Below are 288,358 nucleotides of genomic sequence, written 5' to 3'. Positions count from 1 at the left end.
ACTGTTATCATAATAAGCACTATTATCTTTAGTATTTTGCTAGTGGGAGGGTGGAGACAATTGGTATTAAAAAACATACAGTTCACAGTACCTTAAAAAAATCACAATAGAAATTTTTTAATAGAACTATCAAACTGACAAGCTTGGGACTGTTACTTAAATGAAGAGTCAAAACAAAGAGATAAAAAAAAAAAATAAGGTGTTCCTTATCAATAACAACTAAATCTTCAAAGTCTATGTGGTATTACTACAAATTTATCCTAAACAAGCATCGATGAACATCTATCGCCTACATTAGTTTGGAAAATTAAAGTACATATTTTCTTCCTCAGGCAGTAATCCTTACCATGAAGTGCAATTAAAAAAAAAAAAAAATTGTCGCAAAATCTTAAACATACCATTTATAAATTTTCAGTAGATCTCCTGAGTTATGCTACACCATGGAGTATGGTAACAGAAATATTATGACTGAAATTAGTTTTTGGCATATGAAGTAGAACTATGCCTTCAATCTACAACAATTGAATTTACAGCTTAGATGATTGGATACAGCATTTTAACATCATTTTGGAGGTTTAAGAATTGCAAGAGCGACAACCCTCCAGGTATTTTGATCACTAGCACACAAGCATGTAACATACTTTGTGTTCAAGGGGAACCTTTATCCAAGATGCAAAGCTAGTGCTGAATTATAATCACCTTCAAAAAGACTGCGAGCCTGTGGGTATTAAGCTTTGCACTCGCCAAGCTCAACCAAAAAGATTTATGCAATCTACTCTGGGACCTGACACTTATTCATACAGTAGATCTGATAAGTGCATTCTGAGACCTTGAAGTTTATTCTCATCAGAAGTTTTGCATTTAAGGACTCAACCAGTAGACCTTTTTAGTGCTGATCAAAAGTGCTTCATTATGAGCTCAAGCACAAACACTGTACAAGCACATAATAAAGAAAAAAGGGAAAGGGAAAGGGAAAAAGGGAAAAAAGAAAAGGGAAAAGGAAAGAAGAAGAGAAACACCTTACACTTCTAAAAATAAAAGTGAATCTTCAAAGCCTAAAAATAATCTCTGATGTTTTAAGTAGCAGTTAAGATTTTCTTTGCTTTTGCTTATCTGGAAATAGTTTGTCAGATATGTTTGCTTTCCAGTCTCAGGCTATATAAATGACAGAGACATCTGAATCAGAAGACAATAAACTATTTTTTTCTTAACTTTATGGCATCCATTGAATCAGAAAGCAAATTTAGCATAAACCAGTATTGTCCAAACAAAATGAAGATCAACAATATCATGATTAAACTAAAGAAAGAATTTTACTGTGCATTTGCAGTTTAAGCAATCATCCCAACCATTTATGAAGAAGTCGAACAGGATTGGAGCCAGTATTGACCCCTGGGGTACACCACTAGTTACTAGCCTCCAACTAGACTTCATGTCACTGACCACAGCCCTCTGGGCCTGGCCATTCAGCTGTTTGTAAGTCTACCTTGCTGTCTGCTCACCTGGTCCACACTTCAACAAGTTCTGTATGAAAATGTTATGGGACACAGTGTTGAAAGCCTTACTGAAGTCAAGTAGACAATATCCACTGCTCTTCCCTCATCCACCAAGCCAGTCACTTCATTGCAGAAAGTCATGAGGTTGGTTATGTCTGACTTCCCCTTGTGAACTAATGCTGACTTGCAATGACATCAGCCACCTCCATCAACTTTAAAGGATGCATCCCATCAGGGCCCATGGACTTACCTATGTCCTGTTTACTTAGGTGTTCCTCGACCTTATGCTCTTCCACCAAGGGTACATCTTCCTTGTTCCAGACTTACCCCCTGGTTCCTGGCAGGGATTTCTGAAGGCTGGTTTTACTAGTAAAGACTGAGGCAAAGGAGGCATTCAGTACCTCAGCCTTCTCCATGCTCTATATCACCAGTGCCCCTGCCCCAGTCAGCAGCAGGCTTGTGTTTTCTCTAGTCTTCCTTTTGCTGCTTATGTACCTGTAGAAGCCCTTCTCATCGCATTTGACATCCCTCACCAGATTCAACTCTAGCATGAACAATAGCTGTGATGTTTCAGGTTTCATAAATTTAAATATCATAGGTATATCTATCTAGTCCAGAATTATAGATTTTTTCTTCCTTGTGTTCACATCAAACAAGAAAAATTCTGTAGAAATGTGGACTGTTCTGATTCATCCAACTTACACAGCTGATCATATGTGCAAGCTCCCCTGTGAGCACTTTTTAGATAGATCTGAAAAACCTGTTCGAAAAGCAAAATAAATCTATTGCTAAGGTATGAAATGTATCATGGGAAGTTTTCACTGCTCTGAGCCATAAACTCAGGATGCTGATTTATTTTAAGTGAAGTCTTGAGTTTTTCCACTAGCTCTTAAACTGCAATTTTTCCCAGAGCAAAAGTCATTTCTTACCCCTATCTTCATGAATTCATGTTGCTTTTTATGAGAGAAGAAAATCTGTGAGTAATATCAGCTAATTTGAAAATACCATTTTTATGGTAACTCTAGCAGAGTCTGCTAACAGTGTAGGAATTCAAAACAACTACAAAAATCTCAATCTCATATAACAATGCAAGACAGTAGCCATCAAGTTAGCTCAATACTATAATTCAGTCTTCAAGTTCAAATATTCATTATTTCTATCAAGTGCTTATTTTTAAAGATACTTTTCCCCCTCTTTGATCTACAGTGCTTGTATTCTGTGCTTTATTTCTTTGATGTTTGGTGAAGAATGATAATTGTTATTGCAGCATAGATGATGGCCATTTGAGAAAAGTACATTTTGATGAACGACCTCTTAAATTAGTCCTATATAGTAATACCTACAGATTTATATTACATATTTGCACTTTTTTTTAAAAAAGGTTTCATCTTTAAAAAAGGTTGCTATAGGTTAATAAAACAACTCAGCAGCTGTTCTGTAATACCTTATTTTACATTTAAATCTGGAAGTCTGGCTGGTTTTGAGCTTTATTTGGAGCTATTTTGGGAACCAAACAAAATATATGGGGTTTAGTGGCAGGCCAAAGTGACTGTTTTGTCACCATGGTAATGTGTTGTGTACCAATATCAGTTACAAATGCCATTTAAATACAACACTTTTTGTGCTGAAAGATGAATGATTACAATGATAACCAATCACCTTTCCCATTATTCTTGACATGTGTCAGATGTATGATGTGACAATTGCTTACCATGTAGCAATTCCTTGAGAGTGAGTATACAGAGCAGAAATCAACATTTGCCATTAAATCAAAAACGGATGCCTAAGTTTTGAAAAGGGATGTCTAAATTGTACATATATCAGGTGTTTAAAATAAGAAAAAAACCTGTTAGCTGCATAAGTTTCTAGAAGGCACCAGAAGCAACTAAAACCAGAAATTTAGATTAACATTAAAAAAAAAAAAAAAATCAGAACACAAAACCAGAGCAAGAACAACAGCCCCACAAAGACCTACTAAAAAAACTACATAAAAATGCCTAAATAAATAAAAAATCTAAAACAAATGAAGAACAGAAGGAATAAAGGAAAAAGGAACAAAAAAATCTAAACAACCAACCTAAAAATGGAATGGAAAAAGCTCCACCAAAATGCAGAAAATGTGAAGAAAATCCCACCACTGCCAATCTTCACTATCAGGAGAAAAAAAAAAAAAAAAAAAGAAGTCTTCTCTGCCAAAACATACAAAACCATGTTATTTTTGCATGCTTTTCAAAGCATGCAAAGTGAAAACAATCACCCCTCTAACTGCTGAAGTCTCCCCTTGCTGTGCTCTTGGACCATATTCTTGCTTGACAACTAAATAGATAATCACCGCTTACATTACTTCTAGTCATACCCTGTGAGTTAAATGCAAATTTGAGCTGTGTGTGATATGGCATTGCATGTTGCATGTTCCTGCCCATACATTCAAGGACTGTATCTCCTTTAATTTCCAGAAAGAGACTGTGTTGCACAAAGAGGAATAACATGCATTTTCTACTACTAAGTGATAATTTGCAACTGATGACTTCTTCTATTTGATTATTTGATTAAATTATCTTGTTTTGACAAAAACAAAGTGCATCTTGATTAGTATATACTAGGGATGAATGATTTACAAGTTAGCCAGAAGTTGCCTTTGTGCCAATCATCATTTCAAAGACACGATCATTTATGGAGACAAAGAAAACAAGATTTGCATGGACAAGCAGTATTTTTGTTCAGCTTGGTCAGCCTATGGCTCCAAAAGAGCCACTGAACCAACTGAACAACTCACAGTCATTAAAAATGGGAGTTCTTGTTCCTCTATTCCACCCTCTGCATTACCATGTTAGCCTTGCACCCTTCTGAAGGCAAGTAGAACTCACTAAAACGGCAGTAAAACTCAACCTGGGTAGTTTTCTGCCTTTTTAAAATGTTCAATGGCTCAGAGAAGGATTATAGAGATACTACAGCTAATGAAAGGGCACTGACTTGTAGTCTGGAAGCTGGGAAAGAAAAAAATAAGTGAGGGAGAGCAGGAAGAAAAGAGAGGAGAATGATCCCTTCTTCCTTTGGTGAGAAAGAGAACCTGTAGCCGGGAAAAAACACAGGGACCTGCATCACACGCAGTCTTCTTAAGTTCTGGCAAGCACCTATTTATTTAACTTCTGTAATGAAGACTTAATTATATTTAAATAATATTAGGTTTTCCAACAAATCCACTATTGGCATATTTTTTTACATTTTTACTAGTTGCAGGCTACTAAGCATGTCTCCAGGGAAAAATCTGTTGAATTTGAGGAGATACATGCAAGATACATCCCCAAAATGTCATACTCTAAATCTGGAACCTCATGTTGATAGGGCCAAACTAAATGGATCAAAATCAGTCACAGCTCAGCACGGCTGAATACAGCCTGAAGAACTTAACAGTTGTTCATATGAACATAAGTCCCCTAGCTTATTTTTCTAAAAATGACTTTATTTTTGTTGCCTCATTGGTTTTTGCCAGCCTGGAAGAGCTTGCATTTGGGAAAAGCAAGGAATTATTTTAAATTGAAAACAGCCAAGACTTTAACAACTTGTCTTGGGCTACAACTTACTTTAGGTCTTCAAAAGCACAGACAAGACACCATTATTCAAAAGGTCAAATTATACTAAAATACAATGTTATACCCTTAAAGCATCCAAGATGTGTCATTCTTTCACTTTCCTGGTGAAAATGAAAAAAACCCTAATCGAGATCTTTGTAAGGAGATAAAATTCATGAAGAGAGGGAAGGTGAAGGTGTACCTTATATCTATTCATTCACTTCCCCAGCATATGACAGCTCTTAAAAGATAATTTGATCAAAAGAAAATATAACTGTGTCACAGAAAAGGCACATTTCTCTGTTCCTGTGATTACCATTTCTACATAATGATACAGATCTGGTTTTTTTGGTCTTTGCATATTACATGTGTAATTCCTCTTGTAATTAATTTGTAGCAATACAATGAAATGTACAAAGGTTACTAGCTGCACCTCAAAGGGTAAATGAACAAACCTTCAAAGAAACAAATGGAGCTGTAATGAAAAGAAAAAGCATTGACACTTGATATTCAGAGTCCTTTAAGAAATCTGACAACATGGCGATACTATCATTTTTTCTGTCTCTTTTAAAAGTGAGTTCTATAGGATAAGAATCTTACAAACAATAATAGTGTGTATGTATATAAAGCAATACATATCTATATACAACTCTGAATGAAACCTTGAATCTCTGAAAACCAACAGAAATTATTTGCAAGTGTTACAGAACACAGTTTCCAAAACAATCTGTAAAATTACAAAAATCACAGTGGTTGGTAATATGATATGTTTATACTTTTGCAGAAGTCCTTAGATGAAAGATTAAGCTGAGTGTGTGTCTTTTCATGATTAAAGTTATTTCTGTGTCTCAGAGCAGAGGTGATGAAATCAAGAAGTTGATCAAAACCTTTGATTGATGATATGCCACTTAGGGAAGAATGACCAATTGTATGACAGGGATTATATTGCTGATAATTCTGTAGAAAGCAATCTGGGGTCGCACAGGATCACACACTCAACATGAGTCAACAAATATTTTACTGCTATGAAAAAGGCAATCAGATTGGGAACAACAATAGAAAGTAGCTTGCAAGACACACAAAATCAATCTTCCTTTCTGCCTTGCACTGGTAATACAGTAGGTGCTTACTGGGTCCAATTTTAGGAACCCAGTTTTGAGAAAGATATAACTCAGAGAGTTATGGAAAGCAGGGATTTAGAAAAACAAGAAGAGGGGGGAATACATGAACACAGGGGAAAGAAATATTCATGTTCCTGTTGGACAGGGTAAACTTTACTGAATTTAAACTATAACAAGAAAGACTCAAGTTAGATATTAGGAAAAATCTTTTGAACTAGAGGCATCCTAATAATTTGCCTGAAGAGGTTAGAGGTCTTTGAGAGCTGGTTAGAAAAATGGTTGACAGGAATGACATAAGCACAGCAGATTCTGTCTTTGGCAGAAGATTAAATGACCTCTTGAGATACCTTCAAGTCCTATTATTGTAAGATCTATATGGCACCTAGAAAGTGAACAGAAAGTTTTCAAGATCACCTTAGACAAAGTAATTTGTAAGAAACCATGTGGACACAGAATCTTTGATGAAAATCCAATAGAAATATAAGGGTTACATCAACAATTGCTTGATCATGCTTTCTCTGCTGATAACATGAGTGACACTGTATTACTGTAACGGACTTTGAGCAGGAGAAATACAACTTTAACATGTGGAATGCAAAATTAGTTAAACAGTCACAAAAAGTGACGTACCTTCGAAGCAATGCTTACTAGAATTGCTACCCCCAACTACAGCTCTTACACCATCTGAAAAAGTTAGACTTTTCTGGTAAATCATATTTTTTTGAAACTTCAAAAATTAAGTTACAAGATTGAAGCAGACTTTGAACTGTCTTGTAGAGAAGGAGAGAGAGAGAAAAGGAAGTGATAACAGCTTAACTAATCTGATTTAAGGGAAGACAGACCAAAGACAAGGGAAAAAAGAAATGGACATACTTGGGGACAGCCACCGTATAGAAAACATGGTTTTCTCTTTTGCATTGCAACAGTGAATTGTTTTACAATTTTCTCTTGAGATAAAAGTTCCATGGGGATTTGTGGAGAATGTAGTCTAATTTATTTTAATGATCAGAGCAGTCAATTAAGTGCCTACACTTACAAGAGAAGGACTTTTTATGTCTGGTCATTTTTTTAATAAAGATTTCTCTGAACATTGGACGACTGCATTTGGGAAATGTGAGTAGCCACTATTCTCTTAATGACTAGGAAATTCAATACATGTATTGTTATCATATGTCTTTCAAAATTAGACTCTTTCTTTTAGGATCTTATGATTTTTACAAAATCCCAGTGTTTTGTCCCAGATTTTGTAAACTAGATAGTCTAAAGGTGTTCTTCTTATAGTCTGTTCAAACAGGAAAATCTGTTTCTGAAGAGAGAAAAACAAAACAAAATGCAAATGTTAGTTTTCCTCCAAAATGCCTGGAAATGATCCATTTAAGAATATCTGTTCATGTTTTAATTCAAGTTTTAGTTCAAAGATATCTTTGAGAATGGAATGTCTTTTAAATGGTGTTCAATACAATGTTGAAGAAAATATAAAAACTACAGCATGTTTTGAGAAAATAATGAAAAATGGCACTGTAGAGAATTTGATACTGAATTTATGAAACTGAGAAAGAGCTACATGTGTATGTTGTGCTTTAAGGGCCAGATTAATTTCATATCAATAAGATGCTGGCACTGATATTGACAGGCAGTTGACCCATGACCTACCATGGTAACTGAGCAGATTCACCCAACTAAAACTAGAGTCTCCTTACAGTATATCTCTTGCCTGCATAAATGCTGAAGGATTTAAAGTAGGCGATCAAAAAAACCTGCAAGCCCTCAACAGAAACAGACTTCAGCAGCATTAAACAGCTAAGAGCAGCTTTCACCTGGCAAAAATCACATCTAGTGAAAAACCATTCTTAAAAATTCTAAATATTACTGATTGAGAGTTTACAATTTACAGACTTTCTTTCAGGCATTTTCAAGACTACTCAGTTGCTTTCCTGAACACTTCTTCCATTAGCTCCTGAATCTTGCTACTGTGCTCCTGTAAGAGGAACTTGTGCTTTAGTACAGTAGAGCAGATCCTTCTGCCTCATCAATCTCAGAAAACAGATGCTGACAGGTAGGGAATACGTAGGTGTTACAGAGCAGTCTTCTCCTCATCCTCTTTCCCATGCCACTTGCTCTCCCACTTTTTGTGGTGATGCCTTGTCATATCATGTCATATTCTTCTTCCCCCTGTAGCTCTCAACATAAGGTATGCATCTGTCTTTGATGTTCCCCCTGCTCTTTTTTTTTTCTCTTGTTCCTATTAATATACCCCACTATTTGTATCTGTTTTACCTGTATCTTCCTAATGTGAGTAAAATTAGTAGATGGATACACAAGTAAATATGTTAGTGAAAAATTGACTAGAATTAGCGAGATGTATTTCAGTTCTATTACCTGCTTTTGTGTTTCTTCATAAAACTACCCTGTTTTTTGTCTTTCTATATATTATGTATTGTCCAATCCCTTAGTGTGTATGATGCCAGTATAATACAACAGGTTACAGCAGAAAAATAGAAACCAAATGCAAGATTTAACTAGGATTAACACATGAATGTCAAAGGACTTAAAACTGCAAATGCAAAAAATTAATACTAACCTGTAAATACTTATTCATGCATTTAAACTAATGATAAAACCAAATACCTTTTAAATTATATGATCATTTGCAATTTGGATATCTACCTCATTCAGAGAGTATACAGCCATCCAATAAACCATTTTATCTCCTCAAGCATTTATTATCTGTCCCCTGACTCAAACTGGTTGGAATAGACAACTTGTGCCTGAACAATTTACAATTGTCATAAGTTAGAAGGAAGTGAAACTAAAGCAATTGGAGGCAATTAACTGTAATGCTATGTGGTCTACCTAGAACTAAAGACTCGTCTTAACAGTAACACGTGAATCTGTACAACTGATTCTCACCATGTTTCTCTTCTGTATGAGTCTTAAAAACAGCCCCCCTTACAATGAAAACAGAAACCTGTGGGAAATAAAATGACTTAGGCTGCAGAATTGAATATTCCTCTTTTCTAAATATTGAATAAAACTTTCCTTTGCACACCTTCTTGGTCTCTGTTGCAGAATACATTGCCCCAATGACAGGGGTGTAGTTCTGTCACACTAAAGAGATGTATATATTTTTGTCTGTGCAAAAAAAGAAAAGTGTGATAGCTCATGTTAAGACTAAATCTCAAACTACATATCCAAATGCCTTGGGTCAGTATGGAAAAGGCTGTGAGGTCTACATTTTTTTAGTATTGTGTCAAGTCCAAATTGATAATTTTCAGCGTACATAAATATATAAATGTGGATTATTTCACTGAAATATAAAATACAGAAAAGCTACTTATTTCTGGAAGGTAGCAGTCCAACAGTTTTAAAAATACTTCAAATATATAACATAATTAAGATATTTAAAATAAAGAATAATTCTTTTAAATTTCATGAAAATATTCTTCTTATCTACACTAAATAGGAACCGACATAGGAGCAATAATAATTTTAAACCTAAATATGCCTATTACAAATGCACTCAGCCTCCATAAAAGAAAAATTATACTTTGGAAAATGGATTTTACTCATTAGTGAAATTTCACTCATTAAAATTTACTCTGCAAAGCAATGATATATCAGCAAGTTGATTTTTCTTAATGAGACATTTAACTGAACTAAAATACTGCAGAGCAACACCATTACATACTGCACCATCGAAATAGGAAGTTATTTAATTTTTTTAAGCATAATACAATGATTCAAATCAATATTTTTTTTAATTTCAGCATTCCTTATGTGCAACATTATTCAACTATATTAACAGTAATCTAATTCATTTTTAATTGGCCAGATTCCGGGTTGTCATACAATTTTAACTTCCTGAAGTCAAGGGGATGATCAGGGTATTACTATGCAGCAATGAATTTGTTGCATATTTGGTCACAATTATTACAGTTGTTTGTGTGCAACTGTACTACTAATAAATAAAAGTATAGAAAGATGACTGCTTTCACTGCCATTTAAATACGTTCATGAAAAATCTAAATTTTTTAATGAAAAAGTTAACAGAACAGAAAATCATGGTAGTGATTTTGTCAGGTATCTTGGACGTTGCTGAAAAATGTATTTTATTCTATATGCACAAAGGAAACAAGAACAGCAACTAGTTATGGTAGCACTGGTGTTGTACTTTCTAGTCATAAATCAGGCAAAATCTCACCTTAAGGACCTTATTCTGTGGTCTCACTTCTGTGGCTTACTCTGTGCTGGCAGACCAACTTGAAATATCAACAAAATTAAAGTTAGAAAAGAAACACAGACAACCAAAGACTATTTAGATAAGACCACATTCTTTAAGAAAAGCCAACTACTGTATCAAATAAGGTACAAAAGGGTGTATTCCAACAGATATGAAAGGAGACCAGACTGCATTCACGCACACAAAGAGCAAGGGGAGCACAGTGAAAGCTAAGAGGAAATATGGAAAGTAACTCACTAAATGGAAGAAAGATTTGCAAAGGGAGCTTTCGTTTCAGTCTGGACTGAAAATCTTAATGGAAAATAGATTCTAGTAATGGTAGCAAATGAGGAAAGGAGTAATGAGAAAGCCTTGGAAAGGACAGTACATTAAAGACTATTTAAACAACTTAAATGTATTAAAAATAGCAGACCCAATAAATTCAGCCTATTGTGCTAAAAAGGATCAGCATCGGCAGTATCCAAATGTTTAGCAGGTTACATGAAGTATCAGAAGAGTAAATGGTAAACGAAGGTATGTACTGCTGGGAAAAAAAGAAAACAACAACCTAGGACTAGTAGATTTGCTTCCAATGCCTTGGAAATTGCTGGAATAATTAAACCTTTTTAAGATTATCCTAGACAAAAATGAAAATATTAAGTGATATTGGTTTATATAATACAGGTTATGCAAATCTAACTCAATTTCTTTCTCAAGAAAGTTTTTAGAAAAATAAGCTTAGAAGGGCTTAGAATTTGACTTTGGTGATGCATGTAAGACAATCTTCCCCAAAGAATTGCATAAACTAAACCCAGAATCACCTGGCATACTGATGTCATGTCATAGAAATATGCATGTAAAAAAGGATGATCTAAACACATAGTAGGCTAAAATACACACAGATCAGTGATTAAACATTTGGTTTCTAGCTAAAAATCAGAAGTTCATGAAGCTCCAGCTGCACAGCTCTGTGCCCACTAACAAAGATTACTCTCTACTAGCAGACTGTTTGGTTCTTCCCAAGCAAAAGGTATGCACACTACACTAGCTAAATCCCTGTATGATTCCAAGCTGAAAGTGATCACAGCTGCTTAGAAGAAAATAAAGACCAATGCTGAGGAAAGCTGAAAAGATACAAAGAAACTTCTGTAAGTAAGCATACTCCTGTCACAATCATAATTGACAGATACATGGGTCATTTAACATGTACATTTTTTCTCATTAACATGTATAAAAAAAATTTTGAGTCAAAATGCTGGTTGGATACCACTACCAGATCTGATTGTGTATTTTTATAAAACATACAGTATAGGTGCTGTCTTTTTACTATATAACAAACTCTTTTGAGCCTTTTTTTTTTTTTTAATCTCTACAATGACAATATATTAAGCTTGGGTAAAGTGAAGACGTTTGGCACCTCAAGTGGGATGAGGGTTGAAATTTGTGCATTTTAATAAAAAACTAGAGTAGTTAAAATGTCCTCGGAGATGCTGTGTATACACAAAAGTGCCCAAATTCTGTGTAAATGTCTGGTGTGCATTTATTTATATGTACCTAGAACAGCCCCTCTCTTGAAGACCTCAGTACTTTATTTGTGACCTATCCCAACTAACTGCAGAATTTAGGTCATTCTTTAAAGACATGAAACCAGTGGACTGGTCACAACAGAGAATACAAAAAAATCTGATGGTCATTCTTAAGGTGCATCACAAAGGGGATAAACAGTACTTCCACCTGTGCATCCCCACACTCCTTCCTCAGATCATCTACAGACAACTTAGTGTACTAATCAAGATGTGATAATCCTGATCTTTAATTTAGAGCCTAAAAGGTAAATTTCAAATCTGCTTTTCCCTAGCCCTGCCCCCGCCATCAGAGCTATCTACAGATTGGGGAATGGAATGATGGATGGGGCCAGAAATTGGAGACAGACACAGGAGGAAACATGATGCTGTAGGTTAGGATTGACTTCCGCAGAAGGGAGGAAGGAGGACCTAAAATTAAGGCTCTACATTGTAGGTTCCCAAGTCCTTGGTTGTAAGTAGTACCTTTCATTATGTTACAGTCCAATTAATGATAAACAAATATTAAATTTACTGCATCCATCGGTAAGAAACCATTGGAAGTTTTTGATTGATTAGTAGCATCAGATAACAATGTAAATTATTTTTACTTATTTCTTTCAACTTTCACCATCTTGATTTTGACAGAACAATACCCTTGTTCCATATTTAAATCACAAGAGTTGAATTATCAAAAGACAGGCCATGAGAAGTCAGTATGTGGACTAAGGCATACTCAGCACAGGGGTAAGTCTCTACTATAAAGAAAGCAGCACTGCATTTTGGAATAGTATGTATATTTAGAAGTTACATGCTTTGGAAAAGTGACAAACCACCTGAGGCATGACATCACAAATCCACACCGAGCAAAATGTGCTCTCTATAGGATTACAGAAGTCCTGTCTGGGTGATGTTACCTTCTCTCCTTCATGAATTACCAAGGAATATTTCTACAGACAACTAGGCAACCTCAGTAGAGAAGAGAAGACAAAATAGTAAACAAAAGCAAGGTGAGCTCATGTGCTCTACACACTAGCCTGTAAGCAGTGTTTCTAGTCCTTAGTCTCTCAGTTTATTTACTCATCTGGAACACATAATTTTTCCTGGTAGTAAGTAGTCTAATATAAAGCAAATATCCTTACCTTTCTGTTCCTTTCATGTTTTCTGAGGAAGACGTCTAAAAATATTTCTATATCAGTCAATTTTAATGTTTGACTTAATACGTAGTCCATTGTGCATCAATGTCATCCCTACTCTACATAAAGTGGAATAAAACAGCTGAATACTGTTTGAATACTATTAGCTAAATTTATTTGAAAAAATGTTTTAGGTTGAATTTTGATTTGATGAAATATTCTTTGAGGGATTTTCATTCCTTAAACTGTTATTTTCCCAGGACGTGACCATAGGTGAAGCTGAATCTATGGACTGGAAATGTCATTTTAAGGTACTGAGGAGCACTTAATTCTGGTCCCTCTGCTTTCCTTTTCACTAGGCATGCATCTATTCAGAGTTAGGATCATAGAGGCTGTCCTGCTGTAGTTTCTATCTATTGCTTTCTGGCTGAAAACTCTTTTTTGTTATCAGCTGTTATGGATTCTAGGAAAAAGCTGAGTTGGGATCTTCTGAGTGGCTGAAGCAAAAGCAAATTTTGCAAAAAAAAAGGAAATAAAAGAAAACCAGTGGAAGACCGGTAAGAGCTTCATATGGTGACCTTTTTGGTAGTAAAGCCAGATCTCAAGAAAAGGTGGTGTCAGAATTTTGATGCTACTAAGTACTCAGGATTTGTTCAGTAGCAGAAAAGAAAAAAAAGACATTTACAAATGAACACAGCTTACTGACCACAAATGGATTCTTTTGAAACATGATTTGTCCTTTTCTGTGTCAATCATACTTTTACACATGCAGCTATTTTTGTGTCTTTGCAATGGAAATATTTTGACACTTACTGTATATAAACAACTAATACCAGATACATCTAAATATAACAAACCATTGACGAGGAAATTAAAATAAGAGGTACAGTAATGTGAGAAGGAATTAGATTGCATTTGTGTACAGGAAAGCTCAAATGGTTCAGTGAAACCTAGTAAACTTCATTTTACATCACCACATTTTATAATCTTTTCCTATTTTGTTAGTCTCCAGTTGTGGCAATGCATACGGTAACAAGACACCTCCAGCTGTTTCTTTTGTAGTGAATTTTAATTTAAAGTGAGTATGAAGCGTTCCTCCATACCAATTAATGCAACACAAAAACACTTGAGAAGCCTTCATTTCCCTTCTGAGGCTGTTCTTGCTCTTTCTCTGCGATTGCTGGTGTACAAATATTGTGACACTGAATCTTGCAGTTGAAATACAGACCTGGAGTGAGTGTCCTTCTTCACCCCTCTCCTGGGCTTCTTCCAAGCATTTTTGTAAGGTTACCTCAGAATGGGTAATTCACATTCAAACCCCATTCAGTCAGTTTCAGTGACAAAAAATGCCACCAATCACTGCAAGGATTTGTTTTTATTTTTGGAAAATGTAAATGTGATCGTTAGCTTAGTATATAAAATAAACTGGGGGAGACAGGGGAAGGGGGAAACTTCACTGTCCTGGTGTTTGCCAGAGTACATAATAAAGAAATACTTCACAGACAAGAAGATAATTTTTTTCTGAAATGAAAATCTGTTATCTTGGGTCCTGATCCTGACTGAAATCACCAGGAGATAACCCCACTGATATCAAAGAAGCAACCGAACTAGTGCATAAGGGAGTATTGTACATACATGTACATACATTACCTTGTGTGTAATGTTGTTAAATTGCATATGAACTCTTGCTAATATGTTTGCTCCTTCTGTTATGTTTTTAGCCATATAAACAACAACTGTTTCAAACAATACAGTGAAAATACCTTACTGATCACTTTTTTGAGCAACCTTCACATGGCTTATCAAACTAGAATAAAACTCCTAGTATAAACAACTTTCATAAATGTCATTGAAATGTCTTAGATAAATACAGTGATACTGTAGACTTCAGTGATTTCAAAAGGATCCAGTCATTCCAAGGCCATCTTCTCACTATGACATGATGCATGGTATTTCTGAAGCAGCAGAAAAAAAGGAAAGTATTGCCTGAGGAAGTAAAACTGAGTCACTTTTCACACAGGTATGTTATTTCATGACTGTCAGGTGGAAACTCTTCAGGATTAATGCTTTATAATTCTCATATGGCTGATGCTTTAGAACTTCAAAGTATAGTAGAACATTTCAAATTTTCTTCAGCCCATGAGGAAAAACCTTTTCATTGAAAGTTGCTGTCAATTGGAATCTTGAATTTAATACCATACAACTGCTACACATTTTATGAAGATTAAAATTATGCACATGTGCAGTTGTCCTGGTAATGCAAGTTTGTTTCAGTATAAAAAATACCTTGTCTTAATGCTGAAAATTACACACAGTTATTCCTCATATCTTTTAGTATTTCATTAGAAAACTTTTCTAAACTATTCTTAGTTTTAAAACAGGATTTACTCATGCATAATTATGTCTTCTTTCATCAATAAACAGAAATATATAGTTGATTGAAAAGATAATTAATCAGAGGGTATTATGAAGAAAATGACATGAAAATCAATATATCGTTCCTGAGGAAGAGATTTAAGCAGTTTAAATTTGAATTCTAATAGTGGCAAGTCATGAATATAGAATTTGCCTCTGTAAAAAATAAGCTGTTTGCTATAAAACCATCCCTAGTTATCTAATATTTCAAGATACAGTGTATTAGCACCCTCTCTGAATCTGTGTGAAGCTGGCCCCCTTTGGCAACTGAAAGAGCTCTTTGAACCATAGAACAGATGTAATGAAAATTGGTTCCATTAAATGCAGCTGGCAAATTACAAACTGAAAAATTAATGCACCGTACCAAGACTCTGGGGGCTAGAATGAATCAAGGTGTGGTTGCCAGATGCTAACAGTTCTTTTTTGCTTCCCTTTTACTTCAAAATAAAAAGTACAGTAGCTTATAAATGTGCACTAAAACAGGAACTGTAACTGTAATTACAACACAAATACTAAATGTAAGCCAACAAAACCAGTAAGATTGAAAGTAACCTCCATTGCTACACTCTAAATGTGCATGTCACTGCATGGAAAATATTAAGCACATAAAATCTTATTTGGGCAAATTCATGGAAGAAAAATTGATGAAGGGCTGGTAAATTCAAATACACAACTTCTAACTCACAATTTTCCCTAACCTGTAGATTCATGGAAGCTGAGGAAAGTAGTTTGGTTCTTTTACTCTTTTTCTAACTATCCATGTCTGGATAGAACAAGATGCTTGGCCAGTGGATTCCATGAAAAGACTATCCTGTCTCTGTTCAAAACCCGAATGTGAACAAAGGAAAGGGTGAGTGTTCTCAGTTGGTGCTGCTTTTGCAAAACACTTAAAAGAAATCCTGCTTTTAAAAATAGAAAAATGTGCATGCTGCCTAATCACTTGTTCCTTTGTGTGTGAATATGCTCAAGTAGACTTATGAAACATCCTGAGAAGCCAGTGGTACACAGATAGTAACAGGGGGGACTAGAGAAAGAAAAAATTACATAACGTACATACATGTCATACACATACGGACATGTAACGTCTACAGAATTGGTTCTGTCATAATCTGAAGCATCTGTCAATCCACAAACACTGACACTTCCTGATGTTTCTAGCCTGCTCCAGGATTATTGCTGAATTTCAAGATTTTTTTTTTTACAAAGCGAAGTTTAAATATTTATAAATTGTACCTTATTGCAGTCAGCACATCTGGATGTCCGTGTTTGTCAGATACTGCATTGTTGTATGCACGTGATAAGGCATAAAAATGCCTCCAGAATTAGAGGGTAGTAAAAATGAAGGTTGATGGAACCAAATCGCTAAGTGACTTTCAAAAATTAGTATATGAAAGCCTGTGGGTAACAACAATGAAGTTAGGTGCAATCAGACTGAAACATCCTTTATACAGAAAAGCACTAAGAGGGCTCACAGTTTGTGGACTTCTGCAGTCCTCTTGATCTCCCTGATTTCTTGGTGAGTTTTGTTCTTCAGTGTGCCTGTGAACACAACTACTTAGTTGCGTGCATGCATAAATTGGTATTTCTATTTCACTGCATTTTCACTCCATCATAAACTCTGCCATTGGTTTGCTTGTTGGTTTTTGTCTTTTGCTTGTTTTTTGTCATAAAGCATGCTGCATCTCATATGACTCAGATATTGTATCTGCCATGTTTCCTGGGAATAACCAGCTAGCCTCAGTCAAGAGTATGGCAAAGCAAATACTTTTTGTAACTCATTCAACTGTATTTTTTTTTAATTCCCTTTCCTGACATTCCTAAGACATTCATTTATGGTTGTTCTAACTCTGACTTTATTACTTGAAAGCTATATCTTTTTAGGCTGCCTCATGTCCTTCTTCCAGAGGTCCCAGAGCCTTTCAAACACAAATATATATCTGCTGTTGCCAATGGCCATCTGGTCAGACAGTTTGAAGTCACTGCCTTGCTAAATGGTGAAGCTAGTATCTTTAAATGATGGATTTTTGGAATATAATACCTCATAATATCCTAACCATTTCCCCCCAGAGGCCATCATACCCAGTTTCAGTCACAACGAATTACAAGTATTAATCACAATTAGATACTTCATCAGGCATATTTGCTGATGTACAGATAGGTAAGAAATACATGGGTCAGTAGATGGAGACACTTAAAAGCTACATACTGAGTCAGTTTAGTGTGGAGTTTAATCTGTTAAATCAAATAGTTACATGAAGTACAAGAGGTGAAACTGGTTTGGCAAACTAGCTTTTGTATCTTCAAAAGCAGATTATTAAGACTGCTTTCTGAATGCATTAGAAGTGAACATGTGTTTTTGCAGGGGAAAAGGGAAATGAGCAAAAATTCAAGCTGATTGTAATCCTGAAGGATTCCTTGAGCGGTTATATTCCAAGAAAGAGAGCCCCCACCTCTGAGGTCTGTAACCTGAGATAAAAAGTATGCACTAAGACTAAATTCCTGGCAACTGAATCAGGAAAGCATATGCAGTCCCCAGACATCAGGACAGAGGTCTGTCATATTTACTTTTCATGCAACTAGATCCATTGTGGTTTTCTTTATTTATCTCTTTTTCACAAACATTTTAATTGCATAAAGGAATATATTACCTGCTTTGACTGAAAATTAATTTGCAGGAAATGGCACTTATCCAAGGGTATGATAAACCTAAACCCCAAAGTTATGGCACCATTTAACAACAGCCCAGCTCCCATATATTTATCCCAAGCTATTCAGAGGACATGGAAGCAGCATAAAGTGGTTTGTGATACATGCTCAAGGCAGGATATACCCATAATCTAACTCAACAGTACTAAGTAAAGAGTATTGAGTAAAGAGTATTCATCCATATAAATAAGTTAAACGTGTGTGAAGGTGGGAACTCAAATAAAAGGTGCCAATCTCTCCCTTACTGCTTTATGCTGACTCTCAGGACCACAGAAACACAGAATGGTTGAAGTTGGAAGGGACCTGTGGAGGTCATCTGTTCCAAGTCCCCTGCTCAAGCAGGGTCAATCACAGAGAGAAAACAGGGCATGACAGCTTACTGCACACAGACAGAAACCATAGAGATCATTGAAATGAACTGTGATTTGAGAAGGGAGATGCACAAATGCACAGAATGTAGTTTATAAATAGTATTGAAATAGTGTTTTAGCAAACATGATCAAAAGAACAGCTTCCATTATATGACAGTCTAGGTTATATTAAGTAATGAAAGCCAAACTGCATTCTCTGCCTTTTATTCAGTCTGAATGAGGTTGATAACATATGTGGTAAATGAAATTTCCTGAAAGTGCTCCCTGGAGTTTCTTATTTGGAAAAGGTAAGGAAATTAAAATTTACTTAATTAATTAAAAGGGAGTGAGTGTTCAAAAGTGCCTAAGACAAAGCTGCAGCATTTGTTGGAAAGCATAGGCTCACTCTAGATTTGCAGTGTAGCAGTGCTAACTTTTCAGACTTCTATAGCAAATTCAGCAAAACAATGATTTCCATTCATACTGCATATTAAAAAAATGCTATGAATCTAAAGAAAATATCTATTAATCTAAAAAAGCTAGGAATCTAACTTGTTATTATATGTCTGGGTTTTGATACACACACAGTCAATATTTGCATTCTTTGTTTCACAGGGGATGGAAAGAAATCATTCAGTTGAGTTCTCTTAACCTCTGCCACTAACTGGCTGCAAAAAGCTGGGAAACTACCACATAGTGGCACTGATGTTTCTAGACACTGGCCTGATTCCTTCCTCTAAAACTGCTCAAAATTAGCTTCATTAGTAACATGAAAGATTTAAACAAATAAAAGTCTTCTAAAGGAATGCATGCATATTTGAGTGTTTTCCCAAAAGTCTAAAATAATGTATGGCTCCCTCAATCCTCATGTTTTTAAAAACATTCACCTGACAATTAACTAACTTATTCATACTATGATAAAAGTATTGAAATCATAAAGCCCTTTAGTATGCTTAGAAAAATCCAGCCCATAGCAGATCCTGCTTCCTAAGTGAGAATACCATGGACAGTGGATTCAACAATTCTTGTATAAAAGAACCTTACATACAATTAAAATATTTTCTGCAAGGAAACTAATTTATACTAACCAGTAAGCTTATTTATGTTTTGACTGGATGGCAATTAAAATTTATGTACCAGCAGGCACAAGAATGTAAGATAGCACATTAGAAACCATGCACAATTGCTCCAGAAAACTGTAGATAGTTGAGACAGAAAAACAAAATAGAAGAAAACAAAGTAAGAAAACAACCACTGCCTTTAGCAACAGAAAATTTATTCTTTGGTTCAGAAGCACAGCATCCCTTTTCAGCTGTTTCAGCCACTAATTAGTTTGGAGCAAGAATAATGCAGTAATACTGACAAAATTTTCTAAGAACATGTGATAGCAAAAAAGAACAAAGTAGATGCTTTTTGGTGGTTCTACATATGGTCTATAAATCAGCAACTTCTCAAAAATCAAGGTCATAGTAAGTATTGAATTCTAAAATACATTCACTGTCACTAAGCTGTACAGATTTTTCAGTAAATGACATTGACATTCTCTGTTAAGAATCACTAGGCCTACTGATAACTGCTTGATGTGGAATTAATGATCTTGTAATAACAATTTCTAGAACCAGGGATTATTTACAGGTAGTGTAAGCAAGTATGCTGATTTTTTAGGAGTTTGTTTCCTATATTAATAGTCTTTAATGCCATTAATGTATATTTATGTGTGCAAAATCTGAAGGGATGATGGAATAGACTCAATGTGGTATGGCAACTGCTATACCGTACCAAAAGTAGGTTATAAAGAAAAAGTCCAACTTTGTTTTCTTTCTTCCCATCAAATCCAATCAACCTCACAATTCCACTCTTCATTTTGATGTGACCCTCTGAACCTCTGAATGCTAGGGAATAAGCTACAGAGGAAGACAGACAAAACACAGTGATAATAGCAGTGCTGTTTAACAAGAAGCAACTAGGATTATATAAGGCAATAAATGTTGCCTTCAGGGCCATTCCTGACATTTCCTAAAGGATTTGTCTTCACAAAATGAATTATGATATTCTTCAAAACCAAAATAAAAAGTTTCATAAATTACAAATTGCTATGATTTGCACTAGATCTTCTTTCGCTGTTAACTATTTGTACTAGGTTATCTTTCTGCCATGAACTATGCGAATAGAAATTATGGAGCTCAAGCAGAAGACAGGAACCAATCTGCCTGGGCGTTGGGAATTTTAGTGCAGGTACAGTGCAAGACCAAATTCTGGGCACAAAATCAAAGTCTACTTCTTGGGCCGACAGAGAAGAGATATTTTTTTTCTCTCAAGCTATGGATCATGTAGAGCTGCCTTACATGTGTCTCAGCAGGTAAAAGGCAGTTCTTCTCTTAATGGGACAGTGGAAATACATGCATAGCAGTGGATAATGTGCTTGCTTTGTAGCCAATCCCTTGACTTTACCCCTATTCAAATTCTGAGTAAAAGTGCTCATATATCTGTAGAAGGTTGGACAGATTTACATTTAGCAGTTGCATTTTGCATTGCTCCATTTCCTGTCTTTCAGTCTAAAAGCTAATTTGAGATACAGAATTTTTCTAGTAAGGTTAAAGAACTCAAATGATATAAATAAGAAATAACTGATGAATAGATTACTATGATCTTTCTTCACTTCAGGTAATAATTCTGTGCTAAATCAGAGCAGATTACTAAAAACTATGATGGCCCATCAATTCCTGTTGTCACCTTGCTTCAGGCAGTGACCTCTAACTGGTATCTCCTAATAACACAGAAAAGCCCACCATGTGCCTAGACTGCTGTAGCATGAGAATGGGACAGAATTCCTCCTCAGTCTCTAGTGGCAATTATTTCATATCCTGAAGCAAGATGGCCAATATATCCCTCATAACTTAGGCAAAAGCAATCTCCTGTCTTACACAAATCTAAATATTTATTTTTAATTCCTGCAGAACTACTTCTGCTTCAACCTCATGGCCCGGGGGGGGGAGGGGGGGGGGGGGGGGGGGCAGAAGCCTATTACTCCATGCTTAGGACTAAAATGTTCCTCAGATATTTAATTTCTCAGGGTTTTCTTTTGTGTATTACAGGACACTTAGACAAATTATTAAAAGTATTCAAATTCTAACAAGGTGTCCATTATTTTTACACTCTCTATAACTGTTCTGGTACTGGTAAACAGCAATATGTTTTTTTCTGATTATATAATTTGGGGGAAATGGCCACAAAGTGACTAGAAAAGACAATTCAGAATTTTGGTTGAAAACAATAAGAGCAACAAGACAAAGAAATCTAAACTTTTTTTCTTTTTTTAAAGTTGTATATTTTCTAATGGAAACACCTCTATTTTTTGGAAAGATTTTATTGAAAAGAGTGAAAAAAAAATCCTATTTTTGATGCTTTTGCTCCAAAATTGCTTTTAAGGAACATGGATCTTGTCCTCAGTCTCTGTTTTTTGTTCTCTAAAGTTTTAACTCTGACACCTTTTTACTTATTTTTGGTAATTATTCTACTTTGCATACTTTAGCATGGCACACCAATTTCCAAACACATATTGCCCAGTATGTGCAAGCAGAAAATCTACTGATAAACTGTTCATATGTGCAATCCAAAAGTATTGCATTTATCTTCCACCTGTTGTGCAAAATTCCTTGCTATGTAAGATTTTTAGTATACTCCCGTCCTCCTAGTATTGAAAAATATCTAACATGCAAAGCTTTAACTATTTAAAAACATAAAGAAAACTAAAAAAAAAATAAAATTCAGGAGTCAGTCAATATCAAAGCTATTTGTAAAGGAACACTTATTTAAAGCGTCAAACTGCCCACTTTACACGTGTGTGTTTGTTATAGTTCTGTATGTGTTATAGGAGCACCTTAAGAGATCTCTGTGTGTCAATATGCACACATATACACATAAAAAAATATTTCTTGTAGTAATGTGCAGTGCATGTGATTTAAATACTATTAGTACTGTAGTTAACATGAATAAGATACCTCACTGCAAGAGCCAGGAGCCAAGCAAATTGACCTTTCTTATTTTCTTAATAAGTAAAGATATATCTTTCCTAAAATAAATAATCAAATACTGCTTGACAGGAACTGTCTCCAAAAAACCTGCTTTTGGAAGTTTTCTTTTTCTTTATTTAAAAAAAAAAATTCTTTGGTATTCATATGTAAAATAAGAAGCATAATGTTTACTAAAACTAAACATGCACATTTAAAAAAGATGTACGTTTTTGTGATGGGTTGACCCTGGCTGAACACCAGGTGCCCACCAAAGCCGTTCTATCACTCCCCCATCCTCAGCTGGATAGGGGAGAGAAAATATAACAAAAGGCTCGCGGGTCGAGATAAGGACAGGAGAGATCATTCACTATTACCGTCACGGGCAAAACAGACTCAATTTGCAAAATTAACTCAATTTATTACAAATCAACCAGAGCATGGTAATGAGAAGTAAAATGAAATCTCAGAACACCTTCCCACCACCCCTCAGTTCTTCCAGGGCACAACTACCCTCCCGGATTTCACCACCAAGCCCCCCCAGCGGCACCAGGGGACAGGGATGGGGTTTATGGTCATTACACGTTATTTTCTGCCGCTTCACCTCCTCAGGACGAGGGCTGATCACACTCTTCCCCTGCTCCAGCGTGGGGTCCCACTCACGGGAGACAGTCCTCCACGAACTCCTCCAACGTGGGCCATTCCCACGGGCTGCACTTCTTCACGAACTGCTCCAGCATGGGTCCATTCCACGGTGTGCAGTCCTTCAGGAGCACACTGCTCCAGCGCGGGTCCCCCACGGGGTCACAAGTCCTGCCAGAAAGCCTGCTCCGTGGGCTCCTCTCTCCACAGATCCGCAGGTCCTGCCAGGAGCCTGCTCCAGCGCGGGGTTCCCACGGGGTCACAGCCTCCTTCGGGAACCCACCTGCTCCGGTGTGGGGTCCTCCACGGGCTACAGGTGGAGATCTGCTCCACCGTGGACCTCCCTGGACTGCAGGGGGACAGCCTGCCTCACCAGGGTCTTCACCACGGGCTGCAGGGGAATCTCTGCTCCGACGCCTGGAGCATCTCCTCCCCCTCCTTCTTCACTGACCTTGGTGTCCGCAGGCTTGTTTCTCTTACATGTTCTCACTCCTCACTCCGGCGGCAGTTTCTCTCCGTCCCAACTTTTTTTCCTTCTTAAAAATGTTATCACAGAGGCGTTACCACTATCACTGATTGGCTCGGCCTTGGCCGGTGGCGGGTCCGTCTCAGAGCCGGCTAATATGGGCTCGCTCTCTCTTGAACACAGGGGAAGCTTCCAGCAGTTTCTTACAGAAGCCACCCCTGTAACCCCCCCCCGCTACCAAAACCTTGCCAAACAAAACCAATACAGTTTTTATGACTGTTTTTTTTTTTTTTTAAAGCTACCATTTTGAATAGTAGAATGGCATCGCAACATAGGCTGATTACATTTTAATCCTCAATGGCTTTCTCAAATATATAAACAGTACGATAGTGAAGCTTTCCCTTCGTTAACAATAATGTAATTATTAATGAATTGAACTGATTTACAGAAATGTAAATTAGTGATACATTAACAAACACACACGAAAGCTACTGTGGAAAAGACAAGCTTTTTAAAATTGATATGGAATAGGAGAAGACAAGTTGGACAGATAATGACCACAGGAAATGACCTTGAATCAAATGACAGAAAATTAAGGTAGAGTGAGTGATTAAGATTTCAGGGGAAATCTTTATCGCTGTGCTGCAGCATAGTATCTGAAAAGAGAACAGGAAAATCAAGAGTGCAGACACGGGAGAAAAACTCTCATTAGACACTGCATTTCTACCTTCCCCATTTGCAAAGGCATATTTTGTTTTTAAATCATGGTTATAGAATAAGATTTGTTATGAATCTAGTATGAAGACTACACATTCAGGAGCCTCTAGAGGAAGAAGCAGCCTTTAAGATGAGGAGGAGGGGGAGGAATTTAGACACTCAAATGAAATACTGATTACCAGATCTTAAGGAGAAGGGTAGAAGTGAGTAAAATAACATTCACCTCCACAAAATTGGTGCCAGGTATCAAAACACAGACAACAAGAAGGAATGTTTTCATTAGGGGAATAAACAAGACTGGTGCATTAGAACAGCAGGGTCTCATCTCCAGCCCTTTTTGCCCTCCTTCAGAGGAGGGTGGTGGTAAGCAAGCAGAGGCAGAGAAGAGGAAGAAATATCTTAGGCAAAGAATTGAAGCTTATGTTAACAGGACATCTTAGGTTAACTAAAAGTAAGGAGTGATGTTTATTGTTAAGCACACTCCCAGGAATTAATTTTATTTTACCTTTTTGTGTTTCTCACCTAACAGTCTACAGAGCAGGAAGAATCTTAGTAAATGTCTGAATCCAAAACACACTTCTGTGGCATTCAGAAGTAACCAGAGAAACTTCATGTGCTCCTTTAGGTTTAAGAACACAAGGATGTGGACCAGAAGAAGAGTTTTCCAGCAACCCATGACAGATGGGAAAATGCCTTGGCAGGAGGTACATACCTAAATCCCTAAGGTTCAAAGACTCATGGCATGCCTATAATTATTAAGGAAATGTAGTATTCACATATGGAAGAAGATAGTCAAAGTTCCTCTGTCAGGGTCTTTATTGAATGTGAAAATGCAACAATTTAATAAGCTAAAAACATTCCTAGGGGAAAAAAAATTCCATTTTTTTAAATCTGAATTTTATAACTTCGATCCTAATGAAACTAGATCATTAAACCAAGTTTTATAACTGTTGCCTCATTACACCTTATTCCAGGAAAAAAAAAAAATGTTTTCCTTCATGAAACAAAACAGAACTTTAGGAAGCAAAAAAGGAAAAAAAAGACCCAAAAATCAGTGACAGGGAGCAACTGCAGACCACTGGAAGTGTCATATTTCTGCTCCCCAAAGGCAAACAATGTTTACTTGGTTGGTCTAATAGACAGAATCACTAACTATGCACACGTGCACAAAGGGAAAGGGAGGAAGTCAGTCACACAGAACATAACATTCCGCTGGGACACAAGGTCACATCTAGTAGTGTAACAGAAGAAATCATTCCAATCAGGTTGTTTTGAAGTGAAATAGCTTGTGCCCTAGTGGAGCCCAGTCAGTCCCATGACAACGGCTAAGTCACTAATTCAATAAAAAGTCATAAAAAATTTGATTTCCAAGGTTTTTTTCCTTGCTGACTGTTGCTACTTACTGATTCTTCTCTACTGTTGAACAAATGTGGCAATGGACCAAAATCAATTAATAGAAATACCCCTCACTTGCTGGCCTTCATTTTGTACACATTAACATGGAACTATAACTGGAAGAGCTGTATGACACTACGGTATTTCTTTATTTTCCTTTGTCTTAAATCCTGTCCTATCATTTATTCCTTCATCGCTTTACAAAGTATGTAATGCTACTGTATTAATACTTACAAGGTCATTTTTCATGTAGTGACAGACAGACAAGATGCAAGGCAAAAAGCAAACTTGATACAAAACACAATTACAATCTTGTAAGAATAAAGAAATAAAATAATAAAAATCCACCTTCTAGCAAAAAATATGTAGGGTATACTATTTTGGCACAGGATGTCTGTGAAGGAAAGAGTTTTTTGTCAAATTGACTCACAGAACATTTAGATTAACCATGGAATGACTTTTAATTTATATTCTGTGGATATTTTTATAGATGGCTACAGAAGAAGTATAGAAATTATCAATTGTTAGTTTAAAAAGCACCTTTATTTTTGTTTCTTCTCTTTGTTTGAAAACATTCACTGATCCACTTGCTGCATTGCTACATACAAACCCGGACATCCTCCTGAATATCCTTTATATGTATATGTATACATATACGTATGCATATGTATGTGTGTATGGATGTGTGTGCACACACAGAGTGATGTGCGATAACCTACGGGACAATGAAGGGAGATGCAGGTGTTGAAAGTGGTGGATTTGATGAAAAAAGAGGAATTCTGCTGATTTGACTATGGTCCTTTAATAGACACAGAATGAGACAGATAAAACATTGTGCTGGTAGTTTAGTGGAAGCCAGAACAACAGCAAGACATTATAACCAACAGGACATCACCACAGCCTAAACAAAGCCATGCTAAAAAGGGAGTAAAAATAAATTAAGGGATGTAAATTCCAGTAATTAGAAGTCATGGGACACTTAAGACCAATACAAATGAGAGACAAAAAAAAAAGATGTAATCCTGTTAAACTGTCTTTAAGTAAGAAGAGAAGTTGAAACTTCTTGGTAAAGGAGCAATCAGCGACAATCATTAGCACATTTCACTCTTATTGCAAGTTAATGTAACCCAGGAAACAGTATTTCTCATAGTGAGGGTTGTTTTTTTTATGGAAAGGATACTGCTGCTCTGTGCACTTGGGCTCACAAATCATTTATCTGTTATTGCTAGCAGTCTCTGAGTCTCTCCCCTCCCCGATGCTTGTGTGATACAAGGAGAACAGAAAAATGCTAATACTATAATGAAACTGGGTTGTTCTTTGCACCTGAAAGAACTCTTGGAAATCTTCAGTCACCAGACTGATTTAGCAGCTTAGTCCCACTCCTTGCTCTCTTTGTTTGCCTGTGTGTCTGGGAGGTACAGATTGTTTCTAACTGCCAGAGCATAACCTACATGAGACCTGTTATGATAAAGCAATGCTTCAGGATTTAATCAAAGATTGTAGAAAAGCAGGCATAGCTGATACAAGAATAATATGAAATTAACTGCAAACAAATTTGTGAAGGTGTATCTGTTTTGTTGATACTATTTTAGGGAGCGTATCACCAAGCAGAAATTGCAGAGCCAATATTTTGGATGCAGAGTTGAAGGTCTAAATGCTGAAAGGAACTGGAAATTCCATTCCAGTTCAAAAGAACTCTTTTCTACCATCACTGCAGCTGTCAGAAGGTCGAGGGAGGTGATTCTCCTCCTCTACTCCGCTCTGGTGAGACCCCACCTGGAGTACTGTGTTCAGCTCCGGGGCCCCCAACATAAGAAAGAGATGGACCTGTTGGAGAGAGTCCAGAGGAGGGCCACGAAGATGATCAGAGGGCTGGAGCACTTCTCCTATGAAGACAGGCTGAGAGAGTTGGGGTGGTTCAGCCTGGAGAAGAGAAGGCTCCAGGGAGACATTAGAGTAGCCTTCCAGTACCTAAAGGGGGCCTACAGGAAAGATGGGGAGGGATGCTTTAACAAGGAGTGCAGTGATAGGACAAGGAGTACCAGTTTTCAACTGAAAGAGGGTAGATTTAGATTAGACGTGAGGAAGAAGTTCTTTACTTTGAGGGTGGTGAGGCACTGGCACAGGTTGCCCAGAGAGGCTGTGGATGCCCCATCCCTGGAAGTGTTCAAGGCCAGGTTGGATGGGGCTTTGAGCAACCTGGTCTAGTGGAAGGTGTCCCTGCCCATGGCAGGGCAGTCGGAACTAGATGATCTTTAAGGTCCCTCCCAACCCAAACCATTCTATAATTCTATGATTCCCCTGGATTTTAGGAGTTCTTCCTGTTTTACTACATGGAACTTCTAGGTATCAAAAGGCTTTGCAAGGAAACAGTATTACTAAATACCTTGATGAAAAGCTCTGAATATCTCTGATGAAGATCAGATAAATCTTGACAGAATGTTCTTTCTGCAGATAAGAACATCCCTTTGGTTCTCTTTTAGTTGAGGAGAACAAGCCTACTGATTAGGGAAAACCAAATTTTCATGTGTGTTAGAACATCTCTGACATCATGATCTCTGCGATCATATGCCTGAAGTTTAAGACTAGAACACGCACAGGGTGGTGAAGCTGTTTTAAATTTAACTTTCAAAATAGTTACAAGAACCACGTTGTTATACCAGTGGAAAAATTCAGACAGGTATTTAAGATAGGATAAACTGCAGGGTACCGCTTGTATGGTAACCAACAATGTACAGCTTTAATGAGATGAAAGATTTGAAAGGGTTATTTGCAAACTGCCTAATAATAAGTGATTTTAGATGTCTCAAGGCCAGTCATAGGGAGAATGCAGTTTATAGTTTTATAATCTTTGTGACATGGTGCCCTCCAGCAAGCACAGAATGGGTCCTATTTCAGTTGTTTTAAAAGACCTGAATGTATCAGAATAAAGTTGGTCTCAGCATGTTAAAACAGCATGAAATACATTCCCTTGCAAATTGTTTACAGAAAAAATGTGTTTATGGAAATGTATCACTGATTAAAATTACTAAAGGTAAAAGACTCTCTCTGAGTCTTTTAATTGTATTTCTTCCTAGAGTGTAGCTAGTAAGGATGCTATTCTAAACTCCCACTATGAAAAATAATAAAGCGTTTTTGTTTTTTTTTTTCTTTGAACTACTATTTTCCCTAACTACTTTGAAAATTCTAGTTGTTAAAAAGCTCATGGCTCCCTTGATGAACAAAATCAAACTTTGCTCCTGGAATTTTGGTCTTCTGAACAGGCATAGATCTTTTGTACCTTGAAAACAGAGCCTGTAAGAATTTTATCTTAAAAACACCTTAGTGAAGAAGATGTTTTGAATCCGAAGATGATTGTTTATGCTTCCTCACTACTGAGACTGAAGATGGAAACCTGAGTAGTGTGAAATCAACAGACCAGAATTTAAGGAAAAGTGGTAGAGGAAGTAAATTAAGACCACAAATATATTCCTATTCCAATTAGTCAAAAGCTTGTCAATTACTGTAAAGGGCTTCTTTGCTTGAAACAAGAACTTTTCACAGTAAGTGAAATAACTTTCTTAATTTGAAATTTCTTTTCTTAATTTAAGCAGTCATAAGTGACAACAAGATAATTAACTTAGTCTAACACAATTAGTCAGAAGTTCAAAGGTTGAGATTAGAATGGTGTGACTCGTGCCCTTTTCTCCTAAGCCAAGAGACAAAATTCTGGACTTCATCTAAAAGAACTGAAATACAGTTGTATTCATTGTATGCTACACACTGTATGTGTTTTTTGTTTTTTAATTTACTGTGTGATCAAAGCAATAGAAGGAGTAGGATTTGCCCCAGGTTCTCTTCAGAGGTTGGCTGGAAAAAGCCAACATAGGAAAAGGTCCTATGGAAAAGGACACTGTGTCCTGTGTCATAATGCAATAATGTTGCAAAGTTCTGTATGTTTACAATCATTCTACAACTTAGTCATACCACAGAAGAGATGTGTGAAATATCTTTCTGCAGATACTTTGTGAGTGAAAAAAGTATAAAAACATTAATGAAAGTACTCACATTGAACTGACTGAACTACGATTTTTTTTTTCCAGTAGAAACATTTGGCTTTTGTATTTTTAAATGAAAAATCTAATTTCCTCAAAATAAACATTTTTGACTGTTTTGTATTTCACCTAGAGATTAAAACTTTAAAAAGATCTGTTTCAAATTATTTTCACTTAGTTTTCAGTTTGGGAAAAAAAAAAAAAGCCACAACAATCAGTTATTTTCACAACTGTATGCACAGACTTTCTTTAAAAGCTGTTTGTATTCTTCACACTTAACCTTTTCTTAACTGTCTGAATCTTCCATGGAGAACAGGACTGGGTAAGGGGGGGCTGTGAAATATAAATGTTAAAGGGAATACAAGTTCTCCTCTGATGTAAGAAATGAATAAACAATGCTGCCATTCAGAATTCCTTAAAGTCTTCAGACACAGACAAAATCTGCCATCTGAGTTTGGAGGAGCAGTATTATTGCAAACCAAAGCTAATTTATACACCTTGCATTCTTAGTACTAAGACATTTACAACTACTAAATATAAAAGATTACAAGTTCGCTGAATCAGAAGAACTTCAGCTTTTGGTATGATTAAGTTTTAATTGTATTTTTCCTTAGGGATCACTAGTAGCTAATAAGCTCATGAAAATAGGACTTTAAATAGCAGGAGTAGTAAAAGTCACCCCATGCACCATATTTTGATATGCTTGGCTGCCTAAGGCATCTTATTGCCTGCAGTTTCAAGAGTTCAGTTTTCATCAATGAAAAATCTGTAAAAAAACCTTAAGAAACCCTTATTTTTGAAATGATAGCTGCTTCAGTACATCGTGTACCTTTTGTGAATCTCAGAGATGCTGCTACCATGTCTTCTTACTTTTACTGTGGTTTGTTAGAAACAGTTCTTTGTGAGTCACAAATTCTGAATCACACACTTCTCAAATTTAATTATATGCATCTCACTGTCTGATAACAGTGGTTGCAGTGATAGCAGTGAATAGAGATTGCAGCTATAAGCATTTAGAGTAGCTTCTAACCTTGACTTTGCTTCATTTTTTGAGACTTTCTGCTAAAGAGAACAAATTTGTTCCCACCTCAAGGAACAAAGATCAAGGAACTCTGGACTGTAGAATGTGTTGCTTCCAGAAAAGAGAGCAAGGCGAGTTCACACAGGTATAACCCATCTACAAAGTATGTGTCAGACCAAAGATGGAGGCATCATTCTGTGAGGAAAAAGAGTGGAACATAACCAAAACCACACCTGTGCTATAAATCAGCAGGAATCAAACAAAGTTAACCTCTTTCTTCCAGGGATTTACATTTTTTTCGTTTCTCTAGGTGCTTCTAAATGGAGCTGGTTAGAAACATGGCTGCTAACATGGAGGGAGTCTATACTGTCCTGGTTAATGCTTAATTAAATTATAAGCTGCCATTAAGATCGACTTGAGACTCTTCATTCATTCCCTTCTATATATCCTAACCAATGTCTCATTTGCAAATTCAGGTAAGGCACTCATTCATTTATAATGTTTAATTTGGATGTTCACATAAAAATCCTACTGCCTAATTTGAGACAATATAATTGCATTTCTGTAAACACATTTCTGCAACTGAAAATAGATGGAAACCTTACACACACAAACATGTAGAGAGAATAAATATTTTTTCAATGTAACCATATAATATACATGAAAGTATATTAATTAGATTGGGGAACATGACATTAATAAATGGACATCTTCAAAATCATCATAGAGTTGAATAACAAGATTATAGTACTACTCTAATTAATTTAGTAATTAATGATGATAGACTTATTTACCCACATAACAATTCAGGTATTTCTATCAGAAAATTGATACTGGCATATGACAACCAAGATGCAGAGAAATGACTTATGGAACATCAATGCTAAGGATTTATTAAACACAGAGAAAAATAAAGCACTAATATATTGAGCTTCAGAATGAACTAAATACCACGGACTTGCAGGGCCCCAGGATGCTATTAACAAGTGCAACAATTATGTATGGCACAACTTTAGGGACATACTAGCCAATCATCTGGGAGCTCTGCAGTTTTGATGAGAGAATGAACTGTTAATTAACAAATATTAAGATCCCAACCTGTCAAGTAAAATTAAGCTCAAGGGATGAAGCATGGCTGCCCGTGAGAAGCTAAGCTATCAAAACTAAACCAGGTCAAAACTAGTGAATGCCTTTTGGAAACTGTAAAAGAAATATTTCTGCTGTTTAATTTCTGGTGGTTCAAAATACCTCATAATAGCTCGGTTAATCTTTTTCTCTGAAGTCTCTGAGATATAGAAGGTTCCCAAATATGCTATTTTGTAAAAGTCCAGGGATCCACATTACCTCTGAGCTTCCATATGAGGTAGGCTTCTTTGCCTTCTAGCAAGACTCCATCGCATTTGCCATCCTAGGGATTTCTCTCTGCCAGTGAAATGATTTGAAGGACAATCTTACTGCCTGAGAAAATTACCCTTTCTGAAGATGAGTGCCTCCCAGTTTTAACTATACAACATCTGTATCAGAACTGCTGCCCTGCACAGATGTCATGAAAACACATTTCCTTAGTCTGAAGATAGAAAGATGGTTTCACAGAGGTAACAGTATTTCCCTACATGGAGGGTAGTTCCCTCACTGTGCAGATCTGAGTATAACAGTATGTGAAGATGCACACAATGTATGCACAACAGCATGAAGCCGCATGCTCCTGTATGAAGTCCTGAACTGTATGAGGCTGAAGCTGAAACACGTAAATGAGAAAGCAAAGTTGGTCAGCTGGCTTCCACATATAAGGAAGAATACTAAACTTTGCAAAGTAATATGTTCTTTTCAGCTTTCATTTCTAAATTCAGGGATTTGACAGTTTAATTATTCACCTGAAATAAACTCCTGGCAACTGAAAAGTCTAGGAGCTGTGCAAGTGTCCTCAATGAGGCAATTATTTAATCTTTTTCTTTTGAATGAATACTGAAACCAAAGTCCAGCAGACATTTTGTTCTATTTGATCTAGCCTGAATTTTCTGTTAGTTAGCAGTTAGACTGTTTTCCCAGCTCTCAAGCTGGATATCAGCCCATACCCTGTCTTGATTTTTAAAAGGCAGTATGCATGAAGTAGGCCTGTAAAAAACAATTACCTCTGTTAAAACACATGATGTAAGGCTATATCCATTGGCTACTATTTTTATTACTGCCACTGACAGTGACACAATAGCCAGCTCATGATGAGGAAAAAGCCTCAGCACTGGTCAGCCAATCAGCTGAAAACCTGGTGATCTTTATGTGCTTCCATAATGAATTGAATTGCAGATGATCTGCTTCTCTGAAGTAAGCATTTCCTCTCAAACAAAATAATTCAGAAGGCTGAAAATGTGCAAAATTGTGAAAAAACTATCTTTGTGACCACATTATTTTTTTCTGATTTTGCTTTTTTTTATCCATAAGCTGGTAAATTCCATTTAATATTTCCAAAAATATCATAAAAGTAAAAAATTGCTTCTGCCAAACTAAGTGTTGAAGTGTTGTTTCACAGTCCAAATACCACACTGGATTCTTTTGTGGGTACTTCTCAATACATTAAGTTTACATAACAGCATACAACTACTCTGTTTTAAGTTGCAGTTGGATGTGATAAATAAAATTAAATGTTTTTTTGACTAGATACCTAGGTCAGTGATATTCAGCAATTCAAAACCAGGGGGAATACTTCCCATTTGCAAGAAAGACTGAAATTAACAGACCCCCCCCCCCCCCCCCATAAAAATGTGACTCTTAGTCTTGTCTCTAAAATATTTGACATTGAATTACCACAGCTAAAAAGAAAGTGCCTTTAAAAATATGAAGGAATTTTTAATAGATTTTAATAGAAATCTATACTGGAAAAACACACCCATGGCTAAATACTGAAGATCTGCTTTTGTTCCCACATGAAGGCAACACAGAAAATTCATGGGAATGCTGAGATCACATCTAGCAAGCAAGAAACCCAGGCACACATACACCCAATTTCTGCTATTAAAAGCCAAACTCTATTGTATCACTACTGACATTTTTTAAATTACTTCAACTATGTAAAGGTTGGAAAACTGACATTCTATTAATTCACAACCTATGTCTGATACAAAAAGCTACAAAGGAGCTTCCCCATAATGCACTGCAAATTATGTCACTAATACTCATCTGGAGGCAAAGGTTCTCTCTAATTTGGAGAGCCAATTCAGATCTTCTGCTACCTCAGATCTAGGTCTCTCCACAGTAGGGAAGGACAATTGTGCCAAACTGTGTTGAATTCAATGTGATTATTTGGCTGCAGCTCTTACTACTTGCTAAGGTAGAAATGCACATAGTAAAATCTCTGGTTTTCTCTCTTTTTATGTCCTGTGTACCATACCATCTGCAAGACCACAAAATTCTTAAATTCAATTTTCACCTATGTGATTGGAGGTTGGGGGGTGGGGCGAGAGGTAAGAAGTATTACTAAATGATTTACTGAGCTACAGAAACCTTCTTATTCAAATGACAGGAAACCTTTAGTCTCACTTTCTTGTCAAGAAAAGCCTCAAACACTTCTTTATCCAGATCGCCTCACACCAGGGCTTTAGGTTTTAGTCAGACATATGGATTGCCAACCTGTGGAAAATTCTCTTTGGTTTCAACTTGACTGTCTCAAAATGATCCCATGTTGCCTTTTATCTGAATGTTTATGTCTGAAAGCAGCAACAGCAAAAACTCTACTATATTCTTTGAAGGAAATATCTTTAATCAAAATAGCAATAGAAGAACACATATGAGTACATTTTAGTTATCCTTTATCCTTTTAGAGGCTACCTACACAGCTCAGTCTTTGGAACAGATTTCTAGTGCATGTATATAACTGCTCTGTATTTCAGGACAGCAAATTTAAACCTCATCAGTTCTTCTGAAGTTTGTCAAAATAGTTCATCAAGCATGCTGATAAAAATTCACTTATTTCTGCTTCTGTGAGTGTCCTCAGACAAAGAACTTAAGGTAAACAGAATGAAAAAATGCGATGGCACAGAAGAGGGGTAGTGAGTGAGACAGGAAACAGGACAACATGCTGGAGCCTTAACAAATCATCAGAAGCTACTGACATTATTTCAGCCCTTCCCACCCAAAACCAAACAATGATGACAGAATATCTGGAATAAATGAATAGATTATAGTAAAACAATGGGGAGGGGGGTTGAGGGGGGGGGGGGGGGGGACGGGACGGGAAGTGTCATCTCTTTACACTGTCCTGAGCAGGGTCTGACATCACAGCTTTTGGACATGCGGCATGGAAAAGATGAACTCTACTTTGTCCTGTTTTCTTTGTGCCCCAAACCAGATTCAGTGTGAAAGAGGAGGAGATAGGCCAGTTCTACTGAAAAAAAATTATGCACATGCAAACTGTCTATTCACTGAAAACTTAGGGATAGAGATTTCCTGCTGCTGAGGAAGATGTCATCAACTCATAGGGGAAAAATTATACAGCAGCTTTTTCATTTGCGCTAGATGAACAGTAAATAACTGAGCACAGAACAGCTGAGTTTCTAGGTATCACTGAAGTGAGTATGCTACAATATATATAATGTAACAAGTAGTAGCTCCTGGCCCTCTAGCACAAAGCGTATTTTATTTATATATATATGTAAAATAAATATATATATAATAAGAATACAGTCAGACAGTTTAAAACACACATTGACTATCTGGATTTAAAGTTTTACTTAGTGGTAGGTGTTGTGAATTCATGTGAGCAAAATTCATGTGCTTATGGCTTTGTCCCTTCCCTGGCTGAACCTTTCTCTCTGTGTCTCACAGGCAGGCTGGTATTTCACAAAACTACTCACCTGACCTAGGCCACCCTCCTCTCTTTTTAAAGTTTTAGTTTTGTTTTAAAATGTTTACATTTTCATTTTAATTGGGAAACAATATTTGATGTGGACAATACTGTCAAACTCTTAAGGGTCACGTGCAGCTGAGAATACATTTACTTTCTATTAAAAACCTTCTGCTGTTGTTTAATACACATATTCATTTTTGGAGACAGTTCAGAAAAAGATTATTCTTATAGATTGTTTGAGATGTGGGCTTTATGTTTTGTTGGAAAATAAATTTCTGAAGCTACGGGCTTAAACAGAAGTATGTACAATTTTGTATCGGTAAGTAGTCATGTAGTACAGGCTTATGCTTTTTAATATTCAATTTTTCAATGAGTGTCATAAAAGTACAGTATTATTTTTTCAAATACATAAATATATAAAAAATTTAAAACACTTATACAGAAATATTTTAAAACACAAGTCCGTTTGGATAGCTTTTGTATTACACCTTACCTAAAAATAACTTTAGAACTAGAGTAATATTCTTTTAATTATCTGGGGGGAAATAGGCTTTTGTTAACAGAGGAATAATTCCTGAAGAGTAACTATTGTGCTGTTAGAACTTTTCTAGGCTTGCCAGTGTAGGCATCTGTCATATGAGTTTCCCCTTGCTACCCAACAAATGGCCTGAACTTAATTCAGGAGGGAACATCCAAGCTGTCAAGTCATACAGAAGCTATTTATGATCACCAAGAAAATGAACAGATATATGCAGAAGGCTCTACATATTTCCCAGTGAAAGCACAGTAATGTCAAAAGTTTAAATATTAAAGGAATTTTTGCTCTTTTCATGTAAACCATAAGAAAGAATGTTTCACCATCTTTGAATGAAAACAGTAACATGGTGAGGAAAAAATTTTTTTAGCATTTCCTCATATTTGTGATAATCCATGGATGACTTCTGACACTAGCAAAGGTGTTATTCTTTACTAGATTTGAGTCAGAAGCAAATAAGAATTTGTAGGGATAGTTAACAATGAACATATTAAAGCAAGGTCATCACTTCTGGCAATTCAGAAGTAAGCTTGTAATTCAGTATTTGTATGTGTCAGAAAGATAGCATGATAAAAATAATACAACACAATTTTCCAGATTTATTGCATAGATTCTAACCCACATACTGTGGAGGAATTACAGAAAAAAATATGCATGTCCTTAAGCAAAAAAAAAAAAAACGGGGGGGGAGGACACAACCATTAAATTAAATAATTAAATACGAGGTTCAAGATTTCCATTTAGTAAGTGGGAATCCAAATCTATGAAGCCTGAAGCCTACAAGGAAACATAGAGACTTGTTTAAAGCTTTAACTTATAAACTAAAATTTGAGCCCCTGCTAACGAGCACCTCTAAAAACAAACTGTTCTGTGTCTGTAATACATAATCGTGGGTTATTTCAGCATAGGAAGACATTTCTGAAAAATGTCTTGAAGTAATGATTTAAATACCCTTATAATTCTTGCAAATAATGGATAATAATTTCTATTATTAACATTTTCTCCTCCAATTTCAGTGAATTCACCATTTGACTGGCTTTGATGAACAATGAAATAGTAACCACTGACTTAAAAATTAGCAGTTTTCTAGATTTCAATGTCCTGTTTATATGTACTTTATGTAAATAAAACATGGCACCTATGAATACTATGTGCTTTACTAAGTATTCATAAAAGATACAATTCAATCGAAATCTAATGAAATTGTATTTTAACATATAACATCTTGGGAACCAAAAAGCACTATTTCCCTAAGACTTAAAAATATAAATCAGCCATATGACATGGAAGCACTAAACACACCACCCAGGTTAAAGGCATCCTGTTGAATGTAGCACAAATCATAATTCTGGAGATGGAATTAAATTAAGCACAGCAAGAAGCTCTCTTTTTTTTTTTTAGGGAGATGGACAAAAAATAATGATACATGGGCATTTACAACTAGAAGCATAACACTGGTAAAGATAGACTAATGCTTTGAAGTAATATAGTAAATCTGCTTGCTTATGATGTGTTTCTCACCTCTTTAGATTGTCAGACTTAGGGATGAGAAGAAATTTTCCTATGCTGAATGATATAACTGCTAGAATCACCTGGGCACAATTTGCTAATTTGAGAAGCATTAGGCACTTTTTTTCTCTTTCAGTATAAGGAAATCTGGTTGAAACAGAGGCTTTGAGATCTGTGAGATAAGGTCTTCAAGTTTTATGAAAGTATGTTGGCAAATTGTGAGATGTTTTAGATTTTTATATAACTGCTTATATTGCAGCCAGAGAAGATAGTAAGGAATTTCAAAATTCTGTAACAAATCTATGCAAATAAATAATATTATGGTGAGTACAATTCAGTTTTGTAACCACATCCCAACCCCCCAGTTCCAGATTAATGTAAATAGAATAAAGAACAGGAATTAATCTCTCACTGCTCAATTTAAAACAAACTGTAACTTCTCAGAAAAAAAAAGTTCCAATAAAATTGTCTTCAATCAAACAGTGACTGTCAAACCAACACATAAAACAAGAAAATAAAAAGAAACACTTAAAAATAATTGTGCACTGTCCTTAGTAATTGTGTTCTATAATGAACATCTGAGCTCAGAAAAAGAAATATTTTAGATGCAGGTGACAAACCTGGAGAGACCAAAAACATTGAAATAAAAGCATTGTTAGCTTTAGTGTTGAGAGAAACAGCAGAATGTTATCAAAGGATACAAAATAAAAAATAAAAATCAAGCAAATCTATTTATTCCTTCAGTCCAAGAACACAAACACACTTCGAATACACACATAATACTAACAATGTTTAATTGTAATGTTTATAACCATCAACCTTTCTCACATGTATCATTATTAACTTGATACTCATAACCATGGAACATTTTAGAAGAGCTACAGAAGAAGATGACAGCTAAGAATAACTTCTACAATATATTACATTCGCAGATTATACCAATCTGTTCATCATATCCTACCCAGGCAACAGAAAATACAGGGGTCCTGGACAGAAATAACTGAGAATTTAATTCCACTAGTGAAATTCTCACTGGCTTGATGTTAATGGAGGAATTAAACCTGACTTCTACACCACTAATCAACTAATCACTTCTACTACACTAATCAATGAAGTCCAGTGGGGTCTGTAGTGGATCAGGCAGTGGTAATGCTCTCCTGTTGAGACTGTTCCCTCTGTTCACTGACTATAAATTCAAGTATCTGTTTCTTTAGATCTGTCTCTTCCCTGCCTTCCAAGGAAAACATTACCCCCTGCCCCCAGTAAAAACCCTCTTTAAGTGTTTCAACACATATCAACTGCTATGACTTAAAATTTGACAGAAATATGTGTCTGAGGTTAACTGATTCCTGGCGAATTTGGCAGTCTTACACATTACTCTGAATGTGTATTACACAATACTTTAAAGTAGCTGATGCTGGAAATATGTCAGAAGCAGAGTCTTGGATTATGAACCATGGAGCTAATTCAGTATTTCACGTGATGTTTAAATCTGATCTATAGATCAGTATAACCATTAAAATACAATAAGTAAAATATATTTACCTGCTTTGAGGACTGTTGACGGGGGAAGAACTTTGGTGTGGAATGTAAATAACCTTATTGAAAATGACAAGCCACTTTTAACATCTACCTAATGGGAGAAGACACCAGATCTTTTAAAAAGTTTTATTTAATACTTTGGGGACTGCAAACTGACCTATTCTGTGGAAAGATGGAGCAAATCCTGCTAATGTAAGGGAAGTAACTATGCCTGTTCTGTCTGCAAAGACGTAATTTCTCAATACCTTTATTAGAAGTCAATTAAAAGTACATTATCCTCTTTTGTTTAAAGACACATAATCTTATCAACTGTATAGCACTGGCACAAAGGAAAAATCCATAGGATATGAAGACAGAACATGTTGCAATTTTTTCTGAAGAGGTATTATCTAAACATCAGTTCACACTGTGGTTACCAATATACTAGCATTGGTATTCTAATAGGTTTTACCTTAGCAATTTCCATTAAAACACTTCCCATACCCTGTCCTGTGTGCTATCCACAAAATAATAAAAGAGGCAGACTGTCTTCCTAACCCTCAGTTTCTCTAAGATGATGTAGCCAAGAAGTTATAGAAGATTTTGAGATGGACAGTCATGTGAGGGAACTTTGAATATGCATATAAACATCTTGAAGAGTAACAGTTTCTGGCGAGTAATTCTTGCTTTTCTGTGGCATGACTGTCTCTTTGTAAACTTACATGATGACAATTCCAAGTAGTATTGCTTGCAATGAACCAGAGTAGCTCTTCACACTCTCTAGTTAAGTAAAGACTCAGAGCTGGACTTCTCAAAGACTGTAATTTTTCTAGACACTTCAGGAAGCGCATTTAGCAAAAGTGTGAAAGGAGCTCCAGGTGGCTGTATGGCAAATGTCAATTATGAGAAAAAGTTCATGGAAAGCCACTGCTTCTGCTTGAATTGCAGCCAAGTGGACCTTTCATAAGAAAAAGAGAGTGATGGTGTTCTTTTGCACACCAGATGACTTTGAGAGGGGACTGCCAGTTTCTTGGGTCTTTTCAGCTTCTGATGAAAAAAGACTGTTCTTCTAAGGTTATGTCCTCATTATAACATGTAATTTTTGGAGATTTGTTTCCAGAGAAGAAGTGGGATGTTTAAGAAGGAATACAGGCAAGTTAACTTCCTTCAGTACATGAAAGTCAGAATTCTTTTTAGGTAGAAGTTTCAGATGGATCCTACCACTTGTCCTTATGGAAAACAGTGCAAAGGAATTAACTGTAAGAGCTTGAATCTCAGCTCTCCTTGTTGCAGAGGAGAGATCATAAAGACTGTTTTCACAGATAAATGCAGAAGACAGCATTCAAAAGATTCAAAAGGCTGTCACATAAGAAGATAAAGGAGATGAATTGTTCATTTCTGACAATAGGCTAACTATTAGTAGCCTAGCATGATTTGCAGGGATTTCTGATGTGAAAACTGAGTGATGGAAGATCCTGCAGAGTAAGAGTTGCAAAGCAACCTCCCTTGTGGAAGCAAGGGGGTTACTGAACTTCAGTTTAAGCATTTAGATTCTTGTATTCCAAATAAGTATTCAGCATGAATCCCTTTTTGTAAATATACATAGGGTTGTTGTCATAAAACTCCTCTTACCTCTCAAGGGACTTGGTTCTATAGTCTCTAAATACAGTCAAGATTGTATCTGTACCGAAGTGTATATTGTGAGAAGAGTCTCCGAGAGAGAGAGTTAGAAGATGGTATGTCCGTCCAGAAATTGGCTGTATAGCTGTGGGGTACAGTATACAAAACCTGTTTGTCGGATATATTAGGCTTCCACTGGAGGTGCAATTTTGACTGGCAAACTGTAAACCTGAAGAACACTTGAAAAAGAGAATATAACAGCAGTTGCTATAAGAGGGGAGAAGTTGGAGTTCTCCAGTGTACTTTTATACATTTTTTTAATTGAAGCCGGTTTGCTGTGCTGATAGTGTAGGTGCCAGGGGACACCTGCTACTAACCCTTAGTTATTGAACATATGGATTCTGATTGCTTTGTCTGGGCAGAATTTATATCAGAAGAGCTACAGCCCACGTAGATATAATCTAAGGGGAAACGATTCTTCTTGGTGGGAACATAACAGAAGATCTTCAGGTAGAGACTGTTGCAAACACAGACCTGTTGGATGTTAAATGGGTGTTTAACATGAAAGAGGAGATTTCTTAGAGAGAATAGCATGTTATGAGGAAGTGTCTTCTCAGGGCAACTGCTGCCACTATTGACCACACCCTGGTGTCAAAGGCATCAACTGTAACCTGAAGCACTGTCCTAGAGACAAGTTTACTTTAAAGTAAGACAAAATCAAGGTATCATCTCCTAAAAACTGGTAGGGTGAGATCTGAAAAGAACTTATTTGGAATAGCAAATTTTATTTCTGTAATTAGCACACTCATTTCCAATGTGGAACTGAAATTAATCAAATTGAATTGAAATGAAAAATCACATTAGAAAAACATCAATTTGTTTATATCCGCTGAAAAAAACAGGTCAACTTACTTCTTCCTGTAACAGGAGCTTGCTGTAGAAAATGAAGAAAGAAAATACATGAATTTTCTCCTGGCTTAGCTTACCTACTCTTTTAGGTATAGCCGCCCTTGAAGCTGGGCTTTACAAAATTACCCATGCAGGGTCCAGAAGAGCATCAATATTTCTATCTTCAGAGTAATGGTCTTATCCATAAAGGAAAAAGAAGTGGTAGACAATATCCATTAACAAGTGAGATGACTTCAAGCAAAGCTTAAGGAAGACTCAACTTGTCTTTCCTGTTCCTGTAAGGGCTTGTAGTTTTCCTGTATTTGAGACCTGAGTTCCACAGGGTTCTCAGCAATGACAGCCTGATCTTCTCCAAGATGTACAGTTAGAGGAGGGGAAAAGCATAGGGAATGAGTCTCTCAATGCCATTTCTACATCGCATGTGGTCAAATGACTTAGGGGCTGATGAACAAGCAGCATCCTCATAAGCAACTAAGGAGTCTGAAAGAGGATGCTGGGTACTCAGTGAATCAGCACTGCTAAATTTTTAGACCATGCATAATGACATAAAAATAAGTATGTGTGCATGCATGCAAGGGGAATATAACTTGTACCCAGTGGGGTTGTCTTATGAAATATCCTTTGGAGGAATTTTGTGGTCTCAGAAGAACTACAAGGGTGTACTGCTACTAACGGAAGCTGAGTGTAATACCTGATGCTATGTTTCTTCTTTCCATGTGCCAGCAACTTAACTGAGGAGGGTTTTGTGGCTTTTGAAGTGGCTCAGATGCCAACATCTCTTCGTGTCCTGTTCTAAAGATGGCATGACAGAGTTAAGAGAATGGGTCAAGAGATACCATTAGTTTCCCCGATTCCCTCAAAGAAACTGGAGCAGGTTTGGGGGGAGGGCTTCAAAGAGTCAAACATCATCAAAGGCATGTGTATGAAGCTAGGAATTCAGTTTGGCTTAAAAGCAAAGACAGGAAAAGAAATGTGCAAGATTCAGAAGGAAAAGGAGCTGGCTAATGCAGAATCATGAATGTGCTACAAAGAAAAGTGGACTACAGCAGACTTCAAGAGTATCAAGAAGAAAAGCTCTGATCTGGCCAAGCAATGAGAGGAATTAAGATGAAACTGGAGTTCGGTTCCCTATGTGGGCAGTGTGCAAAGGGACATGGCTTCCAAGTGTTGCCTCATGGATACAGCTTACATGAAAATTCCATGACGCAACTAGGATACTGCTACCCAGAGTCCAGTATAACCAAACAAAAGGACTGTAAAATTTTAGGTAATTTGTCATCACAGTTGTTTCCTTCAAGAGAGCTATTCCCACATTTTGTCTTAACTAATCACATTTTTAAGAACATCCTTCCATATGTCTGATTTTGTTCAAGATTTCATTTCTTTCCTATACATATTACTACAACAGTTTGTCATAATAACACTTAGCAAATCATAATTGTAAGTTAAATTGTAAAGACTGAACAGATTTTCTTCACAACATTATGCATATCTGTGTGTTTCTGGAAGTGACAAGTTTTTAAGACCACATTCCAAAACAAATAAACACTGCTGAGAAACTAGCTAACCTTTTCAAAATGAGCTAAAATAATGCTCCCATTGAGTAGCCTGTAAGAGAAAAAGGAAAACAAAGACTATATACAGCATTTAAACTACAATGCTGTAACTGGTTTATGGTGTGTATAGAAACAGACTGTAGGAAGGCAAGTGTTTATAATGCCTAATACATTCTTAACTGCACTTAAAAAAAATATTTTTTTTTAAAGCTATATAAAACCAATGTCTATACTACATTCAGAAGTCCTAATACAGCTCATTCAGAGAAATCAAAGCTCATTTTAAATGGAAGGCACACAGGGGACTGGGCTGAACCAGATCTGTGTTGCACTGTGCATCTGGCATTTTGGAGCAAAAGTTGGCGAGTGGAGTTGTGAAAAGCATGATGAAGTTGATGCAAAACCCAAGACCAATGACAATGGTGTGACAAGGAATTCATTACATCCTTTCTTTTGCCTCAGGTTGAGTTCTGAAAGCATTGATTACAATATGGAATATCAACCAATGCATATGTAAGTAAGAAGAGGGAATACATATTATTTGTCTTATATTTTTTCATTAATAATGTGGGTTGTTTTAAAAAAAATTATCCTTGTTAATACATAGTGAAAGCACTGTGAAGCTAAGTGACTTCCTCAAGGTCACAAGCAACTTCTTTGCAGATAAAATGCAAGACAGAATTACTTCTAAGGAAAGTGGTAAACAACATGATACAGAGCACTGCAGAGCCTGTTTTTAGTGTCAAAGAATTCTAATTTATTACCACTAAATTATGAATTCATATAATAAGGGATTAAAAGAGGTAACTTACTCCTATTTGAAATTTCATCAAAGCCACACATTTAAAGAGATTTAAGAAATTTAAAAGGTATAAATTTGAGCTGTTCTTTGATTAGAGGAGAGTTATGTAGAATGTATTAGGGAAAATCAGAAAAAGAAATGCAGAAACATTACAACTGTTACTACAAGATAGGGAATGTCTCTACAAAAACATGTGTGATACACAGATTGTGCCTACAGCTTCCTGAAAAACAAATATTTTTGGGCTGGTGAATGTTAATATCTCTTGAAGGTAATTTTCCTATTATATGTGGATTTAATACCTGTTCAGACACTATTTTTAAGAGGTGGAAAGTTTTTAGCAGGGTGATTCCATTTTCTTCACTGTTAAACATTTTAGCTTCTATTTTGTATTGACTATCTGAATTGCAGTAACAGGAAAATCACTCAATTTCTGATGCTCTTTCTAGTTAAAAAACTCTTGTACTATGGGGTAGAACTACAGCAGTTAAATATGTATACTTACTGACCTTCATTTAACAGAGTTCAGTTTGGTGCATATATATTAATTCCTACAGCACTTGAAATTACCAAAGCAAAACCTGTCTTTTTTGGTTCTTCAAACAATGTTTGTTCTAATTCTGTAGCAGCTCCATTAAAAGTGTAGTTGTGAGCTTCTACTAAGTCAGTCAGTGCACAATCTGATGAATGTTAAATCTACAACCCTAACAGCAGTAACTGTAGAAATACTCATCCTCATTGACATCACAGACTTCCTCTTCTTAATGGTCTTATCTTGAAAGAAACTGAGTGCTCTGAAGTCAGGTGACAAAGGAACTGCTTAGTGTTTAGCCCATTTCTATCACATGTAATTAACTACAGGTTTTTGGGCACACCACGTTTTTCAGATCTGAGACAGAAAAGAAAACTTTAAGTAGGTATGGACCTAAATGGTTGAGTTTAACTTAAATATCATAATTAATTAGCAGACTTGAGAGAAGTTGGTACTGGTACTACAGAGAGAAACACTGGCAAGGGATAGATGTAGTTCCTCTTGGACAGCAACAAACAGACTGGCAGCTTTTCTTGTGGAAGTGTCCTGGTTTCAGCTGGGATAGAGTTAACTGTCTTCCTAGTAGCTGGTGCGAAGAATGTTGATAACACTGATGTTTTCAGTTGTTGCTAAGTAGTGTTCAGTATGAATTCAAGGATTTTTCAGCTTCTCACGCCCAGCCAGTGAGAAAGCTGGAGGGGCACAAGAAGCTGGCACAGGACACAGCCAGGGCACCTGACCCAAACTGGTCAACGGTGTATTCCATACCATGGGATGTCCCATCTAGTATAGGAACTGGGAAGTGGGGGCGGGGAATCACCACTTGGGGACTGGCTGGGTGTCAGTCGGCGGGTGGTGAGCAATTGCACTGTGCATCATTTGTACATTCCAATCCTTTCATTGTTGCTGTTTTCATTTTATTAGTGTTATCATGATCATTATTAGTTTCTTTTCTATTCTATTAAACCGTTCTTATCTCAATCCATGGGTTTTGCTTCTTTTTTTTACCGATTTTCTCCCCCATCCCACTGGGTAGGGGGGAGTGAGTGAGCGGCTGCGTGGTGCTTAGTTGCTGGCTGGGGTTAAACCACGACAGGAAGTCTGAAAGGAAGGGGAAATATATATTGTGTCTTAGGATGAACCAAATATCCACATCTATGATTTTTAGTGTATGGTTAAGTAATGAATTACAGTTCCCACTGTTGTGATATAAAAATGCTGTGTGGGTCCCTCAAGACGATCAGACTGAAAAGTCAGAGAAGTGCTTGTTTTGTGAAAGAATGTTTTTTCCATTGGTAATGGCCAAGTAAATTGCACCTCTGTATGCAAGTTTAATATGGTTAATATTGCTTGTTGTTTTCACTCACACTGTTTCCAAGGAAGCCAGACTGAACTGTGACTTAAAGATCATTGGTAAAAGAAAGTGTACAAACTCCAGAAACAATTTTAAATGAAACTCTCAACTGTAACTTTTTTTCCCTTGCACCAGAGACTTGTATCAGAAGGATTATTTGCTCTCTATAACATTACAGAAACATTTAGGTGAAAACCGAGTTTCTTTTCCTCTATCCTCAATCACTGAAATTACATGAAACTTGGCCCTTCTGCACAGAGATCAGAGAAAAGAAAAATTTCCCTTTTCTGTTCTCTTTTGCAGGTGAGTTGGGTAAATGAAAGAAACAAAATAATTAAAAACATGCAATTGTTGACAGTAACTGAAATAGACAATTTCTCCTCTGGTAGATTTTTATTTTATTTGCTATTTCCTTTAAAACTCAAATATTCATCAGGATGGCACTAGTAAAACATCAAACCTTTTCTTTCTAATTAGGTGGTTGCATTTTCTCTGTTATCTTTAGCACAAGGCACAATGGGTGAATTTCATTTTCACTGGAAAAAGAGTTGCATAAAGAACTGCTCTTCTAAGGGCTAAAAGAACTCCTGTCTCTATTGTGTATATTATTAGTACTTCTGTTGATATTCGAAGGTGTTACATGCCCATGATAAAAAAACTCTGGCCGAAAGGCTCACAAATCAGAGACACAATACTGATATATGAGAACAGCCTCATTTGAGAGAGTTTCTCTTTGATCCCTCTGATAAATCAAGAGGAGTCCACTGCTACCTTAAGAAAATGAGGGTACCTTCTTCTTGTGATGTTCCAGGAATCTCTTTTTGGGAAGGTTTGGATCTAAAGAGTGAACAATCTATATGTCCCTAGAGAAACAGGACAAAAGAATTATCTTCGTTTCACTAGATGAAGAAACTGTATTTGTCCATGGATATTCTGATGCCCAAACATTGGAGAGGCCTCGTGTAGCCTTCCTCTTCACATTTCTGCTGGCCAGGCAACAAGAACAATAAGAACTTGTATAAAATGAAATGATATTCTTCAGGAAACTGAATGATTTAGGTACATATATTTAGGTACTACAGTTTATATCACAGTATTCCTAAAAGTACTCAAGAAACAGAAATCACATATAGCATAAAGGAAACAGAGTCTTGCAAAGATTATATAGTTTACAAAGGAAATCCCCAATAGAGAAGTCTGAACTACTTCATTCATAAGGGCAGAGCCCAATCGATTCTTTCTTTTCTGAATTGAAGGTCAATTGAGATTCTGATCAGTTAGAAATCGTACTTTAGATGCAGATTCTTTAGATTTCATATGCTAGGACCTTTAGTATCACTTAAGATGATTTTCATGTACTCAAAGTGTTGTGGGTTGTTTGTTTGTTTTTCTCTTAATAATGCCCCCTCCTCCCCCCCCGTGATTCTATCCACAAGATTATGGTCAAACCATAAATGTGACAACAATATAGTTACTGCGTGCCTCATCTCTCCCTCCCTTCTCTTTATCTAGTGATACAGTACAAAATCAAAGAAGATCATTCTATATCTGAAAGCAGCAGCAATATCCAGCTGAGTCAAAAGAAAGCTCCATTGGGCTGGTTGGGGGGTGGAGAAAGGCTGCGTGTAGGTTGTCTCCACATTGAGTGAAATTTTATTCTGACAGAAAAGAGTTGAAAAATCCAAAGACATTTTATCTTTCTTTTGTTCATCCTGAGAGCCTACAGTTCTCTGCTAAGTATGTTACAGTCTGTTCCTTGCTATAAATAATATAAATGCTTTAAAAAAAATTAAATTAGGTTAGAAGACCACAAGAGGCTAGAATAAAAAGAATAAATTATAGTATTTGGAAAAGTTTGAAAATAACTGACAAAGTTAAATGTATCTGTACTTACGCCCCTATTGCCAAAGAAATCATTTATAGATGCAAATATGGAAACATGTATTATTTAGTTTTCAGTCAAGAAGTAATGTTTTAATGGCAAGTAGAAGACATTACCTGCTAACCAGGTAAAAGCAGGAAAAATGACCAAAGATATATAGAATAGTAGAAATACAGAACATAGAATTGTACAGAAAAATATCATTATAAACTGACTTGATACAGATCTGAAATTATTTCTGCTGAAGATTAATGCACCTTGTCACATGAAATGCACTGATTGTTTTATTGTTACTTTGAAAGTGCATATGTCTCTTGAGAAGTAATTTCCTAAATCTGTATCGTGTACTGGGATAGATCACTGCTTCAGAAAATCTGGTCCATCAGCACAGAACTGCCGCTTTCCTGTCCTGTAGGGGTCAGAATCTGTCAGTGCTTTTAAAACAAAGTAGTTAAAGCCAAAAGAAAAAAGAAAAGATGTGAAGAAAGACGAGGAAGAAGCAGGGAAGGTAGAGAAAACAAGAAGTATTTTATAAACAGCATGGCAAGGTACCTTCTGATTTATAAAATGCAATACATTAGATTTGCCCAGTGGAAATGTCTATGCACTTACATACTCTGAATTTTGATCCTTTTTCTCTCCTCTCTACCTACGCTATACAAGTATCAAACCTAAGTTCTGTAGCAAAGCTGCTGCAATTTGATTCATGTGCTGAATACAGTCACACCTGCAGATCTAAATGTCAGAGATAAACATTATTAGTTTTCAGCATTTGGCCTAGTTTTAACCTGTTTTGAACTCTACCAGATGCTTTAACATCTGCAGTGAGTTATGAAAATTTTAAAAAGATCAGTATTTTATGAAATGGAGAAATTGCATTTTCAAATAACTATTTTACGAAGAGCGTATGAGAATTTTCCAGCTAAGCTTTAGATAATATTATCTGCCAATTCACAGTATTGTTAAGTATACTGAGGAACTGTAATTTTGTCATCAAGGAAAGTTCTCACATTTTAAAAGGCGATCAGTGTATAAATTATGCGTCACAAGCATCAGCAAGTGACTGCTGTGAATTTTAGTAGTAATTGAACATGGCTGTGCTGTCCCAAAGGGTATAAATATAATGTATAAGTCCTCACACACAGTGAATACCATTAGCACATGAGGTCTGTTTGCCAGGTGTAAGTGATGTGCCAGAGTGTTCTGAGATCAGAGGGAAACTGGAATACCTCTAACCCCAGCTAATAGCAACTGAAGCTTCCTTCTGGCCTGGGTCAGCTAAGAATACATTAAGCCTCACTATTCTGGAATGTCATTTTCTGAGGGGGTGCAGCAGCATGGGACACAGCTTGGGAAACCTTAAGGATAACTCTAGCCTATGTTAGATAATCATCAGAGGTCTGTAGCACGTGTTGAAGAAGGATGTACCCCAATGTGTACCCCACTGCCTTGAAAATTACTCCTGTAAAAGAAAGTCATGGCTTATTAACCACACTGTAAGACTCTGAATTACATTTTAAGTAGAATTGGTTGAAAGTATGATCTCTAACATTTAATGAACATTTCTAACCACAGTTTCTCTGGATAATTCAGAAATGTCACTTCCCTCCCTAAGAAATGGCAACTCAACAGACAAAAGCCTGCTGGAACACTGGGAAATAAATTTGTCAGCAGACAAGAAGGTACTTTCAAAAGATGATAGTGCCATTATTATTATCATCTATAATGCTTATTTAAAATGATAGAAGTTAGGACTAATCAACTTTTCAAAATCAAAAATCAATCAAGAAAAAACATTCCTGACCTTGCTTGTGAATTGAAATTGCTGTATAATGGTAAGTACAAAGCAGTGGAATTCCACTAAGCTCAATACAACCTGCACTGCTTGCAAAGCATTCAGTGTGTTCCCTTCCAGGTAAAAGAAAATGGCTTATTTCAGAGGTATTTTGACCAGTTTTGTAATTCCGTAAGTATTATGAAATATTTATAGATAGCAAACAAGGGAATCCAACCTAAGGGTTTTCATGAGGTCGAAGCAGCAAAAGTACCATAGATAGTTGAAAATATCCTTTTACAGCTTCTGGAATCATAAGTTCCATAAAGTTTCTGAAAGAATACCTTAGTTTAAGATTCTACAGTTGAAGAGAAGAGCATGACAGGAGTGTGATTGGGTAATCAATGTTCCAACATAAGGAGTTTTAATCTTCTACTTAATTTTATTTAAAACACTATGTTCATAATTATAAAATGGTCTTCTCTAGATTAGATAACTGAAAATCTAAATTAAACAGATAATGAAAATTTGTTCAAAGTAAAATAAAGCAGATTTTATGTAATTTCATTACACAAAATGGTTGGGTTTTTTACAAGACTAATTATGTCTGTTATGTAAACAGCTCAAAATGCTCTTAATCTATTTCTCCAATATATTTGTTAATGCATATGCATACTTATTCTTTGAGCTGATTAATTTATATTAATAGTGTTTAATCCATAATGGTATGTAAGCATCCATGTATCAACATTGCCTGGCTATACACATTCCCAAAGATGCCATCAAAATTATGGGGAAGCACTGTAAAATATTGAAGAAGACTTCACAACAGCTATCAGAATAGTCTGGCATAGCTAAAATGTGAAAACTTTTAGTTAGGTTACTGCGAAGTTAAAAGAAAAATCCTTCAAGTCCAATCAACCATGACAGAAGGCACTTTTAACAGCCAACATATGAGACAAGGCACTTCTAACACACGCCTTGGACTATCCCACCTTGCTGTTGAAACTACGCTGCACAGAACTATGCTTTTAATGGTTGCCTTTTACTTGTTCCCTTTTGCAGCCACAAATTAATAAGCAGAAGCAAATGACAGACCAAATCTGAATTGAAAATAAGGGATCAATCTGCACCAAAATAAAATGTGATAGATAAGCAAGCAAAGAGTATTTGCCTTGCAGCAGTATGGTATGCCAATGAGCAACTCGAGTTGCAGCTCAGAAAGACTTTCCACAAATGACACTGGCCCACCTGCTGTATGTCATTTTACAGCAATTCCACAAGCATTTGAATACAAAGGAATGCTCATCATCTTCATGTAAAATGCATGACAAAAGTCCCTCTACTTAAATTGCATATTACCATGAGTAGGAATAAGGTAGGTGTCTTTTTTCCACAGTTTGTATAAAAATAAAACAGCCAGAAATTCTACACTTAAGTTACTTAACATTGTTTATTTTGTATGATTTCTGAATATGGGAACAGAAAATGGAAACAGGGGAAAATGGTATTCCCAAAGTCTGTGAGTAGCCTTTTTCAGCCCATGAAAACTTATTCAGGTTTGAGATTATCAGGTTATTGGATTCAATATAATGACACAATAAAACAGGACCAAGAAAGTCTAAGGAACACCCCTTAAAAGTGTAACAAAAAATAATCCCTGTTTTACTCTGTGCATATCAAGGGCACATCCTATCACGGGATCAGGGGCTTGTAGGACCAAAAAATATTGAAGTTGGAAAAGGAGCATTTCTAGAAGATGAAGCAAAAAATGAGTGATTGTCCTCCACCATTATGGTCAGGTTTTACACTATGTAATCTATTCATCAATCTTAAAACTTTCTCAGAGCAGGTGAATGAAAAGTGCGAACTGTGATGCTAGTAAGAACTTTGGAAATCACCAAAGACTGTATCTTAAGTCTATGTGGCAAATGGTAGAAGGTATAATAAAGAAATTCCTTCTAGCCCCCTAAATATACACAAGGTGAACATAGAAGTTCATGATTTAGGAAACAGGGGTCAAAGAAGACACCCTCCCACTATGGGGTCATGAAAGAAGGGTAAACCAACTTTCACTAAACAAACGTCACTAACTTATGAAAATAACTTGAAAGAAAAGCTCCAAATTTTTGAGGAAGGAGTGTGTATCCTATAAGAAGAATATAAAAAGGTCTCACTGTTGTTTGTCTCTCTTAAAGCCAAGTTCAGGGACTTCTGTAATTTCTGATCACAAAGCAGAACCAGAGTAACAGAGGAGGGTGTACAACCCTGTGCCATACAGAGCTACTACTGCTGCAAACTATCCAAAATCAAAGTGGCTGCTCTATTTTACACCATTTTAGAAACAAAAGAAAAAATTAACTTCACAAAATTAAAATGAATAGTTCTTCCTTTCTATATTCCTACTGTACTATATCTGTATATCACACAATGATTGCCCTATGTGTGGAAATATTTTCATACCCTTCCAGAGGAGCGAAGTTCCTCTCAGTTTTGAAGTGTAGAGGTATCAATGCTGAATTTGCTGTCTGGGAAGTAGCAGGGATCCTAGACAGTTCCTTCCACACTGCACCTCAATCCCATATGCAAGAGCATCCTACTAGGAAAACTTCACTATTGAACATTGCTGTTACCTTCTATATTCTACTTCTTGCTATATTTTTAAATAATAGTAATGCAAAAATCCACATCTTGGATCTCTATGAAAAACAGACACTAACATTTCTTTCAGACAGTTTTAGAGTCATTTGTTCAATTCTGTGGAACATAAATTTTTTGCTTTTCTCATACAAGATTTTACTTTACAATAAAGACTTAACCATTTTGGTATTTAAAACCAACAGAACATAATCGGATTACTGAGCGTTTGGAAGTGCTCTCACATCCCATACTTTACATGCATTTTTAATAACCATTTGTTATTACTGTTCTGTAATATGGAAATCCATATTATTGTTAATATTGCACAAATTCACAGCTAATCACATTATAGTACCAAAGGAACAATTACAGTATGTGAATGTGTATAAAGATTAATATACATATCCTAATAAATCTCAGCTGACCCATTATTGTATAATGGGCCCAAAGGAGGCCTCATATCCTTAGTACATAAATGGCACATTTCTTTCCCCCTCCACTCCTTTCCTCATTTTCTTTTATATGTATAAACTGCCATAAAAAGGAAATTTAAGCCATACAAAAACACTCTCAAACATCAAGAGGCTAATCAAAAGCACAAACCACTTTCTTATTATACTACAGGAATCATGCTAGTATTTACATGCTTGTACAATGCCTTTTTTTTTTTTTTTTACTCTTCCTTTTCAGAATAAGGATTCTGAAGTGTTAGACAGACATTCATACCACATACGCTCTGCAGTGAATAGCTATTACAGGTGGGTTAAGGGAGGAACCTTCAGTTTTAATTGTAAATTATAATGGCTTTTTCTTGGTTTAGGGCACACCTTCAGCTGTTTCAATTAAATCTCTTGTAGTTTAAAATGAAAGAAAAAAGAGACAAATGATCCTTTTTGTTATGTACGATATGCTTTACAACATCGCTACACAGTGACAACTCCTTGTCCTCCTGTCACATCCTGTCCCTTAGACCATGCTGCAGAAAAGCAATTTTCTGCCTCAAAAGCACTCTATTTTTTAAAAGTTTGTCTCTGGGCAATTTTCAGGTCTACTAGAGCTGCACAACTGTATACAGATGAGAAAGACCCAAAATAGGGCAATTTATTTGATTCCTCTTCTTCAAAACATTTAGCTGAGATTGCATATCCAACAGAGAAACCCCAACAAGAATATTCAGAGATGACCTGTAGTGACACGCGTCTTTTTTTCACAAAAATTTGCATTAAACATCTTCTCCAGACTCCTCAGATAGTCTAGATTTGACTTTTGTTTAATATGACCTTTAACACAAATATTTCCCAGGATATTAACAGCTAATTTCTTTTTTAAAGGAGTTCATAAGAACCAGTCAGTTAAATAAAACACTTATGGAGTTTTTCAGAGGAAGAATAGGTTTTTGTGGTTTTTTTTTTTTTTCCTTTTTTTTTTTTTTTTTTTAATAGAAAAAAGATGTGCATTCATTTGAATCCAGTTTCTCTCTTGTTAGAGGGTAAAGAACCACTTGGATGGGAAAATACATCCTCCCAGTGTTCAGCTCCTGGTAACTTAGCATTTATCAATGCCTGAAGCTAGTTTGACCTCACTATTCTCCTGGTACAGTTCTGCCCTAACACAGTAAGGGCATTTCACAATAGAGCAAAGGCCTTGCCTTTATAACCATCCACATCTTGAAAATTACTTTACCTGTGTGAAAGTCTTTAAGGAATTAGGATAACTTCAGGATTTGGACCTCAGTTTGCTATGAATGTAACATTCACTAATGTATCATATGAGTTAAAAACCCCAACTTGATAACATTTTTTAAACTTTTCAAGAAGCTAGGTGAATTTTCCAATCTGAAAACAAATAAACCATAGGTGGCTCAGTGTCTAAAATCATGTTCAAATTCAGTATATGCAATTTTGAAAACTTTAAACCAGACCGATAGTTCATTTAACCCTAAAGAGCTAAATTTCTCCATTTTATTTTTCTATTGTTGTCTTTTTCAATTGAAGTTTAAGTACATTTAGTTTCAGAATTTCACGCTGGCATAGAAATCAATCATGTGTTAAAAATCACTATTAATATTGGCACCAGAAAATAATAAGGCATCAAGAATATCTATAACCATACATGGCTCTGATTAGTAGATCAGACCCTACCAGCTGAAGCATGAATTTTCTTTGCTAATACAATAAATACCTTTAGTATGAATTATTTTCCATTTTTCTGTGCCTGGCATGTGAGTATATTTAAAACTGAGCTGAAAGGGAAATGCCCATTTTCTATCTTTTTTCTAAGGTGTAGAAATATATAATCCTCCAGTACATAAGTATATTACTTAATTAGCATAATTCACTTGATTAACCTTTGTGCCAGAAACATCACCACACTGCCAGGGCAGCACCTACAAGATCATGCATTTGGCCCTGAAGACAGAATTTGGCTCCTGTTGTGTCTGTCTGAATTTGCCTTTTATACTGGCCCCCAAATTCTGCACACATACACACAAAGTGGACTGCAGTACAGATAAGAGAAATACAGCACCAGTAGAATGGAGAATTTGACTTGCAGGCAAATCAGATTTTCAGATATGCTTAAATTCATGCTTTAAATTAGTGGAGAATAATTTGTTGGCATATATTGCTGTGGGTACACAAGGGAAGAAGACCTTTATGATTTAGCCCATTGTGTCAACAAGTGCTAATGTTGCCTTAGCACATCGTACAGTCAGTTCCTGAGCTGGGACTGGAAAACGTGATAAGCAATAGTGTAACAGACGCAAAGATGAATACAGCTGTAAAGCATGAAAACTTTGAAAGTGGCTGAAGTGGGACACTAAAAGAAGAATATAATTCTTTTAAACTATCTTCATCTCTGATGTTTGCTTTAGACTGCTTGAATATTTAGCTGTGCAAGAAACTAATTAATGTACATCTTAATGGCTGGCAAACCTTCAATTTGGTTGCTGTTTGCTGTCAGTTGGTCACAGTTTGCCGACAATTCAAAAGTCTAAGTGCAGACTGATGCTCTATTCATCTTAGTTTCTTTAAGAGTAATGCAGTGGCTATGTCAATCACAGGTTACCAGGAATAAAAGCAACAAACTGGAAATAAAAAAAAAAAAAACACAAAAAAACCAACAAACAACAATCTCCTTGCCTTAATTTCCTCCTTTTTACCAGATTAATTGCATTCTATTTGTTTGTATATTTGCACTGTTTTGGTATGGCTTACTAGCATACATTTGAAATCAGGACAACATTATTTAAGCCAAGGAATCACAGGAGCTGCTTCACAGCAAATTTGACCATTGCCGGTGTGCTTTGATAAAATGCATGTTAAGTTTCTTTAACTAAGTCTTACATAGTCAAGGGTCCAGAATGCCTTTTAAACATACTTTTGCATAACAATCAGAAAAGCATACACAGAAAAGCTGTATACCCAACAGAAAGAGATGGAGTACTGAAGACGAAATGCTGTCCCTGAAATCCCACTGGAATCATGTAAAGCAGAGTATAATGTGGGATATATAAGATACCATTTCCCCCCCACCACCAATTGGAATAAAAAAAAATAAAATTGAAAAAGCATATTTGCTTCCAAAGTCTTGTATCAGTAACATATCAAACAAAATACAAATTCTATTTTATGTGAATTTTCAGTAAATTTTGTTAAGTCAACATCTTCTTTGTTACAAGAAATCAAGCTCTTAAGTTGAAATGTGTTTTTCCAATGACTATTCAGTAAAAAATGCAGAGGCAGTCCTTAACACTGAGACTGGGGCCTCTCCTTTCTTCTGTTTGGAGACTATACTAACCATGAGGCTACAGTTGTGCTTTTTCTGATCCTTTTATTCCCATTCATCTTCTAAAGTTTCTCAATATTAGTGATGAATACAGCGGACTTCTGTAAGAATGATATCTAGATGGAGCTCATTCAGAAGCTTGCTTCCCTCATGATCCTCATGATGGGAAGGCCTCTGCCTGCAGCCAGAGACACACAGACTGACGTAGCAGGGGTCAGGAATCTAAGATTACGAATGGGCAGTGAGCTACAGCTTCATCTTAGCTATGAATATAGACATCCTTAACCTTGCAAATGTTCTCACAGTTACTCTACTTCTAGTTGTCTGCAGCTCCTGCTCTGGCAGAGATGCCTGTTCGTAGCCCAGGAACAAGAGATTTGTGGCATATCTCTTATGCCTATACTTTCTAATGACCAGTAGGCCTGACTCCTTTCAGCATCTTATGCTGAAACACATCACTTAGTTCACAGCATATAACATAGTGTTGGATGCCAGTCCAAGGACCGATGCTTGAAAGCTAAGTGATATCATTCTCTGTTGTGCTCATACAGAAGTCCCTTACTACAGTCACCATAAAACTGTAAAATTCACAGCTTGATAATTCCAAACCTTTAGTTAAAAATGCACCTAACCTGAACCAAAATTAAAATAAAAATTAGATTTCTTACACACAGAAAAGTAAAAATGGAAAGCAAAGACAAACAAAAAAATAGGAACCAAAATAGATTTCTGAAATACCTTTTCCTCCCTCCTCTTTCAATAAGATGTCTGAATAATAATAATAACAACAACAACAACAACAACTTTATTTCAAGTTTGCCGCATAACTGTAACCAAGTGACAAGAACATATGCATAGTAATTTTGACCTGGATGTTTGAATAGCAGATAAGACAGCTACTTAGTTACCTGAAAGTACTGACATATGAATAGGTAATGATTCCCAAATGCTGTCACTCAAAAGGCTTTTGACACCTCTTCAGAACCCTCTCATTTACTTCCTTTATACAGCAGCTTTCCATACTTAAGCTAAGATTGCCCCACAGTTTAATAGAGGAAGTAGTACCACCATTCATATTTTAAAGTTTTTCTTGTACTCAAACAAAATGTATTATCAAAATTATATTTCCTTTTGAAAAGGAGTACTTACCTTCATGATTTCCACATACGTATATAATATTTTTCCATTTTTGTTTGCAATGTGCTAAAATTAATTTTAATGACACATCTGATTAATTGCAGATATGTTATCCAAGTATTTATCAGCATTTTTGTGAATTTTATATTAATATTTTTATTACTCAGAATTATCTATGAATTTCTTTGACCTCTGAACTTTTTATGCAAACAATCACAGTATTCTCTGTTCTTATTGGTTAATTAGACTTATGCATGAGAAATTGGGATGATTTAACTAAATAATCACTATAAAATCTCAAGTTAGCATCAGTAATTCACTTTTATATATTTTCTAAAATAAAAACCTTGTGCAGGGGGAATGTTTTGTTTTATCTGATATTTGAACAAACAAAATATCAAATAAAGAATTAAGAGTCATAAGTATGGTTCACAAAAATTTGCTTTTTAATTAAGAAAAACATTTGTGGATTTTATTTTTTTTTTTCCTTGAATTGTCTCTTACTCCCAATGGCAGCATGGGGATCCCAGTTACTTCTTGGATGTTTTTTTATGCCTGAACGCTAAAATCCCAGTCTGCATGCATGTCCTACCCCTCTCCCCTAAGTAATTTTTCAGCTGGGTGATTGTCAAGTGTTAAGCAAATCAGAAAAAAACCCAAGTCTTAAAGATAATTAAGACCCTACAAGTTTCAGGGATGGAGATCCAAATTAAAATCCTCAGGGAGAGGAATGTGGGTAGAATTCAGGCATTCTGAAAGGAGCTGGCTGGGCTACTCAGCATTCAGGGAGCTGCGGACTAAGCACAGCTTTTTTGTCTCAGCCAAAGAGGGTAATAGGAGACAAAAGAAATAGGGAAATTGGGGTTTCAGTTTAAATTGGTGATCTTACAGTACAAAGAAAACAAGATTTCCAAGGAAAAGCTGGCTTTATTAGTTCTAGCTCCTAGAGCATCATGTTTCTGCTAGTTGGCAATTTGTGTGACTTTTTTATTTAAAAACCAAGAGTGCTATGATTCCAGTTTCATCAGATTCCTAAGAGTTTAGGCACAAGAAAACTGAATGAAAACAAAGAAGAAACTCATAGATACAAAGAAAAATGCATATTCTTTTATAGCCAAGTCCTTTACTTAGGGGAGAACAACACTGTTTAAGACTAATGATAGTTTATACTACTATAAATTAATGCAGTGTGCATAATCAATCGATATTTGAACCAAGCTGTAAGGAAGTGTCCTCATAAAGCCTTTGTATGTAGTTCAGAGATATACGCTTCAAAGGGGTAAATTTGCCTTTAAAGCTTTCTGTGTTAGAGCTTACACGGAATTTTTCACCAAATCCCTGAAAAATAGTTGGGGCTTTTAAAAAAAGACCCAATAAAATAATCTGAGGTCGATTAATCTCACTGGGACACAAGAGGTTAAAACCAAGAATGTGTTCAATCCCATCTTCTTCAGATAGAGGGAAAATTTGTTAAGGATATATATGCAATATTTAATAGAATTATTTATCAATTTACTCCTCTCAATTTTCTTGATTAAGTCCCCTTACTCTTTGTAAAATGTCAAACTTGAACAAAATACCAAATAAGTGCAAAATGCAATGGAAGCAGCATATTACTGAATCCAGAACCATCTGGCAAATGACGCTGAAGTACATGGTTTTATCAAAGAGAAATTAAAACAGAAAAACATAATATCACAAATTATTGGCATGCTTTGTCACTTCTTTCTAATGCTGGATGTTGCCAAAAGCAAAAAAGCCACCATTTTTGAGCTACCAGAAATGCACTGAGAAATGGTAACAATTATATGTGATCCTCTCCAGCCACATCCTAACTTCTACAAAGTTGCTACACTCTCTCAGCGAGGATAGAGCAGTTGCTGTGGTCCCAACACAGCTTATGATCATCCAATTACCTGTTATTAGTATACCAGCTGCTCTTTCAAGATTTCAAAAAATGTCATTATAACTTAAAAAAATGAGTTGTGGTCTGTATGCCTATACTTGGAATCTTGCATGGAAAACCAGAAATTCTGAGCCTTTAACTGTTGGACTGTCTATAGTTCTGTCCTATCCATTTTAAAAGAAAGCAGCTACATCTGCAAAATATCGTAATATGATCAAACAGCAAGTTATTCCATACAGCTATTGTAAAGCTATGCAACACCCTCTAAAGATATTAAAATGAGTTGACAGACAACTTCAGAACATAAACAGTTAAAGAAGGCCTTTCTCAAAAGATGAATGCTTTGAAACTCTACCCTCCCCTCATGTTTTAAATGGTGCGCAACCTTACCATCATATGTCACTGAACTAAATGTTGTAGCATGTGGTTATGACTAGCATGATGTTCCTAGGTGAAAAGCTGTAGAAAACGTATTCATCTAATGCATTTATTTATTCCTTCATTTTTTGAAATCATTATTACAATGATCCCAGACCAGGATGAAGACTTAATTCAGTTCTGAGATTCACACAAATCCTCAAAACCAAGCCTGATACTGTTTTACCTGTACACTCAAATGCTAACTCCCAAATTAGCAAGACTCCACTACACAGTTGATACAGAAAGAAAGAACATTGATAGAGCATAGGCATTTATGCAATTCTGCTAAATTTTTGCCCTCTTCCTTCTCTTCTCCACTCTGTCCCCTGATTACTACTGTCCAAGGAAATCAGTGACAATCCTAACACATAGCCGAGGAACTTCTAAACAGCTCCACTGCTCATTCTTTAAGCAAGAGATACATATGCTACATATAACAGCCTTTCTTTTTGCTGGAAGTGTTCCTTTGATGAAAAGGCATTATTTTGTTAGGCTGGTGCCATGATAACGCTCCTATTAATATTTACTTTGAAGATTCTCTGGTCCTTTAAACTGACATACTTCAAGTACACACATGGTTAAGAAAAAAAAATAAAATCAAACATTACTTATCATATAGTCATAAATGATACATCACAGTTGTCTGACTGTAGTCTGAATAAGAGATAATTGCAATAATGTAGTTAATACTGAATGGCAGCTGGTTAAGTGACTTTTTATGGCAATGTCTTTAGATTAAATACATGTAATAATTTCCAGCCTTAGATCCTCCACATATTTACAGCTTCCAAACTGTTCCAAGCCAGGTTAAGTATTTTTAGTATCTGAGTATGTACTTTGTAATGTTCTGTGTTATAGTACTGTAAATATTCCTGAGCCGTGGGTGGCTATTTCACATCTGTTTTCAACACTGAAAATCTCTTTAGACATATTGGATGTCTCAGGCAGGATAAATCAGCTGAGATAGCCCCAAATGACCTGAAAACTTTTTCAGTACTGAACTACGTAATTTAGATAGCCTTATGGAACAACTACAGTTACTACATCGTTCCTGGACTGCCCTATGGGTATCAGAATTTCTGCAGTGCTGTGATTTCACCCTAGGCATGCTTCCCAAACCAGAAGGGTGCCAGAACACAGCCTCTAGCTATCTTCCTTAATTCCTACACTTGGGAAAGTTTTATCTTGCCATATTTGGGGCGTTATGATAATTTTATACCATTCCAGACCATTTAGCCAACAGAAAATAACGGGAAGAGAGGAGAGATTCTTGTTTGCTATCAGGAAGTACTTCTCTCTTTAAAATAGTATTTTGAAAGACTGTTTCATATAGTTTGAATAGGTAGCACGTTCTAGTGTTATATAAATGCTTATAAGTCTAGAGAAATAAGTGTTGTTAAATACCTCAAGTTATTATTAAAAAGAAAAAAACCAAACAACTGCATATATGGCATTTTTTTATACTTTGAAAAAAATGGACCCCCCTCAGGTCAACACAGTTTTTGAAACAAGTTTCTTTGCACCAAGGAACTGCTTTCCCCATGCGGTCACTCACCAATATTTATAAGGGAAGGTCACTTTGAATGCCACCAGCAGATGTAAAAACAGGAGGGAAGGAGGGTTTTTCTGTCTTCACTGAGCTGGCTGATTCTGCCAAAGTGATAGCCGACATTGACATTACACAAGGGAAAGGTTGTCGTAGTCTCACAGTCCCAGCTCTGCTGCAGAAACAAAACAAAACAAAAACAGAAAGAAAAACATATGTGTATACTTTTCAAATAAAAGTAATACCAAAACATTAAGACTCTGATCTCTGGAATATAAATAACGCTTTAATCTTGGCTTTGAAACAGTTATCTCAAATCTACTTTAAAAATAAGATTTAAAAAGACCCCTAAGAAATTGAATATCCTTCTGTAAAATTAATCAATCACTTTGAGGCTTTAGTGGGAGGAAATGGCCATAAACATCTTATGTACTCAGCTGGTGGTAGAAGGCAGACAGAAATGACAATTCTGTTAAAAATAAGGAAAAGCTGAGATTTGAAGTGAAGATTGTATGCAGAATACATGGCAGAGAATGACAGGAAATTTTACAGGTGAACGTGGCCTACAGAAAACTTAAGGGAAAGGTGAAGGATTAATGAAGGATTCCTATTTATTTATTTATTTAATTTTCCTGGCATCTGTGTGAATTATTACCTATATCCCTGATACGTCCTAAAAGAAAAAACTGTGATGAATAAATAAACAGCTCTAGAAATCTTCAATAGGGTCCTTTACCTTGCAGGGAATATTATCATTGGCTTTTGATACAATTTCTGCTGCAGGGAAAGACTTTCAAAGCTCAGAATGCTGAAGTATTGCCAGGCACTCAAAGACCCCCTGCTGTGCGCGTCAAACTAAGAAATCTCTCTGAACTTGTCGAATTAAAAGTCATCTCTCTCTCTCTGCAACCCCTGCATGAGCTGGGAAGCTCTGTCCTCATTTTTTTAGGCCTTCCACGATAAACAAATGGAGCCTGAAGCATCTTTATTCTTTTCAGGCACATAATTAAAATTCTTTAAAAAATGTAATTGAAGGCAATGAATTTCAAAAGGAGGTTCTAGTTAACAGTGAGGCTAGAACAGTTTCAGTAGGCCATATTGCTTTACCATTCCATTTTGTTTCAAAGGTAAAAGCAAAAAAGCTTGTTAAGAGCCTGGGTAAGTGTCTAGTTATTTATTTATTTATTTATTTATTTACTTTGTTTGTACATCAAGAGGTTGCTCCGAACTTAAACATCTCAGCAGGATTTATGCTTTCTGGAATGTCATAAGACTTAATTAATGAAACAGCAAAGAGAAGTATACTATTAAAATATGAACAAAGCAGACAGTATTCTTGGTTTCTCAAAATCATTATTTATATATCCCCTAAAAAGTTAAAGAATATATTTATTGAAGAATTTGTATTTTCTTGGTAAACCTTGTTCATTCAACCAAACCATTCTAAATACTCACAACCTTGCAAAATGTTTTGAATCTGATAATGCATAGAATGCTAATTTTCTGTGACCACTATTGCTGTAAAACATTTTAATGATTACTTCCAGTAGCTATTTTTGATGTTGCCAAGGAAAGAGCAAGTGCTGATATAATTAATAATTTCAAATTAATATAAAAGGAATGAAAAACTATCTCTTTGGATTTTAATACCAGGGATTATCACACAACATTAACTAAAAGGCAGTAGAAGACAAGACAGTGTTTCAGAAAGTCATCTCTTAGGTGACTTCCTAGAGAGTTCAAAATCTAAACCCAATGTTTTTGAATATCTCTTTTAGGGTAACTTTCAGTATCACCCTCTATTGAAAGCAAATAGCTTCAGTTTTCCTGGTTTTTTTTCCATGCTGTGTTTTTAAACTGGTACTCCTGGCTATAAATGACCATATGAAATGTATTTTTTTTAGGGTTTTTCCCTAGAGAGACTGGAGGTTGAGATGTTTCAAGGAAAGTTATTTACAATTCTTGTAGCTTTAAAAAAAGGAAAGTGTAGCAAGGCAGCACTACTCCCACAATTTCTGGGTAGCACTCTGCTTCTGATGGTTGTGATGCCCCTGGGAGACACAGCTAACATAGCTGCTTTTCATCCTCGGAGCAGGGGAAGCTCAGTATGTATTCTGAATGGGTCAACCATTGTTCTGACTGGTAGAAAGGTAGAAAGAGGATCCAGTTAGCTCCACTGAAAAAGGCAATGCCAAAGTATGTCTAGCAGGAGCAAAATGAAGCTTTAACTAGACTATCAAGTAGTCTCTTGCAAGTAGACTATCATGTAGTCTCAACTCTGAAAGTCAGATGTTATTTCTTTCCTAGGTTCTTTTTCTTTTTTTTTTTTTTTGAAGTAAAACTCGTGCAGCATAGGGCACAGCCCATTCCAGAGGTCATGCTGAACAGGCAATACAGAGAACAGTGCACCAAGTTTGGCCCTCTATTTTCTGCAGTTGTCTCGCATTACCTCAGCAGACTTTACATGCTCAGATTCCCACATGCCTTCATCTCACACCCATAACACGTGACTTTCTACTTCACTTTTATATTGTGCACATACAACTTTCACAGACTGCACAGACCCCACCCATTATGCTCTAATCTGGACAAAATTCGTAACAAATAATGATCATATCTTAGATCCAACAAGACACCATATTGGCACAAAAGCAGCAGGATGAAAGTCTATGTCATATGTTTCTACCAGTGTGCTGTTTACCACGGTGCAGTCTACCATTACAAACAACAAAATGAATAAGGCAGTCCCTACTATGCCTTCTGTATCGTGTATCCTTACTGGGGAAAAAGTGAACTCTTCTTAGCCTTCCCTTCAGACATACTAGTGTCATTTATGAAAGCATATTTATCATCTTTATTTTTAATTGTGCACAGTATCTTATTGTGCCATGAAATCGAGAAAAAACATACACACAATCAACAAACCCCAAGAATTTACAGAAAACATAAAATAAAACAAATGTAGGCAAATTATCATGTTCAAACTTCACTTCTGCTATAAAACTGAACTAATGAAAGCACTGTGAATATAAAAAGTAACTCTTCTTTCACCATAATTTGCTCTGTAGAATGTGAAGGACATTGGACAAAAGAAACTGTAAGAAAGAGACTGTATCTGATATTTTAAGAAAAAAACAATGTGGCCCAGCATGAGTATTTAATGTCTGTTTGCAGAATGAGTAAAGGTTTCTCTAAGTTCACCGAGCACTCACTGTAAAGTTTAGGGAAGATCAGTAGCTCAGAAAAAAAGAAGCTACTGAAATATGAGTCACATCTATGAACAAAGTGATCAAAGTCTTCTTGGCTGCCAGAGTGTCTTCAGTTTGTTCCACTGCAGTACACATATTACTTGACTGAAAGGTGTGTGGATATAAGGCACCCAGGTCTCTGTCTACTGTCATTGGGCCTGAAATTCTCATTTGTTATGTCTGATGTCCTTTACTGATTTCTTTTTCCTGAGAAGCAGCAGCTGAAGTAATTTTTATAACATTTGGGAACACATTTACAATAGGATAAATTCATAGTCATTCCCCTCTCCCCTCCAAAATTATTTTAAGAGCTGTGATGAATTCAACGTTATCCAAAGCTTGTTTCCACTCATATGCTGATAGTATGACAGTGATGTTATACAGTCATACTGTACATTCTTAATACCTTGAAGATCTCGGACACCTTTTCTAGTGGAGAAAAATAATAACTCTTTTTATAACATTGTCACATGAGGGATTAATGCAAGTCATTTATTCCTTCAAAAGACACTTGCTGCTTATAAACACCTACCTACTATATTCCATAAAATTAGTGTCTAACTTGGGTAGAAAATTAGGATACCCATAGCAAAAGTCTCCAAGATACAGTTTTGATCCAGTAGTTCAATGTTCTGTAGACAAAACTGTTGACAAATATTTCCTTTATAATATGATATGAGGTACTGCTATTTCAGAAGATGGCAGAAGAGGGAGTAAGTGAATGTAAACCCAAATTATGAGTTCAATGAGAAGTATAAGAGCAAGGCAGAATATTTCAGCTGCTCTCTCTCTTTTCCAAAATAGCTTAATTTCCCTTTCCTAAGATACAATTTTCCGTATACTGTACAAAGTTAGTGTTCATCAGAATTTTAAATTTTGGAAACTGGAATGCTCCTCCTCATTATTCCTGTGGCTTTATTATTTAGATTAATACAGATTCATGGCTTTTTCACTGTACTGTTAGATGATATATTGTGTAATTACAACAAAAAACAACTTTATATGATATATTTAAAGTAGAGGTTAAAACAGAACCATGGAGGGACACAGGGAGGAACTCCTTAGCAAAGTTTGCTATCAAATGACAAGCTGTATAGATTCTATTAAAAATATAAGCTTAACCTTACAAACAGGTTCAATCCCTGACATCAATACTGATATTAATGTTCCATATGAGGTATTAATCACAAAATAACTGAAAAAAAAAGTTTCAAAAACTGTTTCACACTGTTTTTTCTTTTTCTCCCCCATGGATGTAGGCAATATGACCGTCTTCCCCAAAATATTAAATATTAGAAATTATCTGAAGTACTTGAAAATTTCACTTAACATATATTTTGAATGAGATATTAGCTGATGGTAATGAGGAAAACAGATAACCAGTAAAATAGACCCTAGTTTAATTATCATGCACTTAATCCAGCTATTAGGCCCAAGGTCTTAGAAACAAGTCTAGAATAGGAAAGGAAAAGAAATACTTCTTTTTCAGCAATTCTGTCTGTATATAAAATTACAATATTAAAAGTAGTTATTAATTATATAAAGTACAAGTTTGAGTGAAATATTTCTGATGGTTTTTTAGAAGATCCATTAAGCAAGCATACTATCATAAGCAGGTGCATATTACAGAGTGCAGAAAGTCTGATGCCCTTTTTGCAACAAAAGCAAAGAATGGAATTGGTAACACTTGGCAGAAAACCATAAGCCTGTGTCAATGTAACTCATTCCCATAATATCCTGATGTATTTGCTGCTTTCTTTGGTTGCTATTCTCTCATGAATAGCCCTTCCCTATCACTTGTGTAGGAGCTCTGTGGCCCCTAATTCCTCCTATTCCTAAATTTCTTGTTCCGTATTTTGCTCAAATCCATGTATTCTACATTATTAAGTCTCATTCTGTGCTACTCCTGAAGGCTAACAGCTGTCAGACCCTGAAAGCGTTTTGACAACAACTAACACTTCTGTTCAAGCAAAAGCACTCTGTATCACTTCAGTGACGTGAACGGTAGGTACTCTTTGGATATGAAAGCGGAGTAGCCTGACAGAGAAGTCTCTGCTTCATTTGTCAGGAAGAAGTGAAGAAAATCTACTTTGCTAACAAATGATTTGCAGCTCTTAATAATATTTGATTATAGGATTATTTATTATATTTAAAATGTTGCCAGTCTGATGTGACAGAAAACCTTTAAAAAGGGTGAGGATAAAGAGCACAGAGCAGCTGTACTGTACCCAAGAGATTGAGAATGGGGTGAGAATGGACCCACTCCATTTTAACTGCAGAATTTTCAAGGCTTTGTCTGTACAAGGCCCAATTAACTCAGGCAGGGACTTCACAGGGAAGCTGAAAGCTACCCTTTTGATATAAATGTTCCTTAAAGGGTAAAAATCAATCAAAAAAGATTCTCACACACTGAGTCTCTACACTGCTATTCATTCTCATATTCACGGCAAAATGAGAAAGCAACTTATAGAGCAGGAAAATACAGATACATCCAATATATTTTTTATATTTGTTCTCTTTAAAATATATAACCAGTGCTGTTCTTAAAGTAAGTTCATGATTGTGGTATCTTTTTCCCTGGATATATACTGCTATTTTTGCAGTCAATTTAGAAGTTCTTTGAAACAAATTGCACTGGCAGCTTCCCCTTTATACAGTTCAGAGCAAGCCACTGATAGCACAGAGTGTATCTGTCAAATTCAGTGCTGAAGAACAGAACAGGAAACTGACATAGTTATGACAAGCAAACAGTTTATACTGGGGAAGAACTTTATGTTGTTCATTATTGCATACTGTTAGAATGCTGTGTTACATGTTCATGTAAATAGGACTGCAATAAAAATGTTGAATTCTGAAGTATCTTTGCAGACAGAATTAAGTCTGGAGGAAATTTAGAGAAAATGAAACACCTCTTAAAATGACCACATTTTATGTGGCAATGCTAATATTTGTATTGAAAGATACATTAGCATAAAGAATTGCTGTATGTGGTAAATTAAGCATGTAATATTTTACATCTGAATTCAGAATTATGTGAAGTTCTTATTTTCAATTAATAAATAAAATGGATAGCTCACACAGTGCTTTTAGTGATATTTTTTTAAAGCAGGTCAGCGTATTATCTAATTTTACAGAAGATGAATCTCAGTTCCTAAAGCCCAGTATTTTTACATACTTCCTGGAGTTGCTACATTGTAACTGTTCTCATTTTTTTTTTAAAATCTGAGGGTCATTAATTTAAGCAAATGCCAGATGTCTAGAAACTTCCTCATAAAAACATATTAGCCCCAGAGAATCAACAAAGAAAAAAATTCGTATGTTCTAACCTTGACGTTGCTGTATAGTACATCAATGGCCCTTAGACACTTCCTGTTTTTTTGAGGATGGGAAGTTTAATACATTAGATCTTTTAAACTCATCTACTAGTTGCATAAGATATATATTGATAATATTATCTCCTATACAATTAGGCTTCTTGAAATTTGTTTCTTTTATCTCTCAGAATGTTTCTTTTAATCTCAAGTTAACATCTTGAAAAAAACCCCTGACCTTTTAATGCACAATTTTTGAGTGAAAGAGAACTTCTGGGTTTTTTAAATCAATTTTAAGTTGTACCTATAAAGTAAACGCAAAGCAGAACTATGTCTTTATATCTGGTCATCAAAACTCCATAATTCTATTATATTGCTTAGGACTTGGGATGATAGAACAGTTTTTACTGTAAATAAGCTACTTAGACACTATGAATGTTAGACTGGCTGCAGTATGGGTGGATTATCTACAAGCCCAAGTTGAAATTGATCATAGCACATGGTAAATGCAGCTTGCCCTACAGCTTTTACTGTCACATCAGGAATTTTGTCTATATCTAAACACACTAAATGGGTTATTCATGTATTAATGAAGAATCCTCTCAAAACTTAAATGACTTTCAATGTACCAGTTGGGGTGGTTTGTTCCCATGTATTTTTGAATTCAACGATATCATCTCTAGGGTATGAAAAAAAAAAAAGATTCAAGATGACAGTATTACACTGTTATTCACATAATGAGATTTGCTTGTCAGTATTTTCAGTAATTATTTTATTTTTGGAGAATATTTCCATAAAATAACTTGCTCAGGTTCACATACGGTAGAGATGCTCATTGCCATTACTTTGGCATTCATTTTGTTTTCATTTCAGTTTGACATTTCATTGTAGGTATGCAAATGCTCAATTACACATGCAAATGCTGCATGTGTAATTTATTGACATGTTATAACTGTGATATACTTGTTATAACTCCATGTTGTATTCTATGTGATAATTGGGAAAAAAAACACCACAGAGAGTGAGGCTTTTAGCCAAAACTTTCCTTCTAAGGGCTGGAAAGAGTTCTGCGACCTGTGATGAATGGAAGCATACAGAGTGGACATTCATAAATTCTTTTGGACTCAGTGTGCATTGCACAGGTAGCGGCGAGTGTGGGGACTAGCCTCAGAACCTCAGCTCATCTCCCTGCCACACATTCCTGTGGTTTCTTTTTTTTTTTTCCAAATTCCACTCCTTCAAAATACTTTTCATTGCAGAAATTGTACAAAACCTGAAATAATGTTCTAAATAAATCATATTAAATCTAAGTACAATTTAAATCTAAATAAATCATATTAAATCTAAGTACAATTTATCAGAACTTTATTATTATAAACTTCGGTACTTACTTTTGTTTTTCTGAACTTAGGAGATGTAGTGGGGATCATGAAACAAAAATGTTTATAAGCTACTTGTGTGAACAGTAATTCAGTAGTATGTACCTCCATAACTGTAATGTATTAAGAAATCTGCTATAATTTTTTTTACGGTATTAGCATAAAAATATGGAATAAACAAGACCTTAACAAATATTGAAGCAAAGAAGATTTAAAGACATGGCAAAAGGAAAAAAAAAAAAAAGAGGTTTTCATAGACTGTGTGATGGCAATCTGATAGCTTTTAAGTAAGCTAAACAGTTTTTTTAAAAAACAGAAATGTGATAGATTTGATTCATCTGGACCTTGTTAAAACATTTCATAACAGCGTCACAGGAAGTTAAGATGAAGATGGGAGTGTGGCAAAGAATCTGGCTAGCGTCTGAAGGAAGATTTCTAGTAGAGGTCTTTAAATGAGTTGGATCTTATGTAATGCCTTAATGAGTCAGGTAAAACACAGTGTGCCAATGAAGGTTGCCGACATTGATTTCATTATTTTCAACACACGAAAGGAGCACAAGATCTTACAGGAAGAGCTTTATGACTTTGCCAACTACATTAACAGAACATTAAAAAAATGAAATTAAAGTTAAAAATGCAAAATTCAGTCATGCACTTATGAATTAAACAACTAGACTGTATGCATTAAGTACTGGGTTTATGAACTAGAAAAGGCTGAAAATGTTTTATTTGTTTAGCTTTCCCAAATGAAATCTGAGAAGGAGTACGATTACTATTGATAGCGGTAAACAAAAGCTTTGGAAGAAAATTTAAGCCTTAGACATGAGAATAAATGCATATAACTGGCAATCAATAGCAAAGGTGGGAGACCCCAAGGGAAAGTTTTAACCACCAAAGCTGAGTTGTTCTAGAATGTTAATTCATCCTGAATACTGGAAACAAATTCTGACCAGTGAGATCCATTTATATAACATCATTTTCTGGGATAGCAGAACCTGATCGTTTTGTGATCCTGTCCAGATCTACGCTATTTAGCCTTGTTAGGAATGGAGAAGACAGCAGAAAGACTGTATTTAAAGACACTCCAAAAAGACTCATTTTCAAAGGTACCAGGCATGATTTCTATTTATGCTATTATCCATAATGGATACTTCTATATCATGGGTTAAATCCCTTCAAGAGGCTGATTTAGATTGGGGTATCAATTGCTTTTTTTCTGAGTATTACACTCCGCTCTTTACAGGTAACAGCGTATCTATTTTTACATTTGTTCTCTTCACTCAGTTCCACTTTTTTCCTTACTACTTCCTGAAATTTACCTAGATCCTGAAATTTTCAAGTGATTTTCATGACGTTGATTGTGTAAGAGGTAATGTGTGCCACTCTACCCCAAGAGCAGACCAAAGACAAGGTAATTTTAAATCCAACCAGTATGTAGTTTCTTCCTTGTTCCAGTGAGTAAATACTTTGCACTAACAGATTAGATTTCCATTTTTTCAGCTTCATAAATCCTGGAAGGGCTATTAGGAGAAAAAGGTATCAAAGTGGAGAGACTAGCACCCTAAGAAACCTGCTGTAGACTGTCCATAGTTTCTAATTTTACTTTACATAAGCACTATGGCAACCTAAGATTTTGTACAATATAAACAAACCCTGCCAGTAATGAACAAAATCTGGAATATTTTACTTATTCCAAAGTGACAGCATTAAACTGTTGTCAAACCCTATTCTTTGCTCATTTTCCCTCTTCATCTCATCATACTAAACCTCTAAAGCCACATAAAGTCAGAAAAATGCTTCTGGACTCTGAACCACTGAAAACAGAGCCTATGATTATGAATCTCTCTAATATGCTGTCCTGTTCCCCCAGTCCAGTTCTTATCATGGGATCCAGAACTGAAGTTTCAAGTTTTCATAGGAGGAGTAATTTAAAACCAAATTTACAATCTCAATAGATAGCTGGGTCTTCTTCACGAGGAATGAATTCTCTCTCCAGTTTACATGCTCACTGGGTGTAGCAGTTGGGACAGTTGTGCTCTCCCCTAGTTCATTATCCTATTTCACACTATTAAGAATCTGTAAACTCATGACACAGCCTTTGTGTATTCCAGGATACTGAAATGTATCAGTGATTTAGTGTCTACCAGCTGTTATTTCACTTTACAATATTACTTTGTTGATGGTCAAAAAGAATATGTCCTCAACTGTATTTTACCAGAAGAACAAAAAATAAGGAATACAAAAACAGGCCTACTCATTAGCTTAGCAATACTCCCAGTTGTGCCTGAAAACCTACCGAAAACAATAGGCAGCAATACGCTTAAGACTGCCAAAATCATGCCATCTCCCACATTCACAGCATTCTATGCAAGCACGACTGTGCACTATCATAGAAAGGAAGAGTAGGTTTTAATTCTTTGCTATATTTATTTCAAATTTAACACAGGTAAATTTCCCATCTTCCAACTTAATGCTCCACTTTCACATAACAATCTTGTCAAATATTAAGTTTATTCTACTTAGCAGAAAACAGAGAGCAGTTTTAAAGAACATTAGGAAACTGATTTGACATGAGATGTAGCAACAGAACCAAAATTCTACCCTTACCAACTTTTTATGCACTTTACAAGATGATATGATAAACTCCTGGGGAAAATATAGAACACCATACAGTAATTAATGTTTGGCTTAGAAACAGAGAGAAAGACTTCAGGACTATTGGGTTCAGTCATTCGCTAATATAGAAATTATATCCCTTTTTTATACTTCCATTTGAAGAGAAATTAGGGTGTTCGGTGTTTTGGGTTTGTTTTGTTTTTTTTCTTCTGATTAGTTTGCTGCTGCAGGAAGACAGATGCTTTCCATTGTTAGCTAGGTAGTATGAGAGTACTGGTAACTGCTGAGACTTATTTGCCTATGAAAGCATGCCTGGGTAAAGTCAGACCATTACCCAAATCTGGTGACCATGTAACTATCAGGACTATACTCACTTACTGATTACATAACCCAAATCTGGTGACCATGTAACAATCAGGGCTATACTCAATTACTGATTATAAAAAATATTATCTGAGCTTCAATATTTTCCCTCTGTACATGTTCATAAAATGTGAAGTGGAATTCCAGAGTCTCCAGTCCGCTACATCTCCAGTAGCTCACTGTTGGTTTTTTTTCTGGACTTCAGATTGTATGGACACAAAAGAATGAATTCTTTAAATAATTTTCAGAGTTAAATGCCTTTGTTAATTTTAATTATTTGGTCTAATAATCTGAAATGTTTATAAGATTATGCAAGGCCTAACAGATATATCAAGAGTTAGTTTAAAATGGCTCATGGCTATTCTTAAGAACAGAAACCTGAAGATAGTGAGGGTTCTCACTGAGGGTTTAGTGTTCTAATTTCTCATGCTCCACAACTGCATGCGACTACAAATGCCCCAAGCTAAGGAATCAATATGCTGGTGATACTAATTTAGATAAATAGATGCTTTTCCAATGGGAAAATATCAGTAAAGTGTCCTAATATACATTAATCTCCAGCTGGGAAAATATGCACTGGTTTTAGAGAGGAAGAGTGTTTAGTTAGTGCCATCTCTGTGGGAGTAATTACATGTAGACTATAAAAGAAACAATAACTAAAAGCACACCTGAAATAACCTATTGAGCCATTTCTAGAGACCGGGTCATTTTATGTAAAACTCCAAATGACTATTTGGAATTGTACATGTAGAATCATCCTTCTTTCATATTCCCTCCCACTCTCTGAAAAACAAGACAAACCTCATATGAACTAACAACTGCAAATACAGTCTGTAGTCATCTTTATGCTACTGTACATTGTATGAAAAAATTTATAGTATTATTTGGTTTTTCTTAGCTGAAAAAAATAGTTATGTATGTGTAGCTCAGAAGCCTAGAAGAACACATATGGAAGATTTCTGACTAGAAATATCTAATGCCATTGCTTTAGAAATACCTGAACTATTTCAGTTAAAAAGCAACACAGCTGCTACATGAATGTCATTAGCCTTTTGATATTGCTTTCCTTACAGTTAAATGTTTCAGTTATAATACCTGAGTGATGGCACTACCAGTATTTACTCTAAATGTAGGAGCAACACTGCAGTAGTATAAATAATAAGTATTCATCCACTTATTATATGCATGAAATTTAAACATATGAGAAGTTTCAGCCCTTGAATACAGAAGAACTCTGTGAAATATCTACAAAATGCAAGAATATTTTAGTAACTAGAGAAATAGAACTATCCCTAATTAACTGTTATATTGTTCTTTTCATTCAAGAATTTCATGGCTTCATTAATAACAGGGTTATGTTGCAGAACACTTACTCTGTGATCATTAACTTCTAGAAGAAAACTTTGAGGCATTTGCACTACCTGTACAAAACTACCACAAAACTGTGCTCAGTTTCTTTCTAGTTTCTGTTCTACTAAGTTAGGAAGGCATTTTGATGTGCCCGTTAACTGGATGAACCAAAAGTAAGCATTTCTGAAAACTACAGGTATAAAAATAAAACACCATAAAAACTATGAAGAACATGTAGTACTATTTTTGATGATTATTCACTGAATTACTTACTCAGGGCATGTCTACGTGATATAATAGACTACTGTGTTCAAGCATTCCAAAGTGAGCTCTCTGAGAGCTGGTATATCTACATGGCAGAATGCATGCTCTCTATGCTCACCAGCTTTCATTTCCCATTGTTTTAGCCTAGCACTGTACAGGGGCTAATTAGTGTCGCCTCTTAGAGAGGGAAATTCAGCTTCAATAAGGCTGCAGTCTATTGCTGCAGCTGTACTGCTTCCAGCTCCAGAAACACCTCCTTGTAGCACTGCGGTACTGCGCAGTGTTCCATGTACTCTATGTCTTGGTCTCCACACCAAACCCAAAATTCTCAAAAGACTTTAGTCATGTGGTCTGAAAGCATGACCCTGAAAGCACATGAAATTCAAGTTACTAAACAACACTGGCAGTCTCAAAGATTTTTCCCAGGATATAATGGCTACGTTTTTCACTAAGAATACCCTTAGATTTAGTCAGCTAGCTAGGTGTCCTAACACTAGAAATTGCACCCAATCTTTCAGCAGCTGATGACTATTATTGACACGTAATCCTTCTAAAGTTAAAATTCTGTTTTGTTGTTAAAATGAAACTGAATATAATGGTTGCATTAATCTGAGCTAATTTATCCCTTTTGAAAAAAGTGCAAAGGAAAAACTTCTACCTCTTAGTTAAATCTTCTCATTCAGCCCAGCAATATGTTGTGGAAGAGGCCATTTCATGATACAAATTACTGTAAAATTACAAGTTTTGAACCAAACAAGGAGTCACTGATTCTCAACATCTCTTTTTCTTTTGACTAACACTTATTTGAAGACTAACATCTCATTATTAAACTGACTATAAAAAGTATTTTTAAAATGTCTGTGCTGGCTTAAATTGTGTTTCCTGAATTAGAGACAGCTGAAAGATGGTATCACTTCCTATTCAGGATCCAACAGTAAGAATTATTGAAAGAATTTTGTCTCAACACAAAATGTTTCATTTTTTAAGCACTCCATTCAGTCGCTACTTACACGTAGACCTCTAACTGAGATCAGTGGTAGTTTTGAATGAGCTCAATCAAGCTTTTATTTATTTATTTATTTATTTATTTATGTGTGTGAAGTTTATTTATTTATGTGTTATATTTACTTTGCCAATACAAGAAGCAGAGACTGTAGTTCAAGTATTGCAGTACTTGAATGCCACGATACAAGGAATAAATAATAAGTACACAGACTTATTTATGATAGAGCTCTAACATTCTACTGTTTTATTTTCTCCATGTCTTGCATTTTAGCTTCTAAATATCTTGACATCCCTCTTGCCATTTTATAGCTGATGTTGAAATGTCTTTCTATACAGTTGTGCAGCAAAGAAATCCTTTCTAAACCAGGAACAAATGTTTGTCTTTTACAGAGAAAGAAAGAAAACTGGAAGACAAGACACCAAAAAGGGACTGCTAGATAACATATGTAAATAAACTTAAAAGTATATCTAATAACCACAGCTCTGATTTTGAAGGTAGAAATGTTCCATGTACAAATTGAGACATATATCTGTTAGCAATGTTTCCTTTTGCTGAAAGTTTTACAATAAAAAATCACTTCAAGAAAAAACTCCTTTTCTTCTTTGATGTGTGTGCACTTAAATTATCAGATTTATCAAAATATTTTGGTTCATCAAATGCAGAACTGAATCCAACGTTCATTAAACCTAAGATTTTTAAAGACAGTTTTACAGAATTGTATACTGTATCTGTTCTTAGACAGTTGAGGTCCAAAACATTGCAATGTTTCAATCTGTCTCTCTCTTTTTTTTTTTTCTTTTTTTTTTTAAGTTTTGCTTTTCCTGGCAACTTGAATATACATCATAGGCCTCAATAAAAGGAGAAACTGGCACAGTGTACTATTTCAACTTTATGGGTAGGTTATACATTAGCAAGGTACAGTATTAAAAGCAAATTATAGAACAAAATTTTGAAAATACAAAAAAAAGTCCCTATAATCTATTCCACAGAGATGATAAGTTGAATTCCATACCATACATGCAGCTGAATTTTTCTGTAGGTCATTCATATGTACATTTCTATAACTGGGCAAATATTGCAAAATTTATTTTAATATTTGTAATTTTACACAGTTGCTTGAACTACTTTTTTTTTTTTTTTTAGATTTTACATAATAGCCATAAAACTGATTCCTCATTTTAATAAAATAAGTAATATATGTGTAGAAGCTTAATAATATTCTATGTCCTTCTTAAATTCAATGAGGGTTGAGAAACTGTTTTCATGTGTTGAATCAGGGCAATTGAAATCCAGTCCAGAAAGAAAGCTCAGTATTTTGGAGACAAATGTAAACGAGATACAAATCAAGAATTATTTGCACAAACACTTTAAAAAATTATTTTGAATAATTAGTGCATGCAGGATAATTCAGATCCTCTTAAACATGCTATGGAGATTAATGATGAAATTAGGACAGGTTACTGTAAATTATTCAGCCACTACACATATAGCTTGATCACTCTTTCTTGTATGAGAAAAAGCAAAAACTTATTTTCTAGTGTTTTCAGAAGATGAGAATTTTCGAGCTATTTCTTGGGTTTTATTTTGTAAATATGGTGCTGGCGGGATCACACAGCTTTAATGTGCAACAGATGCATACAGAATCACTTTTTATGGCTTCACAGGGTGTTCAAGGAATGGAACTCACAGTGACTGAGATCAGCTGTGAATTCTTCTAGCCAAGCACGAAATCATTTGTAACCATGTGTAACCACATAGGGTATTCGAATTCTTTCCCTCTTGTTGATGAACTCAGATTTAAAAAATACACCACACAATCTTTTCCTATAAGTAGGGAACTTATTTAAGAATGTGATTCAGGACATTTAGGAGAACTTTCATCTCATAATTTTATATTATGAGATTATCAACATTATCAGATAATAATTAAAAAATAGCATATGGTACATATCCCCAAAGGGCAACAAACACAGGCATATATTTCAAATGCATGACATTGCCTTTCATACAAAGTCTTCAGATTCTAGTCATTTTATATAATCTATCACCTCTGTCACAGTTTTCTCTGGATTTCTAAGCTCTCCAACTTACTCTTCTTACTACAGCCTGTGTGATTTACGAGTACTGATGGCTAGAGAGACAGCTGTGAGATTAGCAAAGTAACCTATCCCACATCACCTCAGGAGAAGTTTCTTCTGAAATGTACAGTTCCACTGAAATGGAATCAAAACACATTCTGACATGTACTTTTAAAATAACTTGCTTATTCACTAAGATAAATACAGACAGACATGAAACTGCTCTAATGACCTTTTCTTAAAATTTAAATATATGAAAATATAAAAATAATTAAATTTTCTATTTTAGTATTGTCATTTACTCTAAATGCAATTTATGACATAAATTCCTAAATATTATCATGTAATATTTCAAATTGGAAATGCAAGTATTTTTCTAACAGTGAATTACATTAATCATTAAATACATCATTAGATTTAAAACAATTATCATGTAGAGGAAATGTAAAACATTTTTCTGAAAAGCTTTATGAGAGCCAAGGAAGTAGTAAATTTCAAAAAGTCATGAAGCATGGTAATACGTGTGTTCTCCTGAGACAATATTAAGTTTCAAAGCCAGCACATTATAAAACAAAACTCAAAAATGCCTTCTTTACAATTAGGTGAAAAATGGTATTTTTTTAGTAAAATGTTAGTTTCTAAGGGTAATCACAAAATAGATTTAACACCCAACTTATATTTTTATAAATATTTTGTCTACTATACAAATGTACAGAACTTTATTTATATATGTATGTAAAATTCCAATAATTCTTTTTAATATAACTGCTTACTCAAAATTCAGCACAGAGTTTGAGTGCTCCTGTCATAGTTCTTTATAACAAATACTGCAGTGCCTGCGCATCTGGATTGTAGTGAAGCTGTACAGTCAAGTAACAGAGATCTCTCTCTGTATTGTTTTTTTTTCTTTATATCTAGAACCATTAGGAAACTTTTACTCTTTTTTTTTTCCACCAGAGCATGGTTTCCAAAATAAAATCTTTCACAGGAAATAATTATTTTGAGTAATTTCCTTTAATACTTACTAGATGTGATTGCCATCATGGTGAAACATTTTGAGAAGGAACTGATCCAAATCAGAATGTCTGATTGGGTAAGAATTAGAGACAGAGGCAACAAAGGGAACCTCGTGGTTGGTGTCTACTACAGGCCACCTGATCAAGGGGAGCCTACTGACGAAGCCTTTTTACTCCAGCTACAGAAGGCATCGTGCTCGCAGGCTCTTGTCCTGCTAGGGGCCTTCAACCACGCCGCCATCTGCCGGAAAACATAGCATGGCAAGCTGCAGGCAATCTGAGACTCCTGGAATGCATTGATGATAACTTCTTAAGCCACGTAATAGACAGCCCTACTGAGGGGATGTGATACTGGACCTGTTGGTCACCAACACAAGTGAGGTAATTGGTGACATCAAGACTGGAGGCAGCCTGGGCTGCAGTGATCATGCACTGGTGGAGTTCGCAGTCCTGAAGGATGTGGGTCAGGCAAAGAGTAAAGTCAGGACCCTGAATTTTAGGAAAGCAAAATTCCAGGTGTTCAAGTAATTAGTCAGTAGGACCCCCTGGGAAACTGCCCTCAGTGACAAGGTTGCAGCACAGAGCTGGCAGATCTTTAAGGACGCTTTCCATAGAGTGCAAGAGCTCTCAATCCCCAAGTGTAAGAAATCAGGAAAGGAAAGCAAGAGACCAGCATGGCTGAGTTGAGACCTGCTGGTCAAACTACAGGGCAAGAAGGAAATGCACAAACAGTAGAAGCAGGGACAGGTATCCTGGGAGGAGTGTAGGGACGCTGCCCTGTTTTGTAAGGATGGGGTGAGGAAGGCTAAAGTGCAGCTGGAGCTGAGCTTGGCAAGGACGCAAAGAATAATAGAACAGCTTCTACAGGTATGTCAGCCAGAAAAGGAAGGTCAAAGAAAGCATAATCTCCCTCGATAAGCAGGACTGGCAAACTGGTAACAATCGGCGAGGAGAAGGCTGAGGTACTGAAGAACTTTTTTGCCTCAGTCTTCACTGGCAACTCTCTTCCCACATATCTCCAGTGGGTGGACTGCAAGATGAGGACTAAGGGAGGAAAGTCCCTCCCACTGTAAGAGATCAGATTTGTGAACACAGGAGGAACCTGAATGGACATAAGTCTATGGGACCTGACGAGGTGCATCCTAGATTACTGAGGGAATCGTCTGATGTAGTTGTCAAGCGACTCTCCATGATATTTGAAAAGTCATGGCAGTCAGGTGAAGTCCCTGGTGACTGGAAAAATGGAAACACTGCATCCATTTTTAAAAAGGGTAGAAAGGGGCACCCTGGGAACTACCGACCTGTCAGCCTCACCTCTGTGTTGGGGAAGATCATGGAACAGATCCTGCTAGAAGCTATGCTAAAGCACATGGAGGACTGGGAAGTGATTCAAAACAGCCAGAATGGCTTCACCATGGGCAAGTCCTGCCTGAACAACCTAGGGGTCTTCTGTGATGGAGTGGCTACATCAGTGGAAAAGGGAAGAGTTATGGTTATCATCTGCCTGGACTTCTGTAAGGCCTTTGACACAGCCCCCCACAACATCCTTCTCTCTAAATTGGAGAGATATGGATTTGATGGATGGACAGTTCGATGGATTAGGACTTGGCTGGATGGTTGCATTCAGAGGGTAGTAGTCAATGGCTCGATGTCCAGTTGGAGATCGGTGACAAGTGGTGTTCCTCAGGGGTCCGTATTGGGACCAGTACTGTTTAATATCTTGATCAATGACATCGACAGTGGGATCAAGTGCACCCTCAGCAAATTTGCAGATGACACCAAGCTGAGTTTTGTGGTTGACATACCTGAAGGATGGGATGCCATCCAGAGGGACCTGGACAAGCTCTAGAAATGGGCCCACATGAACTTCATGAGGTTCAACAAGACCAAGTGCAAGGTCCTGCACATGAGTCAGGGCAACCTCTGGTATCAATACAGGCTGGGGGATGAAGGGATTGAGAGCAGCCCTGCTGAGAAGGACTTGGGGGTACTGGTGGATGAAAAACTGGACATGAGCTGGCAATGTGCGCTCGCAGCCCAGAGGGCCAACCATATCCAAAAAGAAGCATGTCCAGCAGGTCAAGGGAGGTGATTCTGTCCCTCTATTCTGCTCTGGTGAGACCCCACCTGGAATACTGCATCCAACTCTAAAGCTCTCAGCACAGGAAAGACATGGACCTGTTGGATTGTGTCCAGAGGAAGGCCACAAAAATGATCAGAGGGATGGAACACCTCTCCCATGAAGAAAGGCTGAGAGTTGGGGTTGTTCAGCCTGGAGAAGAAAAGGCTCTGGGGAGACCTTATTGTGGCCTTTCAATGCTTAAAAGGGGCTTATAAGATGGGGACAGGCTTTTTAGCAGGGCATGTAGTGATAGGACAAGGGGTAACGGTTTTAAACTACAACAGGGTTGATTTAGACTAGATAAAAGGAAGAAATTTTTTACAATGAGGGTGGTGAAACACTGGAACAAGTTGCCCAAAGAGTGGTAGATGCCCCTTCCCTGGAAACATTCAAGGTCAGGTTGGATGGGGCTCAGAGCAATGTGATGTAGTTGAAGATGTCTCTGCTCACTGCAGGGGTGTTGGACTAGATGACCATTAAAGGTCAAGCCAAACTATTCTAAGATTCTATGATTTGTTGAACATTTTGTAGTTAGTCTTTATGGCCTCAGCCATGATCATATGCTATTTGCAATTCAGATGCCATATATTCCCTGTAACTGGAATGGATCAGACAGACTAGGGTTGCCAGAACTCATCAGCCTAGAAAATCTAAGTCTGGAGTCTACTTGACATGTATCTAGAAATTCACACGTGGTTTGCAGAAAGTCATCTGGCAATAATTAATTCCTTCTCTCTTCTAATACAACGATGAGGGGATATTAAATGAAGCTAGGGGGTGGCAGGCTCAAAACAAGCAAAAAATTAAGCTATGAATGAATTAGACCCATTCAAGGAAAAATGGATAGCAGTGGATTTGGAAGTGGATTCAGACACCTATGTGAAAGTAGGCTGGGAGCTATCAATATATACTTGCCCTTTTTTCAGACTATTCCGTAGATATTCATAATTGATCAAATACAATATTGTGCAAGACAGAGCTTTGATCTGATCTCAGTACTGTAAGTTTTTTATGTGTTTACGCTGTACCTCAGTTTTTCCTATAGCTAAACTGCAAAGATATATCAGGGGAGTCACAGTTCTACTGGTATCCTGACAGAATGCAAGAACATGTTTTACTGAACCACTCTAGCTTTATTGTAGCTGTATTTTCAGATGCAGCATTTGAACAGAGTTAAACATCAGATTTGGCCTAAACTGCATACTCAGAATTCAAATTTTTCATGACTTCTAAAATCAAACATAATCCAGTACAAATTTTCCAATTTGTATTTATGGTTTCTTAAGTATATAAGCTTTATCTGATAGTCCACAAGATGTCCAAATAACCTTACTGTGGTTATATTGTTCTATTTCCTTCATTTGCATGTTATCCATCGAGAAAGGGACAAGAAAATTCTGAAATGGAGTACCATTACAATTTTTATTTTTTTTTAAATAATATGGGTGGGGTTTTTGTTTGTTTGTTTGTTTTTTTATTATGGTACTACCAGTTCCAGGCAAGAGAGGACAGGGACATGGTGAAAATTATACATTAACATACCAAATCTCATTATATTGTCTCAGGCATTTAATTGTAACCCAAAGTGCCCTGATATATATTTAACAGTGTAAGACTTCATAAAGTATTAGGTCTATAAGCGATGAGTGATTAGGTTTAATTTTGTTTATCATTAAAAGGAAAATTATGATTTATTCATCCTTGTTTACTTCTTCCTGTACAAAACTATATATTCATTTTAAAAGGAAAGATCACAGTTGCTTTTGAACTACAGGACTAAGCTGAGTCTTAAGTTAATATGTCACCTAAGGATACACAGAATTAAAGACAAATTAAAAGCAGCAAAAACCTATACTCCAGAAAAATATATACCAACATTCTAGACCCACTGCAGTTAGCTCAGAATATTCTGTGTCAAGTAAGCACAAATAATGACATGAGCATTCCACAGAAATAAAAAATAACTATGGGGAATATGCAGAGTGACAATAAACAATATATATCTCATGTAATGAGTTTTGGTACTATCAATATAGCATGTTCAAATTTCAAGTAGTGTAGAACATTAAACATGTGTTCATTGCTTTTCATAAATGTTACTGTTTTCCTTAGCTCTTCTGAAAACTGTCACTTCTGCTACTTCAAATAAATTATTTTGAAGTTTCTTAAAAATACTTGTTAGCTCTGAAGATTAGAGAAATATCTAAATATTTAATTCACAAAATTATTTATTCATTAATCATAAATGAATCAGAACAAACACAGCACCTCATTAAGAATTTGCTTTTGTTAATCGGTATTTTTTATTTGGTATTATTATTGAACTTTCTCTTCCTGGAAAATGGTATCACGGGGCACTAACTCTTCAGTTAATTTTTTTCTTGTAAGTCTTTCATGTTTGCTTCTGATGTAAAGCTATTGAAGTCCATCATAAAATCCTGTTGATAACCTATGTAGTACCTCATTAGGCCACACTATTCCTTGACTCCCGAGAAGAGCAACATAAAGAGGATATACTGTTTTACAGTGCCTCTCTGAATGAGACCTTTAGTGTGAAATAAAACAAAGATATATATTTTTCAAACTTGGCAAGTATTTGAAGGCACTAGTATGAATGAAAACACAAATGTACAGCACCTTAAGGGACTGTGGATCAAAACCCTCTTGGGGTTTGCCCTGAAGTTCTATGACCAGTCATCTCTTTTAGCTGATCTTTTCAAATATTGGAAGAATTTTTTCAACCATCTAAAAAAATCCTAACTTCAAAAGATCTGTAAAGACAATGTTATGTCTTCAAGTAACGAAAGAAGTTTGAAACGGTTTCATCTAACAAAATGGGTACTTTTTTTGTAATATTTTTTATAAAAAAATCTATAACATATTCCTGGTGAGAACTCTCTTATAATCTTTGCTATGTACAAGATCCATAAATATCCCTGCTTACATTTATAGGGACAATGCCACCACAATATGTTTAGATGAAACTTTTTTTTAAGAGAAAAGTGCTTTAAAGCTAAAATACCATTAAAAATAATCCACTTCACCTATAAATGTATATGTGGCTCTGAACAGTCTGAATAGAAGAGATCTAAATATAAAGAGTGAAAGAGAATTAAATAAAATTCAGAACAAGTTAATTTCACAGGAAAAGTGGTGCCAGGGTGATTAATTTGCTTTGCTCATACAGCACTGAGAATATATACAACCAAAACCTTGTTTGCAAATGTTTACTCTAGCAAAAACATCATTAGGCTATACTTCCTAGGCAGCATGCAGAGTAAACTAATGCATACACAATCTGCAGGTGTTGATTGGACATCTCAGTTCAAAACAAAAATAACACAAACATTGCTACCTCTAAATTGTCCCCTTTACACTCTAGAACTAGAGTTAATGAATTCCAGAGGGACAAAGAAATACAGAAAATTTAAGATCCATTGAAAAATACAGCTGAAAAGCAAAGAAATGGAAAAAAAATAGGCACTACCTGAGTTTATATAAATTTGGGGGTTTGTCTCAGCCTGTAACAATGACATTTCCCAAGCTATTTGTTGTTAAGTACAAACTTAAACTAGCTTTTACAGAACACTATATGCAAACAAATACTCAGATTTGCTGCCCCAGCTACAAGCTTGATATTCCTTAATGCTGGACAAGTCCACCTACATGGCTTGCAGAAACTTTTCATAGTATAAATAGAGAGAAATCAAAACCATATTTTGTTTGGTGGATTAAAGAAGATATTACTGATGATTAAAACCCTTTGATCCTTATCAAAGTATAACGCTGAGAACAGAATATTTTTCTGCATCTTTGACAAGATAACGTCCTCTGCATAGAAGTATGTTCCTTCTTATGTTGCTATCATGTAGCTGTCTGGAGACAATTTCACACTGTTTTGGTCTGACATTTTGCTCTGATTCAAAATAAAACACTTTGTTTAAAAACACACCTGCATGATTCCTGGGAGAATTATGCTCACTGGCATTTTTCAGTGACTGAAAGTTTAGGCTTGTGTCTTTAAAACGTCGACCATAGTTGTATGACATTTACAGTTCCATTTGCTAATCTGTTAAATAGATCACAATATTTCTTAGTTTAACAATGAGCTAGCTCTACAATGTCAGGAAAAAAAAGTCCTATTGTAGTCTTTTTTCTGACAGTTTTCAAATAGCAACCATCAGAACACTGAAAATGATTACTATTAACATGCTTTACAGACATACATTGAAGCACACAAAACCTACAGTAACCCTTCTAAACACCTTAAAATCTCAAAAATCTGAAAGAGATTCCTGGTGTCAAAAATTTATGAATGTGGTTATTGTTAGCTCATGAAACTAACAAAGGAAACAACTGTGTGCCAGGAAATCTGTAGCTAATGTTCTCACCCTCTTTTTAGGATGCAGAAAACAGTCAAATCCTAGCTTTATAGGCAGAATAGTAATGCCTTTTCTACTACCGAATGTAGCAGCTAAAAGTCAAATGTGTTTTGTATTAAGTAGTTTTAGCAACAGTCAGGATATTTCATGTGAAAGGCAATACCCCCAGTGAACACAAAAGGTGTTCTAAGTTTTAATCTGATTCCTTCTCAGTATTAACCTTTATGCTTTGGTATCTTCATCTGTTGTAACTCAAAGAAATGTATTTGTTTGTCTGACTTTTCTATTCCAAACAGGAGATATATCCGGCATTTTTACTACTGATTTATGTATCGTGAAAAATTGCATGGGTTTTGCTCTTCTTTAATATTCAAACAATATCTGTATAGCATCTGTAGCTAGTGGACAGTTTTTCAGTTTTCTTCCCTGGTTATGACCAAATCTAATTTTCAAATGCAGTCTGTACCATGACTAATGATGTGTTTTAGCATTTTACCATTATAGCATTAGCATTACTGTAATGAATACTTAAGAAATGAAGACTTTTGCTCTTCACTATCATTTTTAGTTGTGATTGGAAGGAGTATTCATGCTGAAATAATCTGAAGGGTAGGGCTAAGCCTTTTCTGACATTTCTCCTCCACTTTTGGGTCCGCATTACTATGTCACCTGTCACAGCAGCATCTGAAAACATTCCTGGTACTATGGAAGTCAAGTTTTATACAGTCTTTAACACATACTTTGCACGTGGACACAGAAAAGTCTGAACTGAGTCTCAGTTTGCCCAGTTTTCTACCTCTGACAGTGGATATTAACTGATGTATGCATAGAAATAGGTGTACAGTAATTCCTCCCTGTCATTCCTTTCAAGCTTCTGCCAATCCCTAGAACAAAAATTCCCGAGCTAGAAATTAGACTAATCCTTTCTGAGCTCATCTATGGTTTTGGCCTCTGTAACATAATCTGGTAATGTGTACTACAATTTAATTACATCACATTATCTTAACCCGATGTATTGGGGTTGCATGGCAAGATTTTGGTAGCAGGGGGGTTACAGGGGTGGCTTCTGTGAGAAGCTGCTAGAAGCTTCTCCCATGTCTGACAGAGCCAATGCCAGCCGGCTCCAAGTCGGACCCGCCACTGGCCAAGACCGAGCCCATCGGTGATGGTGGTAGTGTCTCTGGGATAACACATTTAAGAAGAGGGAGGAAAAAAACCTGCACAGCTGCAACTGCAGTTGGAGAGAGGAGTGAGAACATGTGAGAGAAACAGCCCTGCAGACACCAAGGTCAGTGAAGAAGGAGGGGGAGGAGATGCTCCAGGTGCCAGAGCAGAGATTCCCCTGAAGCCCGTGGGGAAGACCATGGTGAGGCAGGCTGTCCCCCTGCAGCCCATGGGGGTTCACAGCGAAGCAGATCTCCACCTGCAGCCTGTGGAGGACCTCACGGTGGAGCAGATGGGTGCCCGAAGGAGGCTGTGAATCCATGAGAAGACCACGCTGGAGCACATTTTCTGGCAGGACTTGTGACCCCATGGAAGGGACCCACGCTGGAGCAGTTCATGAAGAACTACAGTCCGTGGGAAGGACTCACATTGGAGAAGTTCATGGAGGACTGTCTCCTGTGGGGGGGACACCATGCTGGAGCAGGGGAAAAGTGTGAGGATTGATCACCCCTGAGGAGGAAGCAGCAGCAGAGACAACGTGTGATGAACTGACCATAACCCCCATTCTCCCTCCCCCTGCACCACTGGTGGGGAGGAGGTAGAGAATTCAGGAGTAAAGCTGTGCCGAGGAAGAAGGGAGGGGTGGGGGGAAGGTGTTTTAAGATTTGGTTTTATTTCTCATTACCCTACTCTGAATTCATTGGCATTAAATTAAGTTAATTTTCCCCAAGTTGAGTGTGTTTTGCTCATGATGGTAATCGGTGAGTGACCTCTCCCTGTCCTTATGTCGACCCACGAGCCTTTTGTTACATTTTCTCTCCCCTGACCAGCTGAGGAGACTGAGTGTCTTTGGTGGGCACCTGGCATCTAGCCAGGGTCAACCCACCACACCACAGATGCTATTCCTTTGGCTTAAAATTTCATTAGTTTCATTAACTGTCCCCTTCGAAAAAACACAAACAAAATATTTCACAATGTGTAGGTTTCTTTAATAAAAAAGGTACACTCATGTTGTGGCTGACATAATTTACGCTAACCTCATACATCACTCTGTCCTTTTCCTCATCTAAGCTTGCCCTTGCATGATTATGGTAGTGGGTGACCTATGGTACAGAAATTTAAAAAAAAAAATTTTTTCAACAGAATTAGAAATCATTAGAAGTGATTTCATAGCTGTACTAGAAATAGGAAAGAACAGAGAAGAGGAAGTGACTCAGTTTTGTCTGTACTGAAGATAAAAATCCACTGCCACTGAGGCATTACTCTGAATACAACTGTTTGTATTCCTGAAAGGGGTAAAAAGCCACAATACTATCCCCAATGACCAATACAAGCTTATTCCCACTGCTATGCTGGATATGAAGATGGACATGGCTAAAGAAGAAAACTTCATTTCTTCAATATGATCTCTGTAACTCTGTTATTTAATACACAGAGATATAATGACTGAGAAGGTTCCCAAAAAAGTCATAGAACAAGCAATATTATATAGTGTATCCAGTGTATGAAATCATGTTTCCTTGATGTGAGAAATACTATGTAATGAAAATAAAAACTGTAAATTTTAAGACTCGCTGACCACAACACGATGGTATAAAATCACTTCCTGGACTTAAAAAGATGTCTAGAATTAAACTCAGTTGTCAAAGAAAACTGGAAAGAAACTTCTTAGGAAAAGAGCATTCCTGCATTTTTCAGACATTTTGTGTAACTCCTCATAATTTCAATAGTTCTGGTTGCAAACACAGCTATGGTGGAAAATATTAAATTTTTTTTCATGGCAGTAGCTTTTTGTGCAGTTTTTCAAATAAAAGAATGATTTTGCTTTTAATATTTAAATAAAAAGTCCTAAGGCAAGGGTCTGAACTATAAGGCGAAAGTTAAGGCTGGCTTCCCTACTGTCATAACATTAAGGTCAAAGTGAGTCCCACTAGGAAATTTGCCATAGACACAGGATTTTATCCTTATTTTGCTAACAAGAAATATGTCTATTGAGTCATCACTATAACAAATTTCAGGATAACAGCCCAAGACTTTGATTTTCATTCACAGTGTCTGTTCCTCTTTATAAATAAACACACCTAATTTTCTCGAGGATACTGACAGCAAGAGACCAAATAGGTTGCAGGCAAGACAATCCTACCCCACAATAAAGATGTCATAAGCTATAAAAGGCTACCATGTCATTCATTAAAGATGTTATACAAGATCTGCCTAATTTTGGATGGTATAGAGTTTTGAGGGAATTGACCATACAAAATTATACCATAAATTCGTAACAATTAAACTACCAAGAATTACTAACAATATTTTTATGTTTCTGACTTCTCTTGCCAGAAACATAGACACTCAGGCTATCCACATTGTTCTTTCTGATATAAATAACATTGACAGCACTACATATACTGTAATTTATTGATTGAAATCCAATCAATTAGCTTGTTACTGTGCTTATGAATGATTATGAAAAACTAGATGAGATGTAACTATTTAGCAGAGTTTTCCAGCTGATTATTATACTCCTTTACTTGCTTCTTGTACATGCTACAAATGAAAAACAAATCACCATTTTTTTGAAGGCCTTCTGTGGTGAACCCCAACATGTCTCTCTGCATATTTTATGCCTCATGGCTATATTTGCCAAAATGCTCAGTATGCAATATTTTGGTGACAGAAATTCTGTGCCCCAAATCTTTGCCAGTGGCAACTTATTCTAACCATATTAATGGAAAAACTATACGAGACTTCTGTGGAAGGAGAAGACTAACTATGTCCTGGTTTCAGCTGGGATAGAGTTAATTTTCTTTCTAGTAGCTGGTACAGTATGTTTTGGGTTCAGTATGAGAAGAATGTTGATAACACACTGATGTTTTCAATTGTTGCTAAGTAGTGTTTAGACTAAGTCAAGGATTTTTCAGCTTCTCATGCCCAGCCAGCAAGAAGGCTAGAGGGGCACAAGAAGTTGGGAGAGGACACAGCCAGGGCACCTGACCCAAACTGGCCAAAGGGGTATTCCATACCATGAGATGTCACGTCTAGTATATAAACTGGGGGCAGTGGGGGTGGGGGGATTGCTGCTCAGGGATTAACAGGGTATCGGTCGGCAGGTGGTGAGCAGTTCATTGTGCATGATTTGTAACTTCCAATCCTTTTATTATTACTATTGTCATTTTATTAGTGTTATCATTATCATTATTAGTTTCTTCTTTTCTGTTCTATTAAACCATTCTTATCTGAACCTTCGAGTTTTACTTTTTTTTCCTGATTCTCTCTCCCATCCCACTGGGTGGGGGGGAAGTGAGTAAGTGGCTGCGTGGTGCTTAGTTGCTGGCTGGGGGTTAAACCACAACAACTACCACAGAATTACAGAAATGGTGATTGGAAGGGATTCCTGCAGGCCACATATTCCACATAGAGCAGAAATACTGCAATCACTAGATGATATGATAGATGTGTCTAGCCAAATCTTGAAAAACTGAGAGGCTATAGACTTCCATATCATCCCCAGGTATCCTATTCCAGTGCTGCACTACACTTCTAAGGGAGAAGTATTTCCTACTGACCTGTTCTGAATCTCCCAAGGAGCAAACAGTGGTCATTGTACCTCATAGTCTACCGCTACAGGGAATAGTCTGGCTCCACCAGCTGTGAAGCTGCCCATCAAAGAACTGTAAGTTTTTGTTAGATTGCCCCTTAGCTTCTTTCTCACCAAACTAATAAAAGCTAGCTCCTTTGGCTTCACTTCCCAAGTCATCTGCTCTGGGATTCTAACCACCTGACTTACAGAAAGCATGAAAAGGCTAAGACCTCCTTTTTCATTTATTTTGTGCTAAATATGATGCCCTGAGTCTAAACCTGAAAATCATGGTATCTTAGTTTTGCATGGAATGCAGCATTAAGATTTGGATGGGATTGCTATGAAACCTGACTTTAAAACTGGCCTTTTGGGGATCCTTCCAAGAAGCAAAGATAAATGCAAATCTGAGGCAAAATCTTCCTGCACCACAAGTACATTCTTTAAACGGAATCTTCCCCTAACCACTTCAGATAAGGAACAATGCCCAGGAGGAATCATTGTAATTTCTTTATGTTATCACTCACTCAAAGTATTAAACTCAGACATTTTTCTTCACTTCATGAATTGTCATTGATTAGCTTTCCTTCCTCTCGACCCTCTAATTCTCTTTATCCTGTCCTGTAACTACCTCCTCCCTTCTCATTTCCCCATATTTGACAAAGTTCTCTCCCTCTTAATCCAGTAATAGTTCCTCCACTTAATGAAACTCTCAAACCCCACAAAAATAGGCAGCAAAAATTATGAACTGATTGACTTCTGTCCCATAATCTTTAGTTAAAATTTCAGAACACCAGAATCTTGCACAATAGTAGTAGTTCTGGTTTGAGGTAGTGGCAAATCTAAATAGTCTGTTGGTTGGGTTTTTTTAGACTTTTTCTAACACTTCTTCTCTCCCAGTGCCCCAAGTTAGAGGAATAATGCTTAAGCAGGGGTGTTCAGTATCAGATGAGAAGCAGACACATTTGCTTCTGTTTAGATAATCTCAAGCTAAATTACTGAAAGTCTACAGTCCATTGGTGTTTTGATATTAATATTTTTAAAGTTAGTTAAATTTGATATGCAAACACAATGGAAGCAGGTTACATATCTACTCATTTTGACATCTTTTAGCATGTGAAATTGTATTTTAAAATAAATTAGCTTGAAAAATTGGATATTTTTTCATTTACAGACTGCTTTAGCATTCTACTTTCAAAATAATTTACCATAAATAATCAGAACATGAGGAAGTCAGATTCAATCTCACTAACCTTAGGACCATAACAGCTTTTGTAATGATGGTGAGATTGCAGGTATAAATTTTTGAAAATAAAACTGGACATTCTTCTTTATTGAATTGACAGAGATAAGAACAGTCAGTCATGAAACAGGGCCTTCTGACGTAGTATGGGCCTGTCTTCCGTTCAGGGAAAATCTTCAATTATTACCTAGCATTTGTTCTTACAGAGGAACAGCAGTAGAATGGAAAATACAAAAAACTATGCATATTTTTATTATGCTTCTTATTTTTAAGTTTCAATCTGAGAAAATATATATTCTTTTATCAGCTTAGTTTCATCAGGAATATTGCTCTTGGGAACATCCTTTTCAACCAAGAGTATAAGAGAGGGCAGGCTGCTCAGACCCACCAACAGTTCTGTGTTCTATTTTGTGTTTAGTAGAAAGTGTGTTTTGGGGAGAGATTTTACAATGATTCTGCTCATATTTTTTCCACTCTCACGCATACCTTGTCTTTTATTCTCTCCTAGCAGGGTGATTTAAAATCTCACTCAACAGATACTATTTACGTTTTATATTCTGTGTGTTCTTATCTGCGGTTAAGTGTGCTGAACTTAAGGTGGATGAGAAATGCAGACTGTACTCTTGTGTATGTTCTTTCTTATGTTCAATTAAAGATAGCCTAATTCTGAAACCTGCACTTATTTTCCCTCCATACAGAATTGTGGAAGTCCTACCACCATGTCTACCAAAATGCTTGGGACACATACACTAGAAAATTAGTACCATTTCCACTTCCCAGAGGAACTAAAAGGCTGCTGAAGACCAGTATGTCACACCGAGCATATGCTGGCTCTTCTGCAACAGAGAGTATTAAGGTTTATCAGGCTTCCAGGCTGCACTCTGGTCAATTGTGATTAAATTGTGTGATCACATATCTGAGCTGCTGTCACACCCCAGCTCTTGGAATTAGAGTCAAACATGAATTCATCAGGATCAACTTTGTGAACTCCATCCTAAAAATGAATGTTCTCATATGGAAATAAATTCCACTACTGCAACTATACTTATCCTCATTTGATACATGAAGAATGAGAGACAGAAAAGGTAAGCAACTTGTAAAACAGACACTGAGAGGTGTCACAGAGCATATGAAATGTGAAGCTCTACAGACGCCTTAAACTCCTTGGTCCCCCAAACCATTTCACTCTCTTCTCTCCACGATATAAAAACTTTGTACTTTCTATTTTACTGGTGCTTGGATTCCTTTGTATCACAGTAGTAGCTGTGAGTCTTCCTTTCTCATTTAATAGTAGCTTCCAGATATTACTGTTTGTCCCTGAATTTTTCTCTCCATTAATTTTTCTTCCCCTAGACCATATTTCTGTGCCTTTCTTACTTTAATAATATTTCAATGTATGTGCCCAGTGCAACCAGGACACCTCTTCCAGAGTGCTGAACTGCCACTGGAGCAAATCGGACCTTTCAGTGCAGGGCTGCTGACAGCCCGAAAGAAAGGCTGCACTGCTTCTTAGATGCTGATTCAGCACAGCTGGGGGAGAGACAGGCAGGAAGCAGCTGAAACAAACAGCTTGCATTAAACATACGAAGTGGAAGATTACAGACCACTAGGGGGGATCAAACCCCACGATGATAACATATTCAGGATCCTTGTACCGCCTTTCCACCAATATCATACTATCACGATGATCTTTGTTCTATAAGAGTCAGAACGGTGTCTCAAGAATATTATAGGACAACCCAGGACAAAAATAAGATTAGGCAAAAGCAAAAAGAAGCTTCAGCCACTGAATAGCCTCCTTTCACTTTCTATTAAAAAATACCTTTTCCTATTCAAAGAAACTTAGAAAACTGGTTCATGATGTGTACTGGAATTTTGGAGGTCTGGTTTTCACCTTCAGAAATCTACTGTTACTAATAAAGCTAGTAAAAACACATTTAAAATAAAAAAAAAAAAAACCTGTCTAACATTGCATTTAGAAAAACCTAAAGTTGTTCTCTTTTTCCACAAAAAGGAAACACATATCATGCTAGAATAATTTTTAAACAATGCAATGACACAAGCTGTAGCAGAAATTTAGGGTGGAAACAAAGACTGTTTTGGTTTTTATTTACTGAAAGCTCTAATAATGGGAAACAACTAAATATTTTAACACAGAAATCATTATTAAACTTTTTTTCTGATGAAAAAGTATTAATGCACTTAGCAGGATTACTGTATTGGTCAACTACACATCTAGGTTTTTTGCTAAGCTATGAACATTCAAATCATATCTGTTCTACAAGAGATATTCAGCAAAAACAGTAGACAGTCTTTGTTATGCTTGTCTTTTCTCTTCTAGCAGTTCACATGTATTCAGAGGTTCCAGAAATAGTAATGTACTTGTATTCCTCACTAAGAATACTTACTTCCTTTTTTTTTTTTCTTTTTTTCTCCTTACAAACTTCTGTCAAGCATTGGAACAGGGTGCCCAAGGAAGCAGTTGAGTCACCAACCCTGGAGGTATTTACAAGACATGTAGACGTGGTGTTTAGGGACATGGTTAATGGTTAGACATGACGATCTTAAAGGTCCTTTCCAACCTAAATGATTCCATGATTCTATTGGAGCTATTAACTTAAAGGCAGATTTTCATATTGTTAGGGAGTATGTACTTTTTATTTCATTCAAGAGTTTTAATAAAATGATGTAGCCCGTCTCTTCTAATCTCAAAAATAATCGGGATTATTTGTATAAATTCAAATCAGCATTTAAAATCAGTATTTTCAATTTTAAAATATATGGTATCTTTCTTGATTATTGTTAAAGGATTTTGACCTATAATCATGAAAGCTCTGCAGAACTTTCACTTTTAGCAGCAACAGTTTTGCAGTTTCCAAACCACTAAGGAATAATTTGGCTTCTGCTGTGAGGTATGATCTTTCTGCAAATATGTAATCTTGTGAATTAAAGACAATATTAATATTAAGAGATTCAGAACCATTTTTAAAAAATGCAGCAAATCTGCACTTCATCTGGTATATGAAACTTTTCAAGGGCAGGTATCCGAGTTGCCTCTAAAAATCAGTGTCTACCTGGTATCAATCAAAACCTCATTTCTCATTATGATTTTACACTTTCTTAAGTTCCTGAACTAAATTCACATACATTGAGTAATATGTAGTAAGAGATTCTGTTCCTCAGGGAAATGTTTTAAGAATTAAGTTGTTGAAATACTTCCAACTTCAAAAATCCTGGGATAATTAAAAAGCTTTCCTACTCCCCTGGACTGCGTTGTTTCCTTTTCATCTGCATAGTGTGCCAAGTTAATTTTTTAAATATTTTTTTCATCCACAAAACCCAAGACCTTTCTGTTTTGGAAAATGAAAGATTAAATTCCCCTAAACTTCCTTACCTCCATGGTCTTTAGCCTAAATCTCTGCCCATCCTTGCATATGTAACAAGAATGTTCACCTTATCATGCTATACATCAATACATTGTTCCAAGGCTTTTGGTAACACAGCTTTTCTTCATTAGTGTGTCAAATTATTGTGTCCTTTTAAAGGAACTTAATTGGTTGCACTAAAACCTTTTATGATAGAACTACAGATTTTTAAATGTTAAAGATTACCCTCATAACAAAGACTAAATAGACAGTAGCTGTGCAATTCAAAATTACTTCTCTAAGATTTACAATCTGTTACATTCCTGAACAGAAAAAAGTAGAAAAAATACAGGATCATCAAAAGAACACTAAGCAGATAACACAACTTCTGCAGGAGAGCCAACTCAACAGTTTAGGACCCTTCCGCCTAGAAGAACGGTAACTGAGATGGCGTATAACAGATCTCTGGGAAATCAGTACTGGTATTCACTGTTTTTTTCAGATAAAATTGTAAAACAATAAATAAGAGGTACTTGTGTAAACAGGTCACAGTTACATTGAGAAAATCACTGTTGCTGTGTGTTCTGGAAGTCAAAACTTTACTGATAGGTTTGAAAACCTATCAGAAATTCACAGAACAAAGCCTTCAAAATATAACCTTCAGTTTGGGAAATCCCTGAGCTGTGGACTGCCACATGCCAGAAAGTTTCATATTATGCTTGATCTGTTCTTATTTTTCCTAGGCATTTTTGACTGGCCACTATTTGTGACAGGGCATCAGACTAGGGGGTGCTTTAATCAAACTGAATATAGTAATTCTTTTCTTCTTGTGTAAAAAACTTAAGATTTTGAGAAGACTGAGATTTTGAGATTTTTTTTTTTAATCTTCATTTTGCTTAAACTACACAAAACATCCACTTACATTAAAAATGCCTAAGGTAACCCCCTCATTTCCTACTAACTGTTGCTTCAGTAAACACCAGTATTTTACTGTGTAGTTTATTGTTGCACTTCCTGTGATGCCAATAGAAATCCGATCTATTACCAGGGGTCAGGAGCAGGGGGTGCTGGTCACACCATAACAAGAACTAAGTTAATTGTTGATATTTTACTAATGGGAGTAAATCCATTAAAGTCAACAATATTGCCTTATTGTGACTGATGATAGATTGTACTTCAAAAAATCAACTAGGCAAGAAAAGCTTTTCAAGACAGAATTGAAATTATTAGTATCTTAAAGATCTAGTTTTTCTTCTTGAGCCATATTTAGCCCTTTGGTTTTCAAAGTATTAGATTATTTATCAGGTAAGATGTCCCACACCCCTAGCAGAACACCTTTGTCTTTTGGAAGACAGAAAGGGAATTTAGGGAAAATACTGTTAATAAAGAGAGGAATAAAATGATCACTTCACACCTCAGCAAACTTCCTTTATATACCCTTAACCCACAATTACTGCATCTAAATTGATTGACAGGAAAAAAAAATAGTTATATGAACCTAAGCAAATGGTGTGACTTGAAGAAAACTGTTTGACCTCATGAAAGATACCATCTATGCAAAATGGTAACTCCAATATCAACTTTCTACTTTTAACATAACCCAAACAGTGAAGAGTTGGAAGTGAATTTTAAGCAGGAGTGTCACTGCTAACTGTCTTAACCACCCTTTCCCTCTCCCTAGACATATACATTTGTAATGACAGGGTTAATTCCTGACAGCTTTTCTAGCATTTAGAGTGTGCTTTCAACTGTGTAAAATGGCTTCACTTGAAAAAGAAATGCAATACATGTACATTTTAAAATCTATACTGACTGATAAAAATAATCAAATGCAGTTGTCTTCTCCCAGTTGGAAAACAACAACATTCATTGCGCTTCAATTTTATTTATTCAGCGTGTTTCAGGTACAGTTCCCAATTTTTAAAGTGTATTCTAATGAAACATCATTATAAAATTACACAGAATATTTAGACTGACCTATCAGATCAGTTTGCTGTTTTCAAGTCTGCTACTAATATATCTCATGTGTTACTGGATGGGAAGAGGAGACAAAAATACAATAATTTTTGGTTTTGCTTGCCATTTTTAACTGATTTTAAAAAGCTGAGTCTAAGATAGCTTAGCTGCCAGGGAAAGCAGCAATTATCTTTCCTTTGAACATCTACTGGCTAACCTTCCAGTCAGGAAGTATTTTCCAAATAAACAAATGTCTTCTTTCCAGTCTAGCTGTAAGCGTTAGCAACATCTGAGAAATAGGCTGGGTTTTTCCTTCGTACTTATTTCAAAAGCATACTAATAGTAAATAATTTTGTTCTTGTGAAGGGGGCAACAGAGAAGGCTGGAAGCTCAGAGAAAAGACTGAAAAACAAAGCAGTCTTTAAACTGCCCAGCTGCTCTGTTTGCCATTAGCAATTTTCTCAGACTGGCTACTTCCACTTCACTTTGAGAGAACTGTGCAGTTGTCCTACTTAATCCTACTGATCTAGTATTGTGAAATATGGGAAAACAATAGATGGCATTCACCAAAGCCACATTTCAGGGATGACCGCATCTATGGTGTTCTTCCATTCTCCCACTGGCAGGAAATTGTGCAGAATAATACTCCATTCCCTCACTGTAGGTGAGGAAAAGTGGTATGCATTACATACTTCTCATGATTCCTAACCAAATATAGTCATGCCAGCAGAATTTCCTGATACTGTTTCAGTTACATCAGCTATATAGCTTGCTTTGTGAGAACTGAGTTTATGAAACTATTCCAAATACTTGTTTCCTAAGTTAGTTTGTTATACTACCACCAGTATTGCTATGAGCAGTACGGTTGTTTACATGGGCAAAGGACCGATACTGAACTAGTTAACACCATAAGAAATTATGCAAATCCTTCTCCAAAACTTCAACAATGAAGTTTTCATGAGGATACCTACAAAGGGTAATACTTATTTGAATTCTGAATCTCCCGCACAAGAAATTAGGACAAAGAGTCTTCCAACAGTAACAAAGAATCCTTTTATTAAGCTTCAAGATGGTAGTGAAATGCAGGGTCTACTTTCTTAATAAACTAACAGAGGTTAATAAAACCATGCTGTCAGCCATTAAATACTGCAAAACAGTCCCAGCTTGATGTTGCAATTTTTAAATTTCATCCCTCTCACCCCCATACTTTTTTCTGAAATCTAATTTTTTGTGTTGGAAGCCTTGCTAACACAAACCTTCTAATGATGTGAAATACACCCATAATCTATTCCCAACAAGAGGATCTTCAGCTCTCTTTTTGGCAGCAAAATAGAAATAACAAGTAAGAAAGATCCAGGTTTTCAAGTTGTTAAAAATATTTTCTCTACTGCCTTTGCCTTACAACAAAAATTGCACATGCTAAATTCTGAAAGTTACACCTGTACAGCATTTTCTCCATACTGCTGTGAAATATTTGAGCTATTTATAATATAAAGGTTTGAAGAATTACTGCTGATCAAGTGACATCACCAGTACAAAAAGGCCTCTAAAAAATGTTATCATATTTAGGATTTTCATAAAGCCAAGGACATCTTTATGTATGGGGAGAATGAGAGTGATACCACAGAAAGATAAGGTTAGACAGAAATACAAATCAAGTGTTTGGAATAGTAACGTTTAGAAAAGACATAAGAAAAACCTGATGATGATCACAAAATAATGGTAGGTGAGAATATCAAAATTAGTCTTAAAATGGCAATAATTAACAATGATGGTGCAGAGGTACCAGGTAATTTGGAAAAAAACCCCAAGAACTCTATGTTCTACAATACTAATCTAAACCAAAATTCGTTTGCTCAATTTTATAATGCCTAATATTACCTTACTACAGTGATAGCCATTATGCTGTAACAAATACTGTGTTACTATAATACAATTACATAATTATAAAGAAAAAGATCTTGTAAAAATCCATACAGTTTTTTGTTTCATTAGATAATATAAAGAGTAGACAACCCTGTAATTTTCATTTGTATCAATATTATAATATTAGAAAAATAAATTTGGCAACATACTGGGGAGTGCTGGTATCTCATAGCACAGTATGTGTCAGACTTGCATACATGCTGCATGTGAATACTTACATCCTAAGTATGATGTGCTTCGCATGTGTAAAATTCCCAGCGAACGCACAGAGGAACACCACAGTGAATATGCAGAGGCCTGCCATGCTGAGAAATACATTAAGACCTCTGTGCTGTCAAATAAAGCTGGCTCATAATACATGTATATGTGTTGTGAACACCATTCAGTATGCATAATTTGGTCTTACTACCACTTTTAACCAACTGTGAATATTCAGCATACTAAGAATTTGATGTATTGTTAGCAACTTGCGTCTTCTATACAGCAAAACACTGCTACATATGTGATTTTTCGTATGTTAGTAGTCCTGCTAAGTTCCACTGAATTGGTGTTAGGAATTATGCTTAAAAATTTAAAATAAAACATACAGTTACAGTCGTGATGCTTAAAGGCAAATTCCATACTGTGTGCTTGTACTCTTGTGACTTCCACAGTCAAGCATACCTATGTATCTGTTAGTACAAACTGGTTTTCTTAAAATTCTGTGGTTTCTACAGGAACTTATATTGTACCAGTACATACTCTTCTCCCTGAAAATTCAATCTAGAAATCCATTAATGTTATAAAAGCCTTCCTCAGAGAAATATTTATTCAGGTATCACTTAAGGAATTGAATGCCTCTTTTAACTTAGCAAGACATCAACAATGAATTTCCTAATGGGTTCTGATGTGAAAAGATTTCAATCAATTCTTGCATTCCACAGCAAGGTTGGTTTAAAAATAAATAAATAAATAAATAAAAATCAAATGGATATGCCCTAGAAGGATAAAATATGAACTCACAGGAAAGTAGAAAAATCTTTAAAATTTTTAAGTGATTTTCAGATACTGTGACTTTTGCTTGATTAGCATGTATTTTGAGATTCATTTTAATAAATCAGCCTTCAACTGAGATGACCTGAGATAGCTGAGAGTGTGAGCAAAGTGATCAAATCAAAATGCATTGCTTTTCCAATCTTAAAACTCAGGTTTTAGGGACTAGTGGCTAACAAACATTCACTGCAGCCAAAGGAAGAAGTTAAATATCTCAAAAGCAATTGTACTCTTGTAGTTTTAATCTATTATTAATTTTCAAAATTATTATATGATTTCTAAAGATTCAAATGTCCATTTTATGGTAGTCAATACTTTGCATTGGGCAGAACAGTCAAAAGATTTATCTGTATAAATGTAAGGAATATCTCAAGGCTCACATCCTGCAAAGACTTAAATAAATATAAAATCTATACCCAAGGCATATATTGGAATTCATGGGACTGCTCACATCCTAAAATCTTGCATGCATTTAAACAGTTCTTAGAAGAGTGGTGTGCACTTCCAAATCAGTCATTTCTTCAATGTAAATTCCACTTTAGAGAGACTAGTCTGTGAACAGAACTGGTTTTACATTATTCTTAGGCAAAAAAAACCCAAACAACTCTAACTGGCAAACAGGATGTCTGGGATTGGAACTTAAAAAAATTAAAAAGATCAATATTCAGCCTTAAAAAAGAAAGTAAAGAAATGAAGCACTGGCTTAATCAGGCTGGCAGTTGAAAAAAAACCCCAAGTATTTAGCAACCAAATCCTGCTTTCTAGCAAAACCTCATGGTTTGGCATACTTTTGCTCCTCAAGTACTGACATCTGATAGAAGATACATTCATGTAATTTTTGTTTTGTCAGTCTTTTCTCACTTTAAAATGTATTTCTAGCAATATGTTTGAAAGTAGCACAGTGATACAGTTGAAAGTGACCATACAGAATAGGTCAAGAGCTGTTTTTTGCAGACGATATCTAATTAGGGTCACCATTTCAGTGGTTTCATTTAATTATTTTTTTTTTCTAAATATCTCTGTCTCAAATTTTAGCAAGTAATTGCAATCTTTTACTTGGGACTCATTCAATGATACTGTTAGTCTTGGAAGTCTTTACCCACTACTCATATTATTTTGCCAATAAACATTGGCTCAAAGATTTACGAGCACAATACGTATTACATATATTGCACAGCCACATATTTTATGAATTTTAATTGCTGTGTTATTTTTGTAAAATTATGTAAATTTTCAAACTGAATCCTATCTGGGTATACCCAGAAAGTGAACACAGTCTTAAGGAGGCAATGAACATTCTTCACTTCTAATGTAAAGGTAGGGTTAGTAGGTTGGTGTTACATGAAGGAAACATCAAGAGAAGGAGAGCACGAACTTATTACCATCAATAGTAACTGATGACCCTGTTAATGAACCTTCATATTAAGTACTGAAAATCTGATTTTCATTGGGCTGGAAGAGAGCGATAGTATGCATTGTTTCTAGAAATCTTTCCCTCGTGTGAAGTACATAGTTCATGAATAATGCCAATGTGCCTTTGTAAGGTATTTGGTGGCAAACATCAAAGAAGGTAGCATGCCACTGTGGTTGTTTCAACATGTTCTCTACATAGTTCTTAGATTTATGAAAAAAAATTGCCTTAGCTAATCCTTTCAATGGCTGCAGATACCTTCAGTCTTTAATCAAATCTCCTTTCCAATTGATGCAATCAAAATATCAATCACTCAGATATGTATACAGAAATGTGCACCACTTTCACAAGGTAAACCATTCTGTAATCTACATATTCTAGCTTTGAAAAGTGTATAAATTCTAATGGTCCAAACAAGCATGCCACATATGGTGGCAAACTTCACGAGCTTCATGTTATACCCAGGCCTTTGGCTTTATTACAGAATCATTCAACTTTTGAAGGCTATTCCGAGAGACAAGAGTAACCTATGAGGCACTTATGGAACCTCAATAATGTAGTACTTAAATACCATTTTAGCATCACAAAAATGATGTAAAATTAATCTTTTCCTCATAGTATGTTATAAACATGTCTCATAACATATTTTAAAAAAAAAGTGACACAATACAAAGAAGTAAGAAAAGTGAAGTAACAGAAAGAGACATCCTTTGTCCAAAACAGGAACCATTAATTTGCAAGAGAACAGAATTCACTTTTTCACGACATGTACATTCAGTGAAATTAATGTAACATCTCCAAACCTATTCCACCTAGAAATTAGATTGTCCTACCAAAAAACCAAAAAATTCCCAGACTTTATCAACAGTGCTAGCTTATAATGGCAAATTCAAGCCACACGAATAGCTATGATGTGGTGACGATTACTTTCAGTTTATTTCCCCATCAGTCCATTACAGAACTACTTACAGAATCATTTATGTGTAAAAGAGACATATTCTGTATTTTGGTTAACAAAATGTGTTTACTAAACACATTTTGTAAAATATCATTGATGTAAAATTAAACTATGAAGTATAAAAGTTTAATATTGCTAATTCTATTGAATGTTTCATCTTTCCATTAACACAGCTAATCTAGATTTCAGTCTATAAAGAAAAAAACATATCAAGCCAGATATCACTAAAAATGTAACACTTAGTGAAAAAATCCAGTTTGACAAGGCACATACGCAAATAGATAATTATTTCTATGAAAATGGGACTTTCAAGTCTAAAGCATAAAAAGCTAAAAGAAAACTTAATTTGGAATATTTATAGCATGTTTAATGGTATGGAAGTCCGTGATGAAGAATACTGACACAGATGAAACTAACACTGTTTTGTGACAAAGATATTCCAGCTTCCTATGGATGATTAGCATTGTTATGGTGATAGGACTGTTTCATGAGGCAAAAAGATAACTTATATCCCATTCTACTAATTAAGGATGAAAGTATAGACACAGTGAATTCTCTTAAGGATTAAACGGGTAAACTTTTAAAGCTCCTAAAGGAAGAATTTATTGTGTACAGGCTAGGTATAAGAAGGTAGGCAGAAATAAAGAGTATTTTTTTTTGCAAACAGAATATAATGGATTATACGTCATGTCTTCTCAGTTTTGACATATTTCTGTCATTAATAACATAGTTGACAACAAAAACTAATTGCTGGGATATTCAATGGGATTGGAATTTTGAGACCTTGGAGCAAGACATTTAGTAAGGATCCATCTCTCAAAAAATAACAAGCCTTTAGCCTAGGCCAACACTAAACCAATTTTAGATTAGTTCTGTTGGCTACCTGAAGGAATGTTTCAGAGGTAACAGCCAAAGGCACCACAATCAAAGGATGCAATATGCAAGAAATTCCTGCTACCGTTTTATCTTGCACTGAAATGTGGAAGATATTCTTCTCTTGAATTTTTATTTTTTATTTCTCTCTGGTGAAAGGAAGATAAGAATCTACTTATTTACCCTTACACAGGAAACTGCAAAGTTAAACATTTATTATCATCATAAAGCACCACGGTATTTAAAAGCTGTGTATTCCTGATACACATAAGCTTAAAGTTCATATGCCAGACCACATTGCCTAAGCTGATGCTTGTAAGCACTCAGTACATGTTGCTGAAAAGAATCTAGTAAGAGAATTTTACTGGCCCTGATCAAACTCTGTAACTCCATACATGAAGAGATACCTCTGTAGCATCAACTTTACCTCAAGATATAAAGTGTGTCTGAGACACCTATGGACAGTTTCAAAAAAGGAGTGAAAACTGATTAAGGCAAGCAGACAGCAGATGCACTCCTGTCAACTCCATTTACCAATATCTTTCACTGTTATTTAGCCAGCAAAACTTCCAACTCTAATTCTTAGGACAGTTTTAGGGTAAGAAAGTTCCTGACTACACTGCTGCATTGGAAGTGTGCTATCAAGGATCTGCCAAAATAGCGGAAAAGAAGGATGCTGTACATAAGCAGCCATAAGGTTTTGGATTGTTTAAGTACCATATATATCTCAACTTTTAGGTTCTCCTACTTTCTTTAAATACATTAAGTCTTAATAAAATATATACATAGGAAAAAATATTACAAAATGAGAAAATTTCTCACTATATAACTGTCCTTCTTAGAAAGTGGGTGAAACACTTCTAAGTTTATACTGCAAAATTATTTAAATATCTGAAATAAATGTATAAGTTTGGCACAGATCCTGCAGACGTCTTCACCTGCTCACCCTCATTTAAGTAAGCAATCCCTTATTTTCAGTGAGACTAAGCCTTCCCAAAAGTTAAATGCATATTCACCTTGATTGTGCATTTGTACAGTGATATAACATCAAGCTGTTCCAAATGAGCAGTAATTTGTGTAATATTTACTTTTGTCAATACAAGTTCTGGAATTATGACTACAGAAATATTTAATCCCCTCCATTCCTCATGCTGCATAGCTGCAGGGACCATTTAACGTGGCTCCTGCTACACCTAGGTTTTGTAAAAAATATCTCTGTGCATCAATAAGATAAGATTAATACAGCTAACTGGAGTTGCAGAGAAAAATCTCTAAGTTCAGCTTCCCTGGTTTTACAATCAAACTTCAGTCACTCCATTTAATGCTTCTGCCAAACTCTCACACCTACAGAAACATATAGCCTCCCTGTGTTCCTCAGACCAGCGTCAATGCCAACTGTCAATAAAAGATAGGTTTTCCAGCTGTAAAATACAGTAAAAGAACTCCTCATCTAGCACTCTCGACAGACCAAAATCCTCTCCTGAGGAACCCACAAAAATCTTGTGGAAAGTTACAAACACCTTAATATACAAACAGGGAACAATCTCCTGCAGGCAGGAGGATTGGCAAAATGACCTTAGAAGTTTTTGCCATCTATAATTCCTATGATACTTTTTTTGAAGTCATATGTAAGCAGCTACTTAATTTCCTGCTCTGTTGTTTTAGAGTTAGTTTACTTGAAGCAAACAGAGGAATCATGTTGTAATAACCAAGGGCTCTTCTGCAGTTCTACAATTACTATCTTCTTTGCAGGTCATGTGAATTATGGTTTATTATCTATATTCCATACCATGCCAGAAACTCATGTGCGCACACACACACACAATCTGAAATTCCTTTAATTTATCAACAGGAAAAGATGAGCAGGCTATTAAGGAGACAGGAATTGTGTTATTTTGCATCTTCAAGGTAGTTTTAATTTTGTAGAGTTGAAGAAGCTCTGCACTTACTCAACTCTCTTTTATTCTGCTTTCTGCTTAGTGATACAGTGTACATTTTCCATCATCTAACAATAATAAAGATGAAATCTTACACCTGTAGTTTGCAAATAAACAATGAAAGAAAGAAGTACAAAAAACAGCTTTCAAAACCTTTAGTTTTCTGAAGGAAGAAAGAAAATTATCAAGTAGGTTATTATGTGCAGTAATAGGCAGGTTTCTTTCAGTATACACAAGAAAACAATTTCTCAAATGAAGCCTGAATATTAACAGAAATTATTGAATTTGCTTTTCATTGATAAGTGCTTTGGAACCAGATGTGTGTGTGTGCATGTAAACAAATACATACTAAAATATAAATATTTAAACATATATATGTATTAATATGTAAAATAGTGTATGCATTCCAGAATTTTAAAAAAATGTTCTAGGGTAAAGGCTCAAAAGGTTAAGTTGTCCAAAACCAGATCAACAAAAGTTAAAGTCATCTTGTCTCTTTACTACACTTAAGAATACTGTAAGGAAAAAGCATAAGAAACACTGGATATAAAGAAAGCAATAATGACTATAAACAGGCCACTAATATGCTGATGTTGGAAATTAGAAAACTTCTGAATGGCTGATTTATGTATTCTTGTTACAATCTTCTAATTATAGTGCAGAGATAACCATAATTAGTTTTAGTGTGGGGGTGTGGCCAATTTCTGCAAGAAATTACATGACACGGTTTGAAAGGATAGATAACAGGGGTCTTGTTTAACAAAATGTTCCACCAGACCTCTATGCCTACGTACTTAAAATAATGCAATGCTTGAACTTGCTTGAGCAGCAAAACTAAACAACACCTGCCCCCAAACAGAAAGCATTATGGGAAGAAAAATTAAGTATTTGTTATTTGCATAGGTTTTGGCAGATAATCTACTTATTGACAATTCTCTTCTCACATCACATGCCCAAGCTCACCAACCTGTCTTATCTTTTCTCTCACAAGATACTCAAAATTAGCCTTTTGTTTCTAGCTAAGCCTGAAAGAAATAAAAAACTAAAGGGGAATAATCCCTCTCTCACAAACATTAGAGAGCACAGTTACAAAAATATGCTTTGGTCATCATTTCTGGTTTGGTTCATGCCAACACCTTTCAATGACTGATTCCTCTTGAGTGTATAATACATATATTCCAATTAAAAAAACAAAAGAAGGAAATAAGAGGCCACACCTTCTGATCTAGCTATAGTCAGAATAACCATCTGGGTTCTTAGTTGGGTACTAACACATATCTTTTTCTCTATCGGCAAGTGTGTCACAGAAAAAATCCTGGAGAGGTTGGTCTTCAAGCAAATGAAATATAAACAATTGAAAATGATTCAAAGTGAAGTGAAATTGATATCAGAGAGACTATTTAGGTCATAATACACAAATTATAACATTATATTATTAAAAAAGAATAGTCAGCAATTCTCTATCACATCCTGGATAGTAAATAAAAGATATGTTTTTTGAAGACTGAATTTTAAAAACAGAATCACAAGAGAGTTTTGGGGAATTTTTACTGTAAAATAATAGAATGAACAAACCTGAGATATATCTATTAGAGATAAATTATAGCTTAGATAATATAGATTTGGCAGTACTTTAGTTAAAACTTTACCTACTGAGGATTAGAGAGTTCTATTTAGTTGACTGCTAAACTACACTCATGTTAAAAATGAACAGTGACACTAACCTTGGGAAAGAAATAGATAATGAATAATGAAGAAAAAAAAAAGAAAAAAAAAAACCAGATCAAAAGATGAAAGAAAAACTCAGAAAAAAGGAAAAAGAACACAAAAAGTTGAAACATTCACATGGTGGCAGTGTAGAGAATAAACCTTTGAAATTTATTTGCTAAAATACTTTTTGCACTCTCTATTTTTCTTAATCCATAATTATCCTTTAAAGCACATGTGTAACATAAAATACTGTTAATGAAAAATGCACATGCATTAAAAAATCATTAATTTCTATAAAACTTCTTTATTATAGTGTCTGATAAAAACTCTGCTACAGCATGCTTTCTACCAAAACTCTGAAACTGTATTTGAATGCTGGTATAAATTCAGATAATGCAGGATCCAGTAACTCTCCCATGATAAGGAACAGTGCTTCGTAAATAGGATGTATTATATGTAAAGGCCTAGGCCAAAAATATATGCATGCGCAAAAAAAGGCTTATGACATGGACATATGAAAGAGAGACTGTCCACTGAAATGAGCCATTTAGGGAGCTCTGACATGTGGAATCAACAGGATCTGTGACAAATGAGGGCAAAGGCTTCTGTAACTATGTATGGTAGAAAAAATGCCATGTAATCAGCTAGGCATTTATCAGTCAGCAGCATTAACTCCTTAACAATATGTTTTCTGAAGAGAACATTCCAATTCAATCAAGTACTTTGGAAAGTTGAATTTAAAACTATGAAACAATATTTATAACAGAGGAGTTCCCAACAAGTTTTTAAAAGAATCACCAAGAGCTAGGATGTAAAACTGAATACTGCACAGTATTCTAGGAGACAGAGAAACCCAGAGGACAAGTCCCACTGCTGTAGGAGCTGCCCAAATAATTTCAATCTGAATTTTGTCAATCAACTGAATTTAAATTTCAGAATTCTATGAAATATAAAGGTAGGTGTATCACATCTAAGGTTTATATAGCCAGTATCTTTGACTCCAGCAGTGGCCAGTGATGTGCCTAGAGAGCACCATAAAACCAGAGAAGCCTGCATTTGTTGCACTGTTAACAGTGCTCTTGGTAACTGTTTACATTGCCCTGGATGATCACTTACAAAACACCAAGCTTTTCTTTAAGAAAGCTTACATATAATTCATTCCAGTCCTCCAAAATTGGTACGAAAAATAAAAACATAAGACAAAGACACTAAGAATATTCCCTAAAAATAAAATTGGAAAAGACACTTAACGCTATTAAAGGGCACTGAGGACTAACCAGAATCGACACTGAAAGGACCATCCTCAGCTCATTTTATGAGCATTTTCTGTGCATTCACACAGGAAAAAAAAAAAATTGAAAATGCCCAGCCATGCAGGTGAACAAAACTATCCTGCTATTCTTAATTGCTACTTCATCTCACCACTTTTCAGCAAGGTAGAAGGTATTTTTCAAGTAGCAGCATGTGGTTCCATGACAGCCTCCACAGGCAGTTATGCTGCAAGTTTTGGAGATTCCTTTATATCGGGATGCTGCTGTTGCTGCTGTGTTGGATTGTCATAACTGCTCAAACAGCATTTTCTTTTTTTCAGACACTGAATTCTGAAGATGTTCTCTTGTTTATATAGATACTTATACATACACATACATAAGTGGAAAAATAAACAGAGCTGTATATTATTCTCATACTCAGGTACTATACAAGTTTAAATGCTATTTTGCGAAATATCACCTACTATGCCAGGATGGGAAATTAATGATATTCCTAATTATATTTTTAATATTGTAAAATAATTAAGCTAACCTGATTCTCCTGCTGTACTTCAGTTTTCTTACTTTTTATTTCCCTTTTTTTCGTAATGTCATCTAAAACAAAATTTCAAAACTAAACAGTTAGTCCATAAACATACATGTTTGTATCTTTTTAAGCTGAGACACAGAAGAAATCGAAACCACAAAAGATCAGTAGCCACTTTTGATACCTAATTTAAAATAGCATGCAATAGACAGGTCAATTCATGGAATACAGAATCAGAGGGCCAGCATAAATGTTTGTATAGCTATCTGCAGTACAGATCTCTGTTACAGTTCTCAAATGGCTGCGGTGTAAAAAAAATAATCACATTTTACAAAACAGAATACTACATATTAAGCAATGAAATAAGGAAATCAAATGCTAAGACACTAAAACAGAAATAGCCTAAATTTCATTTAGCAAAAGATACGCAATCCTGCTAATTTACACAAAAGACCAAATGTCTGCAAACCCAGTCCTTCAATTCAGTGGTGAACCAGGAAAACACCTAAACCCAAGAACTGTATACTCTAATGATTCTTTACAGCTTAAAAAATACAAGCAATAATTTTCCTTGTCTTGCAAATACAAAAAATATCTGATTTGATCAACCAAGCAAAACCAGAATATAAATATAAAAAGTCCCACCACTCTGGGTCAGACTGAGACCTTGGAACCTCCCTGAAGATACTGGTTTTTTAATAGAAATGCCAACACCATATGTAGCACTGCTAGCAGATATTATTTTAATAGAAGATATCTTCTCTGCTCCTCTTTTCCATTTCTAAATTGAGCCCAAGAGGCCTAAAATGAGTCTGTTGATCAGGTTTCTTGTCAGCTAGCATTTTCAACTCGTTGTGGATTTTCAGACTGAGAGTATCATTTTGTGGCTCCTCTGTTTTTCTACTTTTGTTTTAATTTATCACTTGAACTAAGTGCACTGGGTGGATACTTATCAAGTCTCCACTTCCCTGGAGGGCTACAAAATACAATTTCCGTGTTCATTGTTGATGGCCTAAATGCAGCACACAAGAAACAAGAAGAATGGGCTTCTTAATGTTGTGTGTAAGATGTCCATAAAACAGTGGCTCTAGGGGCTGGATTAGAGGAATAAACAAAATAGATTTTACCTCAGTGGATTTAGATAATTTCTAAAAGATTTAGTGCAAGGAACCTGAGCTGTCTAGCCATAGAATTTGTAGAAATATTCTGTGCCTGAAGGTCAGCAAAACATCTTGCTACATGCTAATGTAGCTACATGCTACATGCTAATACTTTAGAATATTCCATAGTTTTATCCCTTTTTAAAACATATAATTTGGGAGAAGATTATTTTAAAATCCTTACAACTGCTTTAAAAAAAAAAAAAAAAAAAAAGGTTAAACCAAACAGTAAACATGCTGTTCCTGTAGGGTTTTGCTATGTAACTTATAAGTACTGAAAATGTGAAACACAGCACATTTCCCCAGTGTTTGCAAAAGTATTTGACAGAAGGTAGTTTTCAACCTAAATTTAGGATAAGCTTCTGTCTTTTGCTAAGGATGTTCAGTTAGTAATTCTGATGCTCCAATTTGGATTAAGTTAAAAGAATGTATAAAAAAATTTAAGCTTGAATTATTGGAACATAGTTAAATTGCATTATTTTTTGAAACTGAGATTACTGACACCAGAATGTAACTATTTCTCTTTCATTCTTGGAGTAACTTTCTGTTCCATCTTTAATTTTCAGTAAGTCAAAACTTCTGGTAGTTGTGTCCAGACATCAGACGACTGCACACAGAACAGGGACAGAGAACCATTCTGTAAAGATTACATTGATTCCCTATGTGCCTTCACCTCAAGGTTGAAAATCAAATAATCAATACAAAGTCTTCAGCTTTCTATCTTATCTCAGATCTATCTTCAGCAACACTGTGACCCAAAGTCATGGGTACAGAACTAGTTCAATATTGACCCAGATGGAAGAATGACATTTGCCAAATCATGAATATTAATTTTTGTACCAGCAAATTCTTTGGGAAACTCCCATCAACACTTCATTGTACATGAAGTAACTTAGTTTTTAGAATTACTCTGTCAGATATTACAGTTATGGACAACAATCATGAGACAGATCACCAATAGCATAAGCTAATTTACAAAATAAAAAAATTTTGCCCTTCAGGATCTTTTCATATTCTGTTCATTGTTATTTCTTCATATGTTCTTTGGCATAGGAAGACCAGAGTACATAGCAACATCTTTGTTTGCATACAGCTGAAGAAATGAAAACTTCAAAAGTGCTGGGACCAAAATATCTTCCAAAGGATTGAAAAATAACCTCTATGTTTCCCACTGCCAGCAGCTACGCAATGCGTAAGAAACTACTGTTTCCAGCAGTTAGCAGAAATCTAGACTTTCCTAAATATAATTAAGAAAACTATGAAGGGCATTGCCAGTAGCCATTCTGTAATAATTTTTCTTAGTTTCCTCTAAGAGTTGTTTCACACTCATTATTTTTCAACACATTTGAGTAAATGAGTTCTCCTATTGCTACATTCATTGAATGTAATTTTCTATTGGGTTTGTGTGGCAAGGTTTTGGTAGCAGGGGGACTACAAGGGTAGCTTCTGTGAGAAGCTGCTAGGAGCTTACCCTGTGTCCTATCGAGCCAATGCCAGCCAGCTCCAAGATGGACCCGCCACTGGCCAAGGCCAAGGCAATACGCAGCAGTGGTAGTACCTCTGGGATCACATATTTAAGAAGAGGAAAAAAAGTTGCTGCGGCACAGAAACTGCAGCTGGAGAGAGGAGTGAGAACATGTGAACCAACCCTGCAGACGCCAAGGTCAGTGAAGAAGGAGGGGGAGGAGATGCTCCAGGCGCCGGAGCGGAGATTCCCCTGCAGCCTGTGGGGAAGACCCTGGTGAGGCAGGCTGTCCCCCTGCAGCCCAGGGAGGTCCACGGGGGAGCAGATCTTCACTTGCAGCCCGTGGAGGACCCCACGCCAGAGCAGGTGGGTGCCCAAAGGAGGCTGTGACCCGGTGAGAAGCCCGCGCTGGAGCAGGCTCCTGGCAGGACCTGCAGATCTGTGGAGAGAGAAGCCCACCCTGGAGCAGGTTTTCTGGCAGGACTTGGGACCCTGCAGGGGACCCACGTTGGAGCAGTCTGTGAAGAACTGCAGCATGTGGGAAGGACTCACGTTGGAGAAGTTCATGGAGGACTGTCTCCCATGGGAGGGACCCCGTGCTGGAGCAGGGGAAGGGTGTGAGGAGTCCTGCCCCTGAGGAGGATGAAGCGGCAGAAACAATGTGTGATGAACTGACTGCAACCCCCATTCCCCATCCCCCTGTGCCACTGGTGGGGAGGAGGTAGAGAATTCAGGAGTGAAGCTGTGTCCAGGAAGAAGGGAGGGGTGGGGGGAAGGTGTTTTAAGATTTGGTTTTATTTCTCACTACCCTACTCTGGTTGATTGGTAATAAATTAATTTTTCCCAAGTCGAGTCTGGTTTTGCCCGTGATGGTAATTAGTGAGTGATCTCTCCCTGTCCTTTTCTTGGCTCATTAGCCTTTTGTTGTATTTTCTCTCCCTTGTCCAGCTGAGGGGGGTGATGGGGGAGTGATAGAGTGGGTTCGGTGGGCACCTGGTGTCCAGCCGGGGCCAACCCACCACAAATTTTTAACCACGCTAATAATAAAACTACCACAAAAACATTAAGTGTACTGTCTAGTGCAGCCAATTCAGTGACTGTGCCAAGGCTTTCATTCCGAGTTACCTATTCCAACTCAAGAATTACACACCTATTCTGGAGATGGAAAGATTTAATCATTCTGTTCAAAACCTGTTAATGCTGTGTATTTTAGGTGTTTCATTATTTTATTAGACTCTAAATCACCAATGTCCCTCTTTTTTTCAGGAACCTGATTTGCTTAAACTGTGAGGTAACAGACTCTCAGGCTGTTTTATGACACAATCATGAATCTCCCATTGAGCTTTCATCACCATTTTCCACTTCCTTTCTATCTTATTTACTTGGGGTCAACATAAGTAGTATCCCAGTTTGTCACAGTTTTTAATTCTTCTTCCTTGAATATCAACTGTATATTAGTAAAGAACTCAATTATCTATATTCTCTAAGTGATTTAACAGAAGTGTTGGGAGATGAAATCTGCTTGTAACTGCAGGACAGAGAATTAAGCCTAGTACAATCACTCGAAATCTTCACCCTCAAACTAAAATCACTGATCTTCTCTGAATTTTCTTTTTAGAAAATTTTCGTGATATAATTTTGATCATTTTGACAATTTGGAGATTTCTATTACACTTCCAGATTTCTGTTAGAAGGTTTAGAAAAATCTTGTTACAATATAAATTGAACTAAAACTGGGCATACTTGTGGGAAAATTGTGCTCTACCTATTCCTGTTTCTGCTTAAACATTTCTCCTTAAGCTGCTTGAAATTTAAACCATTCCTACTACACTTTCTTTTACTACTCATGATGGCAACTCAGCCCATGTCCTTAAAAGCTCTTGCAAAAACTGTCACCTTAATATAATGAATTATAAATAACTATGTAATCATGTTATGCCATTAAAACCAAATTACTAGAGAAAAGATAAAATATGCTAGTCATCTTTTCTTGTCAGCTTGTTCTTCGGGATTTTTTTTTTTTTTTAGGCTATATTTAGAGTGGTCTTTTAAGGAGTCTAGTTTTGTTGTATCAGGATTTGATATATGGAAGAGAAACTTCTTAAAAAATAATAGTTTGTGGGTAGTTATCAGTAATTTAATTTAGAAGGTAAATTAACTGTTATTCTTTTACTACATTAAAGAAAAGAATTGTATTTTGCCCACCTACTTCCAGCCATAGTAATTTCCTGTGCAATTCCTAATAAAAAATAAAGGTTTTCTTCACATCTTTAGAAAGACAATACTTTCCTAAATTATCTTTAAATCTGTGGTGTAGCAGTAAGAGATTGCAAAAATAACCAATAAACCTCATTAAAATACCCCCAAATGTAGAAAAATAGGGGAAATTGCATGGTGTACAACAAATTTTAAATTTTATACAATGAAAAGGAATGCCCTCCAAAGGCTTCGAGGTCCACCCAAAATATTTTTTTATAAGCAGATTCTATGCAAAAGTTAAAACATGTCCTTTCCCCCTTCTGTCTTCCTTCTTTCGCTCAGTGACAAAATGTTCTCAGCATAAGACTTCAGAAAAAGGCTGTGAAACCTCTGCAGGTTCCCTACAGCACAGCCTTATGAAAGCCCATAACTGATCCAAGAGCATTTGTCATCTCTGCAGTATACTTGCTGTAATTCCCCTCCTCTGGCTTTTCTTTCAAACTAGAACACAAACAACCTTTGAACCAAATAAGAAAACCAAACTGTTTTAACTGAGGAAAAATGATGCATGGATTTTAAGTGCTATATATAATTAATTGCCTTCCTTGAGTAATTTAAGATATTACTTATGTTGCATAAATAGCCTTTGGGTTTTTTTGTTACTAATTTTTATTTAATCTAATTCTCCAACAATCAGTTTTTACCTCTTAAAAACACACACACAAATATTTCTGACAAGTATTTTCAAAATGGTTTTGTAAGATTTCTAGATGACTTTTTCCTTTGAACATTCATTGATTCTACAGAATTGGGCAAAAATTTTGCTCTTACATTGAATGTTTTATGCATAGATCTATCTTTTATAATAAAAGCCAACAATAATTTTACCACTAGCACAGAATCTAGTCCACACGTAGCACAGAATTTACTCTTGATTTGGGAAAGTCATATAAATATAAGGAGCAGATTTAAACCTGGCCCAAATAAACCTTCAGATGTCCCAAAGTCTGAGATTTTTAAATAGACTGAATTTGAATCATGAGTCCTCTCTAACTCAAATACTGCTTTGTGCCTGTTTGTTCATTTTAAAACTTAAAATACTTGATATAGCTCCTTTTGTCAAACATAATACCAAAATTATTGGGGGGACCAGCAGAATATGTTTAGGTAGTTATCCTTCATGGCAAGAGAAGAAAATTGCTAAATGAAAGAAGACATTGAGGATGTAATTATTATGTTTTATCTAGTAATAAATTCCAGTTCTAACATAAATAGTGGGGAAATGCCAAAAATAAGTGCCAAAAAGGAATCCATAAAATATCTGGCTTATGTATATAGTTCCTTTGGTTTACAATGATATTGTATTGCTTTGTGCAAGCTTTTTCACACTGCATCATGACCTATGCATGTATCTATGCATGTGTTTATATATGAATGATGTAAAAACAGTGCATAAACAAACATGTTACGACCACCTCTTTCTCACTAAAAAACTGTCAAAACTCAGAAAGTATAGAAAAATACTCTTTCTACCATAAGTGGAAAGACTTTTTTTTTTTTTTTTTTTTTTTTTTTTTTTTTCCCATTATTAATACTGTTGTAAAAAGGTAAAGTGAAAGAAAACTGAAAAAAATCTAGCTAACACAAATTCGTTTCAAATGCCCATACATGAGAGAGAAAATCTGACTTGATTCAGCTTATTTTTCTCCATTATCAGCATTTTGTTATCATTCTACTTATTTCCTGTCTTTCTAAGTTGAGGTCTCATTATATATTCTCACTGTTTCAGAGAAGAAACTACAAGCCCGGTGAACACTATTCTATGTTGCGTTTTCTTGTTGGTAGTCTGTGATTGTTTGAGAAAGAGTTATTTGTGTTCCACGGCAATGAGGACTACACCAGAGGGCAGGATGCATGTAACATAACACCAGCAGTACTCATGTGAAATACCCAAGGTGATATAATAATTCTGAATAAAATTCAGGTTCAAAACTTTCAGAAATGTAGGTTCCATGATTTTTCTGCTATCGGTTATATTTAACTCTGTCTTAAAAGCAATGACAACATTGTGGAGGACAAAAAGTTAAATATTTCAATACAAATAGGATAAAAGATTACTTTAAATTGCATTTAGATTAACACATCTATGCTGTACAAGATCATAACACACAAATTAATTTGGGTATGCTATTGTTAGATTGGCCACTAGACCTTTCATAGAGATGTGTCCTAAAGAGAAAAAGCTCAATGTACGTAAGATTATTTATTGAAAAAGAGCCCTTAATTTATTACTTTAAATAGGCATTTCAAATATACAGGGAATAAAAATATGAAATACTAATCTGACTACCAAAATTATAATTTCATTTCAATTTTATGTTCCTAGTACAATTAACAGACACGTAGTATAGTTATTGGGGGGAAGGGGGATTTGAACTAATAATCTATAATAAATATATTAAAACCTAAGTTCCTTAAGTAAGAAGTCATTACATCAAGACCATCAATGTGTAAAAGTAAGGTACTCTTCCAATTAGTTACTGCCAAAATATAAATCTCTTCTTAAGAATGGTAATAAGTATGCTTTGCATCACATTTTTGTATCCTTATTTCAGGCTTGGTTTTAGCTGCATGGGAAATAAACAGCTTTCCCATAAATTGCCTCTTAAGATAATTCTTCAATATATACCTGCTGTAGTCCAATTAAAAGAAGACCTGAAAACAGCAAGTATAGTGCAGACCAATTGTGATAAGCACAACCAAGTGTATCCAAGAAACTGAAAAAACCCACTGTGTTATTGCCGACCCTCCTTCAAAATAGCAATTTAGCTTTACAATATTATTTTAAAAAGTTATTTCACTTCAGTTTCAATGTTACTTTACTTCAGCTGAAAAAAAATTAAAGCAAAACAAATCAAGAAATATGGATAATTATAGTAATTACCGAAAATTTTCCACTGTGTTAGAATTTCTATCTTCATTTCACTTCACAAAATATATTCTTTGGTGAACGCTCATTCTTTATAACTTATAAATTCAATAATAATGGAGGTCAAAATGGTTTGTATGTGTAATTCTGTTTTAGAATTATATAGTCTATTTTAGAACCTCTTTTGAAACCAAGATAGATGGCCGGACACATTTGTAACATACTGTAAAGGGGATTTTAATTTAGTCTAGAAAGGAAAGCAGTATCAATATTTACTGAGGTAATCTATATAGTTACATCAATTGTTTCACCTAACGTTTCCACAGTACAAATGATCCCCAGTGCAATTACAGAAAAGAATTTTAGGGTTACGTCCCAGACAAGTAAGAGTAGCTAAACTAACCAGAAAAAGCACTAACTTTTTTCAAAGTCTTAAAATATGTTTAAGCTTAAAAAGAGACCCCATATGTTTAAAAGCAAAGAAACTTAAAACACTGAATTAGAATTTATGAAGGAGAAATAGGAACAGGAAAGATACTGCTTCTGCCTGAGGTGCAAAGACCACATCAGATGCAAAGGACTAAGAAAGAAAACTGCTGGGTTTTGGATACCTCTAAAGAGAGAATTTTAACAAAGCAGAGCCTTTGCTCTGTTTCCCATAGGTTGTAGGTTTAGAAAAAAAGTGGTAAAAGGGGGAAGAATCATTGTTCCTTATGACAGGCAACAAGGACTTAATATGGCTTCTCATTATTCCATATCCCACTATGATCTCCAAATTTCTTCTCTCCAACTATAATAGCAAATCAAATTGAGGAGTTGCTAGCAATTCCAATTCTATTCACTCAAAATATCTCCTCTATTCTGAGTTTTGACTTCTGTAAAGATTTTAAGAGACACTGTTCTGTTCCATCCTGATGTAGTCTGCAGATTGAAGGAAATACTTCAGAACTGAAAGAGTGTAATTTCAATTTACAGCTCCATACTTCATAATACTACTACACGGTAAGAGTGTGTGAATGTATATATAAAACTATATACGTGTATATCTAAAAGCTGTGTATATATAAAAGTGTGTATATAAAAGAGTGTATATATAAAAGCTGTATTCGAACTATATACAAAGAGAGAGAATGCATTCAAACTTGTGTCTCTCTGTGTACAGGATTTAATATTGCTTAATTAGTTCAGAAAACAGCCTATACAGTTGCATCAACAGCACATATTTCACTGGTGAATTTGAAATACAGTGGCTTTAGAACACAAAAAACTTCATACAGGTCACTCATTTTGCAATGAAAATTTCAATTACCACTCCTAACATTCAGACATCTGCGTTGTTATGTAAGCAATACAGTAACAACAGTTTGCTTATACCTTGTATTATTACAGTGTACGTAGCTTACTTACTCTTTAAGTTACATAACCAGCTAGGAGGGAACAAGAAAAGACCTGACATTTGAGAGGGGTCAACTGACAGGAGGATGATGTGAAGTCTGAGAGAGAAAAAGCACATAAAATTCCAGTTAGGAAAAAGAAACACAACCAAACAATGCATTAATGGAATGAAAGATGCCAAACCCCCAATTCTTCTCATTCTGTCACTCTTTTACTGAGGGAAAGCAGCATATTTCTGGCTCTCAGCTACAATGAAAAAGGATGGTAGGTGTGCATACAAAAAAGGCAATAGGGTCCATGTGAGTGTTCCATCTTCCTGCGATCCACTATCTTTGCTACTCAATAAGGTGATGACTGCAATTGCAACAATAGATATACTCACTCCAAAGAGATTCCCCTGACAGGGAGAGAAACTTTGGGGAAAATCAACAGTGGAGGATATCCATATACCTGTGATAAACTTCAGGCACTTCTCTGAAGGGGATGCCCTTAAATGTCCTGACAGGAACTTCTGGTAGGGTCTTAAAGCCCTTCTGATCATTCATGCAATATGGTCGACACTCCTTCCTGGTCCTAGAAGAATATGGGTCAAACAGAGATTACCCTTCTCTTTCATCTGAGCCAAGAATCAAATGCACTGATGTACATTATCTGCATATCAGACTTATCCCAGGAGCCAGCATCACTACAGATAAGATAGAGGAGAAGGCATTCAGTTTGACATTGAAATTCTCTCATTCCCAGTACACAGGATGAATGGTTGAATCGACATAACAATATCATTATCACCTGTAATAAATGCTATTGTATGATGATGAACAGAAGAAAAGGCACAACTACTGCTATAGAAGACAGTGCCAAAGCAGTCTTCATATGATAACCCAGTGCCGGTGGAGACCAGGATGATGCAATTTTGTGTCACTTTAGCTTCAGTTTAGTCAGATGAAATGGATTAGTTAGATGAAGAGGATTGCCTCTTTCATCACAGTGACGTGGCCCTGGAAAGCTTAGTCTTACAGCATGATGTATGTAGAGAAGGAAAGAAAGCATGCAGGCATCTAATCAGAACTGATCCTTTTCCGACAGTTCTGGTAGCTTTTTGAGTAATCAAGGCCTGAAAGATCAATGCAGTTTGGCTGAACTTGAGCAGCTGCTAGGGCACAAAGCTCTAGAGCTTGACTCCCTGCTCATCTTGCCCTAGGCTTGAACCACAGGCAGGATTTTGGCCACAGGACTCCGAGGCAGCACAGACACCGACAATATAGGTTGAAATGGGATGTGATTGTCCCAGATAGCAAAAGGCCAAAAAGGCCTTTAGTGAAGTCACCGAATGCCAAGGAGGAAGGAAAGGTAGCTGAACAGCAAAAGACAACAGAAATAGAAGGATTCTGTCTCAGTAAGATAGGCAAACAGTAAGACAGGCAAACAGTAAGATAGGCAAACAGTAAGATAGGCAAACAGTAAGATAGGAGCTGAAGTGGTGGTGATGTTCCATTTTGTACACCAAACCCTGAGCAAACAGAAAAAGCAGGTTAGAGAGAGAAAGTCCTCTGTGGATACTAAAAGGGAAATCTTGCTTCAAGCTGTGAGGCATGAACATACACCTCTCTGTAAGAATGTATATGCGACTTACTCAAAGGGCATGCAGTATGTATCTGTACATGTATTCACACAAACATACAGAAATATGAGATATAAAATACATCTAATTCTGTTAGTTTCTAGAAATACTTAGATATAAGGTCCAAGCAAATCAAGAGGCCAACCCAAACTTCACAGGAAGTTTTAAAATATTTTTATAATCTCTAACTGTAAAGAGAAAAAAACTAAGACAATTGATGCAAGTTGGGTTTATTATTATAAGAGAATGGTAGCTTATTGATACATATTACCTATGAATAAATGTTCATTTTTCATGTCTTGAAAATGTCTATAAACAGTGACAGGATATTTGACTATAAAATTATAAGCAGTATAGGATGTGCCTTACATGTACCATAAAAACTTGAAATCATTGCGTTACTGATTTATGTGCTTAAATACCTGCTTATTCATTTATTCAGACACTATAAATTTTTCAAATATACGTAGTAGCACGTGTGACTTCTTGTCAAACTTAACTAAGCAATCCTTCCTTTTTCAATTTTTAACAAATGTGTATCTGCAGGCTCACATGAAAAACTGCCTGTACAGGACATGAGAAGAATTGCCACACAAAGAACAGCATAAGAAGACTTCGGCTGTGTCTTTTATTCTCAGAAACAAATCAAGTTAATGTCAGACTAAGCTCTAGTAAAGTTTTCAAACATCTTCACCTTTTAGTAATTTGATTAAATCTACATTAAAAGCCACTCAAAAAAAAAAAAAAAGCTGTTTATTTGCCACTATAAACTTTATCAAGACTGACAGGCTGCCAATGTAGCTAATGAAATGCAGTACGCAGAAAGAACTGCAGGTAACTCAGTAACTGTGCCATAAAATAGAAGTTGTTGAAAGTAAGAATTTTGTTTTAATTACACTTCTTTCAAAATATCTATAATGTTAACCCTCATAATTTAGTTCTCAAGGGAAAAAGGGTGAAGTTTGTGAGATGTAATAGGGATATTAAGTCCTATCGTCTTGTCCGCAGGAATGAAGTGCAGAGTTTATAATGAACATACACTGAGTGTTGGAATGTAACAGATAAACCAATCTATACAAACAGTGACAGGATTGTGTAGGGCATACAGGGTGAATGGGGTGCTAGTCTGGCATAGGGTTCAGACTAGATATTTTTGTTTTACCCTCATATGGCCCCCCTATCACTCACCTGCAAATGGCTGCACTGTGGACAGTCTGTGGAGAACGTTCCGGAAGAGCAGGCAGAGAGAGCCCATGTGGCAACAGCCAACTGCCAGCTGCCACAGGAATTTCAGCCAATCAGAACTGGGTATTCACTAGCCAATCCTGTAACTGCAGGGGGACCTGGCAGAGACCCTGTGAGAGAGGTTGGGAGGGGCCACCGAGGGCTGAGGGTAATGGCCGGGTCCGGGGCGAGGGGCATTGCTGAGAACTGAGATCTTAAGCCTTTCAGAGTCCCTAACAGCCTTTCACTAAATCCAGGCTTGAAGAGTTTTAGCTGAAGGCTTAGTCTAGCACAAACCAATTCTTTTACTTAAAAAAACAGGAGAAAGCCCTACTAACAGGGCAGTCCCTGTCATAATGCTGTAAGCAGTCAGGTACCTGGGTCGCTCTGGCTGACCAGAGCGAGTGCTGCCATGTAAACTGACAGGAAACCAGACGGGTTGCCGCTTGAAACTGCCTACCTTTTGGCAGAAATGTATAGGAACTGACATGCCTCCTTGAAATATTTCATTGCTGATGAATGAGCACATGCATACCAAAGAATGGCACTTCACTGGAAGCTGACTTCCTTGGGAGTTGAAAATGCCATTTGGAAACTGACAAAAGCATCTGCTGCGCAGCAACGTGTATATGAAGCACATTAAAAACTTAGAGGTAATTGTGGACAAAAGTAAAAAAAGAGAGGAAAAAAATTGAGCTCAGAAAGTCAAGAGATGATCTACTTTCTGACTTACTCTTCCACTAGAAAATCTTATTCTGTTGTTTCCCTCCCCTACATCTTGTTTTGTTTCACAGAAACACTGAGGAGCTATTCCTGGCAAGTCTAAAGTCAGTGTCTGGTTTCTTTCTTGAAAGACAAGAAGTGAAAGAACGCAAGGACAAAAGCTGATTGACGTTTAAATTGTATTTGCAATACTGCATTGCAAGAAATGGAGAACAAAAAGGTGAGCAGAAGCCAGAAATGAGAATTTTTCTGAAGTTCAGAAAATACAGCAGCACATACACCCTAATTGCTATTATATAGTATTGTTCAAAATGAAGATTAACTGACATGAAGTAGGATAAATCAAGAAAAAATGATGGTGGATGAAAAATGGAACAATCATTCAGTCAGGAACAATAAATCACACCTCTGAATATTTGCTTTTCTGTGTCATTCCAAACACATGGCAAAATCTGAAATCTAAATAAGACCAGGAGCATATGATGAAATCTTACACTACAGATTTATCTTCTATACTCCTTTGCTCTTCTTAATCTCAGAATACTGTGTTTTTTGAAGGTTTGCATTTTGGCATAAGCCAGTTGTGCTAGATATACACATGATCATTACAAATAGAAGCAAATGGTTATTTATTTAGAGTCATTTAATTCTCATGCATCTAATTTTAAATACAAACATTTCTTAAAACAACTAAATTTGGAATACCCAAGCTGAACCCAATCTTCTAAACTAGGGAAAACAGAGAGACTGTGTGTAATCAAGCTGAAATTGTATCAGTGAGTATCAATAAGATCTTTCTGGAGAATATCTGTGTTGCCTTCATAGTGATATGATTGTTTTTCTTCCAAATATTTTATAAGAATAAGTGAATTTAAAAACCTGATTATTGAAGCAGGTCATTTTCTTTGCTGCCTACTGTACCAAAATTAAGCAAAATTTAAAACAAAATGAGTAACCAAATCAACATCTCTTTTAAAATTAGTTGTAATATCATCACAGAATGACAACAGCAGAATTTAAATTCACTTATTATATTTAGTAATCAAAGCTGGTTTTACGTTTTCTGTACGGGTTTACTTAATGTGAAATAAATTCTGTTACATATTAATGAATACATAATACTGATTGCAGAACTATTACGACTATACATGCTGTATACTACACTGACACTCATCAGACGGTTCACTCATTAAAAACATAGTACTTTCAGAAATTGCTGCAGTTCAATATTCTATAAGATAACGTTATTGATCATATACTTCTTTTGAGATATATGGCTCTAATGTGTATTTGACATGATGGATTTCTAGACAAGCTATTTTTTTAGAATTTACTAAGTATTTGTAATTAAGATGGGCAAAGACAAATTTTAAATCTTTGCAGTTTTAAATAAAATGTCTTTCTGATATTATATGCCAAGATCTCGAAAAATGCAAAAGAAAATGAAAGAAAAAGATAGGGGGTTTTCTCTGTCACAGAGCTTTCTTTTTAGTTTCTTAAATTTTTTTCCAGCCTGTAATCTTTACACATTAGTCATAAAATACATTGGATAGAAGATACCTCCTTTTTATATGTGGTTTGTTTTTTATTCATTTTAAATCATTATGATTGCACAGCTATATAGGTGCTGTTGCTATCCTTTATCTTGTTCCCATGAAGGTTTAGTCGACATCCAAATTTACCTCATGTTGCATAAAAGCCTGAAAATTCTCTAAGATCAAAGGAAATAATAAAAAAAAATAATAATTGTGTCCAGACATGGGAAAACTTGTCAATAATTTATTCTTGAGACAGGACAAGAAACAGCTCCTAAGCAAGTTATAAACAAAACTGAAAACAAATTCTTTAATTGTCATTTCCCTGTGTTTTGGAAAAGGACATTATGGCATTCCTCTGGCCAATAATACATTCTTGCTAACAAGGACAGTACAACCTTAATGATCTGAAACTCATTTATCTGGGAGACATAAGTTTCAGTCACACAAATGTATTGTGGATAAACTAGCATCACTGATCCTGCAGAGTCTGTAAGCTCCACAGGACAGGAACTCTCTCCTGCAGAGCCTTTCTTCTGAGAAACAAGTAGACTCTGCAGGCTCAAACATTTCTGTACACAATATTTTAAATACAAAAACCCAGATGTATTGAAGCAGCATCGACGGACACACCAAACTTTGAGATAACTCTATGTTTTGGTTACTGCAATTGTGCAGTTGTATGTGTGTGGTGTTTGGTTTGATATTTATTTATTTATCAAATTACAGTAGTGCTAGTTCATTTCTAGATTTAATTTTACATTTCTTTATGGATTCCTCTTTGGGTTTTTTCCATTTGGAAAATTTTCAGTTATACTAGACTAAATGGCAAAGATCTAGAGTAAACTCTATTATGCAATGCTTTACTCCAATAAACAAAAAGAGGGAAAGCTCAGTTACAGATTCAGACTTTTTCTGTATTCCCTATTGACTTCTCTGTATGTTCACTGTTTTTACAAGGGCAGTAAAAAACAGATCACCTATGACAACAAGCACAAAATAGCAGTAGCATCTATAATAGAATGAAAATGCTGTAGCAACATAAGCAATATATTACATTAGAATATAGTAAAAAAATTGTTCTACCTTAATAAGAATTATTTCCCTACAATTTCAAAGTATTTAGTTTTAGTGGAAATAAGAGAATTTTCCTGCAGGGGATATCTGAAGGTAGAACCATCTACTATTCTAATACCCTATAATAACCAAGGTAAGTGAGATTTAACAACTCTGCAGGACTGGAGTTTATATCCTGCTTGGAAATTATAAAGTACAGTAGCAGTCAGCCCTCTTCTTTTCCTGTGGCTCCTGTGAAAGAGTTGTGGTGTTTATTACATACTGAGCCCTTTTACCCCAACACAATGCATTTCTGATATTGTTGATGATACATTTTAAGAATTTATGTGTACCAAAAACATAAAGGACATTTTTGGGTAGATTTAAATCAGAAACTACACGATGGGAAGCAAGAAAAAGTAATTAAGGATATTTTGTACCTGTAGATTAATTAAAACTGGCTTCAGGTAGCAAATATTTCAATTAAAATGGAAACTGACTGGAAATCTTTGAGCATTTTTTGGCAAAATCTCCTTCCCTCACAGCTGACCTATTAATTCATATCAGTAGAAAAAAAATCTCCCATAAAGACACTATTTCAAATATGTTTTTGTTTTGTTTTGTTTTTAATTAATTACAAGATTTTAGCATGCTACAAATGAAGCTAAGGTAATCTAACGAATTTTAGCCCTGCCTGAGAAAGTTGTCTGTCCAGCTATCCAGCTGCTATCTTCTTAGCCAGCAAAAAGAAGCAGGCATGGCTTTGTCTCTACTCCTTCAGACTGCTCTTATTCCATGTTAGAGCTGTGGAACCTGTTTAGTATAGCCCATTCTCTTTCTCACCTCCTTGTGAGCAATGGACCAGTACTTCAGCTTCCTCCTGGGCACTGCGCGTAGGAGGGGACAACAAATGGTAAAGGAAGGGTGGCAACTGAGCTGGCAAGCTGGTGAGGCACTGTGGCCAGGAAGGAGGCTCCTGGTGACAGAAGGGAGAGGGAATTCAGATATAGGCGTGGCAGATGTGAAGAGTGTTGCTAGGCCTAGAGTTGAGATGGGTAAGGGCAGAACTCATGTAGAGGTGGGGCGGACTAGACTGATTTGGAATTTGGGGATGGGAATAAATAATTGCTGGGCAAAGCATAGGAGGATGAGAGAGCTTTTGGAACAAACTAGAACTGGCAGTTCTAAATGCATTTAGACAAGTCAGCAGCGCTGACTGTCACACATGCGTACATACGTACATGCACATGCGGACAGACATCTATATTGCAATGCCATTTTTCAGTCTCCCATTGGATTTTGAAACACTGCAGCTGACAACATTAAAGCTGCTCCTCTATCAAGGAAGAGCTCAATCTGGTGCATTTTATCTGAAAATCCATAACTGTGCATAGAAGGTACTGGTATAAAAATGGCCTTAGTTTTACCACATTTCTTAATACTGACAAAGCTAAATATTGGGAGAAAATGTTACTTTTATCATTTTGTAGTGTTACATGTGATTTTTTTTAGTAAGAGGAAAAGTGAGGAAAAAAAATCCCCTTGGACTGAATTAATTATTTCAGATTGAATTCTTAAAGAATATGTAAACTGAGTGTAATGGTTTTGTTAAATATTTTCCTTTTGTTTATTTGCAAATATCTTTAAACGGAGAAAACATAATACCTACTTTTCAGGATATTTAAGCAAACCGTCTTTAAGATGTATGAAAGAATAGCACGACAGTAAAGCTTCACCTGTTCTAAAAATGGCAGCAACACCAATAAGATATAAAAAACTATCCTGAGACAGTATAAACCAGTGCTGTTCAGCATCAGCTGAATCTTTGGGATGAAATCAGTAGGAGTTACACTGTTTACTTTAATGGATCTATGATTTTACTCCTTTTTTTCATAGTGGTTGTTTTCTAAATTGCTACTTGCATTCACTTAACAATTTTCTTTAAGTAGCACAGTATTTACAACAGCAGCATGTAGTAGCATGAATCGGGTTACCCACACTTTTTTGCTCAGGACTGCATTTGCAGTTAATACGCTAGTGACACATAATCATACTGTGGTAGAGTAGAGCTAACAATTTCACCAACATGGCTTCCCACTGAAAAGCAGTCCTCTGATGCCCTATAGACATATGGCTCTTCTGCTGGCCCAGAATCACTGGTAGAAGCAAATGATAAATTTCTACTTCAGCTGCATCCAAATCTAGTGAGAAGCAAGAGCATTTGGACAGAAAGTCATTATAGAGTGCTCTAGAAAGACACACTGTTAACAGAACTTGGCTTGTAAGGTTGGATTGGTTTTTAGTGGAAGGGAACATAGGCACCTTAAGAGCTCTAACCCCTGACTAGAATACAGGTTATTGCTATTTGGAAAAATTGTTTACTTGAAGACTGAGCAGCTGTCTTGAAGCAACTGAACATATTTATAATCTTTCGCTTTTCTGTCAGACCTGGTAAACTCTGTTTTCAGTTTATGCCTTAGAGTTTACTGGAAGTGACTCTGGATAGTGGGTTTTCTTTATATTTGTGACTGAAAAGTGGTGTGTGCCATGCTAATTCAAGTGTTGAGCAATTATAATAAGCTGCAATATTTGAAAAGTTTTGTGCCTATCATCTGAATCAGTAACTGCTTGAGATCAAATTATAAGTGTCTATATTTATGCAGATTATTAAGTTTTGTTTTGAATTGAAGTTTAAATAAATTGATCAAAACTAAAAAAACCCAACATTACATGTTGCAGTCTTAGACAAAAGAGCTAAGCATCAAGAACGTAATATACCAACTAGGAAATATATTTTGTACAGCTTCAGATTATGATATCTGGATCAGAAATTATGAACTATTAGCATCCCTGCAAAGTTTAGTACTGGCAGAGATCTGCAGTGGTGCTGAAAATGCTTTACAAAATTAACTTGCTACTGCTTTCAAGAACAATTTGTTGTAAATGACCTTTACTGCTAAAGATGAAGACAAAGAAAGGACAGGAGATAAAAGACATGGAAATCAAAACTAAGGTCACATAAAACTTGCTGAGCATTACACTTTCAAGTCAGTGATAGGCCGGGAGTTGCTTTGTAGAGATCAGTCTATAACCACATGAATCTATGTATAGGATTAGATGGGCCTAGTAATTGTTCTAGCATTTGGCCTGCAAATTTGTTAAAGCAGATGCTCAAGCAGATTTACACATAATAAAAGTTACGTGTAACAAATTCATCATAGCTGTACAGTCTTTCTGTTGAAACTTAAATGTATGTGACATTATAAGAGGTACTGAAATTTTCCCTTTTACCTACAGGGTTTATGCATGTAAATTGTCAACAAATGCAAAAACACTAGCACTTATTTCTAAACAGTCTTTCAGTCATCTGCAGTAAAAGCAATATAATAATATAGATTAAGTGCTTATTTTTCCACATCATACCTAATAGCCTGTAACATCATTTTCAGTCACAGTTCACTGGAGTTAATTTTAAAGCATAATATTGAAGTCAAGGTTTCTTCACAATTAATTAGGCATTAAAAACAAATGTGGACTGGCACGTATTGAGTTAAATGTATGCAAATAAACCGCTGCAGGTGAATAAGAAGAGGCTTAATAAAAATTAAAAATGAACTCTGTGAAGGTGTACTCTCAGCAATGTGCATTATTACATCTCATTTGCTGTGGAAGAGCAAGAAAAATTGCACCAAGTTTTTGTCACTGTGCAGGTTATTCAGTTAGAAGTTAGTTTTGGAACTGATGGCAACATTTAAGGAATTTTAACAAATCAGTTATCTTTGGGTGTAGATTACAGCAATTTGTGGTAAAGTAATTTATCTTCAGGAACATGCGGGAAAACAGTTTCAGACAATATTTGGATATTTTCTGGGGAAAAAAAAAAGAACACTGTATAGAAAGTCATCCTTCTACATATGATTATATTTTTTACAGATCCTTTCATCATTAGTAGCTTTACTTATTGAGGATAAGATGAAGCAGGTCAATCGCTCCCTGTGGCTAAACTAACTTAAACCTAAGGTCCATTATATATGTATTTAACTTCCTAAGAAATAACTTTCAGTCTGTATTTGCCTGTTCTATTACCATTATAGAGCAGAAGTGTGAACAGAATCTAGAATCCCTCCCCACACAAAAACGGGTGAAGACACCAGAAACCAGCTTTTTCTACATAAGAATATGCCTACACATATTGCACAAGTTTTAACATAACTGTATTTTAAAAAATTAAACTGAAATTGCTAAACTTCACAGGGCAGGAAATTTTACTTTGATTACATGGTCAGGTATTGCTTTAATAGTCTCACATTTTAGTGACTGGATAAAATATACTCTTAATAAGATATAACAGAAGCTCCCTCATCTGTTAAATCTAGTTGCTTATTTCCTGTTTCTCAGAGGAAAAGAAAGTATTTCAGTGATGGTCATGAAATTTAATCCTTTTTCTTCTTATCCTCTGACATCTGGCTTAGAGGACAGTATGGAAAATGGTTTAAGTTATTACACTGTGCTAACTGTATACACTTTCTCTTAAAGACCTTCAGTTTGTCTTAAGCATATTCAGTTCAGTAAGAAAGCTATTTGAACTATAACAAAAACAAAGTTATCTGGAAAGTGCTTTTTTTCTCCAGAAGAAATTTGTTGCAAACCCAGTAATCTTTCTTTGAAGTGTTTTACTTTTCCTTTGATAGTTCTGAATTTATTCAAATAGACTTAGCTTGACCAGTGGACTTCTGGGTCTAATTTAATTATGTTGTGAATTTGTGTAGAAGTTGCTAGAGTAGAAATGAAACTGTTGTTTAAGGAGAAATCATGAAAGAATGATGTACATAAGAAATGAGGTTGCTGTGAGGTTCGCAAAACTGGCTCTGAGATGACTTCTCTACATTATTATCTTTCTTTTGCAAAATCCAATAAATACCTCTACTTAACACATAGAAGATAAAAATAGGAACTTAGGCTGGAGGATTCAGAGGAAAACAATACTGTAGCTCCATCCACTCGTTTTGTGCCCTAGTCTGAGGCACAGGCTGTTTGAAGACTAATGACTGCTGTAAGCTTGGAACCTCTAGGTAGCTTTACTTTTTCCAGTGTTTCCGAAGCATAGATTCAACTCCACAGTACGTTTAAATGAGAGCTATGCTTAAACATACAGCTATTCATTAAGAAAGGACTGGTAGAGTAACATCTAATGTATTAGAGACATCTGAAATATCTGTTTCAAGTGATTTCTAGTAAGAAATAGTTTTCAGATGCAAATGCATTACTTGAAACACAAAACAGTAAGCAAGTATGAATACTGCTAACCTGAGGAACCTGGTGGTATTTTCTAGTTCATATAATTGCTGCATTTGTTTCATAGGTTAAAAATTCTGATAGAATTTTTATTTCCAAATCATAATACTAGTTTAGCTAACTGTAAATATAGGAAAGTGCCTTTCAGGTAATGGAAGCGAGCTGTAGTACCAATATGAATTCTACTGCATCCATAGTTCAGCATACCTTATCTCATCAAGGTAATAGTAATGGCTTGATAATGACCTGGGGATTGAATTAGTACTGTTGTTAACAGTTCAGTAATCAGAATGGGAGAATTTGATACCAAGTGAAGTATTTGCTCTCACAGTGTCTCTTGGTAAGAAACATAACTGAAAAACCAGAAAAGAACCATGGCCATTTCCAGATCAATGGATCATTTCCATCATTACTTCTATTGAAAATGTTTATCTGAATGAACCACAGCTTTCTAAAACAATTCTTAAAATTTCAAAACAGGAAAACTGGCACAGTGGTTAAACACACAGAAAACATGTTTCTTCTGATTCAGAATTATCACAGATAATAGTACTTTATCACACTTTCCAGGATAACTGGCTTTAGACACCAAATTGAGTAATTAAAATGTCATATGGGATGGTATTGGTGACAACAGTAGGAATAATCTGTCTACCCTGGCAAAAATAGTGAACAAAGAAATGATTTACTGTTTCTGAAAAAAGTAATTCAACATTGTAAAGTCATACTAAAGAGCCTCATGCACAAATCACTGCCTAACTGAAGAGTTCTTTTTAGCTGAAATACAACCAGTCTTCCAAATCTTAGTTGTCATTCAAAAAAAGGAAATTTAATCTGTAGCTCTTATAGTTGTAAGAACTTTGAAAATATAAATAGATTGTAATTCATAATAATCAGTTGCTCTATCCGTAAATATCTAGGGATATTTAACTATAATGCTCCACACATTTCTGTGGGTCTGTACCTGAGTTCTGTTTGACATCTAAATGCCAGAATGAACTGATAACTTAGTAGAAACACGTTATTACAATTGATGGTTGTATCAGTACGTAATAAAATAAGTTCAGAAGTTCATTTTAGTCAATTAAGGATTTAAAGGTTAGTGTGAAACACTGAGGAGAATTGCCCCCAAACCCAGAAATTACTGCTCATAATTTCTACTTTGGTCCAAATACATTACCTTTGAAACACACAAACCAAGAAGTAAATCCACACTTCTTATTCAAAAAAGGCATAAAGATAGCAGTACTATATTTCCTCCACTCAGATTCTACATTGCGATTTCCCCTAAAGTGCAATTATGATTATATGAAACTCCTGCAACAAAGGTTAAAAAATTGGCAAAGGCATAAAATAAGTTCAATAATGTATTCCAAAAATACAAAATTATATACAAATGAAAAAATTAAGGTGGCATAGAGATTTTAAAATATGCATTAGGATACACTATAAAATACAGATCTGGTGTGATATATTACAATTTCTGAGTGACCACAGGAAAAATTAAATAATATGGTTTGTAGTTTGTAGAGATGGATAAGTGGACCTTGCTAGAACAAATAAAAAATAAAGTGCTTTTCATCCAGAATCATAGCTGAAATACAACAGAGCTTAATTTAATGTATCAGTGCCTTTTCCTAACATCATAAATGTTATCAAGATTATAATATTGTCTTTTCACTTTTATTTTTTTTCAGAGAAGAATCTACTGCTAATTGTGAATGTATTTTGTAGGAAATATAATTTGATTTGCTAGAATGCAAGCTCATCCTAAATTGATGTCTTGCATTATAAAAGTCTAGCATTTTTTGGGTGAAACATTAGGTAGCTGCTTATTAACAACAACAATGTCTGTTTTCATTTTTTAAAAAATACAACCATTTACAGGAATGTCAGAAAGGAAGATAAACATTTCTATATAAGATAGACATGTGCTAACCTGTGAAAGATAATTTGAGTAGTCAGCAAATCCCTACTGGCACAAACATGAGGAGACACTGGCCAGAAAAATCTGTCTGGTTTTCAGAATGTGTAACACTTCTCTTATCAGGGAAATAAAAGTGTCTCTCACTAAAATCTTAGCTGTCACATTAGCATTAAATCAGTGCCTGCTAGCAAGCATGGTAAAAGATTGTTAAAGGTTTTCACTGTAAACACTATTTTTCTGAAAGCTTAAACAACACTACAGAAAGGGGCTCTGGGCTAAAATGTGGTGTATTATGTGTCTGTTAGACAGCGTGTCTTTAAGCACTTATTTTTTAATTCCTCTACTGAGATAGGTCCAAATCCTAATCTTGAAAAGCAAAGCTTAAGTGAAAGCAATGGGACAGAATCCCTAGAATGCTCAAGCACTGGGCACACAATAGGCAACTTGCAATCTGATCCTCCTTGCTGGGATCCCAGTCTGAAACAAAAATATCTCTTGGTTCCTTGAAATTCCTTTTAATTAAATTGATTCAAGACAACCACAGTTTAAAGACAATTTTTATTTAGATTAATAGCTGATTTCATATATTTCTGTGAGAAAACTCTTCATGAGTATTCCCACATAGTCAGTTTTCCATCTTTCCTTCATGCTGTTGTAGAAGAAGAACTAGATATATCAATGAGAGACTGATCTAACTGAAATATTCCCATTTTCAAAGAACAGCTCCAGAACCACCATCATGCAGGTACTTTAAAAAGGTAAACATCAGTATCAGTCAGGAAAGGAAAAACTGGGAATAAGAATGAAGGCCTTAAAAAGTCACAAAGAAGTTGGAAGAAAAAGGCACCAATAGAACAAATGCTAATGGAGTGAGATCCAAAATGAAGATGTATGGAAACAAGACAAGAGAGAATATGGACTATCTTTTAAAAAGAAAAGAGACAGTATAATTGCCTGAAAAATATGGATTAACATGTCAGATTAAAAAGGAAGAATAACCTACTATCTCTCCAAACTAGTCCAAACCAGAAAGGTAGGCGTGAGCCTAAGCTGTACTTCCATTTGTGCCACCAACTAAGCATTATTTAAAATCATATTTAGTGTGCCCCCAAGATATGTATGAAATACAATAAATTACATTGTTCCTAAAGATCGGTATTTTTTCAACAAGAAATTCAAATACCACTAATTTTGTCATTGAAACTTCTAAACATTTTTGCCACCTCTGAAGACAGTCAGAAACATAGAACTCATCCTTCACAAGAAAGGTCAAAATAGTATTTTACATAAATAGTATATAAAATATTTACTAAAATTTAAAACCAGAATTAAAGATTTAAAAAATTTAGAAAACATTAAGCAGCTCCATGTGTTAGTAATCTTATTTCTACAAGTATTTTGAATCTACATCTCACTTTCATTTCAAACATAGCTGTTGGAGTTCAGTATCTCTGCAAACAGGGTCATAAATTGCTAGTAGTAACTGGAGCTAAATACTTTGGGTCATTATTTATAAAAAAAATAATTTCTTATCCCATGTTATGGAACAACATTAAGGTAGACAGGACTGTTCTTAACTAAGTATCACTAACCTATAAGAAAGAATTGGTAGAAGATTTCCGTAGAGCCTAAGGTCAGATCTAAACAGAAAAGTGCTTGATGACACTAAAGCTGGAAAGCATATAACCATAGGAAAAGTAGCACTGAGAACACACTTATCTGATTTACTTTAGAAAACCAAGACTTCAATATGTAAGCTTAAAAATTATGTATTTGAACATAACTACATTTGATTTTGATCTACTTAAAGTTTAATGCTGCAGTCTCCTCTGTACAGAAGCAGGAAGCCAGCTACTGTATGAATGAATTTTGCCTGAGAAAAGGAGAAGGATACTTCAACACTGGAAAGACACAAAAGATTTTAATACAGTAAGAGGACAAAAAAATCCATTAAAACTTCACAAGTGGCAACTGCTGAGTTCAATAAGAAACAATACTTGCAGTGAGCATGCTGGTCTACTTTAATCCACCGTATCAACAACTATTTTCAGTATTCCTGAGTAATCAATACAAAATACATCTTGAATTTCTATGTATATGTTTATATGACATAAAACCACAATAAAGACTAAGGAGGATAATGACTTCCTTATTAATGCATCAATCGAAAAAAGGACATTTATAAAAGAAAATAGGGAAATTCAGCATGCAGTGTAGAAAAACATTTGTTTTCATCTTTTATTTTTCTGAAGTAACCAAAGAACTTTTTGTAAATCTAGAGTGGTTCCAACTAGCTCGATTCTCTCTCTCATAGAGGTAACTACTTCATAACTGTTAAAATTTGTTCTATTTAATCCACTATTCTATTCCAAAATTTGATTAATTTTAGTATGAAAAATAAATAAGAATACGTAGCATATATCTAACCTATAAAGCTCAACAGTTTTAAAGGGGACACTAATTCCATTATTTCAATTTTAGGAAGGGAAACAATAAAGAAGTGCAGAGGTTAAGTGATTTGCCCACGGTCAAATTTATCAGCAGAAGAAAAGTCAGAAGCTCATAGATTACCTGACTTCTTATTAATTAGCATTACATTGACATGTTTTGTAAAACTACAGGTAAAGGTTGCTTGCTATGTAATGATGTATCCTAATAACTCTCAGTGGGAATATCCACTTGAAGGAGAAAGGAAGTGATGAGAAAATGAATCATTAGATAAGACAGTATTCACTCAAGAGTTATAAGACAATTCACAGATGAAACATCTTATTGACTTGTCATGGTGCATTTTCTCTCACCTAAAATTGCAAAGGTACTGGGAGCTAGAAGATGTAAAATGTAGTGAAAATGAATTTGAATAAAAAGTTGAATAGCAGATGTAAAAAAAAGACAGTCTGTATGACTCATGTCCATATTGGGCAAGTTAGTATAAACTATAGTAAAAAACTCGAGAGTGGACCTTGGATAAATTACTATACTTTGGATGAGTAAAGACAGCTTTTGTAAAGGAAATTTCTGCTTTGCAGACCTACTGAAGTACTTTGAATTGTTGAAGAGACACATGATGAATGCGAAATACTTCATTGCCTGGAGTTGCTTAGTTGGAGTCTACCTTGGATTTGCAAAAGGCTTTTGCTAAAGTTTCTCAATAAAGACTATTAAAAAAATAAGGCTATTAAAAAAAATAAGTGGATAAGAAGGAAGGCATGTATAAGTGATACTTTAAAGGCCAAGTAGTATAGAGTTAGGAGTAAATATCCAGTTCCTGAAATCAACAGACATTGCTGCTGGACTTTTGCAAAGACCTTTTCTAGGGCCTGTGCTGTTCAATGATCTGGGGAATGGGATGAGAGTTGGTGAGAAATCTTCTTGATGAGAGTTATTTGGGATAGTCAGGACAAGGACAGACAGTGTAGAATTCCAGAAACAATTTACAAGACTGAGTGACAAGGCAATACAATCGCAGATTAAAATGCCCTGTAAATAAATGCAAAGTGATGCACAAGGCAGGGGGAGGGGGCAGGGAGGTGAGGAATTTAACATTGCATGTAATATAGTGGGCTTGGAGCTGACAATTGCAATGGAGAAATGAGCCAATAGTTGCATAACTGTTCAATGTCAGTATTCAGTAAGAAACTGAGAAGAAAAGCTGAGGGAATAATTTTGAAATAGTACAAACCTACAAACCTCTCATACTTTGAAAACTACATGTAGCATACAAAACCCAAAAAGGGGGAACAAAGACGATAAATAGCTTCTGTACAGGTAGCAGAGTAGGATACTTCTCTTGAAAAGAAGATCCCCAGAGAAGGACATAGATGAGACTCACAAATCATTGGTGGCAAAGAGGGAATGGACAGGCATTAACTATATACTGTTTTTCCAGTTCAATCAAATCCAATGCAATGTAGATTCAAATGAACCTAGAAGAAACCACATTCAAAACAAATAAAATAATAGTTCTTTATGGACAAAATGAACAGGGTAGTAGACCCATGCAACTCATTGCCAAGGGACGCTATTCTAAAGTTTAAATAGGTTTATGGGAATAGATTCATGGAAGAGAAAACCAACAAAATCTTAATCTTTAGAAACCATATGCATCTGATGAAATTTCTTCAGCTAAAACTGTTGGAGGGTGGGGAATTCATGTATCATGTAATTCATATTCTTACTTTTCTCTGGGCATCTATTTATATAATCACTGCCCAGAGACAGGATGCTAGCCAGACAATTCTCACCCTAATCCAGTATGGCCATTTCCCCTACTGATTATTTTTATGTAGCTCCTCGAAGCAGGCATGGATGCCTTTGAGGCACCTAATTGAGTCGATGTGTGGTATATGGAAAATACTTGGTTCTCAGTTTTGGATTACTCTTGGAGGGTAGAAGGGAAGAACAATCATAAAATGTAGGTGCTGCAGTACTTCACTTATAAACACAGGCCCCCTTTATCATATAAGGTCTGAAATGTCAGAAATTTTTCATGTTTTTAGGATAGTTAGACATTTTTTTGCAATATCATAGCCATGAAGTATCTTGCCTCAAATGCTAGTATCTTACCTGAAATGTTAAGTTATACATGGATCAGTAGACAAGTGCAAACATGGAATCTCTCTGAAAAGTTAACAAGTCTCCCAATGTGAATTGCCCTTTGCCTTTGCAGAATACCTCTTGGCAACAATCAGAATACCAATCAGATTAAACACAACTTGCTCTAAATCTTTTCAAATGAAACAACATGGCTTTATAATAGCATTGAGTAGTAACACTTCATTTTATATGTACATTAATTATTGCTGAATTATAATGGAGTTACTAAAAAGATGTATAATGTTCACATTAATACTAAATGAATTCATTATGATCAGTGTAATTACAATGAATACTAACTAAATTAATGGCAGTTAGACTTGTTAGAAAAAGTGTCACCCATTTACTTGACATGTTCCAAATGGAATATATTTTGGTATTGCATTTGTAAGAGTAGCGTGAATAGTTTGAATAGTAGTGTGAAGCAGTGTGTTTAGCAGAGTTTTTTTAGTATCATTGAACTATTAATGGTTTTATTGTATGGTGTTTTTATATACACAAAATACATGTATTATCTGAATTACATAAAAAAAGCAAAGCTTCAAATTGGTCTGATGCTTGTGTTTGTATTTAGTTCCACTGTATATACATATAAAATCCTAGATGCAGAGTCAGAAAAATATGTATACAGGAAATAGACTATATATGCTGCTGTGCCCCAGTTCTGCTCTCCAGTATTCATTCTGGTGTGCACTCTACAGATCAACCATGTTAGAGATTTGGAATACAGCATTTCCAAGCAGAGCCTGATGTCAGGTGGTATGTTTAGCATGCTTCTGCATTTATATTTCTTGACCTGTTGGCCTAAGCCTTACATAAACTATTCTTGCCTATGGCAAAATAAATCTGTCTTGGGGATTGTATCTGTAGCCACATGCCAAATGTCTCATGGGCTCTTTTAGACTATTAATTGTGCAACAGTTTTCAAGAAAGAACCCAGTTTTATCCATGAGATAAAATTTCAGCAGATTCAGAAAAATAAAATGTGAAGCCTAATTCAACAGGAGAAACAAAAAGAGTTACTTACAATGCACTTTTCAATCAATGGAATGCAATTTTGCTGCCATCTGTGAGGGCAGACAAAGCAAAAGAAATATAATTTCACACAACTCACAGAATTATGGGAATTTTATGTACAACTTAACAGAGTATAATTAGATGTTGTATTACTAATAGGCAACTAAAATATTATCATACTTTCTTCCACTACTTTGATTTGGAGGTAATATCAACTGGATACCTTCTTTTGCATTCACATATCTAATACAGCATAAACTGTAAAAATCATTCATTGCTTTGTCCAAAGAAGAGAAAAATCAGTGGATTAGTAGGGCAAACAAGGATTGAAAATGCTGCCAAACACTTGACAAAGCATCAAAACACAGCTTGATTCTTTGTTCACACAACAGAAGATACGAAGAAAAAAAAAAGTATCATCCTTTAACTTTTCTTGTACTTTCTTGTATTGTATTTCAGAGGAAGATGAACTGTAGCCTTCCGGCAATCACTAATGCAGTGTTTGTATTCTGTGTTGAGATTATCCACTTGGGTGCTGCACTGAAGCTGCCTGGGCTATTTTGACACTGCATCCAGATGCTCCAATTTTGCTTCAGTGACTCAGAGCAGAGCCAAAATGCCTTAAAGCAATGTTCAAAGGGTTAGGTCTTGATGAACAATTAAAGCACTCAGAAGTGTTTCTAAACATCTCTGACTGGTGCTGAAGTGACTTAAGTGGCCTTGGTGTGACATCCAGGCAGGGAATATGTAATAGAAAGATTCAGTTCTCCTATACATAGCTATGCTTCAGGTGAATGTGGATCTTGCCCCATTTTTATAAGAAAAATAAAAATGAAGCGTAAATTCAAAAGAAAAACTCCATTATTTTAACTGCAGTATATCCATTCTACAAAGAGTGAACATTTGTCTGCTTTATATAAACCAAATTAAAAGGTCTATTTAGAAATATTTTATTAGAAGTTGCACTTGTCATATATTCCCACTTCCTCGTTTGAGAGCTAAATAATTTACTGTTTGAACAAGAACATAAAAACAGGCTTTCTAATTTATTTTTTTTTGAATGAAGGGACGTCCTGTAGAATCTAAGCATAATTTCACACAAAATAAATATCTATGTACTTCAGTGTTCCGTATCTGAAAACTTATCTTAACTCAAGCACTGAGCGTTATTATTCCAATTGGTAAATATTTACAGGATTGGAAAATAATTTTGAAAAGCATCATTCATTTCATTGGAGATTAACTACATCTACTAAATAATATAAAGAACGAGACAAACATAAGGCCTCCAGCACAGGCTTGACTCAACAAGACAGAGAGGCTCTGAAGCAGAAAGCTAGAGGCACCTTATTGTCTAATGCCAACTAAGCCAAAAAATACATCTTTAAAAAATTTCTTACTAATTAAGAACATAGAGAGATGAAATTTCATATGTGCTCAACATAAATTTATTGTGGAAAAAGCAGGCTTTATGGGGTTTTGTTTGTTTGTTTGTTTTTTAATATTTCATAGTTTTCATCCTTAAATTTTTCTTGGTTTTGAGAAAATTAACCCAGGAAAGGTTCCCATTTTTGCAAGAGTTTCCGTTTTTGTTTTTTCTTTCTTTCTTTTTTTTTTTTTTTTTTTAAGTTCCTGAATATCAATTTTAGTCCTCTGATACCAGGTGAAGTAAGAAAACAACTTCAGGTGGCAAGTGTGGTTGAAGAAGATTTTACCTGAGTAATGATAGCACAAGCTTTAAGTTGGAGGAGACAGATTTGATACAGAATACATACTGCGTACCAGAAGGCAGTTAACAGTGGGAAATCCTGAAAGAGACATGCTGACATAACTGAGGGATGTCCTGAAAGAAATTTTGTGGGAAAAAAATCACTGCAAAAATTCTCTTTGTGATCCCTCCAGCACCTTCTCCTGCTTTGTTTCTGTTAACTTTGCATCTGGTTGTGGCTGGCAGTTAGCTCCCCTACTGTGCTGAATGGGCACTACAGAAGAAACACACACCTATTTGTGTACCCTGCTGATTTCACAGACAGGTTACAGGTTTCTTCAAACCCGGCATTCAGTGCGGAAGTTGTCCATGTACTAATGCTTCATATTTGTATTTGCTTTATAAGAATGGATAATCACTTCAAAGATTTATATCTTGGATGCTTATTTTGTATATTGCTAAATATGATTTTTTTTCTTATTTTGTGAAATCCATACAGTAAGAGAAGATTCTTAGATAAGAAACAACATACAGAACGCGTATAAGAATTATTATCATTACAAGTTTTTATTAATATTTTTCATATATGCTGTTTAAATCTAAGGGAGTGGGAGGAAAGAAATAAAGACCAATTATTTGCATTTTATGATTGTTTTCACCCCTGTAGTTCAGAAAACATGTTTTGTTTTGAAAATAAAACATTGGCTGAAATATCCTAATCTCTCTGGAATGGAAAGTGGTTTTAGTTTTATAGACTAAGAAGGTCCAGCATTATTAAGAATGACAGATGCTTAGATAAAAAAAGAACTGAGGATTTTTTACTAGCAATGTTTTTTGCTTGAACAGTGAACTCTTAAGAATCCAATGTACTATATATCCTTTTGCAAAAAAAGTCAGCAAACAACAAATTAACAATTAGCAAATACAACTGACTCTTCCAGCAAGAATGTTGATTTCTTTGGAGATTTTGATTACAAGGTCTTTCAGAAAAATGCCTTATTTTGGAAGAACTGACACGTGAGAACAACTCAGAGCTCAATTACATTTCCTATTAGCATTTAATAAAAAAGCACTAGCAACACAACAGATCGGTTAGATATTTAAATAAATCTTCTGACTTAAAGTGAGAGCATCAGAGCTACCTAAATACCTCCTATAGTATAACCACCTTCCACAGCAGATCTGGATATCTGGGATACTAAATGTGCAAAGACTATTCCCTTCCCCCATGAAATGCACAGTGGATCTCTGAATCAGTAACCAGAAAAGGAAGGGATTTCTTCATTTTCTCAGGTAAACTTCTGAAAGGGAGAGCTGAAGAAATCCAGCCATGAAAGGTTTAGCAAGCTTGACTTTGTTCTTTGGATTATGTCTTGATCTTTCTGTTGTTTCTGTCTTGGAGAAGGAAGTACATTATGTTCTTGAGTATTCATTCACTGATATAAAGCAAAAGATAGCTTGAGAAATCAAGACTAAAAACTAGCTCTCTTTCTAGTTAGGGGATGGCACACTACCATTCTTATTCCTTTACTACAGCTGTAATGGAAGGGATAATCATTCACTGAATGAAGACTCAGGAATTCAGGGTTTCATGACTGGTATCAGTAAATGTGCTGTGTGACTCTGGACAGATTTTCAATATTTAACAACTTGTTCTGTATCTGCAGACTACTATTGAGACATTTTCCTGCAAGTGGTCAATAGCTGACCTTTGCTTGAAAGATTTTCCTGGGTCTCCCTCCTCCCCCCAAAATTTCACCTATACTTTATTTTGGCTTTTCCTCACATTCTTTGGCAATGTAAGGTGTAGAGAAAGATGACTCAGAATTCATAAACAGGAGTGTTAGTTTTGCATTGAACTTTGTGTCTGAATTGAAATGAGTACTCTTGTGGCTAGTAAGTTCTACTAGACCTTCTTAATGAAAGCACACTAGTTCAGTACAGGTTCTTGAGTTAAGAAGTGTTAGGAAATATGAAAGCATATGGAGCAGGGCTTTGTGTATTGATAGTTTTTCAGTTAAGTGCTTTAACAAAAGGGGTATTGAAAAAATCAGTCATTTTCCCCCTCCTCCACAACCACCCACCCAATTTAACTAAAATTTCGCATTTACTGCCAAATAAAACCATACTTTGATTTCACTTGGGACTGACAGAAATATTAGGAAATATTTAGGGAAAAGTGTGGAGAAGAATTATCCTTCACCATTCCTAAAATCAGTATTTTTGTCCAATCATTAATCTGTACACTTGACAGAGACACGGGCCACTCTGCAGAAGCTATTTAAACACAAAACTAAAGAACTGGAAATGAAAGATCAGGTTTACACACTCTTTGTAAATCATTCATGGAAGTAAAGAGAATCCTCCCCTCTCTTCATTTATTCAATAGTTCCATGGTTAGGGCCTCATCTAATATACAATGTGGGACAATCAGGTTCAAGACCCTCTTTGTCTGCATGTTCCTGAACCCACATTTTCACTTTCCCAGAAGAGTTCTTAAACCAGTGAGAAATCTGTAATTGGCTTCTCTCGATCCCCATGGAAAAAGCTGTTCTGCATGGATTATTTAAATACTGAGTCAAAGAGAGAGAATGACTCTTTGGTCTGGTGGTTAAAGCATTCACTTGGGAGGCACACAGCTAGGTCAAAGTAGCAGTTCAAATAGCTCAGGTGAGAGCACACCGCTGTAGAATATCCAGTGGCTAGCTGATTCCCCTGGAAGGTAGAAAATAAGGGTTTAAGTCTCAGTCAGGGGGAAGGAGTTGAAACGTAGTCTCCTACGTATAGGAGTTACTGCGTTAAAAAATATGTGGTGAGTTCTTCAACTTTGGGGGTAGGGTAGAGGTGAGTGGGTAGAGAGGGGGAGATGGAGAAACAGTTGTTGTCTCCTTGCTGCTAGTTTTGTGAATCAATTCCCTCTTCCAAAAAGAAAAAAGAAAGTCATTCCAAATTCAGTCTTAATTTTGAAAAAATTTAGATTGACAGTGGTTTTTAAGTTTTAGCAATCAAATTATTCACCAAAAATGTATTCAGATACTTGATGTAAAAATACATTGTCCTCCATGCAGGCTCAGATTAACTGTCAATTAAAGATTGTAACAAGAACTTGTGCATGTATAAAGCTGCTCTTCCCCCCCCCCCCCCCCCCTTTTTTTTTTTGGGCTCTTGAGTTTGAACTTTCTTTTAATATATGTATGGAATATACACTAATAACCCTTGTGAAGCTAGGATTGACTGCCATTTAAGAACTATTTTACAAATTACATTCTGAGAACTTGTGGGGTGAGAGGGAGATATTACAGTAGAAGTTCTATTAAGTTAACAACTCAAATTGTGCAGGGTATATTCATCATACTTTTTAGCACATGAGAAAGGCATGGTCATGCTTTTTTTCCTTTTTCTTTGGAGATCTTGTCTGGACACAAAGAAGTCAGTATCGTTCATCTGGCAATATTAGGTTTGAACTTCTATGATATTGTGGTTCTAAGCCTCCTATTTTAATGCAGTATTTTATATTTCATTTATATCTACTGCCTCCAAACACAGCTGAGTCTGTTTTATGAGAAAATAAATCATTATACTGAATAAGAGAAAAGTATACCTGAATTCCTGACTACTTACCATCAGCACTGACCTGAGAACTCATCTGCTTTCCTGAAGATTAGATACAGATTTTTTGTTGTTTAAATATGAACAAATCATAATTCACTTACGATATTTAAATCTTGTTTTTCTTTCATTGTCACTATTTCACTCCTAAAATCTTCATGTTTTTCTGACAGCATTCAGAAGCTCCAGGGATATCAATGACAAGTTAAATGGATGTAAATCTTTCAAAGAGAAAGTGGGTTTCAACAGCAAAAGGCTAGTAAGGTTGAAGTGTTAAGCTGGAAATACAGCGTGACTCTGGATAAAGGAACATTTTCAGCTTAATAAAATTACTTCAATAATTTAATTTGTTGATTATATAACTGATACATATTCAGAAATATTCATTCTTAGGCCACTGCTATACAATGTTATTGCCTGCTGGTCTGCATCTCTATATAGCACGCACAGTCACTATTTAGTTCTTAACAAGAATGTAAGAACATGCTGCTGCTTTCATATAGCACTTATTTTTCCTTATTTTTTCAAAACATGAATGCATGCAAAAATAATACAATCTTTCCCATTTTGCCTGCTAATAACAAGGGTAAATTAAGATTCTTTCAGTCTAGCTTTTTGCCAATGAATATGCTTATTTGCATAAAGTTTGCTTCTTATGGGAAGTTTAACTTTTCATGTTTCCTATGTTCCATTCTCCCACCCCCACATTCTGAAAAAAGTAAAACATCTTTTCCAGTTAAGGAAGTTCATGCATTTTTCAATTACAACTTCTTGGGGGAGGGGGAAGAAAGTTTTAGTGTAGGGAATTCCTAGTTTTCAACCAACTCCAATAAAAACATAATAATCTTAATATAATTCTGCTTGATGTGAATATTTAAGATCTGTAATGGAAAATGAAGAATTATTGATAAATTATGTATACTAATAAAATCTATGTTGTTTTTATCTCAGATATATTCACGGGATAACTATTCAATGAAAAACAGTTGGTACTCTGTGGAAGTTCATCCTCATATGAATACCAGATGGAGCAGGTGTCAGTATTGATAATAGTGGAATTTGTTATTTTGTTTCTATTGGTTATTGTAATAGGCCACTGACTACTGATGAACACACGGTAGTCTAGAGAGGTGCTTTCACATAAACAATAACCTGACACATCTGTAGAATTTTGCCTTGCAACTCTATAACAAATATTTCACAAAAGAAAAATATGGCCAAATGGCCTTCAACTTAACATGTTAGGGATTAAAGCGTAGGAAAAGAAACCCAAAAATATTTCTTATGATTTCTTATTCAGAAATACTCCTAAAATGAAAATATGTTAATGCATTCAATAGATAAGCAAACTGGGAAAAGATTCAGGTTTTGCTAATTACTTTTGTAAAAAAAAATCAGTTCAGAATTGTATTAGTTAAATTTACAGATGTAATATTCCAAAAGCACTGTATGATTTTCCTACCTGCTCACTATTGAATGATAATTAACCTTAACTTGCTTTAATTTCAGCATCACTGAACAGGAAGCATTAATGGAAAACTCAATGCAGCTTGCATCATAGAAGAGAAGGTTTATCACTGAATCTTCTATGATCAGGATTGGGCACATGAATTTATCAGAAATAAAAAACCCAACAACAATAAAAATCACATCTACAACACTGATGCAGACTATTTTAATCACATAACACAATAAAATGCTGTATTGGTTTTGCTGGTTTTTAACTTTGAAAGAGAAAAGGACAAAGTAAAAATTTATGGGGCAGTATGACAATATGCAGCCTTTTTTTGGCAGAAATTAGTTCAGTAACAGTACAGGGATCCTTAGTGACCAAAAAATAATTAGAGAAAAAATAATTAAGAAGTCAAAGCTAATATAGTAAGTGGTTTGGTGCTACACTGCACCATGTTCTTGTCCAAAATTGTTCACCAATTTATAGAAAAACAGAAAAGTAACTAAATTGTTTCTGGGTTATTGGTCTCTTAATCTTGTATATTAATTCAGGTAATGTACCACTACAACTAGCTTCCATTTAATTATTTTTATTTATGTACCATTAAACTCAATTTTCATTACTTCTGTTGCTGAGAAAAAAAAAGAAGAATCCACTGTATTTGTGTCGTCATCTCATTTCCAGTCCTCATAAGGCCCCTTTTCCTTACTAAAGAGAGAATCTTTCACAATCTTTAATGTCAGTTTTTATTTCTTTAATTAGGAGTTTCTATGAGGACCTTTCCACTGAACTCTTCACATTTTAATATACTTCTGCTTCACTACTTTAGCTGATTGTTTTGGAATTTGTGCAGCACACATTCCTGATCTGCATGAAAGCTGCTTTCAGGGTCTTTGATATTCTGCCATAATCCCCTGGTAATTACAAAGGCTCTCTTTGCAACAATAAGCAAGTCTGAGAGGAGTTCTGTGGCCCTGCATCACACATTAAATTGTACTTGGACATTTCAGCTAAATTTGCTTCCCTTGAGCCTCAAACTTGCATACAAAATCTGTGAGATGCCAAAACACAAGAACCGAAAGGTTATGATGATGGTAACTGTGTCTATACAAAACATTCATTAAATGAAATACAAAACACAGCTTGGATAAAGGCTTTACTTTAGGAGCAGTTAAGTCCTCATTAGAAAAGCAAAGTTGACAGAGCTTAAACACACTTATTTTATGGCTGATAACCATTAATCATCTTTACAGATTTTTTTTTTTCTCCTCTAGGATTTTAATAGTGCTTTTGAATGTTCCTCTGTAATTACTAATACTTTTAATTTTTATTTTATTTTATTTTTTTTTTAAGGAAAAATGTGTCTTCCTGCCAAAGAGAGAGATCTTGACAGATTTGTGACTTAGCTGCAGCTATTACTTCAGGTGTATGGCCCATGAGCTATCAGAAATCACCTTTCCAATTATTGCACATATATATAGGAAAAAAGGTACAATACATATCTTCACAAATACAAAATCCTCTATGTTCTATTATCTTTTTCCTTCTTTCAGTTTCCTCTACCTGTTGCTTGTTGATCAAGAACATACTGGTGTGGGTTTTTTTAAATCTTTGAAGGGCTACAAGAGGTTCCATCTGTAACTCCAAACAAAAATTGTAAGGGTCCAGAATACAGTAAGCCACTCCCATATCCCTGTTCTTGCCTTGGTTTAAAAGCTTTAAAAAAAGAAACTCTTTTATGCAGTTTTCCGCCACTGTAACTGGTCTAAACTGTGTTAAATAATGTGGGATGAGAATACTCTAGAGTAAAAATGGTCTGATAATGATCCCTACCTTTGAAAGCACATCCATAATGTTAAGATCAATTTTGTTTAAAAGGTTGTGATACTAATTTCTGATACTGCAGCAGTATATAAGCCTTCCGTTACCTGTTACCTTAAGTTTTCCAGCTTAGTATATTCTGTGTTTTTCACTGTGTAGAGGAATACTCCCTACAAAGAAGAGGGGAAGCCAATATCTATTGGCAAAGATGAAATGAGACTAGGGAACAGTGCAAATGTTTTCCCACATATTTAGTCACTGAGCTACAGCTGAAAGAAAATCAAATGAACATTTTTTTTCCTCATTTCTTTCATTGACATTGTCAACTTTTAACATAGATACCATTCACAGAAACAAGGAGAAAAAGACACCACTAACAAGTTCCTCACTTTTTGCTTAGTAACACAGTTCTTTAAACAATCATCCATTATATGGAAAGCTCAGCTTTACATTTCAGCTCTACCTGAAAGTTATTTAACCCCTGTTTCCCAGAAACTCTCTTAACTGTAATACTATAGGGAGTTTGTTGATAAGTATGTTTCTGTCTCTTCTGATGAAACTTTTTACTACTTTTAATAAATATTCATTTACTCAATGAGCCAGAGACAGTAAAAATGATTCTATTCCCTTTTTGTTGAAGCAATTTGCATGGGAAAACCAAGTTCTAATTACTATACTAATGAATATTTATATATTGCATGCAAAGTAGAAATACATCAACAAAGAAAATATCTGAAGGTGTTATGATTAAGGTACTTGCAGGAAAGGAGAGGAGATACAGGTTCGAGTTAGATTTGCTTTTCCCTTTGACACATGAGCTCATTATTTTAATAGGTTTTTCATTGAATGAAATAGGCCTGATTCACCTCTTTGAATTCAGTTCATAAAACAATTCTGGACTTAACTACTTTGTTATGTTCATCTAAATTTACTGGTTTTAAATCAACTGTAACATGTATTTATGGCTAGTACATTCAACTAGACACACTTTCAAACTGCTAGCAAGTGCACATAATACAGTTTGAAAGAATTTTGCTGTGTTTCTGGAAACAGTTGTAGGTAAAAGCTATTAAGAGACGGGCACTTTTTAGTTTGACAACATAATATTAGCAGGTGCCACCTTCAGTTTCTGTCTCCACTCATAGTCACTATAAGTTTATTTTAAACAAAGGCCTCAACAGGCAAATACTACGTGTATTTTCTTGATCATGAGCAACCTCCTATTCTCTAGCACCCTGGAAGCCAGCGCATACTAAAGTGCAATTGTACAAGGCACTTTGTAAAGCACTACTTAATAAATAACACAAACATAACGTGGTAATGTATGGCTGTTTCACTATAGACTCTGTGAAATGCATTATCATAGTTTAGTAAGAACACAACATGATCAGTCAGGGATGACAATAATTAGGCTTATATCAGAAAAAGGCAACTTCCCCTTCCGCATAAAGCATGAACGGAAAACGATAAGAGTTAGGGAGTACTCCAAATATCTAGAAACGAGGAACGTATTTGACTCCCTTATGAATAATTAAATGATTGCCCAGAGGCTGTATACATCTAATAGTGAAGGTGCCTGCATTTGCTTCCTTTAATAAAGCAAATACTAGGGACTTTTTTTTTAGTCGTCTTCTAATCCATCTGCTAATAAAGTACTATTTAAAGCCTTGATAAAATTCCTAGTAATGATTGCAAACATACATTTTATGCATATGCATTTTATGTCTAAATACTTGATAGCATTTTCTTCCGGATTCTCCTTCATTGTCCTTACTCAGAACTTGAAGATACTCACCAGAAAAATTAAAGCAAACAAAAAACCAACCCACCCCCAAGTCATGAAGACCCGATTGGGATCAAAACACAGAAACTCAGTGTTCAGAGAAGCATTTACCAGTAGCTAAGCACATTTTCCTAGAAAAAAGGGAGTGGAAAATAGCCTCGCAAAGTACAATAGAAATAGTAAAACTAAATTAACACAGAAAGAAACCACAGAATGAATGTAACTGATGAAAAGTGACACTTAAATGCTGGAAAAAAGCAAGCCCCAAAGGAACTTGAACACTTTATAAAGATTTTGTAGTAGAATATTCCAGCTTCCTTTATTACAGTGTTATCCTGTGTTGTGTCTCTTGTGTAAAGGCAAGGGACCAACAATCCCTGTGAGTAGCTCATTAAGAAAAGACAAGTGGGAATTTGGGAACTAAAAGGCTAGGGTTTGTGTACTAGTTCCCAGAAACATACAAAATCATTCCTGTTTGCGACACATACATTGCTTAACTGACACAGGTTGTTGGTACCACATGCAGTGTTGAAAGTACTGTAGCAGAGACTATGTTATTAAATCCATGAGTTTTTTAAAATCAAATTTCTGTGGTAGTCTAACTGTAAAAATTTCACGTTACTTGAAATGTATGCCATGCAGCTCAGTCTTCAGCAGTAGCAATAACCTGTAGCAACAGCAATAGCCTGCAGTAGAAACACAGCTTTTCCCATACAAGCCAAAATTCTAGAAAGCTGATCCTACTTGTGAAGATTTAATCAGTTGTATTCTTTTTGGAAAAAAAATAATTAGATTATGTCATATTCGGATTTTATGTATTTTTTTATATGTAAATGAGTCAGAGTGTACTACAGAGAAGTACAGAAATATTATTGTACAGTTTAGGGAACACATGTCTCCGTGTGGATTGGATTCATGTAGCTAAAAGGTTTGTTAGTAGAGGTTAGGTAACACTTCATATTATGAAAATTTTAATTTTTAGATTAGAGATCATGATTATTAGGCAGGTTTTTGAAGTATGGCATTCTAAGGGAGATTAAAAAAGGAGAAACAAATAAAGACACGCCCTACACAAACTTCCCTTTTTAACAATGGAAATAAGCACTTTTTTAAACTTCAGTTGCATGGAAATCTCACTATTAGGATGGGGAAGCTATCAAATATTCCCCTAAATGGCTCTTGTACTTCAGTGGAGCCCAGAATATTTTGACCAAAATAAATTACATGAGGGAATTAGCATGGGGACATTGTATATACTTAAAAAGCTTGTTCAGTTTCCAACTGTATGTATATTTATCAGAGTTAATTACAGCAGCTAACTTTTTAGCTTAACATTTTTTTATGATTAACAAAATACCTGGCATAATTCCTTGCAATGGTATTTTGTGCACGTTTTAAACAGATACAATCTTCAAACAATGTGTTTACTAAAGGAAAAAAAGGAAAATTATTGGACAAAACCAGACGAAAAAATAGTGTGTATAGAATTGTAGCAGCTCTTCATCTGCAACATGAAGATAAAATTATTTCCCACACTCATCCACAGATTTCAGACTGGATATGAAGCTGGATAGAATCATTAGATATTCCTTGGACACCCACTTTGTATGCCACAGAAATAAATCCTCTACCCATTAAAAATTATATTGGAGCTTTCAGTAACTCCAGTTTTATCAGGATTTCAGACATGGCTTATTAGTAAGAACAGAAATTAATAGTTCTATTTAAAAGAGTTGATTAATGTCTTATATATTTTTCTATGGTGCATATAATCAGCTTTGTATCTCAGTGAAAAGTCAGAAAAAGTAACTGATGCTACATGGGATGAGGGAACCTTATGCATGGTTCCTGTAGTTTAATTTGTACTGATACTAGAATATGGTGGGTTATTTTCCCTATCCTTTCCCATCTTTTATCTTCTCCCTCCTGCCCAATTTAATTTCTGTTCTTCAAAACTGGTTAAACGGTTGCATGCTCTCTATATTTATTTTCTGTATGTTTGCATACCCCAGAAAACTGTATTACCTGTCTGTCTGAAAAGGTAAAATCAGTAACAATCTGGTAATTTTTGCCCATTATTGTCCTATAAAAATTCTGCAGATTATCTTTCACAAAAGGATTAATGAATTTTAGTCTGTCAAACACTTAAAAGAGGAAAAAAATATTTTAAGATTTAAAGATATTAATTTTATCTTCAGGTAGTGTACTAAGTGGTGTCTCTTGTGGTCTAGTTACTGGTAAGAGAGAAAAAGGTCAGGTACTTACAATTTAAACTGTAATGTGTAAAATGAAATAATTGTGTTTATACACAAAACATGTAAATATAATCCCTACTTAAGTTATAGTCAGTTTACACCTATACATAGAGATTCCTGCATTATACGTAAAGATCTGTCTGGAAGAGTTCACACATTGCTACTTTATTTATTTCTATCACAGTGTCTGTGATGTTATTTCTAATTTTCTTTGCTCCTGTGAAGCAGCATACTGAACTCTTAAGGGAAAAGAAAACATACAAATGCTATTACAGTACACATTTCTAGAGCAGCAGGAAGTCTGTAGTAAGTGTCAGAGATTGATCAGGATTTTACTGCACATATAAACAGCCACTATCAGGTGTACTGTGCCAAAGGGTCGTGTATGTGTCATCCATGCTGTTATGTTTAACCACCTCAGATTTTCAGAAAGGTAACAGTGAGCTTAAATTACTAAAACCAAACTGAAATTATTGAAAACTTTTCAATACAAGGTAATTTCTAAAACCAGAATAAAAACATGAATCATACTTCTTTCCAAAGGGAATGGAAAGGCGAGCAGAATATATAAAAAATATGTTAACTGTTAAGACTAAATGCATTTATACAAACATTAAAAATAAACATGTATATATCCCTACCTAGATGCATAAAAGAAATGCATGTATGCCATAGATTTCAGATATGCACGACAGAGTTCAAGGGCATGTTTTTAACCATTAAAATGTACGAGCAGGTGGCTAGCAAGAGTTCTGAAAAAGTGTTTTATTTACAGAGTGCCCAAACTGCATGAAAACTATTGAAACTTGCAGAATTTACACTGCAATTATTGTATATATCTTGATTATTTTGTATTCAGTACAGAGATTAATAGATTAGTAACCACTTTAAGTATGAAAGCACTGAATTCATACAAATGAGGTACACTTCTAAATTATAATAATAAACTCCTTAGTCTCGAGTATCACCATTTCTGAGATCAGCTATGGATCTTGAACTAAGAAAAGGCCATGGCAAGGTGCCAGGCTTGTATGAAGTCACTTCTTTGTACAGAAGAGCTTCACTGCAGAATATAAGGAATTTAGAGTAATTATGGAATCCTATTAAGATACTGTGAAATGATAGGATATGGATATCACAATTCTGCTACATTTTCGACAAAACAAAGTCCTTTGAGTCATAGTTTTCCCTCAACTCATTTAAACATGTAACTACATTTGAAAGCAGCATCGCACATGCATTGCCTGTAACAAAGACATACTTTTAAGACTTTCTCACAAATCATGTGAGAATTTGTCTTTCTGATAGTGTTTGTCACTAACAATTACCCTGATGCCTATCCAATATTCAGAATACCACTAACATGTCAACATACATACCCTAAAGTGTACTGTTTAAGGAAGAATCCTAAGACATGAATCATATCATTACAGATATCTTCTAACTACATGTAAAACCTAAAGGTTTGGTGAATTTGATCTCAATTAGACGGGAAAACAATACTAAACACACAGTCTGCTGTTAAGCAGCACAGAAAATGCCTCAGCACTTAATAAAATCATAACAAGTTTGTTTTCGAATAAATTATGGTCACCAGTCATAACGATGTTTTTGCTAAACAGCTTTTAAAATGTAAGAACTATTTTGAAAAGGGTGTCTTTAAATATCAGGCTTATATTTTTAATATGATTAGGTAACATAGAGAAGATACATATTTTTGCCAACCTCTGACTTTTTTACTACATATAAGCAATCTCAATTTATGACTTAAGTCTCAAACTACATCAATCTTTTTTCAATCCTTATTCACAGTTGACTAAGTTTGGTTTTTTGTTTGTTTTTTTTTGTTTGGTTTTTTTTTTTTTTTTTAAAATTAAAACCTCTCCTTTATACAAAAAAATTAGAAGGGAATGGGTTGCCCAGAGAGGTGTGGATTCCCCCTCCCTGGAAGTGTTCAAGGCCAGGTTTGATGGGGCTTTGAGCAACCTGGTCTGGTGGAAGGTGTCCCTGCCCATGGCGGGGGGCGGGGGTTGGAACTAGATGAGCTTGAAGGTCCCTTCCAACCCAAACCATTCTATGATTCTATGATTCTTAATTCAGTGCCAATACCAGCTTTTAAAGGTACTGCAGATCAGCATACTTTTTTTAGATTTGCATAAACTTTGCTTGTTCTTTTTGGAGAAAAAAAACTTGTCTGGCTAGGAGAACGAAAACAAGCCCAAAGTGTCAGAGAGTGGAGTTCTGCTGTAGAAAAAGATGTTAATTATGAAAATGCAATATAGTTAGCTTATCTCAAATATTCTCAACGCTCTAAAAAATCTTTCTCAAAATACTCACTAGTGAATTCAGAGGTAAGGATATTCATAAAAGAGTTAAACTCAAAAGAAGCGTTAGCTTCAACAACTATTTTTCCCTACCACAGTAAATAGACAACATAAATTTAACCAACCCAAATATTCAATAGACAGGTTTAAAAAATGATAGCCTTCTCTGCTTGAAGCATGTTCCTAACCCCATTAATATGAATGAAAGTTAACCATGCACAGGAAGAAAAGAATACATTTGCTGTATGTATACTTGCTCTTTGGAATCTTTGAATATTTCATTTTAATAAATGTATTTTAGGAAGATGTCTAGTTTATCAGAACAAAGGCTTTGGTTTCTGTTTTAAAATTACTGAGGCGCAAGATAGGACCAGAAAAGTTCACCCGGCCATGTATATTTTACTGCAAACATGTCATTTTAGACATCTTTCAAAGATGTATCCAGATCTGAAAAGCAATCCTACTGAGGTATTGTTCGCCACTGCTCATTGACATATTCATGTAATGTAAAATCAATCAAAACCAAAAAGCACTTAAATATAAACCCAAAACTGAACTAAAAAAAAGCTACCCACTTGATATGAAAACAGGAAGTTGCATAATTTTGTTTTTCTAGAACTTCTGTGTTTACAAAGTTGAGTAACCAAATTTATGTTATAATTATGCAAAGATTTAAACTACTACAGCAGTATCAGTTATAGATTTAACTCATTGATTTGGGAAATCTTTGATTTGGATAGAGGACTAAGTGAAGCTATTAATAAAGAGTAAATGTAGGTAGCAGCGAGGAAGCAGTGTGAACTTGAGAATTAAAGCTAAAACTTCCTGAAGGGTGACATGGAAGATATTTGCACTTTCGCAAAAAGGATGACTTTCAGGTTCCTAAATATCTTTCATAACCGAAGGATTACAAAAGCTTCCAAGTATTTTCAAAATTATACTCTTATTTGATACCTTTTAAAATTTTATATCAATTACATAAACCTTTTATCAAAATGGAAGTGACAGAATCATGGAATAATGGAGGTTGCAAGAAAGAAGGGAAGTCTGGAGGTCATCTGGTCGAGCCTACCTACACAAAGCAGAGACAACTTAGGTCTGGTGCTCAGGACATCTTGTGAGCAACTACTCAACTGGATTCTGGATACCTGCAAGGATAAAAATTTAACAGCTGCTCTGGACAGCCTGCCACAATGCTTGACCATCCTCACTGTGAAACTTTTTCCTAATATTTAGTATAAATTTGTGTTGTTGAAAGCTGTGGTCATTTCCTCTCATCCTTTTATAATTCTGAAGATACTCTGAGAACAGCCTGGGTCCATCTTGTCTATATATGCTTATTAGGTAGATGGAGACAGCAGTAAGGATCCCTGCTTAGCGTGATCATGCTATGTAAATTAAAAGTGTGAGTAAAGACAAATCTATCATTTTATTATACATGCCAATTTGATATGTCTATTAAGCATCCAGATACTTTTACATCCAAATCTTTGCTATGATTGTGACATCTTTTGAACAGTCACCCACATTAGCATTTAAAATAACATGCAGAGTTTGTAAAATATGTATAAAGTTGTAATTTTTATGTTAGACAAGGAGGATAATATTTAAAACAAATATTAGAATTAGAAAAATACATACAAAAGTGCCAATCAAATCAGTAAATGATTCCAAACATTTGCAGTGGGGGAGCACCTGAAACTTTGTAGCTATCATATCAAAGTTGTATATAAATCTTTATTTTGTTACTTTCTTTTTAAACATGGCTAGCAGATCAAATCCAACAATATTTTGGCAGCCTAAAATTACACTCTTCTGACCTTGACATTAGTATTCAACAGCACTGATGAAAGAATGACAGCTTTTCCATCCTACTGGGTGATCTTGCAAGCTTTTACCTTCATGACTATGGAGTTTCTGTCAAATACGCTTCCAGCTGAATGATCACATTCTTCTGAATTATGAAGTGGCTGAAAACTGTGCTAATTGGGTCCATATTGATGTCACTCAAAGATTAAGTAGCCTTAATACTCTTCAAAGTTATATAAATACTTGTAATTTTACTGCATGTTAGCTGTAGCATATATGTGGCTTGAATGAATCATTTGCAATATCTAGAGAACACACAAAAATGATTACCTGAAAATTTTACTGGTTTTAATGTATTAAAACTAGAAGTAAGAATAAAATTGCTAAAAATAAGAAAAAACCCAATTAAGTACAAATAAAAAATGCAGCGATTAGAAAAAAAAAATCCATAAGATCTTATGTGTAGTGCTATGTAATTTAGTAGAATTAGAAAGACAGATGGAAATAATGAACTGCTAAGTATTCACTTACAGGGAATTTGGGTTCTGGACAAGAATTACATTGTTCTCAAGTACACTGAAGAACTACCCTGTGATAGTCTCATTTAAGCCATTGCTCCTAACTTCAGTGAGGTGCATTACCAGCTCTTAGAATTAAGAACAGTAAAATTTAATAGAGGAGCATCCAGTTGTGCCACTGATACCTTTAGTCTTTCAAAGCTCAGCAATCTGATTCAACTAGTCTGAACCTGAATTATAAGTATTGCCAAATCCATAGGAACAGTTATATAATGAATTATTCTGTCACATCCATGGATAATATAACCTTTGATAATGAAACAAAGTTTCAAAAGGATAGAATGACCAAATGCATCATTTTTGAAATTATACTTAGCTGTAAGAATTAGCAGCTCAGCCATTCTCTAGTTTGCCCCTGTAATTTACCCAACTTTTGACATAGCCTGTAAAATTCTTCAAGATACAACTTTCCTGCTTCAGACGCTTTGATAATGTTTAGCAATTTAGACCAGGCATTTTCAACATCTTGTTCCTTTTATACCTTAAATGGAATTCCCTATTTCTCCTTCCTTCCTGTTTTGTGTACAGTCCTGGGCTAAGAACTGGAATATCCCATGGTATAGATGATATCTGTGTCATTTCCTTTTCTTTTTACCCTTAAAGCTACATATGACTTCTATTACATAGCTTAACACAGTTCTGATTTTAGATATTCACATTTTTTTTTAACTGAGATGACATACATATCTTGGGTTATAACAGAAAGTATGACACACACATGATTTATTTTTCCATATTGTATCAGAAAACAGTTTAATCTCTATGGTTGATAGAGACTGAAGATCCTACAGTGCTCATTAAAGTGTATGAATTTGTAGAGCGGATACACATAAGCAGTTTTACTCAATTCTGCTCAAATGGCTTAGTCATACCAAATATCTTACTCCAAAACAGTCACATTAAAATTGCCCTTCTGTTGTACTTTTGTATTCTTATGTTCCTCTATGATTTTTGCTTTATACAGTACAACAATTCTGAATTTTTTGATCACTTTGGTTTCCATGTAGGAAGTTACTAGGACCCACACTAGTCCTATAAGCATTTTATATTACCAGTTGCATGTTCGGAAATGAATCTCAAGTATCTGATGTTCCATCATATCTCTGCATTGTAAGAAGAATAAGTAACTTTTTTATTTTTCACTTTTTCAAATTTTTTTGCAATGTTTTTACATAACTTGTTAGATAATTTTACATAACTTTGCAGTTTATATCCTAGAAGGTTAAGAAAAAGTGCACTGTCTTATAAAAAAAAAAAAGCGCAGCCTGTTTTAGATCAAAATAGTATTGCTTTGTCTGTTAATTCATTGGTGGCACAACCAATCTGCTGGTCAAAAAGTTAGGGCAGAAAACTTTTCATATTTCTGAAAGACAAGAGAGCAAACTAGTTAGAAAGATCAAATATTAAATACTAAATATTCCTGCATCATGCAGGGAGATTCTCCTGCATCTAAATAGTTATCAGCATCTCAATAGCATCTCAAGAGTAATCAGCATCTAAAGGATAGAATAAGACTGGAAGTTTTGTCTGGTTTTTTTTGTTTGTTTGTTTGTTTTTTGTTTTGTTTTGTGTGTTTTTTTTAAATGAAGAAATTGTGGGAGACAAGGCAGAAATGAAAGAGCTGAAAAGTCAGCTTGGCTCTTCTAGCTCATTTCTAGGAGAGTAAATATAATGGTGATTCCATTTATTCAATTTCTTGAAAACAATTATCACCATCAGGAAACAGATCCAACAGTACAATTAGGGGTGCATTAGCTCCTGCATCCCTAGTCTTGTAGACACCTGACTACGGATGCAATCCAAATGCTTAGCAAGGTACCTCTGTTCACTTGCAAGTGGGAAAGACAGACGCTTTTGTATAGAATACAAGAGAACAGCATGCAGAGTGACAAGGGGAAGAGCTACTTGAAGAACAACCACGGAGAACTAGTCCAGAGGGTAGTTCTGGGGACAAAGGCCATCTGTGACTCCCGCTTCTTAACAGTGTCATTCAGGATTTTAGGGAGACGTATTCAACTACGTGGGATCTAAACTCTCAAATGCTTGCACACCTGCACTCTCATCTTTTAAAGAACTGAACAGGGCTTATTTTCCTCATTTACAATGTGGGTACTTTCAGTTAAGGTGCTGACCTTTAGAATAGCAGTTGGAGCATTACTCAAAGTGGAAGAGAAAATTCAAATCCTTGCTGTAACTGAGAGGCTTAAATCATAGAATCATTTAGGTTGGAAAAGACCTTTAAGATCATCGAGTCCAACCATCAACCATGCCCACTAAACCATGTTCTGGAGTACCTTCTCTACGCGCTTTTTGAATACCTCCAGGGTTTGTGACTCAACCACTTCCCTGGGCAGCCTGTTCCAACGCCTGACAACCCTTTCAGTAAAGAAACTTTTCCTAATATCCAACCTAAACCTCCCCTGGTGCAGCTTGAGGCCATTTCTTCTTGTCCTATTGCTTGTTACTTGAGAGAAGAGACCAGCACCCACCTCACTACAACCCCCCTTCAGGTAGTTGTAGAGAGCAATAAGGTCTCGCCTCAGCCTCCTTTTCTCCAGGCTAAACAGCCCCAGCTCCCTCAGCCGCTCCTCACAAGACTTGTGCTCCAGGCCCCTCACCAACTTGGTTGCCCTTCTCTGGACACGCTCCAGCACCTCAAAGTCTTTCCTGTAGTGAGGGGCCCCAAACTGAACACAGGACTCGAGGTGCGGCCTCACCAGGGCCGAGTACAGGGGAACAATCACCTCCCTGCTCCTGCTGGCCACGCTATTTCTGATACAGGCCAGGATGCCGTTGGCCTTCTCGGCCACCTGGGCACACTGCTGGCTCATATTCAGCTGGTGCACTCAATCCCCTCATCCAAATCATTGATAAAGATATTAAACAGAACAAGGCCCAACACTGAGCCCTGGGGAACACCACTTGTGACCCACCACCAACTGGATTTACCCACATTCACCACAAAAATCCACAGATTCTATCTCCTTGAAGCGCATCATATCCAGGTCTTCAGATGGTTTGGGACAAATTTATGAATAAATGAGAAAAGGAAGAGGAAAAAACCCTACTAAGATCCCATCTGAAATGTGCCATTGGGTGACACTCCTCCCCCAAGACAACTAGCCTTCTCAAGTCCTTCAAGAGTCACCATACCACCATGAATGATAAACCCTAACAAATCTCATGCTCCATTGGCCATGCAGAATCCTAGCATAGAGTCTGTCTGAACACTAATGCAACACACATAGATAGCCCACAGCTCAGTATCTACGACTTTCCACAGAAGGTACCTGATTCTATGTCAGAGAAGCTTGTAAATAATAACAACAACAACAACAATAAGAATTATAAGAATAATATTGTCAGGCAATAGCAATGTGGGGGTTTTCAAGACATGAATGCTAGATTTAGATTCCTGTAGTCAACCTAAACTCTTGTTTAGGTTTTGTTAGGTAACAAAATAGGATTGCTATGTCTTGCTTTTAAAATCCATTATTAGATATAGCACCTGACTCCCAGCATCACTAAAGCTCTAAAGGTTAACTCTGCATAGCTCACTTCAATTAATAACATGTTCTTCCTATCATAGACACATCTCTTTTTCTGTACAATCAGCAGCTTTCAGCTTTTTCCATATTATCTCTATAAGACAGCTTGATAACTTGATAATTTGTTAATGACATAATTGCTTGTTATAAAATCTATCAAGTCTACTAACCTCTAATTGTTACTCTCTGGAGCTGATTTTGAAACTGAACTCAAGAGATTATATTGATTATGGGAAAAGAGCCAGATGTTGTTCCCATTGAAACTGTGGGTGGAAAAAGACACTGAGGAAAACCTAATTCAACTAATAAAATATGCCAATAGCTTATTTTATAGAGAGTCTTTTCTAACAATCTAAAAGCAAATTTTCATTTGAATGAAACAGTTAAGCATTTTAAAATATTTGCAGTTGTCATAAACCTGAAGTTAATTAGTTTTGTGGCTATATTGTGATTATTTTTTTTTTTAAAGCTAAACATATAATTAAGAAGAAAACAGCAAAATATCCACTAAAATTGTACAAATCACTTGAAACTGGTTTGACATCTCAAAATAAATTTCAGCATTAAGTTGCATATGCTTATACAAAGGAAACTGGTTACTTATTCTACTAGCAGCTAGTTTATATTTCTCATTTCTGATCGGATACAGTATCTTACTCTAGTTAATGTATCATATAGTACTATGATTTATTCAGCTAACATCCAGCCACAGTAGGACTTGACATTATAAACTACATTTTTCATCTCTACAGCTAATGACAAGCTCCCTTACAATTCTTTCTCCTTTTAAGTAGTATAAATGATAAGATTATTAGTTAAAAATGTTATTATTGGTAGCCTTTAGAACAAAATCACATGGTGATTACTGCTGCATTCAAAGGCTTGCTTTTTTAAATCCTCTTTTTTTTATCAAAAAAAAAGAGAAACAAAAAAATCTGACAGGCTGTTATGAGTTTCAGCAATTACATTTTAAAGTAAAATAACAAGACGCTGCCAAAGTTTCATAGCACAAAGTTGAATCACGACATACCTTCAATAATTTTGTAGCAAGAATCTGCTAGAGTGGATACAACCAGAATTTGCATAATCAGAAACAGTGCTATAGAATGTTTCCTTTTAAAGCATTTGCACTCAAATTACTGTAGTTCAAAATCAGCTGTATTCTTAAAGGAACACTATAAATCTTGTTCACAATATAGTTTTGTTTCAATATAATGTATGTATAAACTACTCTCAAATACATAAAGCAATCTGATTCTGAACAGTATTTTGGCAACTAAAATAATACTGAGATTTCAAGTGCCCACCAGTACATTGACCTAGGGGTTTTTTTAGGCAAACCTTAGTTTGCTATTCACACTCAGTTGCTTTAAATACACCACAGTGGAACAAAACCTAACATGGTCAAGAAGGAACTTAATACATCCCAATTCTCAGTAGTAGCTTGTTAGGTTTCCAAAGGGAAAAATTTTAATTTTAAATACATTAGTCAGTTATTGGAATGAATAGTTGCAAGGCTGTGTTAAGTATTGACTATGAACATTATCTGGACAGCAAACGGGGCAAAATGAAGGAGAGGAATATGGACCTAGGATCCATTTGTGTCAAAGGTAACTTTGAACCTCTGGTACAGTCTCCAAGTTAAAACACTTCTTTCTCATTAGCCCTTGAAGGCTCTTTACTCAGTCTGGATTTTTCATCCTCTTAACTTTTAATCATCTGCTATAGAACAAATCTGGATTCTTTATCCTGCACTTTAATAGTACCAGATGCATAACATCAGCTATTGCAGTACCTAATTGAACATTTATAGGATGTGTCCTGAAGTGCTTTAAAAAACCTACATTGTTTATGCCTACACATTGCAAAACTTCTTTAAAAGTTTGAACTAGCAAAACATCTAGAACTTGAAACTGATTACATTTATGGAAAGATGAAAAAAAAAAAAAAAAAATCTTATCTTATAAAGTCAAAAGTGATAAGTGTCTCGTCTGACTTCAAGCACAAACTATGGAATTTACTCTGTGCTTCCTGCACTAATACCATGCCTTCTAGGAAAATCTTTCAAAATGACAACTAGTATCGGTTACAGGACTCAGTGCTGGTTTTACCACATTCCTTGATAATCTGCTAGAATAGCTCCACCTTTAAAACAATGTTAAAATTTCTCAACACAACTGGTTAAATCAATTTAATTTGTCACTGTAGCCAAACATTATGTTGCCCCCTGAAGCAAAAGCATTACTTTGGAAACTGGTCTTCAGACTGTTAGCTCTCACTGACAGGTTTTTCCTGTGCAATGACTTCAGCGTATTGCCCTTCCATCCTACGTGTATCTTTTTGCCTCGGTTATACTTGATTCTTAATAACAATGAGATTTTTCTCAAATTTCAATAGAAATAAAGACAATGATACAGCAAAATTTTGCTGCTCTAATAAGCTCTGAACTATGACTTAGGGTTGTCAAGCTGCAGCTGCTGCTGTCCTTAACAGCTCAGCATTTTGACACTACCTAGTAAATTCTTTACAGTTACAGAGAGTAGGAGCCAAATTCGCCTAGCAGAAAATTTCCTATAGCTCAATAGAGTTTGGAGCTGGTTCTACTGGGTTTTATCAATCTACAACAACCCCCCTGCCACCCCCACCCCCACCCCCCCCCCCCCCACTCCCCATTACACTCACAATAAATTTAATGTTATTTTATGTCTACACAGAAGACAGAATAGTATTTCTGGATGATTTCTGGATTATGCAGGAGGCATTTCTCTTTTCAAATTGAACAAACACTAATCTTTATTCCAATCAAGTAAATAAAAGTATAACCCACAAATCCTGTGCTGCCATCTCCTAGACTCTGTGCTAGGAGTCCTGGGCATTTGTTTGTGCTCTCACGACAATATATCTTGAGCGTTACTGAAATATACGGCTTTGTCTCTTAGCAGATTATGAAACTACCAGGAAAAAAACCCAAAAGACAGTATTTTTTGTTGTGGTTCTAAAATCAGAAAGAAGTGAATTCAACTTGTGCTACAGAAAACCTTTTGAATGAAACTGAAAGAAGACCTCGTGAGTACCAGCACGGTGTCTTAATCATAGGATAGCAATAAAATTGAATGTTGAAGAGGAAGAAGAGTTTCTTCCATAAGCAAACAATCTTTCATCTGTGCATTCAGACCTTGAAATTCCATCCTATAACTTACTTTTTTTAAAGAAAGGAAAAAAGGCCCAAACTAAACTAGAAAAGATTCAGACAACAGAAAAAATAGGGGCTTCCCTGCAGTGACGCAAAGAAATGAGGTCCGTATTTCTCATGTTACTTAAGCCACTCTTCATTTCAGTCATTCCTTCCTGACTTCTAGCTACCTCTAGAGTCAGCAAGCAAGACTCTCCTTAGGCTAACAAGCATTCTAAGTCCAGCTGTTCTTTGCAAAGCATCTACCTTTTCATTCCATCTTAGCAAAAGCGCTAGAAAAATCAACCATGTTTTTCCCAACTATTAGTTTATTTTCTGTTTTTGTTTAAATGCTTACAATCTCTTGGTTCCACCCCAATTTTATTAGTGGTACAAAGTCTTCATAAGAAGAAGTTGTCATTGATATAAAAGGAGGTGAGCAGTGATTAAGGCTAAGTGGATCTGTTAATTCGGCAACACTTTAGAATGACTGAACATGAATAAAATGGTAAATTGGTAATTATATTCCTAAGAGAGTACGTATGAAATCCATATTAATACGACATTAGTTCATCATGACTAACATTATTATAGCTAATACTAAATGATAAAATAATGACTACCTACTTATGGAATTACCATTTCTAATCTTCCTCGTAGAAGGAATATAATTGTGCTTCTCTAGAAAGAATGCAAAGTTTTTCCTTGTTAAGTGATTATTTAGGCACAAAAATGGGTTTTAGCTGACTCAGCATGCATAGCCTCATGTATGACTTTCTGAGGTAAATGGCATAGTTAGATGAGCAGGGGATTTACTGAAAATTTGAGGAAATAATTGTGGCTTCGTTTTAATTCAGAAAGAGGTATTTACAGTCCTTTCTAACATTTAGGAAATAAAGATGAACATAAGCAAAAATAACTCCACAGTGATGAATCATCTTTTAAGTAGAATAGATTTAGCATTTTTCATGGTCTTCATTTCTCCCATGTACAATACAGCATGGAACAGTAACATTTGTACTACTTTGGTGTCTAAAAGTTCTAACAAACCTCAAACAAAGAAACTGGTGAGGAGTTAACACAGCAATTAAACACATGAACAACAGACGCTAACAGATTGCATCTGGGACACTGGTCTTCCACATATTTAAAATTTTAGGTTTGGTTTCAAAATCACATGTGCAAAAGGATGAACGTGAACGTAGGATTTTTTGAGCCCTAAGGCCAGTGTCTTAGTCACTGAATTGGCTTTCTATAATGTTTACATGTTTTACAATACAGAATTGAGAGTCTCATGTGAGTGATGGCTTCAGTAAAGATATTTTTGTAGTAATAACCCATGACCAGAATGAAACTAAGTGTAAAAGAGAAGGGGAAACATAGAAAAGCTACACGACTTTCCATCAAGTGGAATGCTGCAGTAAAGCTCTGAGTGCTTTTGAAAGGCCTGACTCAGAGGTGGCTTTCATAGATACGTTTGGGAGATTATAATTTTGTGTAATTCCTGATGGAGTTAGTACAATGATTAAGAAGAGAGAAAATGCGAAAGTAAAAGATAAATTTAAAACAAGGTACAACTTCTGTCTGAGAAAATTGTTAATCTACAAATTAAAAATGACAACAATGTAATGATCAATCTCTCAATATGACAACCAGCAGTTTCAGCTAGTTTATTTTTCATACTAAAGTAGAGATGCCTTTAAATTGTTAAAAGGAAAAATTATTTGAGCCTTGCACAACAGTTAATGATTATGATTTGCTATGTATTTATATGATATATTTGTTATCATGGCATATTTGGGTCAGGAACATTGAGGAACACAGGCTGCTGTTTGGTAAACAATTTAAACTAAACCAGTCTTTAAAGTTCCACAGGGTTCACTATACTTGAATTGTGAGAGGAATTAACAGCATGGTTGACCCATTCTTGAACCTGCATGCCCTTTCAGTCAACTGTCAATGTACAAATAAAGTGAGGCGTGGAGCTTCTGTTACCAGCCTGTATGACTTTTGTTTTTTTGTGCAGTGTCAGGAAAAAAGAGTCGGCATGTGAATTGTTCATTTTCCACCTGAAGCCAGGTCCTGAGACAAGAGGCTTGTTTCTTATAAGGGCCTCACCTTTGAACTGCAAAACATTTTTTTTATAATTTATTTTGAATGCTGTAAAACAAAGAAGTGTTAAAATCTTTCTATTAAACCTGCTGGGAAGAAGCGTACTGTACAAGACAAAAATGGAATTAGTTACATTAAAATTGGCATAGGTTTTATACATATGTATGTCTACATATGCATTTTAAAATGTGATAGGATATGATCATTAGTCAAAGCTAGTTCCTACTGAAACAGTATAGGGAATCAAATGAATGCTAAAAGACAGGAAAAAAGTATTTTAATAAATAATTTTGTAATTCTTCTTGCAAAAACGTAAAACACTGGAAGAAATTACTAACTGTGAGAGGACATTTATATTTGCACAAAGAGGTGCTCTCAAGGCAATGTGTCATTTAAAGCTCTTGACATGTTTTTCACTCTTGTGAACAGTGAAAAACTCTCAGGTGAAGAAAACATGGGAAATTTTTTCCTCAGGTCGCCTTTACTCTGCTAGTTTTCCTGAATCACCATCTAGATGAAAGAGTTTACTTACTGCAAAAGCAGTTGCTAAACAATAACATCTGCTGTCAAGAATTTCAGGAGATACACTAGGAACGGGAATGAACCGTCCCACCTATACACCCATAACAAATTCACATTCACTTGTTAATTAGAAGGTGCAAGCAGAAATTGCTCCGCTTCTTCCAGAAGAGTTAGTATCAGCGTCCTAGGAGGGGAACACCTTGAAAGGGTCACCCACTCCTCTGCCACACTGCCAGAATTCTGCTGCGCACTCAAAATGCTGCGTGAGCCTTACTGGCCTTATTAGTTATCCTTTAGTGCATTCTGGCTTTCAGGAGCTGTAGTGTTAATACCACTGATTTTATCCAGGCTTTTCTAAGAAAGTCAAATGGCCTTGAAAACTGTTGCACTCTCAGATCAGTGATAAATACTCACAGCATGTACTTTATTTACGTCAGCATTCACTTCACAAATTTGCCAATTATCTGTTACAAAGACATATCCTCTAATGATTCTCTACTATATGAACTATATTCTTAGTACTTTCACTTTATTCTGGTAACTGAAAAAAAAAAATAAAAAAAAATTAATAATGTAATGAAAATGAGTACAATATTTCATTAGTTGAAATACAGGTACTAAACTGATTTTAGAAAACAAAAGGACAGACCCCAATATTTATATTGAGAATTGTGTTTTCTGTTTCATCTACTTTCACAATTCATCTGTTGTGAATCAAAAAGAATTACAGACCACAGTGTAACATATAGTTTCTGCACTCATTTTTCTTTGGCTATTTTCTTCCGTCTTAAGAATAAATCACTGATCCTTTAACCTCCTCTTACCTGCAATTACGAGCCACAAGTTTTACTGATTCCGAGTAGGCTGTTCGCTTACTCAATGTAATAGTTAAGCTCTCAGTCAGAGCTATTGGCTTTGTAGCACAGCTGTCTGTGATTTGAGGAGGGTCTCAAGTTCTTGCGAGGTTGTGCTCAAAGCCTATATACACATACAGCCTTTGTGAACCCCCAGGAGACAGTTGCCAAGTAAACTTTGCATATACTTCAACTAGGCATTTTAATTAGTTTTCAATTGGCATGATAGCAAAGGCAGATGCCCACAAGAACTGGAAAAGGATGAAAGAAAATACAAAGACAAAGTTAAAATGGTCAAAAGCAAATGTGAAGGCAGTTTATGCAGAGCACGGGATAATAAGTGAAAGAAACCATTTTTTGAGCTGTTAAAACGTTGAAAGATGCAAAGAATCCTGTAATGAAGCAATTTAACAGTACCAGTGGGAAAACTGTAATTCTACCTTTGTACAGTACTGTGGAATTAGAAGATAGAATGAGCCACTACTGAAGAGATGCTTTGTGATGAAATTCATTTATTCACAGACAGTCCATATTGCTCTCTCATCCACAAAAGTTCACATGTACAGCCTCGTCAAAGATTAACAGAAATGGTCGTGAAAAAAAATCTAAACAAAAAAGGCCCTCAATCTTATATTAATTATAATCAAAGTGCATTTATAAAATCTTTTCCTCCCACCACCATGTCTCAAAGACAAAAGGAATCACAGAGCTTCAGACTAACAAACATTAACCAGACTCTCTAATGGGACTCTTAACAGGAGAGAACAAGTGCTAGCTATTCTCAAATGTTATGGACAAGCCAGGTAGCATTATACATATAATGGATGTTTATAGTATATTCACAATGGATTAGAGAGATATTAAAGTATAATTTTTGCTCTGTTCCTTCTTGCATTTATTGATCGGTAGCTAAACAGTTAATCAATTTTGTTTGTCAGTAGTTACTGCAAATATGTTAGAAAATAATGAAAAGAAAGCAAAAGAAATGACTATTTCAGTTTAATCACTAGCAGAAGTGATTTTTCCAGCCAAAACAAAATTCCTTATTAAATGTACCTGTACAAAGATCTAGTGAATAAACAGACACAATTTGGTAATAAAGGTAAAAACTACATACGGGATGCAAATTGGTTCCAGCAATGACAGTGCTCAATGTTTGAATGCAGACAGAAATCTTGCAAATGACTGTATTCTTTCTAACTGGCTGAACCAAGTATCTATAAAATGGACCATCAATGAACTTGGACTCAGATCCTCAAACACATGTGGGTGGGAGTTTGGTGACTAAATACCTTGCAGGAGCAGGCGGCCTCCATGTGCAGTATCTAAATAAAAGTAGAAGTGGAAGGTTGATTTGTTTTTCACAGATCTGTCATCACTTTACTCCCAACCAGCTGCATAACAAAGTATGAGACTTCCTTATTCACAGACCCTTCAAGTTTATTCAAATAGGATGATTACTGCTCTATCAGCTGTCTGAAAGTAAAATAACTAGGAGAGACCTGTTTGCTCTTTAAAAAAACATTTTTCTTTCCAGAAGAGTGTAGAAATTGTATTTTACATCCCTGAGATTAGACACAATGAACAAAAAAGAAAACATACTGTATTTTAAATGTGTTACTATTGTTACAAGGAAAAAAATCTACTAGAACTGTGGGTATTATATTAAGTTGAGCGTACCAGGTGGCCAAGAGTAATGCTTGCAGTAGAGGTAAGGCCATTTGTGCTTTTGGTAGAAATTGTGGTGATCAGTTAAGTCGAAAAAAAAAAAAGAAAGAAAGAAAGAAAGAAAAAGGCCACAAGTTAAAAAGAAAAGAACAAACAACAAACCAGCCAAAAAAAGAAACAAAAGTGTAAGGAAGAAACAAGCTTTCATTGCAGATAAGGTTTTTGCCATTTTGATGGTTAAGAAGGAAACAACAACAATGCTTGCAATGTTAATTATTGACTCTTCTTCAGAGGTAGTCACAGTGAACTTTAAATTATAAATGGTCTGTATAATTTGAAGGAGGGGATGAATAAGGGGTTTGCAGAGAATGTTAAAAAACCCCAGATGCAGCACTTCGGCAAGCAAAACAGCTAAGGATGCTCTGCTTGATAAAAGTGGGAAAAACACTTATGCCAAACTGTCTGCTTTGTTTATAGTCATTGCCATTCTCTCACATCATCTGCCTCTTTGCATTACCGTACTGTCTACATTTTTTATTTACTGTTGAATGATCAGTGGATCAGCATCCAGTGTATTTTTCTATGACAGATTTATTTACATCTATTGAACTCTCTAACATTTTCCTTAGAGCAACTACTATAATCTCTTCATGAGTGCTAGTTCCTTTACACATAACCAGAAGTGGACAGCATATAAAGAATAACAAAACTATGAGCTATGAAAAGGATTATGAGAATTCCATGTCAAAATGGACACAAACCCCTGGTATTATGCTGTAAAAAAATGATGGTATTTCTGTCTTTTGGGCAAGGTGAAATAACTTTTCCACCACATAATAAATTCATTAGCCTTCCTGACCTCATCATTCCCACCTTAAGTTAGATGTTGCATCAAAGAGAACATCTGTTTGACAGCCATATTTTCACATTCAGTTTAACAGTCACAGTTATTACACTATCAGTTTGAAATTTATTGCTTGAGCACCACCTTGTGGAAATTGCTATAATTGCGAAATCTTCTTAAAATTTACCCATATGCATTTATATGCTCCCCCCCCCCCCCAAAGGCAACAGTGATATGTAAGCAAATAGCATTTTGTTACATTAATTTTAAATAACATTGAGATAATAAATATGAATATAAATACTTAGTTACAAACAGCACTGTTTCTCTCAATATATCTTTTTTAAATACACAATTATACAATTTATGTCAGTCTTTCATGAGAAATTTTGTGCTCTAAATGGCCAGGGTATATATTACTTCCTCATTTTTCCAGGTAATCCTAATTACTATAACGAAATAAGTTTTACAGAGTTATTTAATGTTGCCATGTTGATTGCGCTCATTAATATGCCTCGAACTTTTACTACAGATAACTAGTCAGACTCTTCTCTAGTTACTTTGACAATAGCCCCTGCACATTTGAAATAAGGACAACTGACAATTTATAAAGTACTCCAGAATTTTTGGAGCTTTTATTTATTCCTTTTATTAATTGTTTAAAATATTTGGACTTCAAACAGCCCAGAACTTACTATTGAAATAACTATGTCACCCATTCATGACATACTAGGACAACTGCACATTTGATATAAAGCAGTTTCTAAAGCTCAGGATAAAACAAACTGGAGCCAAAAATAAAACACTTAGACAAGAGGGCTACACTGATAGAGAGTGTGATCTCTTTCAGGATGTATTTCAAAAATAGAAAAAAAGTATTTCATATTTGAACCAATACAAAACAACTATTTTATATTCAAAGGAAGCCAATTTCAATCAAAGAATTAAGAGAAACAGACCCATGCCTTATTTTACTGACTTTACAACGCAGCAATACGTTTTTCTTAGAAGCTACTAGATTCAGTGGTTATGCATTTTCTAAGAAACCCCCAAAACAATTTGGCTTCTAAAGAATAAAGGCAGCCAATAGATTTAAGTTTAAGCTTTTTCAATTTACTTTCAACCGCTGTTTGTATCTCACTGAAACCCAAAACCTGATTAATTGGGGTTGAGCCTTAGGAGTGTTGCAGTCAGTCCTTCCAAAAGGACTGGTCGTTAGGCAGCACAAACAGCTAACTTCAGGGTGGGTGTTCCTGGTCACAGGCCTTAAGACAGCTTTTGATACACACCTGGACCGGATGGGCACAAGCAGTTGGGAGGTGACAGTTGAGCTGACCCCAACCGACCCAAGGGATACTCCAGACCATATGATGTCATGCTCAGCAATAAATCTAGCGGGGAGGTTGGTGGGAGGGCCACTGCTCGGGGGCTGGCTGGGCATCAGCCGGTTGGTGGTGAGCAATTGTTTTCGTTTGCATCACTTGGGTTTTCTTGGGTTTTATTTTTCTCTCTGTTTGGTTTTTTTTCCTCCTCTTTTCCTTACTTTATAAATTCTTATTATTACTACTATTAGTTCTTTTTAATCATTAAATTGTTTTTATCTCAACCCACAAGTTTTCTCACTTCTACCCTTCTGATTCTCTTCCCCCCATCCAGCTGAGGGGGGAGTGAGCGAGCGGCTGTGTGGTGCTTAGTTGCCGGCTGGGATTAAATCACGATAATACCTACAAGATGCTCCCTTTATTTGTAATAAAGTAACCACTAAAATAATTAAGCGCTTTATGCACTTTAAATACGGAATATATATGTTGCTCAAGAACACGTATAAAGAATTACGTGTTTGTAATATAACAGATTTTCTTTGCTAATCGTCAATAATAATCTCTTACACATCAGTTCAGTTAGGCTTATACAAACCCCCTTGTTTTGTTCCCAGGTATACTACTGAAAACGCACAAGAAATACAACAGTCTTTCTATCAATACAAATATCAAGCATTCAATACAAATCTATGATCCTTTTCAACGTAATTAAATTAATCAATTGTACACTAGCCCATTAAATGATTTTAAAATGGTTATATTCATTTTTACAAAAAAAAAAGAAAAAGAAAAAAAAAGAAAGGAACACAAATAGCCCAACTAAATACTCAAGGCAGATAATCAAATAGATAATACCTCAACTGGTCCAGGTTTTGTAACTTCTGCTGCCTGCTATCCCACCATGTTCTAGCTGTCTTTCTGTGAAAGATACATCTAGGGATCTGACCACTCTCGCTTCCCCTATCAGTCCTTGATTATTTACTAATAATCATCCTAGCCCCCTTCAAAATCAACTAAGTACCAAATTTAGAAAAACATCTAGCAGACTGTTTCAAAAAACTTTGGTAACACAGGACGTGTCAACACAAACAGATGCAACTGTTTAATGCTGCTTTCAATTAAGTCATCGCTTCTCCATACTTAATATTTCCCCCAGCATCATTCCAACACTAAGTATACCAGTATATAAAAAGTGGTGGAAATACATATATGGACGTACATCTATAACTCAAAGGACTCAATCTGTAAATATGCATTATTGATGTACAATCAAGACTGCCTTTGTTCAGATTTAGGAGCTCTGAGTCCACAGAAAGCTGTATCGGTAACTGCTTTATTACCAGGTTTGTTTTTAAAAACGCACACAAAACTGTTTGTGAAGAGCAAAAGGTTACAAAGCACTCTGCAATATCCCTCCCTTGCCTAGATGTGTATAGGTTTCTGCATCTGAGGGCAAAAAGGCAAAGGCATTAGTGAAGTAATTTGGAATCAATTTATAAAAGGAGGAATCAACAAGACAGAGAAATATAATTTTACAGCACTGCTGACGAAGTCATTGCACAGACAGTAGCACTGTCACTGACTTCACAGTTATTCCACATACTGATCAAAGTCATATGTCAGACAGACATTCTAACAACCAGATCAAAGACATTATTAATAAAGGTTTTTGAATAAGGCACCTTCAAAACATCTTCCAACTTCCAGAAAGTGTTGTTATAGACATTAAAGAATACATAGCCACTGTTAAATTAGTTCGGTAAGCAACAGCTTAAGTGCAAAGTCACGAGAATGTATTTTGTGTTTTAGGTTTATGCCACCTAATTTTCCAGGCTTTATTCCATGTGGATGGATTATATCTTCTGTAAAACACTTCCCTAAGCCATTTAGGCTTTAAAACAAATTAAGTCATAAAACTGCTGGTCAGCAACTTCCTTTAAAGTTAGTTTCAAATACTTCTAAAGCACAAACTGTGTTTGGGGAAAAGAGGAAAAACTATTAGAAACTGGTTTGTCTGTGTCCACAGCCACACAGTGTTGTCATATATTAAAACAAATTTGAAGCTTCTTCCAATTTTGCTTCTTTTCTTTCTCAACAATAGACAAAAATACCGACTCTCCTTAAAGGCCAGACAGTACCCATTAAAGGCTGCTGGATGACATGCAAAGTGACCTAGAAACACTGGTACAGGTGACCTTCCTTGAACATGTGGCAAATGTTTTTTCCCCTTTATCCTGAAAGGTACTTCCAGGCACTTTCTGCAGACTTTCAGTTCTTCCGGGTGAGTGCTCGTGTCTTTGATGCCACACTGAACCTCATGTGAGCAGATTGCCCCCACATGACAAGAGGTAGGCTCAGAGTCACGCCAAGGATTGTGAGAGTTGATTCATAGCTTTTTCCTGAATTTTCACAGATGGTGACTGCCTTTTGATCCACCTGTAAATGGCCATTTGAGTTGGATATTCAAAGACGGCTTCACATGACACCTGTCATAGCGCTTCATTTTATAACACTGGCTAGGGAAATTTTTTCGGATCAACCTAACTGTTCTGTGACTCCACAGGTCATTTATACTCAGGACAAGGCTACACTACTTGAATTTGTGAACTTTCAAAGCATGGATGCCACTTCATGTTCTTCCAGCCCACTGACAAGTTTTACTTATTTATATTTTTAGGCTGAGAGAAAAGGGTGCTTTTTGAGTCTTATCACCTTCAGCAAGAAATGGATTCCAGTATGCAGGAATACACTGCATGCCTGCAAAGTTATTTGCTACGAACTGCATAGGCATCACACAACATCATGGATAAATTTATTTTATCCATCACCATCTAATCAGCATCCACCAGTGTTGCAATAAACTTGCTATGCACTGCCTGTTTGTCAGGACATACACACTGCTGTAACTGCTAAATATAGATAATTAATTTATTTACCATCATCTCTAAAGACATCTGTCACAGTTTCTGTTTTCTACTGGAAAAAAAAGAGTTTTCTAGACTATTATGGTGTGATGTAGTATGGTCAGCTACAAATAATATAATGCAGGGCTAATATCTTTTTCATTTTACTCTCTTTCTTTACCTCATATATGGATTTGGAGCCATATCCTTAAGCAAGTGCCAGTTCTGGGTGTCTGTCTACCTAGCTGCAGTGACCTTTAGTTCTGCTTTTGTAGCAAATACTTGAAACAGAATGATGCTTATTGTTATTAAAGACAAATTTTTATACATGAAGTAAGGGTTGGTTGTAGCAGATAGCACTGGCTTCTGCTGGGTTGAGCAATCATGAAACATTTTATCATCCATGCTGTTTTGAATTCATCGAGAGTAAAGTAGGTGGATCCAGACCAGCGCTACGGAGATCATTAGCAAACCTGTAATTAAGTGCAGCTACTGTTGGTAACTCAAAGTTACTAGGTGCTAAATAGGCATGTAAATTTTATTACTTCCAATCAGATAGTGTTTGGATTGCACTAGAAAGTTATAAAGTCCTAATATTATGCCATTTATCTGACCTTTAGTTAAAGGTTCTGTTTTCCAGTTTTATAAGCAATGAATTCACTCAAACAGCTCTGTAGAATAAGTTAATATTTTTCTGTTTTTAAACCTCAGCTGAGAAAAGTATGTGGTACCAGTGCTAAAATATTTTTTATAAAATCCAAACAGCTCATAATAGAGAGAAGGCTGCTGATTCTTCTTGCAGTGTCTGATGAATTTAAAAAAAAAACCCCAAAACCCCCAAACCAAACCAAACCCAACCCAACCCAACCCAAACCCTGGTTGCATTAGAGTTTCAACATGTTATTCTCTTGAAGACTTCAATTTCAAATCATATTGTTACGTCGCATGCCTTTACATGCTTATTGTTGCAGATATTTTAATAGGCTTGCTCACTTTCTTTTTTCTTACTCCAATACAAATTTTCCCAAAGTAACAATTAGATGTATATTTCCCATCATGCTAAAAAATCATTTAGCCCACAGTGTTAGACATTAAGGAAGTTTTATTGGTGTAATGGCTTTATGCAGCTCATATCCTCCTGCTCACATTTGAATGAGCTTGCAAATTTAACCATCTGGGAATGCCAGTCCAAATAAACTATATACTACTTAGACCTTCTTCAGTCTTTGATTATCCATACATATTTGAGAAAGAGCCCAGGATTCCCATCTCCTATAAAAAGAAGGTGAAAGACTGGATAGGTGTAGTTGTGTCCACTGCCCTAGTTTTGTTTTCACCCTTTGTTCAGGACTGTCTAAGAGCATTTCCAACTAGATTTGCTGGAAAATAGGTAAATTGCTAAATAGTAGTATTTTGAATCCAATTTCTGTGTCATGTCTAACAGGAATTCTTTGCTAGAAATACTAAACTATGTCATTCTTACCAGTTTATGATCAGAAAACATTCCTTTAAAATGATGATGTAAAAAATATATATTATATCCTATTTTGACAGGGCTTCTAAATGTCAAAAGGACAAAGGCAGAGGAAATCAGCCACTTTCACAGTGACACTATTTTATACTTCCTTCTTTCTTGGTGCCATGACATATGAACTACTGTATAACTTAGAAAAGGAACAGTATGTCTTAAAGGCTCCCTGACATATTTCACTTTCCTTAGTGAGATGAAGCCTGTTTATGCACAAGTACTAATTCAATAAGCTAAAACTTAAGATGAACCTCTTTCAGTACTGTTGTCATCCATTCTGAACTTTGTAGGATCATCTTACTTTAAACAAGCATATTCTAGCTGCAAATGCATTATGATTTATCCAAAATTGTATTGAACTGATGCAACCTGACTTCTTCACAGTCTATCAACAAGTGCCCTAATGTCAGGATTCAGACACATAAGCAAGAAAAAAGATTAGTAACTTTATTAATGGGTGCTGAGGTGCAGAGAGTTCTATGTTTCACTGTATAGGACTTATAAATATTTGCAACTTTATGGTGCTAATAAGAAATAAAAGCACTGGGACAATGCTAAGGTAAGCAAAAGCTGCTTTCCAGCTTAGCTAAAAATAACAGAAGCAAGGAGACAAGTGCTAATGTGGACCAAAATCGTATGTTTCATTGTGTGTGCAAACAGCTTGCACTCAGGATTTTTTTCAAAATCTACCACAGACTTAAGGAGGAAATGCTTTTCACAGTCAGTTATTTACTAGAGTTAAATTAGTATAAACCATACCAATGTGAGCATCAGAATGAAGTCTGTGCACACTCACAATACAGTGCTGGAGGTAAACTGAACGGAATCACATACTTTATAAAATTATATACCTGATTTGTGTTTATAAGATACATATATGCATTAACAAACAGTAACTTTACAATTAAACTTCAGTTCTTCCTATTTAAGAAAAAAGTGTTGCCTTTTAAGATATTCCATCTTACTATGAATAATAATTGAATTTCATTGTTCTTGGCTAGAAGCTACCTGCATTTTAAGTTTGCAGCTGCCTGCCACTTCTGCTGGAGGAATGCATACTCCATATAATGACGAAATATGCAAAATATTTAGATACAATAGGATGAAAAAAGTCACAAAATACAATTCCTAGAGCATGTTTCAAGAATGCACCATCTATGCATAAGAAATTAATTAGTAGCGTACCAGCAAATAGTGCTTAGGAGTATGTATATACTCCATATTTATTGTAGTAATATTACATATCACCAAGGGAAATTACACAGTGAAGAACACCTGTTTTACATAGGGAGGCACTAAGATCTGCATTTATCTGTCCCAAGTTTCTTCCAAGAAAAAAACCTCTTTGAAGAGATAATACCTTAACCCATTTTAGTAAGCTCCGTGTAAAAGAGCTTCTTTAAATGTTTTTAGGAGATACACAGAAGTTCTCTGGGAAGTTAACACCCTTAGAAAGAAGCCAAAGAACCAAACCAGAGAATCTTACTGATACTCAGTTTCATTCACCAGCAGTAAGTAAAGTTTGGAAGAAAACGAACTTCAATGTAAGGGTGTGGGGTTTTTTCTTAATGTCACCTTTTCCCTTTGTGGAAAAGCTTTCTGAAATTAAGCATTAATGATAGACAAAATTATGTTATTTGTCTTTATTAGGAAAAAAATAGTGAAAGATTAACATATTTTCTGTTTAAACAGTCATTTTCATTTTTCTTCCCTTTCTTATTTTCAAGAAAATTTAGGAGAGAAGATTAAAATAATTTTTAAATTATTCTAATTCTAATTTATGATAATTTTAAAACTGGGTCCACATCATTGCCACCTCTAGGCTAACTGCATAATATAATTGGAATATCTAAAAACTACAGTGGTAGCAGAATAATAATAGACAATGACCAATGATCTTTTACTGCAGCAGCTTAATTTTTAATAACATTTCATTCAAAAAGAAGCATTTTTTAGATTTTATGTATTTTCAATAGAGCTAAAAATGGACTGTAGCTTTGAGAAAACTTCAGCTGTGAAATAGAAAAAGAGCAAATACTTTTTACATAAAGAATTCAGAAACAAGTCATAAGAAGTAAAGGCACAACTGGACACTTTCTTGGTTATAAGATGTATTTAATTGCTCATAATGTATCCAAAAAGACACATTTCCCTCCTCTCCCTAGTAGCTGCTCTAGTCCTAGCTAGACAGCAGGTTTTGTTAGAAATCACCCCATCAAACAATCTAAAAGCACATGCTGAATTCATGATCTATAAACGAATAATGAATAAAATCTCCTTCTTTGTCTAGCCACTCTGGCAAACTATATTCCTTTGCCAAATATTGATGTTAGTAGTATAAGAAAACAGACTTTAGCTGTTTCAAATTATTAGCAGGGGTTTGGTTTTGTTTTGGTGGGGTTTTTTTTGGTTTTTTTGGTGGGTTTTTTTTGGTTCTTTTTGTTTGTTTGTTTGTTTTTTGTCTCTCTTCCTGTTCACTGGTTTATAAAATTGCAATAAAGGGCTACGTAGTGTTTCGTTCCACATGTCAAAGTGTGAAAATTGCACTATATCTTGCACTATTACTTTTCCTCTTAAATAAATACTTAGAAAATTGTGTAGGTTTTACATCTTGCATGCATTTAGAAGCTGCAGGGCTGCCAGAAGTTTACCAGCTGATAAATTAAGTATGTGTATATTGTCAGTAGATTCCTTTAATTTGTTAGTGCTTTCACTGAGTACATTACAAAAAAAGAAACCACTTCCAAAGTGTAGACATTTTCCAGAAGCATGAGCTTAAAAAACAAAGTCACGTAAGATCAAGGAGCCAGGGCATTTCAACTAAGTTGGAAACAGCACAGCATCTGTCACCTACCCCGTACTCTTCACAGGATGCGATCGGATCGATAGGCGCTGCAAATACAAGTTTGCCCTCAGCTCCTATAATCATTAAAAATGCTACTGCCAGTTTTCATTTATTAGAACTATGATGCATTTGGTGGTGTTTCTTCACACTGCAACTCCCCCAGTCACTGTAGTCTATACACAAAATCATTAAAAGGAGAAGCATGCTTCTAGACTGATAATCAAAGAAAATACCTATGTCAGAAGTACCAGGAAATGTCCATCTGTTAGAATAATTCTGTCTCTGGTAGCCAACCAAATCTGGAATAGAGGTTCATGGGGAAAACAAAATCAGACTGCCACATTTCAAAGCTGGCGCATGATGGCCTTTTAAAAAAAATGCAATAATTTTAAAAAATGGTCTAGCTGATTAACATGGACATCGGGGGTTTTTTATAACAAGAAAGTAGGAATCAGACTAAATATTTTTGTACCATTTTAAAGAGGTAGCTATTCAATTAAATCATGACCTTTTTTAGTGCTTACAGAATATCCAAGATAACAATAATAATGCTATATTACTTTATGTTACCAAAATGTGAAGTCAATGAAGACTTAAGGGAAGGATGAGAGAAGGTGATACAGACTGCCTGTAATAAAGACACACACACAAAAAAGGAGGGAAAGAAACAAAAGTGAAAGCTAATGAATATTGCATTCTGATGTTTGAAGCAATCTTATATACAAAAAGGAACAAATACAAATAGAGTTGCATTTATTTTTAAGAGGGACAAAGGTTTGGAAAAGAATCAGTAGTAGCTTACTACAACAGTGAAAATGTACATATTCATTAATGTTTTATTTTTGTTTGAACTAAAGCCCTTTTAAGGCATCTATGTCAAATTAATCAAATAATTTTGAAGCTTGATTAAATCATAATTCTATCTTTTTGTAAATTTAATAAGGATAGATACAATTCAAGTTTTGCAATTTTGCTGTAAGTTTTGATAATTGCTGGGGCTGATATTAGAATCCAAGTAGAAGGGCTCATAGTATCATTCTAAAGGTTAAAGAAAAACCAAATCTTTGATATATTTTCATGGCTTCTGCTTGCTACACACAGTTTAGAAACTGTTCAGTCAAACTAATTGTACCTAGTAACTGGGTGGATCAGCAGCAATATGCAACCAATTTGTTAAATAATGACCAAGACTGTCCAGGCACCTGATGCGTTTACATAAAACACAATACTTAAGGAAACAGCAATGATATCTTTTAGTGAAGGAAAATGGGTGGTTATGATAAAAACAGAGAACACTACTGTGTTCTCATAATCTTAGTGCGCTTATGTTCCTGAAAGTAAAACAAGTGTTTGCACAGACTATGACAAAAATTCAATGTCTGCAAAAGTAGACAAGTATTAATGCCCCCTTCCTCCCACACACTTTAGAAGACACAAAGTCCCTACTTTTAATGTTTCACAAAGACAGTATGATTCGAATCCTGTCTTAATTTTTTTTCTTTTTTTTTTTTTTTTTTTCCTGTAAACTATAACACTTAGTGTTTTAACTGTGTCTCTGCTTTCTAAGGCCTGAAAGATGCTTCCGATTCCTTTCTTGGTAGAAGCAGCGCATAACTGCATCTTTTAAATTAGAGTGATCTCTGTAGGAACAGCAGCTGGAGTTAAGGCAGTTTTTCAATAGCGGTAATGCCTCCTACATATTGAAGCAGTAATACCAAATATTAATCACTGTTAACATATAAGCTAGCAGGCTCATAATTTTCCCAGCAATACCCCATGCTGTTAGCAGGTGCTTATCCTGCTGAGAAGAGGTTAAGTGGATACTGCTGATTCACTGAGCCAGGTGGTGTTACCTCTGTTGCATGAAAGGGAGTAGGAGTGGCTCCCTAGGGAACAACAGGATTTTAAGATTAGAACAACCATTCCTACCAGAGAAGAGTAGGTACAGTCTGGCCCGGGGAAAGTCTTCAGATGCATTTTGTTGATAATCTGTTAATAGTGACTAATCTCTAGGATGAGATTTTACACTACGAACTTTGCTGGTTTTGCTTTTAAGTCTGCTCACACAGATTATTAGGTGACTGCCCTTGGAAAAATAAGTACATTTCACTAAAAGCAATTGCAAAAATATGTTTACAGGAGGAAAAATTAACATCTAGACCTTCAGGCTTCACAGTTTCATATATTTTCAGCTGTTCTGTATTTGAAAAATAACTAGACCCATGAATGCTCTGACTGATGTAATTACTGACAGTCCCCGAGCAATAACGATATATTATGGCAGCATGGAAAACAAAAGATGGACAGGTGTGAACCAAAATAGGAGGAAAGGTCTCTAGCTATGTCTCTATTAGAGTTAGAAGGTATGACTCCACATAAGTAAGCACAAAATCTGGCCTTTTTCTTGTTAGCTTGGTAGCAAAGACTGAGAAAAAGCAGCAGCACAGGATATGGCATGCTGTTCTAGCGAGGATGCTCAGTATTGAAAGACAGCTGAAATCCTGTGCTGTAGCCTGCATGGCATGAATTAACTAGCACAAGCTTGATTATGCCTGCTTATGCTACAATAGCATATTGACTGTATGTAGAACTATCTTAGTTGCAAACCTATCAGGTAAAGCAGGAGAGAACAGGTAAGTAGCAAGTCTCATCCACTAAAACCCTGAGGAGACAGATACAATACATCTATCATACTTTATCAGCCATTGCAAATATATCTCTGGCACACTTAAATAATAAATATCATACGAAATATGCAAAAATGAAAATAGCCTTCTTAAAATGGTGTATAGTTACAGATAGCAATGCTACCAATAACGGTATTATAACCATTACATTTATATATTTTTGTTGATTTAGAAAGGCCAGTGTACATGTTTAGGAAAAGACAACCAGATTATGAATGGGCTAACTCAAAAGGTCAATAAATTATATGCTTTATAAAACATGCATATCTTAAGTAATCATTTGTCCTACATTTAATTAGTGCAGTGGTATAGTAATAATGTGTAGGAAAGACTGGAAAACTAATTATGAGGGAACTATTTTTATTTTTTATTATTATTCAAGCCCTCACGTCTGCTTAGTTTCTTTTAAACTTTGCATAGTGTTACTTTTTTTGCCATTCACCTGTTTTGCATAAACAGTATACAAGCAAGCACTATACAACAAATGCTCAGTAGCTCCTGGCCTTGAACAGCTTATTCGCCTAATTGTCCATCCCTTGTGGATTTTTCATAATACTTTACAGATCTAATTTAAATACTTTTACAGATTCATCAAATACATTCTCTGAGGCACATTTATTCAGCTTACTTTAAAAACTTCTAATGAATTCTCTCAATATGTAATTCTATATTCAGCATCATGATTTGAATTAAATATTATTGAACAAGGTATTCATTATTGGGTATGAATTATAATTAGAGCAATAGTAACCTTTACTATGAAAACGGTTTTATTCCCTTTTCTTGGAAGCTTTATTTCTTATCTGTGTAAAGACCTTCATCTGAATATCTGCCTTACATTAAGGGGGAAATTAAGGTCTATCAGACCCCACTATACAGAGGCTGGACCTAAACTACTAGATCTTTCCTTGAAAAGCTAAACATATCCTCCTGCTATTGTGTCACCAATCAGCAGCACAAAGGTGGCTAATTTACCACAAGCAATAGAATATACGCTAATATTATGATGGGACCTAGATTTTCAAGGTACCACACATTAATTCTGAGAATGATCGCTCTGCTGATGTATTTATCATCAGCTTTGAAGAGAGAAATCAGTTCTCGGAAAGACTATGAAGCACATCCTCTTGGAATCCATTTCTAAATGCATGAAGGACAAGAAGATAATTGGGAACAGTCAACATGAATTTAACCAAAGGCATGTCACACATCACCGATTTGACTGCCTTCTATGGCGAAATGATTGGCTATATGGATGGTAGGTAACATGGTAATATGCCTCAGCTCTAGTAAAACTTTTGATACTGTGGCAACAGCATTCTCATTTGGTAGTTGAGGAATATATGAACTGGAGGAAGAGACTAAGCTAAACTTCTTCATAGTAGCAACAGAAAATAAAGGACAATAGCCATAGCAGCTTGGAGATTTATAAAGGAAATCAGGAAAGTTTTCTTCTATGACATGATGACTCTTCACTAGGAGGGTTTCGTAGTGCTGAAGGTTGTGAATCCTCCAACCCTTAAAGGCTTCATAGGCTTGATTAGACAAAACCATAGCTAATCTGGCCTACTGCTGGCAACAGTCCTACTCCCAGTATGAGGCTGGACATGTTTCTAAGATGCTTTGAAATTTATTGAAAAGAAGTCCCAAACAGAAATCACATTGACAATCTCTCCCTCCAAAATTTAGAATTCCAGAAATATACAGTGCAACAACACAAAAGCAATGTACGTTAATACATGGGGCTATCACCCTTTTGGATAGGATGGTAACTCAAATACTATCAAAAGTATGTCATAGCTCATAACCAGCAGCACATCTCTGTATACGGTAACCTTCAGACATAGGCACATATGTGTGCTGTCCACCTAGAATGGTATACAAATACGAGCAATTTTATTCAACACTCATACTGGATACCTCTCATTTGCACTACAGTACAAAAAAGGAATAGCAGATACAGGCAGTACACCCAAGAAATACAAAAAAACCCCAGTAAGCTCTTTTAAGCTGTACACAATCTTATTCATGCTGATGTCCAACTTAAAGATTATGGTGCATCTTCTATTTCTTGCAGGCAATGAAAGATATGTTTTGCATGTCCAACCTACAATAATCTACAGAAAAAAATTTGTATAATTACTGTACTGACACTTGTTTGATTTCTCTTCAGTTAGTCAAACTAGTTTAATGGCCCAAATGACTTTTAGGTCATCTGATGTGAACCTTAACTGACAAACTATACACAGACTGCAGCAAGATGTAGAAACTATTGTACTAAAACCTTGTGCCTTGATGTTACTTTCCAAATGCTACTATGCCCGAAACAGGGGCGTTACACAGAAACTGCACCATTTGGCTAACTTCTAGATAGTAGAAACGACAATTTTATTTCAGATAAAACCATAAGTCTAATCTGAGTTTTATAATAAGACTGACCCCCCCGCCCCCCCGCCAACTACTCAGAACAAACACAACACCCTCCCCCCCACAATGGAACATCAGTCACATTGGAAATATCAAGGAAGTAAAAAAAAAAAAAAGTAACTCTCATCACTTTTTCATTCCAAAACTTGAGTTTTAAACCCAATTTATTATTAAAGAAGCACTGTATCTTTTTCAATGAACCTAGAGCTCAAAAAACAACAGACTGGGAGCTATAGAGAATAGCATCCTGTTTATCCTCCAATTAGGAGTAGCACAGACAATGCTAAAGTTCAATTATTATGCTGATGAGAGGCACAAGAGTTATTTGCAAAAGAAAATTCATTGCAGTGTCCTACTGGTATACCTTAGCCATATTTTGAAGGCTGAACTTTCAGAAGCAACGTGACTGGCTTGTACCGCTGCTGTTTAGATCATTTGGTCTAAGAATTTATAGCAACACACTCGGTTTGAAAAGGGCTAATTTTTAATTACTTTTACATTTAAATTATTTTTAGTTCTTAATCTAACTGAAGACATTACATGCAACTCCCCAGAAAACACCTTTCTTTTTTTTTTTTTTTTTCTTTAAAACAAAGAATAGTGACTTTGGGAAGATGCACCAGGTTTGTCTAGGAAAGTAGACTGAAAAAAACACAAGCAGAAAGACTTTGCAACCCAGATTCTGAGGTAAAAGGTCCTTGCATTGCCTGCAAATATGTATAACACGCATTAATCTTAAATTAACTTTTTATTTAATACATATTTTACACACGAGAGGTGTCATTTTAGACACCTGATTCCAGAACTTGATTCTTAGTTTATTCACTGAAACTTTTGACCACACAACTTCAGAAAGAGGTAGTCACACAGACACCCATTTCAAATTCTTCAAAACTTCATTTCATTTTAATATTGATATATATTAAGACACAAAATAATTTTCAATCCAGTTTTGGGTTATGTATGATCTTATACAATAAGTCAATTCAAAAATCATGCTGCCTTAATTGCAAACAATTACTCCTTCTCTAAAATATATTTTGGCACATGTAAAAAAGCTGTATTTTATGCTTTTAAGATGCAAAAGATTCATGGGGGGAAAAACACAGTCATGAAGACATAGTCATTTTTCATAGTCCGTACATGGCAAAACTGAAGAGTCATAGCTAGCAAGCCTCTGAAGCTAGAAACTACAGGTCTTGTGTGCCATACTGCTAAAAAGCTAATCTCACCTAAAAACTGAGATCTTGTGCTGAATCTCAAGGAAACTTGATGGAAATGTTTCAACCAAATGGAGAATGGGAATGTGGAATCTATGATACGGGTAAGAGTAATCTAATTCCAAAAAATAGGTTTTTTGTTTCTTTGCTTGTTTTTGACAAAGATTAACCACAGCATGAAGACTAAGCTCACCTCAGCACCAGTCCAGATTACATCCCAAGTGAGTATACTACCATTTGGTTATCCAGAAGTAACTGGGATTGCATACTTAGGACTTTCTTTGTCTTTCATACATTTGAAAGGACTTAGCTTGTCCCAAAGCAAAAAATTTCTTTTCCTTCTTTCTTTATTTAATGAAAATGGAAGGAGAGAAGAAGGTTGCAAATCACAGAGGCATTTCCTACTCAAGTCTGTCTCAGGAACAGTGCAAAAACTTACTTACACTCTTTGTACAAAAGTCTGTAAGCTCAGCTGGAAGTGCGCAGTGCTGTTCTCAACACTCATGTCAGGAAAGAAGAATAAAATAAAAGGGTATTTATAAATGACTGTTATTATAACTTCTGTTATAAAACATAATTAGTCAATCCTCAGTTTTCAGTTTGGAATAAAATTCTATCTATAACTTTGTTATGACAAATCAGTAGCATTAGGAAGAATAATCATATGAATAATAAGGTTATAATTAAATTTTCTTTCTATACCTACAAAATTGAATTCACAGACAGAATTACAGTGACAGCTCTACACGACCCTTTTTTCATCTTAGCAATACTGTTATATTGTGTTGATACTATGATGTTCTGCATTCAGAGTTTGATTTTCCCTATGTCCAGCTGTACAAATGTAACCTTTACAGAGAGTTTCCTCATAAAGCAAATGAATAAACAGCTTTTAATCTGTTGAAGAAATGAAAAATTATCCTATCCGTGTTCTGCATAATTATGTCCTTCAGATGAAATTATTAATGAAAATATTCTTTTTATAATCATCCAGATTCTTCCTTTGTATTTGACAGCTGACCATTCCTCATTTACTCTCCTCTGCACTATAAACCCCACGTTTTAAACACTGTAATAGAGAAATACTGTGCAAAAACATTAACCACTAGTACTCATAACTGAGCCATAGTGACATGAACTGCAACATGCTGTTTAAATTAACACACTTCACTCTTAAGGTCAAAAGAATTGCAAACTTCACTTCAAACTGGGACTATGCAACATTACACAGAGTGAAATTCTTTATAAACAGAGCTCCCTGGAGGACACTACTTTGAGAGAAACTAAAATGTTCTGTATTCTTAAACATCTACTAACCTTCTAATGAGCCCAAGCAAAAGCTTAGAATCAGGCGCTACAGTTCACAAACAGTCTTTTACTTCAACTATTTCCCACTAATAATGAAGTTTGAAAATGAGTCAAACAGAAATGGAAAGCTGAACAATTAAGATTCTCCCCATAAGCCCATCTCTATCATTTTATTAAAGGCAACTGGGAAAACCCATACTGAATAACTAATTCAAAATTATATTTGTAGAAAACAAATTAATGTAATAATTTTCTTTCTGAAATTAATTTAAATCTCTGTGGATGCTCCAGCAAATTTACTCTTTACTATGCATACAAAAAGTTATGAAAAGCCTTACTACACTGCTTTAGGCACAGATTCATTGCCTCATTGTTGACTGTAATGGCTATTCCCATCCAGCCAGCTTGCTTTAAAGCAAATACATTTTTGCTCCTACATTTATATCAGAAATACTGAATATTGCTCTGCTGTCTCTCTAGACTATAAAATGAGATAATTTCTAAGCCTAATTAACGAGGATGAGTAAATCATGTATGAAGTTCCGATTTTGTGTCTTTTACAATCATTTTTCAATTTCCTCCAATCAAATGGCTGGCTTCTTACATTTTCTACTTTAACCTACATTTTTCAGGACTCAATTTTTCCAACTATTTCTAATATGTAAAAGAAGATATATTAGTTTTAGCAATAAATAAACCAAGCTGGGAAAGATACTATCCAATTTAGAATCTAAATATAGAATATATTCTATAGAATAAATATTTAATCATAAAGTAGTCTTCAGCTCAGTTCTATATCTACTTCTGCCTTACTTGAAGGCACTGGTCAAGATGCTGTTTTCTGCTTATGCACACTCCCCAGCTACCAATAGGTTTTTTGGTTGGGTTTGTTTGGGTTTTTGTAAATTAACTTCTGATTTAACATTTGTTGGCATAAGAATTAATGTTCTACATACTTGCAGGCATGAAGTTATTTCTCATTTATGTTTTTCCAAAATTTCTTATTGAAAGGTGTCTGTATTGTTATGTAAATTGCATTTCTAGAACTTAAATCCTTTTCTACTAGCAAAAAGATATCAACTAAGACTTCTGCAGATAATAGAATTCACTCACTATATGCAATTGTATCTCTGAAGCAAAATATAGAACTTTAAAAGTATTTTCTTACCACGCTTAAGCAAGGAGAGGAAATACATTTTTTTTCTCTAGTTACTCTTCTGAGCTCTGCCCAGCTGATTATGATGGAACCTGAGAGTACTTAGTGCTTTACAAAAACAGCATCATTCTATATGCAGCCATAAATCACTAATATGTATTCAAATTACTTAACCAAGGCAACATTGACAGCAGTTTAAGTTCTAACTTGATGTTTACTTAAAACATTTGTAACCTAGTGTGTCTTGAACCTATATCTCTAGATCCTTCAAAAAAACCTTCTAAGCAGTAAGTTACAGAACTCACTCTTCTACATATCCTACTGTGTGTTGTGCTATGTCTTTCTATGGCTATCATCTACCTGTTGAAGGGAATGAACTATTAATAACAACTCTTCTATGGATGACTCAAACCCAAGAACAATTATTCATCAATTCCTCTTGAATTATGAGGTAACATACTATAACCATGCAAAGAGAAACATGCATCTTTCTTTGCAAGACTGGGGGCTGATCTTGAGCATTGAAAGAAAAATTTCCAAATCATTAATATATTAAAATTACCACAATGTAATAATGTATTAATCTGATATCAAACACCTAGTGTGGATGACAGGTGCTGATTATCATTGAACTGAATCTTCTAAACACATGAAACTATTGGAATGGGTCTAAATCTAAGCTACTGTCTGAAATTATAGACTCAATTTGAATACTCAAATGCAGCATGGAAAGAAATCAGTGGTTATATGATTAATCTATTCACTTACAATTCTGCTAGTATTTCAGTTAATATATAAAGTTTCTTTCAAGTTAGCTTAAAGGTGATAAAGCCAGATTCTTTTGTTAATATTAACAGTAGCTGTTTTTTCAATTATTCGAACCAAGCCTACATGCTGATCTTCATTCAGATGGAAAGGCTGATAATATAAAAATAGAAGGCTCAAATAAGAAATAATCACCCTTTGAAGGTGGAGAGCTGTCTCTGAGGTGCACGAGGCTTACTTCAGCTTGTAAGCACTAAAATGTTGATAAAGGTGAAAAACAATAATGAGACCCAAACTGTCCCCTCTGAGATACTTCTATTCATTAGACTCCTGTGGGTATCTAAGAAGAAATAATATTTCTGATAGTAATCACTTTTTAAGTTACTGCTAAATATGAAATACACCAGTTTGCAATGCTGCTTTTAGCTATTAGTTGCTTATTAACATCGGATAAAAAGTGTATGAATAAAAAGGCAGAAGATAGTTAAACTTTACAAACTTGCAGATTAAGCCTAACTGCAACCTATTTTTATTCAGGTCAATATCCATTTGTCTACAAGCTTGTTTGTGGGGTTTTTTTTGATCCTTTCCCAGTGGAAAACACTAAGCCTACTTCATGAATCAGAATTAATCATATTAATTTCTACTGCCATTAAACTGATTACCTTGTGCAACTTTATTAGGCAATAATTCAGAAAACTACTCCATCTCCTCTTTCCTTCCCATTCTTAGGCTTCAATAAAAGGAATAATTTTGACTAAACCATCTTGAGTGTTCTTGGATGCGCACCCATTAGTACAATTGGGTGGATTAGTCTAGGCAGAGAATAAAAAGTGAAAGAAGTTAAAAGACAAAAATAGTTAAATTTTTGCTAGCACTGTTTTTCTCACTGGATTAATTTAGACTTAGGAAGAATCAAGAGTGTAGATATGGACTTCAATGTATTCTTGCTGACTCATGAGTTGTAGAAGCTCTGCATTTGATAAATGTAATGGATTATTTGGGTTCAAAAGCGTTAGGTAACAATATAATGAATAACCCCAGATTTTCCTCATTATATCTCCTATATATGAAGCTAGTACTGTATGTGCTCTTCTTGCTATACTGCACTCTATGTTCCTCTCCTTGCTATGTATCTCAGAGACACTGCAAATGATGTGGCAAACAGATGAGAACGTCCTTTTAACCATGAGTAAGACAAACTGCTTTGTGTAACTTTAGAATGGACTTTATTTACAGTCTGTTACAATATGAAGTTTGAAAAATTGATTAATTCTGTACATAAAAATTATGTACAACCTCCCTCATTAATTATTGAGAAGATTAAAATATAAAATTTAGCCAATTTGCATGAGATTCTCCCGAGATAATCATTATTCACATCCATTCAAATTTCTGAAATTTTATAGAAAATGCATTCACGCACTCAACATGTAATTCTATTTGCCCCAATGTGCAACATTAAAAGGTTCGTATTGAGTTAATCTACAAAAACATTTTCTATTTTTCTGCTTTCTACTGGGAGTAGCCTCTGGTTTTCTGCTTGCCCTCTGCAAGTCCAGCAGAGAGCCACCAAGATGATTAGGTCACTGGTGCACAACATACAAGTAGAGGCTGAGGGAACTGGGTTTGTTTAGCCTTAGGGAAAGAAAACTAACGGGGAACCTTATTTGGTCTTGAACTACCCAAAAGGATGGTATAAAAAAAAAAAAAGGGGGGGGGGGGGGGGCAAAATTCACAGTGAAGTGCACTGTGGAAAGGGCATATAGCCCTCAGGTACAGAATCTATATTTTTTTCCCCAGGGAGGGTACAGGTATAAATTACCAATTTTAACTTGGTATTGAGTAGTACGCACTGTGATCAGGTTTTGTGTCTTTAAGGGTACCCTTCTAATTCCTTAGCATAGGTAATAGATCTCAAACACAGAAAAGGCATCTGCGGTGTCCTCATTTCATATGCCATTTCTCTATTAATTTTCTCTATTAACTGGGCGAAGGGAGAAGAATGGAAAACTTTAGTTCTTTTCTACCTTAATGTCAAGTAACAGTAAATAAAAACCAATAGGCATTAGCTTTTTAAGCAGAACAAATAGCTACTCAGCACTCCTACTGTATGAGCTATTATACTGAGGCTTTTCTTTGTTATGTCCTTCCAGATATTTCTACGTACTTCCTCAAAGACTGGATTTATATAGTGCTAGCACACAGACTTCACAAAATGAAATAAATTCCATAAGCAATAGCAGAACAATAAAGATGTTTGGTTCAGAGACCTTAAAGCCTAAACAGAGGACAGCAAAGAAAATTGCCTTTGCTTTTCTATCACTAATCTCATTTCTTCTGGGAACAAAATCTAGTGCACTGTAAGGTCAACCCCTAAGCAGACAACTCTGATTGGTAGGAACAGAGAAAAATACACCTTATTTACCTCTTTCCCTGCACACACTAGGAAATGAGAGAGCTTGATGCCCCGCCCCAGAAAGCAAAAGACTTCAATATGGCTCTCAATGCATAAGCTTGATATTATGAAGTTGTATGTATGAGCTTAATTTTTGCACATGACAATCCACAGTGAGGTCAAAAGAACTTCTCTAAACAGCAGATCAATGCTCTACCCGCACAGCTGGATATCACATCTTTCTCCTTCCTTTTGTATTCTTCGCAAGCTCTAAGACTCAAATTTCTTAAAAAATGCCACAGCAGAAAGGAGAAGCAGCTATGTCACATTAAAAAAAAAAAAAAAAAAAAGTTTATGATAATATTGCCTTCTGAAATCTGCACCAGTAAGATCAGGTTCACTCAACATTCAGATTTACTGTTAACCTTTCACAGACTTCAGTGTTTAGTATGGAAACAAGTGATTAATTAGGTTTCAGGGGTTTAATGCTACAGAAACTACCAGCAAACTAAACCTTTGGTATTTAGCCATAATAACAAGATTAGCAGACATTGGAAATTGTTAGAAATTAAAGCAAGCATATTTATTATGTTGATACAATCTTTTAGTAAGAATGCTATGTTGTTCACGTTAGGCTTGGCACTATATATATTCATTTTTGCAGAATGTTTTTCACTCGTATCATAGTTTTCATAATAGCAGAACAGACTTAATTATTTAAGTAAAATGCAACAATGCATTCAGAAAGCACTCAGAATATTTTATCAGGGGAAAGATGATATTTTTTCAATATTATATTATGCATGACAAATTCTTCAGGGCTGAAGCTCTGTATTAAACAGAGCTGTCTTTTATATGTGTTAGGTATTAACAGAGGACAAAAATAATTTTTTAACCTTCAAGGATTAGATGCTCCAAAAAATCTTCTGTTACCTTACAGTGCACTTCACAGGGAAAAAAGACAGACAGACAGTTAACCCACTGGAATTCGTGATTCAGCAGAACAGTTTCGCTTCATATGAAATCTCATTTTCCTTTTTTGCATAACAGTTTTACAACAGTTTCCTAGATCCCGGATTGATGCCTGAAGCTCTATTTTGTGAACAGCAAACTCTATTACATATATATGAACAGATGAATCCACCCGAATATGTGCTTCATATTGTTTATTAGACTTCTTCTGTACAGCGAACTTCCTCATCTCACACAAACACCCCTGTATACCTATTACTGACAGCCTAAATAGTTCACAAAGGCTTTGTAAATTTTTAATTAAGGTAAATGAACAGACTTACAATAACAGTTCATTTTAGCATGTCAGAATTCTGCAGTTTAGCAGTTTGACTAGTACAATGCATGTTTAGTCCAGCCTACAAAGCAGTGTCTTAGTGTCTAACTTGGTGGACACACTATTGGAAGGTGAAAAAATGGTGTCAACAAAATTAAAATACTACTTAAAGTACAAAGTTCAAAATATCTTAAAATACAGGAGTCTAAGATTATTACATACTAAAACATTAATGGAGCCCACTGGCAAGAATTAAACAGCCTTTTCAACCAGAAATTGGTTCCTGCTGAGAAAGGTGTGAGATTGTTCTATGATTCTAGATGTCTGCATGAATAGCATGCACAACTTCATGCATCTCTCTCTCTCTCAAAGTAACCAGCGCTATGCTTTAATGACACAAATAAAATATATTACACTTACAAGACATATGAATGGTGTTGGTTAAGAGTATCAACCTAAGATGAGATAAGGTCCTACCTAAATACTGTGATAGATTACACAGACTTCAGGACATACATTTTTTGCTCTGAGATTCAGTTGGTGGTAGGAAGCGTTTTTTTCCTTCAAGTGAAATAATTAGCAATAACAGACAAATAATATAATAGTATGTACAAAGTTGGGTTGATTATGTATATTTATTTTAAAATGATAAAATATGAAGTTAGAGATGTTTTAATTCGAACTACTTGTGGAATGGAATTTCACAATGCCACATGACATTAAGGAGCCTTTGATATTTTGCTCACAGATTTAGTCATGGCCTTTTAGTTTGAAGAGCCAACACTGAAAAATCCTCATCAATTTTTGTTAGTTAATGCCACAGAGTTAGCAACAAAGGAATATTTTCCACGTGTCATGGTTTCAGCTGGGATAGAGTTAATTTTCTTTCCAGTAGCTGATACAGTGCTGTGTTTTGGGTTCAGTATGAGAAGAATGTTGGTAACACACTGATGCTTTCAGTTGTTGCTCAGTAGTGTTTAGTCTAAAGTCAAGGATTTTTCAGCTTCTCTCTTGCTCTTCCAGCAAGAAGGCTGGAGGGGCACAAGAAGCTGGGAGGGGACACAGCCAGGGCAGCTGACCCAAACTGGCCAAAGGGGTATTCCATACCATGAGATGTCATGCCCAGTATGTAAACTGGGGGCGGGGGGGGGGGGGGGGGGAGGAATGGCCTGGGGGGAGAGGATCGCTGCTTGGGAACTAACTGGGTATTGGTGGGCAGGTGGTGAGCAATTGCATTGTGCATCACTTGCTTTGTATATTCCAATCCTTTTATTATTATTATTGTTGTCGCTTTATTATTGTTATTATTGTCATTGTTAGTTCCTTCTTTTCTGTTCTACTAAACCGTTCTTATCTCAACTTGCGAGTTTTACTTCTTTTCCTGATTTTCTCCCCCATCCCACTGGGTGGAGGGGGAAGTGAGTGAGTAGCTGTGTGGTGCTTAGTTGCTGGCTGGGGTTAAACCACAACACCATGAATAAAAGTTTTCAGGATTAATTCTCATTTTCAATTTAGAGGTGTCAAATAGTAGCAGTCATTACATAAATAAATAAAAATTGCTAAAAGTCGTTAGTTTACTTATTTTGAAAACATTGGAAAAACATGTGGTACTACATTAAAATGTGTCCTAAATATTTTATTCCATGTGAGGAATCAGATAATTGGTTTCAGGTTCTCCATCTCTGGAACAGAAAATTATAATTTAAAAAAATGTTTAACTGTTTTGAGGGGAATTGGAACCAATTGAAAAAAACTATAAGAATTTTTGTACCTAACTTAGGAACCAAAGAGGTGAAAAAGTTAAGAAATTGATATGGAAAGCAGCTATTACTAAGGATAAAAGCCTACAGCTTAGGCTATAGTGGCCTTAGATGAAGTCTAAATGAAATTCCTAAGTACATTGTCCTTTTAGAAATAGCTTGTAGGACTTTAGTTTTGGAGTCCAAAGTGCAAATCATCAAAAAGCTGATGATGGTATGCAGCAAATTTCACCCACTCATGTAAAGGAAGAGATATTCAACTATAACTGGACAAATGAATTTGAAATGAAATAGATCCGGAAAACAATCCCATGTCTGGCACTTGCTCTATTAAAACCCTGAAAATAAACCCCAAGCATAGTGAAAAGTGTGTTTCAGCCACGAGGGAGAGCTTGAACACTTTTTGTGTGAGGAAGGTTCAGAAGGGTCACTAAATGGAATCCTGGGCTTCTGGTATTTGGAACAGACAATCAAAAATCTAATATTGCCTTCTTACTCTCAGCAGCTGAACCTCTTTGTGAAGAAGTCTGAAACTTAGCATGGGGAAAATTAAATACCGGTGCTCATCTAGATTTTTTTAAATGTTTTCCAGACAAGAGAGGAGAGTGAGGCAGGTACAACACACTAGCCATGACATTATGCAGGTTTGAGAGCAAGTAATTGCTTTTCCATCTTTTTTCCTTTCTATTTTTTATTTTTTAGTATAGTTTACTGTTTTACACACTTATGTCATGGTCAGTATTACAGTCTGTAAGGCAATTGATATATCAGGCAAGCAATTCAGTATTTATAAAATATGCCCTCAATTAAAAATTAAAATATTTAGAAAAACTAAGAAGGATGCAATAAAATTATTAAAAACAAGTACTGAATAATGAAAGAGCTAAATTAACATTGTTCTCAATTAAAAATCAATACTGTGCAATGCATGCCTTTCCCTATTCTAGTACAAAAAAAAAATAATAAAAAATCACATCTTATGAAGAATTCCTGATTAAATTCTTAAGAAAAATTAACATGATTTGTGAATTTCCATTAGATTTGGTGAGTCTCATTACAGAATGACAAATGACAATATAAAACAATGTATAGAAGACAAAAAAAATAATCTAGCTGTAAGTTAAAGTTGCTTTCTATAATACCAGAATACACTGTGGTTGGGAATGCACATATACAGAGGGAACACTAATTATCAAATACTAAGGAAATGAAAGAATAAAGAGAAAATGAAAGGCCATAGTTAAATATCTTATAACTTCCACATTGCCAAAAGTCTGGAAGCTAAACACGTCTAACAGTTAAGCACACTCAATTAATTGCCAAAAATACTAACTGTATCAGAAGCTGAGTTAAAAAGTCACTAAGTTTAAACTTACTTAAATGATGTTTATGTAAGAAACTACATGCGTTGACTTAAGATATTCTACAAAGTCTATCTATTGCATTTTCTATTGAGATATACTTATCATTGGTGAAATGGAAAAGTAATAGTATTTTCTGTTAGCTATTTTGGTTTGTGCTTCCCCTTGAATTTAGTGATGTTTGACCTACCTTTCTACAGTGTTAGCCTTACAGAGAAAAACTTAAACTGCAATAACAGCCAGTGAAACTAATTACAGTACAGGTGGAAGATGAAGGGAGGTTACAATTTCATTAAACATGGTTAGATTTACCCTTAGAACTGGAAACAAAGATTAACTTCCCATTCTCTTGAGCTACCAAAGAATACTGGAATATCTTTAGTCATTTGAATATCTTTACAGGTTTTTTTTTGTATTACAAATGTCATCACCAAATGACAGGACTATACACAAACAGAAAATTGGACCAGAAGGGATTATAGATCAGTCTGGTAACCTAAGCCCCTTCTAAAGGCAGATACTATCTAACTAGAAGGCAGGTTCTATCTAACCTTTCCAAAAACACCTTGTTTCCCAGTTTTGCACCTACCTTACCTTGGTTTTATCTAAACTACCATCTCCTAGCTTGCTTATAGGAATCTCATCTGAGACAGTTACAAGAGATTTAATGAATTTAAGGTATGTGACATCCACCACTACATTTCAATCCACAGAGCCCATTATTCCGTAACAAATTCAACATCAATTGGTTTGGTATGAATTCTTCTTGATAAAGCCATTCTGGCTGTTATTTGTACCTCTGTTTTCTAAAAATGTACAACAGTTGAGGTTTTTTCCCAATTATTTATTTCACTAAACTGACTGATTTGTAATTGCATTTTTCTCACTTTTAAACCCCTCCATTCTGTTACTTTCAGAAAAATAATCCATCTTCTCTAAATTATAATCAACTAACACTTCCCTCACATATATTACTTTTTAATTTAAAAGAGGCTTTTCACACAAGACCTTTTTTCAACTTATCTATTCATCATGAATTTTGAAAGAAAAAATTGGGCTCAGTAAGGATAAATCATTTGAACGTTCTTTGGGCCTTTTACATTGTTTTGGAGCTGGACCAAAAATCCATTATTTGCACAGCTTGAGTCATGCATCTTTGTACATATTTTGATACGTGTGTGTGCAAAAATGCAGCAAATAAAAATATTGCTGTGACTTTTATTACAGACTGAGAAAGAATTATAATTGGTGGCATTTTTCTCAGAAAAGTGTTTGAATTTGTAATTTCCTTTTAGAAAGTCTCTCTCAAAGGGTTTTTAAAAGAATATCAGCAGTACAGAGGGATGCAGCTATTATGGATCTGATTTCAGAGTGCTAAACATGCATAGCTCCAGTAAAAGTCCATAGGAGCTCTGGATGACAAACAGCTCTGAAAAAACATGGGACCATTTTTGCAACATTATTTAGCACAAAGCCTTGACTAGTAAAATAAATTTTATTTGGGCAAAAGAGAATGATTAAGAAAATGGGATGAGAATAAAATATATTTCCTTTAGAATATCTGAAATGTGTAACTTATTCTCCTCCATCTCCTTAACTTAAAAATGCAAATAAAGAATTCATGCCCCTTAACCACAATTTTCCATAGATTAGCTTTTAATTTACAGATGGTAAGTTTACCTACTGCGGTCCTGAAAGTAAACTGTGATTCTGATGAAATGCTGTGGTCATATTTCATACTGAGATCTCTTCTTCAGTTGTTTTTACATCCTTTCTGTTTACTCTGGCTTAGCAGGGAATCCAGTATTAGCAACACACATGAGATCATTTATAAGATTTCTTGTACACTCAAGGTTACTGTTTGCGCCATACAACCCCATGCACCATTTACTTGGAATGAAACAAAATCCTTTGCCTGCAGACTTTGTAATTGGCAGAAGAAAATTCAGCTTCTTTCTGGGCATATCAGTGGTACAGTGCTTAGTGATAAGGGCAAAATGTATTTTCTTTTTCAGGGCAGCAGAAATGAAGAATTAATGTGTGTTAAGCACTGTAAACTTAAACCCAGAGAGTCTTGTCAATTCAAGTCACTATCCAGTAAAAGAAGTGGGTTCTTTAATAAAGTGCTAGAAAATGAACTGAATTGAAATCTGAGCTTTTCCCCAGGTATATCTGCATGTGTCCACTGCAGCCAGCATCGTGGCTATGCTGTAAGCATACCCAATGCAGTTAAAACAATCTAGAATACAATTCATACTACAGAGCTACGCTGGTACACATGCAGGCTGTTATTCAAAAGGCAATCTCAGTAGATTTTTCCCATATGCTTCCCTCCTCTGCACCAGCACTGGATCTTTCCTGAACTAGTCCCAGTTCAGGAATCTAAAGCTATAAAAATTATTCCTCCTCCCCTTCTTTTTCCCTCTCTCTATTGTTTTCTTCCTTCTTTTTTGTGTTGATTCTTTGTTGATTTGACTCACTGGTTCGGCTAACACGGATGCAGCCTGAGTCAGCGTCAGAAAAGCATGAAGCCACGGGCAGGAGTGGAATGGCCATGTAACACATTTTTGTGGCCATTAGCAACTTAATCAGCTTAGGGGTATGTCAGTTCTTCACTCTGCACTTCCAAGCTCAAGCTGGCAATGTAATTAAACATAGGCTTAAGATGGGTTAACTATCCAAATATGTACTGTTTCTTAGCTGGATTTTGCAGCTTATGATGAATTCTGTAATTCTGTAGCTGGCAAATGCCTGTAAATAATTTTTAAATAACTACATTGTCATTTCAAGAATGAATTTATAGCAATGTGGAGATACTTTTAGCCCTGCATATTGCAACTGTCAGTCAAAGTGCAGGGGGATTTGTTGTTGTTCTGGCTTTTGATGTCCTTTATTTTGGATATTCTAGAATATTTTTATTTTAATATTGGATTGTTCATGTTCAAAAAAGAAAAAAAATCCAGAACCATGCTCCAAGTACTAAGGTCTGCATTTTGGTCAACAATGTAGATAAATAAAATATATTGACCTACTGCCTCTGTCATTCAATTGGTATTAAAACAAACACATTATTCCAAATTGCTATTATTGCCTCAATTAGAAATGCTTTCACTGATATATGCACGTGCTCAGCCCTTGAAATGCTTTAAGTTCAAGATAATCCTCTAATCACTGAAAAAAATCTTCAGATCTGCTGATACACGCAGTACCACCGCTCCTGCTAAGTCGATGCCTGGCCCAGCACCGTTTCCTTCAAAGCAGACCCTGAAGGGGAATGATGGACAAGCAAACAGGGTGTTGCCCAAGGCACCAAAGTTTGGGAAATTTGAACAGTGTTTGTTTTATTCAGCCAGCTACAGCTCTCTTTTCTGTGTTCCAGGATGCCTCAAGACTTCACACTTTGAAGCTGCATCATGGTACCATGACATGGACGGGAAGCAGGATGCCTCAGGGTAGCCTTGAAGCAGAACAAAGGCAGTTGTAGATAAATGAACGTAACGGACACAAACTAATAGCAGGTGAGTGGTGGGCTGAAGAGAGCAAGGCGATTCTTAATGGTATCAGAGAAAAAAACTTGTGTGGATAGGGCAGAATTTGGACTTGCCTGCGGAAATGTCTAAGCTGAGGCCATCCTGAGCCTGACTGCTGTAACATTTCACTTCTGAAGTACAGATCTTAAATCAATTTATCTCTCAATCTGCTACTGAACACTGAATTCTTCCATCCCACCTTGAGGCACCTTTATCCGCAACAGACTGCACTTAAAATCGAGGCTGTGATAAAAGTTGGGTTTTTTTTTTCAATTCACTAAATTCAGCTAGTGAAATCCTAGACAGTTCTTGACTGGGCTGCTGAAAGCAGTCTCCTGCAAGCCCCACTCCCAAGACCAGATGCCTTTCACTTGAAAGCTGAACCAGCCATGTCCAGCAGTTGTACAACCTTTTCTCATCCTTGCATGGGTTTGGACCCAGAAGTCCCTCTCCCTAGCTAATCCCTCAATCCTACCTACTTCCCTGTAGCTTAGTTCTCTACACAAAACCTGCTGATATTTCTGGCAACACTATAAGATTATAATGCCAGAATGTCTAAAGACTTTGCACCGATCACAGAAACCATAATCACTGAAATTAACTAACTTAAAGATAGTACTAATAGATGGCAGTGTTGAAAAGACAGAGAGGTAATTAATTGTGTGGCTCTAGGATTTAATATAGTATATCAAACCATTGGTTGGTAAACTTTCTTGATACAGCACTGATCTAGGTCTGCTGCTTTCCTTCATTGACACACTGTATAAAGCCACAAATTTAGAAGTGGAAAAATTCTTTCATAAATACTGAAAACCAAAAAAGGCACAATAATTACTTAGTCATATTTTTCAATTTTTCAAATGACAGAAGAGTCCCAAGGTACCATCATATAGCTGACATTCATTGCCTGTTGGGTGAGTTTGTGTGGTTCACAGAGCATCTTTGTCTCCATTGTAGCAACTGGCTTCAGTTCTGATACCCCAATCGGACTGGGGGAGCAGAGCCTCCCCCTGAAGAAACCCTCTGGTAGATTCGAGGGCTAGAAGTCATGGCTGATGGGATACGCTATCTTGTGATTTGAGATGCAATTCAAGCAGTTATTGCCATGTACTGATTTTCTGGGAGGAAGACAGCCTGTCAGATTTCTCCTGTATAGATTTTGCACAGGGTACAGCAGAGTGCAGGACACAGGCAGTGTCCATATCCTCAGCTCTTTAAGTACCTCAGGGCAAGACCAGAGCATACGGAGTTCTCTATGCAGGTGCTGTGACATGTATGTCACTGGTGGAAAATAGATTCTTTGCCTAGTTATAGTAACTCTGAGTAGTGACTACATCTTGTTCTAAGCACAGAACATGGAACCAAGGAAATCTGTTGCCATCCAGGCTCCAGCCCCACAGATGACATGCGTGGGAATATAAACTGTAAAAACTCAAAGACATAAGAAAGAGTTAATTCTTGTTACTGTGCTGAGACTCCAAAGAATAGAGGAAAAGAAACAGAGGAGAAAACGAAACATATGGGGAAAATATTATGTAAACATAATGTTTCACAACTTATATTTTTTTAATTGGGTGCTACCATTTTATATACATATGGCTGGATTAATTTAGAAATTGGGAGGACTGCATGAACAAGTCATTCTGAAGGTGTGCAACTCATTTAACATGGATTTGAAGAGAGAAACGAGTCAGAGCTGTGAGGGGAACAAGAAGGGAAAGACAATCATGGTACGAGGGTGATTTGAAGTAAGGCTGAGACAAAGGCCACAACTCTAATGGAACTTCCAAATAAGGATCCCTCAAAATCTTTATCCATGAGTTGGAATAATTGAATTTAAGGTTTAAAATATGTGTACAGAAAGCATGGAACCATAAATGGCAAATTCAAGCTTACAAATAGAACCTCCAAGAGAGGGACTATTTAACTTTGCTTATGTTACTTCATCACTTAATGACTATGAATGCCACTATAGACACTGGAAAACTAAATACAGTGCATGCAAGCATACACACAAATATATGCAAGGAAGTGAAGTGTAGGATAAAAGGCTGAAAGATAAAACCATTTATCAAGAAAGCACATTGACTGCATGTGAAAATGCATTTGGAGAAACATATATATATGTGCCCTTTTTAGGTATCACAAAGAGAACAGTCACATTCAAGATAGTTGTTTCTACATCTATACCTACTTCACCCAATATTCCTTGGAAAAAAACTCTTTTCCTGCCAATAACATGACTATAAATACAATAAGAAAAATTGTATTACTAGTTAATACGTACGAGTAGTAAGACCAAACTTATAATTTTTACAAGATTATGAAAAGAATGCCAAATTTTGTGTACATCTATAGTTGATGTCAACTACCATTTTAGACCAATGCAGACACATGTATTTATAAATATGTCAGGTTTTGGTATGCAGATCATACCCATTTCTTATTTAGTTAGCTGTAAGCTCTTCTAGGCAGGGGCTTTGTCTTCCCAGTTGTTTGCCAAGAGCAATGAATACTGTTTGTATAATGTTAATTACTAATATTAATTAGTAAGTGAGCTTGCTATTTCAGTAATTTACATCTTGGGATGAAGCACAACAGGTTTTGGCCAAGAATATATACAGATAGTAATAAAAGAAAATAAAAGAAAATTTCCAGCTGCACCAGCTGGAAATAACCAGTGTAGTTATCAGAAATCAATAAGCACTGATTATGGCCTATTAAATCAGGGATTTTTTTTTAAAAAAGCAGTGCTGTGATCAACCACACTCAAAAAAGTCACAAAACAAAACTAGACTTCACACTTCCTAGCTAATAATATTGAAATAACTAAGAGCCTGTTCAAAACACAGGTTTTAAAAAAAAACACAACAAAACCCACCAAATCATGTAACAAGATTCTTCTCAGTTTACACCTAAAAAAAAAAGTTTTTTTTTTAAAAAAAAAAGGTAATTTTGGTTTTTTTTTGTGTTGCTGTCTGCAAGGAACAGACTAGATACCAAATGCTGATGCTCACAAAAGGAAGTGCTAGAAAAGAAACTCTAGGTACTGGGGGATCTAGAGGTTTCATCCCAAATCTGCAGAAATTAACAGGGTATCTATACAGCTCAGAGTTCTTTGGCACACGCAAAGAACACCCTATACAGGACACCAAGTCTATTTATATCACTAAACACAGCAAAACACAACTGCTTAGAAGAAATCAAGACATATGTAGTAGTACAGTAACATGATAACTCAGCAACTGAATTTACTACTTGTTGAGAATATCCTTATGTTTTTTGCCTGCAGGGATTTGACCCCAAATATCTATTAGAACACAGTATTATTCACAGCAGCAAAATACACACAAAACAATCAACAGAAAAACACCTTCATCTGTTGGGAACTTCTAAAGCCTATCCATATCTCCCAAGGTGGAAAAAAAATTATTTTCTTCTTTCAAACCTATTCTAGATTTATGTGCTGTCATGGTGTTAAGGGGCCTTATTAGCTACTATAGAGGTGAAAGCAATTTATTATTCCACATATTTGTTATGATTATACTTTAAATGAAACTGCCCCCTAAGACTGAAAAAGCAGTAACTATATGCCTATATGAAGGAATTTGATATTCAAAGATGAAGTTGCTTTTTTTCCTCTGAAGTTGAGATCTCTCACTGGTTATTTACTGTTTCATTGTCAATAAGGAAAGGAACATAAACAGATAACAGATAGGAAACTTGTGATTTCTCATGAATTAATGAAGGTGATATCATAAGGTTTCTAAGAACAGTATAATTATTCAATGTAATGGTCTTGGAAACCCAAAGCTTTTAAAAACATTTAATTCCATTTTCTCCCCATCAGCTTTGAAAAACAATACAACACACACAGCTCCATGTTACACCTTTTCCTCTAGCGAGGATTACACCTTATAATAAGAAAACTACCAAATATATATGTACACACACACATATATATGTATAATCGTTAATTGAATTCATCAAATGGGTTGTTATGTGGTAACTCTCCTGGTCCAACCTATGGTCTTTGGCGCTTTTCTTAATACAATACTGTATTATTTATTAATGATTCCTGCATGTCAAAACTTATTCCATTGAATCAGTTCAGTCTTCCACTTACTCCCTGGAATCAAGATAAGCTTAAAAAAAGACAAACCTAACACATGAAGACAGCATTTTTAACATTGTGAAAGACACCATCTCCAAATACAGAGGACCAACATACATATTTTATAGCAAATACAAAGTTTCAAATTACCTGCTCAAAAATTGATGAAGAACTGAGAAACTAGAAAAGTTACTGAAGAACATACCTAAAAATATATGAAATCTATCCCATGCGCTGATTAGAAAGCTTGGCAGAAAATGCACTTGTAAAATCTATGTGAACAATTTGTCTACATTACTTAGGTTAGGAAGCCACAAATTCTGACTCAAGTGGAAAGTGGTGTCAGAAATATTTCATATACAAGACATACTTAGCTAAATACAGCAATTTTAAGTTTTAAACTCAGACTACTTCAGTGAACAAGTTAAAAATAATTTCCTTTTACAACTGAAACACTAGATGTTTTCCTAAGGGAGTGCAAAGGCCTCCTGACCTTTTAACCCAACACCCAAGTATCATCAGCTAACAATACAACTCACATAGCCTCTCAACCAACCCTCTTAAAAGACTATCTTATGTACTCTATAATTATGAAAGACAATACTTATCTACATCACTAGAAGATTTTGTCAGTTTTGCTAAATTTTTGTTAAATCTGGTGCACCATTTGCAATGTACTGATATAAACCCCAGGCACTTCCGCTCACAGGCTGCTTCTTTAGTCTCTCTCATGGATTTCTAAAGCACCTATAAAATCCTTGTGACCTCTCGTCACAACAGTCAAAGTTTTAAAATGCCGGACATGATGAGCTGGGAGGGATGTTTACTTCAAAACACAAAGAAATCTCAGACAAGACTTTGCAAAGATTTCTAAAATAATTTCAAAATAACAAAACCAGTTGGTGTTTAATAGCATGCACATATGAAAGACAAAATCTGCTTGCTGCTTATGTTATGCATATGGGAGTGCTGTTTGTTCTCTAGCATCCAAACACATCTCGCAAATTCCTGTCACTTTTGAACTCCCCATAAAGGGAAGGATCATTAATAAGCTGGCTTGCTCAGCATGTTAGCAGGAAGGAAAAAACACAACATCCCTCAGAAGAAATCCTCAGAACTCTTGCTCACCATTTGATACAAGCAATCATAAAAATGTTCACAGCACTGATGATACCTCTTTCGGCAAGGAGCAGCTCCACCACGGCACTATAGAAGACAGTGCAATGATGAGCTTTTCTGCTACCTGTGATTGTATCTCTAGTGCTGCCCCCTCTCTGCTTCCCTCCTGCCTGCTTTTCCTTTTAAGACCAGCATCAGGTTTACATATTGAGCTGTTCTGTCTTCACATACTGATTAGTCAGACTACAGAAATGATTCTAGCAAAGAGGTAATAAACTTATTACAATTGGTAAGGATGACTTCCTCCTGGCACACAAGACACATCCAAGATGCCCATGGTTTTCCCAACACGCTTATAAACATGCACTTACACTGTTGTGAAGGTGAGAGAAACAATTAAGAAAAAAAAAAACCACAACAAAAAAAAACCCCAAAATGCCCTGTAGAAGCCAGCTTTATTTATACCCAGTCTTCTCATTTTTTTTTGTCTAAAGATATTTCATCAAAACACAATTATATTTTTAAAAGAAAAACTTTAAGAAAAAGAGAAAAAGTAAGCAAAAACTTTTTTTTGTATGCAAAGTCAACAGGAAATAGCAAAGATTGTGAAAGATCAGATGAAACAAAACTGGAAAGAACTTGACTCTTAAAAGTAAGCGTATTTCTAAAATTTGAAATAACCTTCCTGCGATTATTAAAGATAACCTTCCATTATGGAAGGATGATGGCGCAGTTGATAGAAGAAAGCATAAAGCAAGTACCATGCCTTAATGAAGAACCAAACAGAAGACAAAACCAATTTCATCAAGGTCTAAATTTCAGATAAAGTTTATATTTGAAACTTCTTCAAATGTATTATAGATTGCAATTTTAGAGACATACAAGAAAGGATTTTATGGATTAAGTATTATAAAATAATGCTGATTTTCTTCATTATTTCTGAACTACTGTTAATAATCAGTTTTGCTAGCAAATTTGAATTCCTTTATGTGCTTTTTCCTGCATTGTAATATGGCACGGTCCTTCCAATAAGACTTCCTATAATTTTTCTGATACTGTTTTAATCTCAGTCACACATGTTGCCATATGACGACACTCCTTTTTGATAAAGGACAGGTTTCTATTTAATTAAACAGAGTGAAAGCATTTTAGGAAATTGCTGCAAAGAAATACTATTCTTCCATAAAAGAAATGACCCACTGTATGTGCATATTTTGAACATAAAATATTGGGTAAATAAAACCTAATATTATTACACTAGATTCCAAACAACTAACTAGCAAATAGCTTCTTACTAAAGAATAAGAATTTTATAGCAAGAGAATATTGTGATAGTTCAGTCTGAAATTTTTAAGAGGGAAGTTACAAAGTTTGAAAGAATAAGATTTACCATTAGCAGCCTTGGCCAAGCCTTCCTGATAAGACAAAAAGACACGTCCATATTTTTTTCAGGTGAGAAATTTTGTTTTGGAGTGTCCCTCTTCAAGTAACAAAACCTGATAAATCATGGTCAAACTCATTCATTCAAAGTACTAAATTATGCTTTGAAATAGTTGCACAGGATTTGACAGTATAAATGTTTAATAAAAAAAAAAAGCATCAAAATTCTTTTTAATGTTTGCAGAAGTGGCTAAAGCATAGCTCATTTTAAAATAAGATAAACCCAGTTATTTTTAATAGTTGCTTCCAAGAAGGAAAATACCTGTAAAGTCTCAAACTGGGCAGAGTTTGACTCCAGATATTAAGGAAATTCTTTACTTGGGTTTTTTGAATGCCTGCTTGCCTCTTAATTCCATATTTTTGCCAGCTTTTACCTTGATTTTTTTTTCCTCTCTATATTACGAGATCTTTCTTTACAAGGTACAGTTGTGCTGTATATCAACTATCTAATCCAACCTCTTCCAGTCTAAAGCTAAAGACATTGATACCTACTTTTGATGCCTGGGACCCTAACCTTTCCCATTATAAAATGGACCTTTTTGGTAAATATATATAATTAATAGATAAGCTATCCATGAAATTCCCATGAAATATTAAAAAAACCCATAGGATAAGCTTAATGCTGCTTCTAACAAGATAACTGATGAACTAACAGATGACCTTTTTAGTGGCAAAATATTACTTTAGCTGAATCTTAAGACAGAATGCAAAAAGACTAAGTTTACATAAGAAATTGCCAGGGAAAAACAGCGGAGATATTTTGCTTTTTCTCTTTAAAGAATCAAGGCTTGACTAAAATACATTGCATCTGTATTATTCTGCATAAATATCAACTGTGATATGAATTTTTGTGTTATTTTTGCAGTCTCTATAAACAACATGTTTTCTAAAATAAATTTCAGTAGAAGTTACACTGGAGCATCCCTTGAGATAGGAGAAAATACCTTCTTTAAAAGTAATCTCAGGAATGAGGATTAAAAAGATAACTTAAAGCTTCATTTCTTTTATCTTATCACATCTTTGCTCCCTCATAGGAAACGAAGTGATAACTACTGTAGAAAAGAAAAACACACTGCAGACAGATTTCAAGGCTGCACCCTTTTAGATCAGTTGATGGAGATTCAGAAAGGAGGAACCATATTTTCCTTACTTTTAACTACCGTGTTTCCCCCAGTAAAAATATTGGTAAGACTACAGGACTAGAATGTAAAAACGTACACAGAATCCTACAGAGAGGGGCACTGAATGTTGGTAAGAGGTATGTATAGAACACATAAGATATCAGAAGGTGAGGCTGAAACCGGAAAAACGAGGACCAATAACTGTTCTTTTGAATGGTGCTCAAAGAACTTGTGAAAAATTGTATGGTTTGTGTCAACAATGGGCTGACTGACCCAGACACATGTGATTCTAGCTGTATGTCAGAGAAGTTGGTCCTGGGATATATTTCAGTCACACAGTGCAGTGTGAGGTTTCCTTTATTGACTATAATTTCCTTCAGTGTTTGATGAATATATGTGAAGAATAAATTAATAATATTCCTACATATCATTACATCTCATTTCAGCCATGTTATATTGTGGATTAACATCGTTACCTGTCATAATTTTCTGTCAACAATTTTATCAATGAGATACCTGTTTACATTTATTTCTACTGTTCCAAAAGAACCGTAAGTTTGGAGGTCATGCCCGGTTAGTCTCTTCACATTGAATAGCAGATTATTAGAATGTAATTATCTGTAAAGTGTTTATCAATATGAGCAAAGGTTCCACAAGCTGATGATTTACAGAAAGCAAGCTGCTCAATTTTTACCGTAGTTGTATCCACTCTTTGTGCTCTGGGAATTATTCTAAAACACTAATAAACACCATTTCTGATATCTTGCAAAATAGAGACCATACTGCATTTAATATTCTTTGAAAATTATATTAATCTATATGAAAGACAATCTGAATTTTGTATAATGTCTGACACAATAATCTAGTTAGTATTTCAGTACAGAACCAGAATAAGTGTAAAGGCAAAATATAACAGCAAAGAGTCACGGATACCAAAAGATACAAACTAGACCGTTTTTAACTAATTACTGAATGTTATTTCTTTTTTTCTTTACAGAGAAAAGTTAGAGATAAGTAAGTCTCACCAACGTTTTAGAAAAAACATCTAGGAAATTCAAATCAACTTACATTTTAAAATTGTAGATACATAGCAACGTGCCCTTGCCTCAAAGAAGGCAAATGGTATCCTGGGCTGCATTAGGCAAGGTATTGCCAGCAGGTCGAGGGAGGTGATCCTTCCCCTCTACTCAGCACTGCTGAGGCCACATCGCGAGTGCTGGGTCCAGTTCTGGGCTCCTCAGCATGAGAGAGATATGGAGCTAGTAGATGGAGAGTCCAGGAAAGGGCCACTAAGAGGATTAAGGGACTCTCAGACTCCCAAGATGATCAAGGGTACTTCTCCTACGAGGAAAGGCTGAGAGAGCTGGAACTTTAGCCTGGAGAAGAGAAGGCTCAAGGGAGATCTCATCAGTGTATGTAAATAACTGAAGGGAAGGTGCAAAGAGAACAGAGCCAGGTCCTTTTCAGTGGTGCCCAGTGACAGGACAAGAGGCAATGGGCACACACTGAAACACAGGAGCGTACCTCTGAACAGCAGGAACCACTTTCTAACTGTGAGGGTGACTGAGTTCAGGATTTAACTCATTATCAGCAGAGACTGATAATTATTTTAGAGAGGGAGGAAAAAAGTCTTTTAACATATACTCTAAAGAAAAAAATTAGTTTATGTTTATTCATGGTATCTCTTTTTCCCTTTTTTTGCAGGTGCCTATTCACATTTCACAAGAAAAATCTGTAGAACTGGCTTAAGCATGAATTCACACTAGCTAGGTCTTTGACAAGTATGTAGTTGTCACTGAGTAAACAAAAGAAACAAAAAGTAACTAGGAATAGTAGCATAACAACAAACAGTAAAAACCAACAGCATGATTCTTACAGCTTCAAAGATTTGTTTAGAACTTATTTATGAAAGCAAATTCCAGTCATCTGTATATTTTATTAATAAGCTCCTGTAAGAAGTAGACAGGGTTCTGATCCTGAAAAGAATTATAGATTTGCTTAATTTGAGGCATAGGAATAATCCTCCTAAAATCAAAGTAATCAAACTAGGAATATATATATATGCATACACACATGTATTAGGCATATAGAGAGAGATACAGACAAGTATTAAGTAACTGATAACATTTTTCAGGACTCAGGCCTATATTTTTCACTGCAAACTGCTAAAATCAGTCAACTCTTACATTTCACTTCTATTTGCACCTTGTCATACTTGTACTCCTCACACACTCACATTACACCTGAAGAATGGTCAGTGAAAAGAGCAACTGTTTCCTTTGAGGCTAAAATTTACATACATTCTCTAAACTATCTGTTTGAAATCCTGCCTCAAATTACGCATACAATTTATACACACAAAACGCCTTATAGTCCCTTTATAACAGGAGAGAAATTTAAAAAGTAATTTTAATCTTTTTTGTTTTGTCATTAGAAGTCGAGTCAGTGTGTATATATGGTATTTATAATTTGATAACAAACTTAAATTTTTCTTAAGCTTTCAAAATTAAATCTTTTGTGAGTGGCTTTGCCCCTTAAGGAAAAAAAAAACCCAACAAAAACCCCAAACAAACCAACAACAAAAACCCAAACCAGAACAACTGTTGTCTGAGAGGCAGGATTTTTCAATCTCATACTGCTTTAAGTTTTAAATGCATATCTTTTTCTTAAGAAACAAGACCAACAACAGTAAACCCCCCCAAAACAAACAAAAAAGCACATTTACAGAGATATAATATACAAACAGATTGGGAAAAGAAATGAAGGATGAGCAACAGAGCAAGAAAATATAACCGGATTAAATCCTTCTTCTGTCTGTAAAATGACATTTCATCTCTAAACATTAAGTACTATACCAAGAATTCTCAATTATATCAAAGGCAAAAATATCAAAGACAAACACATGCAGTGCTTATTTTTCTGTCTTCTTTTAGGCATATGATTATTTACCACCCAACAGGTAATTATCCACTTTTCCTTTATTCTAAGCATCTATTCACTCCTCTAGAGAATGTGATTTGCATAAAGGCCATCTCCTGGGAGTTTTGGCTCTATCTTAAAAATCACGATCAATTTCTGTGTAATCCAGCTGGATATGAAGAGAGATATGGCACACAGATGAATGGAAATGCAAGAAGCACCAAAGCGTGAAAGAAAGTCACCTTGAAGGGCTGATAGTGCAGCATATTTTGCCTAAGGTTTCGTAGCTACATTACACATGCATGTTCAAAATATATACTACCTAAGCGTAAACTATATGAACAAGCACCTAATAGAGCAGCTAAACGTTACCAGAATGTACATCCTAGCAAGGTTAGGGTCTAAGTAAATTATACCTTCTTGATAATGTGTTGGGTTTTTTTCCCCTCTAATTAAGTTGACAAACTCCTGCAGATGGCTTAGATAAATCTAGAAAAAAACTGGTTCCTTTCAGCAAAGGGCATCTGTATCTTATTTGCCATACAAAGGCTACAGCGTATGGACTATCTTTCTGAACCAAGAAGAAAAGGTACATGGTTATCACTTTTGATTAATAGCTTTAAACCTCATGATAATGTTGCCCTAGAAACTTAATTTGTCCTCCTACTTTGGGTATAAACATTATCCCAGCACTTTACTGGTTCTTCCCTGCCCACCCCCCTCTGCCCCCCACCAAGGCCTAGTAGATCAGCCCATTCTGAGGATAACATTAGGTTATTTGTTTAAAAATATATTTTTCTCAGAAAAAATCAGCACAAAACCCCCCACCTAAACCATCCAAGATTTTGATTTCACTTAAAAGAATAAAAATAACTCCAATGAACTGAGTTCCACACGCTCCCTTTAGACTTATGCAGCTGCAAAATGCCTTACATCCTTACAAGCAGCACATTTCAGAAACTTACTCAGTCTTCAGGGAATTAATACCTAGTATTTAAAAGGATCCATTCATCGCTAGCAGGGAGGAAGAGGAGGAGATTGAAATCTTAATAGAAGTCTTTTTACTGAGGCAGTAACCCATTCCTAATGATGAGAAAAAGTATGAAGCGCCCAATATCTAAAGAAACCCCCTAATCTTTCTAATGATTAACCATGGTACAAGATGCCTTAATACAAATTTAATGGCTTGAACAGGTTTTAGTATTTGTTATGAAGGCATGTTGATGACAGTGAAAATACAGATACATATAACTGCATCAAATCATAAAAATAGCAAAGTTTAATTATATTAGTTATCCTTAGTCATGTGAATGTTTAGTGAGAAACATATTATGATATTACAAGGTTTTTAAATTGCTTTTTAAATAAAACACATATAGAATGGTATACAAAATTGTGACAAAAATCTTACACTGGTAAAAAGAATAATTCACTCTATGCAGAAGCTGGAAGGTGTATAGAAAAATTTCCAAACACTAAATGTTATTTACTTAATTCAGTATAATTCTAATAACTCTGAGACTTAACATAGAAATCAGGGTTTAGTAGGGTTTTTTTTTAATGATACATTGATTGTAAACCCCACCAAAATAGACAAGATAGATGTAGAGGTAAATAAGTGTTTTTTTCCTAAGTGCATAAAATGTTTGAGAAGGTATTTAGCCAAGATATGAGAGTGTATTTATGCTTTTCAGCACTATACAGATCCCCACACATTAAACTATAACTTTATTTAATCTGTTTTTTCTAATTGGACATAAATATGTATAACAACATACATGCATCATAAAATCACTATATGATTTATTTTAGAATTTGAAAGTATAAGAACAGCCAGGTTTAATGGTGGTTATTGTCTTACAATGACACATGAAGAAAGAACCTAGTCTATTGTCTCAGCCATGTACCACTCACCCACCCATTTTCAGATTCATTCCAGAGCAATGGAGACTTCCCAGTTAAAGTATGCATACGCAAAAAAAAAAAAAAAAAAAAAAAAACAAACCCAAATTTTTCAACTTGAGTGCAGGAAAGTTAGCTTATCAACATAGCCCCATACCTAAACAGGTGGACCTTTTGTTCTTTCCTTCCCTCACAGGTACGCTCAGCTCCCTGACACAATTTATGTGAAAAGTATTCAAGAATACTGTGCTAAAAATGCCACGAAAACAAAAACGAGAGCATGTTGGACTACAGCTTTCTTCAGCATTGAACATCAACCCAAATGAGAAATCATACGTTGCTAGCAATTTAGTCAGTGGTATTAGCAGAATAAAGGAACAGAATTTGAAAGATTACTGTTGAATGAGATAAAATGTGAAATTTAAAAGCCCTTTAAATAATGAGTTTCTTGCTGTTAAAATTTGCTACAGCTAGATAGCAAAACAATTACTTTGTGACAGATTGTGGGGAAAATGGCAACTTTATTTAAAGGGTAGACAAATTTAATACAGTTATTTCTTTCTTTCTTTTCTCCTTTGTATTGTCGTGCTTTCCGAGTGAGTGGCTGTCAGGGACTTCTATGGACGATAACAATACAGTAACAAGGAACTACAAAACACGGTATTTCTATAAGTGAACTACCAGTGGACATGCACAATGGTTCTGCTTCTTTTATAAAATTCCTGTTAAGAGTTGGAAATAACATTTTTCCTTTTGAAAAGAAAGAAAAATCACCAATGATTCTGCTGCTCTTGCAAGCCACTGTTTAGGGTGCACCGGCCTCTCTCCTTTCTTCTGAACTCTGCAACCATAGCTAGGGATTTGTATTTTCTCAGAAATACTACTCAACATTTTATGAAATCCTTGTCTAATGGAAAAAAAGTTAGGTAAAGACAGTTTGATGGGTTTAATTTTATTTAATGGTTAATAATAACTGGCTCTATTTCTTGGAAGTTAATCCCTTAGTTGCCCAAATATCTTGCAACAGTAATCTGTGTAGGTTTTCTTTCCTGCTGGAACCACGGGGATTTCTAGCATGTTTGCTGCACAACACGAAAGGTTTGCAGTATTTTTGAAGTAGTGCAGTTGAATTAGAGCGGTAATTAGTTTCTTTTGTGTGTGTGTTTTGCTTTTTATTCAACTGGAAACCTCAGATGAGACTCCTGTGAGACTGAGTCGATGTTCCTCTCCTGTAGGCATTCTTCCTAAAACCAACATGAGGGTAGGTTATAGCTGTTGCTCCTAATAACAATTTAAAAAATATTTTTACAGAAGGAATGAAGGAGTTCTAGAAGGGGAAAGCAGGAAAACAATCCTAGCTATGCAAACAGGGCAGGGCAGAAGGAACTTCTTGTTCCACCAAGGAGCCAAAATGGCCCGTGAAGTGGCGTTTGGCCGAGCAGGTCGAGAGGGTTTTGCCAGGCCCAGGAACTTGAGCTTGCATTAACCTGCAAGCTGTTCCTTTCCCTTTCTTATGACTACAAAGTGGAGGTCTCAGCTGTGCACAAACAGCCATCTATTATAGAAAGGGGAACTATTCAGCTATAAAAACTAGGCATAAAAAAATATTTCAGTGCCTGCCTTTCTGTATTTGCTTTCTAGAAATACACTTATGGTAGAACTAGAGATACTTGAAGTCAGGCTACATTATGGCCCTGTTGATCACCCAAACCAGTGCGTGATCTTCCACATGCACAATGTATGGATGGTAGAAAGGAAAAATGGGTAATTAGCAACAAAGTTATACAAATATGAACATTTCTGTACGTCAGGAGAGCAACATCAAGACAAAAAGAATGAGCTGGTTAGAAATTCATAAGCAAAACAAGTCCTGAAAGCACCTCAGACCCTTCAAGAGTTGCACATTTGTGTCCAGAATGATTTTAAGAACTCTGAAACCGTATGAATTCTGGAAAACTGGGACTGCATTATGGTAACCTAGCAGCTAGAACTGCTTTGGAAGAACTGGCTGAGAACACATTTGGTAGATGTAGTAAAGGAAAACATAGTTTCGTTATTGTTATGCAGGTATTGTATTGCTTGCTGTATGACAAGAGTATGACAATTTCTGTAGTGTTTAATAAAATTACAAGGTGACAAACTGTGGTTTACTAAAAAAAAAAGAAAAAAAGGACTGTTCATTACTGTTTTAAAACAACTTCAAAATATATTGCTTTAGAATATTTTCTAGTGCTACCTTTGCAGAATTAAATTGCTAAAAATTATTATAATTCACATGCAGTAAAAGCTGAAGTTCTGGTTTTATTTATAGGAACTTAACATTTTCAATTCATTTTGATCAATTGTGGGATAGCATTTGTCTAGAAGTCCACCTAATAAAAGCAATTAATTTAATTATCTTTTACTGTGGTTGGCTACATATGATAATTGTGGTGGGGTTTTTTTGAGGGGGGAGGGTGGGGATGTGGGTTTTGGGATTTTTGGTTTTTTTTGTTTTTTTCTGAAAGTGAATAAATGATACACTTAAATATGAAACAAAATCACAAACAGAAAACACTTAATCACGCTTATGGGGGCGATTCAGGGATCTGCAGGACATGAGAGAATATTTCTTACCTAAACTTACTTAGACATTTTTCTTCACAATATAATATTAAAACTGCAAAAATATTAGAAGAGGTTTTTGTAAGACAACTGCAGTCTTTATGTCCAGGGCATTTAGCAGGCAGTGTCTCCAAGGTGAAATTTTATTAATTTTTTTTTTTTTTTTTTTATTAATCTCCCACAGCCACTGCAGTGGGGTAATGTCCAATCTCAGAAAACCTAGCATTCTATACTGAAGATTCTTTCAGAAGTTGATATCTACAAGACACACGGGACCTACTACCTGTTTCTTGGACTTTTATTGTCAACAGGATGCAGCAGTAAAACAGACCATACCTTCACTGAATTGCTTTAATCAAGTTCTGTTAACCCCGTAGCATTATAAACTAACATTAAATACAATGTCACTTCAAAATAAAATTAAAAAAACCCAAAACCAACAACAACAAAAAAACCAAAACAAACAAACAAAAACAACAAAAAAGAACTATGTAGCTAACTTGCATCGTACTTTGACATCATCCCTTACCACCCTTGAAATATATGGGATTAAAACAAAGCATGCACATTTACAGCTCATTTGCTTCTATCCTTTCAGACTACACATAAATAATTTTAGTTAGACCTTTAAAGAACATTGAGATATAGCAGTTTCACACTAACAATATTTTAAATAAATGAGGTTTCCACTTAAGGCATATCACTCCGTATTTTGAATGGCTGATATCTTTCACACTTTTTGTTTGGTTGTTTTTTTTTAACTCTTCATTTGTAAATGACCTCTGTTGGTGGTTCTAAAAGTTCCTATAATTGCTTCTTATCAGCTCAATCTTTTTGCTTTTCCACCTTTCACTGAGGTTTCTTGGACCATCTAGCACTAAACATTTCTGTTTATAACTTTACACTAAGTTCCAGCGTATTCTACAGAATTCTCTCTAAACTTTAACAAGACAATTCAAGTATATCAGATGTGCAGAATGACTCCAAATTTCTCCTTGTCACACTGTAAGAATTGACTGAGCTTAGAAATGCTTATGTTTTACAAACACAGCCAACAAATTGATAAGCTTATATAAGCACTGTTTGTAAACAAATACAAAAACCCGCCCATTTTTGTCTCAGAAACTTTATGGCATAATGCTAAGAGATCATTAATAAAACATAAACCATTATAAAGATCAGTACTAACCCTGCAGAACACATCGTAGTATCTTTCGCACCTCATTTGGAGAGGTGTTTTACTTCGACTTCCTTTACAGTCAATAGGAAAAAGACACACTTTCTCCAAGAAAGATGAATGTAGTTGTTCCCAAATCATTCTTCGGAGTAGCCTCTTTCTGTCCAAAAGTCCAGTCCCATGAAGCAACTAGACATTCTGAATACTCTGGCTCTAGAAAAAGGAACAGGAAATCCTGCTTCATGACTAAGAGCTGTAGGTATGAGAAACCTCCACTTCCCACTGAGAGCATTTTACTTAGTGTTGGACAGGTTTTAGCAGACACACAGCTAACAATTATCATGCTTCTTTAAGCATCCCAGAAACAAGGTTTTAAGGAGGGATTTAAAGAGGAACAATGGAGCAGCTGAGGATGGTTACAGAAAACTCTTCCCAAGCGTCCAGGTTGCATGAGAAAATGTCTTAAAGGACTTGTCTAAAAAAAAAAAAAAACCAAAAAAAAAAAAAAAAAAGAAACAAGTAGACCAATATCACAAAACAATCAGATTTGTGCACTGGTTTCATGATGTGAATGATCATGAAGGGGGGGATTAACTCCAAGCAGAAGCCAGTTGATGACCCAGACACGTAAAATGAAAGCTGAGAAACAGCTGCCTAGAAGAACACAGCATTGTGAAGGGCTATATGCAGGGCAAAAATCACATTTTCCATACCCATCAGGAAGGGAAGCTGCAATGTCTGGGAAGCCAGATGATCATGAGTGATTCAACTACGTTGATAGAAAGAACATACTATTCAGAAAAAAATCTTTGGGACTAGGTTATATTTTGGATGGAGGAACTCAGAGCAATCTGAATTAATTGGCCCAGGAACAGACTAGATAGTGATATTGTAAGTAGTAATTGAGAAGAAATTAAGAAAACAACTTTTGCAAGTCATGCCTGCCAATTTCTTACCATTAGTCACCTATAATATTGAATAATAATTATATGTCAAATTAAATCTTTTATTACGTATTTCTTATCTTTAATTGCACTCTGAGTTGTGAGGTACCAGAATTAAACTATATATTTTTAATAACTTTTATTTTCTGTTCTGGGAAGTGTATTGGTCAATTCAAAAGGATTTTCACAAATATCAGAATACCGACTGAATTAGTCAAGAAATCTTGTATTAGAAGGAAGACACCAAAGAAGGTTCAGTGGCTGGAAGCTGAAGCTAGATAAAAAGCAGACTAATAGTAAAGTATGGTCCATATTGAGAATTTCTAATCTTTCTCATTACCTGTCTTGAATAGCTCTGAGGTCTCTTTAAATCTGTATCAGGTAACTTTCCAAAAGATATTCTCCCACAGAAATGTGAACCTTACAGAATCATCATTTACTGTAATTTATTGGCCTTTATTTAAATGATATTTATAGCACCAGAGCGATTCTTGCTTTCTCTGGTTATTTCAGCCCATGATTTTGTCGTCGTCCACCCCCCCACACCCCCAAGCTCCCTCTTTTAATTAGCTCAATATTATTAACTGCATATTATGACCAGTTTTGGACTCTGCGGTATAAGACAGACATACTGGAGGAAGTCCAGCCAAAAGCTACCAAGATGGTCAGGTGCACAACATACAAGAAGCTGAGAGAAACAAGTTTGTTCAGACTTAAAGCTAAGGGGAAAACCTCTTGTTGTTTACAACTACACAGAGAAGATTAAATCAAGCTCTTCTCAGAGATGCACAGCAGAAGCATGAGAGACAATGGACACAAGTTAGAGCATGGGAAATTTTAACTCAAGAAAGGAAAAAAGCTTATTCACAGTGAGGGCAGTTAGTCTTGGAACAGGGGCTAGAAGAAGGTTGTGCAACATCTACCCTTGGGGATATCTGAAAACCCAACCACACAAAGCCCTGAGCAACCTGCCGTGATTGGCCCTACAATGAGCCTGAGGTGAGACTACATGCACTCCATAAGTCCCTTCCAACCTATATGATTTTATGATTCTATGGTGCTAACTTGGCTCACTGAAAAATTGCTACACAACTAACCGGGCTTATTGAAAATATTCCTATCCAATGGGAGAGTTCAAGTTGTAAGCCTTTATATAAGAAGATTCTCAAGAAAGCAGTACTAATAAAGTTAGGATATGTTAAAATCCTAAATATGAATCAGCTCAATGACGGCTTTACTGTTGTTTGTTATGTTTTATTTTTTTAAAGGCTGAGATGCCTTCTTCAAATTTCTTGAAAACCTTGCAAACTATTAAGTACAGAGCTGATAAGTTTGGTAGAACATGAAAAACAAGTACGCTTTTTTTTCTTCCCTTCTAGGAAAAGGTTCATATATAAATCATACAAGTAAACAGAACAATTTTCAATGAAATAATTCGTAACCCAAAGCCTTTTCAACATGTGGTTTTAAGTAGTAAAGTATTTGAGTTATTTTTAATTTTATTAAATCTTTTCTATAGTTTACGTAGTAAAGATTAGGAAACTCATCTTTGCAATATAAAATAAGCTGACTTTAGAAGCTGATGCAAATTAAATTTAAAGCTTTTCATAGCTTCGTTTACTATTCATACATCAAGGCAAGAGTTCAGCAAGCAATCAACATATGAAATATAAAGTGAAAGTACTAGAAGTAAATCATTTAAAGACTACTTAAGACAGCAAAAGCATCTTAGGAAGAAACTGGGAGTACCGCTGAAAATCTCAAAAATTACATCTTAAAAGCTAGAAAATTACCATATGATAAGGTCAAGAGTGGTAAAGTAGATAACACGCATTTCATAAGAAGCATGGTTAATGTGCAGCTGGGTTTTTAACAATTCTTTAAAGTTGAGTAAAAGATATGGGGTAAGAATTTTTCTGACATTGGGGTGTTTAGTTCCTTTCAAAATATGACATAGAAATCGATATAAGAGTTGATTTGAGAGCTGATACACAGTGCTTAAACTATGTACTAGAATGAATTCCTGAGTGAAAAGCTTGCATATAACAATTCGATGATTCATTTTTTACTGAAGAACTATGTATTACTGAGCTTCTTTAAAAGTCTACATTATTCCATTTTAATTGTAGATGTCTAATGTTTCTTCATCTCCACTTTATAGCTTCCTCATCTTCACATCTCTTCAAATATCTTGATTTCTACATAGACATTTATCTCAGATATTTCACAGCACCCCCTAACTGTCCATGAAAACAAAACCAAAAAGTATTTGAAAAAGAGCTTATTTCTGAATTATTTGTGTCTCTAATGGTTTGCAACATGCATGTATTCACAAATAACACAGAAGATTTCTTATCAAAACAAGTGACATGATGTGTCAACCTGTGGCCATCTACTTTTATCCAACAGCAGTTTGGCCTGCTGTTGACTCTTGATCCAAGTCTGGAAAAGCTCTGCAGGAAATCTACATCAGAAGACAGGAAAAGAGGGAAATAATTTTAAATATTATTTTAAATTTATAATTTTTAAATTATATTTCAACCCAGGTAAGCAGAACATAGAGTTCTTGTTATTGGGGACAAATTAGTTGCATGAAGAATGGTTGCTGAGGGCAAAAGAGATACAATGGAATGGAAGAAAAGGAACACGTTACTAGGAGTGTTAAGATGTGGTGGGAATAGAGTAAACGGCTTAGTAACAATACAGCCCATCTGGAAAGTATATCTAAACAGCCTCTTCTTCATCAGGTTGTATGAACTCTTCATTTCTGGAGAACTCCTTTCCTTCTGGAAAGTGCTGGCACTTTGATGTCTGTTGGCTGTCACCCTCCAAGAGTCAATAGCTAAGGTAGCCTGAGCGAGATTAGAAATGCTGAAACAGTGAAGTACTTGAGATAATTTTCTGGGCCAGTGCAGACCCATCCAAATTACACAACACAAAAATCACCTCTTAATTCTCAGTATAGGCCACCTATTTCCTTCTATTCTTCTAGACTGCCACTATTTGAAAACCAGAAAATAAAAGTAGGTAAACACACACACTGTCAGACTTGCATTGGTCAGTGAGTGAGCCACAACCTCCACAAGAAACACACCTGCTTGTTTGTAAGCAATGCACTTACAGCACACAAAGCATGTAACAACTAAAGCAAGATGTAATGACTCTCAGTATAACGAATGAAGTGGACTTTTTTTCAGGTATTAATTTATGACAATCATAAATTACCTATGTTTTATATTACCTAGGAGAACAAATCTTATAGTTCCAGCTATAATTTTACCCGGAGAAAAAACCCAAACCCTAATGATATAAACATTCCCATTCCTGCCATTAAACCTTAGACATCACTCAACTTCCACCTCTATGTTCACATTCCCCAATGCAGGAATATCACTCTTTTGCTGCTGAAAAAACCCCTCACATGTAACACCATTGATCGTACAAAAATGCGGAGTGGCAAAGAGAGGAAACACTTTACCTCTTTTGCTCTTATTTGATTAATTGCCATTAATCCCATAAAAAGTTTGGAGAGAGTGGGACCACAGCTGGGGGGAGTTTCTGCTCGAGGTTTACAATGGAATGGCAGTAAAAAGGTATGCTAGAAAGCTGGTATTCCTATTAAATCACCCAACGCATTGAGTGAGACAGAAGAGGAAATACTACCCAACTGTGTGATTAAGTATTGCATCAACAGCATGTGCTGTTTTGCCAACAGCATCCCAAACTCCACTGCTTCTACTTAGTTACTTCTTGAGCTGCTTCTGGCCAAAAAGAGAAATAAAGACAAGATTTAGAAGAAATTAAGTTCCTCCTCCTTTCCTAAATGGGACTGACACTTTTCAGTATATATCATTCAGATGCAGCATAAAAGGCAGGAGTGTTACTTACTGGCAAAATAATGAAAGCATTGCTCGCTTTTTAAGTGCTGCCCACACCCAGACAGAGTACTGACAGAGCACTAAGAAAATTAATCCCTAGATGGCACCGTTACTCTGTCCTTTTTACTGTGTAAATCCTTCCTTAGTCTGGGAAGGAGTAGTGTTGATGGTTTTCAGGTCCAATTTCTTAATGGATCTGTGGCAAGCATCATGGGAATGAGTTCACTGTCCCTACTGCTTTAACTATTTGGTTCACGAACCCATATACCCCTCTCATCTTTTGCCTGGATTGCCTCCATGTCCTTTATTGTCATTATCGTCACAAAACCAGTGCACGTGTGACAATAATTTGCATTTTACAAAAATACTTTAGTATCACTGGCTGCAAAAGAAAATTGAACTATAGTTTTCACAGTTTACTAATATTTAGAAATAAAAATAGTTTTATAACCTAAGTTAAAGATGCTCCGAAGACAAAACCTCGTACAGCCCAGAAAGCAAAACAGGTTCTTTCTAAGCGTTATTTTTTATTTCACTTTGTGCGTGTGCCTTTCAACTACTACACTGCATTTCAGCACCACCTGCTGACACATACAAAAATAGCAGCGGAGCAAGTCTGTCAGAATTTATGGCTCCACATTATGTTTTTCTCTTGTTGAAACATGGAGGAATAACCATTTTTGTTTCCTGGCCAATGTTTGAAAAGTTTAATTTACAAGAAAAGCCTATGAAATGGGCTGGTATTACTTCTAGCACAGCAGTTCTCTACTTCTGAAATGATGTCTCGTTGGAATCACTTGGCTTCTGCACATGGAAAGGTGAGGGAGTCTTGAACAGCAGACACAAACTCCAGAGTTGAAAGTTAAAGTAAAAGGGATAAAGGCAGATGAGAAATGGAAGATAACTATTTGAATCAGGGTTAAGATTAAGAATAATACAAAATCTTTAGCTTATAGCTACCGCTTATGCAGAGGTTTAAGCACTTGGTAATTCTAAACAGCATGAGATAAAATACGTACTTCTGTATTTTACCGAATAACAGCAGAAGTATCAAAATACCTAACAGCAAACTAAAGGCGAGCACTGGCCATTATACTAGAGCATATCCTGTAAAATAGGATTGTTTCTTGACAATCGTACATCAAGTTTTAATCGTGCAGGGTCTAGCTTTCATTAACATTTGTCAGTAACAGGAAAGAAGAAAAATGTGTAAGATGCATAAAATCCAAAGCACGTTGTCATACAGCACCTTAACATGATGAAGCTGTGAATTACTGCAATACTTCGGATGTCGTATTTATTCTCAAACCTCAGCCAGATAATCATCCAATCAGTAATCTGAATTTGTTGTCACCCCCCACCCCCCCAGTTTCACGTTTGAAAACAAAGTAGAAATTAAAAGAAACATAATTCAGAGTTTTTAGAATTTTACTGTAAGCATCATATAAATTAGTATCATTTATCTCAATGCATCACTGTATAAACATTATATATGGGTGGTGTGTGCTTGTGTGTAGTTTTTGGTGGAATTTTTTTGGTTGGTTTTTTTTTTTTGGTTTTTTTTTTTTTTTTTTTTTAGTAGTTCAGAATTCTTCATCCTTTCCTGCAGCTATTCATTCTCACCCTCCATAAGTTTTGTTACTCAGGGTAGTTTAAAAGGGGCCTTTAGAAAAATCAGTATGCATGGCATCTAAAAACCCCACAATTTTTAAACTGCAAAAAAGCACTAAATGTAAATTACATCTACACTAAATGTATAATGCTTGCCTGATGTTCTTATGCCTCAGGGTTCATCAAGTCAGAAGCTGTTATATAATATTTAAGAAAAATATTATGGAAAAACATTTCTAAGACTACTAACTAATTACCAGCAGTAAGAGCACATGGCTTAATATCTGCAACAAATTTGCATCATTCAACTAGCTTTTTCTTTATTAGAATGAATCATCAAGTCTTGTATTTAAATGGAATTAAAAGGTTTATACATTGCAGAACTTGAAAAAAATTTTCAGGTGCTATTGCTCACATTATAGAGATATACACTTGCCTTTTTAATATTCTAAAAAATACACAAATAGGTTTTCAACAAATTAATATTTCAACAATAATTCATGTATTTCTAAAAGGTGCAAGGTCTTCTCCCCTCCCCTCATAAGGTAAATTTCAAAAACATATGATACAAATTGAAAAGAAGAGACATAATTTCTTAAGGTCATGAATGTGTCCATAGAAAGCTGTGACACAGATGAGATCATTCTTTGAATAAATATTTACAACACTTTGAAGAAGAATTCCCCAAAGGAAAAGCAATTGCTACAGTAATAAATGGGAGGAGTGCTTCACGTACTGTACTTATGGTGTGTCTGTTCTCCATCAAGCAAACTGAAACAGCTGAAGTTCAAAACAGAAAATAAATCTAAGTAGTTACAGAGCACACATGTAGGCATTTACTGTATAAAGAAAAGGAGTTTGATCTTAAGTGCTTATTACTATTCCTTACTGAACATGAAGGTCTAGACATTGCTCTTCTAATTTAAGAATTAATTTCAAGGAATGGCGGATTAGCTAGAACTACAAGTATTCATCCCAAGTCAATTAAGAAAGGTTTGACTTTTTTACTCTGAAACTCTATGAAAGAGATTGCATGTTCAGATATATAAAACAGTTTTCTTAAAGAAACTGTATGCACATTCTTTTTTTCTACAAATTGATCAGAGATAACAACTTATACTTATCTGGGCAATTTCCAGATTAAATTTCTCATTTTCTGAGGATGAGACAATAACTTTGTTTGCCACATCAACTACTTCAACACATTTGCAGACCTGAAATTAATTGGGTTTTATTACTAGGCTTTATTTACTATTTGTCAATTTGTCACATGCCATATTGAGTTTACAAGCTGCCATTTTAATTTAGATTCCTTTTATGCATGGAAAATTGACTTGGTGTATACATTGACTTACACTTGCATTAATCTTGCCATGTCGTAACCATGCAAAGGCAGAAACATGATCACAGCAAATAATACATAACTATATATTTTCTGTTGTTTTTAAAGCCCTCCAAATAATCATTGTTTTTACTTTGAGGCAAAAAAAAAAAAAAAAAAAAAAAGAATAGGAGAGAAAATCTGAAAGGGGCAGTAAAAATAAAAAGTTTTTAAAATGCAAAACTGCACAGGCAACACTAGAAAAGAATGGTCTCTTCCTCATCTAGCTTCCGAGATTAAGCCTCAGCTAATTATATTAGACATTAAGTCTCAGTATATTCTCTTGTAAACACCGTTTGATATAGAACACTGATCAAATTAAAAAATAACACCTTCACCCATCACACACAGTATACTACACTAAGAGTGAAAAAAAAAAGAAGTCAAGGACAAAGGAAGGACAGATAGACAAATGCCTCAAGTTGGAATGAGATAGATAGATATACACACGCACCCCCACCGCCCTGTTCTGCACAAAGCTGGACAGTCAGCTGGATGATTCTGGGACATGCTGGGCCTATTGCCTGAGCACAGCAATGTATTTTCTCACAGCTGTATTTTATAAAGCTTTCCTGCTCCTAGAGTAAGTCATACAGACCCCATGGCTTGGAAAGGCTGGATACAATAATTTTCAGTGAGTTTGCATGTTGTAATGTAATAACACCCTCCTTCTCAACACCAGACAACAACATTAGGTAGGGAACTGCATTTCTTAAAACACCTGAAGGTTTCCAACTACTCTCTCTAGAGACTCCGTTGCAGTATGACTGACAGATTCAGCAAGGAATTTTACTGAGGCAACGCTGCATGATCTGGTATTACCAATGCTGCATTTCCCAAGCTCCTATTCCCTATATTCTCTTCCCGCATCACCTCTGAATGCATATCCCTATTCATAATTAGTGTAGGCATAGGGCTGTGCTGACACAGCTATTTAGCTTTGGTTCTGGGAGACAGCTGATATCTTAACAAATACTTGTCATGCTGCTTTCTACCCCTTAACCACACACCCACAATCTATAAAACACTGATTTCATGTTAACTGGTTTCACATAAATTCTGCTCACACAGGACATTCTACACCATGCTATTATATAAATCAGAAGATAACTTTTGTTTGGTTGCTGCTGCAGTTCAAACTGAAGGGGTGTTGTAAGAAAAGAAAGATTTTTTCCTTCAGAAGTTCCCACCATGCAGAAGATCTGAGAAAAAGAATGCTTCCCCGTAGTAAGTTAAAAAAATGTAACTCCAAAGTTATTATGAAAGAAGGAAGAGCTGTTTTCTTTTCATCTATTATCCCTAGGAAATAAAAGATCATGCAGGTTTAAATAAATTCTACCAGAGCTCCTCCTAGGGCAACTGAGACATAATTATGCTTATGAATTTGATGCCACACAGTATTAGTGAAGCTTTTTAGTGTGGATACTAACATGCAAGTTTTGGTCCTGGGAGCTCTGCAGGCTACTGGGCACTCTCCGGGCTTCCCTGGGCTACCGCGGACACACGCTGTCCGTTGTGAACAATATTGTGGCATTAAAAACACCCCACCAAATGCAGCATTCTGTCTGGTTGTATTAAACAACTGACAATGTAAGAAAGGATCTAGAGCCTGATGGAGGAAAATAATGAAGTCATATAAAGTTTGCCGCATTAAAAAAAAAATCGCTGCAATTTTGTTCTAGATTTCACAACACTTTGCGAGATGATTTCTAATTCTCAGCGAGTACGCTATCATCAATCTGTAGACTCTTTCATTTCAGGAACTAACATGTAACTCTCATGATCCCTTAAAAACCCCATAATACCTCTCCATTTCATCTGCATCTCTGCTTCTCTCTGTATAATACAAAATTTATTTTTGCCACCACAGCAGCACATTTTATGGCGATAATACGGTAATCCAAATAGTAATACACAATACAGCAATCAAAGTAAATGCAAATAATTAGAACTACTTCCATCATGTGGAAAATAATCTACTTGGTACCACTGAGCGTTTGGAGTTCATTCTCATTCAAATATGCTCTTCTCAGAGACTAATCTCTTAATCAGGCAAATCACCACTGCTGTGAAATATAACTAGTGGAAAAGAAGCTAACAAATCTTTTATGTATCTTTACTGATATTCTACTCAAGTGATTTAAAATAGCATGCAAAATATATGATCATTAAAGAAAAGGTCTGTTACTACATAACATGGATTTAGCGCTATCCTTAAACAGTATTTCAAAAACGTAGTAAAAGCAAACAAACAAATCAAATAGCTTCTTAAAGTTAAAAATTTAGAAAAGATACTGACTTGTTTGGATAAAAAAAAAAAAAATAAACCAACAAAAAACCCCAATCAAACAAAACAGGACACACAAAAGCACTACTGTGCTGGAGGAACCAACTCTACCCTTTGCTAAGCATTTATTTCTTAAAATTGCCAGGAAAAAACTAGGACTTCGGGGTATCCATCCTCAGGATGAAAATCTGCCCTACGTATTTTTTTCACTACGTAAGAAAACAAAATGTGGGCTTGAATGTAGTACCTAAACCACTACTTATATTACACGTTTATTAAAATCCCTCTGCATCATTTCTCTTTCTTCACGTATAGATAACTAACTATTGAAGTTTCAGTGTATCCCTATGAGACAACTGATTTAATGTGGGATAACACTATGCTATTTTGATGTAACTGAACATTTTGCTGCTGAATTCAGCAACAACATGCCCTTCGTTTTGTTTTCTCCTACCATAACCACATTACTCCCATGAGCTCTGTGTGTTATGAGGAGTTTTCTGCTGGCTATGGAGGACTGACAAAGGCAGCTTGTAAACACAGGGTATTCTCATTGTCCTGAACCAAATAAAAATGAGAATTGATTGAAATCAACGTGGCTTAATTGCCAATTTAAGTAAATTAAGTTTTTCTTTTGTTCCCTAATGTCCTGGTTTTGGCTGGGACAGAGTTAATTTTCTTTCTAGTAGCTGGTATAGTGCTATGTCTTGGATTCAGCATGAGAAGAATGTTGATAACACACTGATGTTTTCAGTTGTTGCTCAATAGTGTTTAGACTAAGTCAAGGATTTTTCAGCTTCTCATGCCCAGCCAGCAGGAAGGCTGGAGGGGCTCAAGAAGTTGGGAGGGGACATAATCAGGGCAGCTGACCCAAACTGGCCAAAGGGGTATTCCACATACCACCTAACGTCATGTCTAGTATATAAACTGGGGGGAGTTGGCCCGGGGGGGAGCGGATCGCTACTTGGGAACTAACTGGTCATCAGTCGGCAAGCAATTGCATTGTACCTCACTTGCTTTGTATATTCCAATCCTTTTATTAGTATTATTATTGTCATTTTATTATTACCATTTTCTCCCTTTCTGTCCTATTAAACTGTCTTTATCTCAAACCATGAGTTTCACCTTTTTTTTTTTTTTCCCCCTGATTATCTCCCCAGTTCCACCAGGTGGGGGGGTGAGCAAGTGGCTGCATGGTGCTCAATTGCTGGCTGGGGTTAAACCACAATACCCAATTATAACAAAACCGCTCAATTTCCACCAAGATCCAGTAAAATTTCTTTTAGAAAATATTTTTTAAGTACCTATTTATGTCCTAATCTTTACCAGAAATGTTGGCAAAGCAACAATATTAGAGTGGTGAAGAGAGGCAGTAAAGGAAGAAAAGAAAAAAAAAAAGAAAAAATTTAAACATATGACTACATACAGCTAAACTTGGGCATTTTATTATACAATTGTTATTACTGTTAAAACCACTGTTTAAATTCAATCCATATTTTTCAAGTGAGTGGTGAATATCAGGCTAACATTCTATGCTGATGCAATATTTTGTCCTTTTATCCTATCCAAATAAACCTGGACAGTATATTAAATTTTATCTGTGAATATTGTTATGATATCCATCAAACTTTAAAATCCTTCTCTATTAAAGGAAGACCCTAAGGACTTAGAAATATTCTAAATGTAGCATTTAGAACTTATCATTCCAGGTAAATGTCAAGAAATTGGATAAAAATTAAGAAAACTATTCTGCTTTTCAATATATGTTTGCCTGGGGGAATGGACTGGATGGGGAATTTAAGAAGATTTTTTTTTTTTCATTTAATATTGGTGATTCACAGTAAATAATACATGCTCGATTATTTTTCCCTCTTATTTCTTTTCTAGATTCCACAAGGTACAATGAGTCTACATATTAAATTTCTGTAGACTAATACTTTCCCAATTCAATTTTTAAAAAGTTATTCTTGTTTAACTCTATAGGGGAAACATTTTCCTGATTATATTTAAACAGCCAAACCTACTTACATACAGTGAAATAAGGAAACAGTTTCACTAAAGCTGAGGGCAATTAAAACTGAAGATGACCATGGTGTAATTCAGTAAGGAAAGTCAAGACTTTATTTTTATCTAAGATTTAATTTACATAAAATCTTTTGCAGTAGTACTATACAAATTGTCTCCAAAAGCAAACCATGAATTTTATATTTTCGATCCTTTTCCTCGAGGAATTGTACATGAGTCACTGAAGTTTTATGTCAATTTATGGAATTCTCTGCCCCATCCTTCCATAATGCTTACCACTCAGTAAGAAGCCTTGGAACAAAGTGAGAATGTAAGTGATGAACAGCCATGTGAGAGGATCAGTATGGTAAAAACCTGATAAACAATGCCTTGTTTAACATCCATGAACATGAAAAAAAACCTATGGAAGTAATTATTAATCAGTATACAAATCTAATTGACCATTACCAAACTTCTTTTGGTGTCAAGTTGTTGCTATTTGGACAAACAAACTAGACAGTAAAATGCATAACGTTAACAATGTATATGTTATCACAAATTTGTCTGATACACAAAATACAGACTTTAAAATTGTAAGAATACTTGCTGATACATAGAGGAATAATACCTTTGACGAGCTTTCCAAGAACAGAAGATAGAGGGTTGATGGTGTTTTTTTGTTTGTTTTGGTATTCTTTTTTTTTAAATATGCTTTTATATAAAATAAAAAATTATATATATTTATATAAAGTAAAAAATATAAGATTTTCATAGGGTTTGGAGTTTTTGGCTTTTTAAACATTTGAAAGATGCAAGGAGTTGCAAAGAGTAGGTGCTAAGGAATGTAGCAGAATCAATCTAGAAGGTACAGGAGATTGTCTTGTACAGCCATCATTTTCAAGTACTATCAGAAGTGTGAATTTCATCCTGTCTGTGTACAAAAATGTTCAAGTATTTTATACATAGGCGGTGCATGTCCAAAGTTTAATGAAAACATGTTCTTGTCCAATTTTTAGTTCTCCAAAGTGAGTAATTTATCAAAATTATTTAAAAAATATTTTAATAAGTGTGAATTGTAGTACATGATTATTCTTAGAGCTGTTAAGGCTCTGCATATTTTTTGAGAATTCAAATATGCTTACTAAATTTGCATTACTTCTCACTTCAGGACATTTTATTTCTGAACAAAAATGTTTATAAGTACCACAACAAAATCATAGCTGAAAAAACCTCATGAGACATCAGGTGTTGGATTTCAATAAAATATTTAAAAACTCCATGAACAAATCTGACCTGAGCAATTTGCCTAATTCAATATTTTCTAAAAGTTTTCTTCTACATCAGTTCTGAACAAAGTACAAAGTTCAAAGGAACTAAACTTTGCAGGATCAAATAACAGCAATTTGCACTTTTGTGATCATATTTAGAGCAGATGCTGAGACAGAAGTCAACTGTACTACCTCCTAATTTAGGATAAACACATTTCAAACAATTCTTTTACTTTTATGTGCAACAGTAATCTCCAGAACAGTAACTTTTTTGAGCTTTCTGATTTTTATTTGTTGCAACCCAATTAGAACTATTAACTGCTTCTTAACATTCATTAATCAAGCATGCCACTAACTCTTGTTTTTCTACTATATTTTAGTGTCTCAGAAATCTGATATGAGACTACAGCTCACTACGTTTCAGTGATTAAGCTTCTGTGTTAAATACGTCATACTGCTTGCATCTTTACAAATCAGTGCATTTTCTATACTAACATTTGGTAAATAGGTATTAACTTTTTCTCCAGTTTTGTGCAACTTACTTAAAATATCATGCAGTATATAGAGCAATTTTCCCCTCCTTTTTGCTCTGAAATGAATAGAATATCTTACTCTCCTTAGAAATGGATTATGAAATAAGATTTTCTGCATTTCAGCAATCATCTCTGCTCAAATAATTGACTTACAATGACAGAAGCTCAAATAGAAAGCCTCAGCTGTTCAGCACAGTGTATCTCTTCAGGCTATTTATTAGGCCTATTTAGGCTTATTTTATTTAGGTTTATTTTGTCCACCTATTTAGGAGGACAGAAAAATATCACAATTGAAATTGCGTATTCTGCTTTTCTTTTAGCATGTATAAATCAGTAAAATACAACTAAATTGTAGAGGCTTTTTCAATTTTTCTATCATTCCCAGGTGCTATTAAAAAAAATATTGGAAAAATACTAGATTAAAAATTTTCCAATTTGCAGTTCCAGACACACTAATATTTTTTTTGCTTATTGCATTTGCACAGAAGCAATTTGTATTTGCAATTTCATATTGTCTGTAGTTAAACCTCCTTGAAACTTGTGCTTAGTCAGTAACTGTAGAAAATTAGTTTTAAGGTAAGTTGCACCTAACTGTAATGGTGTGTGTATAACTTGGCCCCTTGTGGCTGGTTATAGAGTTAGAGAAATCAGTGTCTTTATCAGCTCACTTAAGTCATGTGTAGATGAGTGCTCGACAGTTTGACTTCAAGCACTGCAACCATACACAAAGGATAAACACAATTTAAATATGCATGTATCTCCCTGTGTGGATATCTATGTAAATGGACACAACATTCTTTTCTATGACACAGTTTTCTCTTTTAAATGTGTATTCTTACTTTTTCATAAAACAAGTTCAAAGGAACACTAACAAACATGTAAGTTCAAGTACTCGTATGCTGGCAAGTACCAAGTATAAGGGGAAATTAGGTCACAAAATTTATCCCTCCCTACCCCCTGTATTTATTTTGTTTGTGAAAAACAAGAAGAAAATTACAGAAACAGAGTTCCTTGCTGATTATTTTGCAGACACTATACTACAGCCTTGACATTCAATTGTTCCTCTGTGCTAAACATTGAACAGCAAATCATGACTTGAAAAATTACCCAATTCCCATGTTTTGCCATACTTGTTGCAGTGTAATTTGACAACCTATTCTAACCTTTGCAATGAACCCTTCAACTGGATTAGCCACCAAACCAGATTTCTCCAGCTTCACATAACTCCAATCACATTTTCTCTTAACTCTTGTGTGAAGCAATTCAAGCTCTGGGGGTGCTGGTTGACAGCCGGCTGAATATGAGCCAGCAGTGTGCCCAGGTGGCCGAGAAGGCCAACGTCATCCTGGCCTGCATCAGAAATAGCGTGGCCAGCAGGAGCAGGGAGGTGATTGTTCCCCTGTACTCGGCCCTGGTGAGGCCGTACCTCGAGTCCTGTGTTCAGTTTGGGGCCCCTCACTACAGGAAAGACATTGAGGTGCTGGAGCGTGTCCAGAGAAGGGCAACGAAGCTGGTGAGGGGCCTGGAGCACAAGTCTTGTGAGGAGCGGCTGAGGGAGCTGGGGCTGTTTAGTCTGGAGAAGAGGAGGCTGAGGGGAGACCTTATCGCTCTCTACAACTACCTGACAGGAGGGTTGTAGTGAGGTGGGTGCTGGCCTGTTCTGTCAGTTGGCTGTAGATAGGATGAAAGGAAATGGCCTCAAGGTGCGGCAAGGGAGATTTAGGTTAGATACTAGGAAAAATTTTTTTACTGAGAGGGTTGTCAGACATTGGAACAGGCTGCCCAGGGAAGTGGTTGAGTCACCATCCCTGGCGGGTATTCATAAAGTGAGTGGACAGGGTACTTCAGGACATGGTTTAGTGGACATGGTTGATGGTTGGAGATCTTGAAGGTCTTTTCCAACCTAAATGATTCTATAAGTTCCTGATTTCGACAAGAGCTAAAAAAGCTACTGAGATCTTGAGAGAGACCGTCTCAGATATTACTTCTGCTTCTTGAACATGCCCAGAATAAAACCATTGAGCCAAATCCTTCAGGAACACAATGCCTTTTTTTTTCAGGGAAAAACAGGTGTTCGGGGTTAGCCCATACTCTGGCTGACCACATGCCATGATAGAATGGAAGGGCACATGCACAAACTACTCAACAGTAGGATTTACAAGTACTTTTAGTTACAAGAAGTTTTTGGTCCCATCGCTGTCCTAGCAGCATGCCAACAGAACATGTTCAAACTATGATTGTCTTTCTCAAGCCTTATAGCAACAAAATGGCAAGACATACAACCTGGCACAAATCCCAGCACTGTGCTAACTTTTCAGTACCTACTAAATCACAGTGACCACAGACGCTTGCAAAGAAAGTTTCATCAAATTTTTTAAACATGCAAAATCGGCAGTCTTCCTTAGCTACGCTCTTAGAAAGGACTAAGCTATTCCTCTCTGTTAACACAAACAAAGAAGATAGAAATCAACCTGAGCCTGACATCAAGCACAGCAAGTTTTCAATCCAACCACCTATAATATTAAATAAGCTTTTAGATCTAGGATGTTATCCAAGAAGAGTTAAAAAGTCTTACTTATAGACGCAACTACTTTAACATTAATTGAAAGAAATGTTTAATCTTAAATATCTTATCAGACATCAAGTATCTTAAATATATTAAAGTCCAAAGAAGAAGTTACACAAGCTTTGATGAACCTTGTAATTTAAAGTGACATTCTTTGCTACTTGGCAGCAACTTTTTTTAAAGATTAACATATATAAGTTCTATCCCATTTTATCAGGTGATATGTCAGAGGACTTATCTATGTGAACTTTTTTTTTAATTTAAAAGTTTAAGAGAAAAGCTGAACATAAATTTGTATCAAAAGATAATCTTACTCAAGGTAAGGAAAAAAATCATGCCTTGCTTCATGTGTTTTTTAAAAAGTAGCATTCCAATCATGGCACAGTGATTCTGAACAGGATTCTAGTACAGGATATAGTCAATATGGCTATAGAATATAATGACGAAAGAGGTTGAATTTGTACACACAAAACTGAGTATATTCAGCATTACTAAAAATCATAAGTGAACTAAAACAATTATCTCCACAGTTCTTTACTAAATGATATCCTATGTGGAGATTTTTGCCTCCATCTAAATGAAAAACTTTTCTTTTTAGAAAAAACCTAATTGTATAATTTATAATATGTATTTTTTAATTCCGCTGAAAAGACTCTAGCCACTATGACAAAATGGAATTTTGTATACACTTAAGGAACAATTATCAAACTAGGTCTTAAAAAAACCCTGAAAAATATATTCGACCAACCTTGAACACAGACTCTAGAAAGCAAAATAAGTTATTTTTCTCTATGTGATCTACTGCTGTGCATACTGAAACAAGCTATAATTTTCAAAAAGATAAGGAAAAATAGATTTGCTTATTAAAATATGTTAAATTCAGATTGGTTATTTATATGCTACTTTTATATGTTCCTGAAAAATTACTCTGCTAGCACACATTCCTTGAATCCAGCACTGTGCTTTGGGCTTGATATAGAGGAATGAAATTATGTTCTGTGCTTTCCCTGCTGGGGGCAATATGACTCCACTTGTCTTCAGTGAATGACCAGAAATTACATAGAAGTGGAAAAACTCAAAGCATTTTAAAATACTAGACTGAGTCCCTGAAGTAGAATGGGGGTGTTGGGACCAAAAATGTCTTAGTGAGGCTTATCAGGAACTGTAAATGTAAAGAGTCACTTGAAGTGACTGGAGAAGGCTGGGTAAATAACTTCATAGTTTTTTTTACTCTTGCTTATGTCACAGAACAGAAGGAATAAAGACAATAAAACCAGAAAAAAATCGCCACTCTAATCTGTTAAATAGTCAAGGGTTGCGGATATCAGCTATGGTTTATATAAAACAATATCACAATCTTACAAAAAATAATAATAATGTACATCCTACAAATCCTTTGCAAAACTGATGTTTTTGTGAACTTCTTGTGAAACTATATTGATAAAAAGATTAAAGTGAGATAGGAGTAGATAAATAAGGACTAATATGAACAGGCGTGTCAGATCAAAAGTAGGAATTGGAAAACTTTCAAGCCACATTAGTAATCTCAAGACTCAGTATTTTTTTGCTTAAATATTTTCTTGTCAAATCTAGGTTTACTTATTCAAACAAGTGTTTTTTACTTAGTAAAGAAGTTACAATTTTTAATGCCACCTACTGAAAGATACAACTAAATGCCTAAATAAATAGATTTCACTAGTTGTAATTTAGGTATACTTTTTAATTCAGCTTTCTGATTGTTGTTTTCTGGTTTATTATTAATTATGCTTATGTGTATACATGTAATTCCTAGAAGATTCTGATACCATTTAATTTATGTGCATCATCTGCTTCAAAAGAGGGCAAATCTGGGTTTTACTTGTTGGGTTTTTTTTTTCCTCCAGTCTGCAGGTGCTTATAAACTTCAGTAAACTTTAATCTTTCATCTTGAAGTTTTGTATGCTACTGTCAGCCTTGACACATTTCTGAACAACATAAAGAACATTCCAGCCCATTTCCAGAAATATTTAGCTGTGAGGAGGAGAGCAATGGCTTGTTGTTTAAATATAGTGATTAAACGATCTTTTAAAAGGTGAATTGAGAGGAAAGATGAAGACCAAAATATGCAGGAAATGGAAATGAACTCATTCTTAAGTTTACTTACTTTTAATCTTATGTCTTAATAAAGAGAGTACATTTAATCCTTTCACCAAACACAACAGACTATCCTTACTTTTGTCATCTCTGCAGGGCTGATGGAATAGTGTGATAGGTTTGCATTGCAACATCGTATTTCATTCTTACAAGGGACACACAAGCCTTGAAGATGGAAGCATTTGGATTGCAGCCTTAGAGAGAATGGTGACGAAATCCTTAGAGATAATTTACCACAATACTCAGGGTGAGTTAAATCATTGCTCCTTAGTAAGCTAGCTGTTTAAGGGACAATTAAGAGAACTATAATGCTCTGCCTATATAAAGCAACAGAAGCAGATACTTTGTGTCCTTTCCAAACACAGACTTCAAGTTGCATTTGACCCTTTGGAGGGGTTGCTTTTGATTAACTCTAGGTAACTTGCGTAGTATCAGCTCCATGAATTTTTGAATAATACTTTGGTAAAACTAAGTAATACCACTTTACAATTTTAAGGCAAATCCGTTACACTCTTTTTGATGAGGAAAACAAGAATATGGCTTTACTGACAACAGCCCACACACTGAAAGAGAAGCACCTCAATTACCTCATCTCTTCTTCAGGCCACACGAGTTTGCCTTGTGATAGCTCCACTGGAACCTTGAACTGATTTCAGCCCCCTGAAAGCTAGTAAATACATAACAAACATGCAATTTGATATTGGCAAAAGAAGGTCTTGTCTCTCTTCCCTCCTCCTCCCACTCCTATTCTACTATTCCTTTCTTCCTTCTTTGCCTTACCTAACCTTGTTCTATTCCCTGTGCCTTTTTTAGCACTAACTGGAACTCTTCCATGAGCTGATTTCACTCAGCAGAATAGCTAAAAAAATTTCCCCAAACTACAAACAGTTGTATGCAGTACTAGTGAGTTATTTTGCTAATATTCTGAAGGTAGCCAAAAAGGGAAGTGGTAAGAGTACAGCCTCAAAGATGGCAGAGGGAAGAAAGAGAGAGGAATTCTCCCTTTTTTGAGGGGCAGTTGCTAGAATATACATTTTTGAAAGCATTTTCCAATTCAAATTAACAGGGAAAGATAAAACTTCTCAACCAATTATTTCCGCTCAGATGCGAGATGACAGCGTAAGAACCAGTGATGGTGTATAGAGAACTCAGGCATCTCTCCTCCTTTCATGGACCAACATTTCTACTTAATGTTGTTGCTTAAGGCTGTGAAGTGAACAGAAGCATCTGCTCTGTAACATTAACATCTCAGGGTAACTTGTTAAACAGTCCCATGGATTTCTGTGAGAAAACCTGCATATTCAGGGTTCATATTGATATCATGAATAGTTTAGTCTTTTTTTTTGTTTGTTTGTTTTTTTTGACTGTTTGACAAAAGAATGCAGGGATTTCCAAATAAAAAAAGATTAACTGGTTGAGAGCCTATTAGAAAACTGAAAGGAAGGATTTTATTCAAAGGCCCCCTGGAAGGTGAGAAGAATCCTTGCAACTGTCTCAAACATTACATAACTTTTATAAAAAAGTTTCAAAGTGATCAAATAGCTCCAAGGAAGAAAAATGGCCAGACTTAAGTCACAAGGAAAAAAAAAAAAAAATCTGTAAATGTAGATAGCAGTATATAAAGTTGTAAGACAGAAGGGTGACTTGGGCCTTAGGGCACAGTATGGTGCAAAAAAAAAAAAAAAAAAAAAAAAAAATCTAAAATGTCTCTACTGCTGAAAGACAGAGGTCTTGTTCTGCCCCTGTTCTCACTTACTCTTGCTGCTATCCTTACAGTTCAGCCTGTTCCCTGCTATCTGGATAACTAAAATCTCAGTCTTCTTTCTCCTGAGCATAATACATGGAGGAAAAAAAAAAAGAAAAAGAATTAATTCTCCACTGTGGAGGTATCCACATGGTCTGGATAACAGCAGCTGATATAACAGGGGTGCAAGTGTAAAGAGTGTGTAAAAGGAACATCTAGAACTGCCTATTAGTTTATTTGCCCCAAAATTCTAATGCTAGAGAAGACTACAACCCTTGGTTAAACATTAACTAGGAGACTACTAAGAGATTTTGGAGTCATCTCTTAAAAGTGTAAAGGAATAATAAATATGTGTAATAGTAGAGACAAAGAAGAAAATAACTGAGTAGAGGACAAAGCCTGGCTTGAATCCTGCCAAAGCCAGAAATCACTGACCTTGCCACCTCCACCTGGGTACACCTTCCCCACCAGGCACTAAGCCTCCAGCAGCTGGAAAGACAACACAAGGTGCCAGAAGTAGCCCCCTCCCCCCCCCCAGTCTGTGCACGTGAAGGTTTGGGTGTTTTCGCACCCGCATGTGGATTGTAGGGGCAGCACAGGCACACAAAAAGCACTCATCTCCAACATGAGGCAGGTGTAAATAGCGGACACCTCAACCCCAGAAGAGGAGGTGTGTTTGTGACCCACACATCCCGTGAGGGAAGGAGATACGTGACACTTGGGGGGTTGCTGGTGGGAAGTTGCACCTTTGTGGGATTATGAACTGATTCAATCCCAATTTGATGGAAACCATGTGGAGAAGGGTTTTTTTGCTGGGGGGGGGGACGGGGGACGGGGGGGGAGGGTTAGTAGTATGAGGACATTAGGGTTGGGCTTGTTGTGGGTTTTTTTTTTTTTCCCCTCCAACACTCTACCTGGCAGAGACAGACAATTCCAGACCTGTAAATGACTTTGGCACCTGAAACTTGGACTTAGGTTGCAGTTCCACTGCAGCCTGACAGTGATCTGGTAGTTGCCAGTGTCCCATCCTCTCCATTGATGCATTCCAGCTTAGACTTGGTGCCAGTTTCCAATGACCCAGTGAAACATTTCCTGAACAAATTCAGTGGCAGACATTAAACCAATCCCTCTTGGAGTGTCCAGGTACTTCAAGTAGGCCTGAATACCCAGACAAAACTGACTGAGATGACTCAGCCCCTTGTTCATTCGAATCTATACAGTATTCCAGGACATGGATGACATGTCTACTAAGCCACTTGATTTTAACAGAAGCTGAACCCTCTAACCTTCCTTCAGAATTCAGCTGCTATCAGTTTGTTTTAAAACCACTCCCAATAAATTGATGTTACTTCTTTTAATAGTTATCAGCTATGACAATCAATTTTCATAGAGAACCTCTGGTGCAGTTCCCTACTACTGCTGAGCTGTGAGTCCTTTTATCTAATCCTAACCATGCTTGAGGCTAATTTTAGGAAAGGCAGTCACTGTCGATCACAGTTCTCCCATCAAAGTTGTGCGGCAGTGAAGGAAAGCCAATATTTGCTACATAGGGAAGAAAAGAAAGTTTACCTGTGATCCATTCCTCTGCGCAAGGACTTCTTCATGAATTTTGCATTAAGCAGCCAATGAAACAGCAACCAAACTCATAGAACAGATTTATGCCACCTGATCCAACTACTGATGAATCCCATATAGAGATCTGTATTCCCGGCCAACACCGCCATCTGCTTCCCCTTCTAACCAATCCTGTTCTACAACCAGCCTAAAGATAAGCCACAAAGGATTGTACTCTAAAGAAAATCAGTAATTGTTCTGCTCCCCAGCTTTCTACCAGTAGTTACTGACAGCAGTATAGTAAGATACTGCAAAGCATTTCAAAGACATGTATATGTTTAAATCCAGATTCCTTGAGAATAAATAATGTTTCCCCATAATTACAAGAGGTAATATTCAGAAACACTAATTTTAACTAAGAAGGTAGCCTTCCTGGGAGACCTCTAACTGAGGGAGAAAAAACACCTCCTCTCTTTACACCTAGCATGACACCAGATGAATGCATTCAGAGCTGGTGCTGAAGAAACCATGCCCACATTACATCCATTATCAGGAGGGTTTACCCCAGGCCAGCTGAGGCTGGTGCTGCACATGAATGCCCAGCAGAGGCTGGAGTGTGTTTCCTCTTACGGTGGTGCATTTCTTTCCACCTCTCCAGGCTGACTTATGAACTCGGAAGGCTTGCTAGGCCTTAGGATAAGTGTAATGAGTCAGGCAGTTAAACAACACTTGACTGTGCCAGGAACTCTTACACAGCTAAGACGGGGAAATATGCCATGCATCTCAAGGACTCCTGCTGCCCGGTGGAGGATGAGAGTAGAGATAGCCAGTTCTCATAACAACCTGCAGCAAGTTCTTTCTCAGAACAACTTTGAGACATTACAATCATCCCCTGACACTCTTGGAGCATCCCATATCTATCTTTTGAGTTATTCTCCAACAGTCTCGGAATTTTCCAGTGCAGCTGGGATGCTAGCAATTTGTTTATGATGACAGTCAATCATTTCCCAAACCTATAAGCAGCTGTACTAAGTGAGACCCTTTGAGCTCTCCTGGACCACAGAGGGCTGCAACCAGCATCTCCCTCTGAGTGGGATGCCTCTCAGAGCTCGCAAACTTTCCTGTTTGAAAAAATCAGAGGTCTGTTGCCAAAAGCTGACATGACCTGGGCCGATTCACTTTGCTCCTTGAGGCTCGACCCTTTGCCTGTTGAGGCAAATGCCAAAGCATTCGATGTGAGTATTTTCACTGACCTTGAGGGGAATTTTTAACAGGTATACCTCTTTTTCTCTCTCTTTTACATTCCCTTATATGTATTTCTCTTAATGCCTTTATGCATGTGTATATACTAACCTGAATAGTCCATAATAAGTTATAGCAAGTATATTTTAAGATATAAGTTAATACTTTCAAAGTTATACTTAAATTACTGTTGTGATTTTTATTCAACTGTGAATGACTTTTAGGCTGCTATTATAATCCCTTTAGATATAAACCATTAACCAAGTCTGGGACTAGGAGCAGATCGAGTCATACCTAGACCCCAACAGGTGTTTAGAAAGCAAGGGGGTCTTCTCTGAACCTTGTGACTCAACGGGAGGGTCTCCCTTACCCTTTCCCATATTCCCTTTTACCCAATTATGGTTTTTGGTCCCTATATACATAAGTTTAGTTTGATTCTGATTTAATTTTTCTGTGTGCATTTCATCCATCTACTAAGTAATAGAGCGAACCTTGCCAACGAATCCTGTGAAGTTGCACTTTTATACAAATTTCTATTAAATAATTTTTCTATTGCTAATACAATTGGAAGTGATTCTTTAAGTGATCTGAACCCCTCTCTCTGATTTCTAAATTCCCCTCACTACACCTCTGCCCCTGGAAAGCACCTTCTGGCTCAGTTTTGTTTGTGAGGAGCCCAGCTCTGCTCTCCTAGACTGTTCTGGGGTACAAACTGAGCTGTCTTAAGTGAGGAGGTTCACAAGCACATGCCTCACCTGAATGGAAATGCTGATATAGACACACCCATAGACATAGCCTTAGATCCCCGTATTTAAAAGTCTCAGCTTATGTCTCCATAAATAGTTATATCAGATTCTCTAAGTGATGAACAAGTTATTTGTATTTTCTTATGACACTAAGTATGATAGCTGATCAAGGTAAATGATGCTATGATATACAGAAACGAAGAAAAACTCCATTAGGAAAATTTGTGTTACATGAAAAATACTATTATATCACACATATAAAAAAATCAAAATATAGAAAACAAACAAACAAAGAAAAGAAGCAAGAACTAAAACCCCACCCCAAACCTCACAAAAAACAAACAACAAAATTTGCCCAGAAAGCAAAACTATGGACATAAATCAAACATTTGAAAAAAACCCTCTTGTAATCAGATCCACTGCACTGTGGAGAAGGTGTGGAAAAAAAACACCCCACAAACCAGTCAGCTTAGTAATGAAATTATTAGGAGAACTGTTATATTCTCAGTTTTTACTAACTTATTTACATAAAATTCAGGTTTTTGTATTGTGCTATATCATGATTGTCTCTTTCCTCAGTACACTGATCTTGAAATGAGGACTATTGACCTACTTAAAGGGAACTTACGTACAAATCTTCTGTTCCCTCCATGTTGTGGTTTAACCCCAGCCAGCAACTAAGCACCATGCAGCTGCTCACTCACTCCCCCCCCACCCAGTGGGAAGGGGGAGAAAATCAGGAAAAGTAGTAAAACTCATGGGTTGAGATAAAAATGGTTTAATAGAACAGAAAAGAAGAAACGAATAATGATAATGATAACACTAATAAAATGACAACAGTAATAATAAAAAGATTGGAACGTACAAATGACATGCAGTGCAATGGCTCACCACCTGCCAGTCGACACCCAGCTAGTCCCCGAGCAGCAGTTCCCCCACCCCCCACTCCCCCCAGTTTATATACTGGGCATGATGTCACATGGTATGGAGTATCCCTTTGGCGAGTTTGGGTCAGCTGCCCTGGCTGTGTCCCCTCCCAACTTCTTGTGCCCCTCCAGCTTTCTCACTGGATGGGCTTGAGAAGCTGAAAAATCCTTGACTTTAGACTAAACACTACTGAGCAACAACTGAAAGCATCAGTGTGTTACCAACATTCTTCTCATACTGAACCCAAAATATAGCACTGTACCAGCTACTAGGAAGACAATTAACTATCCCAGCTGAAACCAGGACACTCCACTAAAACAGAACTTACATTCATAAATAGAGTTACAAAGTATAATCAAATTACTTGGAATGTTGCATATCAATTACAAAATACCCAAAGTGAATATAGATAAAGTTTAAAAATAGCTATGAATTAGTGAAGTCTTTCCCACAGTATGTCTCTTTATCCATTAGCAACCACTGAAAACAGGAACATCACTCTTTAAAAATCTTTCAGTTATCTAAATACATCATTGTTTCGTGGTTTGTGCCAATAAAGTTTCGAGTCAGAACCAAATTTTTTTTTAGGGCAGCTTTGTAGAAATATTATCATTAAAAAACTACCAACACTTGCTGTAAACTCATTCTTGGTATCACTAACTTATTTTGCTTGAACGACTGAAAAACCCTTAGCCAGATCTTACTAAGCATAAATTTCTAGCAACCTTTAAGCCTGACATATTGGAAGTACTGTATCCATATAACAGACTAGTACTGAGTATTCTAGAAGTGCTGCTATCCATATTTTTCATGCAAATTACCCTGCCTGTCCTTTGCTCCATGATGATAAGTAGGTAGCTGAAGAACAGAACCAAACTGAAAAATTAGTGCAAACAAAGTAGGTGTGCAAACTAAAAAAAACCAAACCCTGCCTTTCAGGTTAATTTGTCCAATTTCTCCAACAGTTGAAAACTTCGTATAGCCAGGATTTAGAAAAAAATTAGATATCATTAGTAGCAACATATACATTTTGAAAGGATCAATCCTTAGGAACACACCACTTTGAAAATTACTTAATTTACTCACCTAACCCAGTATGTATGCAGCTCTTTAGGTTATAACTCCCAAAATCATTTTGCCTTTTTTCCCCCCAAATGCCTGAACTGGTCTACAGATATTTACATAACAAACTGGATTTCATACAAGAAATTCTGGTGAGACTCTGAAATAGCCCCAACATGGGATACCTATTAGAGTGAACTAGATATTCCAGTCCATTAGAGGTTTTCATGGTCCATTCCTCTAAAGTGAAATCTTGTCTCTAAAACACACATATGATATAACTTGGTGATTCCAACAGTGAAAGATAAATATAGGTATAAAAATATATTTTAATGGCATTCTTAATCTTATAAAGAGGAACTAGCTGTATCAGCATTGGAAAATATGGACCTTATTTTATATTACATTAAAGCTGGGTTTTTTAACTTGTGGAAGTGAGGCTTCTGCAATCATTTTGTTTGAAATCCTCCACAACTGTTTTAAACCTTTCACCCATTTTTAATAAATACTGAATATTTATGATACTGAATTTCCCACATCACCAGCTGAACAGGCAGTCCCTATTGAGGAACAGCTTGAGAGTTACCTCTGGTGCTTAGGTTGCTGGTTAGTCTGTGCAAGATCCCAAAGCAGATTAAGAATATGTTTTCCCTCATCCATCTGGTTGCGAAGGGGTAAGGGAATTAGCAAAATACAGTCAGGTATTTAGAAAGTGCAGGGCTAGAACCCTGAAGATACTGTGAAAAAGAGAAGTCTAAGGAGTTCGAAAGATTTGGAAAAGATGTGGGCTTATTGCAGCATGTGTTTCTGCATGTAACCCAAAGGGAAAGAGTAGTCTTCAATTATACAGTATTTTAACCATGCCAAAAATGGATGTTGAAGGTAAAATTGGACCCTGAAGTCACTAGAGAACCAAAACACATTAAAGGTAATTCCATATATATTCCTAGTGCTGCTTCCAAGAATTCCTGTCCCAAACCTGACTGAAATGACTATTTTTTCCCCCAATTTACTCTAGAGAACAGACCCAAAACTGAAGGACAAACATGACAACTCTTATAACTTAGTGTTTGCAGTGTCTCTGTTCAGAGACACTCCTGCACTGCCTGTAGTCTACTGTACACAAAGACAATGCTTTAGCTGTCTTTAAGAATTTGTGTTAAAAAAAAGCTTAAAGAATAACTGAGTAGCTTCCTCTTAGATAATGCCAACTTAAAAGCAGAATCTAATGATTCCTTAATAGTCTGCAGTAAATAATTCCTGCATTTTTTGCATTACAAAAAATAATTTTAGATGATTTCTTCATAACGATAATTCATCAGACAGTTTAAAGTATCATTAATAAGCAATTAAACTATCTTTGGTATTCAAAACCTGAAATAATATGCATTGGACAGTGCTTTAAAGGGTGCATTACCTCTACTACATTCTCACTCTAGGAATTATGCCAAACTTGCTAGAGTGGGCAGGTGAAAAGTCATTCATCCTACCCCTTCAGTGTATGAATCTTGCTTTGAAAAAAAATGATAAATTACTGTATTTGCTTGTATTGGCTTTGGTGCGGCAAGGTTTTGGTAGCAGGGCAGCGTTACAGGGGTGGCTTCTGTAAGAAGCTGCTGGAAGCTTCCCGTGTCCAACAGAGCTGGCTCCAAGATTGACCCGCCACTGGCCAAGGCCGAGCCAATCAGCGATAGTGGCAACGCCTCTGTGATAACTTTTTTAAGAAGCAAAAAAAGTTGCTGGGACAGAAAGAAACAGCAGCTGGAGAGAGGAGTGAGAACATGTAAGAGAACCAACCCTGCAGAAATCACTGACCTTGCCACCTCCACCTAGGTACACCTTCCCCACCAGGCACTAAGCCTCCAGCAGCTGGAAAGACAACCCTGCAGACAACCCTGGTCAGTGAAGAAGGAGGGGGAGGAAATGCTCCAGGCGCCGGAGCAGAGATTCCCCTGCAGCCCATGGGGAAGACCATGGTGAGGCAGGCTGTCCCCCTGCAGTCCATGGAGGTCCACAGTGGAGCAGATCTCCACCTGCAGCCCACGGAGGACCCCACGCCGGAGCAGATGGATGCCCAAAGGAGGCTGTGACCCCGTGGGAAGCCCATGCTGGAACAGGCTCCTGGCAGAACCTGCGGATCTGTGGAGAGAGGAGCTCACGGAGCAGGTTTTCTGGCAGGACTTGTGACCCCATGGGGGACCCGCGCTGGAGCAGTCTGCGCCTGAAGGACTGCACACCTTGGAAGGGACCCATGCTGGAGCAGTTCATGAAGAACTGCAGTCCGTGGGAAGGACCCATGCTGGAGAAGTTTGTGGAGGACTGTCTCCTGTGGGAGGGATCCCATGCTGGAGCAGGCAAAGAATGTGAGGAGTCCTGCCCCTGAGGAGGATGAAGCGGCAGAGATAACGTGTGATGAACTGACTGTAAACCCCGTTCCCCATCCCCTTGCACTGCTGGGGGGTGGGGGGTGGGGTAGGTAGAGAATCCAGGAGTGAAGTTGTGCCCCAGAAGAAGGGAGGGGTGGAGGGAAGGTGTTCCGAGATTTGGTTTTATTTCTTGTTACCGCATTCTGGTTGATTGGTAAAAAATTGAATTAATTTTCACCAAGCTAGTCTGTTTTGCCTGTGACAGTAATTGGTGAGTGATGTCTCCTGTCCTTATCTTGACCCACAAGCCCTTTGTTGTATTTTCTCTCCCCTGTCCAGCTGAGGATGGGGGCGTGGTAGAACAGCTTTGGTGGGCACCTGGCGTCCAGCCAGGGTCAACCCACCACATTGCTGATACAAAAAAATAAAGAATCTGAAAAGTTTCATAACTAAAATATATTCTGGAGTTTTCATGCAATTTGATTTCTATTCATGGTTTTAAAAGCATTGCATGCAAACAATGATTTTATTCCACAAGTGCAGAAAAGCTCTCAAATGTGTTCTTTCCAAATTTAAGATTAAAAATCACATTTTCTTCAAATGATCTTAGGCATCCAAGGAATGACTCAGCACAGCTACTCAAAAACCAAAATGACAGAAAGTTAAACTTGAATAAAATACTGTATTTCCTACACATCATATAAACATATATCCAGTTATGCTGCATGAGAAATTAATTTTCTAATTTTGAAGAAGTCCCAAACTTTTCAGTTACAGGAAGAACTGGTAGAGCACAGTCACCTCCTGAGCAGTCTAATGCAGTACTCTCTAGGAAATGTTAAAGAGCATAGGTCCTTACATTCTTAGGTGACCAAGGGTCTATACGGTCTCAAGTTATATCAGCGAAAAGTTATTAGGAATGTAAGCGCTATATATGCTTAGGAGCTCCAGATTCTTGCTTCAGCTGTGTTTTCAGGATTTATCAAGTACCTGGAGCAAAACCATTGTGATTGCAAACACATTTTTTGTTTGAATTATTGGATGAAGGCCATATGCTGAAAGCAAGGACTGAAAACAGTCTGCTCCTGCATAAAGGAGTGCCTTCACGAGTAGATGACAAAAATCATGCTCTTCGTAGGACTATGAATATTTTTATCTTTTTGCAAAATAGCCTGGCATCTGAATAGCAGATACTTAGAATATCCCTTACCAGCAAAGGGCAAAACCAGCTGTTAAAGTAGTCTTCTAGGGTGAGGATTTGAAATCTGTTAGACCTAGGAGAACATTTGTACAGGTCAAATATTGAGCAGGTTTTCAAAGTAATAGATACCACAAAAAGTCTCATTCATTGAGAAATACCAAGTCCCTCATTCAAACTTCTTTGGCTTCCTTTTCAAAAGGAGAAGCAAGCCAGTTTTTCCACAATTCTTGGCTTCCAGATCCTGTAAACCAGTCTTCAACACCGCAGTTAATTGTTCTCCCAGCTACCACAGCTATATGCGAGTTTCTTTTGCTATCCTGCTTACAATGTTTTCAAATTAAAAATCGAGCCAACCCACAAAAGAACCCAAAACACCGTATTTTGAACCAGATTACTGGTCGATATTAAAACATGGCTCTGTACACAAGGTGTGATTTGACAGCAGTGTAAGCCAGTGTAACTGATTGCTGCTGCAGTTCTGCCCTATTGTCCTTCCCTCTCTTCCTTCTTTCTATTAAGACTCATTGGCTCCTAAGGACATGCTATTTCAGCACAGCTATTACACATAGAAATAATAAATAAATAAACCTGCTTACCATGTTTTTTTTAAGGTACCTGCCAACTTAGCACCCTAAAGTAGCTAAGGCTAAACACAGGGGCAGAAAAGCATTTACAGATGACACACAAAACTCCCATTCATTTCTGCTAAGAAGACTGACAGCAGACATCAGTTATGTAAGCTGCCATGGAACAGTAGTTATAAAGGAACTACAGATCCATTGCTAAAACAGCAGGACAGGTACATGACGTTGACCGAGAACAGGATGAAACATTTGGGAGGAGGATCTTTCAAAATCAACTCCCCCCCCTCCCAAAAAAAAAAAAAAAAAAAAAAAGAAGAAAAAAAGAAAAAAGTAGTTATGTAGACCCATACTCTATGGTGAAAGAGTAAAACCCAAGGGTGAAGGACAGATTATTTAAAGTCCTTATCTTCTGAAATGGCCATAAAATAATGACAAAATAACTAGAAATTTTCTCATACATGTTTTCAGAAATGAAGCCAAACCCTGTAAAAGGAGATGAAAGATGACAGAGAATACAAGTGTTCAGCATTATAGTAATCCATTTTTGTGGTAAATATTTTTGAGGACAAGTTCACCTCTGGGGCCGAGCAAGCGATTTGGGGATTAAAGGATTTTAGAAATTTGGGCTACCTAGGTTTCGTTTAGATCATGTGACTCATTTCAACCCAGGTCTTTTCATGAAGCAATAGTGACTGGGCAGGTAAATGCAAATTTAAGTTAGCATTACCTAAAAAACAGATTTATTTTTTTTTTTTCCAAGCTACTTTCCACTTTTTGTGCTGCATTTTTAAGTTGATATTCAACTACCTTCCAGCTTGAAGGAAGGTTTGACTCAACAAGAAAATGAAACTTTGAGATATTACTTCATTCGAAAGGTGACAAGGGGTAAAAAAAAATATGTCGTAAACGGTGCCATACAACTCCTGCTATCTTTAAAGTAGGGATTAGATTAAAACTATCTTCAAAGTTTTCCTGCAAAATATTTTCCAGTTCAATGGAATGAATGTGCATTGTGACCTCCTGTTTATGAAGAAAGCAAGCTTTAGAAAGTGCTAAAACAACTTTTGCCAACAGACAATGTTACTGCAAACTGGTAAGGGAGAAAAGAATTCAAAGAAATAGAAAATTCAATGCTTCATTTTATTTTGTGGTTATAGACTTTAGGAGAAGCTAAATATTCACACTCTTCTCTAAAAACAAGCTTCCTGCCTTTTATATGGGTTGCACTGACAGCTGGGGTAAAAAGAGTTGTTTTAATTAAAAATCTACTCTAGGGAAGATCTTGTAGAACTAGCATCTGTAGCTGGCCTGATGAATCTCCAGTAAACAAGCAGACGGGGTGTTTTAGTACAAGCATCAGTGTTGTAGAGGATTACAAAAAGCAATTTTGCTGGCATTTCTGAATAGTCTGAATATAAAGCAGTACTATTTCTAACAAAGCTATATCTAAAATGCAACTGTTTCAGGAAAAACAAGTACAACTGAAGTAAAAGCTGCCCTACCTGCATACTTGTTAAAAATATTTTGATTTGTATAGATACAGTTTATTCATCTCTATCTCCTAACACATTTTACACTAATCTGACTTATACCAAAACCAGGTTTAATACACACAATAACAGAAAAACAAATCAAAGATATTTTTCTGAGGTTAAAACAGTACTTTGGAAACACTAGCATTTTTTGTCAGCTTGGAGTACTCCTATATGAGAGTCAGCATTTAGTGAACAAACTCTCCAGTTTAGATAACGAGATAGTTGCATTTAAAAAAACCCCCATATATATTTAAACACAACATTAAATATCATATTTGGAAGAAAATTTGGGAAAACAATGTGCTAAGAGAGTCACAGATTCTGCTACTAATATCAGATACCTTCATATACTACAAATGCCATAATAGTAGTTATGGCATACAAGTGTTTACCCCCTTTTCTACTTGGTCTTGAGCTACTGCTGTTCTTAAAATTTTGTATTTTCAGTATGGTTCAGTTCCTAATTCTCATACTTGGAAATTATTTGATGCTGGACTTCTACTCAGTGTTTACATTACCCTGTGTCCTCACAACAAAGAGGTTTTTTTTAAAAAAAAACAAACCTGTAATACAAAGTGTCTTCCAACATATAGTATTTTCCAATATAAAGAATGACAAGCCACTTCACAACTACAGGCCTTGATAATACATGCTGACCAATATAGATAAATTGAGCAATACTACATGCAGTGCGCCTCTCAAGAGACCCAAGGATCTATATGTATAAAATCCGATTACAGGATCTGAGCCTGAATGTAGAAAACCCTTGCAGTATAGCATCTTGAGGCTCCAAGACAGAAACCATCTGGCATAATACATGGACAGTAGAAGGCAAGGCACCAGAAAGACAGCCTAATAGTATAGAAATGTCATAGCAGATTCAGTATCCAAACAAAATGGCTTTTTTTTTTTTTTTTTTTAATTTAAAAGCAGAATATGTCCAAATAACATTAGTAGTAAAGGAGTAAAAGGTAAGAGTAAATGATAGTTTGACCATGCTGGAATTCAAATACTTACAACTTCTGTTTATTCAACACCAACAATGAAACATAACACACCATAGAAGAGAAGCATTTGATTAAAATACTATATATTTCTTCACTGTAGATATTTATGTAGAATTCAGGAGGAGCGTGGTTCCCAACAATAATGTTTCTATCAATATAGCCTCTATTAGTGTAAAGCTCATTAGAGATAAGGCACAAGGTAAGTGATAACCTGTGCTTAAAATACCACACAAAGATTTCATAAAATATTAGGGATACTCAGGTTCTGAACTTACAAAAGGTGTATATTTGATAAGAAAACCTACAGATCAATATTTGGAGTGCCCTGAGACAACACATCTAAATGTGGTTACCATTTAAAATGCAATTAAGTATGCTGGGATGCATCTACTGTACAAATAAGTTATAAAGTTACATGCAAAAGAACTTTTTATATTGGTCATATTAGAACTTATTTGAAACAGAGGTGATGTGGTTAGACTATAAAGGTTGCTGGTAGATGGATGTAGATATGCTTGTAATATCAGAAAGCCTTAAGATTTTTCCCACTTATCGATGCTGTAAAATGTGAACTAAATACCTTCATTATGTTGAATACTATTGGACCTCAAAGTTCACAATAAACTTAGTTATAATCAGGAAGCAAGAGTCATTGATACATGCTGCTTTGTCATAAATTTTATTTCTCCCAATCCTTTTTTTTCTTCCATTAATGTAAACAAGACATTCGTATTTATATGTTTGCTTGCTGTAATGATATTACAACAAAGAAATAGTCAAATTATTCTTTTTACTGTTATTTTTAAAGGTCTGTGTCCAGGATTTTTCCATGTATTTTTTGTCTATTACTGCACTGCTTTAGATTGAGAAACTGTTTCTTAAATAAATACAAATAGTTATGAAAGTATTACCTTTGGTTCAGTGGAAGCCTTTTTCCTCTTTTGTTTACTAGTATGTTTTCCTCTTGTGTCTAAATATTATCCACTTTGAAAAGTACTCAAGATTCCTTATTGAAGGGTATAGTTACCTCCCAATTTACCATAAATACATTTCCTAGTACCTGTCAAACTATGTTTTTTCTCCTCTGGCTTTGTAAGGGAGGCATTGCAATGAAAAAAATCATCACTGAGTTCTATGCATGTAGCTTTGGTAAACAGTATTTTCCTTTACACATAGAAAACCCCACCACTGAAAGTATATCCTCACTCTACACACTTATGACCTCTAGCACAAATTGGAAATATGTAACCCTGATATCTACTGTAGGTCTTTTAACTAAAGAGCATGTTACAGACACTTAATAAGGTGACCACGTCTAATTTTCACAGAAAGAGATAAAACGTTTCTGAAAATAAATTCCTGTTTAATTCACAGTTTGCCAATATAAAAATCAGCTGCTCATAACTTATATATTCTTTTTGTGTAGTCTTTTATTTCATGCTATTATCAACTGTGTATCACAGATGTTGGAAGCTCCCATACTTGGTCATGAAACCATAACTGCGGCACTTTTAAAGACAACTCTTGCTTTGCAAACAAAGTACACCAGGGAAATGAGAAATATATGTACTAGTGTTTTGCCTTTCAGTCAAAATACAACAGTTTATATTCCAAATATATGGAATGGATACTGATATCTTTCCAACTTTTAATCAACTGAAAATAGTTGTACCTGTCACAAAAACATGATGAACTCTTTTCCTCTGCCAATACCCTGCCATGCATAATGTCTACCTATGGATTTTGGTAAAAATCAGTAAAGCAAAAAGCAGTTGATTAGATATTTCATAATTATAAATAAGAACAAAAGTAAATTTAGGTGGGGCGAGAAAAACAAACTCAGTGATTTTATGATTTGCATGCTTAACAATGCTAAAACATGCAAAAGGTGATAGCAGTGGTTTTCCAAACAAGGGAAGAAAATAAATGAATATATATATACATGTGTGTGTATATGCATGCATGGATGTATGCAAGCACATTTTATGCTTGCCTATAATTTTAGAGTGTTTAAATGTGTTGTTCCTATTTTCAGTCTAGGAAAATTCAAGGCAGGAGCACTGGGATTATGGAAATGACTGCTAGAAGCCTGCAGTAATCAGTCTCTATAATTTCCACAGGACTTTCAGGAGATGTCCTAACAGTTCAATTCCCCATTTGCTGCCATTCTTCTTACATCCCTGTCTCCCAAGTTAGAATAAAGCAAACCATGGAAAGAAAAAGATTAAGCTGCAAATAAACCATGGTTATACTATAGAGGGAATGAAGGGGAGAGAAGAGGTGAAAAAAATGACACCAGAGACCAGATTTCATTCTGGGGCCTTTTCTTGCCAAAAAAAAAAGAGAAAGATAAGGGAAAAAAAAAAAAAAAAAAAAAAAAAAAAAAAAAAAAAAAGAGCTGATATTATTAAAGCTGAAATCATGTCTGATGTCTCAGAATTGCTAAGGGGACATACAGAAAATAAAGCTCTTGGTCATCCCTAAGATCTGGGCATCACTTTTTAGAATGTTGTACTCAAGAGAAATTATATATCTTTATTTTAATAGAGCTTTCCACAGAACATTTCCTAATAACTCTATATTCACAGGGTTACCATCACATAATATTTGCTTCAAGGAATCCTCTTTACAGCCCTTACATACTTTCAGTTCAGTCCTAGCTATTAACTTCTTTGTGTACAAATTAAGAAGTAAAATTCTTCACCTGTCAGTAACTTATATTGCACTGTAAATCCCATCACTACCTCATACTTCCTCATGTTTGACTCAGTCTGATATTTTAAAAAGACTCAGCCTGACATGTTATATAGTTATGTATCATTTCACGCAGAAAACACAAGACTGCATCATAGCTTTAGCGTTGCCTGCAACACAAGCAGAAATAAATTGAATGTAAATAGAAGGTAAAGCATACTATCCTTTAGATTGAGCATAATAAATCACAACCAAAGTTAAGAATTTTCTATTGTTCTGATTTCCACAGCATTATCCAAGTATTGTTATGCTGCATTGATACAAAAAATAATCCGCTGCAACAAAAAATTTGCCTTCCCCCCCAGTACTTCATTAGTAATATAGGGAACCCAACACTTTGAGTATTAATTTCTAAACTCTATTGAGATCAATGAGCACATTTTCATTCTGACATTTACCTACCAAACTTTATCTTTTTTTGTGACTACACATGTATGCTATGTACATAAAGTGGATAGGTATGACAAATAGAAAAAGAGCACAGGATAAAAGGCAGTGAATTACAATGAATGCAAGAAACTACTCGTTCTGTCCCATTCAGATTTACAGAATGTTAGGTTATCTCCATGCTTTTATACCATGTTTGTATGTATGCAAGTGCTGCGCTGAAGGTCTTTTGCAAAGATACATCTTCATCCTGCCTACACCTAGCCAGGAGACAACAGGCAAAAAAAAAAAATGTGTTCAAGCTATAGCTCCATAACCATTAATACTGGATCTGTGCACAGCAATACAGATTTGATTTGTACTAGACATGAGAACACAACCACATTTTCCCCTCAAATTAGATGGTGCAGACAATATAGCTTCTGTGATAGCTTTATGCTCTCCTCTGGTTACATGACAGCTATAGTAGAACAGATAATAGTCAATCTGGCATAAAGCCTGACAATAACGTTAACTTGTCAAAATTCCCAGAAAACTGTTGAGTTCGCAGAATATGTTTGTACTGGATCAGTACTTACCATCACGTAGCTGCAACATTCCTGATTAGAAGTAGGAGCCCTCAAGGCAGATTCAGTCTGCTGTTGAACCATGGCCTGGGAACAGCTTCCCGCAATTGGAGCACAGCACTGAGCTGCGGCTTGCTCCTCTTGAGCCTGTTTGCACAGACACCCAGCTGTTCTGCCTGCCATCCACGGAGGCTGAACCGCACAAAGCAAAGGCTTAAAGTAGGAGCAATAACTTACTACTTGTGGATCTTAATTTGTGCTAACACAAAGCACATTATAGGTAATTTCACAGGTAAAGAGTGTACACAATTGTTTTACTGCTTGGCTTTCTTGAGCTACAGCAATATACCTGATTTACCCTGAAACTTTAGCTGTGCAGAACTTGAGGCTAAGAAAATAGTAAACAAATGAACATTTATTACTACACCTCCCAAAAATAACACTTGCTTTTCACTACACAAACCCAACACAAACTACTAGTGTGGCATACTTATCTAAAAGGAAAAGACCCTTTCCTTTTTAAATGGTGCTACAGACCCTACTACTAGCCTTGAAAATTCCTTCTTTAAGTTTTGTAGGTTCACATATAAAGCTATGAATAAGCTTATCTTGCATATACTAGAAAGAAATGCCTGTTTTTTATAGCACTTCATTTCAAAAGTACAAAATACTTTTCAAAGGATAGGAGCACAGATTTCCTGAGGAATTTGATTATATTTCAGTACTATATATGGACTTTAAATCAGTGACAAAATACAGACAAAACCAAGTCCAAGATTCAGCCGTCTCAAGGCCCTAGTTCAGAGGTCAATGCTCCCCTTCTTAAAATAAAACACAATTCATCCGAGAACCGAGAATGGATTAAGGCAATAATGAGTAATATCACAATGAGAAACCAAATTTGGTCTTTTCTAGCTGTAAAATTATTTTGTAAGTTTTTTGTTAACTTTTAAATTAATATAGAATCACATCACCCCAAATAGAATACTTAATCATTAAATTTAGAATAAGCATATTTTACATACACTTTTGTGCACACACATGGAGCAGGATCCCTGAGAAAGAGCAAACATGAACTGAGAGCAGTTGGTTAATACAATAAATTTCCCAGTGGCCATTTTAAAGAACATGATCCCAATTTGTAATCTGACCATTTTTTTTTTCCAAACACAGCTAATAGGCTCCCATCTAACTTGCCTTGTTTCTGTAATTTGGTACCAGCACTCTGTTCTGTTGGCTGTAACAGTCCCCAAAGTCACAATTATTTTGTAAGCAATTACTAGAATCCCCTGTGATACTAACAGCATGCGAGTTCCCAGAATAATAGATTCCCCCTGAGCTTAAGTCACTGCTTGCTATGACCAGAGTATCCAAAAAGCCTTTCATTGTCCTATCACGTTTAGAGGGCTGCAGGTTGAATTCAGGTGTTGCCATGCAGCACTTTTGACAAGCGGCACTCTTGAGAACATCCCATATCGCCCTAAAAGTGCAGGCTGCATATAAGAGAGTAGGGAAGGGGTGGTCACATTCCTAAGTGATGCATCCCATTCCAGACAGAGCTTGAACCGTCAAAGGAAACTCTATACTGACTATTACTAAAACAGCTCAAAGGAAGTAAATAGCAGCGGTGCTTTACACAGGCAAACAAACACAGAGCAGAAGCGATTCACCCAAAGCAAGACTGACAGCAAAGCACGAGAACCTAATCAAACACCATTAACTTCACAGCATAACGAGAACTGGGTTAGTTGAAACTTGTCAGTGAGCAGACATTTCTGACCATACGTATTCTGAAATGCACTTTCCTGTCCAACAGAAACCTCCCTCAGTGATGTCCACGACACCTACTACAGTGGCCTAAATGCTGCAGCTCATTAGGCTATTCCAGCTTGATCATGTGTCTGCATCCATGGTGGTAAGTACAGATCCAAGACTCTAGAACCAGATTACTATTATATCCTCGTCTTTAAAGTGAATGAATATTCATTTTCTTTGAGAAAGTGAAGAATTGGGGAGGCAAAAAAAAAGGAAAAAGTCTTCACACAACTATCTTTGAAACACTGTATAAAAAGCCTGAGTCAGTGTATTCTTTGGGTTTTTTTTTTTTTGTGTGTTTTAATAGATTTTAATAGTACACAAATGAAAACTGCTAACAAGTTCACACAAAATAGGATCTTCAGTGGTGGTCATTTAGCTTGTCTTCACTAAGGACCTGCTTTTATATCACTTAATTTGCTTCAGACATGGAATGCATGGCTGCCTGAAGGATTCTCTCCACCTCTTAAGTGAAGCACCTTACTAAGATGAAGCCCATCAGATACAACACATAACATGGACACAGCCTCGATTAGAAAAAAAATGTTGGGTTTTTTGGTTTAAAAGTATTGGTTTGTATCAGAGATCAATAAACTCATAAAACCCCAAATCCTTCACTTGCTAAAGAAAATGGGATATGACAGCATACATTTGAGAACTGCATGGCAAACAGCTGAAAAAAAAAATCAGAACCAGCAATTACAAACCTGACGGTTTTAAGGAATAATACTGTATGTCTAGATCAACTCCATTGTTCATTAAGCAATGCACATTGCATTAGTGGAAATACTCCTGTTATCCAAAGAGATTGAGTCAGACTTGAGTTTAGCATTACTGAGAATATTTTCAGTAGCTCCATATTTAATAAAATTAAGACTCCTCCCCCCCCCCCCCCCCCCAATGATACATGGTACAGGAAGAAGTGTTTTATCCTGTTACAATGAAAGTGAAATCTAATCTCTTAGCAGAATTCTGAAGCAAACCATGAATTCGTATACAATGCTAGCAACTCAATATATTAAAATATTTTCCATATTTTTAAAACTCACCTCACTCAGATTTATTATTTTTAGAGTCAGTCTTCACATTGACAAAATCCTTCAATGTAAAAGCTGCTCTGCAGAAAGGCTGACGCAACAGCTCTAAGATGTGAAGAGCTGCATTCAGCTCTATGAAGTGAGACTATTTCACTTACACACTTGAAGACAACTTGTCAGCATTATTAACGATTTACTTCCTCACCAAAAAGAAAGGTCAACAAGGTACTTTGAAGTTTTACTTTGCAAACCCGATATTAGTGAAATATGTATAACTATTAAGAATTATATCCATGTAGATTAATAACTAAGAAAATTAATATAGAAAAGTATGAAAATACTCTTTAACAGATGTTTCTTTAGAACTTGTGTTGTCAAAAAAGTGAACCAGCCTGACACTCCTTCTGCACAGCTACGTTACAAAAAATAGTTCTTATTGTTCCTTTGATTTTGAAAAGTAATGAGCACTAACTTGAGCTCCCGATTTTTTTCTAATGCAGAATCTGTCTTTTGTAACAACCTGCATGTGAATCACTTAAAAATATTCAGCTTCATTTCATCTGACAGCTCAATAATTTACATGTTGATTGTTCTCACTTTGAATACTTGGAATTTAGCAATACCACCATGCTCCTACTTACATATTCTTACTTTAACAAGCTTAACACAAAACACATTTAAGTCAAATTTAGCGGAATCAGTTTTCAAGTCCAATTAAGTTTTAAGAAAGTGATCTGAAAATCTGCACAATCTATTATTAAGTGAATCACATAAGGGGAACATATTTTAATGAAGAGAATTCCCAAGTTTACCTTGGCTTGCAAAGCATCACAAATTTTAAAACATAATATGGTCCTGCAAGCTTTGCATATATTTCCAAAAAATCGTTCTAGCTTGTGCAATAACTAATCTCCAGTATATTGAGTCTGCTTTGGTTTCAGAATACAGAACCTCTGGAAATCTTTCTCACTGGATATTAAATACTGAGTTTTTTCATATTTCATGTTTTTTATCAGCGCAATCTCTATAATGAAAAGACTACCCTTCCGTAAATCCCTGAAGTTCTCAAGCAACAGAGCTGCTGCATAGCTGAGAGATGTAAGTGGAAGAGGAAACCTCTGGGTTGGGTTGAGATATCCATCATAAGCCTTGGAGTAATTTACAGCCTGAAGCCACCCCAAGAGTTAAGAGGAGAGCTGGAAAACCCAAAAACTTCAGTGAATTCTGAATAGTGATGGATGGAGGACCAGTGGCAGAGCTGCTACACAATGAAAGAGACTGTGAATAAAACTGTATCCTTATTCCTGCTTTTCAGACTGACCAGGTTGTAACACTGCCATACCCATCTCTAGCCATTAGACAGCTATGGCCAGGGAACACAACTGATTTCTTGGAGGAGAAAGCCAAACTCTGCTGTAATGCTATGATTCATAGATCCATATGAAAATGCCCTAATAAAATGCTTTTCAGATCATGGTGGGGGTTTTTTTTGCCAGTTCCTCTCTCATTCTTTGCAGCCTTCAGAAAGAAGGTATAGGATTCTAGAATTATCTTTTTTCCTCCCCGCCCCCCCCCCCCCCCCATAGATCACATTTTCACAGAGTTCACCACATATCAAAAAGAATAGAGAATAAATGCAAGAAAGAAAAAACTAAGCTACTATATGAAGTATTAAATTATACAAATTGTCTTGGTTTTTTTGTCATGCAAGCCTGGAATCTTTCGAGACGATAAAAAAAAAAAGTTGAAAACTTGTATCCAAAATAAGCCAGTAATAGAGAATAGAAGATTAATTTATCTATATGTACAAATTTTTCCTTAGGCAGGATCACTTCCACATTAAAACTATGAAGAGCAATATGATTCCTTGGGGAATTTTTGTGAAATAATTTAGAACTGAGACAGCATTTATGAACGTGTGCCTCATTGTTCTTTGAATCATTTCTACTAGTATATAGTTACCCTAAGATTCCTGGAACACTTCAGCTGATAAAGAAAAATTCTCCACCCATGAGAAACAACATTACACTACATTATACCTCTTAGTTTTCTCATATGAATGTAGTTTTGAATTGTCCTGGAAAACATTTCTTTGAATATGCTACGTTGCAAGAGATGTTTTTAAGTATAGTGAACTGATTGTTGGAAATCCTCGAATGTGTCAAACAAAGAACTACAAAAAGATGCACTTATTTAATCTTGTGTAAGAAACATGAACATGGGAGTACCAAAGCATGGAATGCAGATGATTTTTAAAGTTGAATTCTCAAGAAAGAAAAAAGTGATTTCCCAATTCTAGAGGAAAAGACCTCAAGATTGCAGTTCAGACAACTGATTTGTATAATCTAGAACAGAATTTTTTATTTTCTTTTTTAAAAAATAATTGCAGCACAGAACACATCTGGAAGAGATCTATGTTGCATTTGTACTAACCTTCATAATACTTGCCTTACAGTATTTAGACTTCAGGTAAAAACATATTTCTTTCTCTCATTCCCAGGTGCATGTACCTGATTTTGCAGGTAAAAACATATTTCTTTCTCTCATTCCCAGGTGCATGTACCTGATTTTGCAGCTTGCCTTACACTGAATAATACCCACACATCCAATTACAGTTTCTTCATGTACTAAAACCCCAGCAGCCTGGACATTTGACACACTTTTAAAGAAACTTCATTCAAATTTCAGCCACTGCTTTCCTTCCAGCTTGGGTTTCAGGAAAGCCTACAATTAGAGAGTAGAAACAAGTAACTTTTGCACAGTTTCTCAGTTTTGAGTAAAACTAGAAGTCTATATACACCAAAGAAAAAATACATTTGACATTTTGGGGAATGATCCTTTGTGTATATATGGTCTGCAAAAATCTAAGTCAAATCTCTTTAAACTCTGACATTTCTTTCATCACAAATCTCATAATTAATCCACTAGACTTTGCATAATCTGAATCTAGTGGTTTTGTAATGCCCAACACAAGAGATCTGGGAGCAGGGAGATGTACTCAGGAATGTTTCAACTGGGTTCAAGTCACAGTTGAAGCAATTGAAGCACTATTTTGCTGGTTGAGCCTCCATCATCATGTCAGCTGGTGCAATCATTAGTACTGGACATCACTGGCTAAAAGAGCAAATACAAAATTGATGACAAGTCCCAGTTAAGAGGTACAAACCACTAACAGAAGGGACTTCCCTTCAGATTCTATCATCTTGAGATGGTCTTCATCTATATAAATCCACTGCCTTGCCAAAACATAATGCCTCCTTGTTTGCCATAAGAAAGGAGAAATGGATTGCTCTACACATCACTTCCAAGCCTAGACACATCCACTTAAAATTGTTGAAAAAAATATTCACAATAGCTTGTTGAAAACTTTGAGAACAGGCCTACGTTTGTTGTATTGTAAACATCAGTCTCCTCATAAATATATTTTAGAGATGTACAAATGATAAATTCTCCTGTTCAGCACACCAATTGACCAGTAAGACATATGAAACAAAGATAACTTCAGTGGATGTGTAATGGAACTTGTAATAGTCAAAATGAAATACCTACACATTACTTTTCACTTTATCTGAGACTCATTTAATTCTATAGTAAGTGGGGTTTGTTCGGTTTGTTTGGGTTTTTTTTCCAGTAAGCCTTTAAGTCTTTTAAACCGTATGATAAATCCCAAGTGAACATTTCATTCAGCATAAAATCAGAAGACTGTCAAAATGAAGCATTTTCGCAATAACTATTTGCAAAAGAAAAGCTAGGCAGTTCTCTAATCTTTTCTCTTCCCTGTAAACTGTACAAGCTCATAGGATCAAATCACCTTGTGACGGGAATCTCGTATTTCAGTGGGCTTTGTATCCAGCTTAGCTCTTTACGCAAAAATGCCTATAGTATTTCTGGTTTTTTAATTCCATTGGTGGAGCTTGTTTAAACTGGGACATTGAAATCAGATGTCATCCTCAGACGGCAATGAAATCCTTTGTAAAGAAATCTTCCCAGTTTACTTCCATGTTTTGATAAGCATTGAAACAGTTAACACTGCCTCAATTATCAGCTTTTTACATTAATCCTCCATAGAATTCCGCATGCTTGGGGTGAAAATTCTGCCCTTAGCAACATCTTTGTCTCCCGAGACATTTTCCCCTCTGCCTGACAATTAGCTTTCCCTTCTGTGAAGCTGAAGCAGCTTTCTGTTCTTGGTAACTCCTGTTGTTTTGCATTGAAATACTTTGGGAGTTGGTGAATAGTTTTCCCACTGAGATAATATTTTGAAGTTACTTGGTATACATGGATCTTCTTCACCTCAGAATGAGGTTGAGGTAGCCTGTTAGTCAACATACAAAATACTGAAAGCTCATGGATTTAAAGCAGATAGCCGTACCATAAAAGTATGTATTAGGCATTGTATTGCTGCTATTTCCACAGACTGTGAAATATGGGTAGGAAGTGTGCTGATACAAATCCATTTACACAGAGAGAAAGTAACAAAAGTGGGAAACTTTGTCTATTTAACTCATTCTACAAGGTTCAGTTTTCAAAATCCCATACCAGAGTTGACATCAATTTTCATTTAGACAATTACCTTAAGACAAATTTACACAACATACTTTAGACAAACAGCCCACTTGTTCTTTAGAAGACTAATGTATTCAAAACCAAGTCAATATGCAAACAGTAACCAGAAACTTAAGAAAAACAACAAAAACACCCATAACCCAACAAAAACAGAAAACAAACAAAACAAACCTATCCCAACACATAAGGTGAATTTGGATCAACAGATAAAGTTGATTGATAATGCTAAAACTGTAAGGTATAACACAATTATTCTATCACTTCACATCCACATTGAGTAAATGTTGATGCAGTAATTATGTAGTCGCAAAAGTTAAAGATTTGTGTCCCAAGGCTGCTTATAGACAACCTGGCATATTGCGAGTAGACCTTTACAGTGAGTTCAGGCTAGTTTACCATAGTTACAATAAGAATCAATAGCAGAAATACTGGAAAAAGAAAACACAGCTCTCAATGCTCAGCTAAAATTACTGTTCCTCTACATATATTTTAGAAGAATGTCAGCATTCTGTAGTCTACTTTTCTAATATTTGTCCTAAGATACGTATTTAAATTCCTTAACTCTACAAACAAAATGTAAACTAAGAAGCAAACAAACAAATGTTGATTATGTATATTAATAAATAATCTATTTTAAAGATAACCTAGCATCTAGTGTTACCTCTGTAGAAGCTTTCGGGTATGGTAAGTTATAAAGCATTATTAAACTAAACACATACTAGTATAGTGTAACCCCCAAACCAGGCATTAGAGAAGACATACTGCCTGATTTAAAACACCTCCAACATAAAAATCTTGTTAACATACTAGTAATTAAGGAATATTCTGAAATAATTTTTAGTGTGCTAAAAGCTTTAACTCAATAAAAATAAGAACAAGAAAAAATACTTTGTGAATAGCTCAACTAAAACTGTAATGCTTTTGGAAAATACAAGCAGTACTTGGTTTGTTATTTACATTCACGTGTAGGTATTCACATTAACTTCCATTCATATCTGTATGCATATGCTGTTGATAAGCAGTGCCTTATGGAAAAACTCCAATACTTATGGACAAAGATCCAGTACCACTCACCGGCTTGGTAATGTAAGGTCATTCTAATTACCTTCTCCACACTTTATTCTCCCCTCTGTGGCCCTAGTAATCATGAGGACTCTTTAAAATGCTGATGCAGCATTATACTGATTTATTTTGAAATATGCTATATGTAATACTAATCATTGGAACTGCATATTGGGTATTTGCTGAGGTTATCTTTAAAATTATTAGGCTAAATACTATGAACAAGGCAATCCCACACATCTGAATGCTACATAAGCAGTATTTGCTGTTACTAATGGCGGAGAAAGTTAGAAATAGTTTGTAAGAAGTCCAGTTGTTGGACTGGTTTGTTAAATAAATAAATAAACCAGCCCTTAGTGACTGCAGAGGATTTACTCCTGCTTCCTAGTGAAGTTAAGGACCTCAGTGAAGATCAAGTGCTAGGAGCTCTCCAGGCAAAGACGTTGTTTTGTACTTTCCATCTTATGCTTTGTACTACACAACGTCAAGTCAACTAGCTTATATGTTACCCTGATTTGATAGGCTTCTCTATCCATTTGACACATAAAAACCCACTTCTATACTAAAGGGTAAAGTGCATTCCACCAGATTAAGGTCTTAAAACTATTCCCCACTTAGAAAAACAGGAAAAATTATAGACTGTTCTGTCTACCCCTATCGGGATGCTTGAGGGAAATCATTGTCAGATGATCTTAAAAGATCAAAATCTCATAATTTAACTGAATATTGTCATTAATGGCTGAGCATTAGAAATGACAACTAACATACACTGTAGCATCATTCCCATAACTGCCACTCTATAACAAAGGGCTTCCAGAAGGGAAGCAGCAATTAAAATGTATTTTTACTACAGCAATATGAAATAATGTTTTAATTTTTTTTTTCTGTGCTGATATTCATGTGCAGTGAACCAAAGGTCTGCCTTGCCCAGCAAATTACTCCCACCCCACCCCAAATTTGGCCCAAAGTAGACACCTGGGTAGCTTAGAAGTGCATAACAAAAAATATATATCATCCTCGCTCAGTGCTTTCCCACTAGCCTTTTCTATTTAGAGCCTTTCCCGAGAAGGAAATTTTTTTTTGGGGGGTGGTTTTTTCTTATTGTTTGGGATTTTTGGTGTGTTAATAACCTCACAGTTCTTAAGGCAAAGTTTCTTTTATGCTAATCAGCACATGGTAATGGAAGCAGAAATTGATGGTAATTTCAAATTTTTTAGTTAATATTGTGAATGTAATAAATTTGTGTCCCATTCAATATGGCAGCCAACAGTGGCTTTTATGGTACAACATGTAGTGCTCCCCACAACAATGTCTTGAAAGTTTCCACTGATTTATATATTCCAGTCTCTATTTCTGTGGCAAGAGGAAGATAATATTTTATGCTAAATGAGAATGAGTTCATTCGTAATAGAAAATCACTTATATATAAAGCTATGAACAAGAACATTCATAATATGACTTTATTATTATTTACATAGATGGTTTGGAGACCAGTGCTTTTTCCTCCTGCTATTTCTCTACTAAAACTCTAGGCACCAACCAAGTGGGTTTTTTTGGTTGTTTTATTATTATTATTTATTTTATTTTATTTGCTATATAGAAGGTCTGTCATAGCTTAATTCCATCTTATTTCAAGATAAAAGGCCAAATGAATTATGTTTCACTTCAGTCCATTTGACACAGATTTCCCTATAATGGAGCAGCATATTTCCCCCTAATTAGGAAAAGATTCCCTTGCTAGGAGAGTGACTGTCTGCTCAGCTTTACTCAGGAGCTAGGCATACAGTCTCAGAGGCACTTTAAAACCTCAAGCCTGACCCTTCTCTCCTATGTGACCAGAAGGGCAGCTGTAATAATCAAAGCTTAGGACAACCCTCTTACAGAGGACATTTGTCCCTAATGAAGGGGCTGGCATCTAGCTTAAGTCAAATGCAGAAAACCAGTTGCATGACTAGTTAAACGTGTATATTCATCAGAACATCAAAAGATACAGAAGTGCTTACACAATGGACTATTTTGCTTATAAAGCGGACCTATTTCAGTCAAATGAAAGGCCTTATGAAAGAATGAGCTGCAAGAACAATTTATCTAGTCTCTCATTCACTCCCTGTCTATTTGAAAGAATTTCAGTTTAAAAAACAAAAAAAGAAGAAAAAAGAGGGAAGCAAAGAATGGTCTATGGGCTGACAGAACTGATTCAGTCTTCAGGCCATAGATGGTCATTATCTAGTCTAGAAGCACCTATACCTTAAACCTTTTAAGATACTGATCATACAAAAATGCATGTTGTGACTGATATGTACGAATGCACTATTGGTAAACAGGCAGATGTTATCTCACTTTCTACAGCTATCATGTGCCAAAGTCCGTGTGTGTATGCATAGATATACACACACATATATTTTACATATGCCAGATGCAGTTTACCTTTGCTATAGTTAACTGAACAAAGTAGAAGAGAAGCAGCTAAAAATTTTATTCCCATTAGAACATGAACTCAATTAATTCTCCTAAGACTGATAACACTTTGTTCTCAAACAGGAATATAAGTCTCTTCTCATAAGCTTGAACACTCACTATTCCATTAAATTCCAGGCAGCAAATGAGCAACTTTTTGAAGGAAACTATACCGGTGGCCAAAATAATCAAGGTATACATTAAAGTGGTAAAACAGAGGAGAGTAAGACAGAAAAGATATTACTACAATTCTAATATTTAGGCCAACTGATCTTCTAAGAGTATCTTTTATGCTTTCATTTTCTTTGATCTGCCAACACACCAGCTTTTTGTTTGTTCTTCCAGTTTAATGTGTTCTGTGCTTCTCGAAGAGCTTTTAGTTATGACCCTCATTTGTGAAAGTTACCCTTGAAAGCATGTATCCCAGACTATCATCACCATTTTGATTCCATGCTAACAATGCTTCTTTTATGCAAAAAACCTGAAACTCCCAAATCCGCACGCATCGTGTGCTTATCTCAAAGCTCATCTGGTTGAATAGCACAACAGGCTCTTTTTCAGTTATTGCTCTACAAAAGTCTCATCTATGTGAATTGGAGTACACTAATTATTTTACATCTGAAAGTAAAAGAAAAGTGATGTCTCCAAAATTACTTAGTTTACCGTAATTTAGAAAGTTTTTATTTAAATATAGCAGTGTTCTATTTAAGGACCTGGGTTTCTGCACTCTGGGCCTACCTGTAACAACAGGCTTTTAACTGTGCAAGCACCATAAATAGATTGGTTACTCTGGAAGACAGAGCAAAAAAAAGGCATTCTGTAAAAACAAACTGTGAATGGATTATCCAGTTTCCTAACATTTTAGAGATGTAAAATCAAGGCAGAAGCACATTCATTTCAACACTGTGATTTTCATAAATGTTAGCTCTTCATCCCTGAAATAACAGTCTTTGTAGCTTCTTATTGGCAGCCAGATCTGTACTGTTAAACAAGGAACAAAAATCCCACAGAAATTGTTTCCCCTCACTCTGATCCAGGATGAACTGAGAATGGTGGAGAACTCTTTCCACATTTTACCAAAGATAACCTATCAAATCACTAGAGAGTAAAAAAAAAACCAAACCCACACCAACAGAACTGGGAGGTGTACATAAAAAACCTGATAGCCATTAGAAAGATCAGAATAGACAGAACTTAAGAACACAGAAAATACAAGAAAAAAATAGAAGAGTTTACTTGATTAATTTCACTAACATAATGCAGTAATGGTGGATGTTATCCTTTTTCTGACATGTCTATCCAAATTCTATCATTTCATATTTCCCTTTCCAGGGGATACAGTGAATTTGCCTATTCAAATATTTAAAACTTTTTTTCTTTTTTAATATTATACTCCCACTGATCAAGATCTAGAAACACTGATTTTTTAGGGACTTCGATTACAGTATCATCTATTGCTTTCCCTTCATATTTGAATATAAGGCTACTAATTCAATCAAAACCAACTATTTACAGTATTGTGGAACATATTGAAAATGCAATATCCCTCCTAGTAATCAGCTTTCTCCAGTGACACAATGAGTATGTATAAGAATGGTAATCTAAAGAGACGGCCAGATAATGGGCTCCCTGCTGTTCTTCATCTCCTTCAAGTCATAGGGTATTTCTACACAGGCAAGAAATACAGCTGAACACAGAAAACAAATAAAAGTTACCCCTAGTCAGTGGAGCAATCCTGAAATGGTCTCTTTAAACGTGGACTAGAATAGCTGAGCTTTCAGAATAAACTACACTTGGGTCTCTAGAGGTACTAAAAATTGGGGAAAGAAGGGCACAGAATTGCCTCACTATCTATTATTTTGGTCTATGCATTGGACATCAGAATATTTGCCTGAGAAGTCACCTAAAATATTTATGCGCAATAGGATTTTATTTTTTTAAAACAGATTTCTTTACTGGTAGTGAAGCAAGCACATTTCAGTATTATGTTTAGGAAAGCAATGCAGTCCTCCCTTCTTATCTGAGGGATAAAACTGCAAGTGATTAAGCAGAAAATGGATCTTCCTATCCAAGATCAAATACTATGTCTTAAGCAACTCCTGTGAACCTTTAAAATTCATTTGCCTTTACATTGGAACAAAATATCATCTCTGCATCTAGCAGATATTTTCTTCTTTGACATTTCTTTACACTGCTTAGTTGAGAGGGAAACGATATGCCTTGGCTCAATAATATCATAGCATGTGGAGACAAACAGATTGTCCAGTTAAAAATAAGAACTGGTATCAAGGAAAAAAAACTAACCCCAAACCAGTTTATCACAAAGCTCTAAAACGAAAGCCTAATTCTTCCTATTGATTTTTCTGCAACTCAAGTCCCAGGTTTTCTTCGGCAGAGACTCAACTGCTTGAGTAAGCACAGTCATGGTAGGTTTTTGTGTCCCCACCCACTCCAGGTCTCATTTCAATTCCACAAATTAAAAACCAAAACATGAATAGCCTCCGTATATTTAAAAAAAATATAAAATAGTAGTATCATGTGATGCAGAAAGACCATTTTTCCCCACACAGACCACACTGCCATCAGGAATCAAGTTTAAGAAGTTTGTGATGATCAGGACAGATACAGTTTGCATTTACATAAATACTTATACAAAATCCTTCAAGAGTTCTCTGCTGCTTCCAAGTACAACAGACCACTAGCTATAAATAAAAAAGCTCTACAAAGATACTTAAAAGAATAGTGAACAACTGATTCAACATCTGTGTGTATATATATATATATATATACACCAAAATTGCTGGAGCTAATTTGATTTAAGAATATTCAGTATACCTCTTTAATAAAAGATTTATTTACATTTTTACTTCGATTCATTGTACCACAACCTGCGGAAGTGGAAGATTAGTATAACTGGTTTTGATAACTCATTGGTAGAGATGAGTTCAAAAACAAATAACCAAAAATAGTCTCAATAATACAGTTTTGTAACTACACTGATTGCTACAGCCCCCTCCAAATGCTACAGGGCTCTCTTATGATCTTGCCCAGACACTGCCCCAAGCTATGATGCCCTCAGGCCAGAAATACCCTCTAGCAGCATCACACTCTGCTTCTCAGTGCAAGACTGCCCGTCTCCCTCCAACAATCCTTATTCAATACCTAATGAAAACTGAAGCCAAACTGGAAGCTAATAAAAGATATAAGCTTCCCAAATCAATCCCTTGGTGATAAACACAGCAACTAGTATGCATTTACTTTTATATTCAATCGTACAACAGGTATGTGTTTAAAATTCATTTACAAAGGATATAAAGTCTTAATGTGCATAGTAATTTCACACTGGATTGTTTTGCATGGAGACTGTTAAAAGCTATTAAGAATAGTGTCTTCATGAAAGACAATGAAGACTTTTTAAAATGATTGTTGATGACGTGTCCAGTGTTATTTTTAACCCTGGCTGCAAAACCCAAATGCAATAACCTGGAAATAGCTTATCATGAACCAGTTTTGTACCTTTGTTTAGTCTTTCAGAACACTGACACTCATTCTCCTTCTCACATAACAATTTGCTTTTTCCAGGTTTACTGTTACCCATTAAAACATAGTAAAACTACTTGTAAAGGTATAGTAACTCTTCCACTTTCATTTCTAATAATTTTAATAACTTCAAAAAATTGGTTCAAAACCACAATTATGGCATTTAATGAACACATTAAGAATTAGAGCCAACTGAAATAGCGGCCTTTACTTCATTTTGGTTTTCCTTTTTGTGAAAGGTAACTAAGCATTCTGAACAAGAACTATCTGATCCACTGAGAGAACCTACTTGTAGCATTTCAGCATTGGCCATAGCTGGCAGTCATATGGCTTTCCAGAACACATTTAGAGTAAACATCAAAGACTTATAAAAAATGCCTTCACTTAAAAAAAAGAAAAAAAAGTTATAACACATACATAAACACTTACTGTTACTTCCTTACTGTAGAATCTATGTTCTCAATGAAAGCATGAAGTTACAGTTCGAAGTTATTGCCTGTCAAGAAGTCAAAACAACATGAATATGTTAATTTAATAGAGAATTAACTTTGAATTGCAACAGCTAACAAGAATCTTTGCATACCATAAATAAGAAATATACGCACAATAAGGTCTATGTTTCTTTTTTTTTTTTTTTTCCCCCATGAATTAAGAATCACAAGTGCAGGACAAGTGAAAATTATGTCTTAATAGAGATGGTGTCACAGAATGAACTAAGAAATGCCGTCTTGGGACCATAGTAAAAAATTACAGAGTGTGCACAAATAAAAACCTAATGAAATAAAAAACAAGATCTAACTCATTCTAGTACTTAAGCAGTAGACACAAATTATTACAATAAGGACACATTCTCTTATTACTGGCAAAGTAAAATTCTAAGATTAGGACCAGATAATAAAGATATGCATTGGACATAACTGCTAACTTCTTAAAACATTGAAACCAAGGTGATGGCATCTCCAGTTTATCACCTATTCCATTTAGACTTGTCAAATGTATCAGATCCGAGAAAAATGTAAATCTGATCACATTGCCAATACCAGTTCTCTTATATCTGAACCAGGGATTAAATAGAACAATAGGTTCTCTCACATTGTAATATTCCAATTTTGGCATAAAAAGGGGTATTACTACAACAGAAAGAAATAAGCTGAAAGCCAAAACAAAAAGCATTTTGTATCAATTGCTCATTTTACAGGTAATCCTACTTCTATTTTCCTTTCCTTATATAGGAATACCACTTTCTAGTAACTGAAATAGCAAACAACATAAATTGTATTACACATTGACAAAATCAGGCCTTTAAGATCCATGAAAGTAGTTAAGCCCACAGATAACCGTGTTCTAATACATTAAGAATTCAGAGACACTTTGTGTGACTCCTTACATCTACATTAGCATGAAATATCCACATCCATGTGCCCTCAGCTATTGAGATCCTGAAATTATAGAAGCAATACAAATGAAAATAAAAGTTGTCAGTCTGGAATAAAATGATCTTTCAAAGTAAATATGTATATACACTCATTAAAATATCTTAGTTTCAATTACTGTTCTATTTTCCCCGCTCCACATGCAAGTTCTATGATTATTTAGAGTTATATTTTATTTTAAACTCCACCAGCACGTTACATACTTCATATAATACGAAAGCTGAGATTTAATATAAAAGGCGAGACATAGTTATCCTGCAACAGAAACACCTTATTTGCAGGTTTATCAAGAACATAATTGAGAGACAATTCCATATTTTATTTCATGTCTCCTCCAGATCAAAACGGGGGGAAAAAAAAAGGTAAATTATACCAGGAGAGCTTTGGATAGAAGACTGCAACCAAGTTTAGACCAGCAGAACTTTGGGCGAGTGTCAGGATAATTGCATGATAAGAAGTAATAATTGAAAGCCATAAATTGCTAAGCAATAAAGCAATGAAATTAAAACCTGCATTTTCTTTTAACATTTTCCACTATGAGACAACCTAGAAAAAGCTTCCACAATGAAAGCCCATTTTAAGTGTTAGAATTATGAGAAATTAGTCTTGCAAAACATAGAAGTCATCTTTTATCTTCTTGTACAGGTTGAAAAACATGTAATATGTAATAATTCACAACATAGTGGTTTTTCCAATATTACTCAGTAATAGTCATTCAGATCATGCAACTTCGACAATTTAAAGATCAATGTTTCTGGATTTTCTAGGTCATTAAAATAGGAGATATTCTGGTACAGGTTGAGATGTCTGAATACAAAATGAACAGTCTCTGCCTCTCAAAATTCAGTGTTTTGTTTTTAATTTTCTCATTTGGCAGAGTTAACTATTGTTGTGAAGCAAGAATCAGATTTAATTCAACATATGAATTAAAAAAGGATAGCCTTAGTTCTTTACAATATTAGTATTATCTGTAACAGAATTCTTTGGTTTCTCTCAAGTGTCCCACTTCCATTGCTAAAGATATATATTTATATACACTTTAATTAGAAAGTCTTACAAAATGAGAACAATAAAGCCTAGAAACTGGGCATGACCCCCTGGTAAATTAATGTTTTCAGTTTTTAATTAAGTTTGTTATTCTACTTAAACCTTGGCTCCCAAATAAAAGCTGTCATCTTCAACAGGAGCAGTGTGACATCAAAACTGTGCTAAGAAGAGGTTAAAAAGCATGCTAGGAAATTAAACACTTTGCTATACCTGGTAAACATCAGTTTATTGCCTTGAACAGGAATATTAATAAGCTACTTTGCAAAGATGCTTATTCCAGAAAAGATGCTTGACATTACTCTCAGTACTGAACTTGTTCAGAGTTGTAACTTTTAACATCTCTTCTGCTAAGCCAATGGCAAGGAACAACGGAGCTCTGCTTACACTCCTGCACTGGAAAGCTTCAGATCTGTAGCAGGCATTGAGAGCAAAGCAACCATTTGACTTTGATAGAATCGTGTGCCCTTGTCCTCATGGTAGACTTTAACTTTCCAGACATCTGCTGGAAGTACAACACAGCAGAGCGTAAACAATCTAGGAGGTTCCTGGAGTGTGTGGAAGATAACTTCCTGACACAGCTGGGAGGTGAGCCAACCAGGGGAGGAGCCTTGCTAGATCTGTTGTTTATGAACAGGGAAGGCTTGGTGGGAGATGTGATGGTCGGAGGCCGTCTTGGGCTTAGCGACCATGAAATGATAGAATTTTCAATTCTTGGTGAGGCAAGGAAGGTGGTCAGCAAAACCACCACTATGGACTTCCGGAGGGCAAACTTTGGACTCTTCAAGGCACTGGTTTTGAGAGTCCCTTGGGAGACAGTCCTGAAGGGCAAAGGGGCCCAGGAGGGATGGGCATTCTTTAAGAAGGAAATCTTAATGGCTCAGGACCAGGCTATTCCCATGTGCCGCAAGTCGAACCGCTGAGGAAAACAACCGGCCTGGCTGAATGGGGAGCTTTTGCTAGGAGTCAAGAAAAAACGGAGAGTTTATCATCTCTGGAGGAAAGGGCGGGCAACTTGGGACAAGTACAGGGATCTTGTTAGATCATACAGAGAGAAAATTAGAAAGGCAAAAGCTCAGCTAGAACTAAATCTGGCCACTATTGTAAGGGACAACAAAAAATGTTTTTACACATATGTTAACAGTAAAAAGAATCCCAAGGAGAATATCTTTCCTTTAATGGATACAGAAGGGAACGTAGCAACCAGTGATGAGGAAAAGGCCAAGGTACATAATGCCTTCTTTGCCTCAGTCTTTAATAGGGAGACCAGTTATCCTCAGGGTACTCCATCCCTTGAGCTGGAAGGTGAGGATGAAGAGCAGAACATACCTCCCTTAATCCAGGAGGAATTAGTTAGGGACCTGCTACGCCATCTGGACACTCAGAAATCTATGGGACCTGATGGGATCCATCCAAGAGTACTGAGGGAACTTGCAGAGGTCCTTGCCAAGCCACTCTCTATCATCTATCAGTGTTCCTGGTCAACAGGGGAAGTCCCAGAGGACTGGAGGCTTGCCAACATGACTCCCATTTATAAGAAGGGTTGGGGGGGAGGATCCAGGGAACTACAGGCCTGTCAGCCTGACCTCAGTACCAGGGAAGATTATGGAATGGTTTTTCTTGAGAACACTCACATGGCAAGTCCAGGATAAGAAGGGGATCAGGCCCAGTCAGCATGGGTTTACAAAAGGCAGGTCCTGCTTGACCAACCTGATCTCCTGCTATGACTAGGTGACCCTCTGAGTGGATGAGGGAAAGGCTGTGGATGTTATCTTCCTTGACTTCAGCAAGGCCTTTGACACTGTCTCTCATGGCATACTCCTTGAGAAACTGGCATCTCATGGCTTGGACAAGTGTACTCTTCCCTGGGTGAAAACCTGGCTGGCTGGATGAGCCCAGGAGGTTGTGGTGAATGGGGTGAAATCCAGTTGGCGGCGGGTCACAAGTGGTGTTCCTCAGGGCTCGGTGTTGGGCCCTGTTCTGTTTAATAACTTTATCAATGATTTGGATGAGGGGATTGAGTGCACCCTCAGCAAGTTTGCAGACAACACCAAGTTGGGAGGGAGGGTCGATGTGCTTGAGGGTAGCGAGGCTCTACAAAGAGATCTGGACAGGCTGGATCAATGGGCTGAGGCCAATCGTATGAAGTTCAACAAGGCCAAGTGCTGGGTCCTGCACTTCGGTTACAACAACCCCATGCAGTACTACAGGCTTGGGGAAGAGTGGCTGGAAAGCTGCCCGGCAGAAAAAGACCTGGCAGTGCTGGTTGACAGCCGGCTGAATATGAGCCAGCAGTGTGCCCAGGTGGCCAAGAAGGCCAACGGCATCCTGGCCTGTATCAGAAATAGCGTGGCCAGCAGGAGCAGGGAGGTGATTGTTTCCCTGTACTCGGCACTGGTGAGGCCGCACCTCGAGTCCTGTGTTCAGTTTGGGGCCCCTCACTACAGGAAAGACATTGAGGTGCTGGAGCGTGTCCAGAGAAGGGCAACCAAGTTGGTGAGGGGTCTGGAGCACAAGTCTTATGAAGAGCGGCTGAAGGAACTGGGGTTGTTTAGCCTGGAGAAAAGGAGGCTGAGGGTAGACCTTATCGTTCTCTAAACTACCTGAAGGGGGGTTGTAGTGAGGTGGGTGCTGGTCTCTTCTGTCAGGTAGCTGGAGACAGGACAAGAGGAAATGGCCTCAAGCTGCAGCAGGGGAGATTTAGGCTGGATAGTAGGAAAAAATTTTTTTACTGAGAGGGTTGTCACACACTGGAATAGGCTGCCTAGGGAAGTGGTTGAGTCACCATCCCTGGAGGTATTTGAAAAGCGAGTTGACAGGGTACTTCAGGACATGATTTAGTGGGCATGGTTGATGGTTGGACTTGGTGATCTTGAAGATCTTTTCCAACCTAAATGATTCTGTGATTCTATAGTTGCAAGTATCTTTTATTCTATTGATTAAGGAAAACCACTGCCAAAGCTTTCCTTGTTTACCTGTCTCAGTAAAATTCTGGGTCAGTACATGTAGGTACTTTGCTTTTTGGACTGCATTATAGACTTGGACTACAACATACAGATGTCTGCCTTATCATATCAAAAGAAAATAAAAAAGCTCACAGCCATGAATCCCATAAGCTATATGCAGTGACAAAAAAATATACAAATCCAACAGACTTTAAAAGCATCCAAGTGGTATCCACCTGGGACTGACTCCATGTAGTGTAAGGGCCTGATTACAAGATATACACAGTTAAAATAGGATTAGAGAACTAGAATGTGTGCCATGTTAGTTTAGCCCCTCACGCTGTAATAGAGTAGACAGTCTTAAAAGTAATACTTAAAATTAGACATAAGGACCAGAAGACACAGCACCCATGAGTAGAAGCTCAATCTATTTTGCCTATCAATGATGAGAGAAATAATAGCAACATGAGAAGAGATGGCTCTCTAATCTTGTTAGTATGCTTAAAGGATTAATGTCTAGAAATAGAAGTTAAATAAAGGTTAAAAACTGTATCCAAGAGAATAGGATTAATAACCACTGGAATGATAAATCAAGATATTGAGAAGATTCTCCATCCATTTGGAGCTTAAATCAAAACAGTATCTTTTCTCAAAGGTAGGGTTCAATTCAATTTCAGTGCTAGGACTTCATGTGGGAGTTACTCAAGGTACCCTGTTCCAATAATCACATGGGCCATTTTGTCATTACTTCACACACCTCTGCCAAATAATGATGTGTCACCACATGACAGGTCTGTGCAGAGCTGTAAAAATAAACACCATACACCACAACTCTTCACCTGAGATTCATCAGCATTTAAACTTTGTAAAATTAATAGCACTAGCACATTTCCAATTTGCCTGCCTTTGCCTCCCAGACCCTTTGCTTAAGCAGCAAGTACATTTCAACCCTTTCATTTTAGTTACCGTAAGATATAGAACTTCTGGTTTGCACTCTGTGGCTATCAAAGGCCATTTCTGTGCACCTCTGTGCAAGTACGCACACAAGCATGCATGTAAAAAGAGTCATGAATTGCTCTGAGACCATGTCTAGAATCCTGTTTCCCCCACCACAAACAGAAAATTTGAGTTCTACACCAAGGGCAGTATTAAATGAACAAGCACAAATTTTAAGACACTTAACATTACTGAGCAGAGGCACAAATTCTTGTTACAGGTAGGCGAGTGAAATAACCATTTAGCAACCAGAGGAACAAAGCTAAGCTTAGCTACAATAAAATGTAGTAAACATGAAAATCGGTACATAGATTACGGAATCACAATTAAAATTTAATTTTTACATTACATATGAACAATTAATAAATATATCTGAGGTTCAGAATACCTAGATTACACCTGTAAGCTAAATTTTCTAAGCTGTTGTGTTTAAAAGATAGGTGGATCATAAAGCTGTAATATTTTTTTTTTTTCGACCCCACAGTAATTGCTAGTTCTTCAGAGTGTTGACTGTAAATATTACATTTTTGCTTTCCCCTTTTAGAAAAAAAAAACAGATTGGTAAATCATCAAAAAAGTTTGTTGCTAGGCCGAGGATATCTGATCAAAATCTGTTAAAGTAGAAATGTTCTATTTACTTCATTGTTTGAATTATTTTCCATAAATTGTATAGATCTTTCTGTTTAAAGAGAAAAGATAGTTATCAGTGCATTTTGTTCTTCAGGTGTTTTCTTTATTTTTTTTTTTTGTTTTATTAAATAAGCAGGTGTGTGGGGGTATTTTTCTTTTTGGTCAGGTGAAAGGTAAAGTAAAAGCATAACCAAATAAATGTATACACAATTGAGATGCAAGCAAGATTTGGGAACAAAGCCAAACATTAAACTTCAGAGCTAGAATTTGTTCCTTTTATACCAAATCAAAACCTACATTGTACACATCTTACAGTGCAACAAATCTGTATATTTCTTCACTATAATTCACTAGCAGCCATAAAAACTACACCACAAAAAAAAGTTCACACGCAGTTGCATGTTTTCCCCAAGAACTGCAAATAAGTTATCATCATTTAAAAAAGCAAACCAAAACACATAAAATTAGAGGCTGAACTGTAAGAATTTACTTCCAATTTTACAATCCATATCCTCCGAAATACTTGTTTTTCCACAACTAATCACAATGGAATCTGTGCAACAGAAAACTGTGTGAATATTGAAGGTCTGTCTGCTTTGAAGAAATAAGTTGGAGATCAGGTGTTCCAAAGCAATTATCACCATATCTAGTTAGTAATGAGCTACATTTATTCTTTTTGAACCTCTGAATCACACATTGCTCATGTGCACCTTAATGTGGAATGCAAAATGAAACATAAGACTTGCAACTTGCTGGTTGAGATGCAGCAAGGAGTTATTAACTGGTAAGCCAAGTAGAGCTGATGGCACTGATCTCTATTAGAGAGAAATACACATTTGTAAGAGACTGAAGCAATGTTTATTTTTATTAAATGGCCAGACTATTTCCAGGACAGAAACCAGAGAATTTAAACTGAAAGACTGAACTTGTCCATAAGATTTGGGCAGAATGAAGAGGAAATCTGGTTCAAACCCCTCACTGCCCCTTGCTCAAAAGGGAAAGCAGGACCCCTGGACATGAAAGAGGAGACTTACAAAAGAACTTCAGCCTAACTACATCAAAACCATTTCTTGATTTGTACATTTTATAAGCTTTGCAACTAACTTGTCTATTTGGAATCTGATTAAAAAGGACTCCCGTATTATCTTAACATGCCTGGAGTTAAGCTAATCCCACAGCAACCACATGAACAGCAAGACTTTCCTCACTTCAGGCAGCTGTAAATCTGCAGACTATGGCAAGTGAGCACATCGAGTCCAACCTGTCAAGCACACCTTCCACTTTAGCTTAAACATAGTAGTGCTACACAGACCTGTTTCAGCTTTGTGTGCTAGGTAAAGGGCTGGCACCAAAGAAATGGGAGCAGTAAGAAGTGTCTGCCAGTGACTGGTAACCATAAAGGGCTGACAGTGCTTAAGATACCAAGGTGCACACAGCGTGTTGTTCTGACAGGCTTGAAACACATTAAAAACGTGCTTTAAAAGAAAAAAGTTAACCACAGAATAATCAGTTCCTTTCCTCCTTTTTCCTGCTGGCAGGCGCTTACAGCAGGTGGCTTGCTAGGTTGCTGGTCAAAAGGTATCAATCTATTTAACAGGGATCTCATCTTTAACTTGTGGATATAAAAACATACATACAAAATTATGCAGAATAAGCATAAGTACATTCATACGAATTCAAAGTTGCTAATCAATGGTTTATTAAATCCCTTAATAAAAACTTGAGATACTTAATACTTTGGGGAGATCCCCATCCTGACAACTGTATGAACACACTTAAGAACAAAGGCAGAAAAAATATAATACTGCTTTAAGGAACAATTTAAGGATGAACTAAATCTAAAAAGCAGTAATAAAAGCACACAAGAGTCAGCAAGAGTTCTATAGAAATCAGTTTTTATATGGTGAATCATAAAGAGGTGAAACTTAATTATGCATAGGCAATTTATCACATTTATATGAGCAAAGGTATGTCCCTACGTGATAGGACACTGAAAGGAAAACTTCACTGTATTTCTGACTCCACTCAGGCCCCACTTGTGCTTCAGTCACATTATACATCTACTCATTTAAAACAGTCCCTCAGTCACATTTATTTCATTCACCAAAGCTTGAACACAGGGACAGTGAGAAGCTGAACTGACTGGGTAGAATTTTCTTGTATAATTTTGAAAATATGCACATTGGTAAATGGAAGCAACTAAATACTTATAAACAAAACCAAGAAAATATGACAGAGAAACATAATTTTTGAAGCCAAACATTATCTAGAAAAGGGTTTGGAACTACAAGCACATCCTCGGTACAACACGGAGTACTGCAGAGAAATGCATCTCCTGGAGGTTACCCACTCCAAAGTTACACATTAGCATAGAAATCTCAGTATAGATCTGCACCTAACCTAACAAATCCTACATTTGAGGGGCAAGGCTTATATTACTGCATACCCATCACATCAGTAAGGGAGATGAATTATTATTATGCAATATAATCATACTGCACTGCACAGAATCCTCAAGATGCAGGAACTCAGGCCAGCACTGGCTCATATGCCAACAGTACCTTGCACTGAATGGTGACAACATACCCTGTGTTGGAGTTTGTTATTTGCTTGGGTTTTTTGGGGTTTTGTTTGTTGGGGATTTTTGTTTGTTTTGGGGTTTTTTTTGTGGTTTTTTTTTGTTTGTTTTTGTTTGGGTTTTTTTTTTAGAACCTTGTACAAACAACATCTTGAAGACACTTGTACCAGTAAACATACTATAACCACAGCACATTACACCCTCTGCTTTTTTTTTCTCCCGCAAATCATATCTGCTGTCTATTCATCTGGTATTGAGAGTATATGACCTACAGTCAGGACCAACCTTATTGCTTATTTTTCCCCAATTTTCACATTTCCACCAGTACTCCTTTCCCAGAAGTAGAAAGAGAGTCCTTAGAGGACAGCAAGACTACAAGGATTGTAAATAAGAACCTGTTCAGTCCTAAAGTAAGCAGCCATTAAAGTGCATGTGGTGGGTTGACCCTGGCTGGACACCAGGTGCGCACCAAAGCCACTCCATCACTCCCCTCCTCAGCTGGACAGGGGAGAGAAAATATAATGAAAGGCTCATGAGCCAAGATAAGGACAGGGAGAGATCACTCAGTAATTACTGTTACAGGCAAAACCAGATTCAACTTGGGGAAAAAAATAATTTAATTTATTACCAATCAAACCAGAGTAGGATAAGGAGAAATAAAAACAAGCCTTAAAACACCTTCCCTCCACCCCTCCCTTCTTCCTGGGCTCAACTTTACTCCTGATTTTCTCTACCTCCTTCCCACCAGCAGCACAGGGGGATGGGGAATGGGGGCTGCAGTCAGTTCATCACACATTGTCGTTCCTTCTTCCTCAGGGGCAGGACTCCTCACACTCTTCCCCTGCTCCAGTGTAGGGTCCCTCCCACAGGAGACAGTCCTCCATGAACTTCTTCAATGTGGGTCCTTCACTAACTGCTCCAGTGTGGGTCCCTTCCACAGGCTGCAGTCCTTCTGGCACAGACTGCTCCAGTGTGGATCCCCCGCGGGGTCACAAGTCCTGCCAGAAAATCTGCTCCAGTGTGGGGTCCTCTCTTCATTGGGCCACAGGTTCTGCCAGGAGCCTGCTCCAGCATGGGCTCCTCTCTTCATGGGGTCACAGCCGCCTTTGGGCATCCACCTGCTCCGGCATGGGATCCTCCATGGGCTGCAGGTGGATACCTGCTCCACCGTGGACCTCCATGGGATGCAGGGGGACAGCCTGCCTCACCATGGCCTGCTGCAGGGGAATCTCTGCTCCGGCACCTGGAGCACCCTCTCCCCCTCCTTCTTCACTGACCTTGGTGTCTGCAGCGTTGGTTCTCTCACATGTTCTCACTCCTCTCTCCAGCTGCAGATGTGCAGGTTTTCTTCCCCCTTCTTAAATATGTGATCCCAGAGGCACTACCACTGTCACTGATGGGCTTGGCTTTGGCGGGTTTGTCTTGGAGCTCACTGGCCTTGGCTCTGTCAGACATGGGGGAAGCTTCCAGCAACTTCTCATAGAAGCCACCCCTGTAGCACCCCCACTACCAAAACCTTGCCATGCAAATCCAATACAGTGCAATGGATGTGTTAAAAACTCCTCACCGCTACTGTAAAAAAAGCTTTAAAGTATTGATTATTAAATAAATACTTCTGAAAAGAAGTTTTACTGTATAGGTTAGAGATCTATAGTGTGTCACTTAAAATGGGGTTACAAGAAGCGGTGTTATGGTTAGCAATAATTAGCAGGAAATGGCAGTGAGAAGAACAAAGTTCATTTTTTAAAAGCATCAAAAAAGAATATATAAAGAAATTTCTCTTTCACTTCTCATGCATCTGACATTTCCAGAAGTGTCCCTATGCATTTGGGAAGTTGATTTTTTTTTTTTTTTAGAGTCAAAACCAATCTTTCTTATAAGGAAGGACTAAGTCGAGTGACCAAGCTTTCTATGCTTGCCAGTTGTTTTTAATAACTTCTAAAATAATATAGTAAAAATCAACTCACTGTTATGTCTAATTTTGTCACTGCAGTTGCTTTTTTAAAAAATCCTATTTACAGTTAGGTTTCTAATTCGCACTCTCAGGTGTTTCCCATATTTCAACTCCCCTCCCACCAGACAAATATTTGTTGGCCAAGTGGCTTTCACCAGACTGAGACACCAGCTTATTCTGCAGTTTCCATATGGACACCTGCAGTCAGGAATTGTGCCCACCAAAAATCACTTCATGTTAAAAATACTAGCTTCTTGCAAGCTTTTACACAGATGTCTTCACTTAGGCTCGACTACATTGTGAACCAGCCTATCTTTATCTTTAACATTTCATCCATAAGTGATTTACAAATGAGTCACAGGAGAAAACATGGTTTAGTAATTTGTGTTAGCAAGTACAACTGGTTTGGTAGTAATTAGAGGAAAGACCTTTAGAAGGGAACTGGCAAAGTATTTAATTTTTTTTTTCTTCTTACCTTAACAAACTCTCCTTGAAAGATATGCAATGAGAACAGAATGAGATAGAACAAGATGACATGTGGGGAAACAGGACTAGAAAGAAAATGACACCAAAATGGAATTAGAAGACATGGTGGAAGCAGAAATTAATGGTGATAAGAGAACATGCTCAAGGAGGAAAACATCAAAAAAAGTATGAAAATTAAAAAATATAAGGGAAAGAAAGAGTTAAGGAACAGGAGAGAAAAGGGACTAGATTAGAGTTCAGCTGGAAAGGATGGCAAATGTTACAGGGCAGAGCATAATGCAGTACAAGAATAAAAGAAGGCATGCTAGGAACAGTACTTGAAGAAGCAAGCAATAGCAGCAAGACTCCTCATGCTTCACCTACTTGCTAAGGCTCAGAGCTCACTACGCCAGAAGGGAACTGTTCTACAGAGCTGCCCAGCCTAGGAAGAACTCCTGCAACATCACTCATTCACAGCTACGTTTATTAATTTAAGAATACCGCACAGAGTAGCTCAGCACAAGTTGCAGAAACACGGCCTTTAACCTTTAGCTCCTGTAACTCACCCAGCAGCATATCTACCTCTGGTAGTTCTTGTTTACAGTTACCTTGCTCTTCCCAATACATTTGTTAGTTTACCAGAACAGGCTTGCAGTTAACTAGACTATGGAAGAAAGCAGGATGACTTAATAGCACCTCACCTTCATCCCCACCCTGACTTCCCTTCTTCGCCATGCCTGACATTTCAGTGCAAATCTCTGTCACCTGCTTCACACTTAGCACAGCTAAGAAGCTGTTAAGACTGCTCCTGTCCTGAGCCATTTGTACTTGGTGTGCCTCACTTGCCAGCATAATCATCTTTCCATTGAGATCTTCTGCAGTTTTGACAGGCAATGTCTTTCCCCCTGGCAGGACTAGTGGGGGGACACAGGGTAAAATGAGGATGCAAACCTTCCTCTAGGATTCTCCAGGATTTCTACACAAAGTTTTACAAAACAAAAGGTGGGACCACTTCACTCCAGTTAAGCCATCATAGCATCAGCTACTTTTTTCATGCAGTGTTTAAGACTGTTTTCAAGCAATTGGGTTTATCACCCAGGCCCACACCTACCTAGTTCCAGAATCAGCCAGGCCTCTTTGGTCTTCTGCTCCACACATTGCAAGTACCCTGCTGCTGACATGCCACCTTCTGCTCGGCCACAAGGTACACAGTCATGATTGTTTTTGCTGACTTTACAGGAGGAGCATCTAGGCTTATTGAGGTTTTTCCCTCAGTGACAAATACCTACTCGTACAGTTTTTTCATTAGCAGACTACAGCACTATCTACATCTTTCTTTCCATTCGTTTTCCACATTTCCTCTCGTTTTTCTTCTCTGCTAGTTCAGCTGCTTCTCCATTCTGCAGCCATCTCCACAAGTCATTGATGATCTGTAACTGTCTCATCTGTCAGCTTTCCTACCTAGAGAAGACTATCTTTGCTTAACTTGCTTTCAGAACATAGCAGATTTCATTTCAAAAAACCAAGCAAAAACCCCACCAAACAAAACTCTCCAAAGTAACTCAAACATCCTTATTCCTCCAGCTAATAAAGGCAACAAACCCCAGAGACATTGTGCTTTCCTCAGAAGAGGCCCTCCATGATCTCCCAAGGTGTGCTGCGAAGTAGTCTTCCCAGGTGCACTCAATCAGCCTTGACAGCGTTATCCCCTGTTTACTCTCCCTCACTTTGTCTTGCATTTGCTTCTCTTTCCCTGCTTGCCCTGTAATGCAACGCACCTGCCTGACCCAACCTCTCCTTTACTTAAATGCCACACCACCTGCTCAGGTGTAACAGTTCTGAGATTTTGTGCACAGAAACATGCACCCCACAAATAAATTAAAGCAAGACTTTATGCTAGATTTGCTTTGCATGGGCTTAAAGTAGAAAATCTGTTGTTACTGTTACAATAAGCATTTCAATATTGTGAGCCTGTTTTCTATAGCAGAATCATAGTTTTCCTAATCTACTGGGAAAGATACTCTTAGGGGGATCAGCTGCAGAGTGTAGCCAGCAGAAGCAGCTGCAGAGATTGGTTCTGCAGTTACCAGGATGTTATTAGACAACGGTTTCTGCTCTTATGTAGCACTGACCGTAAATCTTGAACAATGCTCCAGAACATCCTTTTTGCCCAAAGTTTTTTCATCTTTTTTCTTCTCACATCTTTTTGTTCTTACACCTTTTAGTTACTTTCTAAATTCTCTTTTCATCATGTTTTCTCTAGGTATTTTTTTGTTTGTTTGTTGGTTGGTTGTTTTTTTTTTTTTTTCCCTGTATGTATTACTTAATCTAAAACTATTTATAAAAAAAAAGGAACCCCAAATATGGTATATTCAAATCGTCACTCTATTCATGATTCTTTTAGTTTTAGCAACCCTTTTTTCACCTGGGTATTTATACTGTCAAGCTCTTAGTATCTTGTTATATAGCAGACTGGAGCACAGATCTTCACTGGAGTGCAATAGCAGCAGAATTATAATAATAAATAGTTATGTGCTATCTCTTTTCTGCAGTTATTTAACAAAATTATTACCAGAGTAATACCATTACATGTCTATCTCCAGATGCTTTTCTGAGAAAATGGAAACAATAATGTGAAGCACAGCTTATCATTGAACAAAGTGAAAATATATTGTTGGGAAAGAATTACAGTAATGACAGGGCAAGTTGCAGCATAGCTCATCACATACATTAAAAAGATAATTTCTTTTACTTTGGATGTAGGAAGGTTGTGGTTTCAGACAATTACTGGAGCTACCAATAGAGGAATTAGGAGAACCTTGATGTACAGACAACACTATGGAAGTGCATTCAGTAACGCAGAAAGCTGCTTATGATGTAAGGTTTGAGTTGTCTGAGATTATTCATGCACATAAACTCCCTCCAAGAACACATATTTGTTATGTAAACATACTATACTCTTCTAAATTAAAGGAACTGACTGACTTCTATTCATATTTTCCCAGAACAAAATTCCACTTTGGAAACAATGCAAACCTATTAAGTTTTAACTACCTTTTTTAATTGTTGGGGGTGTGTGTGTGTGTGAAATGCTGAGGCTTTGCTTCCCTGACAATGCCACATATACAACTGTGTCCAACTTTCCTTTTGCTGAAATATTCAGACAAAGTGGATTCCTACTCCAAATTGCTTGGGTTCAGAATTTATTCAAGCTTTAATCTTGAAGAAAAGAACTATAATTGCAAATGTCAGTATGATACAAAAAATCAGTTCAAATGGTTTTACATTTTGTAAAGTAATTGTCTTACTGATCAAACAGTTCTGAGTATTCACGGGAAGCTTTTTGTCTTTGTAGGTAATAGTGATAGCAAGGATAGATGTTCATAAAATATATGTCAAAAATATTTAAGCTGAACAGGGCAATGTATTTGAATAAAAAAAAAATGAGGAAAAGACAATTGTAAGTATCTCTAGATACATGATACTTACACATGCAACTGCTACCAGTTTTGCTTTTCCCTCATTTTGTGACCTCAGCTTTTGTATCTGCACACTAGCATTGACACACTACTAGACAGAGGTTTAAATTGGTTATCACATAATCTACGCTTTTTCCTTTGATCGTGTCCAGCTCTGCTTACTTGACTAAATTATGCATTTCCTAGGAAATGAATCTTACCTAACTTTATAATATTCCATTACAATCAGAAAATTCAACTTAGATTGCTCTTCCAAGCAGATTTAATGAAAGAAATCTCTGAGAATGTTTTCTAAAGTAGTTTATAGGAACATTTCTTAATATCAGTTCCACTAAACGTTCACTTTTTGTTATATAAGATGCACTATTTCATCTCATGTACTCTGACCATCAGTAGTGAAGAAGGGTCAGGTCTATAGCATTTATCTTGTTGCAGATCTGTAGTGTTTTCTAGGATTTTTCTAGTTTCTATATACTACTCCCAAAAGATCATTTCAAAAACCTCTATGGTTTTACAAGTCATATGAATTTACCTTTGAAAACTAAACAGTGCTAGTAAAATGGTTCAAAGACATTTACATTCAATGAATACAGGATACTGAAGATTATTTTTTAACGCTTGAGATAAGATTAGTGATTGCAACTATAGTAAAATAACTTCCTATATCACGAAAATCTTCCTTTACAGTGAATGTCAGTGACAATGAATGAAAGTTTACAGACTGAGTATTACCACTGAGCTACTAATATTCACAGATGTGCGACTCTTAATATTTTCTAAGATTAAACAGTTTTAAAAATGGCTTAATTGTCTACCAAAGATATTAATACCCACTATGCAATTATATTCTGATCAGAAATGAAATAATATTGGTTGGGGGCTTTGTTTATAGAGAAAAATGAAGAATCAGTTCTAGGGGCTTTGCTGTTATTATATGGAAATATTCTCTATTTGCATTCTTATCAACTTCCATATCATAAAAATAATAAGTTTGCTTTTAAAAACCAGTATGTCGTTTCTGTATTAGAGAAAGACTGAAAAGAGAGGAAATGGAAAAAACACTTGGATAAACAAGTGAACAATTCATGACATGATCATTGTAATGAGAAAATTTCAAGACACAGTGCACAGTTTTAGTAAATAAAAATATGCCAAAGATGTTAGTTCTAACACCTGAACTTTAGGAAAGTACTTTGCAATTTTTGCCCATTTAACATGATTTGAAATTATATTGTATGCTTTGGAGGTGCTTTGGAGGTAATTAGTGAGGTAGTAATGAAAAGGTAATTTTCTTAAATGCTGTATTTGCATTTATTTAAAATGTAAATAATTCTTTTTAAATTCTGCAAATTAAAACTGCCTTTGACAAAGTTACATAAGCTTTTCTGCAAAAGTGTCTTTTTTTCAAACTCAGAAGAATAATTTTTACATTAAACTAAGAATTCCTTTTGTGCTCTTTTTTTTCCCTTGATGTATGTCCTTCTGTAATTTCTACAGAAATACTAGCAAAACTTGGGAGAAAAGAATGAATGAATATTGCCACTGTCTTTTACTACAAAAAAAATCTCATTTATTAATTTTGAAAAGTATGATTTTATATAAGAAATTATTTAAACAATACTAACTGTAGTCTCTATCTTTTGGTGTAAGTTGTTCAAAGTAATCCTGGCTGAGCCTTCCCTTGCATGAATTCCTCCTCTAAACCAGATGGCACTGTTTTACTTCACACCCATAACCTTTGAATTAAGCAGCTTTGTTCAAGGCACTCTATTTATCATACTCAGAAGGTATGAAAAGCTAGATCAAATGCATTCTACTTCTTTATTTTTAAATGGCTTAATTATTAACTTGAAAGGAACTTTTATGTTCAAAGACTCTGGAAGTTTGTAAGGAGCCTTTCTAGTGAACATCAGCTTCTTAAAAACAGAGGTCATGTCTGGAGAGTCATTCAATTTACGGATCTAATCCTGGACTCAGACACAACACGTCAACTAACTGCTTCCACATCAGTAGGTTAGTAGGCACCTGGCCCATTAGTACTGTCAAAGAATAGAAAGGATTCTGGTAAGCTAAAAAAAATTTGTTCCTTTGCCCATCATGTGGACTGAAATGCCAATGCTCAGAAGCAGGAATGTACACCAAGATGTAGCAGCAGTGGATTAACCTGGTGAAAGGCAGGTTAAGAGGCTGTTCCTTACTGTATTCTATCTGAAACATATTGACTAGTGGTTTAAGTTATAATCTTTGACCTTTCCACTAAAATGGACTGTATGCACTCATTGTCAGTTATAACCCAAAAGGTGTCCTTAACAGATGTCATACATATGAATGGTTATTTAATCTCAGGACTTGCATATGGCTACACCTCTTCCAGAGATTTAGTCTGTGAATCCTTATCAAGGATTAGGGAATCTGACATATGGATGCTGTGCAAGTGTGGTCACTAGTACAGGATTAGAACCATACTAAAAAAGGATTGTGTTTGTGCTCACTGAATTTCTTCTTTAGGAGTATACCAATATATTCTACAGAGTTTCCAGGGAGATCTTCAAGATTTCCAAATCTTCCAAATTAATTGTTGTAAGAGGAGTCAATATAAATTCTTTCATTTTAAATGTGAAAGACGTATTTAGGATAGGTACCAAAAGACAGCTGTATGTTCAGGAGCTTTGAGCAACCTGATCTGATGAAAGACGATCCTTAAAAGGTCCCTTCCAACCCAAACAATTCTACGATTCTATGATAGTGAATAAAAAGCAATTCTGCTCCTAACATCCTGAGTGTGAAAATGGAGGATTGTTAAGGGTTTATGTGGCATGGGCTGGGGTATTTTTGGTAGCAGGGGAGGGGCCACAGAGGTGGCTCCTGTGAGAAGCTGCTAGAAGCTTCCCTGGCTCCACGTTGGACCCACCTCTGGCCCAGGCCGAGCCCATCAGCGACGGTGGTAGTGCTCTGGGAGAACAGATTTAAAAGGGGAACAGGTAGTGAGTGGGGGGATTGGAACGTGAGAGGAACCCCTCTGCAGACACCGAGGTCAGTGAGGAAGGAGGGGAGGAGGAGCGCCGGAGGAGGGGGTGCCCCTGCAGCCCGTGGTGAGCCGGCAGACTGTGTCTCCCTCAGACCATGGAGGGGGGTGGGGGAGCGGAGGCCCCAAAGATGGCTGTGACTTCATGGGAAAGCCCGTGCTGGAGCAGTTTGTGACTGAAGATCAGCCTGAGGAAAGGACCCATGCCAGGAAAGTTCAGGAAGAACTGCAGCCCGTGGAAAGGACTCACATTGGAGAAGTTCGTGAAGGACTGTCTCCTGTGGGACGGAGCCCACGGTGGAGCAGGGGACAAGTGAGGAGTCCTCCTGCCCCTGAGGAGGAAGGAGCGGCAGGGACAAGGTGTGACAAACTGACCCTGACCCCCATTCCCTGTTCCCCCATGCCACTGCAGGGAGGAGGGAGAGAGAACCGTGAGTGGGGTTGAGGCAGGAAGGAGGGAGGGGTGGGGAGAAGGTGTTCTAGGGTTTGGTTTTACTTCCTAATATCCTTGTTTTGTTTTGATTTGTAGTAAATTAAATTGATTTTGTTTCTTCCCCAAGTTGAGCCTGGCTTTTGCCCGTGACCATAATTGGTGAGTGATCCCTCCCTGTCCTTGTGTTGACCCACGAGCCTGCCTTTATATTTTCTTCTCACCCCACTGTCGCTGGGGGGGGAGAGTGAGCGAGTGGCTGCATGGTGCTTTGTTACCAGCTGGGCTTAAACCACGACAAGGATATATGCCTTCCATATCCTACCATTGCATTTGTTAAAAAAATACTATTATACTAGAAAAAAAAAATCACTATCCCTCATTGCCCAAATTGTATGGCAGGAGTCCTTTAAAAAAAACAAACAAACAACAAACCAACAGTCAGGATGAGTCTATCTGCTTGGTAATAAACCTAGTGTCCTCTTAAGTCTGCTTCCTCTGTTAAGACTTCCTCTTAAGTAGTTCAGCTTAGGATCATTGATATCCAGTCCCTTTACAAAACCAAACCAACATCAGCCTTCTTGTATGCTGTTTTGCTCCTTCTCAGTGCATGATGAAGCAATGTAAAAGGCAACGAGTCTGCTGAAATGACTCAATGGAGAAAACAGAAAATTAATTTTGATTTAGTACAAATTAAAAAAAATCTTTTACTGTCCAGAAGTACTTACCCATAACCATCAAAGCCCAGTTAACATCTTATATTCTCCAAAGAGTAATACATTCCAGCTGTCTCCTAGTGCTTCTTCAGAACATTCCTATGCTGACAGTAGGATTCAAAGTCTTGCTCAGGACTCAGAGACCTGGTAAATACAGGGTGTGTCTACACTGATCAATGCATTTGCCCCAGTAGAGTGACAGAGCTTGGCCCATGTCCATACTGCTAAAGGTTAGTTCTCTAAAGCAGCCTGGTACACCCACACAGTACAGTGCTTGACCAAGCTGCAGCAGTGATGGTGGTCCTGTGTGCACCCTGTGGTGCACTATGGACCTAAGACATAATAATTATCCTTTTGTGTTTGCTTTTTTAGTTCAGTATGCCTCAAGAGTGTAAAGACAGCACTGCAATCTATTTCAGTGTTATTTCTGTAGCATAAAGCATAGGACTGAATAGAGTGATGGGCTCTGTGGTGGCTTCGTTGCACCAGATGCCATTAAACCTACCCTGGAATGGGTCAGTCAGTCATGCTACTACCTGAATCCTATGTCTTGTGTAGATTAATATGTACCTAAGCTTTTTTGACTTGATAAAGTTCTGTTCCTATGCATATCCACTTCAACGTCAGGATGTTTTCCACGCAGGGAATGTTTCCTGTAACCAGGCAAACTCTGACCAGGGTTTAGCCTCTTACAGGCTACAGGTTACATTCTTCTGCTGTATGCAGAAAGACAAAAACTTGTGAATACATGCTGCTGCTCTTTATCCTGTTTGGTTTTGTTGTTGCCCTTTTTTTTTTTTTTTTTTTTTTTTTTTAATCTTTCCAAAAGTGCCTATCTTTTCATCTCAAACACAGAAGCAACTGAGGGAAACAAGCCTCCTATTATAGGCATGTGAGTTAACATCCACAGATAGTGAAAATATTCCCATTCGTCTCTATGATTATTCCGCCTTTTCTTTCCTGTTTGGTGGTAGATCTTTCTATCAAAGCTAGCTCACTTAGAACTGGACTGGGATAGAGCATTTCAGTTCAAATAGATCAATCACTCCAAAGGATGATGTATAAAATCTATTAGCAAAATAAAAACAAAGAGAACAAAAAGATCACAATTACCATCACAAAAGAAATTAAGGGAGAAGCTAGTATTTAACTAACTCATAAATTTCTACTATACTACATTTTCTAAACAAAGGATGTAGATATTCTCCTCTGGATTCTGAGTACAAACTTTTCTCTGTCCCAATGATCACTTTGGGGAAAAAACCAAACAAATCATATTTTTCCTGACATATCAGCAAACTCTCAGATTTAAAGTTCTTGCAAGGATGGGCTCAGAATGCAAAAATATTTTCATTCCCTTTCTTATTTAAGAATAACTGGTGGGAAATGACAGACTTATATGCCCACAAATTTACCAATGAATTTATTTCTGATCCTCTGACTACCTGAAGAATTTGAGCTAATTCTTTCCCTTTTCAAAAGCAATATACAAACAGTGGTGCATGTGTTTACATATTCATTTACAAACACATATACATAACACAGCCCCCTCTCCCCCTTTTATGTTTTTATTTCCTTAATTTTCCAAGGACTTTGGGACACACAGAAATGAAAAGCCACCTTTTCATCCTATAATTATGTCTGTGACCTCACAAGTTGTGCGTCTCTCTTTCTTATATGAGGTACCACATGAAAGAAAATAGGAAATTTATGCAAAAGTGGAAGGGAAAACAATAACAAAAGAGAATAATGAGAAGAAGAAAAATAAAACAGCAAGGATGGTAAGGAAGAGAACAAATCTAGAAATAAAACAGAAGAAGAAACAGAAATAAAAGCAGAGCTACATAAGATAGGAAATGAAGTGAAGTAAAAGTCAAATAAGAATCAACTGGAAAAAATTGAGAATGGATTAAATAATACAAAGTATGATGATAAAATACGAACCTATAAAACAGGAATGGTGAATGGCAGAGATTAGCCTAAAAGAAAACTGTTAGAACCAAAAATGAAGAGAGAATATGTCTGTATTTTTGAAGTAAGATTAGAAGAAGTAAAATCAGGACAACTTGACTGCAGCCGATCTTGGAAATAATTGCCAGAAAGCTTTTGGTGCTTCTATCCCTAACATTCAAGTTATTCTCTTTTGATAGTTTCCCACAAATTGAACAGATGATACAGTATTTCAAAAGCCAATAAAGTACTATATGGTCAGAAATAAGCTTTCTTAACTAGTGCAGGAAATGCTGAAGCAATTATGATAATGACTCATCATTAAAATTATTCTTCTTTCCTAAAGTGGTCATAGTTGCAAACAGCTTATGATTATCTGAAAGTAGCCAGTCTTCAGAAGAAAGTGCAAAAGTATTTTTGTTTAAGTTGTCAATTGAATACTCATTGTGCCTTTTACCATCACCCTTTCCCTACCTCAGAAGGGTTATTCCCTCCTTTGTCACCTCATTTATATTCCACAGTATAAGGTTCATTGATTAGAATCAGGAGAAAAACCTACAATAAAGTGAATTATAAGTTTTATTCACAAAGGCCTCTAGACTTGCAGTAAAAGTTGCAGATAATATCCCTAAGGCTTCTGAGATACAGCATGGCAGAAAATTGCTTCACATTGCTTAATTTGGAAACATTAACATAATGGAAGAAAATCAATAGGCTCTAATAATTACAGCAAAACCACACAATTCCCACAAGTAAACGTGTATTATGTGGTACAGAAATTGCCAACCTGATGTGGTGTGTTGACCCTGGCTGGACACCAGGGTCCCACCAAAGCTGCTCCATCACTCCCCTTCCTCAGCTGGACAGGGGAGAGAAAATATAACAAAGAGGTCGTGGGTCAAGGTGAGGGCAGGGAGAGATCACTCACCAATTGCCGTCACAGGCAAAACCAGATTCAACTTGGGGAAAAAATTAATTTAATTTATTACCAATCAAACCAGAGTAGGATAAGGAGAAATAAACCCAAATCTTAAAACACCTTCCCTCCACCCCTCCCTTCTTATTGGGCTCAACTTCCGATTTTCTCTACCCTCCTCCCTTCCAGTGGCACAGGGAGACAGGGAATGGGGGTTGCAGTCAGTTCATGACACGTTGTCTCTGTCGTTCCTTCCTCCTCAGGGGCAGTACTCCTCACGCTCTTCCCCTGCTCCAGCGGGGGGTCTTCCAATGTGGGTCCTTCCCATGGGCTGCAGTTCTTCACTAACTGCTCCAGTGTGGGTCCCTTCCACAGGCTGCAGTCCTTCTGGCACAGACTGTTCCAGTGTGGGTCCCCCACGGGGTCACAAGTCCTGCCAGAAAACCTGCTCCAGCGTGGGGTCTTCTCTTCATGGGGCCACAGGTCCTGCCAGGAGCCTGCCCTAGCGTGGGCTTCCCCCAGTGTCATAGCCTCCTTCTGGCACCCACCTGCTCCGGCGTGGGGTCCTCTACGGGCTGCAGGTGGAGATCTGCTCCACTGTGGACCTCCATGGGCTGCAAGGGGACAGCCTGCCTCACCATGATTTCACCACAGTTTTCACCATGGGCTGCAGGGGAATCTCTGCTCCAGCGCCTGGAGCACCCTCTCCCCCTCCTTCTTCACTGTCCTTGGTGTCTGCAGGGTTGTTTCTCTCATATGTTCTCACTCTTCTCTCCGGCTGCACTTTCTATTCTGCAGCAACTTTTCTCCCCTTCTTAAATATGTGATCACAGAGGCACTACCGCCGTCACTGATGGGCTTGGCCTTGGCCAGCGGCAGGTCCATCTTGGAGCTGGCTGGCATTGGCTCTGTCGGACACGAGAGAAGCTTCTAGCAGCTTCTCACAGAAGTCACCCCTATAGCCCCCCCCCCCCCCAATCCTTGCCACGCGAATGCAATACACCTGTAAAATGCATAACTACATTCTCTGTAAAGCAATTAATCAGAAAACGTAACTATCTTGTTATTTTCTTGAGGGTATTTCAAAACTTCATTCTGTAATACCAGCAGAATCAGTTAAAACAAGATCTAAGAGCAAACAATAGCAAGCAGGAGCTGTGACAGTTCCCTCTTCAGGTATTTGAATACAATAAACAAACATTACAGGAACAGAATTCCTAAACCCTTCTCTATCTGTAACTAACAGAAGGAGAAAAAACAATTCAGAGGGAATGCTTGGGCTTTGCAATGGGAGGAATTCCCTCTGCACTCAGTGCTGATGGATGGCTTGCAGAGATGTCTCCTGAGTGAAGAGAAGATGGTTTCTTGTGCCATTAAAGACCATAGAAAGATCTAGAAATACCTTTCTGGGAACAAGCTTACAGTGTCAGAGATGAATAATAAATGATCCAGCTTTTTTCTCTCAATGTAAAATCTTTGCTTCTCCCATATTCTTCTCACAGCACTGAGGACACTCTTAGTGGTTTTATGTACTATGAACTTTTACTTTATTATAAAAATACTGCTGGAAGAGTCTAGCAACGATAAAAAGACTTACTGCAATATCCCTAATTTTGATGAATTGCAGTTCATCAAATCTTACAATGTAGCTAAAAATAGAGTGCTATGTTTTATCCTTAATATGTGAGCTGAATGCAGAAACACTTCTGTACATAAATGCACAAGCCTGACTAGATTGAGGGCATATTAAGAGAAGACATACAGGAAAAGAATTAGGATTTTGGTTTACAAGTGCATACTGCAGGACTGTTTCTTCCAGGCTGGGATGAAACCCTCTGAATGCATGAGACTATTCACAGGTTAAGTATTTTTGTATAACCAGGAGCCATGTAACCCAGCTTATAATGTAGCTGCTAATAGTGTTGATCTGTGATTTAGCCAGTCATTTGCCTTATTGGAAGAAGTCCTGTGTGGTCTACACTCTGTCCTCCATCACAACATAATTAGTTTCACAGATACTAAAAAGTCCTTCTTTAAACTACAGAGAAGTTAAAGTACAAACAAGTATGTATTACACCTGATACAGGAGAGCAAATCTGAGGCTGAAAATGGCAACAATTTTCCAATATTACAACTGATCACACAGTTTTGCTTTGTCACTTTCCTGCTACATTTTTCTACAGCTTACAATTATCTGATCTGATAACAACTTTGCTCAGCATTCCCCAGTCTGCACTATCCTAAGCGCTGTCTTGACCTCAGCTAACATATATGCACATGGGCTACCTGAATCCTAGCAACTTCCTAACCTTTAATTTCTCAGCTTTGCAATTTTAAAATCACATAAAAATGAATAACGTGCTTATTATTGAATAAGAAAAATAAGGAAATGACCTAGAAATGTAACCTTTTGACTACACTTACCTGCCACTGATTATGAAGAACACTGGAACCTTTAGATTTGCATCTCTGCCTGCTGCTATTTGAACAAACATATTAACTTACAACTGCAAAGAACTTTTTTTTTTTTTTTTTTTTTTAACACGAACCAATCATTAATGGCAGAGGAAACACAATCATACCAGAAATTATGAAACTAGCAGGGACCCTGGATTTGGTTTCTACACAGGTAACGGTCTTTAAGAGTCACAGACTATCTGTTTCTCAAAAATCCAGTCCATGGGCCCTGCCCCATACCTATTTCTGCTCTACTCTGGGTTCTTTGCTTCATGTTTTCATCACCCAACCCCAGCTACTTCTTCCCTGCTTCTCCATCTACTGCTTCCTGTCTCTGTTCTTCTCCTCCATGCTTCTCTCTCCTACTCTCATTCATCTTCCAGTGTGCTAGTGGTGGTCTTCTGCAAATGTCCTGCCCAAATTTTCTATTCTCTACTGTCCCTTATGCCTTTTCCTTTCTTCCTCTCTGCCCTTTTACCATTTCCCCAGCCTTTTTTCCCTGTTACTTCTTTCTGCTCTTGTTCTCTTTGTGCTTCTTACTGAACTCCATGCCTTTAATCTCCAGTTCTCCTCCTTTACTCTCTGGGCTGACATCATAGTGTTGGTAGGAGAAACTGCAGGTCTTGCTAAGCCTCTGTCACTCTAGAAACATGGCACACAAAAGTTATCATGCTGAAGCTATGAAGAACTAAAACACACCCAGAACACACTAATTTCGGCAATAAACAAATTGAAACAAAGTTGTATTGTACATATGTATACAATGATCATTTCCAAACTAGAGTGAATTTGGAAATTTTGGTGAAGTTGCAAACCACAAGGGCATTACCATGAGGAAACTTGTCCAAAATTAAGTGACTCCTTCAAAACATTCAGGCATGAAGCTTACCAGGACATAGTTGTGTGTTTTAACAGAGAAACTATATCTTCTCCCCCTGCAGAACATCTTAATTAAAGGGAAAAAAAAATTCCAATCTTAAGAAAGAGATTGCAGTTGGAAAATGTAATCCCAAATAGTTCAACTTTGACAAGCCTTGGACAGAACGGTTTTAAAAAGGAAAAAAGTTATGCAACCATAAATTTACTTAAAATCTCAAACCATAATAAGCCAAAGCAAACTTACTTGTTAACAAACTTTACACTCATTGAAGTACAGCTAAATGGTGCACCACTTTCAAGCACAATCATAATGACAAGAGAAGAAAAGAACTAGCTAGAGGAAGTCAGACGGCAGTTCTTACCCGATAGATGGGTGAGGACAAGCAACCATCCAGTGTTTTACCCAGTGCTTAACCTGTTCTGGTACAGTGCTCTCAGCTAAAGATTTCACAGAGGTTGGGCATGGACAGAGATATGCCTAATCTTCTGCTTGTACATATTTTCCTAGGGATTTAACTCATAGATCATAGGAATTTAACTGATTCTGATTGTAGTACATTTTTTCCTCTTCTCACTGTCTTTCCTCACTACCCAATTTATCTCTCTAAAACTATAATAATAACAACAACAACAACCACCAATAATACTTAGCTTTTACACACCCTGCTGTTCTCACTGTGGTGAAATTCCATTTGAACTCAATGGGAGTTTTGTCTGAGCAAGCACTACAGGATTCTCTCTTTGATTTGTAAAGAACAATTCACCACAGCATCTAGATGCTATTTCAAAAAATTAAAAATAGATTACACAAAGCTACTCACAATGAATGCTATTTAACAGACTACTGTTATCACTAAGAATATATTGATAATCTTGGAGCTGGTGGCAGCAAGAGCATTTGGTTTTTCTATTTTTATGATTAACCTCAGTAGGGAATATTTTGCCTTTTTTCCTGGGTATGTCTATTTTACAGACTCCTCGTAAGTTAACAAGACCGTTACTGAAGAGTGATCTCTGTAGGTTTATTCTTCAAAGCACAGTAAAACTTAATTTAATCACAGCTTCAAAATATCATACAATAAAACTAATTTAATTACACTTAGCAATGGCCACTAGTCTCATTAAAATGCTAATGAGGCTTATAATTATTAAATTGCTTAATGATTGTTAATAGAAATAAATGACAAAATAAAGCTTAAGCAGAAAGTCAGAATGCCCTCAGGTAATTTTTCTTAGTGGCAGTTTCACATGATATAGTTTCTTTGCAGTATTCAGAATAACAAGGCAGATGAAAGTTTGAGGTAAGAGGATATAAAAGAGAAGAATGCAGGTGGACATGTAGCCAATCCATTATCTCCTCTTAAAATATTTAAATGTAGCTGATATAAACTTTCCC

The sequence above is a fragment of the Accipiter gentilis genome, chromosome 3 (assembly GCF_929443795.1).
Source record: "Accipiter gentilis chromosome 3, bAccGen1.1, whole genome shotgun sequence".
Taxonomy (NCBI): Eukaryota; Metazoa; Chordata; class Aves; order Accipitriformes; family Accipitridae; genus Astur; species Astur gentilis.
This window is presented reverse-complemented; position numbering follows the sequence as displayed.